At 50.2% G+C, this 266,012-nt stretch overlaps 16 protein-coding genes, 1 non-coding gene and 1 pseudogene across 27 annotated transcripts; 8 read left to right on the top strand and 10 right to left on the bottom strand.

Annotated features, from left to right (window-relative positions):
* Positions 1–9,066: 9,066 nt before the first annotated feature.
* Positions 9,067–15,371, top strand: LOC132417153 (EP300-interacting inhibitor of differentiation 2). Its single transcript, XM_060000805.1, has 2 exons — positions 9,067–9,244; positions 13,818–15,371. Exons 1-2 carry the CDS (start codon positions 9,067–9,069, stop codon positions 14,345–14,347), a joined length of 708 nt encoding a protein of 235 aa, XP_059856788.1. The 3' UTR covers positions 14,348–15,371.
* An 11,517-nt stretch (positions 15,372–26,888) lies between these two features.
* On the bottom strand, positions 26,889–34,694 carry DLL3 (delta like canonical Notch ligand 3). The gene is made up of 9 exons (XM_059998952.1): positions 34,603–34,694; positions 34,193–34,474; positions 33,280–33,337; positions 32,107–32,349; positions 30,955–31,172; positions 29,653–29,875; positions 27,764–28,343; positions 27,429–27,513; positions 26,889–27,089 (listed from the first exon to the last, which is right to left on the bottom strand). The coding sequence occupies exons 1-9, from the start codon at positions 34,669–34,671 to the stop codon at positions 27,084–27,086; spliced, it is 1,764 nt and encodes a 587-aa protein (XP_059854935.1). The 5' UTR covers positions 34,672–34,694; the 3' UTR covers positions 26,889–27,083.
* Positions 34,695–39,561: 4,867 nt separating this feature from the next.
* On the bottom strand, positions 39,562–46,629 carry TIMM50 (translocase of inner mitochondrial membrane 50). 2 transcript variants are annotated; one of them, XM_060000396.1, is made up of 12 exons: positions 46,482–46,600; positions 46,197–46,322; positions 45,392–45,554; positions 44,829–44,860; positions 44,593–44,614; positions 43,067–43,125; positions 42,855–42,974; positions 42,347–42,451; positions 42,139–42,237; positions 41,006–41,162; positions 40,560–40,666; positions 39,562–39,771 (listed from the first exon to the last, which is right to left on the bottom strand). In XM_060000396.1, the coding sequence occupies exons 1-12, from the start codon at positions 46,587–46,589 to the stop codon at positions 39,670–39,672; spliced, it is 1,200 nt and encodes a 399-aa protein (XP_059856379.1). In that variant the 5' UTR covers positions 46,590–46,600; the 3' UTR covers positions 39,562–39,669. The 2 variants fall into 2 exon arrangements, with proteins under 2 accessions (XP_059856379.1, XP_059856378.1); XM_060000395.1 differs by lacking the exon at positions 46,197–46,322 and having other exon boundaries at positions 46,482–46,629.
* A 1,232-nt stretch (positions 46,630–47,861) lies between these two features.
* On the bottom strand, positions 47,862–74,725 carry SUPT5H (SPT5 homolog, DSIF elongation factor subunit). Of its 2 annotated transcripts, XM_060000658.1 has the most exons (30): positions 74,660–74,725; positions 74,318–74,395; positions 69,238–69,403; positions 65,533–65,598; positions 64,978–64,989; positions 64,388–64,457; positions 64,223–64,291; positions 64,048–64,113; positions 63,732–63,762; positions 62,925–62,993; positions 59,228–59,479; positions 57,946–58,035; positions 57,767–57,837; positions 56,085–56,190; positions 55,760–55,853; positions 55,535–55,671; positions 54,949–55,104; positions 54,703–54,849; positions 53,691–53,837; positions 53,479–53,604; positions 52,514–52,598; positions 52,070–52,189; positions 51,883–51,985; positions 51,672–51,799; positions 51,475–51,580; positions 50,863–51,021; positions 50,573–50,741; positions 50,254–50,457; positions 48,383–48,478; positions 47,862–48,289 (listed from the first exon to the last, which is right to left on the bottom strand). In XM_060000658.1, the coding sequence occupies exons 2-30, from the start codon at positions 74,390–74,392 to the stop codon at positions 48,146–48,148; spliced, it is 3,264 nt and encodes a 1,087-aa protein (XP_059856641.1). In that variant the 5' UTR covers positions 74,393–74,395; positions 74,660–74,725; the 3' UTR covers positions 47,862–48,145. The 2 variants fall into 2 exon arrangements, with proteins under 2 accessions (XP_059856641.1, XP_059856642.1); XM_060000659.1 differs by lacking the exon at positions 64,978–64,989.
* A 5,840-nt stretch (positions 74,726–80,565) lies between these two features.
* Positions 80,566–83,241, top strand: RPS16 (ribosomal protein S16). 2 transcript variants are annotated; one of them, XM_060000333.1, is made up of 5 exons: positions 80,566–80,726; positions 80,864–80,965; positions 82,648–82,744; positions 82,846–82,893; positions 83,034–83,241. In XM_060000333.1, exons 1-5 carry the CDS (start codon positions 80,679–80,681, stop codon positions 83,177–83,179), a joined length of 441 nt encoding a protein of 146 aa, XP_059856316.1. In that variant the 5' UTR covers positions 80,566–80,678; the 3' UTR covers positions 83,180–83,241. The 2 variants fall into 2 exon arrangements, with proteins under 2 accessions (XP_059856316.1, XP_059856315.1); XM_060000332.1 differs by having other exon boundaries at positions 82,648–82,893.
* A 3,060-nt stretch (positions 83,242–86,301) lies between these two features.
* PLEKHG2 (pleckstrin homology and RhoGEF domain containing G2) lies at positions 86,302–96,858 on the bottom strand. The gene is made up of 19 exons (XM_060000397.1): positions 96,849–96,858; positions 96,060–96,183; positions 94,988–95,259; positions 94,809–94,909; positions 93,836–93,902; positions 93,670–93,716; positions 93,280–93,430; positions 92,821–92,958; positions 92,428–92,628; positions 91,892–91,984; positions 91,716–91,802; positions 91,096–91,129; positions 90,903–91,004; positions 90,757–90,804; positions 90,641–90,679; positions 90,458–90,474; positions 90,096–90,272; positions 89,063–89,987; positions 86,302–88,980 (listed from the first exon to the last, which is right to left on the bottom strand). Exons 2-19 carry the CDS (start codon positions 96,160–96,162, stop codon positions 87,410–87,412), a joined length of 4,173 nt encoding a protein of 1,390 aa, XP_059856380.1. The 5' UTR covers positions 96,163–96,183; positions 96,849–96,858; the 3' UTR covers positions 86,302–87,409.
* Positions 96,859–98,038: 1,180 nt separating this feature from the next.
* Positions 98,039–98,131, top strand: TRNAI-UAU (transfer RNA isoleucine (anticodon UAU)). Its single transcript is given in 2 exon segments — positions 98,039–98,076; positions 98,096–98,131. It is a non-coding gene; the product is annotated as a tRNA-Ile (tRNA).
* A 2,976-nt stretch (positions 98,132–101,107) lies between these two features.
* ZFP36 (ZFP36 ring finger protein) lies at positions 101,108–103,696 on the bottom strand. Its single transcript, XM_059998936.1, has 2 exons — positions 103,563–103,696; positions 101,108–102,750 (listed from the first exon to the last, which is right to left on the bottom strand). Exons 1-2 carry the CDS (start codon positions 103,584–103,586, stop codon positions 101,797–101,799), a joined length of 978 nt encoding a protein of 325 aa, XP_059854919.1. The 5' UTR covers positions 103,587–103,696; the 3' UTR covers positions 101,108–101,796.
* A 6,594-nt stretch (positions 103,697–110,290) lies between these two features.
* On the bottom strand, positions 110,291–113,626 carry MED29 (mediator complex subunit 29). The gene is made up of 4 exons (XM_060000007.2): positions 113,367–113,626; positions 112,755–112,813; positions 112,393–112,477; positions 110,291–110,588 (listed from the first exon to the last, which is right to left on the bottom strand). Exons 1-4 carry the CDS (start codon positions 113,580–113,582, stop codon positions 110,346–110,348), a joined length of 603 nt encoding a protein of 200 aa, XP_059855990.1. The 5' UTR covers positions 113,583–113,626; the 3' UTR covers positions 110,291–110,345.
* PAF1 (PAF1 homolog, Paf1/RNA polymerase II complex component) lies at positions 113,615–118,847 on the top strand. Of its 2 annotated transcripts, none has more exons than XM_060000005.1 (14): positions 113,615–114,180; positions 114,712–114,762; positions 114,861–114,953; positions 115,259–115,380; positions 115,474–115,540; positions 115,628–115,729; positions 115,812–115,917; positions 116,018–116,086; positions 116,171–116,274; positions 116,365–116,481; positions 116,579–116,707; positions 117,922–118,027; positions 118,140–118,230; positions 118,309–118,847. In XM_060000005.1, exons 1-14 carry the CDS (start codon positions 114,134–114,136, stop codon positions 118,704–118,706), a joined length of 1,602 nt encoding a protein of 533 aa, XP_059855988.1. In that variant the 5' UTR covers positions 113,615–114,133; the 3' UTR covers positions 118,707–118,847. The 2 variants fall into 2 exon arrangements, with proteins under 2 accessions (XP_059855988.1, XP_059855989.1); XM_060000006.1 differs by having other exon boundaries at positions 113,616–114,180; positions 114,733–114,762.
* Positions 118,848–118,982: 135 nt separating this feature from the next.
* Positions 118,983–156,311, bottom strand: SAMD4B (sterile alpha motif domain containing 4B). Of its 5 annotated transcripts, XM_060000001.1 has the most exons (16): positions 156,206–156,259; positions 151,723–151,774; positions 150,008–150,323; positions 144,356–144,412; positions 142,697–143,099; positions 132,995–133,465; positions 128,224–128,463; positions 127,541–127,650; positions 127,295–127,381; positions 126,213–126,555; positions 125,026–125,111; positions 124,407–124,525; positions 123,623–123,821; positions 123,310–123,433; positions 121,437–121,520; positions 118,983–121,226 (listed from the first exon to the last, which is right to left on the bottom strand). In XM_060000001.1, exons 5-16 carry the CDS (start codon positions 142,890–142,892, stop codon positions 121,198–121,200), a joined length of 2,088 nt encoding a protein of 695 aa, XP_059855984.1. In that variant the 5' UTR covers positions 142,893–143,099; positions 144,356–144,412; positions 150,008–150,323; positions 151,723–151,774; positions 156,206–156,259; the 3' UTR covers positions 118,983–121,197. The 5 variants fall into 5 exon arrangements, with proteins under 5 accessions (XP_059855984.1, XP_059855985.1, XP_059855986.1 ...); XM_060000002.1 differs by lacking the exon at positions 151,723–151,774 and having other exon boundaries at positions 150,008–150,318; positions 156,206–156,219; XM_060000003.1 differs by lacking the exons at positions 151,723–151,774; positions 156,206–156,259 and adding an exon at positions 151,237–151,262.
* Positions 156,312–162,981: 6,670 nt separating this feature from the next.
* GMFG (glia maturation factor gamma) lies at positions 162,982–167,773 on the top strand. The gene is made up of 7 exons (XM_060001042.1): positions 162,982–163,044; positions 163,429–163,525; positions 163,623–163,672; positions 164,125–164,174; positions 166,803–166,885; positions 167,364–167,437; positions 167,611–167,773. The coding sequence occupies exons 1-7, from the start codon at positions 163,042–163,044 to the stop codon at positions 167,680–167,682; spliced, it is 429 nt and encodes a 142-aa protein (XP_059857025.1). The 5' UTR covers positions 162,982–163,041; the 3' UTR covers positions 167,683–167,773.
* Positions 167,774–173,593: 5,820 nt separating this feature from the next.
* Positions 173,594–185,843, top strand: LRFN1 (leucine rich repeat and fibronectin type III domain containing 1). 3 transcript variants are annotated; one of them, XM_060000615.1, is made up of 5 exons: positions 173,594–173,702; positions 176,165–176,348; positions 178,399–178,453; positions 178,866–180,308; positions 184,106–185,843. In XM_060000615.1, exons 4-5 carry the CDS (start codon positions 178,903–178,905, stop codon positions 185,013–185,015), a joined length of 2,316 nt encoding a protein of 771 aa, XP_059856598.1. In that variant the 5' UTR covers positions 173,594–173,702; positions 176,165–176,348; positions 178,399–178,453; positions 178,866–178,902; the 3' UTR covers positions 185,016–185,843. The 3 variants fall into 3 exon arrangements, with proteins under 3 accessions (XP_059856598.1, XP_059856597.1, XP_059856599.1); XM_060000614.1 differs by having other exon boundaries at positions 173,655–173,702; positions 176,165–176,197; XM_060000616.1 differs by lacking the exons at positions 173,594–173,702; positions 178,399–178,453 and adding an exon at positions 173,737–173,779 and having other exon boundaries at positions 176,165–176,197.
* A 5,276-nt stretch (positions 185,844–191,119) lies between these two features.
* On the bottom strand, positions 191,120–192,968 carry LOC132417039 (interferon lambda-1-like; annotated as a pseudogene).
* A 44,211-nt stretch (positions 192,969–237,179) lies between these two features.
* Positions 237,180–242,152, bottom strand: LOC132417040 (interferon lambda-3-like). The gene is made up of 7 exons (XM_069540265.1): positions 242,086–242,152; positions 239,166–239,247; positions 238,329–238,572; positions 237,972–238,049; positions 237,559–237,702; positions 237,367–237,450; positions 237,180–237,278 (listed from the first exon to the last, which is right to left on the bottom strand). The coding sequence occupies exons 1-7, from the start codon at positions 242,150–242,152 to the stop codon at positions 237,180–237,182; spliced, it is 798 nt and encodes a 265-aa protein (XP_069396366.1).
* Positions 242,153–242,336: 184 nt separating this feature from the next.
* Positions 242,337–243,749, bottom strand: LOC132416555 (interferon lambda-4-like). Its single transcript, XM_059999946.1, has 5 exons — positions 243,582–243,749; positions 243,092–243,163; positions 242,857–243,000; positions 242,566–242,640; positions 242,337–242,435 (listed from the first exon to the last, which is right to left on the bottom strand). The coding sequence occupies exons 1-5, from the start codon at positions 243,747–243,749 to the stop codon at positions 242,337–242,339; spliced, it is 558 nt and encodes a 185-aa protein (XP_059855929.1).
* A 7,328-nt stretch (positions 243,750–251,077) lies between these two features.
* LOC132416486 (interferon lambda-4-like) lies at positions 251,078–252,518 on the top strand. The gene is made up of 5 exons (XM_059999858.1): positions 251,078–251,245; positions 251,673–251,744; positions 251,837–251,980; positions 252,216–252,290; positions 252,420–252,518. Exons 1-5 carry the CDS (start codon positions 251,078–251,080, stop codon positions 252,516–252,518), a joined length of 558 nt encoding a protein of 185 aa, XP_059855841.1.
* Positions 252,519–254,005: 1,487 nt separating this feature from the next.
* LOC132417042 (interferon lambda-3-like) lies at positions 254,006–257,691 on the top strand. Its single transcript, XM_069540266.1, has 7 exons — positions 254,006–254,105; positions 255,625–255,706; positions 256,300–256,543; positions 256,822–256,899; positions 257,169–257,312; positions 257,421–257,504; positions 257,593–257,691. The coding sequence occupies exons 1-7, from the start codon at positions 254,006–254,008 to the stop codon at positions 257,689–257,691; spliced, it is 831 nt and encodes a 276-aa protein (XP_069396367.1).
* Positions 257,692–266,012: the final 8,321 nt, after the last annotated feature.

Raw genomic sequence — 266,012 nt, forward strand, 5'->3', positions numbered from 1 at the left:
CACTTAGGAGACACGAGATATTGCCTACAAATAGACCAAGACAGATTGAAGAAAGTCCTCTGTGTCCACAAGGACCATCTCAGGCATCCGTTTTGATCATTCATATCATCTCTCACCACGCCCACCGTCACAGCTTGTTCTTCAACTGTAACCTTACTAACTGGTCTGCCTCTTTCCTTAACCTTCTCAACGTAACCTCCAGATACCTTGAGGGGGCAACTCACGGCTCACCGTGCTCTTCAGGCCTTTCTTCCTGGTCTCATTCCACAGGGGAATGAAATTTCCTCCTCTCTATCTGTAAACTCTTGGGTTCTGATTTGGCACAATCTCCTTCTTACACCTGCCCTGTCTCATTCTTGGTCACTTCAGCATTTTGAAAATGGATCATAGAACCCCATCAGTAGCCTGTAACTCATGTTTTGGGGAATTAGGCAATTCTTGGTCTAAGTGGATAAAAACTATCCTGTGGCCCACAGCTTACTGAGCAGAGCATGAGTTAGATTTTATATCAACTTGTCCCTTGGCTGGTGGCTACTTTATCTGAATAAACTACAGAACCCTGCACAGTGGCCCTGCTAAACAAACATGTAATAACTGCCCTTCCCTGAATGATATTTGTCAACCAGTCCACTTCACACAGATCGTTACATTCATCTCCATCTTAGATACTGCTCTGTGCTCAGGGTGGCCAGTAGAGGTGTTTCAGATACAAATATTTGTAAATATTTTCAGATACAAAAATTTGAAGTGCCTCTGGTGGCTTCCGCAGCCCCCATTTTCCTCAATCCTTCTCAATCCCTGATCATCTCTCAGCTAACAGGGCATTTCTCAAGAAATGGAAAGCCAGGCTTGGGTCCTAAAGCCTTCCCTTCTCAGTGCCTTTTGCTCTTCCCAGTCTGTGCCAGAGTCCCCAAAAGAAGAAGTTCTGTTCTGTGATAATTCTACTCTTTTTTTTTTTAACATCTTTATTGGAGTATAGTTGCTTTACAATGTTGTGTTAGTTTCTACTGTATAACAAAGTGAATCAGTTATACATATACACATATTCCCATATCCCCTCCCTCTTGCGTCTCCCTCCCACCCTCCCTATCCCACCCCTCTAGGTGGTCACAAAGCACTGGACTGAACTCCCTGTGCTATGCAGCTGCTTCCCACTAGCTATTTATTTTACATTTGGTAGTGTATATATGTCCATGCTACTCTCTCACTTCGTCCCAGCTTACCCTTCCCCCTCCCCGTGTCCTCAAGTCCATTCTCTAACTCTGTGTCTTTATTCCTGTCCTGCCCCTAGGTTCATTAGAACCTTTTTTTTTTTTTTTTTTAGATTCCAGATATATGGATAATTCTATTCTTGACGCCCAAGTCCCCAAAAGCCGTTTCCCCTCTGTGGCGTGTCCGTGGTGCTGACTAATGATGGCTCTAATGTGGAAGCACGTCTGTTTCCAAGTGAGGGGCAGGCAACACAGAATAAAAGGGCCTTTTTTTCTGATGAGTCATAGCACTAACTCTCTATGATGGACGAAACATAAATTCACTTTGGATTTTCTGTACAAAAATTTGCAGGGACTTCCCTGGCGGTCCAGTGGTTGGGACTCCCTGCTCCCACTGCAGAGGGCACGGGTTCGAACCCTGGTCAGGGAACTAGGATCCCACATGCCGTGCGGCCACACACACACACAAAAATTGCAAATTGTTTCAGATTCTTCTAACAGGAATTCTTACGCAAGAGAGTTTAGAACTGGAGAAAAACTCAATTTTCATCAGCATTTCATATATTGATTACTCAACAACTATTAAAATATTTTACATATTCTTCCTCCCAAAGAACCAAGATGCTGTAAAAGTTGCTCAAAAACAGCAAAAAATTTGCTGTTTTCATTTTCATAAAACTGCAATGGTAAAATAAACCTACATTCCATACTATGGTCTCATAAGCCATATATCAAGACGGATGGGATTTCCTCACCCTTCCCTCACAAAATAGATAAAACATTAATATAGGGATAATTCAACAAGAGTTGGCAATTACTCTGAATATTAAAGTACTAGTATGTTCTATCAATAAAGGGCTGATGTAAAAAATAAGCAGAAGTTACAATATTACCAACAAAAAAAAAGAAGAAATATACCACAGCATGTTTATGGCTCTACTTCAATATTTTATTTTTAGGGACCACAAGATGAGTTAAGAAGCTCTGGTAAATATCAGAGAGGCAGGATCCCTATCACAAGGCCTTTGAGTACCAACATAAGAGGCTTATACTTTGTCCTGAGGACATCTGTGAGCCTTAGGAAGCTATAGAGCCGGAAAGCAACAAGGTCGTCTTCTGCCATCAGACACTATTTATTAAATAGAACAATGAATGAAGACCAAGTGTCTACCAAACCTGAAGACTGTCCCATCCCCAGGGCCCCTGCTGTGAAAGTTGTCACAGGGAGAGAAAGCATGGTTTGGAAATCAGGGGATGTTAATTACATGGGCCCTGTCGCAGAGCAGCTACTCAAAACAGATGTGTGCAAGGAGTGCAGGAATAACCAAGTGAGTAAGCGTGCCCCAGTTCTACTCTGAATATTCAACCAGGGACACTGTTTTTTGTGGATCTCTCTGATATCTCCTCCCATCTCTCTTGGTGGTGAATGGCTGGTGCAGGACAGGAAGACAGAATCCACTGGTATAGGGAGCAATTCTGGAAAACAGCCCAGACCCTAATGGGGGCGCACCTTCAGATCTGAATGAGCTGAGTACATTAAAAGGAACTGAGAACAGAATCCAGGTTTCACTCCCTGCCTTTGTTTGACCTTTTGCAAACACAGCTAAGGCACCAACTTGGAGATTATACCCTGTGGTACTGGAGTACTGTCCCTCAAGATGCCTTATACCAACAACCACTGTATAGTATAGTTCTCAATAAGAGGTAGACATAGAATTGACCCCTCTCACCATGACTCCCATGACCCATTTTGGGGAATATGTGTTTCTGTTCCTGCGATTCCAGACCCTGCAGATCTAGAGGTCGTGGTTCCCAGGGGAGGAACCACTTCCGCCAGAGGACACAGCAAAAGCTCCATTAACCTTAAGCTTTCATTGCCACCCAATCACTTTTGGGCTCTTCATGTCAAGAGAACAGCAAGCAAAGAAATAAATTACTATACTGGCAGGAAACAGGACTGCTGCTGTGTAATAGGAACAAGGAAGAATATGTCTAGAACTCTTGATGCCTCCATGCCCAGAACTAACTGTAGATGGGGAATTGCAGCATCATCAGTGTGATGAGGGAAAAGTAACCAGGGTTCAGATTGCTCAGACAGGAAGGTATATGTTTATTTCAACAAGTAAGCAACATAGATCAAGAGAAGTACTGGTCAAGTATGAGAGGAGTCTTGAATGTTAATATACAAACAAAATTCTGACCAAGACCAACTATAGCAGTGAAGACCTCGTCCAACTGTATATCTTTAAAAACAAAACAAAACAAAACAAAAACAAGTGTGACTGGCTGCCAACTTGACAGAGCAGTGGCAGGATGGAGTGCACTTCTGTGAGGCACCAGTGGCCCTGAGTGGTGCAAGGGGTGATTCTAACAGAAACTATCAACACCCTGCCCATGCTCCTTGGACCTTCAGTGTGCACCAGCAGATTTCCAACTGCCAGTATCTTCATCTGTGCATTATTATCCTCTTCTGGAACTATAGAAAGCCATACTGCCCACATATGCGTGGCAATCTGGAAACGCCAAAGAATTAACATGTACTGTACCAGGAAATAACCCTAATCAACGACACTTAGGAGTTGCTGTATAAATAGCCCAACACCCTCAACCCTCCCGTGAGATCATTCTGAGGCGTGTTTTGCACTGCTTTCCAAAGTTTTCACATGGGCTTAAATTTCAGCTTTGCACTGTAGTTGCTGGCTTAATAGAGCACTCTTTATTGGCTGCCTTCCCTTCCCTGTTAACACACCCCTAACTCCCTTCTCTTCCCAAATAAATTACTTACACTTGTTCCCGGGTCTAAGGGTCTACTTCTGAAAAAACCCAAACTAAGACAAGTTATGCAATGTTTTTCAACAGTTTCCCTTGTTTGTTGCAACTTACAGATAGTTTATCTTAAATTTGCTTATGCATGAGACTCTTCATACCTTTCCCTTTGGACTTCATTCTCTAGTCTTCTAAATACAAATGGTGTATTATTTGTTTTGTTTCAGGTGAGAAAGCTCTTGATGTGTTCCTAGAGCTTACACTTTTTATAAACATTTCCACTGCATATGTGCCAGTTATTATTCCTAGTGTTACTAAAATAACTGTAAAATATGTATCCCAAAATTCCCTAAAGGCTACAAGTTATGTAAACAGAACCCAGCTCCCAGTCTTGTGTAGCCTCAATGCTTCTTTATGGACATTTTCTAGTTTCTGAGTCACATAGGCCTGACATTCCTTATCAGTGAGAGTACACATCCCTTCTATTAGTTAAGGTCTATAATAATTTGACAATTGCAGTATTAATTCCTCCTGCTATCCAAGCAAAATCCAGAGCCATGAATTCTGTAGGACTTTAGTTCCAATAGCCACCATCTCCATAGGTATCTGATTTGAAGAAGTTATCAGCAAGATCTTTTAGCAACTGGAATATGCAACCCCATTGATGGTAGTGTTATTCTCCAAATACATTGTCCTTTTCTTATATAACTGTGGTGGACTCTGCTAGTCTTTCACTAAGTCCCTTTCTTCTTTTGTCCTCAGCACAGAGCTAAGCACACTTCCTAACCCCCCTACCAGTTAAATATTTACATGGCTGACTTCTAGCCAATGGAATATAAGTGGTAGGCACCATGTCCAAGCCTGTCCCACAAAAACCTCCTGTGCAGGCTCCATTCTCCCTCTTCTGGCTGACTGGCATGCAAACCTCCAGGGTGACCTGGGAATCCAGGTGTTAATGATGGCAGGGCTGAAACCAACCTGGTTCCCTGAATGATAGCATAGAGAACTCCAAGTAAAAGGCAGGAATTGGTAAAATTCACTTTTTTTATGATTCAAATATATGCTATCTACAAGACACAAATTAGATTCAAAAACACAAATAGACAAAATTAAAAGGATGGAAAGACATATACCATGCAAACAGTAAACAAAAGAAAGCAGAGTGGCTATACTAATAGTATAGAGAAATAGTATAGAGAAATAGTATAGAGAAATAGTATAGAGAAATAGTATAGAGAAATAGTCTTCAAGATAAAAATTATTACTAGAGGGCTTCCCTGGTGGCGCAGTGGTTAAGAATCCTCCTGCCAATGCAGGGGACGCAGGTTCGAGCCTTGGTCTGGGAAGATCCCACGTGCCGCAGAGCAACTAAGCCCGTGACCCACAACTGTTGAGCCCGCGTGCCACAACTACTGAGGCCTATGCACCTAGAGTCCACGCTCCACAACAAGAGAGGCCACCGCAATGAGAAGCCCACGACCACAACAAAGAGTAGCCCCCGCTCGCCACAACTAGAGAAGGCCTGCATGTAGCAACGAAGACCTAATGCAGCCAAAAATAAAAACAAATAAATAAATTTATTTTAAAAAAATTATTACTAGAGACAAAGAATGACATTTTAAAAGGAGTCATTTCATCAAGAAGATATAACAAACATATAAGCACCTAACAACAGAGCCCCAAAATACATGAAGCAAAAAGCAGACTTGAATGGAGACAATTCAACAATAATAGAAACTTCAATACTCCACTTTCAATAATGGACAGACCAACTAGACAGAAAACCAAGGAAATATAAGACTTGCACAACACTATAAACCAACTAGTCCTTACAGAAATCCACAGATCACCCAACAACAGTAGAATTCAGATTTTTCTCAAGTGCACATGGATCATTCTCCAGGAGAGATCATGTTAGGCCATAACACAATTCTCAAAATTTTTAAAGCACTGAAATCATACAAAGTATGTTGAGCGCAATGGAATTAAATTAGAAATCAATAACAGAAGGAAATTTGGGAAATTCCCAAATGTGTGGAAATTAAACAACACACTCCTAAATAACCAACTGGTCAAAGAAGAAATCATAAGAGAAATTTTCAAATATTTTGAGATAAATGAAAACAAAATCACAACATACCTAAACTTATGAGATGCAGAAAAAGCAGTGTTTGCAGGGAAATTTATAGTTGGAAATACCTATATTAACGAAAACGAAAATTTTCAAATAAATAAACTAACCTTCCACCTTAAGAAACTAGAAGAGCGAACTAAACCCAAAACAAGCAGAAGGAAATCATAAAGATTACAACAGAAATAAATAGAGAGGAGAAAAACAACAGACAAAATCAAAAACCAAAAGTTGGTTCCTTGAAAAGATTCACAAAATTGACAAACCGTTAGGTATACTGACCAAGAAAAAAGAGAGAATGCTCAAATTATTTGCAATGGGCAAAGAAACTATTTTTTAAAGTCTGTTAGAACTTACAAACATTCAGCAAAGTTACTGGACAAAACAACATGGGAACCGTCAGCATTCTTAAAGAGCAGCGTGAGAGTCCTTTTGCAATAAAGAGCCTATCCACACAGCAACTAAATGCTTAATGTTCCTAAAATTCAATCCAATAAAAGGCAGGAGAGATTTGTTTAAACTGTGAAATATATCATGCACATAAAACTTATAACAAACTAGAATAATTAAAATTTTTTAAAAAACACAAAAACTAGTCATGTACCCACCACCAAGCTTCAGAAATAAAAACATTAGTACCTGTGAGACAGGCTGGGACCTGGGACCCTTTGCTGCAGTGCTTGCACCTGGACAAACATCTCCTAGAGCAGTAAAATACAAAGAAACTATAAGGGACTAAAAATAACTTCGCGCTGCACAGTTGAGGCAAATTATGAACAACAAGATACAAAAAGACCAAAAACCCACCCAGCACCACCAAGGGGGTGGCCGAAGCCAAGCCCCTGGCCTAACCCCTGCACCCACCTACCCTTACCCTCATCCCCATAAAAGGAACCAGCTGGCCACCCCCCTCAGAGAGCCAGCAAGAGAAACTGTTACTTGTTTTCACTCCCTCCTGCTGCAGCAGGAGCCCCGGTAAAGCCTTGCCTGAATTTGTCTGGCCTCTTGTCGATTTCTATTGATTAAGGAGGCCAAGAACCCTGGTCGGTAACACCTGTGAATTTCTCTCGGTGTCCCTCCCCACTGCCTCTACTTGCTCACTTTCCCAAGTAAACTCCATTTTGAATTTCTCATTTATTGTTTTTAGTTACAGTTTTACTATCTACATCTAAAAACAATTAGAAAGAAAACTATAAAACTTTTATAATGTAGTAGAAAACCTTAATAAGTGGATACACACATACATCACATTAATGCAGGAGAAGAATCCATTTTAAAGATTCCAGTTCTTCCCTGAATTAAACTAAGAAGTCATGAATTTCTAAGCAAAATCCCAATAAGATTTTAAGGAAATTCTCAAACTGACTCAAAAATTCACACACAGTGTAAAAGTCCAAGGAGAGCTAAGACAATCTTGAAGAACTAGGAGGGAGGATTCAGCCTCATCCAATGTCAGTAAGTCACGTATTAAAGCGTTTGATATAATTATAGTAAGACGATTTGTATTGGTGCAGATAAGCACATAAATTAACAGGGAAGAACAGACATGGGACTTCCCTGGCCGTCCAGTGGTTGACTCCAGGCTTCCACTACAAGGGGCACGGGCTTCGATCCCTGGTCGGGGAACTAGGATCCTGCATGCCACACAGCTCAGAAGAAGAAGAAGAAGAAGGGGAAGGGGAAAGAAAAGAGCAGAAGTCCAGAAACAGACCCAAGCAGAGACATGGCATTACAAGGGAGTCTGGAAGACAGTTCCCTTAGAAATTAGAAGCAGTCTGGGCTGAAAGTCTGGGACGTTACAACAGTCGGGTAGGCAGAGGAGCCTGCCAGAGACTTAGACTTAAGACGAAAGGCAAGGGGTGGGGAGAAAGAAATGGAAGGGAGGGAGGCTGGGAGAAGAAGGAAGATGAAAGGGCGGGAGGACAGAGGGAAAGAGAGAAAGGGGGAATGGAAGGAGAAGGTAGCAGGGAAGAGAGGAGGAGGAGAAGGGAAAGAGGGGGGAGGGGAGGAAAGGAAAGAGAAAAGCGGGAAAGAGAAAAGGAGGTGAGGAACGCCAAGAGGGGCAAGAGTTCATAACGCAGCAGCATGCATGGGAGGGCAGTTTCAGGTTTCCAGCATCAAAAGTTGCACAGCTTTCTAAAATAAAATAGGGACCCAGGGCTTCCCTGGTGGCGCAGTGGTTGAGAATCTGCCAGTTCGAGCCCTGGTCTGGGAGGATCCCACATGCCGCGGAGCAACTGGGCCTGTGAGCCACAACTACTGAGCCTGCGCGTCTGGAGCCTGTGCTCCGCAACAAGAGAGGCCGCAATAGTGAGTGGCCCCCACTTGCCACAACTAGAGAAAGCCCTCGCACAGAAACGAAGACCCAACACAGCAAAAATAAATTAATAAACTCCTACCCCCAACATCTTCTTTAAAAAAAAAAAAAGGGACCGAGACACTGATGGTGTAGGTGTGCCTTACCAAGAATTCTTGACTATGACTTCCCTGGTGGCGCAGTGGTTGAGAGTCCGCCTGCCGATGCTGGGGACACGGGCTCGTGCCCCGGTCCGGAAGGATCCCGCGTGCCGCGGGGCGGCTGGGCCCGTGAGCCATGGCCGCTGAGCCTGCGCTCCGCGACGGGAGAGGCCGCAGCAGTGAGAGGCCCGCGTACCACAAAAAAAAAAAAAAAGAATTCTTGACTAAAACTTAGAAGTATGAAGCAGCCCTTGTCATTCGTTGGGGACTGACAGCAACAAAAGCCTTGCCGAAACTTAGCATTATGAACCTTCTCACAGGCACGGTCACCACACAAGCATGCCAGTTAAACACACCCGCGCGAGCGTACACGCTCACGTGCACGCACGCGCACAGATACGCACGAGCATGCGCACTCGCTCACGTGTTCACGCGCACAATTGTTCTATTCCGTTGTTCCAAAGTTTTTGAGAAGCGGCCGCGCGGGCTCCGCGGTCCGAGATGCCCAAGCTGCCCGCAGGCAGCAGTGTTCCGCCGACGGGCTGGGCGAATGGCGACCGCGACGTCCCGCAGGCGGAGGTCGGCGGCGGGAGGCGGGAGCCGGCCCCTACGGGGCCTGCGGAGCCCGGGGAAGGTCGGATGACGGACGAGGACAGAGAAGGCCCGGTGGCTGGGCCACGCGGGGACGGGGGTCCCCGAGAGTCGCCCCGGCAGGGGAACGGCCCCGACCCGGCCGAATTCCCACGACCGCAACGCGAGCCCGAAGGCTTCGAGCCTGACTTGGGACAGGCGTAGCCTTGGTTGTGGGGAAGAGGTGCCCAGCGCCCACGGCAGCCGATTAAGAGGGTTTGACGAACCCAACTGGGTGTGTTACGGATGTGTGTAGAGCAAGGGAAGTAGCCCACGATTCCAGCTGGCAAACGCATTATCCCAGCGTCTGTCTGATTGTACATTTATCAAAGATCTCTTTACATCTGTGGCTCTCAGTCACCTGGCTGCAGAACTCGGGTGCGATGAGCTGAAAGACAGGGAATAGTTTTCACCACCAAAAAAAAAAAGTTAATTATGTGAGGTGATGAAAGTGTTAACTAACCCTATTGTAATTATTTCAAAATATATACATGTATCAAACCATCACATTGTACAACTTAAACTTATACGTTACGTGTCAATTTCATCTCAATAAAGCTGGGGGGAAAACATACCTTTCCTCTAGACTTCTTTCTATTTTAAGATCAGGCTTCTGCAGGACCATGCCTGTGGGCTTCCTAGAAACCCTTTCTTCTAGCTGGGAAGCTCACCTACGCACTGCCTCACATTTTCGAACTTTTAACAAAGGGTCATAAAGCCACACCTTTAATCTGATCTATACTCACAGGCTGTTTTTCACTTTGACAATCTTTTTTTTTCACTGGATGTGAAAAAAGCTTTTCTTTCCCAACCTAGCAAGTCATAGTCTCTCTACATTTCCTTTAAATTCTTCTGGAAGGTCAGCCAGTTCCTTCTATCGGTCAACCCTTTCTTGCTACGCTGTATCATGCTCATCAGTGAGTAATCAGCATTATGCCTGGGTATCTCCTTAGCCAAACACTTTCTATTTTCCGTTTCTATTTCTATTTCTGGGTAATCACAGGCGACAGTTTGACAATTATTTCACTACATCATAATGAGTCATCATTTTTTCTGTTCCAATAACAATTTCCTCACTGTTTTCCCTACGTATCTTAGCCTTTTCTTAGGGCACTACCCAACTCCTGATACCAATTTCTGGAGCAGTTATCTATTGCCACAATAATGTTGCATGGCAAATCACATCAAGCATTTATTTAGTCTATGAGCCTAAAAGTCAGCTGGTGGCTCAGGTGGAGCTGACTGATCTTCCCCCCGACCCTGCCACGAGTCAACCACAGGTTGAACCTGGGCCCCGGCAATGAAAGCACTGACTCCTAACCACTGGACCACCAGGGAATTCCCAGGACTGACTAACCTTGAATGCCTTGTCTGAGACCACGTTTCCCAGTCCCAGGTGTCTTCCACCGTCCAGCAAGCTGGTCCAGGATTGTTCTCATGGTCGAGACAGGAGTCCGAGAGAGAACGGAAGCATGAAATGCCTCTTGAGGCCCAGTCTCGAAACTGATACACCATCATTTCTGCCACATCCTATCGGTCAAAGCAAGTCACAAGGCCAGTTCCGATTCAAGGGATGGAGAAAAGGAATCTACCTATTGATGAGAAGAGCTACAAACTATTATTACAAAGGGTGTAGAAACAGAGAGGATGGAGAATTGGGACCACTTTTACAATTAATCTAGCACAGTAGCAATCTTGGGAAAAGAGACAAGGCTCGTAACATCATGTTTAGACCTCAACACAGCATTAAATATCTCAGGAGAGATAAGCAAATCTAGAAAATCGCCTTAGAGAAAGAAGCACCTATATCCACCATTAAGTCAGCTCAAGCCCATCTAGTGAGCAGAACACGTAAGGCCTAGAATAATCAGGGGTAATAAAGAGGCAAGAATGACATCATGATTTCCCCAATTGTCCTACGCCAGGTTCAGATTCTGAGTTGTGGTTTCAACCCCTATCCATAAAAGTACTGATTTAGGTCAACATGTGTATTTATCCTTTAAAGGAAGTCTTTGTTCCCAGTAAGGATAAATATCCCACCAGTGCTATTTATTACAGGCTTTTGCAGCTTTTGGGAGAAGAAGATCCAGTCCCTTTCCTTATAAACTCTTCACCTCCTCTTTTAAAATGTTAATTGTATGACCATGGGTTTAAATTCTCTATTTTTTCCTGTAAAAATATACCAGCGTAGAGCCCCTGATATCAGCTCGCTTAATTGTTGAGTCTGCACCATGACTAAAACTGTCCTCAGATGATTCTGAAATGCTGGCGGTGAGTCAGAGACAAAGATGCTACAGCCGCTACACAGGAACAGTCTTGGGAGCAATAGCGAACCTGGAATCTATCTCAAATTTTTGCTTTCATCTCCCCACATGAGCACTTCTGTTTAATACACCATAATTTTCTCTAGAGCTATTCTTATCCCTGGATAATGGGAGGGCCTTTCAGCTTCAGCTGGAAGGTGATTTGGGGCCTCAAAAGACAGGACAGATATCTGCCTCCATAGTATTATAGCAAATTACTGCAATTTCTAGTTCCCCCTCTAATAATATGTTATTACACAAGTCTGGGGATTCTTCTATTAAATATTTGTGATTTTCCAGGCAGCCTGAGGGTGGCAGCAATGGACCTTTGGTCTCCAGGCTAGCCTGGGAGCTGTTAAGGAGCCACACACTTAGTCATTGCCCAGATGCTGGGGTGAGGCTGTGTTTGAAGCAGCACATAGGCTGGAAGTTGTGTTTTATAAATGTGGTGCTTGGACCAGGGAAAAAAAAATGCAACCTCGGGGCTTCCCTGGTGGCGCAATGGTTAAGAATCCGCCTGCCAGTGCAGCGGACACGGGTTCGAGCCCTGGTCCAAGCCCTGGTCCGGGAAGATCCCACATGCCGTGGAGCAACTAAGCGTGTGAGCCACAACTACTGAGCCTGCGCTCTAGAGCCCGCGAACCACAACTACTGAAGCCCGCACGCCTAGAGCCCGTGTTCCCCAACAAGAGAAGCCACCACAATGAGAAGCCTGCGCACCACGACGAAGAGTAACCCCCACTCGCCGCAACTAAAGAAAGCCTGTGTGCAGCAACGAAGACCCAATTCAGCCAAAAATAAATAAATAAATAAATTTATCTTAAAAAGAAAATGCGGGCTTCCCTGGTGGCGCAGTTGTTGAGAGTCCGCCTGCCGATGCAGGGGACATGGGTTCGTGGCCCTGGTCCGGGAAGATCTCACATGCCGCGGAGCGGCTGGGCCCGTGAGCCATGACCACTGAGCCTGCGCGTCCGGAGCCTGTGCTCCGCAACGGGAGAGGCCACAGCAGTGAGAGGCCCGTGTACCGCAAAAAGAAAAATAATAATGGTAATGGATATGTAACTATCAAGAAAATTAAGTCACCTAGAGGGGTGGGATAGGGAGGGTGGGAGGGAGACGCAAGAGGGAGGAGGTATGGCGATATATATATATGTATAGCTGATTCACTTTGTTATAAAGCAGAAACTAACACACCATTGTAAAGTAATTATACTCCAATAAAGATGTTAAAAAAAGAAAGAAAGAAAATGAAGTATTTATAACCACAATGAAAAGCATAGGTGAATCTCATAAAAATAATGTTGTGGGAAAGAAACGAGCCACAAGAGTATGTAAAATTCAAAAAACAAGCAAAATTAAACTACAGTATCAGAATGCAGCTCTAGGTAGTAAAACATAAAGAAAAGCAAAGAAATAATTACCATACATATCAGTATAGTAGTTACCTCTGGGTAGAAAGGAGACAATAGTGATAAGAAGAGGGAAAGGATTCTGGGATACTAGAAATATTCAATTCCTTGACCCAGGTGGTGGTTACATGGACATTCACTTTGCGATAAATCATTCAGCCGTATATTTATATTTTGTATATTTTTCCTGCATGTTATATTGTACGAAAAAGATTTAGAAAAAAAATTAATGTCCAAGAATAGCCAAAGCATTTTTTTTAAATAACAAGGGAACGTTATTACAAAATTTTAATAATTAAGAGGATTGGTATGGGTGAAGATAGGCAAATGAATAAATGGAAAAGAATAAAGAACCACACCCTACCCCCAAAATAACCCATGAATCTAAACTATCTGGGTATATAATAGAAGTGGCATTATAATCACTAGAGAACAAGAAGGAAGAGGCATCCTAGGATGTAATCTTGGGAAAGCCAACAGGAAGCGATCTTGTGAGACTTTCCTTGTAAACATTAAACTGGTTGAAATGTAAAACAAGGCTCGACTCCGCCCTTAGACATTCTGGGTAACAGGGGAAGGTTTCAGGTGTGTTTGTTGGCTCTTCCGGCCGCTAGGTGGCACCTGGAAGATCGCAGGCGCGTGGGGATGACTCATGCGCAGCGCTCTTAGGTTCAGCCGCAGGCCCTACGCTCGTGCACGTGGGTTTGCCCACAGCGTTGACCCGTGTGCACAGCGCTCACGCACGCGCATTTACTTGCACACCGCTGATCGCGCTGTACCGTTATTCCCGTTTTTCTGAGAGCGGCCGAGCTGACCCCGCGGTCCGGGATGTCCGAGCTGCCCGCAGACAGCAGTGTCCCACCGAAGGGCGCGGCGAATGACAACGGCGACGTCCCGCAGGCGGAGGTAGGCGGCGGGAGGCGGGAGCCGGCCCCAGCGCAGCCTGTGGAGGCCAGGGACCGTCCGATGGCGGCGGCCAGGGAAGGTCCAGTGGCGGATGCCAGGGAAGGTACGATGGCGGCGGCCAGGGAAGCCCGGATTGCAGAGGTTGCCCGATTGTTGGCGGAGCCAGCAGAGGAAGAGGGTCCTGAGGGCAGACGCCGGTCCAGGCCCGGGAACAGCCCAGGCCTGGCTGCGTTGCCGAATCTCCGCCTCCGTCACCCACTTGGCGTTTTAGGAATTAATTATCAGCAGCTCCTCCGCCACTATCTGGAACACTACCCGATTGCTCCCGGCAGAATTCAGGAGCTTGAAGGACGCCGCAGGAGGTTTGTGGAAGCCTGCAGAGCAAGGGAAGCAGCGTTTGATGCCGAATATCAGCGGAATCCTCAGAGGATGGATTTTGATATTTTAACATTTAGTATAACTCTGACTGCATCTGAAATTATCAATCCTCTGATAGAAGAACTTGGTTGTGATAAGTTTATCGGTAGAGAATAATTTAGTGATGAAACTACTTCAAGAACCTCTGCGTTCAGTACAGTCATACCAATCCTGTAACTTGATTTTAAAAAGTCAAAGTATTTGAGAATAAGGCAAGGCACAGTTGAAAAAGAAAAGGAAGCTTATCAAGAAAAACCATCAGAAAAGAAATAGAAGAAAATAAAAAAGGTTATGACTCCTCTAACGTCCTTTGAGTTTGTGATTGATCCAGACTGTTTTCCCTGCATTGTGGAAATGTCTTTTAGAATTGCTTCACTAAAGTGAAGAATGGTTTTATATAATTGAGACTTGATGAAGAAAAACTGCCAATAGAGCCCATAGTGTAAGATTGATTTTGTGTTTTCTGAGGCATTTCAAATGAAAGGCAAAGTAAATACTGTATATATTACATGATAAATTATGTATTCAAGACTATCGGAAATTTCTGGATTTTTTCTTTCATTCAATTTTTAATACTTTTTTGGTAAATAATCTATTTATAAGCCCCCAAAATATAAAGTGTGCAATGAAAAGTCTTCTATCCCTTTCCCCCCACCCACCCAGTACCTACCACAATTCCCATCTGTAACCACAGTACCTCTTCTGTCTTTTCAGTTTCCCTATGTATACACAAGCAAATACAAATCTGGGTGGGGTTTTTTTTTTTTTTCATTTCTTCACAAAAGTTGGCAAATTATATTTATTGATTTATGCATTGCATTTTCAGTAAGAACTTATCTTAAAGATCCTTCCAAACCACTACATTTCCTCATTCTTTTTTAGAGCTGCATTTTATTCCATTCTGTGGTTATGTTGTAATTTACTTAACCAGGAACATACTGATGGGCATTTAGGTTTTTTCCCATCATTTTCTATTGGCCAAAGAAGTTGCTATAATAGTTCATCTTGTCTGTATATCCCATGGCATGGGCACAAATACAGTATTGCTCTGATTCTAAATGCACTTTTCATATATTGACGTCTCTGAAATTGGGGTGTGTCTTACATTTGATGGTGTAATACAGCATTTTCATAAAAACAGTGGTGCATATTATAATCAGCAGCTTCTTAGATTCCTTGTTATGTATAATATCTTAGTACGACTTTCCAGAGGTGAGAATTCTGAGGTGAATGCACTCATGTGAAAGTTTAGAGATATTACTAAGTTGCCTTCCATTCATGTCGTACCTCTTCACACTCCCACCAGCAACTGCTGAACATGGACACTTCCCCTGCAGCCTCACCAGCACAGTAAGTCATCAAGTGTCTGCATTTTGCCAGTCTATATAGTTGGAAATTGGTATATCAGTTTTAATTTGCTTTTCTCTCATTATGAGGGAAGTTAAATATCTTTTCATTTGAGTTATACATATTCCCTTTTCCATGAACTATCTATTCAAAATCTTTTCTCCATTTCTTTCCTGAATAATTTTGTCCTTTCTTTATTGACTCTGTTAACTATTAATGAAATAGTGAGATGAGCTATGATAATAGCTTGTAATGTGTGTTATGGATAGTTTTTCCTAGGTTGTCATTTGTCTTTGGTTTTCCTGAAAGCCTTTTGGCATGGAGATTTTTGCTCTTGTTTCCTTTTATCTTTTAAACCTGCAAGGTTTGGGGAATTCCCCGGTGATCCAGTGATTAGGACTCAGTGCTTTCACTGCCGGGTCACGGGTTTGATCCCTGGTCGGGGAACTGAGATTCTGCAAGCCGTGCAGCGTGGCCAAAAAAAAAAAAAAAGAGAAAAAACCTGCAAGATTTTGAAACTCGAGGTTTTCTCGGTGTGTGTGCATGTGTATGTATGTGTGTGGTTTTATTGTTCATATTTGAATTTTTGAACCATTCGGAATTTATCCCGATGTACAATATGAGGTAAGGATCCAAATTTTCTTTTTTAGGTGGCTACCTGGCTGCCGCAACACCAGATACTAACTAGCCCATCTTTTCCCGACTAACTTTGTTTAAAGATGCCTCTTCATCATATACTAAACTTTTTAAAGTTTTCTAACTAGTTTTACAGGTAATAATGCTAAAACCTCTCATTATACTTCATTTTCAGAGTGTTCTGGCTATCTTTGTTTATTTATATTACTACGTCAACCTCAAAGTCAGCTTACCTTATTTCAAAGTTCTTTATTAGAATCACATTATATTTAATAAATCGAAGATAACTGCCATCGCTAAGATATCCAAATTATTTATTTTTCCATTTTTTAAAGGCTTCCTTTGTATCCTTCAGAAGAGTATTAATGTTTGTCCTTAAATTAGTGTTCCTAAAGTAGGTCTTTTACAGGTCTAATCATTTATTCCTAGACATTTTATCTTTTATGTTTTTTCTATAGTAAATGAGGATTATCGCTGTTATATTTTCTAAAAGCTTGCCTATGTATTTGAAAATAATTCATTTCTGCATATTTATTTGATAGCCTGTTAACATACTGAATTCTCTTACTGTTTTACAGTAGTTTTTCATTTGAATCTCCTAGATTGGGGAACAAGTCATATGCAAATAGTGACAGTATTGCCTCTTTTATAATGTTTATACTTCTGACTTCTTGCTCTTTATTTATACATTAGACAGAAGGTACTTTATTGGTACCTTCTTTCTAATGTAAAATAATATGAATGATAGTGAAGCATCATTAACTTGTCCTAATTTTGTAGAAATTCTTCACATATCCATCTCTCACTATTTGTACATGTGTGTGTTTTATCTAGAGTGGTTACAGAATTTTGTCAAAGGCCTTTTCATAATCCATGAAGGTGTTATTTTTATATCCACCACCATGATTGCATTCTTCAAATGATCCTTATTTACAAATGAGATATAATCCTTTTTTTTTTTTGCCTCGCCAAGTGACTTGCAGGATCTTGGTTCCCCGACCAGGGATCGAACCTGGGCCCGGCAGTGAAAGCGCCAAGTCCTAACCACTGGACCGCCAGGGAATTCCCTTGGCCACTTCTTAGATCCCATTTCTATGAGACCTCCATGCGCATGAACTAAATTTTGTTTCTTTTTCTCCTGTTAATCTGTCTTGTGTCAATTTTATTATTAGTCCAGCCACAAGACCTCAAGATGGGTCCCCCTCCCTGACAGTTCCTTCATACGTTTCCAATCAAATCCACTCACACGACCGACCCCTTCACTTTGGTAGACTTGAGTGAAAATCTGGTGGGTCGCAGGGCTGGGGTCATCCCTTGAAGGACAAGCCTCCCCACCTGGCTGGTTCCTTTCAACTTCTCCCCTTCCCTCCTCTTCACCTTTCATCTCAGGAGCAAAATCAAGTCCTCTCCTTGTCTCTCAAAGCATTTTAAGGAGCCTCTTCTCTTGCTTGAACAATTTCAGCTGCAGTGTCAGCACGTACAGTGGCTTCTTCCCCAGAGTTTAGCCAAACTCCCCAGGTCAGGGACACAGTCCTCTGTTACAGACACCATAGCTCTAAGTTCAGGGGTCCCCAGGCCACTCCCACGTCTGACCAGCAGGCTACAAGTTTGAGGATTCCCAGTTCCCATGCAGTTTCAATAATTTGCTAAAAAAAAAAAAAAAAAAAAAAGACTCACAGAACTCAAGAAAGCATTACAGTTATGATTACAATTTCATGATAGCAAAGGATACAAATCATAACCAGCTAAAGGGAAAGACGAGTAGGACCAAGTCTGGGAGAGTCCCAAACATGATATTACTGCCCTCCTCAGGGATGCATCATCCTCCGGCACGTGCAGAGCATTTACCAACCAGGGACGCTCCACGAGCCCTGAAGTTAGGCCGAAATCGCGAGGCTTAAACCCTCTAAGACTCCCAGGGATGGCCCAAGGGGTTCCCCACACACACCAGTAACAAAGACACTCCTATTGAAATGGGGATGGGGCGGCCGTTACCGCGCGACAGTTACCGGGCAACCGTTGCTCTGTAACGAACAGGTCCCTCGCATAGCTGCCTCTGGCGCTACAGTTACCAGGCAACCGTTACCGGGAGACCGCTAATGCGGGACCGTTAGAGCGAGACCGCTAGCCTGGCCGGTTAGAGGGCCCCTTCTGCCAGTCAGGCGGTTGGTGGTTCTCTGGGGAAAAGTGAGGTAAGAGGCGGATCCCGGCCTTCTCCCGGGGGCCCTCCGGGCACTCTGGCCTTGGGCCAGCAGGTGAGCTGGGGGGTTGGGGATAGGCTGGGGCCTGTGTCCTGCAGGGCTCCAGAGCCCTCGCCAAGGCCCCCCACTGGCCGGGCCCAGGCCTTGAGGCTGCGGTGAACCTCGCCCCCATCCCCACCTCCGCGACCTAATGGCAGCGGCAGTCTGCGTGGGACGCAGTTTGCGGGACCTGGCCCCCGCCGTTTGGGCGGCCTGAGGAGCCTGAGGGCCGGCTGGGTCCTAGGCGTCTGGCTCCCTCAGTGATGACAGCTGTGCAGGGTCTGGGGACCTGGTCCTGAGGGCACTGCCAGCTGGGATCTGCCTCTTCAGCCGGGAGGACCCAGACTGGGTGCCGGACGAACGCTCCTGGGCAGGGTCACTGGCCCCCGCAGGGACCCCCTCCTCTTAGCCAGGACCTGGACCTCGGAGGGTGAAAGTTGAGCCTTAGGACTTTGCCCTTTCTTGTCAGAACAGAGAGTAACATTTGTTGGGTGGAGATTTACAGGAACATCATTACCTGACCGTGACCTGACCTCAAGGACAAAGGATCTGACACCAAGAAATTTACAACTGACCACGCCCCTCCCTCACCATTGCTATAAAAGGGCTTTGCTGAAAGCTTTCAGGGAGTTTAGGGTTTTTCAGGCATGAACCACCCATCTCCTTGCATGGCCCTGCGATAAACCTTTCTCTGCTCCAAACTCGGACGTTTTGGTATCGTTTGGCCTCACTGTGCGTCGGGCACACAGACTTGCATTCGGTAACACTATCGCTGGAAATTCCAAAGATTTGGAATTTGGAATTTGGTTACCTTCTGGGAATTAGGGACAAAGTCCAATCAAATTAACATGATGGTTCTTCCAAACCAATACTGGCCTCTCTTTACGAATTCTGGGGGAAATTAGTCTCTGTCCCCTAATACTGATGTTCCAGTTATCTCTTGCTGTGTAACTAACCACGCTAAAACTTAATGGCTTTAAGCAACAACCATTTTATCACTGCTCACTCTTCTGTAGGTTGACCGAAATCAGCTCAGCAGTTCTGCTCCACGTGATGGTGGCCAGGAGCTCAGCTGGGCTGGAATGTCCTGGACGGGTCACTCACGTGCCTGTCATATTGGTGGGAAAAGGCTGGAAGGCTGGGCCTCTCCCTGTATGCAGTTTCAAACCCTCTTCCTCTCCACCTTGCTCTGTAGCCAGATTTCTTATGTGGCCGCCTCAGGGCTTCCAAAAGTGCAAAGGTGGGAAGCTGCCGGGCCTTCAGACTCAGGCCCAGAGCTAGCACACATCCGCCTCATTCTGTGGGTTACACAGGCCCAGCCCATTTCAGGGAGGAGAGGCAATACCCAAGGAAGTGAATCCTGAGCACTGCGGTTTATGGGGAGCCATCTTTGGAAACCGGTCACCACAGATGATATAACCACCATCGCCATTGGTTGAGAGTTTATGGTGATCCAGGCACAGATCTTGGTGCTTTATTTATGGCATCTCACAGAATTCTCACCATGGTGTGAGGTAAAGAGTATTAGCATATCCATTTTATAGATGAGAAAACTGAGGCTTACTAGCTGTATCAGTCAGGGTTCTTCTGAGAAATAGAACCAATAGGAAAGCCATGATCTAGGCACATGGGCTTCTTTCTGTGTGTGTGTGTGTGTGTGTGTAATGTATATTGTATATGTATACATATATATTGTATATACAGAGAGAGAAAGAGATCTTAAGGAATTCATTCACAGGATTGTGGAGGCTGGCAAGTGCAAAATCTGTGGGGCAGGCCAGCAGCCTGGAGATTTAGGTAAAGTTAATGTTGTGGTCCTGAATGTGAAGGCTGGAAACTCAGGGAGAATATCTATGTTGCAATCTAGAGGAGAATTCCACTTTTTCAGGAAACTTTAGTTTTTGCTCTTACGGAACTAAGATCCCGCAAGATCTTTTTGGCTCTGCACGGCCAAAAAAAAAAAAAATATATATATATATATATATATATATATATATATATACATATATATATATGTATATATATATATATACATACCTTCAAGTGATTAGATGAGGCAAGTCTGCTTTATTTAGAGCCAACTGTTGATAAATCTTAATCACTTCTAGGAAATATCTTTATAGCAACATCTTAGACTAGTGTTTGACCAAACAGCTGGTCATCATAGTCTAGCCAAGTGGACACAGAATTTATCATCACACTTACCCAAGTTCACACAGCTAAGAAGCAGTAGAATTAGGGCTCAAACCCAGCTTTCTTGCCTCCAAAACTCATACTAATAATCAATTCATCAGTGATTGCCAAAATGGACCACCTTTAGAAATGAACTGGAGTGCTGACCAGAAAATTTTTTCCCAGGACTCCACTCTGACTCTAGAAGACACTTCTTGAGATGGCTACCCACTACGTCCTCCTTTCTCTAGGAATCTCACCCCACCCTCTTAATGCTATTTGACCTTTGTGACTTCACTTCCCCTCCAACTGCAGTTCATTTGATCAACGGTGGCACTTCAACTAGGCTGGGCCAATGAGATACTCGAATACTGGAGCTGGACTGTCAAGGTTCAAATCCCTATTCCACTTCTTACCAGCAGTGAGCTCTAAGGTGAATTACTCTACTTCTCTGGATCAGTCTTTCATCTGTAAAATGGGGGTAATGTTAACAATATCGACAGTTACATTATGAAAAATTATCCAAAGCCTACAAGTAAGACAAGTGATGACTTCATGTCCTTTCTTTTCTTTTTTTTTTTTAATTAATTTATTTTTGGCTGCATTGGGTCCTCATTGCTGTGCGCGGGCTTTTCCCTAGCTGTGGGGAGCGGGGGCTATTCTTAGTTGCGGTGCTCGGACTTCTCACTGCGGTGGCTTCTCTTGTTGCGGAGCACAGGCTCTAGGTGCGCGGGCTTCAGTAGTCACATGTTAACAGTTTTATGAAAAATAACTGTTTCAGAAGAATGATGTCAGCAACATGGCAGATGAAAAACTGTCTCTTCAATCTACAACCGCTAAAACATCCACAACACAAACACCATGTGTCCAGAGAATTCACACATCTGAACAGCTACAGCGGGATGTACAGGGACACACAGAGGAGGCGGAACTGAGGGAACAGGGAGCTGGTTCCTGCAAACCCAGCTCTCCTGCCGTGGCAGCTGAGGCCGCAGTCCCAGAGAGCCAGTAACAATAGCAGAGGAAGCGGCACACACGACTCTAACCTCCCAGCGGCAGCGGTGCCCACAGTCACCGGTAGCAGTGGAGCCTGAGATCCCATCCCTCCAGCTGCTGAGGCATCCACAGTTCTGACCCCTGGCCACCCACTCGCAGCGGTGGAGCCGGCAAACCTTACAATACTGGCAGAGGCGCCAGGTGCAGCACCACTCGCCCGCCACCATCGCCCTCCCGCAGGGGCGGAGTCTGCAAGGGGTGGGGATCCCGAATGTAAGAGAAGAGCACATCATCTCCGAGCCCCAGGCGGAAACACCTACTGGTGTTTCCAGCAGGAAACAAGGCACCAATGACCCCGGAGGCACAAGGAGCAATAAAGAGGGCTTGAAGCAACGATAAAGGCAGTGGAGTGTGGAAAATGCAGACTCTCAAACATAACCGGAGGCAGCGCAGGGAAGAGAAACCCAAACCTTGTGCTATATCTCCACCTACTGGAAAACAGAAGAAACGCCTCAATTTTCTTTTTTTTTCTCTTTTTTTCTTTCTTTTTGGCCGTGGCCCTTGGCTTGCAGGATCTTAATTCCCCCACCAGGGACTGAATCGGGGCTATGGAAGTGAAAGCGCCGAGTGCTAACCATTGCACCGCCAGGGAACTCCCTGAAACCCCTCAGTTTCTAACTTGTTAAATCGTTAGCATCAAGCAGAAAGGTGTCCCCTACTTCAGATGCATGGGCAGAGGAGCAACTCATCAAGCACCATGAAGAACCACGGTAACACTGTAACACGAAAGAAAATGACAATTCTCCAGAAACCAAACTTAAAGTCGCAGACTACTGAGATCTCACTGATGGAGAATTTAAAATAGCTCTATGAAGAAACTCAAGGAGCTACAAGAAAACTCAGAAAGGTAGTTCAATGAGCTCAGGAATAAAATTAATGTACAGAAGAAATACTTTACCAAAGAGATTGAAATTCTAAAGAAGAATCAAACAGAAATTCTGGAGCGGAAGAGCAAAATAAACGAGATGAAGAATGCATTAGAAAGCATTGGAAATAGAGCACACTATATGGAAAAGAGAATTAGCAAGCTTGAAGATAGAACTCTGTGATACAAGTAGAAGAGGAAAGAGAAATAAGATTTTTTAAATAAGGAAACCCAGCAAGGCTCACATTCAGATTTGATGGAGAAATCAAAAGCTTTACAGACAGGCAAAAGCTAAAAGAATTCAGCACCATCAAACCAGCTTCACAACAAATGTTAAAGGAACTTCTCTAAGCGAAAAAAAAAAGGCCACGACTAGAAAAAAGAATACTACGGAAAGAAAAGGCTCACTGGCGAAGTCAAACATACAGCAAAGGTGGGAAATCATCCACACACAAAGCCAGTAGGGAGGTTAAAAGACAAAAGTAGTAAAATCTGTATCCACAATCTGTATGCACAATCTGTATCCACAATAAGCAGTTAAGGCATACACAAAACAATTAGATGTAAAATATGATGTCAAAAAACAGTAATTGTGGGACTCCCCTGGTGGCACAGTGGTTGGGAATCCGCCTGCCGGTGCAGGCGACACAGGTTCCAGCCCTGGTCTGAGAGGGTCCCGCATGCCGCGGAGCAACTAAGCCCGTGCGCCACAACTACTGAAGCCTGCGCGCCTAGAGCCCGTGCACCACAACGAAGCCCCCGCTCGCCGCAGCTAGAGAAAGCCCGCGTGCAGCAGTGAAGACCCAGTGCAGCCAAAAATTAATTAATTAATTACATATTTAAAAAAAAAAAAAAACAGTAGGGCTTGGAGCGGCTGGGCCCGTGAGCCATGGCCGCTGAGCCTGTGCATCCGGAGCCTGTGCATCCGGAGCCTGTGCTCCGCAACGGGAGAGGCCACAACAGTGAGAGGCCCACGTACGGCAAAAAAATAAAAATAATTAATTAATTACCTTAAATATAAAGGGACTAAATGCTCCAAGATTTGCAAAAAATGTAAAACAATGTCACTTTTCTCACTGAATTATTTTTTTGGGGAAATGATTATATTTTCATAAAAAATATTATTTATGTTAACATGTAATGGGCTTATTGTTTTAAATTGGTTTTAGGATTTCTCAGTTTTAATTCCTAAGATATGAATAACAGTAGATGAATACACATAAACAAAAGCTGTTTGGGACGATCAATAACTTTTACAAGTGTAGGTGGGCCTGAGACCAAACAATTTGAGAATTGCTGCTCTGAGCTTGGCAATCCATTCCTATTTGCTAGGGACTGATTGGCCTGAGATGGACATTTGACCCCAGTATGGCCAATCAGATTTAAGAGCATATCTGCTAAACCTCTGGAAAGGACTTTTCTCCTTGAAAATGCAGATTTTATTTTATAATCAATTAATAAACATATTTTTTAACTTCTCAATTTATTTATTTATTTTTGGCTGTGTTGGGTCTTCATTGCTGCGCGTGGGCTTTCTCTAGTTGCGGCGTGTGGCTCAGTAGTTGTGGCACACAGGCTTAGTTGCCCTAAGGCATGTGGGATCTTCTCGGACCAGGGATCAAACCCATGTCCCCTGCACTGACAAGTGGATTCTTAACTGCTGGACCACCAGGGAAGTCCAGTCCAATACAATTAGGTCAGGTACAGACCTTATTCAGATTAATGGAAGGGTTTCAAACAGAAGTCCACTGTGCTTCCCAACCCCTGAGACCCCATCCTGTGCTAAACCTTGGGCCTGGGTCCCCGAAACCAGGAAGATCAAGAAAGACACTGAATTTTCTGTGCGATTCTAGGCAAGCGTCTCCCCCTCTCTGGGCTTCACTTTGCCCCTCTGTGAAATGAACTTCAAATGGGCTTTCCTCTTATAGCATATTGAGAAGTAATATTTACTGAGCATCTATTGCATGCCAGCCTCCGTTGTAAAATGCTTTGTACTTATTAACTCATTTAAGACTCACAAACTTGTGAAGCAGATTCTACTACTAGTTTCATTTTACAGATAAGGAAATTAAGGCACCGAGAGGTGAAGTGACTTGTCTGAATACACGGCAGAACCAGGTCTGAACCAAAGCAGTCTGATTTCTGTGCATTTGTAGGCTTTTGGGTTCTTTGTCTTGGTTTGTGCTTTTTTGGAGTGATCATTTAGGTTGCTTTATTTGCTACTGCCATTGTGCTAAATGCAATAAGTGTATGCCTGATTTAAAGATTTAAAGCTCTGTCAAAAGAGAAAAAAAAATGACAAGTTTCTCCTTGGTGTGCAATGCCTTCCACCTTACTCCTCTGGGGCCCTGCTTCCTTTCACCTTTAAACTGAAGGATTTGGACCAGAGAATAACTTTCTCTTCCCTGCAAGCTCTGATCATCTGAGATAGCCTTCCTTGCCCCAGAGGCTACGACCTTAGGCTGAGCCTGCAGCAGCCTATGAGACAAAGCGATAGAACAGAGCCTGCACTTTAGAGGGCCTCCAGACTTGGGTGTGGGACTCTTCCCTTGTGGTGGTGAATCAGAGGACTCTGGTCATCACTCTTTGATAATCCAGCCAGTACTGTTCCTGTGATGACTCACCGACATGTACAGTGATGGTGCCAAGACTCTGAGATAGGTGAGGCATCCTTGACACCAGAAGTGCATCAAAGGGGGGAATCCATGGGATTCAGCTGCCTGCCTTCAGCTTGCATGCAGTCACTGATCAAAAATACACGATGAAGGGACTTCCCTGGTGGCGCAGTGGTTAAGAATCCACCTGCCAATGCAGGGAACACGAGTTCGACCCCTGGTCCGGGAAGATCCCACATGCCGCAGAGCGACTAAGCCCGTGCACCACTGCTACTGAGCCTGCGCTCTAGAGCCCGCGAGCCACAATTACTGAGCCCACATGCCGCAACTACTGAAGCCCGCGCACCTACAGCCCTGCTCTGCAACGAGACAAGCCACCACAATGAGAAGCCCGTGCACCGCAATGAAGAGTAGCCCACGCTCACCGCAACTAGAGAAAGCCCACACGCAGCAACGAGGACCCAACGCAGCTAAAAATAAATATATAAAATAAATAAATTTTTTAAAAAATACGTGATGAATGTAACACAGTTTCCCATCTTTGCTTTTAAATTGAGTTCTGCTCTCTCGGCAGGTGGTATAATTTGTTCAAGGCAGCAAAGACTCGGCCTCTGAATATCGCGTTGTCTTTGAAGGAGCAATGGGCTGGTGTTGATGTCTGCCTTTAATCTCAATTTAAATATCATTTGATAGTACGCTTTTGTTTCAATGTCCATATTCCTTAATGGTACAGTTAAATCTCATGACACAGAAATTCAATATAGCGAAACTTGAAAGGAGAATTTGTATCTATAAGTATTTATTCAATATATGGTATTGTTGACTGAATTAAAATATGTGGATCCCTTGGCTGATGTTCTAATAAAAGGACTCCTTCATTTGTTCATTTGTTGCTATATTCCATTTGTTACTTTTCTCTGTTCTCTCGTCTTCAGTTCCTATGATTTTGCTCATTTCCACAAGTGCTTGGGCACTGTTCCAGCCTACTCCCCACTAGAAAATATGGGGAAGGAGGATTGGCAGAAATTGGCTGATGCAGGCTTTTTATATTTTCAGTGGTAGAAGCAGTATTAGATGTGTGATGAACTGTCTTAGGATAGTCCCCAAATTTAGGAAGCTTACCCCTCTCTGCTAGATCTTACCTAGATTTGTTCCATCTCATCAGGAAGGAGCTGCAGCGGTTACTCCACTCTCTGAGCCTCCCATTCCCCTGTAAAATAGTTACTTTCTGCTCTCACTGACTGGTTCTGTCCGTTTGCCTGCCAGGTACAGTACTTATATCTAGTAACAAATGCTGATTTTTGATACAGAAAGGGACACTCCTTTGCCCACATATTCCATGTGGTTTGGACAGGCTGACCTTAATCCCTGCCACGCACTAGACAGACGGCCAAGCCTGGCCAATCAAAATAAGCCATACTGCCTGGCCCCTAGTTTGAGCAAGGCCATGTGACAAGCCAGGGCCAATGAAAGCCTGTCTACATATGAAGTCATCCTAGAGACAACTGGAGGAAAACACTGAGCCCCTGAATCCAGCCCTGCTAAAGCTACACCTGCCACAGGATTTTCACTTTTATAAACTAATAAATTCTCTTGTTTATTTAAACTACTTTGAGTTGTATCTGACCCCTGCAGTAGAGTCCTATTATTCTTCTCAGGAGACAAAATCTCTCCCCTCAGCCCCAAACCCACATACAAAGCACACAACTTGATGAGTCAAAGCTGATCAAACTAAGAGCCTTTATAGATGTCTCTGGAGAGATGGGGAAAGAAAAAGATAGGATATAAATAACCATTATGTACAACGTCCAATGGTAAAACCCTCCCCTTCACCTCTTCCAGCTTGAACTCCAAAGTGTCTGAAGCAGAGAATACAAAAATATCCATGTTCTGTCCCCAGGTGCTGATGGAGAAGGGGCAGCTCAGGCCTAGGAACAAAGTAGGAAGCATTAGAAAGGTCTGCTCCTCCACCTCCCCTCCCTCTCCCCAGTGAGTGGAAATCAGTGGAGAAGCTCTGGCTGAGGCTCCCCACTGTGACCTCTTGAGGCCCAAAGGTCATCCAAAGAGAAGATGCCAAGTAGCTCAAAACGATAGCAAAAGGCATGCAAGATAGAACTAAATTAAGTCAAAACTGAAAAATGGGCAGAGGACCTTCCAGAGACACTACCCTCTTCATTTTACAGATAAAGGAGAGCTACAGGAAAAGCAGGAGCTGCCTCTGCCCAACATGCCCAACGTGCGCAGGGTGGGGAAAGGTGGGTAACTACCTCCCGAGCATAGATACAAGGAGCAGATATGACGTAAACCGAACGAGCGTCTCCATCTTCAGGGCGATCCCAATCTGAGGACGGGCTGCGGGAGGAAAAGAGTAAGATCCAGACACTTTAAATTCTCATATCTTGTTTTCCCACCCACCAAGGAAGGGAACCCAAAGCCAACCAGAGGAATTGTGAAACGACCCAACCAGAAAAAGGTTGGAGCTGGGATAAGAGAAAGGGACCAATCAAGGAAGGCCCATCAAGGAATCAGGCCAATTGCACTACGGAGATTGATGCAAGAAGCCGAGAGGGACAAGGCTTACGTCTGCGGCCAAGCCCCTCACCTCGGGCCATCCCCGGCACCTTCCCGCGTCCTCATGTTGTTGAGTGCATCAGGGAGCGCGTGGACCGATGGCTCCGGTGTCCCCGCCAGCAAGCGAGATCCAGTATCCCGGCCAGGGCCACGGCGTCGCACGTGGACCAGCAAGAGCGCAGAGCCGGCCAAGCCCGCGGCCACCAGCAGTCCCAAAGCCGGTGGCAAAAGGAAACGCTGCGGGTCCCCCGACCTCAGACCCGGCGGAGCCACGGGCAACGCGCCTGCGCCGTCGGGGTGAACCGGGAACTCGCACCGCGCGCCCATGTAGCCGGGCGCGCAGGCGCAGACGAGACCGGAGAAATGCGCGTAGCAGCGCCCGCCGTGGGCGCAGGGGCGCGCGGCGCATGGGTCGGCGCGCTCGCGGCAGTCGCGGCCACCGAAGCCCAGCGCGCAGGAGCAGCGGCGCGCGCCGCCGCCCTCCAGGCAGGTGCCGCCGTTGGCGCAGGCGCGGCTGGCGCAGTCATCCAGGTCGTGTTCGCAGCGTGGCCCCGCGAAGCCCGCGCGGCAGCGGCAGCGCAGGGCGTGGCCCAGATCCAGGCAGAGCCCGCCTGTGGGGAAGAGGGCGTCAGGGGCGCGGCTCGATTGAGGGGAGCCCCCCAGGCCCGCCGCTCGAAGCCTGCCCGCGATTTCTTCTCAGCTCGGTGATCCCCGCCCTCATTTTTTCTCTGGGCGCCCCTCTACCGTCTAACTCTAGGGCCAGCTTCTGGGAGTTTGCCTGTAAAACCGACCCGCCTCTTTTCCCCCGGTGAAGTCTTGGATTAACTCGGCCTCACACCTCTTTGATTCTCTGGGTCTCTTTCTCTTTTTCTCTCGGCTTTAACCGTACTGAAATAGTTTCAACAGTTCTGGAACGACGGGTTTGAACCACCTGGCCTTTGCCCGTGCCTTCTTCTCCCTTTTCCCTTCCTCCTTTTCTCTCATTCTTTTCACCTGTTCTCTTCTCGAGCTCATCCTCCAGGTCTGTGCTCAGGTGTCCCCTCCTCCAGAAAGCCATCCGATTCTTCCTCCATCCCAACCCTCCTCTGGCTCCATCTCAGGGTAACACCAGAATCCTCCCCATAACCCATGAAGCCCTACAGGATCTGTCCCAGTCACCTGCCTGACCTCATCTCTCACCAGCCTACCCTCACTCCCTCTGCTCCAACCACACTGGCTTCCCTGCGATGCCGAACACACCAGGCATATTCCTACCTCAGGGTCTTTGCACTTGTTCATCCCTCTGCCTGGAACATACTCTTCCCTCATATCCCCCCACGGCTGCCTCCCTACCTGCAGCATGGTCTTCCTTACCCACTCTAGCTAAAATGTCAACCTGCCACCCCATACACACTACTTCTCATCCCCCTTCTGGCTTTTTTTTTTTTTTTTCATTTTTTTTGTTTGTTTGTTTTATTTTTGGCGGCACCTCACGGCTTTTGGGATCTTAGCTCCCCGACCAGGGATTGAACCCATGCCCCCTGCAGTGGAACCACAGAGTCCTAACCACCAGGGGATTCCCTATTCTTAGTTTTTATCACCACAAAACCTCCTATATTTACTCATTGATCTTCTTTATTGTCTCTCTGCTCCATCAGCTCTGTGAGGGTGGGGGTTTTCATCTCATTCCCTACTGTATCCCCGGAACAGGGCCTGGCACACAGTAGATGCTAAATAAATAGTTATGAGATAGGAATGTCACCTCGCCCATTTTACAGAAGAACAAACTGAGGCTGGGCAGAGGGGAGCCCAGCTGCAGACCGAGAGGAGGCAAAGTCAGGATCCCCACCCGGGACTGTGTGAGCCAAGCCCTGCTCTTGCCCACTGACCATGCAGGGACCCCCACTCCCCACCCTCACCGCTCTGTGCTCCCCACCTCACCATTCCGGCATGGCTGCAGGCTGCACCGGTCTACCCTCTTCTCACAATTGGAGCCTTGGAAACCGGGCGGGCAACGGCAGATGTAGGCAGAGTCGGGGTCCGCACCTCCCACACACAAGCCGCCGTTGAAGCAAGGTCCATCCGCACATGTCACCCCGCTCACCTCACACCGCAACCCGTAGAACCCACGGGGACAGGTGCATTCGAAGGACCCCGGGGTCTCCTGAGCACAGGCAAGAGGACTTTGGATCAGCATCTCCTTAGAAATCCCATCCCTGTCCTTAGTCTTTTTTCTTTTTTTTTTGGCCGCCCAGTGCGGCATGAGGGATCTTAGTTCCCTGACCAGAGATTGAACCCATGCCTCCTGCGGTGAAAGCATGGAGTCTTAACCACTGGACCGCCAGGGAAGTCCCCCCTTCCTCAGTCTTGACCACTGGGGGGCTGCTCCTGGTCTAGTCCCACCTCCTAGGGTGTAGGGGCCTCACCGAGGAAGTCCCTGAGGCCGAGACAAACTCTCTGTTCCACGTTTCTGGGTCTGCACATCCAACCCCACAGAGGGGAGGCTCTGGAGGCCCGGAGAGATCCCGTTCCCACCTCTGCACCTTTGCTGCCAAATGCTGCCCGCCCTGTTTGCCCTCCCCGATGCTGTCCTCATGGCCCAGGCCTAATTCCAGGTCTCAGCTCTAAGCCCACCTCCTCCATGGAGCCTTCCCTGGATCTCCCCTTCTCAGGCCCTCCCCCTAACTTGAACGCTGAGTGTTTCTCACTGTCCCGTGGTGGCAGTGTCCAGGTGGCCCACACCAGGCTCTGCTTCATCCCAGGCTCACTCCCACCACCACACCTTCGCTTCCCCCAGGCCACTCGTCCAGTCTAGCTTCTCCAGTCGCCTCCTGTCTGCCAAATGGGGCTTACTTCAGAAGCCCCAGCCCGGGTCCATCTTCAGAAGCCTTCTCTGATGCCCGCCCTTCCCTAATCCTCAACCCACTCGGCCCCACCACCCCTACCTTGAGCTCTGACTTGTTCTCTACCCCATAGGCGGGGCAGTTTGCGGCCCGATAGGATCCCTCATCATTCCCACATCTACACCTTTAGGTGCCACCCACTGGGGCTGCTCTCCCCAACATGTCATCCTACTTCAAGGCCCCAGATGCAGGCTGGACACCTCCAGGAAGCCCTCCCTGATAGCTGTCCCAGCCGCCCCCCCACCCCCGCAAGGCTGTTGTCTCATGGAGCCCCAGACAGGGGACTCCCTGGGAAAAGTATTACCCAGGATCGGGGGGTGGGGGAGTGTGTGATACTGACACTACAGCTGCCTCCGTTGGCACACGGATTCCCATCACAGGGCCCAGGCCCGGGTACGAGGCATCCAGTGGTAGCAGAGGATGGGCCCCTGGGGCTGAGGCAGCTGCTGGTGGAGACAGGGATTGTGCAGAGGGGCCCAGTCCAGCCCTCCAGGCATCGACATTCATCGGGCTGCTCACAGAAGCCGTGCTCTGGGCTGCAGCCTGCTCGACATGCCGCTATGGGGGAAGGAGAGGCAGAGGGAAGAGGAATACTGATGAAGGGAGGATAGGAAATCAGAGAAATTTCTGAGCACTTTCCGGGCATCACTTGTTTCATCTTTGTGACTGTCAACCCAATGGGCTAGATGGTATTGCGACTCCCAGTTTACAGACAGGGAAACTGAGGCCCTGAGAGGCAGGGTGATTTACCCAGCTAGGAAGTGGCACAGCTAGGATCTGAACCCAGACCAATGAGTTCCAGAGTCTGTGCTCTTGGAAGGAGAATGGAGTGGAGGTTCCCAGGTCTGAGCTTGGAGAGAGGAGAATGAAGGAAGAGGATTGAGGAGGGACCCTTGGCCTTTCAGGGGAAATGGGAGGGCCTTGGATTAGGGGAGGTCTGGGAGGATCTGGATAAGCCTGGGGGTCTTAGGGGCTTCAGTGGGGCTCAGACATTGGGATATCTAGGGTGGGTTGGGGGACCCCAAGCTTTAGAACGCAGTGGGGTCTAGAGTGTAATCACAGGGAGGGAGGATGGTGGAACCCCTGGGGGGGATGGGAGGAGCTTCCAAAGCTCCTGAGTGGGGATAGGCAGGGCCCCAGAATTAGAAGAGCTTTGGGGTCCGAGCATCTGGAAAGGGGTGTGGGTATGGATTAGGGGAGGAACTGGGGGTACAAGGGTGGGAAATGGGTGTGCGGTTCTTATTTGGGGAGACAAGTGTGCTGGGAAGAGGGAAGGGGGAAGGGGGCTGGAGTGCCCAGGCAGGGCTGGAGAGAAGTCTAGGGTCCGTAGCTTCCCAGAAAGTGGTAGCTGGATCATGGGAGCAGGCTGAAGACCATGAGTGAAGCTGGCGAGGGGTTCTCGGGTCCCCAGTTCCCTGAAGAGGGTAACTAGGTTGTGAAAGGAGCCAGAGGGGCCGTGACGGGATGGGGTGGGGTTGAACGCAGGACTCACGCGGTGCCTCGCATTTGTCCTCAATCTGCGGGCAGGGGCGCAGTTCCGGGCCACACCGCGAGGGGGCGCCGCGCGAGCGGCAGAGGCGCGCGCACGCGGCCCCAACGGCCGGCGGCTCGCAGCGCGCGCGGTAGGAGAAGCGCAGCTCCCAGGCGCCTGCGCGCTGCACGTCCCAGGCCCACGGGCTCCCGGCCGACAGGCGACGCCGGCCCGCCACGCGCGCCAGCAGGCTCCAAGCGGGCCCTGAGGTGAGAAGGGAGATGTGCTAGGCTGCGGCCCGCCGCGGTCTCGGGATGGAGACGGAGCGCGCAGGCTCGCACTCTCCCTTCCCATCTTAAGAAGCCAAAACACCCCTTTTGAGTCCTGAGAATGGCAGTTACTTAGCAAGGCTGCAAACTCCCCTAATGCGCCCTGGGATCTTCGATGACGCGAACCCTATGACCATCATGATGATAACAGTTCTCCCAGAGAAGCCGAAGTGCCCCTATATTTTGCCCCAGAATCTTTGTATATTAAAGTAGCTATGAGACCCCTAACACCCTGGGACATATGATATCCCTAATATGGCCAAAGGGCAATGACAGGTCTTTGAAGTGAGGTCAAAAACACCCCCAAATTGTGTCTCAGGATTTTCCTATATCAAAATGGTGACAGAACCCCCCCCCCCGGGCCTTATATAGCATCAAAGTCCCCCTCGAATTAAGGCTAAGATCATCCCATATCCCTCCCTGAAACCTCTCTGGTGAAACTGCAACGTCCCAAAGGGGTCCTGAGGCCCTCTGTATGGACAAGGTGACAGAGCTTTGCCTACAAGAACCAGAAAGTAACTCATATTGTACCCTGGGTTCTCAAAATCAGATGGTGACAGAGCAGGACTGTGAAACGCTGCTGCTTCGACTCCAAGATAGTAAGAGAGCTTCTTCCCGCCTCTCCCTGCCCCCACCCCGCTTTGCCTGGTATCAGGACACTTCTGTGTCGACATGCCAAGAGCCCTGGGGCTGTCAACACCCAGCACCACACTCCGGGAGCTGTGATGACATCATGGGTCCAGCAATCCCATGAATGCCCCACCCTACAGACAGCCCCATGTCACCCTCCTGGACCTCACATCGGGCCCCAACTCCCTGGCTCTCCCACACTCTACACTGAAATCCCAGAATTGAAGATACTCACCTCCAATCTGTTCTCCTAACTCCTCTCTCCAGGTTTCAATGATGAGAGAGAAGGTGCCCTGGTTGGGTGGAGGAAGGTGGAGAGGGAAGAATGAAGACAGTGGTCAGGGCAGGTAGGTACTCAATGAAGCCCAGATTTTAAGAGGTAAAGAGTGATGACCATTCCAGGGACCAGACAGGCAAGGGACAATTCCCAGAGGCTGGCCCAGGCAAGGAATGACTGTTTTGGCTTTCTTTATTGAGCACTTACTATGTGGTAAGCACTATACTCAAGATACCTGGTTGAATCTCTCAAAAGGGACCACTGTAATGCACCATGATGATCCCATTTTACAGATGAGGATACTGAGGCTGGAAAAGGGAAAGTCACTTGCCCAAAAGCATAAGCATCTAGAATTCAAAAACAATTCTGTTCACCTTTATGCTTTTGGGGTTGTGGGATGGGAAGTAGGATTTTGGAGGTGAAAAAGTCATGGATACAGGCCCCAACTGGAAGGTCTGAGAAGAGATAAGGTGAGAGGATATTGGGGGTCCCCAAGACAGAGTGTGAAAGTCTCCCTAGGTGCAAGGAAATTTGGGGACAAAGATGAGGATACCAGTGTTTAAGGATCCCCAAGGAACAGGGGTAGGGTCCTGTGAATTGAGGATTTCTAGAAGGTGAGTTTGGGGTTCTGGGAATTCAGGGTTCCAGGCATGCAAGGCTGCGATCTGGGATTCCCTAGAGGGAAATTCGGAATCAGAAAATTTGGGTTTATGGGTAGGGTTTATGGGTCTGAGAATGTGAGATTCCAGATGATGGAGTTACTGGGAATTTGGGGTCCCCAGGGGGCAGAGTCTTGGAAGTTGGAGGGCAGATGGCAGTCGAGGTTTGGGTAAGGCCCCCAGCACGAGCGTGCCCCGGGGCTGGGTCTCACCGGCCAGGCGTCCCGGAAGGGCACGCGCATGAGGCCGTCTGGCAGCGGCAAGTCAGGCGCTGGCGCTCCGGGCTGCGCAGTGTAGACCGGTCCGCGCGCACTCAGCGCCGCGCCCAGGGTGCACGGAGACTCGGCGGCCTCCTCGGAGATCCCTGGCTTCAGGCAAACCCTGAAGAAGAGGCGGCAGGTGTCCCCGGCCTTGCAGGGGGACCGCGGGGCGCCCGGGCCTGGTCCCGGCCCAAAAGAGTGGATCTGCAGCTCGAAGACGCCGGCCGGCCGTGTCTGGGGCGGAAAAGGGTACAGGGTGAGGGGACTACGGGGACCCAGACGTCTCATCCGCCCCGCGCCCCCCTCCCCAAGACCCCCGGGTCGCACACCCTCCCATCCACCCTTTCCACTCGGGCTCCGACCTGGGGAAGGAAAAAGAGCGCCAGGATCACCGTCGGGGAGAGGAGCTGGGGCATCTGCGGGGAGACCATGGCCTTCCGGAGGTCTTGGGAGCTGCAGCTGCTGGCTCCGGAGCCTTATATCTGAGAGGACAGCTCCGCCCCTTCGGGCAGCCGCCGGCTCCAGGGGACCCTAGGGGAGGAGGTCGCAGGGGAAGGAGAGCGTGCTGGAGCAGCCGTGAGACTGTGTCGTGGCCACAGGCAATGCAGTGAGTGTACATCTTATATGCGGTTGTGGGCATGATTTGTGTGGCTGAGGATAGGGTGGGGGGGGGGGTTAAGCTTGTGTGTGAGGTTGGATATGATTTTAAAACTCTGTGTGTGGTGTGTGAGCCAGAGCTACTGGAGGGTGTACATGACTGTGATTGTGTGTCTAGGTCAGATTGTGTGGCTCCACGTGTGCTTGAAATTGTATATGGTTAAGCCTCTTTGTGAGGTTGTAAATAATTCTAAGATTCTGTGTGTGTGTGTGTGTGTGTGTGTGTGTGTATGTATACACGCACACACACACCTGCATGGGAGAATGGAGATGTACATGATTTCATGGTTGTGTGACTTTTGAGATTCTGTGGCTGTGTAGATGCTTCTCTGTTCAGGTGTACAAAAATGTGTTAGCTCCTGGGCCACTGTGTGTAGTCATAGGAACCTGTGACTTTGTGGTCCGTGCAGGTGCCTCTAGGTGGCTGTGTGTGTTTGTGTGTGTGGTAAGGTCTGTGCAAGGTTGTGAATGGCTGAGGGTTTGTGTGTGAAGGAGGCTGGGTGTGGGAGGTCCATGAGTGTAGCCCTGTGTGGATACGATGAAGATCCAGTGTTCTTTGTGGACCCGTGTGTGTGTGTGTGTGTGTGTGTGTGTGAGAGCACGCGCGCATGCTCGAGTGTGTTTCCCCTCCCCAAAACAAAGCCACCCTCCCCAAACCCGCATCACGGATGCACCAGACGCTAGGGCGAGCAGCCCCCGCCTCAGAGGGGGCTCCCAGCTGTATGTAAATGCTGCCATCTGCTGGGCGGCCGCGCCCCTCCCCCTTTGGGCCGCAGCTGGGCTGCCCGTTTGGCCTCCGGAAGGTGTGAGCAGCAAATGGGCAGGAAATTCGGTCCTCACAGATCAGGGGCCCGCTCCCTCACTCCAGGATGAATGGGGGGCGGGGGCACCCGGCGCCCTCCAGAAGCTCCTTAGTATTCCAGGACCACCGCAAGGAAAGCCAGTTAGAGCAGATGTTCCAGCCCTCCGGTCCCAATCATTTACTCTGCCAGGTGCTGAGCAAAGCCCTTTAGATGGAGTAAACTTTTTTTTTTCCAGAAGAAAAAAATTTAACACTTAGAAGCTAATAATTATAGGGGGAGATACAGGTTCAATTATATACGTACATATTTTTCTTTTGGAGAAGGTGCTCAATAAAGCACAGCCCAGTAGAGCCAGGCATACAGTAAGTGCTCAGTCATTTTTAATGAATGAAAGAACTCAATCTAAACAGTTTTGTCATAATCCTGAGGACGGGAGTCATGGAAGGGTTTTGAACAGGGGAGGGCCATGGTCAATTGTGCAGAACATCCCAGGTTCCTTTGCACAGGTTTTTCTTCTACTTGATATATTCTTTCCACTTCCTTCTTTTTAAATTGTTACCAGACTTCACCTCCTATAGGAGGCCTTCCCTAACACCCCCCAAGGGGGTCAGGCACCTCTTCTGAGTTCCCACAGCCCCTGGGGACTCCTCTATCCCAGCCCCAACCACTCTGGCCTATGAGGTCTTTCTAAGCACAAATCTGACCATGTCCCTCTCCTACATAGACTCTTCCATGGCTCCCCAGTGCCTCCCAGCTTCTGAAATTCTAAGGTTGACATTTAAGGCCCTCCCTCCACATCCCCCTACTCAAACAGGTTCTGTGGCCCCAAAGCACAGAGCCAGACCTTGTGGACCCCAGTTAATGGGAGGCAAATTAGGGCCTGTACTGGGGTAGGTAAAGGAGTGAGCCTCCCATTACAGGAACTATTCAAATGAGATCTGGACAGTTATTAGAAGCTGTGGGAGAAGGCAAATTCCTGCCGTGGATAATAACTGGGGAGGTAACAATTTCCACGTCTGAGATAGCTCAAAATTTTTAAAGATTGTAAAAATAGCCAGCCTTTATTGAGGGTTTCTGCCAGGCACGATAGTGTTTCATGTGAATTCTCTCAAGTCTGTACGTGTACTTTAAGGGATTTCCAAGCATCTTTTTGGCTATCTAGGACTTTTCCTTATGTGCCCACCTTAGAGCCCACAGAAGGCTATGCTGAGGTGACATCTGCAAAGACCTGAAGGAGGGGAGGGAGTGAGCTATATGGATCCTGGGGAAAAAACATTCCTGGCAGAGGGCATAGAAAGTGCAAAGGCCCTGGGGTGACCATGCCTGGCACACCCAGATATCCCCATGGTTTGTCTCATTTCATTCTGGTCTCTGCTCAAATACACCCTCCCAAGAGGCCTTCTCTGACTGTCCCATTCAATCTAAAACAGCACTCCTGTTCCCAAACCACTCTATCTCCTTACCATGCTTTCCTGTATGCATTTATTTTACCCCAAGAAATATCTGACCACTTTCTGTCTCCTCCATGAGAACATCAGCTCCTTTTTTTCTAGAGCTTTTCCTCTAGTTTGTTCACCAGTACACCCTTGTGCCTAAAATGAGGGCTGGCAGTCAGTACTTAGGATATATTTGTTGAGTAAGCAAATGAGAAGTACTATTATTAACCTCTTATGAATGAGTAAACTGAGATGCTTGAGACCTTGCCCAGGGTCACAGGGCTTGCAAGTGGCGTGCAACCTGGGAATTCAGCCCCTGCTGGGATATGCCTCAACACTGGCCCAATCCTGCCCACTGGATGACGCCCTAATGCAGCCCTAGCACCGAGCATTTGATATAAACATCCTACGCCATGTCACGTAAGCAGCGTCTCAGAGGCCACCTGGCACAAGTCAAACCTTCTCCTCCCATCCAGCTTTAAGCAGGTGTGACCTGACAGACAGCACCATCCCTGAACCAGCATCAATGTCGGGGAGAGGCCTTGGAGGAACCCACTGGACACTGAAGCATGTGCCACCCAGAGTGCTAACCTTAACCCCCAGGGCCACGGGCCAATGGACAAACGTACTTCCTCCTTTCATGCCCCGTGGATGGACAGATCTGAGTCACATTTCAAAAGCTTCTCAGAAGGTCCCATGGGTCACCCCCTGTGGTCGGCGAGCACTTACTTGCAGTGGCTCCCTCCGTCCACAAACCCTCTCCCCAGGATCATGTTCCCCAAATACCTTGCTTTCAGTTAGGAGTTTCCAACACTCAAAGCCACCTGCAAAGGAAACACAGGCCCTCCCTCAATCCTGCAGATGCTCTCAAGCTAGGGAATCCTGAGGATATCGAGGAAACTCTCTCCTGGATTACAAATGGTACACCTCAGGGTGGGGGTGGAGGGCTGCAAATGTTACTTATTTGTAGACATCTGTGAGCCTTGCTTAAAAATCTAGAGTTCAAGTTCAATCTGGCCCACACAGTTTCAAATACATTTTAATTCTTTTCACAAATACCAAGGAAGGGTTTTTAAAAGTATCTAACTGGTACAAGCACTAAATGCTGGCTAGAGCAGGAGAGGCTGAGACAGCCGGGGGGCAGGCAACTGCCAAAATGGTACAGGACATTTCAGTCTGGGAAGAACCAGCATGGCCTGGTAACAATAAGCCCCACTGAATATACATGCAGCCTGCGCATGAGCTGTCCCATTTACTCCTCGCAGCCACTCTATTACAATGGGTATTATCATCGCCCCCATTTTAGAGATGAGGCAAGGGAGGCAGAAAGGTGCTCCCAAGGTGCATACAGCTACCATCTGAGTGCCTACCTGGGGGACCTCACTGAGCCTTCAAGCCTAGCCTATGAGGTAGGGACTATTATTTCACAGACGTGGAAACTGAGGCACCGAGAGGGGAAGTAACTTGCTCATTTGCTTGTGATCACACAAGTCAGGACGTGGCATAGAGCTTGGATCCGAACTTGGATTTGGGTTTATAAAAGTCTGGAGGGACTTCTCTGGCGGTCCAGTGGTTAAGACTCCGTGTTTCCACTGCAGCAGGCTTTGATCCCTGGTCAGGGAACTAAGATCCCATATGCTGCGCTGCTGCGCGGCCAATAACAACCAGTCTGGAACTCAACACTCCTAGATAATACCCAAATGTGCTGTCCATTGCAGGAGCCAGTAGTCACACGCGGCTATTTAATTAAAATGAAACAAAATTAAAAATCTCATCCCTCAGTTACCCTTGCCACATCTCAAGTACTCAATGGCCCCATGAGGCCACTGGCTGCTTTACCGGACAGTGGAGATACATGACACGGGGTACACATCGCGGAAAGCTCCACTGCAGAGTGCTGCTACAGTCTGTTTTAGTTAGGAGCCAACATTTTTAAATTGGGAGATTTAATATAACAACCCCTTTCCTGGCTTCTACTGAAAAACCAGAAGATCAAGCAACTCTAGGCCCACCTTCCCACAGGGCCATGGTTGGCAGAGCTGAGCAGCAGCTGCCCTCGTGAGATGGGGCGGGGCAGCCTCTGGTCCACTGAAGCCCCATGCGCCCACACTTCACACATTTACACAGCAGCCTGGCGGCTACCTGTATTTCAACCCACAGTGCCGTCCTCTCTTCTCTTTTCCATAGGGAATCTGGGGCCAAAGAGGGAGATGCACTTTCACAGACCACGTGGCACATGGGAAGACACGGCTAGGGCAGGGCCCTACACAGGTTTTCGGATTCCCAGGCCAGAGTTAAAACCAACCATCACCCCCCAGAGCGCCCTTGCTGCTCAGCAGCCGATCAGCCGCTGTGGGACGACCCCCGAAGAGTCCCACACTGCACCCTGATGCCCCCATCTGGACACTCTCCGGACACAGCAGTGTGGCGTCTGGGATGAACTTTATTGGACATGTGGTTGGCCAAGCCGTGGTCTGGGAGCACTGGGCCTGGGGCCCAGAACCCAGGCACTGAGTTTGAGGAGGCCCAGAGGTCAGGGCTGTTTGGAGCGAGGCCACAAGCGGCTGGTAAGGGAGCCAAAGAAGAGGTTCTGCTTGCTGGATTTGGAGAGCTCAGCCAGGCGCTGCTGCTCCTCCTGGAGTTGGGGGCAGACAGAGTGGGAGAGTCAGCCCAGGGGCCACCTTCCTTAAACCTTTGCCCAGCCCAGACACAGGATGCACCCAGAACCTAAGGACCCAGTTCAGACACTGGCAAAAGCCAGCTTTGAGCCACAGAAGCCCAGACTCAAATCCCAGGGGGCCTGTCCCCTGAACCCTGGGAACCTAACCCAGGCCCTACACTGGACTACAACATGTTACTCCCTAAGCCCCCAGTGCCCAGTCTTGAGCCCTAAGACCCCTGTCTGGATGCTGAGGGACCCCAGGCCCAAATCTCCAGGGATTCCTCCTTTGGGTACTCAGGAGCTCTAGCCAGGAACACAACCCCAAACTCGATCAACCTCAGCCTAGACTCCTCGGAATCTCTTTCTCAGACTCAATTCATATTCTTATCCCCACTTAAAAATTAGAGGATCACAGGTCATCAGAACTCCTTGCCCAAACCCTTGGGCCAAGTGTCCGAGGATCCCTCTTCCCAGACCTGATCCAAACCCCCACCCCACAAAATACGAGGACCCCCAGACCATCAAGGCCTCTGGACCTATCTCAAATGCTTAGCGTTTCCTGCCTCCTGTGCTCAGCGCAGGCTGCAGAATCAATTCGCCCCTCATTAAAGGGCCCCCTGGGACGGGTGGTGTGAAAGAGAAGGCAGTTGCTCAAGGTCACACAGCCAGAGTGGAGACAAGCTGCTCCAGGGCTCCGCCTTCAAGAGCCTGGGGAACTGACGGTGACACCCCCCATCCACGCTGGGAAGCTGAGGACTCACCTGCTCCAGCCGGCTTTGCCGCTGCTTGAAAGCCTCCAGTGGGTCTTCCTCCAGGGCGTAGTGCTCCAGCACAGTTCGGACATCCTCCACACCATTCAGAGCAATGGCTGTGGGGATAGCAGGTGGGGGTCAGCCAGCTGACGGTCAGAGGGAGGCAGGGCCCGCAAGGGTAAAGGTCAGACCGGGGGGGGTCAGAGCTACGTGGAACATTTCTCAGCATTCTAAAAGGGATTCCCCTGAATATTCCCAGGCATCCCCTAAACATTTCAGAGAAGCATCCCAGACATTCTAAGAAGCTTCTAAAGACTGCAAGATGCTCATGGATCTCCTGCATCGCAAGTCCCTGGTTTCATATAAAAAACAAGCCAGAATCAAGCATCTTATCATTCCTCTTGAATGTCAAAGGCTCCAGGGTCAGAGGCCAGGAGGTCAGGGGTCAGCCTTACTCTTCAGGAAGGCAGATAGGTCCAATAAGACCCGGTCATCGGAGTTGCCATTCCAGGGCCGCAGGGCGACACCGTTGTAGGGCTGTAGGCGGAAGGCTTCCTTCTTGCAGTCCACGACTACTACTCGGGCTGGGTCCCGATTCAGACACGAAATGTCCTGGAAGTGGATGACAGGTCAGGTCAAGGCCTGTGCTCCTTCCCTTCCCACCAGGAACCCCCAGAGGGAGAGAGAGGTGGACAGACTACACATGCACTTGGTATCACACACTGGGATCATCACGACACGGCCTCCCGAAGACCAGGCTGGGATGAAGACATCAAACCTAGCAGGGAGCAGAGGAGCTAGTCACACAGATTCCTAGACCCAGGGCCTGGTGCTCAGGCAGGCTGACTTGGAGGTTCCCTGGGGAGGGAGGTGGCACTTGCGTATTTAACCACTGCCCCAGGTGATTGTGACAAGCTGCACGTTTGTAAACTTCTCACAGATAGAGGTGCTGACTGATCCACAGCAACACACAGGGAGTCACACAAAGACAGGTACCCAGACAGACCCTTCAAGACCCTCAATCACAGCCCATGTCCTTCCGAACCCTGAAAAACTACACAGACCCCCAGACCCAAGACACAGTGAGAAACCCAACAGACACCAAGACCCATGGATACTTGGACAAAGACCCACAAAGAGGCCCATTCACAGCCCCACAGACTCCTGGACCCCTGGATATATCATTGGTCACAGCAACAGACCCCAAGTCAAATTCCAACACAGTCTCATTTAAACTATTATAATTACATAGTCCCAGAGACACTCAGCTCCAGATACAGAGACAAAAATCCACTTCCAAATGTCATGTCCCTACCCCGTACTCCCAACTGTTTTCTTTGGAGAGACCCCATTTTCCCCTGCTCCCACTCCCAGATTCTGGGACAGAGAAAAGGGCGTAGAGGCCCAGCCCAGGCTGGCATCAGGCTAGTGTCCTACCAGATTCAGACCTGGGGCAGAACCAGAAGCAGCCGGTTGCTTCTCAACCAGAAACAGGTTGAGGCTGGGGTCAGAGCTAGGTCCTCTTTCCTTTGGGAAGTGCCAGCCCTCCCCCAAATCCCAGCGCCCCACCATGGCCCCCACATGGCACCTTAACGTGGTGCCCATCCATGTATCTCGTGGCGTCCCGGAACAGGCGGTAGGAGATGAAGCCGTGGGGGTCCACGCTGTCGATGAGTGGAAAGGCAGTCTGGGGGGTGGGGTCGGGGGGAGAACAAGGTCAGGCTGAGCCTTGGCCCTGCAGCTCTCCCTCACCTCCTGCCACATCGACCATCCCGCCCCTGCCCCGGGGGCCTCACCATGCCAGTCTCTGATGTAAAGATGACGATTTCATACAAAGGGGCGAGCTGCTGGAATAAGGTCTCGATGCCTGGACGCTTCTTAAACCTCCAGCCAGTGGCCAGCTGGAAAGGCAGTGAGAACAGTGAAACACTGAGACCCGGAGGTCCCTGTAGCCCCAAGAGGACAAAGACCCAGTCTCGGGGGATTCCCGGAACCAGAATGCTCTCTCCATCTCTGTGGCTCTCGGAGGGGTGCAGGAGCACATGGCTGTGGCTGAGGGCCCAGGAGTATGGAGGACGTGACTCCCCTATGGCACTTACTGTGTGCCAAGGCACACTTACAACTACCTCCGGGCTGCGGAGTAGCACAGTTGAGGGAAGCAAGGCAATGAGGGGTGATACCTCTTCCCCTGGATCACAGAGTGGAACTGGGGCCTCCAGAGTCTATGCTCTTAACCACATCATCATAAGCCGGCCACCCAGCCCTATCTGGTGTCCCTAACCCGCTGCCTTCCCCAGGACACACCGACCACTCAGGGTGCAAGAGGACACCAGTGAGCTCCAAAACCAGTGTGTATGGTGGTTGGTAGTACGGCTCCCGCAGAGGGTCTGGGAGAAGGCAGGGGCTGGTGGGCTCGATGATCATCTGTGAAAGAGAGATGTAATGGGGGCACTCAGACAAGGAGGCAGGAGGCTGGGGGTGAAGGGATAGGGACTGGGCCCAGGGCTCCTGCTCACCTGTCTATAATCTTTGAAATATTTGTATGTCCGGCGCAACTGCTGTACCAGAATTGGATCTAGGAGAACACCAGGGCACAAAGGGATTCCAAGATAAGTCACTGCTCAACCTCCTGGACAAACCAGGGGTTTATTTATCTACCAGATACAAACAGGTCTACATACCCACCTGGTTTGAAACAGCTCATTTCCGAGTACAAAGATAAAAAGCAATGACATATCTAACTGCCAGGTATGAACAAATGTTTTCATTCACCTGTCAAGTTTTAATCTGAATACTTATATCCACACACCACCCCAGATATAAATCAGAATACTTATACATCTGCCCACTTAAATCCCACATACATATAAATAAATCTGCTGACATCATGCCAGTATATTTAGTCCATTTTGAACCTCTAGGTTTCTAGATGTGCCCACTTTAATCAGGTATGTGAAATCTAGTTAAGCCACGATAAACATACACACATCTATACACTTTAAACTAGTGGTTCTCAACTAGAAGCAGTTTTGTTCCTCGCTTCCCAGAAAATTCTGCGATGTCTGGAGACATTTTTGACCGTCACAATACTGGCATCTAGTGGATAGAGGCCCAGGATGCTGCTAAACATCCTACAATGCATAGGACACTCCCCTACAACAAAGAATTACATGATCTATAGCATCAGAATGGCTGAGGCTGACAAATTTTGGATAAGTGAATACACCAAATCCAGTTTAAAACAGAAATCTTACATGACTACCTTCTTCAATACAATATTTTTAGTGCAGTTAAACTACTGTCTGTGGGCCTGCCTTTTTGAAACCAAAATATCGAAACACCACTTAAGCTAATAAACACACACACTTTAAAACTACAAGTTTACCTGCCCAACTTAAATCAGTATACTGCCTTGTTTAAACCAGTATGATTCTACATCTGCCCAGTTAAACCAGCATACTTACCTACCTGCCTAGTTTAAAACAATCAATGTACTAACATGCCAGTTTGCAAACATCCCTACCACAAGTGGCTTTCTGGACCTACCAATTTTATATTTCTCTTGGGAGGGACCAGATGTGATAAAATTAACAACTACTCTCTACTATCCAACTTGTCAGAAGCTCCCTAAGAGCTGGTTAATCATAAGGGGGAGGAAGGAAGGAGGCATTGTTTCGGAAATGAGGAGTTGGATGGGGTAGGGACCTGGTGGGAAAAAAAGAAGCTGTCATAAAGAAGGGGGTGAGGGGCTGCAGATGCTCAGATCTAAGGCACAGGAAGTCATGTGTCTGGCGATAGAAAGCCCAGTTCTCCCCAAGCACTCCCACCCACCTAGGATTCCCCTCCCCCATCTATCTGTCCCTGACCATCTGCTCTTGGGCTGAGGGGCCAGGGAAGGGGGCTGGAGTTTTGTATGCCCCTCCCCCCAAGCCATCCAGCTGCTGACTCCCCTACCTCCCAATGGAGGGGTGGGGGAGCACCAAATGGGGAGGGCACAGTAGAGAGGGTCAGGGGACCCCAGAATCTGTGCTTGTTTACTCACCGTTGTCGAATTCATCGGGAATCTGGGAGGTAGAGAGAAAAATGGAGGGTTTGGGATGGCAGAGGCAGAACCCCATCACACCCAGAAAAGGAATCTCCAGGGCCCTGGGAAGAGTAGGCAAAGGTCCCTGGGAGGGAGAGGTTCACCCCAGACCAGAAAGAGCCTGAACAGGCCAAATGGGAGGAGACCCACAGGATGGGACCCCTGGTAAGGCTCTGGGTCTCTCTCCAGCTCACCTTGGCACCATTTTCATCCACAGAGTTGTTTCCTGTAAGGCAGATAGTGATGAATGAGAGGACTGAGGATCCAGTCTCCTGGGTTTTACAGAAGGAAAAGGGCAGGGGGCCTAGCCTCCTGGGTCTGAGGGAAGCGGGCTAGAACATCATGGCCTCCTGAGAGAGAGGAAGGGGCTGGTAGCCAGGATACCTGGGCCTCTGAGACAAGAAGGGCTGGGGCAGAGTCTCCTGGGTCTCTGAGGAATGAAGGGACTAGGGGGACGGTTGGAGTTTTGGGTGCTGAGGGAAGAGGTAGCTTAGGGGGGTGGGCCCAGCCTATCCTTCCTTCTCTTCCAATTGACTCCCCCCATAGCTTAGTGCAGGAACCAACTAGAAAGGGTAGAACGTTGAGTAGAGAGGCAGTAGGGAGGCTTCCCTCATTTCCAAATTCTAGTTGGCTGCCCTATTGAGGGAGGAGCCAGGGAATGAAGACGGGTGAAGCCCTTAGGGGAAAGAGGGGGAAGTTCCCAAGCAGAATAGCGGGCCAACAGAACAAAACTGGTGGGCAAGGGTACGTTCCTCACCAAAAATATAGATGACGCTCACGGTCCCACCAGCCCCGAGCAGCCCAGCAAGCCAGAGTGCAACTTTTTTGGCATAGCTGGGACCCTCCGAGTTCCTCTGCTGCTGTGGCCCCTGGGTCTGGGCCTTAGCGCCTGCTCGGCTCCCAATCTCTGTAGCCTGCAACTGAAAGGGGGTAGGTTGGCCAAGAGAGGAGAGAAAGAAGGTCAGGGTGATTTGGGCACCCTGGTCTGAGAAGAATCGAGGTTGGGAGCCAGGAAGCAACCACCCACATGGCCTCCAGGTGTTGTGTGCCTGGAGGGGCAGGCAGGAGACTGGGTCTCTCAGAAGGGTCAAGAACTAAACTGTCTGGCGCCAGGATCCCAGGGGTTCAAGAGTTGACAAGCTCTGGTGCCCGGGATCCCAAAAGCAAAAGATTGGAGGGCCTGGAGCCGGAAAAAGCTGGGCAGGGAGATAAGATGAGGGAGCCTAGCTGAACACTGGGATTCCTGGAGCAAGACAATGAAGGACACTCAAGGGGATAGGACGGAGAGTTAAGTCCTCCGGACGCCTGGGGCTCACAGTAGCGGGGTATGGAGGGGGAGAGAATGGGAGCGGCGCCGGAGGGGCAATCGCTTGCTGCGGCTTAGGGCACGGAAGTAATGGACCCGGAGGTCAGAATGACTGGGTCTCTGTCAAGATGGAGGCAGGTCAAATCAGAAGCCCGAACATCTACCTCACCACCACCACCACCACCACCGCGGGGGAAATACCCGCAAGGCCAGGCTGGGACTCCAGCGTCCCCGGATCCTCCCCTTCAAGTATTACCTGAACAGTCACTGAGATGGGGGAACAGATGACTCCCCTCCCCCGGCGCCCACGTGCGGTCGAGGAGGTGGGGTCCAGAGGACGCACTTGAGCCCCCAAGCATCTAGCCCGGGACGCAAGCGCTGCCTACCCCGGGAAGCGGGGAAGAGACCCAAAATGCTGGCGGTGTTCCATTCAGCACCCTGAGGTGCTGCGTCCCAGAACCTCCGGGCGGCGGCGGTCCGCCTGGAACTCCAGGAAGGAGCCCCAGCACCCGGAGGCCACCCCCACCCCCACCCCGCTCACCTGGTCCGGGGCCCGAGGGGGCGGCGTCGCGAGCCTCGCGCACAGCCCCCGCGCGCCTTGCCGGAGCCCGCTCCGCAATCGCAGGAACGGCGCCGCTGAGGCCGCCATCTTGCGCTGACGCCACGCTACCCCGCCCCCTCACTCTCTCCCCGCCCCGGGCCGGGGCCGCGGCCAATGGGAGGTGCAGGAGAGGGGCGGGTGGACGGGAGCCCGAGAGAGACAAAGGGCTGCGGGCGCACTGCCGCGGGCACTCCAACTAGGACTGGGAGACAGACGGCACCACGCCCCCCTCGCGCCGGACGGCGGTCCACCGCCCACGCCCCAGGTCGGCGCCGGACACCCACTGCTCCGAGGTGAAGCGGAAGCCCTAACGGAGGGAACCTGTGGCTGCGTGATTTGTCCTAAAACCTGAAAGCCACCTTCACACACCTTCTTACTCACGTGCGGCCCAGAGGCCTCATCCGTCTTCCTTCCCATTCTCCGAACCCTTTCTTGCCCCTCCTCCCGTGAGCTTCTTAAAATGGGTCTGGAAAACCAGCCAGTTTCATGGAGGTTCAGCCAAAAGAACAGCTGCCCGTATCTGGCGGACTCGGGGTATTAAGAGGAAGTCCATGAATTAGAGGCTACAGGAACCACGATGAATCTTCCTCAAATTATTTTGAGAGGAAAACAAGTCATACTGTTTATGTAAACTTTAAAAACATGTAAATCACCACACAACATTTAGGGACATTTACTAAGGTAGTAAATGTACAAAGTCAGGAAAAGACAGGATTCAGGGTGCGGTTACTTCTGGAGGGGAATGGACTGGGTGTGCTGCTCGAGTGGGTCCTTACTATCCGGTACACATATGGTTCCTATGCTGGGTGGTGGGGACATGGGTGCTCCTGACATACCTTTTTAAACATTTGAACTATTTTATAATACAGTTTATATTACATTTGTAAAGAGACATGTGAATATCAAATGAGGAAAGTGAAGAAAGGTCAAGTACTAAGCCCACTCTCCACACTGCTCCCCATCCCCACGCCCTTACACAAGCTACAGCAGTTCTGGTGTCACTGCTATGTGGGCTCAAGAGAAAAAACTATCAAATGCTGTAACCTGCACCAAAGGAGCAATATAGGCTTCCTGAGGGATACTCACTGATTTTCACTTAACTCGAGCATGAGTAAGATGTAACTTTGTCAATCACATGGCAGGCTCTGTTCTAATAATCTCTTTCCAATGTCTTAAACATTCAACAGCCCTCTGGGGTAGGGAGTATCATTTTCTAGATGGGGAAACAGGCTTTTGTAGGACTGTTATTTGCCTAAGACCACACAGCGTGGAAGTAACTTACACACACACACACACACACACACACACACACACACACACACACACACACACGCACGACTTTTGACCAAACAGCTTTTTATTGAAAGACCGTAACACAAAAGAAAGCTGGGGAAGGTGGGGACTGTCCCTGTCGACTCTACTCTGATTCCCATGAATATCAGGGAGGGAGACAGGAACCCAGAAAGGAAAATAAAAGAAATCCTGATCAACCCGGCTAGCCCTGCTCCAGGGCCCAGATCCTGTGTCAGAGCCAAGGGCCAGGAAAGGAAGGAGGGACACTCTCCATCTACCAGATTCATCTGCCAAAGTCCACCCTGCCTGCCTCAGGCCTCCAGGAGCTTCCCCAGGAAGCGGAGGTTGAGGATCTTGAGCTGTTCATCAAGGTCCATGCGGACTATGCCATCCTCGCCATCAATGCTCAGCAGGACACCTGTGGCTTCCCGATCCTCACCCAGGATCACCTTCACCTGGGGGGGGGGGGGGGCGGGGACAACACGACACATGGGGTCACGGTCCTTGGCAGCAGCCCAATGCCCCCACATCCCTTTGTCCTCCCTTACCTTGTTGTTCTTGGTCGGGGTGATGGGCTCCAGGTGCTCACTGGAGATGCTGACAACCTTCTCGCTGTCCTTCAGGTATACGGAGCACATGCCTCCCTGGGGGTGGGGACAGCCTGGTCAGCCTGGCCTGCTCCCAACACAGGACTGATACCGCCCCCCCCCCCAAGGGACATAGGATCAGGGCTTATTCTAAGAAGTCACTTTCCCAAAGTGACACAGGGGCAGGAAAGGTGAAGGCTGGGCCTGGTTCCAAGGCCTGGGGTCTGTGGTGTATGGGGGCAGGGTGATCAGATCAGCAAGGGAAGCTCCAGCATGAAGCTAACTTAGGCCAAAAGGGAGACTGTTTCTCAGGCTCTTGACTCATCGTGTCCCAAACTGGCCTCAGTTTCTTCCCCACACTCGCTTCTCATCCTGGGTCTCCGTCTCAAGGATGGCCCAATGGTCCCCGGCACCAGCCAGAGCTCTAGACCTCGTCTTAGTCAGCAACTTCACCAACAACCTCCAGCTCTGAGGCCTGTCCATTCAGCCTCCTGAGGGTCTCTCCCACCTCCCTCTTTCCTCTCCTCCCCACAGCCCTGTAGTACAGCCTGACCTCCCTCTGGGCTCCCAGCCCCGATCCAACTATGACAGAGCAACATAGTGAATTGATTCCAAACCACGGATCTGATCCCACCACTCCCCTGCTTAGATTCCTCCACCACCTACCAGTGCCCTCAGGACACAATCCAAGTTCCCCAGGCTGGCATGTGACCAGCTCCAGCCACTCCTCTGGCCTCATCACTCACCTTCCCCCCTTGAATCTTTATGTTCCAGCCACAATGAAGACTTCAACCCCCCAATTTGTGCCAGGCTTTCCCTCACCTCCAGGCCTTTGCACGTGCACTCTATCTAGAACACACTCAACCCCTTCCCCAGCCATTTCTCTCGGCTTACTCATGTTCATTCTTCAGGTCTCAGCGCAGATGTCACCTTCTGCCGGAAGCCATCCCTGATCCCTTCCAAAGTTGGATAAGGTGCCTCCCTGGGTTCACATAGCTCCCCTTGCCCTCTGGGCTTCCTATATCCCAGCTCTGGCCACTTGGGCTGTCACTGTCTGGAGACGTGTCTGTCTCCCCCACTGGAATGTGAAATCTGTGAGGGTAGGGCCTGGAGCTGTCTTCCTCTCTGGTGTTTAATTAATTCAATTAATATTTACTGAGGGGCCAACAAGGTGTCAGTCCCTCATCTAGGAACTGGGGCTACTTGGGAAGAAAGAAAATATAGGCTTGGTAATCAAAGAACCACACCAGGGTAAACTTTAAGCTTTTAAACAGGTAGATAACATGAAAAAGAATTACATGGACCCATAAGAGACAGATCTGAGACAGCCCAAGTGCTTTCTTGAAGGATGAGTAGGAGTTAACTAGACAAAGAATGGCAGGAAGAGAGTTCTAGACAGAGGAAAGTAATAAGCAAAGGCCCTGAGGCTGCTGAGAATTCAGTGACTGAGAAGAATGGAGAGAGGCCAGCAGAGCTGGAGCTGGGAACGCCCGGGGGGCGTGGGTGCCTGGCGCTAAGCCGAAGCCTGGCACAGAGGAGCACTTAGTCCATGTTACTGAACTGATCTTAGAAGAGTATGTCAAAAAGTAACCACACTCCTGGGTGCCAGTCACTGTCCCAGGCCGCTGGGGGCCCAGCCATGAGCACAAAAGGCAGAAGTCCCTGGCCTGTAGAGCTTACATGCCAAACCTTTCCACATCTGTTTTTCCAGCTATAAATGAGTACTGGAAAATGGGGATAGACAGTTAAAAAGAAAACAGAAAACAGTAACCAGAGAGACTGGGGACCCCAAAGGAAGGGATGCCCGCCCACCCACCAGCCTGGGCGCTTACCGTGACACTGCGGATGACGCCTGTCTGCCCCACCACTTGTGTATCCAGGTAGGTGTCCCGCACCTTCACCTGGATGTCAGTGGTCACCCAGTCGCTGGAGTTCTGCTCAATGCCTGAGCCCGGTGTGTGTGGGTTGTAGCCACCAGGGGAGGGAGCTCCAGGTGTCATCGGACTATAGCCAACAGGGCTTGGGCTGGGGCTGGCCTGTAGGGAAAAAGGGATGGGGTCATTGGGAACAGGTTATTTGGCCTGGTTGTCCCTATAGGCCCAAGGCCCATCCTAGCCCACCACCCTCAAGGGCGTGCCAAGTGAGCAGTACCTGATAGGCCATGGGCGAGGGGGTGGGGTGGTAGCTGGCTGGGGAGTGGGTGTTCTGGTAGCCTGCTGGGCTTGGCGCCACCTGGTGGTAGCTCTGGGGGCTGGGGCTGGGCTGGTAGGAGCCTTGCGGGGAGGGGGCTGCATAGGGGGAGAACTGGTCTGTGTTGTACCTGCAGAGACAAGGAGAGGTGGGGGGCATTAGCTGGGGGCATTAGAAGGGGAGAGAAGGAGGTGGTGGCAGTGGGGAGGGTTTGGACAGCGGTTGATAAGGCCTAGCCCCAGTGGACTCACATGGCTGGCGTCCCTGGCGTCTGCGGGTTGTACTGTGGGTTGACCTGCGGGGACGAGGGGTCTGGGTAGCCAGGTGTTTGGGGATTGGGGGTGCCCCCATAGGCCTGTGGGGATGGCGTAGGCTCATCATCGAACGCGTACTCATATTCTTCCTCAGCCCTGTTGGGGAGAGACGTCTGTTGAGAATGACTGTGGTGATCGCAATAATATAGCAAATGCTTCCAGAACAGCGCTGAACACCAGGCAAAACCAAGGCAACTTCATCCTCACAAACAGCCCCACCCAGAGGCCTCCATTTCACAGGTGAGGAGACTTGGGAAATAGAGATGAGGTTGCCCAAAGTCACATGACCAAGATCACACAATTTGTCTCCAAGCCCAGGTCTTGACCACAGCATGCTACTACGATGGGAGCTGGAAAGATTACTTTGCCCCCAGCCCCAGCCTTGCCTACCCCTTCACATAACCAGCCTGGGGCTGAGCAGAGAACACAGGGTGGACCACACAGACCGGTCCATCACACAGAAACACAGCAGAACCATTCACGCACATGGGCACACACACCCAGTGGCTCAGGGAACCCCGCCCCAGCCCCCAAGCTCCTGGCCCTCACCGTGACGGTGTGTTAGGATTGTTGGGGTCCCAGGCCCCACTCTGGGCAGGAGTGCGGCTGCCATCATGCAGGGGCGTCTGAGAGCCATAATGCGGGGTGCGACTACCTGGAACGGGAGAGATGTGTGTCCATCAGTTCTGTCCTGGCTCCAGATCCCCCCACATTGCCCCTCATCCCCGTCCCGTGGGAGTGCTCACCATCCTGGAGAGGCGTCTGAGAGCCGTACATGGGCGTGCGGGAGCCAGAGCCGTACATGGGCGTCTGGGAGCCATACATGGGTGTCCGCCCATAGGTCGAGGTCATGCCGCCCGGGCGCCGTGAGCCCCTGTAGACACAGAGAACAAGTGGGGTGAGTAGGGCTCTTGCACCACCCAACAACCTCCCTCCCAGCCCTGCCCTGGCCCGTACACTGTGGTGAGGCGCTGACGGTCCACTGAGATGGTCTGGCAGGTGGAGTGCAGCTCCACACGGGCTGTGGACTCCGTGGCATCTTTTACCACGCCAATGTAGCCTGGTGGGGAGGCAGGAGGTCAGGCTGGGTGGGCTCTCCTTCACCGTGCCCCTCCCCAGGCCTCCACACAGTCTTGCAGGTCACCTTTGTAAGGCCCCTGGGAGATGCGCACAGTCTGGCCGATGAGCTCGTTGTCTCTCCGCCCCCGGCCCCTGCTCATGCCGCCGCTGCCACCACCCGGGCTGCCAAAGCCACCACGCTGACCTGGGGAAGAAGACTGTCACCAGTCCCTGGGGCCATCCTCTCATGTGCTGTGCCCACAGTCAGGGTACCCTCCAGCCCCCTCTTCACCTGACTCCCTCCACTCTTGGGTTAGGAGGCTCCTCTGGGGGCCCACCACCAGAGCCCTGGGCTTTCCCATCACAGCCCTAGCCACCCTGAGCTGCACTGTGGTAGGGGGTCGGGTCTTCCCTGGGCTGTGAGCCCCATCATGGTCGGGCCAGCCCAGAGCAGACACTCAGTGAGTGTGGGCTGAACAGCCTCTCTCTTCCACCCCCCAGACATATCCCCACCCCAAATTCCCCTCACCTCCAGCACTGGGGTGCATGGGGCTGCTGATCCGGGGGCTCATAGGGGCAAAGCCACCTACTGTGAAGTTGGTCACATCTCGCGGCTGGGGAAAGGGCAAGAAGTGAACAGGAAGGCAGGGCCTGGATGACAGGCTCCCAGCCCCTGCACCACACTGCCTGCTGCCATTTGGGAACAGTTCCTGATTGAACCTGCCCAGCAGCCTTGCCTCCCTCCTTCTGGTCACAATGCCTCTATTTCCCTTTGGGAAAACAGTCACCCCTATGCCATTGTGGGCCTGTCAATCAAGAGGCCCAGGCCTCCCTTGGGCAAGGAGATTAAAATGTGGTAGTCAGGAATTTAAACCCCCAGTGACACAGAAACTGCAAGCCATGGGAATTCAGCATTCCACCTGCAGGGCCTGAGAAAACCATCTCCTGGTCCCAGCTCCCCAGATCCCAGGTTTGATTTCCTTTCTGATACCTGGTTCTGTACAACTTCCCTACAAATCCCACCTCAGGAACTCTGCTTTCCCCTGAGACATTCAGGTGGCTCTCTGACCCTTCCTTCAGGTCTCTGCTCAAATGCCACCTGCAGCAGCGCCCATCATTCTCTGTCTCCTTATCCCGTTTTATTTTTCTTCATAGTGCTTGCCATCAGTCCCAATTGTATTATGCATGTATTTATTTATCTGTTCATCTCCAGAGCAGCAGCACTAGAAAGGCAGAGATTTTTCTGTCTTGTTCACTGCCGTACCCCCAGTGTCGAGCACCTAACAGGTGCACAATAAAACTGAATGAACAAATTATTTGGTAAATAGCTCAATATCCCAATAACCCTTTTTTTCCATACTTTGCCAAGGATCTGACACTGACACTTGCCCTCCTAATCCTCCACAAGCCCATTCTTGTCACTCCTGGGGCCAGGGTAGGTCAGAGAGCCGAGTCAGGTGGCCAACAGAGAGGGTGCCACCATGCCTGTCTCACCTTCGAGCCCCCTGCCAGCACCAGATGGCGGGTCTTGCAGACAAACATGCCCCCGTTCTCTACCAGTTTCTTGCAATGCAGGAAGGCGAAGCTGCGGAAGAGATGGCGAATCTCGCCCTCCCGGCCCTGGATGGGGAAGGACAGTCACTCTCGTGGCCATGCCCCACCCCAACTCTTTCAGATGTGACAGACGGGCAGGAGCTTATACTCACTGAGTGGGGGCCATCAATGACCTTGACAATGTCTTTCACATGGATGTTGTTCTGTTCTGAGTCCAGGGCCACGGCAAAGCGGTTGTCCTTCTTCCGGGTCACAGCCTGGTGCCTGACAGTCACCACCTTCCCATACATGTTCAGCACCTACGGAGGGAGGGGAGGGGATACTGAGGGGATGAGAGTAGAAAGGGGTGAGGTGGAGCAGGGCTTCCCTACAGTGGGATGATTATTCCTGTAGGAGACTGTCCCAAGCTCTGCAGGACGTCTAGACTCCCTGACTCTGGGGCAGGTAATGTCAGAGAACCACCCCCCAGGCACTGGGTCAACCGAAAATGTCCCCAGTCATATTCCAAAACACCCTCTGGGAGGAGCCTCCATTCCAACTGAGCATCAGGGACCTGAGAGATGAGCAGAGGAATAGATGTTAACATAACAGCTAATGTCTACCCATCACTCTGTGCCAGACCCATGCTAAATTCTTCACACAAGATTTCACTGAGGCCTCAAAATTTCCCTCTGAGATGGATGCTGTCACAATTCCCATTTTATAGAGGGGAAATCTCAGGCCCAGAGAGGGCAAGTTACTAGCCCAGGGTCATACAGCACAGAGCAACAGAGCTGAGATGTGAATCCAGAGCCCAGGGTCCTAAGCATTTACGCTCTGTGGCTCCCACATGCACGGTGAAGGGGAGGAAGGCACCAGCAGTACCCAGCCCTTGAGAAAGCACCGAATGCCTGGGTACGTATCTGATGTCACGGATTCAGTCACAACTAACGAAGTATATGCTGCTGCTATCTTCTTTTCACAGGGTGTGATACTGAGGCACCGAGAAGGTAAATGACACGCACTTGCCTGATATCACACAGCTGGCCATGGGTGACAGAGCCAGGTCTGCAACCCTGAGCAGTCTGGGATCTTAGCCACCATGTGCGGCCACCTCCCAGGATGAGGAGCTGGAGGGAGAGGAAGCCCCTAGAGTAAGCCTGCCTCTGCGTGCAGCACACACACCTGGAAGGTCTCCCGCTCCAGTCGCACGATGACACCCACGGTCTGGGGGTCCAGCTGCACCAGCTCCCCCCATTCATGCTGGCCCCCGACATCCACACCTGATGCCGTCTCCGAGCAGAGCTGCAGGTCCCGGGGGAGCACCTTCAGCTGTGGGAGACGGGAAAGGGTGAAGCAGGGTCCACGTGGCTCATCGGCCTCGGTCTCCTCCTGGCACGTTCACCCCACTCCCAGCCCTCCACTAGCTACCTCGTGCATGGTGAGGTCCGAGAAGAGGATGACGAAGTTCTCCTCCACCCGCACAATGAGGCCTGTGTCGCCCTCGAACCGGCCGGCAATCACCTTCACGTGGTCCCCCATCTTGAAGTACTTCCGAAGTTCCTGGGCTGGGAACTCCAGCATGTCCTAGGGATCGGGTGTGAGGACAACAAGCAAGTCAGGGGAAGTCACCACAACCCATCTGTCTCCCCATCTTCAGATTCCACTCGTGGTCTCAGAAAGACCCTGGCCAAAACCCACTCCAGGCTCACCCCCAACCACAGACTACCCCAGGCCACCTGGACCAACCTCAGCCTGCCCCGGAGACTCAGGATATCAGCCTGGACAACCCTTTACCCCGCACAGAGACAGCCTGTCCCCAAGACATATGACACCAGACTAGACACCTCCTCAGACCCACCTGGAGACAGCCTCACCCCAGACACACCATGCTGGGCCTAGACAAGCCTCAGACACAACCACCCCTAAGCAAACTAAAACCAGTGACCTCAAGATTACTCCATGGTTTCGTCATGCCCTCAACCCACCACGTACACACGGGCAGCATGGTACCCACCTTGAGGTCCTCGTGCTTGGGCATTATGGTGATCTTGTTGCCATCCACGCTGAGGATCTTGCCCTGCAGGTTGATGAGCTCACCCTCACACACCTCCACGTTGTCCCCAGGTTGGAAGTTGTGTTCCCGCTCCTTCCCTGTGGGGGCAGGCACAGGGCTAACTTGAGGGCTGCTCACCATGGGCCGCCCTCTCCTTGGCCTGCGTTACTGACCAGGACCAAATACCTGTGCTTTCAGTCACCACCTCGAGGTCGATGCCCTCTGGCTGGTCCTCAAATTTCTCCAGCTCAGAGAGTGTGGGCTTCACACCCTCCGTGATCTGAGCCCCAAGAGACAAGAGGAAGAGAAGGAAGTGGATGAAAGTCAGTGTCACAGCCCGGCTGAGCGGACTGGAGAGATGGTGAGATTAATCCCCTGGGGATACTCCTAACTTGAGGATCCAAGACAAGCCCAGATAACCCACTGTTCTGGGGCCTGGACTGCAGGAGGGAGAAAGCTTGGCCTCCCCGCTTCCCACCGCCATTAGCACGACCCCCTCTGGGACCCTCACCACAGCAGACATGGCAAAGCTCTTGAACAGAAAGCCCTTCCGGCTGTAACGGTTCCCCTCGAAGATGAGGAAGTCACCATCAGAGGCAACATCACCCCCCAGGGACCTGGGAGTTTGTGGGGGAGAGAACATTGGAAGTGGAGGTTAAGAGGAGAATCTTGCTGTACCTCAGTCTCCTCTGCTGGCAAAGGGGGAAAAGGGCACAGGATGCCTGAGCCATCCCCCCCCAAAACACACACCCCTTGGCGAGAGTGACCTCTCACAAAGCCCGAAGGCCCCGCCTCAACAGAAGGGCGCACAGCACCCACCTTCTTGCACCCTGCTGCCCCCCGTCCCTGCTTTATTTTCCACTACAGCAAGTTTGACCCATCTTCCTAACTAGAATGGCAGCTCCAGAAGGGGGGGACTTAGCATCTTTTATTCACTATTTCCCCTATAACAGGGCCTGGCACACAGCAGGCACTCAGTGAGTACTAGCTAGACAAAGTATCAGACACTGCTAACAGTTAACACTCACGGACACATATGACCTCACCGACTCCTCCCCAAAGCCCATGACATCAGTAATATGAGCCTTGTTTCCAGGGAAATGAGAGAAGGAGGCTCAGGGAGGGCACACCACATGGCCAACATGGCCGAGCCCTTGAGTCTGAGAGTCAAGATTCAAATGCAGGGCGGTGGGACTCTCAAGCCTGTGCTTAGCTCTAATGGCCCTGCATGTGGGACAGGGGGACCTTAGTTCCTGCCCATGCTTCTAGAGTGGGGAGGGAAAGCCTGCCCCGCTCTCAAAAACGGAGCGCTAGGGAGCAGGCTGAGCTCCTCCCGCCAACTGCTCAATCATCTTCTCATTCCCACGCTACATTTGGCAAGAGGCGAGACTGCTCAGCTGCGCATGTCTGGGCACTGCGTCAGACCGGCTACTGGGGGGCAGGGAAGGGTCACTCTAGTTTGTGCTCAGCAGGGGATGTCCAGATGAGTGGAGACCACTGGTGTAAATGAGTCCGATTCAGGCATGTGAAGTATTAATCTGGCCTGGCCTGGAGGTATTAGCCCAGGCTGGCAAATCAAAAGGCTCATTCTACAGTCCAGCCTTTAAGAGAATGAAAAACTGGCTGCTCATGATATGTTTCCGGAACAGGACCAGAGGAAAAGTGTCACTGGCTCTTGTTTCTCCAACTCCTCCTCTCCTGCCCTCCCGCTGGAGCCCCCGGCAGCCCTGGAACACTGGAAACCCTGGACTGCTCCAATGCTCTATCCAGCGGGGAGGGGGAGGGAGACACCCTGAGTGGAAGGGGCTCTGTACCCACAACTGAGGTGTCCAGGCATCAGGAGATGAGGGTGAGAGACTTTATAAAGCCTGATGTGTCGATAAATCTCATTGCAATATGTGACACCATTAATCACACCTACTAGGTGTCAAGTGTTGTTCTGGGCACACACACATATTAAATCATTTGAGTCTCAATACAATCCTAGGAAGTGGGGGTTACTATTATAATCTTTGCAGCAGAGGAAACCAAGGCACAAGGATGTTAAATAACATGGCTAAGGCTATACTGCCAAGTTAACCACTCACAAACCACGGATGGCTCCGGGAGCCCAGCCCTGTGGGGGAACCTGCAAAGGCATATCCTACACCACAGCTCTGGGCACCCAGCCTGGCCCAGCCCAAGGACACTCACCTGATCTTTTCTGCATCAAATAGCCTCTGTGGAGGCCGCTTAAACTTCTTCCTTTTGGCAAACCAGTCTTTCTGTGTAGGAAAAGGGGCATGAGTAGGAAGGGTGAGGGACGAGGGCTTGGCCACCAGCAGGGGTATCAAGCACCCCCTCTCCCCACTGGCAGCACATCCCCACGATACCAAGCTCATTCGGGCCTTGATGCGGTCGTAGTCGATGCGTGGGATCATCTTTAGGGAGATGGTGTTTTGGCTGGGCTCCACGTAATCCACCTGAGAAGGCCAGACAGGTGGTCAGCAGGGGCCCAGCCCTCCCCTCCTGACCCCGGACACAGAAAGGGAAAGGAGATGCCAGGAAGGGCAAGGGACAGAGGGTGATGGGGAAGAAATGAAACTGCTGACAAGTCCCCCAAATTCACTCTCTAGCCTGTCTTCCCTCCATTCTGAAACTGAGTATCCACTACCATCCTGACATCTCCACCTGGATGTCTAGAAGGTCCCGCACACCCAGCGTAACTGCAACTAACCTCCTGATTGCCCCAAACCCACTCCTCTCCCCATCTTGTCCCTCTCCATCCTTCCTTCTTCTCAGGCACACAACGTGGGAGGCATTCTTCACTCTTTTTCTCTTACACCCATATCCAACCTGGTAGCAAAACTGTCAGCTCTGCCTTCAAAAATTCTGACCTCTCCCCCCTCCTCTACTACTGCAGCCTCAGTCCTGTCCTACCATCACCTGCCACCTAGGCTGTGGCAGCAGTCTCCTCACTGGTCTCCCTGCTCCCGTGGCCCATCCAGTCTATTGCAGGGTTTCTCATCTGGGTAAGCCTTTGTCGTGGCGGCCGTCCCGCGCCTTGACGGATGTTAGCAGCACCCCTGGCTTCTAGCCCCTAGATATCAGACTCAACTCCCTCCCCAGGTGAAACAACCAGAAATGTCTCCATTCATTGTGCAAGGTCCCCTGGGGGTACCCCTGCTTGAGAACCAGTGGTCTAGTCCCAATGCAGTCAGCAGCGTAATCCTATCAAAATCCAAGCCACACTGTATCCCTTAGAACCCTCCCATCTGACTCCAGTAAAAGCCAAAGCTCTAGGATGAGTCACAGGCCCCGTTGCCTTCCTGAACTCATCTCCTGCCACTCTCACCCTCATTCACTCTGCTTCGGCCAGTGACGGTCCTAGCTCATGGGCTGCCTTCTGCCACATCCCTTCCCCGAGAACTCCGCGTGGCTCACTCCCTCACCACCTTCAGATCTTTACTCAACACGCATAGAACATGCACAGAAGATGGTTATCCCTTTCCTGTGTGCTCACAACAAAGTCCAGACTCTGCTTCACCTGATCCTTGTGGGGTTCTGCTCTCTGCACTAGTCAGGGGGCTGGAAAGGACAAAGAGAAAGGAGGGGAGGACAGAACAGAGAGCCCTGGCCTCCTCGGCCACCCCAGCCCAGCCCAGCCCCAGACACCTGAGCGATGTCGTCCTTATAGATGCCCCGCTTGAGGCGGACCCAGGATTTTGGTTTCAGGTTGGCCACCTCCTTCACCACTTTGAGCACATCTGTCATCTCCTTGATGGGCACCATCTGCTGGTTCCAGTAGCCAAGCCGCAGGTTGCCCACGCCCTCGATGGCCTGCTTCACATGGGTCTGCTTGTAGGCCTCCACGTAGATGTAGCCCTTCACATGCTCTGGTGCCACTACCGACTTAATCTGCAGGGGCTGGAGGGCCGAGCCAGTGAAAAGAGACAGTGAGACACGACTGCTGGTACCAGTAATGACCGCCACCTCAGCAGTCTCTCTTCTAGGAATTTATCCCACAGAAACACGTTTGTGCAATGACCCCCACACAGGGACATTCACTGCAGAGCCATTTAGCATAGAAAACAAACAAGACTGGAAATTTTTAAATGCCCCCAAAGAAAGACTTGTTAAGTTATGGAATAACCATATAGACATAACTCGTTTTACTGCTCTTTGGCTTTATAGCACTTTGTAGCTATTGTGTTTTTTACAACTGAAGATTTGTGACAGCCCTGCAGGGAGCAAGTCTGTCGGTGCCATTTTCCCAACAGCAATTACTTTTTAGTTAAGGTCTGTACATTGTTTTTTTTAGACATAATGCTATGACACACTTAATAGAATACAGTATAGTGTAAACGTAAGTGTTGCATGCAGTGGGGAACAAAAAAATTCATGTGACTTGCTTTACTATGATATTCACTTTATTGTGAGGGTCTGGAACCAGTATCTCCGAGGTCTGCCTGTACCATGAAATACAATGTAGTACTTAAAAAAAACAATGAGATGGATCTATATGTAGTGACACAGAAAGACATCCAACATATGTTCTGTGGAAAAAGCAACTAGAACCAAAGAGAGCTGGAGTGACTATACTAACAGCAGAGCAGACTTAAAGACAAAAATTGTTACCAGAGACAGAGGACATTTAATAATGATAAAAAGTTCAATCCATCAAGAAGATATAAGAATTATAAATATATATGAACCTAACAACAGAGCCTCAAAATACAGGAAGCAAAACCCAACAGTAATGAAGAGAGAAATTGGTAATTCACCAATAATAACTGGCGACTACAATACCCCACCTTCGACAATGGACAGAACAATTAGACAAAAGATCAACAAGAAAACAGAACACTTGAGCAACTCTACAAACCAACAAGACCTATCAGACATCTATAGCTAGAACAGTCTGTCAAACAGCAGTGGAATTCTCAGGGGCACACTGAACACTCTCCAGGATAAACCATATGTTAGGCCACAACACAAGTCTCAAATGTAAAAGGATTGAAATCATATGAAGTATAATATATTCTTCAACCACACAGAATGAAGTCAGAAATCAAAGGAAATTTACAAGGTTCACAAATATGCGGAACACACTTCTAAGTAACCAGTGGGTCAAAGAAGAAATAGTAAGGGAAATTTTTAAATATTTTGAGATGATGAAAACAAAAACACAACATACTAAATTTATGGGATGCAGAAAAAGCCGTGCTTAGAGAGAAATTTACAGCTGTAAACACCAACTGAAAAAAAATTTTTTTTCAAATCAATAACCTAACCTTCCACCTTAAGAAACTAGAAGAGAAAGAGGAAATTAATCCCAAAGCAAGCAGAAGGAAGAAATAATAAAGATCAGAGTGGAAATAAGTAAAATAGAGGTTAGAAAAACAATAGAGAAGACCATCAAAACCAAAAGTTGGTTCTTTGAAAAGATCAACAAATTTGACAAACCTTTAGCCAGACTGACCAAGAAAAAAAAGAAAAAACTCAAATTACCAAAATCAGGAATGAAAGAAAGGACATTACTACCAACCAAACTTACAGAATTTTAAGGCATGCTATGAATAACTGCATGACAATAAATTAGATAACCTAAAAGAAATGAATGTTTTGTAGAAAGACATAAATTACTACAACTGACTCAAAAAGAAATAGAAAATGTGAATAGACCTATAAGAGGTAAAAATATTGAATTAATAAGCAAAAAACATACACACACACACACACACACACACACACACTCTCTCTCACAGACACACACACATACCCAAAGCCCAGGATTAGACGGCTTCACTGGTGAAATCTACCAAACATCTAAAAAATTAATACCACTCCTTCACAAATTCTTCCAAAAAATAAAAGAGGGGGGAACATTCCCAATTAATCCTATGAATCCATTATTACCCTGATACCAAAACCAGACAGAGACATCATAAGAAAACTACAGACCAACATCCCTTATAAATATAGATGCAAAAATCTGTAATGAAATAGTAGAAGACCAAATCCAGCAACATGTTTTCATACAGTACGTGAATTATATTTCAATTTTTTAAAAAGCACCTAGTTTGTTTCCGTATTCGCTGTGATAGTGAAAAATGGAAACCACCTTATGTTTACTGTCATGGAAAGATGACTATGGTATTGACAAAAGGCTCTCTGCAGAATGATACGTATATAATACCATTTTATTTTTTTTTAATACCTATTTTTCAATATGCAGAGAAGACAGTCTGGAAAGACACACAAACCAACAGTAATTACTTCTGAAAAATGGGACTTGGGTATGGAGAGATTTTGGCTTTCATGATATACATGTACCACTTCAGTCCCATCTCAAATGGGGTCACTAGAATCTCGCCCAGGGCATAGGGTAGAAGTTTGAGCACATTCAAAATCATGATTTGCAAATCCTGCAACTGTCCACTTGGTCCCACTGACACACACCCACTGTTTTGGCAGGTAAAAGCTATGCACTCAGCCTAACACAAATCATATTCAGTGAGAAAGTTACCAACCAGCACGTCCTGGTTCCAAAACTAACAATTACGCCTATGATAACAATTACACTTACTGAACACAAGCTGCAGAACAAGTCCCGGCTAAGGATTGGACATATTCAAATATACTTAATCCTAACGATGCTGAGGGGCAAGCAAGGGGCGCAACGAGGGGAAGCGGCTTGATAGAGGTCACACAGTGAGGAAGCAGCAGGGGCAGGATTCAAAACCAAGGAGTCTAAAGAAAAATCTGTGCCCTTAATGCAGCATCTGCTGCCTTGCACGCAGCCAGCATTACTTCATGTTTTGTGTGTTGTGTGTGAATGAGCCCTTAAGGGGCAGGGACCAGCTCTGGCATGGTCACAGCTGTATCCTCAGCATCTCCCAATGCCGGGACCAGCCCAGAGGAGGGGCTCAGTGGATTTTGATAACTGAGTGAAAGAGAGAAGGAAGGAATTCTCCTCCCCAAAGGCCTGTTCTGTGATGCACTTAGCCACACTGCCCTATGGTGGGACTCGCAACCAAAGAGTAAGAGGGTGACAGCTGCCCACCAGGGTTGGTGAACAGGCAGAACTCGTTCTCAGGCAGAAAAGGCTCAGGGAGCTAGATGGTTGACTTCCAGAGGGGTGCAGAGGCTGGGGAATCCTGCCAGAAATGCAGAGAGAATAAAGACAGTACCTCTATAAGGCATGAAGAACACTTTGATCCAGAAAGTGGTCATTTTCTAGCTGAAGCAGCTCACCTACCAGGCAGTGCTGCTCAGTGCAAGGGGTATCTGGTACCCCTGAACCTGTACTGTCCCTCACTCTGGGCTTTATCTGTCTCTCACCCACAAGTTGCTTGCCTACCCAACTTACCGTGTCTGTAAACTGGTATGCAATGAACTTGCGCATCAAGGAAATGGCTGTGGCCCGTTCCTCCCCAATCTGGAAGAAGAAAGGCAGACTTAAGAGAAATGACAAGATGGAGAACAGGACATAGAAAAGGGGACAGGAGACAGCAGCAAGAAAGACAGAGTCAGGGGAGGGCAAGATAAGGGTAGGGGATTAAGAGGTACAAACTACTATGTATAAAATAAAATAAAGCTTTAAGAATATATTGTACAACACAGGGGACATAGCCAATATTTTCTAATAACTATAAATGGAGTATCTTTAAAATATTGTGAATCACTATGTTGTGCACCTGAAATTTACATAATATTGTAAGCCAATTATACCTCAATGAAAAAAAGAAAGAAAGAATCATCAAGCAAAAAAGATAAAGTAAGACAGTGGGAATTCCCTGGCGGTCCAGTGGTTGGACTTGGCACTCTCACTGCCAGGGGCCTGGGTTCGATCCCTGGTTGAGGAACTAAGATCCTGCAAGCCACGTGGCGTGGCCAAAAAAAAGATAAAGTAGGAGAGAGGGAGGAGCAAGAGAGATGGAGAGATTACAGAGCAAGAGTAATGGACAGCAAGAAAAACAGGGAGGAGACACTGAGGGAGGGAGGGAGAGGGGAGGGGAGGAGGAGGGTGGGGGGAGAGAGACGGATGTAGAGGCAGACAGAAGGAAGAGAGTGACAGATCAAGAAGACCCAGGAAAGACAGAAGGAGAGTTCCCCCCAATGAGGCTGCCTCTCCCATTCCCCTGCCTCCCCCAAGCCATGAGGCCAGAGCACATACCTTACATTTGACAGTCCACAGATTGGGATCCCTGACAGGAGAGGAAAAGGAAGCCTTTTAGTGAAACTGTCTCCTGATCATGAAACATACAAATCACCACACCCATCCTTCTTCCTCTCCCTCCACACCCTCTCCCTTCTCCATCCTTCCATCCATAAGCAGACAGGAGAACAGTGCCAATCTGCCCTTCCCCTCTTTTCCCACCATCCACCACTCTGTGTGACACTGTGATCTGATTTATTTCAGGGAGTGAGCCGTGTGGGCACATCACCCCAGTAAAAATTCCCACCTCGGCCCTCCTGTCCCACCCCCTTACTTGACTCCCGGGAGCAGCTGCTGCTGGGTGATGTCATCCGACAGCTCATCGGATCCTCCATATACCCTGGAGAGAGAAGGGCCGTCAGGAAGGAAGGGGTCTGTCAGACCCCTGACCCTTCTCGGAAAGGAACCACCTGCTCCCAGCCTCCCATCAGCCCAGCCCACACCCTTACGTCTCTCCCACAGATGACTTTGCGTATTTCTTCATGTAATACTCGCCCAGTTCTTCTTCTCGCTGGTCCCTGGGGTGTGAGGGGGAAAGTAAACAAGAATTGAAGGTTAAGGAGAGGAGGGTGGGCTGACCTGCCCCCAAACCTCCCTTTCCCCTCACTGCTTACCTCCAGAGGTTTTGTAGGCGGCGAGCCCCGGAACGGTCTTCATCCAAGACAACATTGTCGATATTGGAGGCTGCAAAAAAAATGGGCAGATGGGGTGAGTAAGGGGAGATGAAGAGCAAGCAGGGGCCTGGAGAAAGCGGTGCGGGTTAAGGGGGTCAGAGGTGGGTCCTGGGGCAACAGATGCCTCACTGAGGAAACCCCTAACCCTCACCTTCCTATTCTGGCCTACTCAACATCCTGCTTCTCAGTGTCCTCCTTGGGGATGGGGCCCAGCAGTTGGGGACATCCAGCTGTTCCCCATCTCATCGCCACTGCCTAAGCACATCCTGAACTCCATCCCAGCCCCCCAACCCCTTCACCCTGCTACCGGCAATGCTCACACTCACACGCACACATAAACACATACACGCTTTCCCAGGCCAACAACTGCTGGAGACCTGGCCCCAGACCCCCTGCCTCTGGACCCTACGTGAGTCAGAGCCCCCGGGGCCGGGGAGGGGTCAGGGGTGAGGGAGGGTGCCACAGGCAGGAAGGAGGAGATGTCAGGATATGGGAGGAGGGTCAGGGAAGCACACTTTTCAGGTTCTTACCTTCAATCTCTTCTACTTGGAGGAAGAGGAGGTGGTGGTGGTGGTGGTGGTGGTGGTAGTGGTGGTGGTGGTGGTGGGCGAGGGCAGACAAAGTATGAGCCAAATTATAGCAGCGAAATCAACCAATGGGTTGGGGGAAGGGGAAGGGAGGGACACAAGAAGGTTGAAAATCAAAAGTAAAGGCCAGGCACCAGGTGGTGGGGGGAGAAGCCGAAATGTATGAGGCGCACAGAACGGAAAATAACAGGGAAGGGGTGGCACTGGCCCAGGAAGTGGGGGGTATCTTGGGATAGAGCCTGTCCCACCCCCACAGCCCCCAGAAGGGATTCACTGGGGCCCTAGGAGCCCAGAGTCCTCTCCCCACAGCCCCCATCCCCCCAACTCATGGGCCTAAAAGGAAAAGGGTGCGGAGCTGGCCTCTCTGGCAACGACAGAAAGAAGCAAGGTGAGGAGGGTGTGGGTTGGGGTGGCTCCGGGCATGGGGGTGGGGGTGGGCTCTCAAGGCCCTCTCGGCCACACCCCCAGTGGTCTCCCAGAGGTGGGGCCCACACACACCTTTCTCCAGGATGTCCTCTGCTCCATCCTCCCACTGGTCCTCATCCTCATACTCATCGTCCACATCTGAAACGGAAACGCCAGGTGATCAGGGGGGCATCCAGGGAAAAGACGACCTCATGACAACAGCTCCCAGGAAACATCTCCTCTGGGCAACAGGCACTACAAATCCCCACCTCACAGGTCAGGACACTGAGGCTTGGACAGGTGAGGCTCTCACCCAAAGCCTCAGAACTGCCTCAAGCAGTAGGGTCAGGTCTAATGTGCAGATCCGCCTGACTCTAGAAGTCATCCCTCCCCCTACCATCCACAGATCCATTTTAAAAATATGATAAAAATAAGCAAGCAGAAAAGTTTCCTCCCAACTATCAAGGGAAGGGAAAATTGGTATATAGTTTTATTTGTTTGTTTTTTTAAAGATAGGATTTGTGGTTTGTTGGTTTTATTATTATTCGCTTACATTTGTAACAGCCAACCCTTATTGAGAGCGTACTGTGTGCCCTGCCCTCCTCTGAGTACTTCCCAAATTCCTCATTGAATCATCCTGGCAACCCTAAGGGAAGTACCACCATTGTTCTCATTTTACAGTAAGGGCTCTGAAACCCAGAGAGGTCACCTAACTTGCCTAAAGACTCTCAGCTGATACCTGAGAGGCAGTCTGGCTCCAGGGTCCATGCGCTTAACCTCTCCACTACATAACATATACTCCTGTATGTATTGAATATTACACTAAAAACTGAAACAACACACAACGAAAAAATCCAAAGTGTACAGAGGATGTAAGTGTACAGTGAGTCTCCCTCCCATTTCTAACCCCTTTCAATCCCCTTTCTCAGATGCAACTGTGTGACCAGCTTCTAGTCTAGAGGTAATCTGACCTTATACAAGAAATGCATATAAATCCCCCACCACTATTTTCCCTTCACACAATTTTTTTTCCTATAAACTTATTTATTATTTATTTATTTATAGCTGCATTGGGTCTTTGTTGCTGCACGCGGGCTTTCTCTAGCTGTGGTGAGCGGGGGCTACTCTTCACTGTGGTTGCGTGCTTCTTACTGCGGTGGCTTCTCTTGTTGCGGAGCACGGGCTCTAGGCACGCAGGCTTCAGGAGTTGTGGCATGCGGGCTCAGTAGTTGTGGCTCGCGGGCTCAGTTGTTGTGGCTCACGGGCTCTAGAATGCAGGCTCAGTAGTTGTGGCGCATGGGCTTAGTTGCTCCACGGCATGTGGGATCTTCCCGGACCGGGACTCAAACCCGTGTCCCCTGCATTGGCAGGTGGATTCTTAACCACTGTGCCACCAAGGAAGTCCCCTTCCACACACCTTTTTAACACACTGTTCTGTCCCACCCTCTTTTTTAAAGCAGTACTAGTAGCTTGGAGTTCTTCCATAGCAGCACACGCCTCATTATCTGTCCTATAGTTCATTATACCAGGCTCTTATCATCGATGGGCATTTAGATCACCAAACATTTGCAACTGCAAACAGGACCGCAGCAAGTGTCTTTGTTCTTGTATCCTTATGTACCTGTGGGGTGATCTCCTAAAAGGGAATTGCTGGATCTAGGGTCCTGATGTGGTAGATGTTAATGGGCATCGCCACAGGCAGTGCTGAATGTCACTCCCACCACCACCAAGTAGGTGTCCCTAGTGGCCCACATCTTTGTCACATGGCATGTTATCCGTTCTCTTGATCTGAGCCCATCTGCTGTCTAAGACTTTCTCTCTAAGCAAGGACTCCCTCCCTTTCAGCCTTTCAGAAAAGGGCCGAAGCTCTCTGAGAACCAGGAACACCTAGAGCATCTCCTGCCCCTCTGTTCCCTGGTTTCCTCTCAGGTAAGAAGGTCCCAAGAAAATGAAGGGTGGTGTTTCAAGTCGCTTCTCTTTACCTGCGTGTGGGAAACAAGCATTCTCATGTATGGATGGTGGGAGTATCAAGTAGCAACATTTTCAGGAGCTGACATTTGGCCAAAGATATCAAAAAGCTTTAAAAACATATGCATCGGGCTTCCCTAGTGGCGCAGTGGTTGAGAGTCCGCCTGCCGACGCAGGGGACACGGGTTCGTGCCCCGGTCCGGGAAGATCCCACATGCTGCAGAGCGGCTGAGCCCGTGAGCCATGGCCGCTGAGCCTGCGCGTCCGGAGCCTGTGTTCCACGACGGGAGAGGCCACAACAGTGAGAGACCCGCGTACCGCAAAAAAAAAAAAAAAAAAAATGCATCCCATTTGTCCAGCAATTTGACTTATAGGGATTTACCATGTAAAAAATCTGCCACGTCTGTGTTAGTTAAAAAACTACATCTTCATTTTCACTAATCTCTAAGTGAAATTTAGTATTTACATCAATTATGCGCAATGGCAACAAACCACAGTAGTGTTAGCCATGAAATCTGATAATTTTCATAGCACAGTACAGCTATAAATATCTTAAAATATTACTCACAATCCGTGTTACTTCAAAATTAGATTCTTAACAGATCCTCCACTAAATCTTGTTATTTCAATGTGCTAAAAAAGAAGCACATACGTCACAATGTTCTCTTAATATTTAGATACTGTATTTCAATATAATTGTTTTCTTTGGAATCCTGTGTATTTTTTTAAATGCATTTCAGAACATGATTCTGAGAAGGGTCAGGGAATCACACTTCCATAGGTTTCACCAGACTCCAAAAGGGGTCACAGTACAAAAAAGATTAAGAATGCCTGATCTAGGTAATAACTTGCATATGTGAGTCTAAATGTTATATGAAGATGCTCAAGGCAATGCTGCTTATACTACTGAAAACTACAAACAACATCAATGTCCCACAAGAGACTGGTTCAATAAAGCACATCACAGAATGGAACAATGTGCAGCCACTGGAAAAAAACAGATATTTCAACAGTGATGATGATGATGATGAGAGCAGCTAAAACTTACAGAGTACTTGCCAAATGTTCAGAAAACTTTCCTTACAAGAATTAACTCATTTAACCTAAACTATCTATGTTATATCTACCTCCACAAGCATTGAACAGAAAAGCAGTTACAGAACAGCAGAGACATTGTGGGTCTATGTAACATAAATAATAACCCTGTTTTCTGAGGGCCTACTGCAGGCTGGGCATTATACTTTGGGCTGCCATCAGCTTGACGTGCTTTACATGCATAGTCCCCCAAATCCCCAAAATATCCCTGCTGAAGTCGGCAGAACTGCCTGTCCCCCTGTACAAGGGGGAAAAGAGGCTCAGACGAACAGGCAGCAACTTGCCCAGGGCCACGTGGAGAAAAGAGCAGAGCGAGGCCAGAAGGGACCTGCATCTGTCAGCCTCCACTACCCTGTCCAGCTGCCTACTTCTAGGTCATCTGAGCTTTTCACGATTAGTAGTTTTTTAAAGGAGGATAATGGCATTGTAACTGGGTTTTAAAAGGATCTATCTTATAGGAATACATATGAAATATTTTGGGGTTAAATTGTGTATTTGGGATTGGCTTCAACATCATCCAGTGGTGGGTGGGAGTGAGCAGGAATAAGCAAAACAGGGCAGCACTGAGCTGTTCACTACTGATGCTACGTGATGGCACACGGGGGCTCCGTAAACTACCCTACGATTGTGTGTTTGACATTTACCAAAAGAAAATGTTTAAAAAGTACATTGGAGAAATAGAACTGAAGGTGGAAGTCCAGCCTCTGCTCAGCACTCGCCAGCCCTGTCACATACCAGCCTCATCCAGAATGAAGCCGCCGTGGCGGGGTTTCTTGGGGGGCCGGTCATCATCTTCCTCCTCCTCTTCCTCATCATATTCCTCCTCCTCTTCCTCCTCCTCTTCTTCCTCAGGCTCTTCCTCCTTCTCACTACCTGCTGCACTCCGCCGCTCCTCCTCTACCTGCAGGGTCAGGTAGGGTTGGGGCACCAGTGTACTGAAACCCCCAAATCCAGACACCATGCTCTCCACCCCTAAATCTGACCTCAGCTCTGCCTGGACGATCACAGCCCCCTCTGCTCTGCATACATGTCCTTCCACCCTGGCCAGGCCTCCCTGGTAGCCATCCTATCTCAGTGACAGCACCGCCATCCACCCAACCAATATCTGGGAGCTGACCCCACCCCCCAAACTAGATCTCCTTGCTAGCCTCCACCGAGCCTTTAAATGTTATCACTCCACTAGGTTTGGTCCTTGGCTCTTGTCTCTCTCCATGCTACAACTCCCCTGGGCCATCTCATCCACTCCCTTGGCTGTGGTGGACATCTCTGTGATGACTCCCACGTCTGTTTCCAGTCCACACTGCTGCCAAGGCCACTGACCGCCTCTCACAGCTGTTCTATGGATATTCTTTGGTCCTTACCTATAAGACCTCTCACACCACCGACCACTCTTCATGCAGGGAAACGCTCTTCCCTTGGTGTCTGCCACATCGCACTCTCCTGGCTTTTCTCCAACCTCTCCGCCTGCTCCTCTGCAGGCTCCCTTTACTGTGCTCACCTCTCAAATACTGGCTTCAATCACCAGGGTTCAACCAAGGGCCCACTTTCCTTCTCCCTCCATGCACCCTCTTCCTGGCCATTTTACCTTCCACGATCTCACTTACTGTCTCTGTAGATGACATCCCATCGGTCTCCAGTCCCCTACTTTTTTCCAGAACTAGAGACCCTCCTGTGCCAGCAGCCTCCTGGATACCTTCCTCAGATGTCCTCTGAGCCCTTCACAACCACCACACCCCAAACTGGCCTCTGTGTCTTCCCCTAGACCTGTGCTTGCCTCCTCTAGCTCCCATCAGGCACCAAATTCTTGACCTTTCTGCTTTTTGAGCATCGTCTCTTCAATCCGTCCCTTATTCCCCATCTGCACAGCCCCTAGCCTAGGCTAGAACATTGCCCTCTAAATCTGAATCCTTGCCCCAGCTTCCTTTCTTGTCTCTTGGCCTCCAATCCCTCTTTTTCATACAAACCACAAAAGGAAATGACCCACACAAAACAGTGTTCCCCAAACTTCAACCTTTCGCTCATTAACTTCATGACTTTTTGCCATGTCCACATCGGTACAACCCATTTATCTAATATTTTCTTTAAATTCACTAAAATTTTTACTTCTGAGGCAAACTTTTTTGTTTTGAAATGTTTCAGAAGTTAAAACTCTTTAAAGGTTAGCTAGTTATAGACAGAAAGTAACCATAAAGATAAAAGTAATGTTACTAAGTCCCAACATGATATTGTTGCCTGCTGCAGGCTAAGTCTAAGGCCTGTTCTCCCTGCCAAACACAGAGACTAGCAAATTTCAGAAAGGTGTTCAAGACACAGTAGCACTAAAGTGAAACTTTCTCCATGATCCAATTAAAAGATAGGGTGTACAACTAAAAAGAAAATAACTTTCTCACTAAATGAGTCAATGTGGCTTCAGGTCTTATTCTTATTCCACCTAAAAGCACTTCTCATTACTCCCCACCTGGAAAACATCCTACAGTCTTGGGAAACTATGACCTAAAACACGAATCTGGGGGACTCCCTTGGTGGTCCAGTGGTTAAGACTCCACACTTCTGCAGGGGGAATGGGTTCAATCCCTGGTCAGGGAACTAAGATCCCACACGCGCACCATGCGGCCAAAAAACAAAAACAAACCAAACCAAAACAAAACAAAAAAACACGAATCTGATCATTTGGTGCCCTGCTTAAAACACAGCCACGGCTCCCTACTGCCCTCAGGCAAAGAACCAGCTCCCTAGCAGCCTGGTCTGGGAGTGCACACTGTGCCCTCTGCCTCTCCCTCTCATCCGCCTCGCTGGGCTCCCCCTCCTAAATGCTAGGTTTGAGCCACACTGAACCACTTGCAGCATGCTCTCATAGCACTGTCCATCATCCATGCCAGTCCTCAGCATAAAAAGCCTTTCTCTTCTGCCTCTTGTTCATACTTCAATCAAAATACCCTCTCCTTTTTATTATTTCTCATAACTTACATACAATTAAATATATTCTTTTGTATATTATCTAATAATATTTAAAAAATCAAAATCCATTGTATACCAAAGATAACCCCTAGACATTAATTATAGAGTCCACTTGGAAACAACATACATAGTTACTCATAAATCTTCTGTAGTTCAAAGCTTTTAGCTATGAAATTCTTCCCCCTTCATATGAGGACTTTATGTTCCATAATGAAGGTAAATTGTTCCTACTTTGGGACAATTTGCCTTCTTTATTTAAGTGATACTAGTTAGTCCTTTGGCTGCCTAGAAATTTTAAAAACAACTGATAACTACATCTACTGCCTGCAAGAGAATAAAGGAAAAGGAGCATATGAGGCAATCTCATACATTATTGATAAACACATACAAAGACAATATTGGTACAAAGCTATTTCTCCATATAGCAACTCTGAATTTTATTAATAAATACATATATATATCAAAGATTAATAAAAGAATAAAATTATCCAAAAAAAAAAAATACCCTCTCTTCCAGGAAGTGACGCCTGCCCTCTCCCCACCAGGGAAAGTCAGGCACATTCTCTGGGCTCACAACTCTCTGGGCTTCCTCCATCACAGCCCTGACCACCGAGAGCTAGCTCCCTAAGTGAAAGGCCCATGCTAGCTCAGGCATTGCTGGGTCCCTAACACACCACCCAGCCTGGGGCTGGGAACAGAAAATGACTTTAAAAAAATAAGGCTGACCCTTGAATAACATGGAAGTCAAGGGCTTCAACCCTCTGTGTAGTCAAAAATCCACACATAACTTATGGCCAGCCCTCCGAATACAAGGTTCCTCCGTATCCACGGTTCTGCATCTCAGGATTCAACCAATCTTGGATCATGCAGTACAATTTACTATTGAACAAAAATCCACATATAAGTGGACCCGAGCAGTTCAAATCCATCGTGTTCAAGGGTCAATTCTATTTGCTTAATACAGAATCCTAACTAGCCCACAACGTCCCTTACTTTAACAACGCACACTACAAGAGGACCACAGCCTGACTTCTAGGAACCTTGTCATCATCCCCCTGGCTCAGTCCCAGCAGTCTTCTTTCCAAACCTGGCTCCGCATCTTCTGAGGAGATAGCTCTCACTACTATCTCTATGTTACCTCAGGGCTTGAACGTGCTCTTACACAGTCCGTCCTCAGCATCCCCTGGAGTAACCATCTGCTTATAAAACTACCTCCACCTCAAGACAGAGAGCTCATGAGGGTCTCATTACCATCAGGCTTTAACCACAAGCAAAGTGTCTTGAAGCCATGAGTCAGAGACCAAGGACTCAATGAGACAGCTTCAAGTAAAGGCCCTTCGTGTCATCTTCCCTCTTGTCCCATTCCCACCATGGCAAGCTGAGGACTCCCCAAAGGACGCAACAAGGATTGACAATCAAATGCCTGCAGAGGGCAGACAGGAAACGTAAATAAGTAGGGCAGCTCAAGGGAAACCTATGGCACTCTTCACCTACCTGATGTTTTCCAGAACACAGATTTATGAAATCTTTCCTTTTCTTAAATCTGCATGATGACAAATGGCAATTAATATATCCCGGGAACTGGAGAAAATTCCTAACTTTAAAGAAGGGATGCCACTTCTTGAGAAAAGGGCTGGGTTGTCACTCAGATTGCTGGCTCCTCCCATTGTCCCAGAAAAGCAAGAGAGCTTGATTTTTACATGAAATTTCTACAAGTGTTGGCAACTAACTTAAGCAATAAGTTAACGTTTCTATAATCATACTGCCATCTCTTTGTCTGTAATTGTTGCCTACTAACTGTAAACTCTGTGAAGGCAGAAATTTGCCTTGCTCCACTCTCTCCAACGCCTAGGAAGTGTCTGGAACATAGCAATAGATGCTCAAACATTTACCTGTTCAACAAACAAGTAAATGAGAAATAAATAAAACAGGCTAATAGCTAATAAAATAATATCTGAAATCAGCTATGTCCCAGGAAATGTTTATTTGGTTCCTAAAACAGTGACATTCAACAGACCCCTTTGGGTTGAAGCTAAAGTGATCCTTTCAAAATATTAGATCACATGCTTCCTTTGCTCAAAACCTTCTCATGGCTTCATCTCACTCAGTTAAGGACAAATTCCTCACCACAGCCTTTAAGATTCGACAAGATCTGGCTCCTGTTACTTCTTTGTTGCACTCACTCTGATCCAGCCAAACTGAACTTCTTGTTACTTTCTGAACACCACAGACATGCTCCCAACTTTGCACTTGCAGTTCCCCATTACTGGAACACCCTTCTTCCACATGACATGACTCACTCACTCACCTCACAAATCTTTTTCCAAATGTCACCCTCCCGGACTCACCAGGATCACCCTACCCAAAGTGCAACCAGCACTCCCTATTCCCCTTCTCTACTCTACTTTTCTCCAGAATGCCTTCTAGCTCACTAAATGATTTACTTCTCAGTTACGTTTGTTTACCCTCACCAGAGCAAAGAAAGATTCTAAAAATCTGTTTTGTTTACTGGCGTAGCCCAAGGGTAAAGAAGTGTGTCTAGCATGTAGTAGACGCTAGAAGTATATTTCTGGAATGACTGAGCACACCTAAATATAAAAACTAATAGTGAGTTCTTACTATATGCCAAGTCCTTCAAACACATCACTTGTTAAATCACTGGACCTGGAACATCCCGGGTCTCCAGCACCTGAGCCTCTGCTTGACTTGGGCTTGCCTACTTCCCTATCTCTCCCGACAACCTGGAAGCTCCCAGAGGCCAGAGATGCTTCTGATCCCCGCTAAGCTTCCACATGGGCCGTTCTGCTCTGGTCCTGTCCCCAAGCGCAACGCCTCCCCCAGCGTCCCAGCCACAGACCTCGGCCTCCTCGCCGTCACTGCTGCGCTCGCTGTCCTCCTCCTCGGAGAAGTTGCTGTCTTCGCTGTCCGACATCTTCTGCTCGCAGGAAAAGACGGCGGCCTCAGCGCTTCCCCCAGTTCCGAGCCCCACTCCGAGCCTCAGTTTCCCCTCGGGTTCCCGGGGAGAAGAAAAAGCGCACTTCCGGCAGCCTTGATCCGGCAACCGTGATCCCAAAATGGGACCACCCCCCGACACACGCCACCCGCTATATCTCCCGAGTCCCCTAATCTGGTCTCTACACCTCCTTGGCCCCCGGCGACTCCCGGGCCTGCCACCACAGCCTCCAACCCAACCGCTCACCGTTCAGGTGCCACCTCCGCCTTCGGCACCAGCTGCTGTTCACACGACGCCTGGCTGAGACTGACGTGACTCTCGCGAGAACCTACCACTTGGCCCCGCCTAACGCGAGATTTCTGGGGCTCATCCCCGGTGACGCACTTCCAGGACGCCATCTTGAGAGTGGCAGAGATGTCTTAAAGTAGAGCGTGGAGCAGACATCTTGGGATGGTCAAATCGGAGTGTTATAACACCCTGGGATCGGCCTTTTCTAGCCAGAAATAAGTGTTTGCTTGAATTTAGTCCAGATCACTAACGTGGTGTGCCAAGCCGTGAGGAAGCATGAGATTAGCAAATAATAACAAATTTGCAAATAAATCAGACTTTATCTCACAGCCTCTGAAACATTCCTAGGAGGTAGATACCCCTAGTTTGTATACAAGGTAACCAAAGCTCAAAAATAAACTATGTAGGGACTTCCCTGGTGGCGCAGTGGTTGAGAATCCGCCTGCCGATGCAGGGGATACGGGTTCGTGACCCGGTCCGGGAAGATCCCACATGCCGCGGAGCGGCTGGGCCCGTGAGCCATGGTCGCTGAGCCTGTGCGTCCGGAGCCTGTGCTCCGCAACGGGAGAGGCCACAACAGTGAGAGGCCCGCGTACCGCAAAAAAAGAATCCACCTGCCGGGCTTCCCTGGTGCCACAGTGGTTGAGAGTCCGCCTGCCAATGCAGGGGACGCGGGTTCGTGCCCCGGTCCGGGCAGATCCCGCATGCTGTGGAGCGGCTAGGCCCATGAGCCATGGCCGCTGAGCCTGTGCATCTGGAGCCTACGCTCCGCAACGGGAGAGGCCACAACAGTGAGAGGCCCGAGTACCGCAAAAAAATAAATAAATAAAAATAATCCACCTGCCAATGTAGGCGACACGGGTTTAAGCCCTGGTCCGGGAAGATTCCACATGCCGCATAGCAACTAAGCCCATGCACCACAACCACTGAGCCTGCGCTCTAGAGCCCGCGAGCCACAACTACTGAGCCGGCGTGCCACAACTACCGAAGCCTGCATGCCTAGAGCCCATGCTTGGCAACAAGAGAAGCCACCGCAATGAGAAGCCCGCGCACCTCAATGAAGAGTAGCCCCCGCTCACCGCAACTAGAGAAAGCCTGCGCGCAGCAACAAAGACCCAACGCAGCCAAAACTAAATAAATGAATAAATAAATTTATATTTTAAAAAATGTATGTAAATTATGTCTCAATAAAGTTGATTTTAAAAATATAGATGTTCAGCAAATATCGTATATTAACGCATATATGTGGAACCTAGAAAAATGGTACAGATGAACCGGTTTGCAGGGCAGAAATAGAGACACAGATGTAGAGAACAAACGTATGGACACCAAGGGGGGAAAGCGGCAGGGGGTGGGGGGGCGGTGGGATGAACTGGGATTGACATATATACACTAATATGTATAAAATAGATAACTAACAAGAACCTGCTGTATAAAAAAATAAATAAAATTCAAATATTCAAAAAATACATATATAGATGTTCAGGATTCACCAGAGACCAATTGTCAAATTCTCTGGGCTGGGATCTGGCCATCAGCATCACTTAAAAGTTTTCCAGGGCTTCCCTGGTGGCGCAATGGCTGAGAGTCTGCCTGCCGATTCAGGGGACACGGGTTCGTGCCGCGGTCCGGGAAGATCCCACATGCCGCGGAGCGGCTGGGTCCGTGGGGCATGGCTGCTGAGTCTGCGCATCCGGAGCCTGTGCTCCGCAATGGGAGAGGCCACAACAGTGAGAGGCCCGCTTACCGCAAAAAAAAAAAAAAAAGTTTTCCACGTGATGACTATTTGCAGCCAGGAATGTGAGCCACAAGACTCTTCCTGTCTTCAAGGGATGGGGATGAGTTTGGAGGACGGGTGTGCAATTCTCGGTCCCTTCCTGGAAGAGGAGAGAGGAGGGAGTATCTGAAAGAGAGGGAGAACAACGGGGACAGGTGTGGGCAATTTATCCAACCCTCTGCCCCAGTAGGTCAGAGACTTCAGGCTTCAGATCTCACCTTATATTTTACTTTCTCTCCTCTTCCCCTGGCTTCTGGGGCTCTGGGTGAGATCCTCTGGCCTAGAAGGAGAAGGCTTGGGGTTTGGGAACTGGGGCTGAAGACCGAATCTCCTCTCCCTCTCTCCACGCAGCCTCTCCAGGAGTACCAGGGAGTCTGTATCCTTCCCACGAACCTCCCAGGTTCGTGCTGAGGGCAGATGCTGAGCACAAGCACCCTGTAATAACTCCAAGAGTTTGGCCAGAAAAAGATGGACAGGTCTCTGAGGGTGTCCTCCACAGGGTGGACAAGGGCCCCAGCCAGTCACCCACAGCCAGGACCTGAGGGCATCCAATAGGCGTTGTAGCCGGAACACAGCAGTCTCCATGGATGGGCCCTCCTCAAACCCAATCACAGACAGCTCCAGCCAGAAGCAGCCTAGAGTCTCAGCAGGACACACCTGTAGGGACAGAATGATCTGGTGTCTCTGGGCAAGGACTGATCCCAAGTCCTCACCCCCACAATTTCTGACTTGTGGCCTGGGACAAGCCCCTTCACTTCTCTGAGCCTCAGTTTCCTCGTCTGTAAAGTGGAGCTCTGAATAATCCCTACCTTCTACCTTCACTGGAACTGCACCTGTGTAAGTTAGAAAAAGACACTCCTTCCTTAAAGTACTTCTAAGTGCTGATTTTGTTAGAACAAGATACTTTACTGCCGTCTGCTGGAAATTGACAAATATATCCAAGATGAGAATACTGTCCTTGTAGATGTGGGATTCTTGTGCAGTGTACACCTTCACATCCATACATGATGGCCTTGTTTACCTCATAGGGTCAGTGTGAAGAGTAATTAAGCTAATATGCTGACGAGTACCTGGCACAGGGTAAGCACTATATGAGAATAGCTGTAATCATCACCATCATCCTTTGTTGTGATTATGTGCCAGTCACTGTAGTAGGTGTTGGAGACCGCAGTGAATAAAATATATTTGTTGATGTCCCTGGTGGCGCAGTGGTTAAGAATCCACCTGCCAATGAAGGGGACACGGGTTTGAGCCCTGGTCCGGGAAGATGCCACATGCCACGGAGCAACTAAGCCCATGCGCCACAACTACTGAGCCCAAGTGCCACAGCCACTAAAGCCTACAGGCCTAGAGCCCGTGCTGTGCATCAAGAGAAGCCACCGCAATGAGAAGCCCGCGCTCCGCAACGAAGAGTAGCCCCAGCTCCCTGCAACTAGAGAAAGCCTGCGCGCAGCAATGAAGACACAATGCAGGCCATATATATTTGTCAAGGCTGGGGTGGGTCAGGAGCTGGACAACCAGAATACCAGCCTGCCTGTCTCCTGGCCTTAACATGTGCATGTTCTGAGCCTAGTGGGCTCTCCCTAAACTTCCAACTTCAGTAAGGAGCTAATGAGATACCCACCAAAAGATCATCTGCGGTGTAAAGAGTACCATCATTTTTGCTTCCCTACAATGGCGAGGTAGGGAGTAAAATCAGATTTTGGTGGGGGGGAGAGACTGGCCTTTCCTCAACATGCCCCCCACCCACTCCCTAACTAGCCTGCCCCTGTCTGCTGGCTCTTCCCTCCCTACTCACCAGCAACTTCATGATGGCAATGAGGAAGCAGAAAGTCTCCCTTGGGCAGAAGGGTGGTCCTAGGCCTCCCAAGGGCAGCACCAGCAGGAGGATGGTCCAGAGAGGCCACATGGGCACCCTGCCCACCCCCAGACTTTCTCTGGTTCCGGCCTGGGGTCCTGGAAACAAGAGGTACAGAGAGTGGGAGCAAGTTGGAAAACTGGAATAGGTGAGGGAATTGCCCCCTTTCCCTCCCTTCCAGCTTTACTCAATCCACAGATACCCAGGAAATGTACTCCAAGAAGTTGGAGGAGATGGTGACCCTAGAGTAGGGAGGACCTAGGTCAGGGGACTCCCAGACCCACTTCTTTCCCCCCACCCAAGATACCAGACTTAGCAAGGCTACGAGGATCACCGTGGAGAGACTGGAGAGTTTGGAAGCTTCCCCTGCCTCCCAAACAGGCCCATAAGGCAGTACAGAGTGTGTGAAAGCATGTGCATTCTGTGGCCTGTCTTCTCACTGGAAAACACCAGGGTTAGGCTTTATCTGTGTCTGCAGGTACATATTTGGGAGTCTCTGCTCTGCTTTCTACTTCTATTTCTGTTGAAAGTGTCTTGGAATCTTCGTGCCTGCCTGTACCTGCCTGTCTTCTTTCTCTGAGGGTTGGCCTCTCTGCCTCTGGATCTCTGTCACTTGTGTCTCCTGGCTCTATCTTTGACTGACCTGGTGTCTCTCTTCTTTTTCCTCTCCTCTGTTGGTCCCGTCTTTGCCTTCTCCTCCATGTGTGCCTGTCTCTCTCTTGTGCTGTGTATCTGTCCGTGGGTCCCTCCAAGTCAGCCACTGGGTCTTCCCTTCCTCTCTCCCCAGGGCCTGGCTCCTCTCCCTCTCTCACCCTTTAGGAGCTGGATTCTGAGCTGCAGGATCCTCCCTCTGGCCCCTGACCTGCCCACCAATCTCCACCCTGTCTTGGACCCTCCAGGAACAGGTGAGCCACCACACCCTTTTGCACTTTGGACTCCAGACCCAGTGCTGCCAGAGAAACTGAGGCAACGGTGGGCTCCCTGCAGCCCTGAGAGGGAGCTCTGGGCTAGGAAGGGAGCATCCTGAGTGGTGGGGGGCCAGGGAGCTACCCAATCCTGAGGTTCCTCAGATGGGCTGGGGGGACTGGGGATAGAGCAGTGGTCCCCAACCTTTTTGGCACCAGGGACCGTTTTCGTGGAAGACAATTTTTCCAAGGACCGGGGGTGGGGGTGAGGATGGTTTCGGGATGATTCAAGTGCATTACATTTATTATGCACTTTATTTCTATTATTATTACATCAGCTCTACCTCAGATCACCTGGCGTTAGATCCTGAGGGTTGGGGACTCCTGGGATAGAGAATTCTGTGTGGGAGGAGCCTAGAGAGGAGGGTGATTTGGGGGGGTCCGGAGAAAGAGGGTTCTCAGATAGAGACTCTGAAGAGTAGAATTTTGGAGCGTCTCCAAGGAGTGGGGGATTCTAGTGGGGAGGCAAATTTCAGGGGAGACAATTGCTGGGGAGAGGAGGCTCTGAAGGAAAACAAATTCTTGGGAAAGGTAGATTTTGAGGGAGGGGGCTCTGAAAGTGATGATTTTGTGAAAACGGGTTCTAGGGGGACAGTTGCGGGAAAAGCGGATTGGGGGAGGAGCTTCTGAAGAAGGGGGATTCTAGGGCTCGTGGGTCTGAGGAGAGAAAGATTCTGGGGAGAATTATGGCGGGGGGAAAGGGCCCTGAGTGGAGGGAGATTCAGGGAAAGAAAGAGTCTAGTGTGAGGATTCTGAGGAGGGGGTTTTGGGAGAAGACCTCTTAGAGAAAAATTCTGGCAGGAGGAGACTCTAAAAGAAAGGAAGTTCTGGTGAAAGCCAGACTCTGGGGTAGGGGCCTCTAAGAGGAAAAGGATTCTGGGGGGACTCTCTAAGGAAGTGGGTTCTAGGACGTAGGGGGAGTCTGAATCCTGCCAGGTTTCTCAGAAGGGAACTCTAGAGGGGAAGAAGATTGCCGATGATGAAGCATAACACAAACCTCCTTCGAAAAGGGCGATAATCGGTTGCGTATGGGAGCGGAGGGAGGTTATTAAAGAGCCTAAATGCAAATGAGAACTGGCGCTGATCAAGGAAGACCAAGGATGTGAATTTCGTCTTGTCCGCACCCTTCTCTGTCAGCCCCGCGACACCCTTCAAGCCCCGCCCCTTCCGCTCCCGGGGCCCGCCCCCTCCGCTCTCTGGACCCACCTTCCCGCCGCCAATCCAAAGCCCCGCCCACTAGCCGTAAAGCTCCCTCCTGTCGCGAAGGTGAGCACAACGCGCCTGCGCAGACCGTGAAAAGCAGCCAGGTTGGGCCCGGATTTTTCTTTTCCGGTTGCGGCGCCGCACGGTGAAGAGCTCCTGTGAACGCTCGCAGCCATGCCGGCTAAGGGCCCTCTGCAGTCGGTGCAGGTCTTCGGACGCAAGGTAAGCCGGGCTCCCGATGGTAGGGGCGAGAGGAGGCCTGGGTCGGGGAGAGGCTTGTGGGCAGGGTTCTGGGGTCGACTTGGGAGCCGGGGCCCGGAGCTCACGTGGCTCCGTTGTTTTCCCTTCGCTTTCCGCAGAAGACGGCCACGGCCGTGGCGCACTGCAAACGAGGTAACGGCCTCATCAAGGTAAACGGGCGTCCCCTGGAGATGATCGAACCTCGCACGCTGCAGTACAAGGTACCGGAATTAAGGATGGTTGTTTGGGTTGAGTGGAGGGTTCTGGAGATGGAGATGTTGGAGTAAGTGGGTTCCTGGAGTTCGTCGATCTTGGAAGCTGAAGGGTCTGGTGTCAATAATGGGACGTTTAGAAGCTTAGTAGGGGACAGAAAAATGGGGTATTTGTCGATGAATGGAGTCGGGTGTTGGGGGTTCAGGCGATGTTACAAAAGCTTGAATTGAGAGTGAAAACGTGGATGTTGAAGATTAAGCAGATGCTTAACTGGGTTATTTGGAAGCTCACTCAGTTTTGGGGACCGGATGGCATGGGGAATACGCAAGTTTATGTGGTCTGATTTCTTGCAATAAGTTAATAGGGATATAAGGTCGTTTATTTCTTAATGTTTTGACTTTCAGGGTAGTATACACTCTCCGACGACAGGAATCAATGTTTTGTTTTTCGAAACATTGTGAATAAAGTAGGGTTTGAATATTGTACATACTTAATAAGCATTATAAGAATTTGAGTTTGTTCTGCTTGGCTGTGAAAGGAGTTCCTCCTCTCTCTGTCTGAGCCTCAGTTTCTTTTTTTTTTTTCCCTGAATAAAGTTTTATTGGAAGGTCTCAGTTTCTTTGGCTCAGAATGGAAAGAGATCCGAGTTTGATTTCTGCCGTTTCTAGCTGAGTGATTTGAGGCAGTAACTTACCTTTTCTGTAAAATAGGAATAATTCCTACCTTGGAGGGCTGTTGTGAGGGTAAATAGGATTTTCCTTGTGAGGTTGTTGGTGTGTGTGAGAATGCATTTGTTAAGTCTATTGCTTTTAAAGGTGAAGAATAACATCTCCGTTGCAGGGTTAGTTAAAACTTAATAAGGTGGTGTCTGAGATTCCTTTGTAGAGCAGATAATTGAGTATTGTGGCTTATTCTTACTATCAGTTTACTCGAAGGCTTTGTGTGTGCAGCCTGTGTTGAGAGCTGGAGACAAATCAGTGACCCTGATGGCTTCAGGGCCTGCCGCCACAGAGCTCCCAATCCAGTGGGGGAGACACATTGGACCCCAGTACCAGACACTGCTCCAAAGTAGTCAAAGCTGGCGTACAGGAGCCCAGAGAAGGTTTCTGGCTCAAACCTGGGTGGAAGCTTCAGAGCAGGGTTGGGGGAGACTTGTGAGCTGAGGCCTGAAGTAGGTAAAACAAAATAGGGTTATAGCATAGTTGTAATTTTTCTGGAAATCTGTGAGACTCAAAGGGAGGGCACAGAGCTCAGGTGGGGAAAGCACGTGACGTAGCTCAGGAGTGGCTTTTCACTGTTTGGGGCAGCCTTGGTGGCTGCAGAGGTGTTCCTTAGTGTTGGGCTAAAGTGCCAGCATTCTAAGAATCAGTCTTTTTTTTTTTTCAGGAGGATGTCTTTTTTTTTTTAGAATCAGTCTTAAAGAAAGGTAATCTGATGTCCAGAGGGAAACACAGGAGGGAGCCCACCTCAAGTTTCAGGTTGCCTTCAGCGATCTCTTCTGTCTTGGAAACGTCCCTGCTCTGCTGGCTGTGCAGAGTGCCTTGAGTAACAGCCCAACCCTCTTCCACTAATACTTTGAGGCCAGTGGTGGCCGAAGCTACTTGGAGAGAGTTGTGGAGGAATGTTCGGTGAGGTGGCTTGGCTGCCCAGGTTGTGATCTAAAATCCTGTCATGCTTCCTGTTGCTCTAGCTACTGGAACCTGTTCTGCTTCTGGGCAAGGAGCGATTTGCTGGTGTTGACATCCGTGTCCGAGTGAAGGGTGGTGGTCATGTAGCTCAGATTTATGGTGAGTCCCAGGAACTGGGCACATGGGTGGAAGGTGGGTCCTACCCTTGGGTGTTCCTAAAGTTGATGTACCTTTTTTGTGTGTGTGTTTCTTTCTCACAGCAATCCGCCAGTCCATCTCCAAAGCCTTGGTGGCCTATTACCAGAAATGTGAGTGAGGGTGGGTCCTTCCCATCAGGTGGGGGGGGGGGCAGGTCAAGGTCTAGCTCTGGCACTCTTGCATTTAGTCACAAAGAGCAGGAGGACACTTCCTGGCGTATCTAAATCTTTACCCCTATTTTAATCCCCAGACGTGGATGAGGCTTCCAAGAAGGAGATCAAAGACATCCTCATCCAGTATGACCGGACCCTGCTGGTAGCTGATCCCCGTCGCTGCGAATCCAAAAAGTTTGGAGGTCCTGGTGCCCGTGCTCGCTACCAGAAATCCTACCGTTAAGCCTGTCGTAAAGATCAGGGTTCACCTTTATAATAAAAATGTTACGGGATTTAAGGTTTCAAGGACTATGCTGTGGTCTTCTGAGGTGGTCTTTGTCTAAAAGGAATACAGGAGATGCCCCAGAAGCCTTTCTAGAGGCTACCACTCGTGGTAGGAGATGGGTTGGGTTGGAGAGGCTGGTGGGAGCAGCCCTGGTCTCAGTTTCTGTGCACCTCCAGTAGAGTCCAGTGTGTTGGCACAGCTGAGGTGGGCGTGGTTCTAGGTCATTGGTTGTGTGGGGTATCCTTGTGAGTTTTTTTTTTCCCCCAATCTTTTTGCTGTTGTTTTATTTTTTAATTTATTTTTAAATATTTATTTATTTATGTGGCTGTGCCGGGTCTTAGTTGTGGCATGTGGGATCTAGTCCTTGACCAGGGGTCAAACCCAGGCCCCTTGCATTGGGAATGTGCAGTGTTAGCCACTGCGCCACAAGGGAAGTCTCTTTGCTGTTGTTTTAATGACATGTCAGAGAAGAGCAGGGGAAATGTGTAAGATCAATAATCTTTACTACAAAGTGAGGAGAAACTGGCTGGATGGAGTCTTTAAGTCAGCAACTAAGAGCCATCCATGCCTGTGTTGGGAAAGGAATTTTCCTTAATGCCAACCTGTAGTGTAGATAGGATTGAGATTGGGGCAGGGGGCTGTAACCACCCCATTGTGGATGGGTGCATGATTTCCCCCTGATTGGCCACATCCTTCAGGATGTCAACAATAACTCCTGAGAAAGTCTGCCACACCCCCATGGCCTCCTTAAAGCAGGTCCCAGTTATGCTCAGTGTGGTGACTGTCCTTATGGGCCTGGGAACATATAGGTCTGAGGACTTGTTCATCTATTGTGTCTGCCATGGGATGATAATAGCTGACTTAGGTGGGCTCTCAGTTGCTACCACTGGGCTGCAGAGATGATAGAGCATTTCCATCATGGAAGAAAGTTCTGTGGGATGGCCCTGGTATACGTATTGGGAAGTACTGTTTGTGAATTAAGTTGCCTTCAGTTTCTTTCCCCATTTTTAAAGGAAGCTAGTGAACATCATTGGGGTGGGAAGGGCATCTGTGCTTCCATACCAGTCTTTGCAGCCAACCTGGATACTTAAGCGATCTGCCCCCAAGTGGGCTTCCTCACTACTCCCCCTGCTGAGTACTGGCAAGAACATCATTACACACTTAATCAAGGAGAGTTTCACAAATTTTCTTTATAAAAGAAGGACCTTGGGATTTACTGACTAGTTGCCCTTTTTGTATGTCTGCCCTACCAAAACCGTAGCCACATGTGGCCGCCAAGCTGGGCTGCACTGATGAGAACATTGTCACAGGAAAATTCTGTGGGACAGCACTGGTGTACAGAGAAAACATACAAAGTGCTTCTTACAGATGGAGAATGGGGTTGATTGAGCTCCATCTGGTTGCCAGGCTAAGTGTTTACAACATCCCTGTGAGGTTGGCGACAGGCAGGTGTCTTCGTGTTAGCTGGTGAGAAAGTTAGCCTAGTGGCTAAATAACTTACCAAGTTTTGCACTGGAGCTGGAGTTAACTCGGGTTAACTGGGTTTGGCTGGCATTAACCTAAACATCCCAAGGAGGGCAGCAGTGTCCCAAAGAAGGCAGTGGACAGCTGCCCTTTCCCTTTTCAAGCCTGTCTTAATTGCAGCTCTAAAGACAGTTTACAAAAGGCAGGCTGTAGTAGACCAGCAAGAAAGGTATTCCTGAGGAGGCGTTGGAGCTGGGGTTATGAAGCAGAGGTAGGAGTCGGGCAGGCAGGAGGAATGGAATTCAGGGGCAGGGAGTAGGAGGGCCCGAGGCAGGCCTAGTGCCCAGGGTTTTCGCACGGGGTCCGGAGACCCCCTTACTGAGACTCTTAGCCCCCTCCCAGAGGCACAGCTGGGACGCATCTGGAGTGGCTGAGGGGGCTTGCCTCTCCTTCCTCACTCCAAGCCTTGGAGTAGATGGCCTCCTTCCTCCCTGCTGCCTCCTCAAATACCAGGAATTCCGGCACCGCTGGGAGCCCAGGCCAGGCTGGGAACTTTCTTTCAGCTGGGAATGTGCAGCCGGGGGCGGAAGAGGGGAGGGCCAGCCTCAGCCCTGACCTTTGTCGGGAGGCTGCAGCGGAGCAGGTCCAGGCCAAGAAGCCGACTCAGCCTAGGCTCTGGTGTATGGCATGGTAACCACTCAATAACTGAATAGAAGCCAGCAGCTGACGCTTACTGAGCCAGGACTTACTCAGTTTACCCAGCTAATGACCAATTACCTAGGGCCTTTGGAGCACCAGGCTGCAAGCCCCTTGTGGGCAAGGAATTATTCCCTGTTGTGCCCCCAGTGACAAGAACAGCGCCTGACACACTCAAGTAAAAGTGCCGACGGGCTTGGCAGTGTGGATGAGTCCCAGCTTTGCTCCTTCCCACTTGTTTGGGCAAGTCCCTTATCCTCTATGTGCCTCAGTTTCCTCATCTCTAAAGGGGGGGGTAAGAATCATCCTCACTTGCCTTTTAGGGATGTTGTGAGGACTCAGAGTGAACGAGTTCAAATAAAGTGACTAATGCCTGTGGTATGCAGTTAGTACTCAATAACAGCATTTTTTGTTGTTGCCGTTAATTGATTGTTAAAACCAGACTCTTAGGCTCCTGCCTTGGAGGTTCTCATTCCATGGGTTGGGACTAGATCCTGGGGCATCTGATTTGAACACTGCCTCGGTGAGTCAGGCTTAAATACATTTGGGAAGTAAGGATACGCTTACTGAAACTTTCCGATGATCCTGCGAGGCAGGTATTGCTGTCCTCATTGTGCAGATGAGGAAACCGAGGCTCGGAGGGAAGTTAACACACCAAGTACTAGAAAAGCTGGGACTTCAACTCAGCCATGATGCTGCGGTGTCGCAGAGAATTCCAGGGAAGACTAAACAGATGATGCACTAAAGCACAAGAGGTTAAGTGTTCAATAAAAGCAGCTAATATGACCAAAGAAACTGCTTAAATTGTGCTTCTCACTGGGCATACTACTGCTGGGAGGAGGACAGAACGATCTTAATATAAAAGCCTTTGTCCCTAAGACCTGAATTACTTTGGGGTGTGGGGGCATATTGAGGCACTGTAGAGGTCCCCAACTAGAGAGAGGGAGTAAAGAGATCTGATAGAAGAATTCGATGGGTGGGTACGAGAACTGGAATACTTAGGAGGGTGGAGAATGGTTGCCAAGAGAAATAAGGCAGATGTGGGACCCTTCTGCCAGAACCCCAAACCTGATCCATTTTGGCATTAGCGGGGAACTTGTCTCCGAAATTTTGTAGTACCAAGACCCAGAAGAATCCAATTAAGGAGGGATGGATGTAAAGAGATTAAAATGGTTGGATGGATGGTGGCAGAGATGGTTAAATGGACGGTTGGCTCGATGGATTAGGAGATGGTTGAGTGATGAGATGTACGAATGAATGGACATAGATGGGAATATGGAGGGACAAATGGATGAATGGAGAGAGTTGGTTGGAGAAGATGGACACGTGGGATAATAGATGAGTGGATTGACGGAGGAACGGGTGCTAGATGGGGGGGTGGGGTAGGATGATGGATGAATAGGGTAGAGAAAGTTGAATAAAGCAAGACATGGGTGGGATGATGGATTGGAAGACGGATGGACAGAGGGAGATGACGGAGAGATAGCTGGGTGGATAGAATTGGCTAAGTAGATGAGAGGAATAGATGATGGTGGGACACATCAACTGGATAAACTGCTAAGGGAATGAATTTTGAGGGATCTGCTTGGGAGAAAGCTTCTTAACTTGGCCTTCCTAGGTAGGCATCAAGCAGTTCATAAACCCTCTAGAATCACACACCAAACTGTAATGGGTCCAGTCTTCAGTAATTCTCAAAGGAGTTTGAGATTCCCCAAATTTTCAGAACGACTGATTTGTGCTGTATCAGACCTTCCCATTCATTGTCGTCTTCTGTCATCCCCCACGGCCCCCAGAATGGGAAAGATACATAATTTCATAATATTAACAAAATATTAATGACATCCCCTTCCCCATCCCTGTTGGGTTAATCCAGGTTAAGTAATAAGGCCCATGTGCCAAAGACGCCAGGTGTTGGAAAGCTGTGGCAATTTTTAGACCTGTGTTCAGCGTCTGGACTTCCGGGTGAATTCTGAGGGTCTGTGGCATCTGGCTGAAGTCTCTGCTTTTCAAGAAGCGCGACATCCTGGCTCACATGTGGAAAGGGGCGTCGGGAGCCCCCTGGGCTCTGCGAAGGCCCACTGATTCCTGGGGGGTTGCCAAGAGAGCAGGGTGGTTCAACCTGACCTGGGCCTTGGCTGGCTGTAGCCGCCCGCCACCCCCGACGTGGATGTTGACCGTGGTGGCGTAGCTGAGCCTCCTGGCTGGGGGCGCTGGGGGTTGAGGCTGGGGTGGCGGTGAAGGTGCCCGTGACGTGGGGGCGGAGGAGGGCCAAGGGCCCCGGGAGGCCGGGGGAGCCTCTCCTCCAGGCCCTTGCCGCCGCGCCAGGCTCTGGCTGATGTATGAGGCTGCCAGGTATCTTGACAGGGCAGCTGCGTTGGAGCCCAGGAGCTGCCGGGTTGTGAGTGGGGGACTGTGGGGTGGGCTCAAGTCTGACGACTCTGACCTGGCAACGTGAGAGACCGCGTGGCCTCCTTGTTTAGACAAAACCACCGTGGTCTGGACTCGGGTGGGTAACAGGCCCTGAATGTCCCGAGGGCCCCCTTGCTCAGGCAAAGGTGGGGCAGCTGGAACATGGTCGTTGGTGAGGCTCTTCTGCTCCAACAAAGGTGTCAGTTTCTGACCCTGGAGGTCTGTGAGGCTTTGCTCCTCAAGCAGAGGCGCAGCAGCTGGACCCTGGATGTCCGGGAGGCCTCCCTGCTGGGGCAAAGGTGGGAGGGCTTGGACCTGGGTGTCCGTGAGGCCTTGTGGCTGCGGGGAAGGTACGGCAGCTGGAACCTGAAAGTGTGGGAGGTCCCGGGGCAAGGACGGCAGAGTGTTGGCTGGGGTCTGATGGTCTAGGTGGCCTCCATGTGCAGGCAAAGGTGAGGTACCCGGAACCTGAATGTCAGGGAGGTCGTGTTGCAAGGGCACTGGGGTGTCAGCTGGGATCTGAGGGTCTAGGCTGCTTCTGTGTATAAGCAAAGGATCGACGGCTTGGCCACAGGCAGTGGCTGGGGACTGAACAGCCCTAGAATCTCCTTGCTTAGTTAACGGGGTGTTGGTTGAGCTCTGGCTGTCCAGGTGGCCTTCTCGCTTGGGCGTAGGAGTGGCGGCTAAAGCCATGACATCAGAGCAACTTCCCCGCTTAGGCAAAGCTGGGGTGATTGGAACTTGGATGTCCACGTGGCATCCTTGCTCAGGAAAAGAGGTGGTAGATGGAACCGGTATATCCACGTGGCCTCTATGCTCCGGCAAAGGAGTGGCAGCTGGAACTCGGATTTCCGGGTGGCCTCCTTGATCCGGCAAAGTTGTAATAGCTGGCATCTGGCCGTTGGGGGGGTCTTCCTGCTTGGGCAAAGGTGTGGTGGCTGGAATCCGGATATTCCAGAGGCCTCCTTGCTCAGGCAGAGGGGTAGCAGCTGGAACCTGGATGCCCAGATGGTGTTGCTCAGGCAAACTTGAAACATTTAGACGCTGGCCGTCCAGGCAGCCTCGCTGCTTAGTCACAGCTGTGGCAGCTTGAACCTGGGCAGCAGGGCTTAGGGGGACAGATTCCTGGGCGCAGGTCAGCGAGAAGGCCAGCTCACATACGAGCACATGTCCAAAGGCAGGCAGGGGCCCTGTATGCAAAGCAAGGTGGAGAGAGTTAGGATGGATGCCCCCACATGGGCTGCGTCTGCCAACCACATACCTGGACCTCACCTGGCTCAGCCTGCTCACGGGGCAGGCAGGGCAACAGCTGCGGCTGGGCCAGAGCCCGTGGCCGGCGGCGGGGGGCGTTGGCTGATGCCCGGGTCTCAGCCCGCTGCATCTGCTGGATCCGCTCGCTGTAAAGCCGGGCCAACTCTCGCACTCGGGACGCTGACCTCTCCGAAGTTGGGGCTCCTGCCTTCCCGCTTCCGCTGCCTCCACTTAGATCTGAATCCTCCAGGATCAGCAGCGGCTCTGGGAAACCTGGCCGGGCCGGCTGCCCCTGCTCCAGTGCCCGCCAGGCACTCCGGATTTCTGAGCAAGGGCGGAACTCCAGCTCATCTGGGAATTCCTGACCTTGGGTGACATCCCGGGGCTGGAAAGCTGGGTATGATACTCCTTCACCCTCCTCTTGGCCTGCCCTGCTTTCTGAGGAGGGCTCTCCCAGTTTTCCAGAACTGCTTCCAGGGAAGAGCTCTCTCCTGGTGGCTAGAGCCTCATCCGGCTCCTGCAGAGGTCCCTGGAGCCAGGAGTCACAGGGGAGGGTGGGAGCGTTGGAGAGACTAGGAATGTCGGGGACACTGGGTATGGCTGGAAGGCAGGGCATTTCAAAAACACTGGAAATGTCAGAGAGACTGGGAAGGCGGGGCATTTGGGGAATTTCAGAAAGGCTGGGAATTTCAGGGAGGTTGGGTACATCAGGACTTTTGGAAAGGCTGGGAATGTCAGGAATTTCAGCCGCAATGGAACTTTCAAGCCCCTCTAGGACGTGGAGTGGGGAAGGGCCCCGTTCATCCGTATCCAGCTCTTCTTCCTCCTCCTCTTCTGAAGAGTCCCGGCTGGGCAGGGCTTGGAATGCGAGGGTGTCACTGTCGCCTGGCACCTGGGAATCTCCGGGGAACTTGGGAATGTCATGGGGGGGTGGCTGTAGTGGGCACTGAGGAAGAAGCCCAAGGTATCAGGGTGGGTTGGCCCCCCTGACCCCCAGGCTGTGCCTGCCCAGGCCCAGAGCCCCAAGGACACCGTGAGGGGATGCCCGACTCACCCCTGGATCCCGGAGGCCTCTTTGGTTTAGCAGCTCCAGGATTTCTTCAGTGATTGAGGTCCCAGAGGGGTCCAGCGTGGGGGGCCCAGTGTCCTCCAGGTCCTCAGGGGGTTCAGAAGCTGGAACTGGTGGCAGAGGCTCTAAGGGCGGGTAGAGCTCCCCCTCACTGCCAGTGTGCTGTGAGGAAGGAAAGGAAGGAGGGCAGGAGTCCAGGGCCCCATCCCCCTCCTCCCTGAGACAGAGGAATCCAGTCCCCAGCCCCCTTCTTCTTCAGACCCAGCACTTTGGAACCCAAGCTCCCTCCTCCCTCAGACCCAGGAGTCCAGGACCCAAAACAAACCCTGTCCCAGGATGTTTCTCACCTTGAGTCTAGGCTTAGCTGGGGATGAAGACATGAGAAAGAGAAAAGAGTGAGATGTAAGAACAAGTGTTATTCCTTGTCATTGATGAGCTGCCCCTATCACCCCTCCCTCACGAACTCTGGGCATCCCCGGGAACAGACAGACAGACAGGGACGGAGCAGGCCGGGGTGGGTGGTCCCTCACCGTTCTGTGGAAACATGACGTAAGGGTCCTTCAGGGGCTCTGGAGGGAGGACACAGTGATGTCAGGGGCCAGGTCCCACCTGATGCCTAGTTCACTTTTAGGTGAAGGGTACTCACCAGACTGTCTGCGGCCACGGCGGGTAGTGGCGGGTCCTGGAGATGGAGCTATGGGAGAGGCGGATCAGAACCTTGTTAGGAGCCCAGCTCCAGGCTTCTGGGGGAGGAGTGGAGGGAGAGGGAACTCAGGGTTCCATCTCTTTTACCTGTGTTCCTTCGTCCAGGGGTGAAACTTCTAGCATCTCGAGGTCGGGGAGACCCAAGTGGAGGTGTCAGGGGCTCTGGGATAGACTTACTTTTAGGAGCACCTGCTGGGAGAGATTTGGGGCTAACACTTTACTTTTTCTTAGAAGTGATTCCTCTACTGCCACATCCTCCCAACACAGGGCCCCAACTCACAGTGCAGGCTGTTTTCAAGGAGAACTTGTTTTGCCTGAAAGAGACAAGGATGAGGGATGAGGGGGCTGGTCCCTGAGCACCCCAGTCACGGTCCTATTAAAGGGTGCTGCTGGGCTTCCCTGGTGGCGCAGTGGTTGAGAGTCCGCCTGCCGATGTAGGCAACACGGGTTCATGCCCCGGTCCGGGAAGATCCCACATGCCGCGGAGCAGCTGGGCCCGTGAGCCATGGCCGCTGAGCCTGCGCGTCTGGAGCCTGTGCTCCGCAACGGGAGAGGCCACGACAGTGAGAGGCCCGCGTACCGCAAAAAAAAAAAAAAAGGGTGCTACTACATGTCAGGTGCCTTACACGACTGATAATGACTAATCCTCACCGCAACCCTATGAGGTTGATGCTATCATTCCTCCAGATGAGGAAACTGAAGCCAGAGAGGTTAAATTACTTGCCTAAAGTCACAAAGCAGGGATGTGATGGAGCTGGGATTGAAACCCCGGCAACGTAACGCTGCAATTTAACTACCATGTTCTAAGACGGCACCCCCTGCAGTCAGGGTTTTTCGGTGTTACTGGGGGAGGGGAGTCTCCAGCACCCTGAGGACCCCCCGCGGTGGCAGGAGCTGTACCTTGGCAGGGATGGAGGCGGGGTGATTCTCAAAGAAGAGGCGCTGGAGACAGTGAATCCACAGCCTCTTCTCTTCTTGGTTCTTGGCCTGGGGGCAGGGTGGGGTGGAATGGGGAGCCAGGGGTGAGGTCTAGGGACTGGGGGATCCCTGCCCGCCCAGCCCCACCCTCTGCTCACCTGGAGCAGGTGTCTGTGCTTGGGAATGGTCAGATCAGACACCTTGAACCCTAGAGGGTCTCGAGGGCTCTCAGTCACACTCAGGTTGCAACACTGGATGAGGGGCAGAGAGGGGAGGCAAGTTCAGAGGCCTCAGACTCATCCATGTGCCCCTCGTGTGTATCTGGGTCCCTACCCCCTAGAAAGATGTCCCCTTTCCCCCTGTCAACCCTCCCCACCAGGCTGGGCTCAGCTCTCCCTCACCAGCCCTCCCCGCCTCATCTGGATCAAGAAGACATGCCTGCCCATGAAGATGCTTGTCTGGTGGGCAAATCCAGGTCCTCCCCCTACAGGCCTGCACCACCCGTGCATCCCACTGGCCTCACCTCTCCTTATTAAACCCTGCCCCCCCACCTCGGACTCAAGAAAACATGGCCCTTTTAAGCTGGGTTGTCCCTCCTTGCGGATCCTGCCCCCAGCTTTTAGGTCTACAGGTATGCGTGTATAGAACATACCTGGCAGGTAACATTCTGGCCCTGCCCCATCCCTGAACTCACGAAGATGTGGCCCTTGTATGTGTATTCTGGTCCCCGGCGCTTGGCCACGAGCAGCATCCGTGAGAACAGAAAGAGCAGCCGTTCACCCCCTCGAAGTCGGGGGCCGCCCCCTCCACCACCTCGGAATGCGCCCTCCAGCACCAGCTCGCCAAAAGCACTGAGCTCCGGACCGGTCCAGCCACCCAGCCGCCGCTGCACCTCCTGCCGGGACCACGCCGGGTGCAGCGGGCACAGGAACACACCGGTGGGCGGTGTACGCATACCAACACAGGGGGGTTAGCAATCAGACTGCGCTGTCCCAGCCCACCCTCCAACGCACGGACCGAACCCCGCAAAGGCCATCACGCCCGCTGCCCCCCATGCCGCCGGTCCCAGCCCTCTCCCAGGGGTCACCTGGAGGCGCGCAGCGTGCTCCTGCTTGCGTTTCATGTCATTGATGTACCAGGCGACCGCTGTCATGGACACGATAGCCTCCTCCACCAACTCGCGGCCCCCGGCGTCTGGGCCCTCCACCCAGTGCTTGCCTAGCTCCTGGAGGGCAGCCACCAGGCACCCAGGGAGTGGAAGAGGAACAGAGGAAGAAAGAATGACAAGGATAAGAGAGAGAGACAAATAAAGGCAGGGGCAGAGGCGGAGAGAGACAAACAGGCAAAGACACGAAGTGAAATCAGCTGGCGCCAGCCCCCACTGCCAGCAAGACCCTGCCCCAAGCACCGGCCCAGTTTCTAGGGACCGGATGCCTCCCCAGGCCTTGCCCAACTCGTCCAGGGTCCAATCTCCAGATGTTCACCAGGTGGCCAATGGACAGGACCTTGCCCCTCCCCAAGCAGCCCCCCAGGGGCCACAGCTGACCTGCAGCAGCAGATGGTACTTGAGGATGCGCTGAACAGGCTTCAGCAGGAAGCTCTGCAGGGGCAGTGAGTGGTGGAGCTGGGCCTGGCGCTCCTGCAGCCACAGGGCTGCTGGCGGAGACACTGACAGCTCCCGGAGCAGGGCCAGGGAGCTGGGGGCACAGCACAGGTCAGGGAGACTTGCAGCTACAGTGGGCAAGGCCGGGAGGGGTCAGGGAGTGGCCAGGGTTTTGGAATTCTCAGGGGCCCACCCGGGTCGGGGTGGGTTAGGGAGAGGGTAGACGCTGTCACGGTATGGCAGGAGCTGGATGGGTCCGGGTGGAGGGAGCTTGGCTGGCACATCAGCTCGTGGGCACAGCCTGGGGCCCCGCAGGGGCTCCTTGGCCCTCACCTCGGGTAGTTCATGCAGTACAACGTGTAGATGTCAAAATCCTCGCTCTGTGGGCAGCAAGGGCGTCAGGGAGACCTCAGTTCCCGACTCCCCATGACCCCCCCGCAACGCCTAGCCCAGGCCTGCTCCCCCCTTACCCAGGCCCCAGCCCAGGCCCTCGCCTCACCCTCTGCACGAAGCACTCGGCGATGCCCCCGGCACTGCTGCTGCCCTCCAGGTCCTCCAGGAGCTCGCTGTGGAGGGGAGAGGAAGGGTGAGGGGGCGCCCTGCCCCCCATGGGAGGACTCCAGGAGACTGGGGCCCTGGTGGCTGCCAGGATCTCTCAAGGGATGTCATGTCCATACGAAGGGTCCTCTGATCGCGACATGGGGGACTGCAACCTGCTCAGACCTTGTCCTTGGTTACCATTACATTCCTCGGCCCGAGGTCTTGTCACAGCTGGCATGAGCCTGGGGCATCTCATGGCACAACCCAGGGAGAGGGGTGTCAGGACGCTCAGCGCTGTGATATCTTAAGATCCCACTGTGACCCCGAGACCCTGTCGTGACTCACGAACCTCCTGCAGTAACTTTAAGTGTAATTAGGGAATTCCCTGGTGGTCCAGTGGTTAGGACTCCGCGCTTTCGCTGCTGGGTCTGGGTTCAATCCCTGGTTGGGGAACTAAGATCCCACAAGCCAAGCAGTGCGGCCAAAAAATAATAATAATAAGTGTAATTAGGTGTCATCAAGACACTCGGTGTCATGCTCCTTGGACTGAGTGGCCAACCATTCTGGTTTGTCTGGGACTGAGGGGTTTCCCAGGATGAGCCGGTCACACAAATGCTCACACTGTCATGATCCGCAGGCCCCACACAAGCCTTGGATTCATCACGATCCCAGACCTGACATAGCGATAGCCCCATCTCGCTGCCTGGACCCATCCCGATATTTGGACCTCAGCTGGGCCCTCAGGCTCCCAACCACCTCACTCCTCCACCTCTCTGGATCCTCACTCCCCATCATGACCCCTGCCCAACGTCATGACGCCCCGTGTTCCAGACTGGACAGGGCACTGTGGGGTGCCAAGGTTGGGGTTAGAACACAGCCTGCCTCCCCGACCCCCCGAGGCAGCGCTGCTGCCCATCCCACCCGTCCCTGACCTGCTGAACTCGTAGATGTCCTCAATGTTGGCAAACAGCGTGCCCACCTGCTCCGCGCTCAGCCCCAGAACCCCGCCGTCCAGCAGAGGGCCCAAGTAGTCCTGTGGGAATGACTGGGGTTACAGGGGTGGAGGGGCTGGCCTGGGTCCCCACTGCACTTGGGTGCCTACCCGCCTCACCTCCACGATGCTGCGGAGGTCCCGGACATAGGCCCGCTCCGTCTCCACGATCTCACGGGCCACACGCTCCAGCCTCGAGGGTTTCGCCGAAGCTGGGGTCCCCACGGGCGACAGATGCAGGCGGATGGGGGGCCCCGGAAGGGGCTCTGGCCTGGAGGCCAAGCAGGCTGGGGTGGGCCCCGGAGCCGGGTCCCCCTCTGAGCCCACTGTGCTCAGGGATGTGGAGCTCCCAGAACCTCGGGGGGAGGCCATGGCGGGGGTTGCAGGGGCTGCTGGGGGTGTGGAAGAGGCGATCAGGGGGTCTCCCCAACTGAGTAAGTGCGCTTAGCCCCCACGCTCACCCACCCCTGCTCAACAGCTCTCCCATGGGCTCCCTGCTCCCCTCACTGTGCCCTGTCCTCTCCCTTCAGGGTCCTCTCTGGACTGCTTGTCTCCATTCCTTAAATCCACCTCCATGTGTCATCCTGGGAGAACTTTATTAATTGGCCTGACTCCGTCACTCCCATGAGTATAACCCCATTCCTGCCCTCAGGGTAAAGTCCAGATTCCTCAGATCCACAGGGGCCTGTGCAAGGTGGCCATTAGAGACCTTTCCAGTCTGCTCTCGTCCCGACACACCACTTCTTACCCTCTGGACTCCAGTCACACTCAGCTTCTTTCAGTTACTCAAATAAGCAGCCTCTTCTCACCTCTGTGCCCCCGCACATACTGCTCCCTCTGTGCAGAACACTCTTCCTTGCCTCGCTCAACTCATTCCTCCTCATCTTTCAATTCTCAGTTTAGATGTCCCCTCCTCCAGGAAGCCTCCCTGGACCTCCCAGATTAAGTTCTCACAGTCCCCGGGGCTTTCCTCATCCCAGCCCTGACCACTCTATGCTGGGCTTCCCCTCTGGACTATCATGGTATGGGGATGGGTCCATCTCCCGGACCAGACCTGAAGCTCTGTGCATGCAGGGCTGGGGCTGTCTTGGTCAGCCTGTGTTGCCAGCACTGGGTCAGCCCCAGAGCGTTGCAGTGTCTTTCATGAAAGAATGAATGCCCATCAGGCTCCACCCCTCCCTCACAGGCTCACCTGTCTGAGTCTCACACACAGCCGCACAGTCACACACTTCACCTCTGCGGCCGAGGCTAGGGCTGGGTTTGGACAGGCCCAGTCCACGGGCTCCTTCGGGCATGGCTGAGTGGCTCAGCGGCTTCTGCAGAAAGACCCCCTTCCTGGATATCAGGACCCCATAAGCCTCCCTGCCCCCCACGCTCAGAGGCTGGGGGCTGAGAATGAACAGTGTGGTCTAAATCCTGGGAGGGGGCCCTGGGAGTAACTACTGGGGGAGACAGAGGCAAAGTGATAGAAAGAGGGGAGCAAGGAGAGATAACACTGAGAAAAAGATGGAAAGGGTGAGACAAAAGAGTAAAGCGAGCGAAAGAGTCGTCCTAGCTGTGAGTCTGCCGTGTCTGGGGCCGGAGGCTCAGGGATCCTGGGAACGTTTGGGCTCCGGCTGGAGCCGAGGGCGAGGGGCAGGGCTGGGAAAAAGCCGTGGGCGGGAGGCCGCGGGGTCCCAGGGGAGGGCGGAGGAGGCTGGGGGACCGGATGCCAGGGTCCTGCAGACGGCTCCCTCCCCCGCGGAGAGCTGCGAGTTGGGGCGCTGGCCCTGAGTTCTCGACCCCCTCCAGCCAGTCCCTCCGTGATCCACTCACTGTTCCCACCGCCGCAGCTCCCCTGCAGCGCCTCCCCACACCCCTCTAGCCCCCAACTCCCGCCAGCTCCTCCGCTCGCCCCCCGCCGGCACGCCCCCTCATTGTTCAGCGGCAGCGGCGCCGCCCCCTCCCCCAACCCGTCGGGGCCCCTCGCCTCCCCCCTCACCTCCCGGGGAGTCTCCAGCCCCGAACCGAGGCAGCCCAGTTCCTATTCGACCCTAGCACGGTCCCCGGGGAGGCGCAGAGCCGGGACTCCTGGGTCTCTCTGCAAGTCAGGGGTTTGAACTTCGGGCTCTCAGGATCCGTGAACCAGAATCCGGGGTCTCTCGGAGGATGGGGTGCAGTGGTCCAAATTTCTTTGGTCCTCTAAATGGAAGATGCTGGGGGCGTCGACTCTTGAGTCTCAGATGGGGGTGCTGGGAACCCAAATTCCTGAGTCTTCTAGATGGGGCCGTGGGGTGGGGGGGCCGGATTCCTGAGTTCCCCTAACTCTAAGAGCAGGGATTAAACCAACTCCAGGAGGGAGCGCAGGGAGCCCCAAATTCCAGGGTCCTCTTGAAGTAGTTGGCGCTTCAACCCCAAACGGGCTGGATGGGGCGCTAGGAGTCCGTATCCCAAGTTCCTCAAACCCGGGGAGTCCTGGGCTCAGCTTTCTGGGAAACTCTGGAGGGAATCTCCGGTCTGGGATCCTAAATTCTTGGAAACCGGGTGCAGGAAGCTCGGCCTCCAGGGTCGCGCAGCGCTGATGTCCCGGACTCCCAGCTCCTCCAGGAGGGGGCGCTGGGCACCTGGATATCTGGGGTCCTCTAGCCTGGACGCTGGGGCCTGGGCTTCGGGGTCCCTCAGGACGCGGTGCAGTTTCGGGAGGCTGGAGTCTGCGACTGTGGACCCCTCAGGCTCCGGGATGGGTGGCGCCGGCTCTGGCGGCGGCGGCGCCACATACATCTGTGGCTGGAGAGCCCGGTCCCAGCAGTGGGGCTGGGGGGCGGTCGCCTGGGGCTTCCCCTCCCCCCAGCCGCCCGGGCTCATATCCTGTTCCCGCCCGCAGGGGGGAGGGGCCGCCTTCCGGCCGGCCAGCCAACGAAGGGTTAAGACCCCTCCTCTCTGGTTTCTGAATATTCATGAGAAGGCGAGTCCCAGGCAGGCTACACCCCCACATTCCAAAAGCCTCGCGGACTTTTCCCTTTTACAGCAAGAGCCTTCCAGGCGTGAGAATCCGGAACTGGTAACGCACTTTCTCCTATTGGCCAATCCAAAGATTCCTATTTGTATATGCAAAGACGAGGCGGAGCAATCCATCAAGGTCACGTGGCCAGGAATGACTGAAAGACCCCGCGGCGCAAGGGTGCGGCCGGAGCTCCAGTGGCGCAATCGGTTAGCGCGCGGTACTTATATAACAGTGCGAGCGGAGCGATGCCGAGGTTGTGAGTTCGATCCTCACCTGGAGCACTTTTAGTCTTCTCTTACCGGTTTTTGTCAATTTATGCATGTTATTAATCAACCCGAACATCTATATCACTTAAAAGAATAAACGTTTCGGTCTCCTGAATTTTTAAGCTGGGAGGAATCCTGGGACTCTGGTGACGATCTGTTAGGGAGTGTTTTCTGTTGTGGGGAGATGCCGTTTTCCTCTTGGTCACCAGGGGGTGGTATTGCCTCTTAGATGCCTGGTAATTTGAGTCTGCAAATCAGTAGGAGATGTGTCAGGCTGTGGGTCCTCAGCAAACTGCCTATGTGATACTGTCTCCTTCTCCATCTTTTTGTCTTGGATTCCCGCCCCCCCACCGTCCCCCAGTTTTATTGAAATGTAATCGCCGTATAACATTGTGTTAGTCCAAGGTGTACAAAATAATAATTTTAGATACGTATAAATTGTAAAATAATTACCACAATGTTTAATTAACATCATTACTTCACACAGTCACTATTTTGTGTGTGTGTGTGTCTTGGAGTTTTCTCTCTTTCTCTCCCCATTTCTGAATCGATTTATTTTTTTTTTCAACAAATTCTGAAGCTTGTGACCACTATGTGACTGGTTCCTGGGTTTAGGGTTTAGGTGTGAGTGATACAGCAGTGAACAAGACAAAGTCAGAGTCCCTGCCCCTGAGGATCTGACATTCTAGTGGGGGAGGAAGATTGCTATAAACATAAGATCTAAGTACATTTGATGTGTTAGGTGGTGATAAACATCTTGGAAAAAATACAGAAAGGTAGGGAGGATGGGGGTTGCAATAATAGTAGTCAGGGACCATCTCACTGAAGAAACATTTGAGCAGAGACCTGAAGAAGGGGAGTAAGCTGTTGGGATACCTGGGGGAGTATTCCAGGCAGAGGGAACAGGAAGTGCAAAGTCCCTGTGGCTGAAGTATGGCAAATGCACTGTTTGGAAGCCAGAGTGACTAGAGCAAGAGTAATCAAAGATGAGAGCCAGGCTGTGTAGGCTGGTGAGGACTTAAGACTTTGACTTTTATGTGATCTGACTCAGGTGTCATGACAGCTTCCCTCTGGTTGCCTAGTGGGGGAGTGGGGAAGAGACTGAGGGTAGGGGCCTGGGCCAGGAGACCAGGAAGGGGCTGCTATGATGGTTCAGGTGGGAGATGATGCCCGATAGAACCAGGGTGGGGGCCAGAGGAGGAAGCAGGAGGGTGGATTGTAATATCTCTTTAGAAGGTGAATCAGACGGGACTGACGTTGAATTGGGGTGTGGGGGTTGAGGAAAGAGTCAAAAGGAATGACTCTCAGGTGTTTGGCACTGGTAGCTGGTGTTAGGTGCCATTTTTGCAAGTGAGGATTTGTTAGTTCGTTTGTTTTCAAGGGGCAGAGAATCTGTTTTTCGCAAAGGGAAGGACCAGAGATGTGTTACTTCTTGTTCTTTCAGTGCCTGTGAATGTCTGCGTGGCTTGCTCTTCCTCTCCAACGTCTTTGGGTTTCTGGGTTTCTCTCTCTCTCTCTTTCCCAAACCTCCTCTCCAAGTATGGGGACCTGAGCCCTTTCCCAAAACGGGGCGCGGGGGCGTGGGTGCTTCGTGGAAGAGGAGATCAAAGGTCAGGGCCTGCCAGTGGGCGAGGGGAGAGGGCCAAGGAGGGCTGAGAGGTCAAGGAGGCATGAGGAGGGGAGGGGAAGAGGAGAACACTCGATGGAGGGAATGGGGTGAAGAGAAATGGGGTGAGGAGGGAGGTGGAACAGAGGGGATGAAGAGTGTGGGCAGGGAAGGAATGGGTGGAGAGAGAAGGAAAGGAGGCCAGAAGGGGGAGGAGGAGGGGAATTGGAAGGAAAGAGAGGAGGGGATAGAGGACGGGGAATGGGCGGCTGGAAGGTAAGGATATTAAAAAGGGGAAGGGGAGAGGAGTGGTGGGGGAGGGGAAGAGCTGGGGAGGGTGGGGGAAGAAGGGGAGGGGAAGGTCGGCGCAGGAGGGTCTGGGCAGGAGGAACTGAGAGGGAGGAGAAGGGGTGAGGTAGGGAGAGGAGAGGGAAGTGAGGGGCGGGGGGAAGAGGGGTAGGAGGCCGCGACGGAAGGGGGCGGGGCGCAGGCACTGACGCGAGGCGGCTTCCTGGCGCTGGGCTCCTCCGCCCCAGTGTGGTTCTCGCCGCCTCTTGCCTTGTATGGTCCGAGGACGCTGCTCTCCCGGGGGCCCCGCCCCGTCCCGGCGCGGCCGCGACCCCCACCCCGCCTGGGGCGCGAGACCACGAGTTTCCAAGGCTCAGAAATGTCGAGATCTCGCAATCCCGAACTTCTCGAATCCCGACAGGCCAAGATTCTGGAATTCCGAAGGTCTAGGAGCCCGGAAAGCCAGAGGCTACAGTTCTGCGATTCCTAAACGTCTGGGACACCCAGGGTCTAGAAGTCGCCGAGACCAAGTCTGAGATTCCCCAGTGTTGACATTCTAGAATCCTGAAGGCTTTCAAGCTGCCTCCGCCGAGATGCCGAAAGCCTGAGTCCCCCACACTCTCCGATCCTGGAAGGCCGGGCGGTGGGACCCCAGGACGCCCCGGCTTCCGGGACGACCCCTCCCCCACCCGCCGCGCCGGCCTCCTTCGCTTGCCCTGGGCTCGTGCCCCGGCACATTCCGTCCTCCCCACTCCGCCCCGCCCTCCTCCCTCGGCCCCATGGGGACGGAAACATCCCGTCCCCGCCCGCGCCCGGCCGAGAGCTGGGTCAAGGATCCCGGCGGGACGGGAGCGCCTCCCACGCCCCGGGAACTGGCTCTCCAGGTTCCTACCCGGTGATCTCACCTGGCCCCGCCCTCTCAGGTGAATGGCCGGGCCAGGTGACGTCACTTCCTGCCAGGTAAGCGCCGCTGGCAGCTCGGCTCCGGGGAGGTTTGGAGGAGCTATCGGCTGATTCCATCCCGCTTCTAAAAAAGGCCACACCGTCCTCCCCTCCCATCTTACTACCTCTAGACCGCAGAAGAGCCAGGATTCCAGTTTACACACAGATTTCTTTTATTTAAAAATTCCAAAAAAAATAAAATTTTAACAATATATATTACTTCATATATTATAGTATACTTATAACAATAATTAGTCCATCGTTTCCAATATTACAAAAAAGAGGAAGAAAAATACAAGGGAAGCAGACGACCCAATATATATAAATACTATAAAATCTATTAGAATAAATAAAGTCGTCATAAATAAAAGGCCCAAAGGCGTGGGTGGGTGGGTGGGAGAGCAGGGGGTTGGCAACGGCTTTGGCTGCTTGTTTTTGGAGGGAAATTTGAGCACCAGGATTCCCCTTCAGGGGAGGGTCCAGTCACCATCAGACACCGGAACCTCAGGATCTAGAAAAAATTGGAAGGGGCAGCGGGGGCTTATTATTCACAGCATTGGGCGGGGGAGAGGTGAAAGAGGCCTCACTACCTCCAATTTGCTACATTTTTTTAAGACCCCAGAAAACACTCCTTCCCCCAACAGCATGAACAGCTTGCACACCGGGGACCTGCCCCAGCGTTGGGTCAGGGGAGTGAGTTAATGCACTTTGGAAGGTGGGGTGAAGCTACTTGATTTAAGAGTCCCTCAGTTCCCCCGCAGCCTTGGGACCCCTTGTGGAACCCCCAGCATAAGAGAACTGGCCCCCCTTAAGATCCAGCTAATCTGCACTAGGCAGTCACTTGTCACTCCGAAACGGAGATACGATTGAAGATGGGGAGTCTCCTGGGGGCTGCAGATGGTTGGGGTGGCCCAAAAACCCCGGCCTCGAAGACAGGCGAGTCAGATCCCCCCAGGCTGCTGCCGCTGCTGGCATATTCGTCAGGATCAGATCCCAGGGAGTGCGCAGAGGGGCTCCGAGCCAAGCCACCCAAGGGCCCCCAGACGCTGCTGGGGGTGGCCCTTCGGCAGGAAGGACAACAGGCTGGGGTGGGGTCCCTTCGGGCCACCGGGGTCCCTGGGGCAGCAGAGAAGGCAGAGGGTGAAAGTGGAAGGTCCCCGGGTGGTGGTGGTGGGGAGCTGGAGGGTGAGAAGGAACACGAGGACAGGGAAAGGGCTGCTAGGCCTGCTGGTGGTGGCGAGGTTCGGCGGCCTGAGGGCAGGCCTGAGAAGCTGATGCTCTGGCGCAGCACGTGGGGGTGGCCGGAGGCACCCAGGTCCTCGCTGGGGTTGTGGATGAAGTGGCAGCGCGAGCCGTAGGGGCAGCGGCCCTGGAGGTAGAACTTGTGGCACAGTTCCGTCTTGTACTTGGGGTGGCGACTGGCCTGGCGCAGCTCACCCAGGCCGTGGGCAAACTGGCACTTGGCCCCATAGCGGCAGCGCCCGCTTTCTGAGAAGGTCCGACATAGCTCGGTCTTGTAGCGGGAGGAGGTGGTGGGGGTCGCAGTAGGCGAGGTGGGTGAGGGCGACAGCTCAGGGCCTGGACGGGGAGCCAGGGGCGCGAAGCCTGGGGGAGGGGGCACCCAGCCGCAGCTGCGACCCTCCACCAGGCTGGTGGAGCGGCCAGGCAGGCGGGCAGCCACCCCAGACGAGCTGGAGTCGGGTGAGCCGAGGCTCCAGAGTCCCGAGGAGGCCCAGGCCGAGCTGGACTCAGTCTCTCCGTGGTCGGAAGGCAGGTCAGGGCTCAGCAACTGGAGGGTCTGTGGGAACAGGGATCGGTCAAGACACCGAAAATGCAGGGTGACGCCCCGCCCCAGCTGCAGGGCACCTAAGAGCTTGCCAGTCCGGTTTGTGGGCTCCCAGACTGAGCCCCACCCGTCCGCAGAAAACAAACATGGGTTCCGGATCGCAAGGATCCCGATTTGGAGGTTCTGAGTTTATTCGCGATTGAAACTTATCCCGAGGGACCCAGGAATCCCGGCTCCCCCGGCTGGATCAGAGGGGCTCTAAAGTCAGGACACACCGCTGTCCTCCAATTTTCAGCCTCTGGGCCTCTAGGGATCTGAGGTTCTCCAGTTTCACAAGTGGAGGAGCGGGCAAAGTTAACCCAGGAGTCCGGATCTCTTCGGTTTTAGAGTTGCCAGAGTCTTCTGGGTCAGGGAGTGAAGAGACAGAAGTCGGCTCCCCCTCACCCTGAGACTCCAACCCAAGAAACGCCTCCGCGCAAAACCGCACCCTCAGCAACTACCAGGGGTAAGCCAGGTGTGGGGTCATTTCCGCCTGCAGACAGCCCCCGTCTGAGAAAAGTTCTCCAGCTTTCCATCTCCGAGGGCCACCCCACCCGTGTTTGGACCGAGACCAGAAAGTCACGGGCTCCATTTTCACCTCCAGAGCATCACACTGGTCTGAGACGGGAGGCAGGGACCCCGGGCCGAAGTGTGAAGCACTAAGGAGTTCCAGTTTGAGAAAGGAGCCAGGGGTCCCGGGCGGGAGTTTGTGGCGCTAGAGAGCCCTGGTTTGAGAAGGGAGTCAGGCATTGCGGACCTCGGGGTGCCGATCAGCGGGGGCTCACCTCGTAGATGGCGGTGAGATCCATGGCGGCGCAGATGGCCGAAGGCTGAGGTACAGGCCGAAAGTGGGAGCGCTGAAGTCAGGCTGCGGTGGGGTGGAAGAGCCGCCGCTTTTATCCAGCCAGAGGGGGGCGGGGCCTTGAGGAGTTGGCCCGGGCGGGCGGGGCCAGGAGGGGCGCTTCCCGGACGCGCGCCCCCGGCTCAGCCCGCCCAGCCCTGGACCGGACCCCATCCGCCCGGCTCCCGGCCGGGACTCGCCTGAGGGGGGCCTGCGGGCGGTCGCAACACCGCGGGGAGTGCGTGGGGTGGGGGGTGTCGGCCCAGTTTTCAAAGGCTGGAGACTGAGGCGCGGAGAAGGGAACTGGCACGGAGGTGGGGGCAGGGCTCCTGGGGGAATTGACAAGGGCAGAGGCTGAGAGGGCGTGCGATCGAGAGACTGACCGACAGGGGCGGGGAGAGACGCACGGAGAGCAAGAGACAGAAATGGAGAGACCAAAGAGAAAAACACAGGGACGCACACAGAGGGAGGGAGTTGCGCACACAGGGAGACATGCAGAGAGAGAGACAGGGTAAGGAGAGGAGGCGAGGTGGGGAGGCACAGATTGAAAAGACAAGATATAGTCGGTCCCAGAGAGACAAATTCAGAGCGGGAAGCGGGAGGGAGGGAGAGTCACATAAAGAAACAGAGAAAAAGGGAGAAAACTGGGAGAAACAAGCATCCACAGACAGAAATCCGCAGGAGCAAAACGGAGAGAGGAGACCCACGGGCCTGGTGGAGAATTCTCTTCTGAGACCTGCCGGCCTGGCACGGTCTCGCTCTCAAACAGCCCAGATCCGGAGACCTGGACCGCCCTCCCCGCCCCCACTCACGGGGGTTGGGGGTGGGTGTGGTTCTGGACACCTGGTGAGGCTGGAAAGAGCCTCCTTTCCCAATTTCCCAATTCCTCTGTGTCTTCTCACCCTCACGCAGATAATGCCACTTCTGATCGCTTCCTCTGGGCTAGGCACTGTTGCATGGAAGTGCTGTATTTACACACGTTAACTCAAAGAGGTATTGTTATGCCTATTTTACACACCAGGAAACCCTGGCAGAGAGAGGCCAAGTTATCCTCCTTTAGTAAATGGCAGCAGCCTAATACCAGGGCCTTAAATTATGTTAAGAGTTTGTGCTCAGAGAAAACTCAAGATTGGAAAGGGGGAGATCTTTATTATGGTGGCGGGTTTCCTTGATGGAAAGCTGTCTCGAATGGCAGAAATGGGTCATCCCCCACTGATGGTCGAATGGGTCTCTAATAAAGGGATGTACCTTGAGAAAACGCTAAATGTGCAGAAATCACTCCCCTTATTGGCAAGTCTTTTATTGTCAAGGGGTTGCACTGAGTGATGCTCTCTTAAGATATGGAGAAGAAACTAATTTTTAAACTGGGTCTCGATGAGCTAGCTGGCTGCCCTGAGTGAAAACACGGGGGTAGAAATAAACCGTTGACACGGAGTGCAGTTATAATGGTGGAAAGTTCATTCTTGCAGGTTGCGACTGCAGGCTGCGGGCTTGTATTGAGGTGGGGAGATTCTGCTAGACACGCCGACTTGCTCGTCCGACAGAGCACGGGGGAATCCCTGGTGCGGCGCTTTCTGGGGCCGAGGGGCCTTCCCGGCCGGTCTCGTGAGCTGGGCGGCTGCGGGCGGCTCTGGCACGGTTGCAGCCTCCCTCTAGCCTGTGACTCACTCGCACGGGGCGAGGGAGTGGGGCTTCCTGGAAGCCGTGACGAGGAGGCTAGGCCTGGATGCCAGGGTTCCTCTCTGTAACCAGGGCTTCTGTCGCCTGTAAACAGACGCTCGAGGGCTACGGGAAAAGGGGGAAAGGGGAGGTGCCTGGCACCCGCCACCCGGCTGGGCTCCAAATCCCTGTGCGGCTAGTGGGACTAAGGCGGCGCTAAGACGAGAGGTGGGAGGCACCCTGGGGTCCCCGGTGTCCGGCTCGGCTCTGGCCGCGATCCTGGAGGAGGGATACCAGTTTCGATTCCCTGGAGACAGGGAGCATTTCCCATCCCTGAGTCAAGCAGACCCCCTCCCCTCTCCCAACTGCTGAGTCATCGGCCCGAGAGCCAGGACGCTTCGGACTGGGCGACTCTCGAAGAGGCTAGAGGGGGCTTTGCGCGATGAAGAACAGACCACCCCTGGAAACACTGACGGGGGCGGGGGTCCTAAGAGCCCGGGCCTCCGCCCCTCCTTGCTCAGATCTAGGAGTCCGGGTTTCCAAGCCACCTCCTCGTTCAGACCCAGGAGACCCGGCCCCCAGCCCCTTCCTTCACCAGACCCAGGAGTCCAGGCCCCCAGCTATCCTCGATCTCAAATGCAGGAGTCCGAGCCCCGAGGCCCCTCTCCCAACGGTTTAGGAGTCTGGCTCCCATCCCCCCCTCACCCCCCGCTCACCCCCCGCCCCTCCCATCCAGGCCTCAGGCGTCCCAGCCCAGGAGGAAGTTCAGGGCAGGGCTCCGCCCCGCTCCCCACGTAGCCAGCGGGAAAATCCGTGGCACCGGCTAGGGCCGGGAATCCCCTCTGGAATGACGGTGGGGAAGGGGACGGCCGGGGTCCCCCGTGGGGCGCAAGGGGGCAGGTCTTGGGCGGGCAGACCGAGGGGGAAAGGGGCGGAAACCAGAGAGGCTAAAAATACGGCGAGCGCTTCCGGCCTAGGGGGAGGGGAACGTTGAGCAGTTTCCAGAAAAACAAGCGGGGACGGGAAACGCGGGGGTGTGAGAGCCGGCCAGAGTGCGCGGGCGAGCTGGGGACAGTGTACGCGCCGGCACGTGTGCCTTGTGCGCCCCAGGCGTGATTGACTGGACGGGAGCGGGTGCGGCCGACGCGGGCTGGCAGTGCGCGCGTGTGCGCGGGCCCTGCGGCGTGTGGACCGCGTGTGCGCTGTAGGTGCGAGGTGGGGCTGCCCTGGCGCGCCTGGATGTGCAATTGGGCAATTAGGTGTGGGACACAAGTGCGCCCACTTTCCTGTGTCAACGCTGTGTCCTTACAACCCACCTGGAACGTATGGCTGTGAGAATAAATGCGGGAAACCGCCTATGCCTGCGTGTTTCTGACCAGACTGTATTTACTCTCACCATCTATGGGGGAGGGAGTGTGTACTCAGCTGTAACTGTCTTTGAGGTGGCATCCGTGAGAACGTGTGACTTACATACCTCCCTGCACATCTGTGTGTAGCTCTGAAACACCTTGGGATCTGTAGTGACTGAGTGATTGTAACTCTTTGAGGGAGGCTGGCGAGAGTCGCTGTCTGTGTCCTCAGGTGTGATGAGGCTCTGTGAGCACACAGCTTGGGAGCTGAGGGTGTGTGGGAGCATGTGCGTGGCTGTAGGCAGCTGTGGCTGTGTGCAGGACGCCTGCAGCTGACTGTGTGTGTGATCATCAGGTGTGTGAATAGTGTTCCTGTGTCTGTGTCCTCGGGGTGTAGCTGAAAACACCAGGAGGCCAGTGTCTGGAAGCAGTTCCTCTGTGGCTCAGTCACAGGGCAGTGAAACTGAACTTTGGTTCCTGACGTCTACAAGCGCACATGATGGGGAGGGCAGCTGGCCCAGTCCTGCGGTTCACACAGGCCTCCGTGAGCAGAGCAGAGGAAAACACGCACGCACACTCGAACCTGAGAAGCATTATCTAAATCCAGCCTCCGCTGCTTTTGATAATGTTGAGCTGAGGGCAGGGCTGAGTCAGCCTGTGATGGGCAAAGTCTGAGATGGGGTAGGAGATAGCGGGTTAAGGGGTGGTTAGAGGGTTGTTTGTATCTTCACATAGTTGGATTGTTCCTTGAGTCTGTTTGTGGGACTGCTCCCAGGACGGAGACGCCAGGGACACCATGGTTGTAGGATGGTGGGTTATGCCATTCTCTGCTAGGGAAGAGGGGTGTCATGTGCGCCTGTGTTTTGCCATGGTCTGTTTTGCCCTGTGTGGCTGTGCATCTCACATGCATGCTTCCCTGGAGTGGGTGGTTGTGCACGAGGCTGTACAGTCTCCCTCTGGGTTTAATAATCCACTAAGAACCTTCACTAAGGTCCTCTCCTATCCCTGCCTCTTCACCGTGGCCCAGGCTTCCACATTATTCCTCAGGCAGGGCCTCTGCACTTACTGTTTCCTCTCCCTGGAATGTCCACAACTTATTCCCTTTCCTTCAAGTTCACTCCAATACTACCTTCTCAGTGAGGCCTTCATGACCTGGGTCAAGGACTTTAACAGGTTTAAAAATAACCTTGTCATCTATTTAACAAATAATAAATACATGTAACATCTATTTACAGATCACATTAATACACGTGAACCACTACCCAACCTAAACTCTCAAACTTTCATGTTTTCCAATAAAGTAACATAATTCTCCATATGCAAATCTTTTTTTTTTTTTTTTGCGGTACACGGGCCTCTCACTGTTGTGGCCTCTCCCGTCGCGGAGCACGGGCTCTGGACGTGCAGGCCCAGTGGCCATGGCTCATGGGCCCAGCCGCTCTGCGGCATGTAGGATCTTCCCGGACCAGGGCACAAACCTGTGTCCCCTGCATCGGCAGGCGGACTCTCAACCACTGCGCCACCAGGGAAGCCCCCATATGCAAATCTTGTGTTACTTATTCCCAAATACTTTTCTTTTCCTCCTATTATCTCTCTCCACTTCTGATCTCACTTCTCTGCTTTATTTTCCTTCTTGGAATTTCTCATTACTTGACATACTGTGTTTTACTTTATCACACTTAACTGTCACTAAAATATCAGCTCCAGCAAGGCAGGGATCTTTGGTTCACACTGTATAGGGCTTGGCCCAAAATAGATGCTCGGCAAACGTGTGTTGAATGAATTCCACTTTCGGGTGCACAATTTCCACCGTGTGGCTGTGTGAACTGTGCGTCCATCATCTCACTGCCCACCAGGTGTCTCCGCAGTCTCCCTGGGTATGTTTTTAAGCACTGCTGGGCCCCATGTCAGGGCTGCTGGGATGTCATGCCCCCATCTGTGTGTGATGTTGTGTTGATGCTGCCTCACAGGGCCAGCTGTACTTCATTCTGAGTGTGTGGGCCTGTGCACTGACACATCTCTGCCAGTATGTGGTGTGTGCCCACAGGCTGGAAGCCACTGGGCTCTTCTGGGGAAAGCGTGCTGTACTCAGATAATTGCATCATGTTAGGTGGAAATATAACTTTGTTTTTGTATTTATTTGGACCTTACGTATGGTTAAGGAGATGTGTATGGGTGTCATACTGACAAGGACAAGGTTATGATGGTCAGTTTTATGTGTCAACTTGGCTAGGCTACAGTCCCCAGTTATTTAATCAAACTAGTCTAGATGATGCTGTGAACGTATTTTGTAGATGTGATTAAAGTCTATAATCAGTTGACTTTAAGTAGGTTATCCTAGATGATCTGGGAAGTCACATGGGGGGGTGGGGGCTGATTCAGTCAGATAAATGGACAGAGCTGTGGCTTCCTTTCAGAAGAAATTCTACCTATGGGCCGCAGCTTCAGCTAGTGTCCAAGAGTTCTGCTGCCCTGCCTGGAGCTTGGCCCCATGTGCCTGGCACTTCAAGGAAGGTCAGGGAGAAAGGGAAGGAACTTCTGGGATGTGTACACACACACACACACACACACACACACACACACAGTTGCAGGCTCTGGGTGAATTGCAGGTCTCCATGGTCCCGGGTTTTCCTCACAGATGTGCAGTCCAGGACAGGAGGCCTCTGGGCGGTGCCATGGGAACCAGGGTACAGAAGGTTTTGGGTGGGTCAGTCCCCCAACCAGGCTGAGTCACTTGAGCCTTTCACACCCACCAGCTGGGCCTGGGCTGGTAGCTCCGCCCTGTACTTGCCCAGGCCTGAAGGCCATGGGGAAGCCTGGTGGGGCACTCCCTCCCTGAAGCCCCCTCCCCAAGGTCTGCTTCCTGGAGCTGGGGCCCAGGCGCCTGTCTTCTTCCCCAGGACTGATGATTCACCCCTGCTGGGGCCTTTTCACTTCTCCTTTGGGGCTAAAAATACAGGGACCCAGGCATCCAACTGCGCCAGGCTTCACCGCAGATTGCACAACGCCCCTCGTTTGAGTGCTGCTGACGCAGACCCCGGGTACCGGGGGTGGCGGGCTGGGTTGCTCCCCGATCGGGCGTGCTGAGGTCAGGGCCTAGACCCCTCCACTTCCTCTTTCCTGGGTCAAACAGACTGGGGGTTGAGCTGACATGGGAGGTGCTGGGGATCCCTGGATGTGACTGTGGTCCCTGGAAATGAAGCTCCTTCTAGCCCCAGGTAAGCCAGGGGTTCTGGCTTCCATTCTGGCCCCCTGCACAGAGTCCCAGTTAGGAGCTGGGGGCAGAAGACAGCAAAGGGGCACTGGGAGAGAGATGGTCAGAGACAGGGAGATGGGGACAAAGAGATCGGATGACACAAGACGCTCAGAGGAACAGCTAGAAAAAGGAGCAGGACAGAGACCACCCCCAAACTGGGACAGAATCAAGGAAGGACTGAGGGAGAGGGACCCAGTCAGGGTTCCAGAGCCAGGCCAGGTTGGGGGAGAGCCCCTGGAAGAGGTCACCAACAGGCACAATCCAAAGTCCACCCTCAGCCAGGGAAGAGAGAAGGCAGCCCGCAGAGGCCAGGCCCCGCCCTGGGCGCTCCCTGCTGGCCTCTGCTGCCCCCTGCTGGCGCCAGCCGCAGTGCGCAGGCAGGAAAAAAGTCAGAGACACAGCTGCTTTGAGGCCACTCTTCATTCCCTCCTCCACTGCCAGCCCCGCTCCCAGCCCTGCCAGCTCACAGGGCGCCCCCCGGGCCCGTAGGCGGTGCAGGCGTCTTGCCTGTGACCTTGTTGGCGCAGTCCAGCAGGGCAGTGTGAATGTCCTTGGCACAGGCAATCTGGGCTTTGATGACCGCCAGGTACTGCGGATAGGGCAGGCTGTCAGGCTGGACGGCGTCAGGCTTGGTGGCTGTGGGCACCAGTGTCGGAGAGTGCTTGGCACTGTCGCAACTCTGTGACAGGCACTCATGGGCCAGGCGCTGTGGGCAGGCAGGCAAGGTGTGGCATCAGCCTTCACTCCGGGTACTGCCAACCCCACCCCAAGGGCCAGCCTGGGGTAGCCTTTTTAGCCTCTGGAATCCTGGGGTCTTGGGGTCAGAGCCTGGCCCTGCCACTCGCTGGGTGACCTCAGGCATGCGGCTGCTCCTCTCTGCGTCTGTTTCCTCCTTTGGAAAATGGGCTTAATAACTACTTCTACTATCTAATAAGGTGAGAATGGTGAGAGCAGCGTGCAAGAGACACAGGCACAGGTCCTGGCAAGTTAACTTAAGTGCTAGTTGATGAATGTCAACTACCATTGTTGTGATTGTCCTGACCCTAGGCTTGGCATTGGCACTAGCTTCTCTGGCGGCACCTGCTCCTCCTGGTTTTCCTCCTACTTCTCTGGCTGGTCCTTCTAGATGCTTTTTAATCTATCTAAGCCTTAAATGTGGTAATTCCCGTATCCCTTCTCCTCCTCTCATTCTCATGCCCTCTAGGGGTTGTCTCACTCACACACACTACTGTTCTGACCTCTGTACTGATGACACCACTTCTGTGCACCCAGCCTCCCCTAAAATTCCAGAGTTCCCATACTCTGCCCCCCAAACCACTCTCCTTCCTGGGTCCCTGTCTCAGGGACGGCCCTACCATTCCAACTAGAGCCCCGGGCCTCATCTTGGAGGCTCCTCCCCCAGCCCGTCAGTCCCATGGCCCTGTGCACAAAGCCTTCTGAGTATCTCTCCCACCTGCCCTTTCCCACTTCCTCAGGACCCTGCTCTGGTGGAACCTGGCCCTCCTGAATCCTGCCATGGGCTCCCAGCCTCCACTCTCAGCCCCTTGCACCCACCCCTCATGTGGCAGCCAGAGAGGCATATTCCTAAAAAAGCAAATGGGTCCATGTCCTTCCCTGCTTGAAACCCTCCATGGCTCCCCAGCGCCCTCCAGGCTATATTCAAAATGCAACAAGCACCAACGCCTACCACACCTCAGCCAGACTGAATTTCATGATGTTCCTAAAGGGAACTTAAAGCAGAAGCTGTTCCGTCTGGCTGGAATACCTTTCTACCACTACGAGGCTCCTCAGACTGACTTTTCCTTCAAAGTCCAGTTCAAAATAATGATGACAATGAGGATACTACAGGAAACGTTTGCCATGTGTCCAGTACCAGGTTAAGTGCTTTATATGCAAGATCTTGCTGAGTCCTTCCCAAAAATCCATTTTCCAAAGGAGGAACCCAAGGCTCAGAGGTAGAGATTGGTGGTCCGTCTGACTCCAAAGGCTGTGCTCTGAGACACTTGCCCTCCTCTCAACTCCTGCCCTTCTTCCATTTTTGTTCCAGCCTCCGCTCAGATGTGCTCTCCACTAGTAGTCTACCCTGAGCCACTTCCTCCCTAAACCTGCCCTAGGCAGGGTCAGGTGCCTTCTCTGGACTTCCACAGCCCCCTGAGCTTCCCTCATTTTAATCCTGCCCCCACTGCCTGTGCCTCCACGACTCCAGCCCTGAGCCTTCTGTCTATGCTTCCCCCTTCAGAGCTCTCCATGGTCTGCGCTTTTCCCATCAGAGCCCTGACTACTCTGAGCTGTCAGTGTTTGAGGATATATTTGTCACCCCACTAAACTGGAAGCTCTGTGAGGGCAAGGATTGGGCAATATTGTGCCCCCAGCATCAGTTGCAGCATCAGCACAGGTCTGGGCCGCAGGAGGTGCTCAGTGAGCCTGTGTCGATTGACTGAATGAAGGTTCCTGAAGCACCCGGAACTGAGGCAGGGTTGTGGTCACCCGGTGGCTAGGAGACCCCTTACCAGGCAGAGCTCTAGCTGGTCACAGAGTGCGTAGAACTCCTCCAGACACTTGTCAAAGCGCTGAATGGGTCCATCGCTGCTCTTCCTACAGTCCGGGAGAAGAAGGTGCGGAATGTATTTCCAATCTCTGGGACTAAGTGACTACCCAACGAAGTATCCATCAGAAAACCAGGTATAGGCCCAGGAGACCCGAGGCAGGGCCTAGGGGACGGTTAATAGAAGAAGGGGCAAAAAGGGCAAGGTCAGGCGCTAGGGAGCCAGGCTTGAAAATAAGAGAAAAGTGGGGTGGGTGTGGTGCAAGGGGGATGAGTTTCTAAGACTAGGATGGAGTTAGGACAGCCTTGAGAAAGAGGAGTACTCACTGTCCATTGTCAATGTTAGTGTTCTGAATCAAGTTCTGGGCTGCAACCTTCATCAAGGTCTAGTTTAAAGAAAAAAAAAAAAGAGGTGCAGCAGATGGAGAAAGAGAAGAGGTGACACTTTTGGTAGATCTACACTCTTCCTTAAGATACACCCAATCTCAGGCCTCCTCTTCACTTGGCACTTACCCTCCTGTCACTCCAGAGTAACTCCAGCTTCCATTCCTCTATAGCAATAACCACCTGTATTTTCCCAGAGGCCCGCTCTCACCTGGGGTTCTCGCCAATACCCTCCCGGACATACCTTAGAGTCCTCCCTCACCCACCAGTCACGGTCAGTCTCTGTACAGGCCAGTCCTTTCCTCAGGCTTTAACGACCAGAGCTAAGTTTCTCCTTTAAATTCCCTCCCCCTCGAATTCCAGTCAGTCTCAAGCTCATAATTCGCCCTGATCCCACCTCACACTGTCAATCCACAGAGCTTCGCTTTGGCCTCACGAAGAAGATCAAGTCTCATCCCTCTCCCCTGCCTAACGCTCCTTTTGCTCTCTCCCTGACTAAACAGTCCCTCCGCCCGCCCCCGTGGTGTCAGAGAGCCAAATCTCCCGACCAATCACCTGCAGACTTTCCTTCAGCTGCGGGATGAGCATCTTATAGCGCTGCACAGGATCGAAGTCCTGTTGCTGTTGCTGCAAAAGCCCGCTCTGGGCAGGTCCCACAAGCTGTGTTGGTGGTTGTGGTTGCTGCTGGGGACCCGAGCCACCGGCCGAACCCGGACCTGACACACTAGCGGCAGAGGAAGCCGCGGAAGCCTGCTGCTGGGAGGCAGCCATCTTTCTCGCTTCGCGGGCGGGAAGTGCGTCAGAAGCGCGTCTTCCCGGTTTCTTTTTAGCGTCTTGGTCTCTAGGCCCCGTTTGCAGGTTAGCTCTGCCTCCCAGAGAATTTAACCAATGGGGGGAAAGAACCCACCCTCCAACTCGACTCTCAAATCCGACGTCTAGACTGAGATACCGATTCACCAATCACATTGCCTCGCTCCGCCCTTTGCCCAGACGCTCGCCAATCCGGGTGTGGTTCCAATCAGACTCTATTTCCCAGAAGGCGTCGCCGCCTGAGGCGACCTGCGGTCCTCAGAGCATTGGCGGCAGTTGGTGTTCTGGAACTGTGAGTCAGTCTCTGGCGTTGTTTGCGGGTTTACCTGAGTACTGCGTAGTACTCCAGTGTTGCTGGAACTCTTCTCGCCAGCCCACCTCACTCCGACCCTATCCCTGAGGAGAGCGGTGTCCACCCGAGCCCTGCCTCGGACTGGGCGTGCGCCGAAGTCGGCACGCCTTTTACCGTGGCTTTTTGAGGCTCTTGTTAGGACTTATCTCGCGTCGTCGCCATGGCGCCCACTATCCAGACCCAGGCCCAGCGCGAGGATGGCCACAGGTAGGCAATACGGCGCCTGACTGTACTGTTTTTCTTTACGTTTGGGTAGGCATCGGCGAGGTGGGAGGGTCGAGCCCAGTTGTCAGCCTACAACCTCACCAGCACCCCCAGGTCAGCCCGTGACGTCACGGAGCGCTCACCCGCTCACGGGGGCGGGTCTCAGAAGGCGTGTTGCCCCCCTCTTTCCCTGCCGTGGAGTTCTGGAATTAAGCTCTTGGGGACTTTACCCAGAAGGGATTGAGTTTTTATTCTTCCAGTCAAACGTTTGGAGACCCCTTTTCCCAAAAACAATTGAGCATGTGACTTTTATTAAAGTACTTGAACACATCTCCTTCAAAAGGGATTGAGCACTTGGCTTCATTCATTAAAGCCTTTAGGGACACTGAAAGGAATACGTGACACTCTCATTAGAGCACTTGGGACACCCCTTCCAAGAGGAATTAGCGTTTGTCACTCTCTCCTTTCCTTTTAAAAGCTTGGAAAAACCCCTTTTGCTCTCCTGTCAATCTTTTTCTTTCCATCTTTTGTCAGTGTCTCTCTTTTACCCACCAGGCCCAATTCTCACCGGACTCTGCCTGAGAGGTGAGCTCCACTGTGTTTTCTTAGGACGGGTGGGCCAATGGGGGTTGCGAACAGAGGTGGGGCATCAGGGGCTGGGTTTTGAGCCACTGTGTTCCCAGGTCTGGAGTGGTCTGCCGAGTCAAGTACTGCAACAGCCTCCCTGACATCCCCTTTGACCCCAAGTTCATCACCTATCCCTTCGACCAGAACAGGTGAGACTGCGCATGGGGGTTAGGGAAACGCCTCACTTAGAATATGAGTTCCTTGAGGGCAAGGACTGCTCTTGTTGACTGTTCAGGCATACAACAGTAGCTAGCACATAATAGTAGGTGCCCTGTAAATATTTAAGTAAAGAAGCAGTGTCCAAGTCTCTTCGAGTGCTGCTCGCCTGCTGACTCCAACATGGGGGACATTTCGTTCTGAGTTCCTTCCTGGAGGAGCTTAGCCTCTGGGAAGCAGGGATGTGAGGGATAAGCCTGGAATTAGGCAACCATAATGGGCATGTTTCCCCACCCAGGTTCGTCCAGTACAAAGCGACTTCCTTGGAGAAACAGCACAAACATGATCTCCTGACTGAGCCAGACCTGGGAGTTACCATTGACCTCATCAACCCTGATACATACCGCATCGACCCCAATGGTGTGTTGGGAGACAGGGAGGGCCTCCCCTAGGCTAGCGAGGGCTGGCTGTGGTCCTCGGTCATAGTCCTTCTCTCACCTTGCTCTCTTCTAGTACTCCTAGATCCAGCTGATGAGAAGCTTTTGGAAGAGGAGATTCAGGCCCCTACCAGCTCCAAGAGGTGAGGGGGTGCTGAGTGGGGACTCAGGACTGGCTCTGATGGGAGGAAGGTAGTGGGGTCCTGAGGTGCCCAATTCTCCTGCCCCAGATCCCAGCAGCATGCAAAGGTGGTGCCATGGATGCGGAAGACAGAGTACATCTCCACCGAGTTCAATCGTTATGGCATTTCCAATGAGAAGCCTGAGGTTAAGTAAGTTGTGGTGGGTAGGGAGGGAAGGTGGAGCATTCAGGTATATCCAGTGGCCTCTAAAGGCCTTTTTCTTCCTCCCTAGGATTGGGGTTTCTGTGAAGCAGCAGTTCACTGAGGAAGAAATATACAAAGACAGGGATAGCCAGATCACAGCTATTGAGAAGACTTTTGAGGATGCCCAGAAATCCGTAATTGAGGCACTGGGATGAGGGGGTGGGGGTGGGGCAGACAGAGGTGTGGTTCCAGAGCACTTTGTACTCCTTCTCACCCTGTTTTTGCCTCTGCCAGATCTCCCAGCATTACAGCAAGCCCCGAGTGACACCAGTGGAGGTCATGCCTGTCTTTCCAGATTTTAAGGTCAGATCCAGGGCAGGGGGCAGAGAGGGATAGCCTGCCATCTCTGCCTGTCCCAGTCTAACTCCAGTGCCCTCCATCTCCCAGATGTGGATCAACCCTTGCGCTCAGGTAATCTTTGATTCAGACCCTGCCCCCAAGGACACAAGTGGTGCAGCTGCATTGGAGATGATGTCTCAGGCCATGATCAGGTAAGTGGCCCTGCTGTCCACCTTGGCCTGCTTCTTATTGTCTCTTTCTCCTCACTCACTCTTAACTGCCCCTCCTCTTCCCCCAACCAGGGGCATGATGGATGAGGAAGGGAACCAATTTGTGGCTTACTTCCTGCCTGTGGAAGAAACACTGAAGAAACGAAAACGGGACCAGGAAGAGGAGATGGATTATGCACCAGATGACGTGTGCGTGGGTTGGGGTTAGGTTTTGGGTATTGAGAAGTGTCTCCTTTTCTCCCTCACAGGGAAGAAATGGGGCTGACCCTATCCCCTTTATCCTCAGGTACGACTACAAGATTGCTCGGGAGTACAACTGGAATGTGAAGAACAAGGCTAGCAAGGGCTACGAGGAGAACTACTTCTTCATCTTCCGAGAGGGTGATGGGGTTTACTACAATGAGTTGGAGACCAGGTACTCAGCACAGTCCTACCTCACTCAGATTAGCCTGGGCTTGTACTTCAGTACCCTGGGGTATGCAAGAGCCACCTTGGAGGTCATTTATACCTAAAGATTTGCCATGTGCATTTGTAAGAGCAGAAGCCTGTTCATGCATGTGGGCTGGACCTGGTTCTAACACAAGAACCCAGAAAAAATCTTTACTTAACACTGGAGATATTTAGAGCTTTTATGTAGAGTAGGACTACCAAGTTTACCGATACTAATAAGAGACTTTGTGTAAGAGTAAACATAGCTAAAGTATGGAGTAATACATAAAATTAGCATGAATGTTTTAAATGAAGCGCTAGATACCCAAGTTCAAAAAACATGACCCCCCAGACTTCCCTGATGGTTAAAAGTTTACTGCTGTGTTGGGACCCTTGGTGTAAGGTTGGGAAAGTGTGACCTGGAGTTTCTATTTAAAGGAGAGATCCAAATTCTGATCCCATTAAGGCAAAAAAATCTAAAAGGGGGCTTCCCTGGTGGCACAGTGGTTGAAAGTCCGCCTGCCGATGCAGGGGACATGGGTTCGTGCCCCAGTCCGGGAAGATCCCACATGCTGCGGAGCAGCTGGGCCCGTGAGCCATGGCCGCTGAGCCTGCGCATCCGGAGCCTGTGCTCCGCAATGGGAGAGGCCACAACAGTGAGAGGCCCGCATACTGCACACACACACACACACAAAATCTAAAAGGCACAGTGGGCTGCTGGGGGCTGGATGACCTGGAGCTCTTGGCAACCTCCAAGGGGCACTGTGACCCAGCACAGCAACCCATCTACCGCTATGCTTGGGGTGGGGGTGGGGGGTGGCAGCGAGGCAACAAAGGCCTGGGGTGGGGGTCACAGAATCTTATTTTCCAAAAGCCAGAAATCCAGATTATGTTCTTTTAAAGTGTTGGTATCTAGTTCACATTAAAGTCTCTTTCTTTATACGTTTATGTGTATGTGTACAGGGCATACATATACACACATATAAAGTGTAGGGCAACCAAACTGCTATCCTGATGGCTGTCATGCCGCCCGTCCCTTACCCCCAAGTTTAGTCTCCTTTATTCAGTCTGTATTTTTTCTGGTCTGCTCTAGGCTAAGCATAGATGAGTAAGGATGGTTAAGAACCATATTAGACCAGGTTGCCCACGGGGGTCCTTAACTGAATCTCACACACCCCTCCCCCAACTCCACCACCGCAGGGTCCGCCTGAGTAAGCGCCGAGCCAAGGCTGGGGTTCAGTCGGGTACCAATGCCCTGCTTGTGGTCAAACACCGGGACATGAATGAGAAGGAACTAGAAGCCCAGGTAACAAGCACCACTGACCCAGGGCACCCATGGGGAGGGTGGTAGTTCGTGAGGAGTGGGGCAGGAACCAGATAGAACACCCTCCCCTTCCCCTCAACCCTGCTGCTTCCAGGAGGCACGGAAGGCCCAGCTGGAGAACCACGAACCCGAGGAGGAAGAAGAGGAGGAAATGGAGACGGAAGAGAAAGAAGCTGGGGGCTCAGGTAAAGCTGGACAGGTCAAACTCTGGGAGCCCTGGGAGGGTAGGGAACTGGGTCTTACTGTTTCTTGCTCCTTCACAGATGAGGAACGAGAGAAGGGCAGCAGCAGTGAGAAGGAAGGCAGCGAGGATGAGCGCTCAGGCAGTGAGAGTGAACGGGAGGAGGGTGACAGGGACGAGGCGAGTGACAAGAGTGGCAGCGGTGAGGATGAAAGCAGTGAGGATGAGGCCCGGGCTGCCAGGGACAAAGAGGAGATCTTCGGCAGTGATGCTGATTCGGAGGACGACGCTGACTCTGATGATGAGGACAGAGGACGGGCCCACGGCAGTGACAATGATTCAGACAGTGGCAGCGATGGGGGTGGCCAGCGGAGCCGGAGCGCCAGCCCCTTCCCCAGTGGCAGCGAGCATTCTGCTCAGGAGGATGGCAGTGAAGCCGCAGCTTCTGATTCCAGTGAAGCTGAAAGTGACAGTGACTGAGTCCCAGGGCCTTCAGGGCTGATGCGGATAGTTACTTCGTGCAGGAAGGCACTTTTCAAGTGGTCTCTTTGTGAGCCTTTTGCTTTGTTTCCCTCTCCTCCAAACCTCTGCTGTTAATAAAGCCAACTTCTCTTTACTTACCCTCCAGGCACCATGGTCTCATTCTCCTGCCCCCACCCCCACCCCCGCACCCCTGGTGCTTAAGGCACAGAAGCAAAGGCCACAAAGGCAGGGCCACCAGGTTTTTCATGAAATGTAGCATAACAAAGGTCAGAATCCTTTTTGTTTGTTTGTTTGTTTTTTTTTTTTCCAAAATAAGCCCAGACCATTAAACAAGTGAAACTCCAACAAATAAGTCTTCTCCAACAGCGAGAAAAACTGTACAGTTACTCAAAGCTGATTCTGCCGGTGGGGCTGGGAATAGAAGGGAGAGTGAAATCATGGTGGAGGGGCAGGGGCCGGGGAGGGTCGGGAGTGGATCAGGGTCCTGCCCATCAGAGTGGGGCCGCCTGCGTCCTGCACACTCTGCTGACAGGTGGGGGGAGGGGGGCAACTCTTGCCTCCCACTGTGTATGGGGGTGTCCCTCACCGCCTCCCAGGGCCAGGAAGACCCAGCTCACCCTTATGGGTAGTGAACAAGACAGGACTGGCTGGGAAGAGGTGAGGGTCTCTAAGAGGAACACCCTGCTGATTCCAAAACGAGGTGGCCCCTGTCCATCCCACTTCCCCGGGCTAGGAGAGGATTGGAGAAGCCCTGGGAGTTGGAGGGGAATGAGCAAAGGCACAGAAACATGGAGGGGCCGGGGTGGGGGACTTGCATAGGTTGATGAGTGTGCAAGAGGTACATAAATAAACCTGACACCCTACCCAGCCCGGCACTGGGAGAGGAGGTGGGGACCTAGAGCAGGTCCCCAGGGCCACCCCACCCCCTGGCTTCCTCCCTCTCCCTGGGCTCAGAGTTGAGGGAGGTCCAGACCAGGAGAGCAGAGGCAAGAAGGTCTGGGGAATGGGTGAGTGCAGGGAGGGTGGTGGTTTTAAAATTTTTTTTTTTTTGGTTTTTTTTTTTCCCAACATTTTGTATCTTTAATAACATACACAATGGTTACCAGCCATATTCATAACAAAAGTTATTCATAAAATGTATCTAAAAATAACATTTTTTCCTTTTCGGTGTGAAAAGCTTGAGAATGTCCCAATGGGGGGGGCCGGTTGAGGGGGACAAGGGGTTGGAATAGAGGACCCTGGCTTCCCTACAGCCTGAACCCCCAAATCCCCTCCCTCCACCTGGGCCCCAGCACAACCCCTCAGGAGGAACAGGGATCAGAGGGTCTGTATGACTCTGGGACTGGGACGAATCTCTGGCTTATGATATAGTGTTCCACTTAAGTGAGGTCATGACAGAATGGGGGGTGGGGGTGGGATAAGGGTGAAAGAAAAGGGGATGGGGGTGGGGAAAGAAACCAAAAACCATCCCCTTTCCCTTATTCCTTACCCCCAAGTCTTTCAGCAACCAGACCTGGGAGTGGAGAAGGATTTGTTTCGGTGGGGGAAGGAGACGTTAAGGCAACAGACTTCCTGACCTCACTGGCTGCCCTGGCTCCCAGCCTTCAACCTCTGCATCTGGGGAGCCAGGGCTGGGGGCAAGTGGGGAAGGGCTAGAGGGGTCTGGAGGAGAGGGCTCTGCCCTCTCCCCTCGTAAAATTCAGGCTCCCCCTGCCACTTTCTTGGCTCAGAGAGAGGCCTGGGGGTTCTAAAAATGAGAGGGAATGATCAGAGAGAAAAACCGTTAAGAACTATATAAATATGTATCTTAAATAGGCCTAAGAAATTAATTGCAGAGAACCTCTGATAAACAGGGCAAAAGGAGGTGAGGGAGAGGAGAGTGGCTCCTGTCCTTGGGGAATGATGGGAATGGGGAAGGAGAAGAAGGCGGCAAGGAGGTGAGGGGCGGGGGGAGGGAGAGAGAGAGACAGAGAGCGCGCCAAGACAGACACGCTCCTCACCCGCCTTTATCTCCTCAGCTCCTCTCAAATAACGTTCAGGAGAGAAGATTATCTACCTCACTCATCTCTCCCCAAATGTCAGATGGTTCTGAGCAGGCCCCACAAGATAGTGGGTCAGTGAGTCTCTGGGGGAGACTGTTTCCTTGGGAGGGGCAGGTGGCCGGCAGTCTGGAGGAGGCAGGGGTGGGACGGGGCCAGGTGGGGGATGAAGGAGGGAAGGAGGGGGCAGGCAGGCTGGCCAGTCCCTGCCCCCTTTATCCTGGCTGCCCCCTACCTCCCTGGGCCTCAGCAGAGATCCCTCGACGGGCCTGGGAGTGAGCAAGGCGTGTGCCAATGTTAAACAAAAGTTAAAAGGGTGAGAGAGTAGAAAAATATTAGAATGTATAGCTGAGCCAGCCCACCCTCTCGCTGTCGCGGAGAAGCCCGTTGGGGGTTGGCCCCCGCCCGCCGCCCGGGGAGCCTATGGGTGCGCTGGGCTGTGGGTCCCGTCAGATGGTGGAGGTTTTGTCTGTCCCATCTGTGGTAAGAAAGGGAGGAAGGGAGGAAGGTCAGGAGCTGGCGGGAGGCCCAAGAAAAGGTGCTCAGGTAGCCTGTCATCCCAGTCGGGCCCTCCCTGGAGTCCGGCCTCCCCTGGGGACCCCTCAGGATGACTCTGAGTTGCTCAGTTCAGAGGTGGAGACGCTGGTGGGTAGGTGGGAGCTGGGTCAGGGAAAGAGGAAATGCTCACCACCCAAGGCGTGTTCTGTCATGCTCAGACACAGAGACTCCAGAGTGGGATTGATCTCCAGGTCAGGCCCAGGGACCGGGCAGTCTGGGTGGGAGACAGGAGAATGGAAGCAGTAAGAACTGGACTGGGGTGAAAGGTAGAGTCATGAAGACAAAGGCTGGCATGAGGCAGAGGCTGAGGGGGACGAGAGGGAAAGGGAGGAAGGGAAAGTAAAGGCAAGAGACAGAGACACAGAGAATGTAAGACATGCACACACTTGGATGGAAGGTATGACTGGGCAGAGTTGAAGGACAGACAGGCCTGGGAGTGCCACTAAGCAGGCAGAGGTGATGATGGCAAGGGCGGAGGCTTGGCAACACAGAGAAAGGCTGACAGGAAGTAATGTAAAGCTGGGGGAGCTGCTTGGAGGCCACGACTATTTTGGACACACTACACGTTCCCTTGGGCACAGTGAGGGCATCTGCCCTGAGCACTGGGCAGCCCCGTGCTCCCTGACTGATGACTTGCTCTGTACTTGGTGCGGAAGCTTAATTAGAGCCGTTCCCTCCCACCTGGACTTGCTCCTCTGTCAGGACGCTGTTGGGGAAGGCCTAGCAGGCACGGCAAATCTGGACAGCAGCCATGGGGGCTGGTCTTCATAGTCTCTCAAAGGGCCTCCTGTTCTGGAACCTGGGCAAGAGCCCACCAGGTCCCTGGGCAGACCTGACACCACCCACTGCTTAAAACCCTTCCTGGGCTCCTCACTGCTTCCAGAGGAACTCTAAGCTTTCTACCTAGGTTTAGAAGACCCTGCTCTTTCGCACTCCAGCCTCACCTCTCACGACCTCCCCTCTGAACCCATGAGCCATGTCAGACCATCTAACTGTCTCTCCTTAATAAAAAAAAATTTTTGACCTTGGGCAAATCACCTGAGACTCAGATTCATGACTAATAAGATGAAAATAATATCAGTGCCTTCACATGTGCAGTTGGGAGGATTTCATTCAACAGTGCAGAAAAGCTGTCTGACACAGTCTAGCACACGGCATACTGGTGAAAAGAACTGTTCTCAGTTTTTACTCCTGTAATTCATCCACCCAGTCATTTAATATCATTTACAGATGCCTACCATGTGCCAAGCCCTGTGCTAGGATGAATGGGACAAATGGGGTCTCCTGCCTCCCACAGATGGCAGTTCGCATAATCTCATAAAGAATCCCTACTGATTTGGCTATTTGTGACATGAAGAGTTTAGGGTTACAGGCAAATCTAAGCTCTCTCTAGAGGCAGCCCTTTCCAAACCAGCCTTATCTGCTTCTGCAGCCTCAGTGCCCAGCAGCAGGCCTGGCATAGGGAATCACCCCTGACTTACTGAGCAAGGCAGGGCTAGCACTTCTCTAACCTCCCTTTTGCCCACTTTGCCCTCATTCTAATCTCCCATCTCTAGGCTGATCTGTGAGCAGAGGGGAAGACAGACCTTCCACCCTTTAGTGTAGAACCCATTCCAAGAGCTGAAGTCTACTGGTTCCTGCTTGGTCAACTGGCTCCTGAAAGAATGCCAGTGGACTGATAGGCAGGACTCCCTTCTATAGACACCTGGCTGCTGTGACTGTCTCATCCCCTCCACCCTTCCAAACTGAGTACTTAATGATTCTCGAAGAAGATGGGGACAGAGACCAGTATGAACAGTAAGATTATGACACAGGGAGGGAGAGAGATAGAGATTGGGGGCGGTGGGAATGAGGAGTGAGAGAAGATGACAGGGAGGGGGAGAAAGACAGAAAGACAGAGAGACAGAACACATGCAAGGGATAGTGTGTACAAGACCCAGAAGAGAAAAGAAAGGCCAGCTAAGCGTGCTGTTGAGGCCGAGTCGTAAGGGTGGGCACTGTACCTGGAGGGAACATAAGAATGGCCTGGGGGGACGAGTGGACCGGGAGCGAGTGGGTCCGTTGCACAGAGCTGCGGCTCTGGCTGGGCATGCTGTTGCTGCCTCCAGGGTTGGCGAACCACAGGTTCTGCATGTGGCATGGGAGAGAGAAAGCAGTGGGTGAGCGGGGAAGAGGCCCAGACCCAGAAGTGGTGGAGCTGGCAGAGTCGTCCCCTCCCCTCTACGCTGGGCCCAGACACAGAGATATGGACACATATCTCAGGCACCACCACCCCAACCCCAGAAGTGCCAGGTCCTTTGCTTCCAGCTGGCTCACCTGTCGGCCCTGGCCCCCAAGGCTGGGGCTGGTGAGGGCATGTCGAGGGGAGATGCCCCCAATGCCCGAGGGGCTCAGAAGGCCCATTCTGCCAGGCGGAAGGGCCCGGGGAGGCATTGGGAACTGCCGCTGGGTCCGCCGGGCCACCCCCATCCCCACAGAGCCAGCTATGGGGAGTGAGTTGGAGCCGAATGCCCAGCTGTGAGAGAGCAGAAGGCAGGGTGTCAGTTTAGGTGGATGGGGCCCATCTGTTCACCTCTTCCTCACCGCCCCCGCCCCCCGGCAGCCCCCATGGGTAGACAGAACACAGATCTGCTCTGAGCAGGGATTCCCTGTCCAAGGCCCTGCTCTGTACATCGTCTCCTCCTGCCCCAAGGGTACTCCCAGGATGGAGACGGGGAGTGTACGAAGGTTTCCTCAAGTCCACTCAAAGTAGTTCTCCTAACTTCAATTCTCAAGCACAATATTTCTGCTGTTTGTTTGGAGTGAGAAGGGACTTCAGAGTCCTCTGCACACAGGTGAGGAGAACAAGGGACAGGCAAGGGGCCAGCTATGGGGACATGTGCTGGTCTTGCCAGCTCAGCACTCTATTCTAATGGAAAATCAGGGACCACCTGATTTTCTTATGGCAAAGTCCTCACTGGGTGACTTACATAAAGACACCCAGTTACTGAATGAGTATAACAGGATTCCCAGCCCAGAATGCAATCACCCCTCTAGGCACTACCTGTCAACCAACGAGGGCCTAGGGAGGGAAGTCCCTGTGCCCTGGCCGCCCGCCTACCCTTTCTGCTGCCGGTAGTTCTGCATCTCTAGTGTGGCTTTGCGCGGGAAGGTCCGGAGGAGCTTCAGCACTTGCTGTTTCCAGGACAGCAGCCGTTTCTTCTGCGTTTCCGTGAAAGCCTAGAATTAGGGGGGTGAAAGGGGTGTGTGTGCTTCTTTCACATTTGCCTTCCATCCATTTGCTCAAATATTTATCAACTGCCTGTGCTGGTCAAAGCTGGGACACAGAGGTGACCTGTGCTCACGGAGCTTACAGTTTAGTTGGGGAGAAGATACACACGCATTCATAAGTGATAAATGCTGTGAGGGAGAAGCACAGGAGGCACAAGAAACCTGATGTTATGAGGAGCTGGTCAAGGCATCCCTGAGATACAGATGTATCAACTGAGATCTGAGGGGCCAGCAGACGGGAGGGGGACTTACTCCCCAGAGGATTATGTACTAAGGCTCTAAGAATGAGTGCTCAGGGGCATCCACTGAACCCAACACTGGGAAGGATGAGGGCTGGAGAGGTGGGCACGTGCCAGTCAGGCAGGGCCCTATTGGTTATATAAGGAATGTTGGTCCTGAGAGTGATGGGGCAGCCTTTCCCTTCTTGGGACCCCTAGAGAAGGCCTCACCTCATGAGTCAGGCACTTTTCGATGAGCTGGAGGTAACTGGTGATGTTCTCCTCGTCTGGTCGGGACACCAGCAGCTGGGTGCACACTTGGGGACATGGGAGAGGGCAGGAGGTTAGCTACCAGCATGCCCTCTGCCATGTTCCAGCTTCCCTGGCCCAGCTGGGTGGCACAGAAGGTGGGTCAGGAAACTCATGCTGGATGAGTACTAGCTATGTGTCAAGCACTGTACCTGGCTTATCACGGGATATATAAAGTGCCCAGCATAGTGCCTGGCATAAAGCAGATGTGAAGTAAATGATACCTTTTCTCCTTTTTAAGTCTTGCAACAGTCTCATCAATGTAGGCATTTTTAGCCTGAGGCTCAGAGAGGTTGAGTCACTTGTCCCAGGCCACTCAGCTAAAAGAACTTAGACCTGGGACTTCCCTGGTGGTGCAGTAGTTAAGAACCCGCCTGCCAATGCAGGGGACACGGGTTCGAGCCCTGGTCCGGGAAAATCCCACAGGCCACGGAGCAACTAAGCCCGTGAGCCACAACTACCGAGCCTGCGCTCTAGAGCCCACGCGCCACAACTACTGGAGCCTGCGCACCTAGAGCCCGTGCTCTGCAACAAGAGAAGCCACTGTAACGAGAAGCCCGCACACTGAAATGGAAGAGTAGCCACCGCTCGCCACAACTAGAGAAAGCCTGTGCGCAGCAATGAAGACCCAATGCAGCCAAAAGTAAATAAATAAATAAATTTATATATATAAAAAAGAAAACAAACTTATTAAAAAAAAAAGAAACAACTTAAACCCAAGTGTAAAGTTGCCTACACTGTGCTGCCTTAGGAAAAGGCGAGCCCATTAAGAGCTTCACCATACCCATCCTGTGGACTTCAGTCCCCTCTGAAAGATTCGCCTTATCTGTTCACTCCTTACTGTATGCAGTTTCCACTGACACAACGTCCCATCTTCTGCTCAGGCTGGAGACACTTTGAGGGTAAGGGCTGTCTCCCACCATCAGCCTGGATGCACCTGAGGGCAGGGGCCCTGTCATCTCAGTCTTAGCCACTCTCTGTAGTGCTCTAAACCCCAGAGTGCTTTGAAAAGTTTTGCTTCCATCATTTAAACTGGATTTGACCTTTGATGCCTGGATTCACTTGGCACCCTGCCCCCGAATTTCCTGCTGGGCCCTGGGTGGTCTCACCTTTGCCCATCACCCGTGTAAACTGACTGGGGATGTCTCCATCAGCAACGGGAGCCGGGGCTGGCTCACTGCCATCAGTGGGAGCTGGAGCTGGTGGAGGGGGGTAGCCCTCTGCAGCTGGAGGGTCCTTGGCCTCACTGCCCTTGTCTGTGCCAGGGTGAGCCAGGGGAGGCTCCGCACCTGGCAGCGGCGGCTCCCCCCGGCCCCCGTCCTTGGCAGTAGAGGTGGTGGCGGTGGCGGCAGCCACAGTGGCCTGAAGGACACTGTAGGCCTTGATGGGGGTGATGATGATCTGCTGCAGCTCCTGCAGAGCGTTTCGCAGATTCCCGCCTTCCAGCACATCCTGAGTGGGGAAGACACAGCCTGGGTCACATGCCAACCCCCAGAGCTACGTAGAATGACTATACATGTGGGGTCAAACAGTCCTTGCAGAGAGCTGGTGGGACCCTGGGTTCCAGCACACAGAGAAGGCAGGTAAGGGCACTGCCAGAGCATACACACACACACACATGCACAAACACACACATTTGTACATACACAGTCCCTGTTCCCCCCTCAAGGTAGAGTCCCACGGAGCTTAGAAGGTGGGGCCTCAGGGTCCCACCGAGGATGGAACCAGATTCAGACCCAGAGATCTGGACTAAGACACCGAAGGGGGCAAAAACCAGAAGGTAAGTGGCAGGGAAAGGGAAAAAGGGATGCAAATCAAGGCAGATGTGTAAGGAGAGTGAGCGGATAAGAAACAACCAACTGGAAAGAGAGATCATGCACACAGGGGAGACATTCTGCTCTATCAGAAAGAGCTGCTAGAAATGGAAAAGTGAAATGGAAGAGAGGGGCTGAGTCAACAAACAAGATTCTGGAGACACAGGCCAGGACAGACAGGGAGGAGAGCCTCTTAGCTTAGCCACAGCAAGTGAACCCTGTGATCCGACCTGCACTTGGTCCTTGGACCCTGGTTCCCTAGGGCTGGGGAGGTCCCGAGGTGGGGGCCACATGGGCAACAAGGCTGACCCAGAGACTTCAGCCACTAGCACCACTGGGTAGCCAGTTGGCCTTGGATGGGGATAGCAGGTCCTCACCTTCTCCAGGGATTTGAGGACACTCTGCCTCTCGCGCAGCTTCTGGATGCTCAGGGCTATCTTGTGGCGGGCACCTTTGGTGACATTCTGCGGTAGGGCAGAAGGGGAGAGGAAGCTGGAAATGGGAGGCTAAGGTACTGAAGGTGCCCCAACAAGGCCCAAAGAGGCAGAGGAGGCTTGGGCTGCAAGGGTAATGTCAAAATGGTACTGCCCCCAACCCCGCACCGATGGTCCCCTCGGCTTTACCTGAGACTCCAAGTGCTGCTCAGTCAGTGTCATCATCTCCTCATAGCTCATCTGTGAGAAGAGGGCCGCGTACTTGTGCAAGCGGAGGCTCTTAAGCCACGAGGGCACATCTGTGGAAAAGAAGGGAGGGCCTAAGATCAGGAATCTGGCCCTGGTGACAGATGTGGGGAAGGACCAGGCATAAATCATAGGCAGCCTTAAAAGCTGTAGAAAATTGGAAGGAGGTAGGGAGAAGCCAAGGGTCCATAAGCTACCTTCTTCTGTCCAGCCAGACCCTTCCAGGTGGCCTTCCCTGGTCAGAACACCCGATCCTCCTGAGTCGCTGGGTTGGATGTGTACTAGGATGACCTCTGATGTCTTTAAAAGTATTCCTGGAACCTCTATTCCATCAGTTACCTCTGTGTCCTGGCTTTCTTGTCAGACTGGTGTGCCTGAGGGCAGGGGCTTTTCCCCCATCAGACTGGGACCTGTGGGGGTCCCTCTGCCCAGTCTTAAGCCCTAAGGGCAGGGCCTGTCCACTCTCCTCAGACCTGTCCCCTTCTCGGGGATGGAGTCGGGGAGAGGAAGAATTGGGTGGGGAGGGACAGGACAGGTGGGGTGGCAGCTACAAGCTCTCTTCTGTCCTTGTAAGTTCTGCGGAAGCCTCTTGAGGAGGGTCCTAGTGTTACTCTCCCACATTGTACCTTTCATGCCACTGCCGTCCTCCTGAAAAGTGTTCCGGCTGGAGCCCTGCTCCTCCGTCTGCTCGCTGCCAGAGGAGGCCACGCTGCTCTGGGGCGAGAGGGGTGCGTGGTCGGGCGTGTTGAAAGCAGCCCGGGCCCCAAGCTCCTCTGGACTCGGCCACTCACCAGGGGCCTGGGGGCTCGTGGGGATGAGCGACATGGAGCGCTTCAGCGGGCTGGGGTGGATTTGGCAGGGGAGACCTGGCCAGAGGGGGAGAGAGGCAAGAGGTCAGGCTTGGGGATCTGACCACAGGAGACCGTGTCCCCCTGGTCAGTGCCATGGACGGCAGCTCAGCCCTGGAATTCAACAAGAGGAAGGGACCCTGGGGTCTGAGGGGAACCACCTACCAGGTACTGCTGGTTCCCTCACTCCTCCACCCCCCAATCCATCAGCAAGCTCTCAGCCACTTCTCTGAACCGCTCCACTTCCTCTGCTAGCACCCTGGGCCAAGTCACTGGCGTCCCTAGCTGGAATTACTGTCACAACCTCCTCACCGGTTTCTTGCCTTCATCCTTGCCCCCTACAGTCTAATCAACTCACAACAGCCACACTGATCCTTCTTAAAAATGCAAATCTGACCCAGTCAGTCCCCGATTAAATCTTACCTGTAGCTTCCCTTTGCACTGAGAATAAAATTCAAACTCCTCCCCTGACACCTACAAGGCCCTGCAGCATCTGGGCCCTGCTCACCTCTGACTTCTCATGACTCGCCCCGTTGGTTCAAGCCCTTCTAGCCTTTGCCGCACACCCGCCCCAATTTGTTCCTGGAACAGTCAGGCTTGTTCCAGCCTCAGGACTTCTGTGCTTGCTCGCTCTTCTTGTTCTCCTGATCTTAGCAGTTGGCTCCCCCAGGTCTCATCTCAAACAATCACCTCTTCTGAGGCTTTCCCTGAACCCTCTGTCAGCAGTAGCTGTCCCCCACCAACCCCCTATCATATCACTCTGCCTTATCTTTTTTTTTTTTTTTGGCGGTACTCGGGCCTCTCACTGTTGTGGCCTCTCCCGTTGCGGAGCACGGGCTCTGGACGCGCAGGCTCCGCGGCATGTGGGATCCTCCCGGACCGGGGCACGAACCCGTGTCCCCTGCATCGGCAGGCGGACTCTCAACCACTGCGCCACCAGGGAAGCCCCGCTGCCTTATCTTTCTTACAGCACCTATCACAGCTTAAGATGACCTTATCTAGTTATTTGTTCACTTGCTTATTAACTGTACGCCCCTCCTACAAGACCTGTGACAGCAGGGCCCTGTCCTGTCTTAAACATCATTGTATCCTCAGTAATTACAATGGGGCCTCGACTAGAGGAGGTTCTTCACAACTACTTGCAAAGTAAGTGAATGAAGTACATAAACTGCTTCCTCAACATCTCTGTTATTGGGCTTCACCACCTCCCAAAGATTTTTCCTATACTGAGCCCAAATCAGGGTGAATCCAGGCCCTCATCCACAGGATGTTTCACATCCTCCATCCATCCCATTCCTGAGGTGAGAAAAAGGATCCAACTTGATTTTTAACCATTCTAAGGACAGGGCAGGTTCCCATGAGCTTCCAGACCTTTACAAGTGCTATTCCCTCCCCCTAGCTCACCGCTCGTCCACCCTTCTCTGCCAGCCACTTCAGCCTTCACTCCTGGCTCAAGTGTTCCCTCTTCTGTGACTCCTTCCTCTGCGTTCCCTGGGCCCCTGTGCTACCTCAAGTCCAGCACGTACTGCCCCCTTCACTAGCCTGCCTCACACTGGACTCTGGGCTTCTATAGGATGGCTGCAAGCCTGCCCAATCATTTCTGTACCTCCAGGTCAGGGCAAGATACACAGGAATTTTCAAAGTTTCACTAAGTCCAAAAGGAGGGCACCCACCATCCTAAGGGTGCTAAGGGGGCCTCTGAGCTTGACACAGGAAATCTAGAAGTATCCCAAGTCAAAAAAAGAAAAGGAAACAAAGCCAAAAGCCTCACCCTGGGTAGGTGAGAACATCAAGGCCTGGGGAACTGAAGTCCTTTGCCCCAATTCCCACAAAGAGTTGGGAGGCAGAAACAGAAGAACCCCAGCCTTGTTTCTGATGGAAAGGCTGGGATTCCTGCCAGTGCTACACTGACACCCAGCCTCAGAAGGACACCCAGCCTGGTACAGGTCCCCAAAGCACCTTCCCTCATCTGTGACAGTTATCTATGATCCTAGCCAGGAAGTCGCCTGAGGAAGAGGGCAGCGCATTGATCCCACCCACTAAGGCTAGCCTCCTCCCCCTATCTGTGACTTCTGGGGTTCTCTGCAAGGGGCTCCTCCAAGCCTCTGGACTCCTAGAAGATGTCACCCTCTGGGCCCTGGGGGGGCTGGGTAACCCTTAACACAGGCCTTTTTTTTTTTGCCTGTCTTGGTGTTCCTGGCTTCCTCCTTCCTCCCTTCTCAACCAAGAAGCAGGAAGGCGAGGCTGAGAGGGCTGGAAATTATCCTCATTGGAACGATTGTGCAGTTCCTGAGGAGCCCTTTTTGGACCCACACTGGGGTGGAGGCTGGCCACAGCATGAGAACCATAAAAACAGGAATGCCGGCCAGACATCCAGGGCCTCACACTCTCCAAGAAGCCCTGGCCTGTCCTTGGCAGCACCCCAAACCCACCCTGCCTGCCCTTACAGGCCAATCCTTGCTCCCCACTCAAAAATAGTTTAATGGCTTCCTGTTTCCTGCAACTGCTTGAAATTGAAATTGAAAAGCTTCATCCTAGCCTTCAAGGCCCCCTCTGAATGTGGCCCTAACATACTGAGATCTGAGAGTCAAGACAGACCTGCGTTCAAATTCTGGCTCTGCCATCTATTAACTTCATGATCCTGAGCAAGTCACTTCATCTTCCCCCTCTGTCTCCACTTCCATGTGAAGTCTCTGGCACAGGGTAAACATGAATATTTGCTACTGCTATTACTCATTTAAATCCTCGCACTTCTCCATCCTAGCCAGACCTGTCTGCATACTGTCCCCTCCAATCTGACACCCCTATACCTTCAATTCATGCTGTGCCCTGTACCTGGAATGCCCAATTCCTCTTCTGGTTCAAATCCCCTATTCAACATTGTTCCAGCTTGGTCCTCTAAAGCTGCTGTCCCCATCGTGGGGAGGAAGGACTGTATGGGCACCCTGCATGGGTGACCCCTCCCCTTGATGAGCATCTTCGGGAGGGTCACTTTTAGGTGGGGGCAGTGTAGCACAGTAACAAAGAATATAAGCTGAGGAGCCAGACTGCCTCGATTGAAATTCTGGCTACACCACCTTGGGCAAGTGACTCCTCTGTGCCTCAGCCAATGAATTTATAAGTATAAACTTCTCAGAACAGCTCTTGGCAAAGACTAAACACTGAATATATTTTAGCTAGAATTACGATTATTAATATACCCTCCCAACATGGACCCAGAAACTGTCATGCTCTGAGACTAGAAAACAAGGTCCAAGACACCTTGGGTTGCTAGAGTTCCCGGAAGTACCCTTCTACCCCTCTATCTTCCCTGATTCTTGCCAGCATCTTGGAAGGAGGCAGGTGACCAGGATATCCATATTCAGCTGGGGAAGAAAGAGGCTCAGGGGTAACTGATATGTAACAGGTGCCACACAGCTGGGCAATGAAGACCCAGGGTTCACCCCACCCACTGGCACAGGTAACATTTCACTGCCACCCTCTCCTGGCCTGCTTTACCCAGTGCCTGCAAAAAGGGGCCGGCCACCTTGAGGTTAAATTTGGAAACTTCTTGCTTTGAGTCAGGTCCTGTCACCTCATCAATCCTTGGAAACGCCATTCTCCCTTATACTGTTCAACTAATATTTCAAAAACTCACTGGAATACCAGCTCCTCCCGCTGACCCCAGCCTCTGCGGGTGCTTGCTAAGAAGCCACTTAGTTGAAGGATGGCACAGTGGTCAGATGCAAGCTCTGGTATCAGACTGCCTGGGTCTAAACCCTGGCCAGTTCCACCACTTGTTCTGTGACCTTGAATACAAGACTTCGTCTCTTTGAGTCTCAGTGCCTTCATCTGCAGAATGGGGCTAATGATATTGTTGTGATGAGGATTAAACGAGATCATGCCTGAAAAGTGCCTATAAAAGAGTACCTAGCACAGTCAATGCTCAACAATGTTACCTACTATTACTAATGCCTTGCAGCACGAGTTACACCTAATATGAACAGGCTTACAAACATACATTTCTCAGAAATGAGTCTGTAGGCTGGAGCCAGATACAAAAATCCAGAATGTCTGGGCTGGAAGGGACCTCAAATTATGATGGTCTATAACTGAAGTCAGGCAGTTATCACACATGCCCAAAGTGGGATGGTAGGGGCAGAGGCCGACTGGGACACATGTGCAGGGTCAGAAGGTGGTGACCAATATTCAACTCCATCTTACGGTTGCCACCAGGAATACAGGCCTTGAGTTGCCAGATCTTTTGACTTTTCAAGAGAAGCTGAAAATCCAGATTTTTAGGAGAAAATTCCCAATTCCTTACATCACCAAATTTATTTAAAAACATAACAAAACAAAAACCGAAGTTTTGTTGAGTTTGAGCTCAATAAAACATGTCTGCAGGTCAGAAATGGCTCTGGGAATGCCAGTTCACAACCTCTGCACTGTCTCATAAAGCTGAGGCCCAGAGAGGTTATGTGACTTGCCCAGGGACACAGAGCGAGTGAAGAGAGAGCCCGGTCCGACCCTTTTCAAGTAGGCATGGCCTCCCGGACTCCCACCTCCTCACCTGCGTTTGCGTTGCTCCCAATACTGTTGATGGCTGGCGGCACTGAGCTGGGTGGGTGGAAGGGCACGTGTCCATTTTCCCGGGGTGGCTTGTCCTGCCAGCCTGGTCCTGCCTCCCCAGGGCCCAGCTCTGCAGGGCCACCCCACTCATCCGAGCCCTGGCGTGAGTGGTAGGTGGGCTCAGGCCGGGTGCGGAAGCCGCTAGCTAGCCGCTCTTCCAAGTGACTCAGCCAGAGGGCCAGCGCATTGCGGTCCTCCAGAGTGGTGGCCGGGTGGATGAGGGCATAGGAGAGCAGCTGGCGGCTCTCCTCGATGAAGGCATTGCTCTCAATCGAGTAGGCCAGCACTTTCTGCAGCAGCCTCATGTACTCCGACTTGGCCTCTGTGTTGCCTGGCTGAAGCAGGGGTAGGTGGGACAGCAGGAGGGACACCACCTTCTCTTTGGACTCCTGCTGCCACTGGCTGACGATGGCTGCAGAGGGGACAAGAGGGAATGTCAGGGGAGCCAGGGTGGGGGACTCCCATAAAACCAGGAGAGGTGCCTATAGCCTGCTCCCTCAGCTCCAATCTCATTTCCCTTCTCCTTTCATGACTCCGACCTTGTCCCTCATACAGGTGATATCTAACACACTCAGCCTGCTTCCAGAGTAATTTTTTTTCTGGTTCCATCACTCCCACTCTCAGAAACCTGCTTTGACTCCTAATAAGCCAAACCTGCTACTTTGGAATCTGAGCCCCTCCTGCTGCCCCCAGGCCTGCTCTTCTTGCTGTATCCCGACTCTTTATCTTCATGGCCTGTACCTGCTTTCCCCTGACTATCAAAACACCCTCTTTCCTGACTTGGAGGACAATGGAATACAGTGGTTAAAAGCTTGGGCTCAGGAATTCCCTAGCAGTCCAGTGGTTAGGACTCCACACCTCCACTGCAGGGGGCACAGGTTCAATCCCTGGTCTGGAAACTAAGATCTCACATGCCATATGGCTTGGCCAAACAAAACAAAACAAAACAAAACAAAACAAAAAAACCTTGGGCTCTGGAATCAGATGGTCTGGACTCCCCAACTCACTAGCTGGACCTCTGTCACTTGAACCTCACAGAGCACTGATTTCCTCACCTGAAAAATTCTGAAGATAATTACAGTACCCAATTCACAGTGTTGCTCTGAGATTCAAGAAGCTAAGAAAGAATGGAAAGTGGCCTGGCATATAGAACATAGTTAATAAATGCTTACTGTTGCTTTTTAAACTGGACTCAGCCTCTAGATTCTCCCCTTCCAATTCATCCCATACACCCAGATGGAGTGATCTTCCTAAAGCACACCAGGATATCATGTTCCTGACCAGGAGCTTATAATGGCAACCAGCACCAATGGACTCAAGCTCAAGAGCTCCTAGCCCAACATCACCTTCATTTCCAGGGCACTCCCCCACCTCCTATTCCTCCAGATAAAAACTTGGTTTAGGATATCCCCATCCTCCCTGGGGCTCTCTCCATGCCATATCCATCCAAGCTTCCATACTCAGGCTGAGATTCAACGCTTTAGCCTGCAACAGTCTCCTTCCTCCTATCCAAATTCTACTTCTTTTAGGGATTGCCTACACCTGCCCTTCTCCAGGAAGCCTTCTGTGGCTACTCCATGCCCTGGTGATCTGGTGATGTCTCCTTCCCATCCCATCGTCTGAGGGCCTGTCTGTCCTGTGAAGATGAGTGAGGCTTCCTCTCTCTACCCAGAAGTGAGCACCCCAAGAATAAGGCCCCAAGCTAGCCACATAAAGGAGGCCTCGGTACTCCCTGGTGGTCCAGTGGGTAAAACTCCACGCTCCCAATGCAGGGGGCCCGGGTTCGATCCCTGGTCGGGGAACTAGATCCCACATGCATGCCGCAACTAAGGGCCTGGATGCTGCAACTAAAGGTTCCTCATGCCGCAACTAAGACCCGACACAGCATGAATGAATGAATGAATAAATAAATAAATATTAAAAAAAAAAGGAGGTCTCAGGAAGGAACTGTTACAGGACTGACTGTCCTCCTTGAAAACCTTGTTACCACTTCCATGACTAGCTCAATGGAGTGGAGGATGGCAGGTAATGCTGATGGGGCAAGGGAAAGGGACAAAGTATACCAATACTTGAGAAAAGAGACAATGATCAAAGACTGGGACCAACTCTGCCCTCACTCTTGGGCAACTGAGCTCATATCTATAGCCACGGTAATGATTTTCAAACACCTAACAAGGAAGTTCTGAGAGTTGAGTTACTGGGATATTGGTGAGGTCTTGGAAAGGGACAAAGGAGCTGTTTCTAACCAAACAGAGCTAGGACCCCAGAGGGGTGGGTGATGAAAAAGAACAGGCAGTGATGTGGCTTATGTCCCTCCTCTCCTGCTTACTGATGTAAATGTGATCACCTCACTGAGCTCTACTTTCTCTGTCCATAAAGTGGGGCTCACAATCATTCCTACCTGGCATGGTTGCTATGAATTGAGACCAAAGCACAAAGGAAGGCACAAAGTAAGTCCTCAGTAAACATCAGCTGTCATTTCTAACACCATGGTTATTATAACTTACAGGGGCTCCCTCCTTTTGAATACCCACAGAGATTCTCAAGGCATAAGCCAACTGCCGGACCAGGAAACAGAGAGGCTGGGAATGGGCATGTATAGAAGGAGGGCCTCAGAATTCTAGCCATCTGGATTTCAAGTGAGCCCTGATCTGGATCCCTCTGCCTCTGATGGTGTCTCAACCCAATTTCCTTAAGGCTTAATATTCCAAGGACCTCTGGTCTCCTTTGGCCACACTACAGACCAGACACCTGGCCACTGGAAGCCTTGCATAAAAACCTGAGAAATACTTTTTTCACACATTTCTTTCCCTTAATGACCTGTCTGGAAATCTATGGCTTGGGAATTCACATAACTAATTCTTACATTTGTAGCTCTAAGAAAATGAAACACATACACCTCTCAACTCCTGGCCATATAAGTGCACATTTTCTTGCCTGCGCTTCTCTGACCCAAGCTTCCTAGAGAACCCCTGTTAAAGTGTTCAAGGGTTCATCCATTTATTCAGAGTCATGTTATGCCCACAGTACTGGCCAAAACAGAACGAAGAGTAATACTACACAATAATAGTAATAATGGATATTTACTGACCATTTATTCTGAGCCAGACACATGCTAAGAACATGACTGTCTTTCATCCTCACCTCAACTCTTGTTTTAGCACCCCCATCTTGTAGATGAGAAAATACATTTGGGAAGGTGATGTCCAAGGTGACAGAGCCAAGATCTGAACCCAGGTCCCTCTGCCTCGAAAACTGGGAGGAACTTTTACCCACAACCCTCTACTATCTCTCCAATGCTGCCTATCTTCTTCTTCCCCCTGTCCCTGGCTTTCAAGATCCCTTTCAGGACCTGCCACACAAGGCTAGGAAACCTCATCCCCTCCATCCATCTTCTGAACTAGCTCCCCATGACCATGAAGCTATCTCTCAGGTCAGCTCCATATCTAAAGATCTTTCCAAGGTGGGATAAGCCTTCCTGACTTCAGGGAGTCTTCACCTTTCGAGCTCTCCCACCTCCATCTGGCACTGGATCACGTGGGAAGGACCTCCCTGGTACTCCATTTTCCTGACTTAGTCCCTGAGTTTTTAGTTTTTGATGAGAAGGAAGAAGAAATATAGTGACTGAAGATTAGGGACAGAAAGTTAAGGACTTGCATCCCAGGTGTGGTACAGTTGCCTGGGCAATATGCCTCCTCCTCTGTAAAAGAGGGATTACAGGGCTGTTGAGAGGATTTAGGGAGACAATGAATATAAAGCACCTGACAGAGTCTGCCCATAGTAAGCACTCAGTATGTGACTCAATGATTGGTGTTTTTCTCCCTTCTCCTCCAGCAGAGTTGGCCTACCCCTTTAGCCCTACCCTGATGCTCTCAATCGCTGTTGTTCAGGCCTTGCAGGGTAGCCAGAGGCATCTGGGACAGAGAGAAGCCTTGTCTAGTCCCTCCCCCACCCCAGAGTACTGCCAGGGCTAAGGGACACAGCTTCTCCTCTGGTACTGCCAGGGGACATGACAGAAGAGCCCCAAGGGTTGGGCTCAATGAAGGACCTTGTTCTACTGCAGTGAAAGGGGAGAGTGGTTTTGGAAGAATGGAGGCTGACCCTAGGGAAATGTGTGTTCATGTGTCTGCACAGCGGTGAACTGGGAAGGGTGGGCCTCCCAGGACTGGAAAGCATCAGAGAGAACTGGAACTGGTCCAAGGAATCTGCACAGCCTCAGGCCCCTTGGGGTGAGCCCAGCAGGGGCTGCAGATGATAGGTAGGGATGGAACTTCTAGTTTCCTGCCCAGGGCAGAAAAGTCTGGCCCAGAGTTGAGGCACAGCAGAGGCCCAATGAATACCTGCACAGCTGAACCCTGATGGTCCCCTGGAAGGTAGTGGTGTCTGTGTGTGTATAATGTGCCCTGTCTAGGATCCCTTGACCTCAGGTCTCTCTGTCTCATGTCCTAGCAGAGTATACTGAGTAAAGAGTACAAGTTCAACTGGCAAACTTGCCTGGATTCGAAATCTAGCTCTGCCTCTAAGACTAGGTCAACATAACTGTGGGCCAGTCCTTTAAACCTCTCTGAGCCTTGGTTTCCTCTTCTGTACAATGGGGGTAGTTAAAAGCCCCTACATCACAGGGTTATTGTAAAGATTCAATGAGACAATCGTGCAAAGCACCTGATCTGTGTTAAGTGCTCCATGCATTTCAACTATTATTGTCATTGCTGATGGTTGAAGATCTAAAGCCCACGCTATTTCGGGGCTGGAGGGAGCAATTCACACAGGAGGGCACATCTGGTCTCCCCCTTCAGATTCCCCACAGAGGTGGGGAATTTCATGCAGTTATTTACCAAAAACAGACACGTCTCTGGTTCCTCTGAGCTAGAGGCACAACAAGCAATGATGAAATTCTGGAGGTGGGCGGATGGGGGAGGGCACTGGGGAATGCTGTGATGTCAATGACTGCTGTTCACCAACCTGCAAACCTGGACTCCAGAAAGGATGAGGGAGACTGCATATGAGTGCTCTCCTTGGCCAGGTGACCAGAGCTAAGTAGGTCATGACCCTGGTTGCTGGCAAATCACAGGAGCCAAATATATCTTGGAGACTGCCATAAGAGCAAATCCATTTTTACATGCTGGGCTGTTGCAACAATCGTGGCAGCCTGAGGCACCAGCCAGAGGGGATGCGTTTTGGCTCCAAACATGCCCCTCTATGCTTCATCCCATCTCACACAAACATAGGGGAGGGCAAGGGGGTTCACATTTTTGTTTGATGAACTGTGTTAGTAGAGCTTGAAAGGGGAGGGTGGAGGCATTAGAGTTGAGCTTGGGTGACTCACTCACCCACAGCCCCTTCTTGACCTCGGTTTCCCCACCCAGATTCGATGAGCCAGAGAGGGCAGGGCTTAAACCTGCTGGATAGGGGGACTCTGACTCAGAGGACAGGCGGAGGGAAGAAATGCAGGAAATGTGGCCCAGGAAGCTATAGGACCAGGGAGGGAAGGAGATTTCAGCTTCCCCGGCCCCACCCTTCTGGTCCAAGTCAGCATGGGAAGTGGGGTGGGTTGTAGGATTACTGTAATAGCTCCAAGCAGGCAGAGAAGACAGCACTGAGAGAAGGAACAGGGATAATGACAAGGGGAAACCTGGGGCTTCTCCTTCCCTGTTCCAGAGACCCTTGGGTGTTCCTTTTCTGTTCCCAGGTTTTATCTCAGACTCTGCTTCCATGAAATCAATGCTGGCTGCCCGGGCTGGGGGACTTCCCTACACCCTCCTAGCTGCTTGAGATGAAGGGACACAGCCCAGACCAGAGCCTCTTCCATGCCCCTCTTCTCTCCACTCCCAGTAGGTCATGTGACAGTACCTTCACCATCTTCCTGGGCCCACCCAGAATCAAGTGTCAGCATCAAAACTAGCAGTTCTCCACTGGATGCACACAAGGGTCAAGTAGGGAGCTTAAAAAACACCAAAGTCTCTGGAGATAGGACCGAGGCCTCAGGTTCTTTTTATAAAGTGACTCTGACATGAAGCCAGCATTGGAACCCACTCACCGAGATTGAGCTCTCTGCATTCCCTGGCCCTTTCTGAGAAGGAGATGGGTGGGTAGGCAGCTCTGACCCAAACCTGAACCCAGGGTCTCCCTGGGAGAACTGAAGGAAGTAGCAGGATTGGATGGGTGGGACATGGAGTATAAACCCAGAAAAAAGCAGAGGATCTGCCTCACTGTTTGGCCCTCCTGGCCTGATGGGATCTGAAAAGCTGAAGAAGAGCTTCAGACCCTGTTATAGGCAACCCTTATCCAGAATTGGTAGACCAACTGAACTGAAGATTTGGTTTGTGGGGTAAGTGTGCATCTTGGTGGGAAGGAGGGACAGGTTCGCTGAGGGGCCCACCCCATAAAATACTAAGGGCTACTGATGTACTTCGAGAGTATCTAGAACAATCCCCGTACTGTCTAGTGAATCCTCAGGCCCAAGAGGGATGGGGCTGGCCCACGTCACAAAAGGTGTTAGTGGCAGAGCTTGATCTAGAACTCCTGGGTGTCCTGATTCCTATTCTCATGTCCCATGACAAATGAATCATCAGTAAAGCATCATCTCTCAAACTGCCTGGTCAGCAAGAGAACTTGGGTACCCACTACCAGGCCTATCCTCTCAGGACTCTGATTGACTGGGTCTGGGTTAGGGGCCCAGAAATCTGGATTTTAGGTCACATTCTCCCCCATCAGGTGATTCTGATGATGCAAATTTGGGAAACACAGTGGGATGGGAAAGCCCTAATGAACAGAGGATGCAGAGCTCCTCCAAGCCCTCCAAAAGGATGCAGGCCTCCAAGCCCAGGAAGCAGCTCCTTCCTTCACAAATAAGGCAGGGCAGCTGCTCTACCTGAGGTTGGGAGGGAGACAGGAGACACAGTCTTGGAGTCCCCATGTCTATTAGGAAGAGGCCTTCAAGGCCCCACAGGATTTACCTCTGTGATCACTTCTCTCTCCAGTCATGCTCTGCTCTAATCCTGGCAGGCTTCCTGCTGACTCTGGAACACACCATGGCCCTCCCTCTCTTCCCTCATTTTAAGTTTTCCCTAACTCTCCATCCACCTAAGTACCAACTTGTTTTCCTCTCACCACCTGACATGGGGCTATGGTTAAAGACCTTGATTCATATATTCATTCACTAGTCAACTCATTCCACAGCAGTTCTCAAGGACAGGCATTAACCACAATATCTTAATGTAAACGGTCTGAGATGGGTCTCAGGCATAAAGTATACCATGGTATAAAGTGTACCATGTCTTTCAAGGGCAATGTGGTAACAACAAATATTTTAAACGTACATAACTTCAAACTAGCAGTCCCACAGAATTCTAGAAATTTATCCTAGAGATGCTTAAAGGGTACTCATTACAGCACTGCTTGTAAGAGTAAGACAAAACATACCATGCAGTAGAGCCTACTGATCAAGAGGAAGAAATTTAAAGTCAAATTCCAGCTCCACCTCTGACCAGTTGTACAACCCAGGGCAAGCCACTGATCTCTGCAGACCTCAGTCTTGTTTGTAAATGGGGGAGTTAAAAGACCTTCCTTACAGAGCTGTTGTGAGGGTTACGAGTAATAAAGGTAGTAAAGCACTGCCTGATACACAGGTCAGGCTCTGTTACCTTACTATTCTTACAATCAAGCGGCCATTAACAACAATGAGGTATACACGTATGTGCTGAATAAGGAATGATCTTCAAGTAATACTGTTAAGTGAAAAAAGCAAATTGGTTAATGTGTGCAATGTTCTTTGTGCTAAAACAATCAAAACAATGAAAAAGCTGGAGGGAGAACTTGTATGTGCTCATACATGCACAGAATATCTCATAAAACATACACAAATCGGGAACGTGGAAGTCTGGAAGGGGACCTCACTTTTTACCTTTCATACGGTTTGATTTTACCACAAATTTTGAAAACAAAAGCAAAAACTAAAAATGCTCTAATAAATAAACAGCAGTAAGCACGGGTGTGATTCTGATATACAGTCAGGATTGGCACCCAGTGCTCACCCAACTCCCTGCTCAGGATGGGGTGGTGGGGATGTGTGACCAAGCTTCTTAAGACACTGGCCTGCCCCAAAGGAGCCCCCACTCTAGGGGCAGAGCCATACCACAACCCCAGAATGCTTGCCCTGGTGCTAGAGCAGAGGGGAACCCTCCCTGGCGGGGAGGATGGGAGGGCTGTGAAATAGCTGAGGTCTGGGCTTGCTGGAGCCAAGCTGGGTTCCTGCTGCCCACTGTCTGCGAGACAGGGACTTAAGCTGATGATTCCTGGCCTGAGGAACTGTCTTCCCCTACAGCCATGGTGCTTCTGTGAATTGTACATAAAAACTCAGAAAAATGAAGGTGACTGCTGCTAAGATGGGTAGGCCTGAGAAGAGGAAGGAAGCAGCTCTGGGGGTCCCCAAATCCCAATCCTAGCAGCCCATGCTGATTTCCTCACCTATAAAATGGAGACAACAACATTACCTATCTCATGAGGTTGCTGCGTGGACTAAATGAGTTACTGACAATAAAAATAACAGTTAACATTTATTGAGTGTTTAGTACATGCCAGGCACTGTTCTCAGAGGGGTCGTAACTAACCTAGTAGCACAGTTATCATCTTGATTTTAAAGAAGAGGAAACCAAGGCTCAGAAAGGTGAAGTTACTTGATTATACAGCAAGTGACACAACTGGGATTTAAACCTCGACAGTCTGACTCTAGAGCCACCAAAGAACAGTTTTCAAAGTTACTATACAAGTAAAACCAGTACTTGGCTTGTTGTAGGGACTCAATGTGAACTGTTATCCTGAGGAAGAACATGGGAAAGTTTGGACACATGCTACATGGGGTCCTGGGGTCCTCTCCCCAGCTAGCTTTCAGGTGCACATACTCCCCCCTTCTTTGGCCTCCATCACTCCCACCCGTCACCTAGGTCAACACCTCTCCATCCAGCCTTGTGGAGGCCCAGAAGGCCAGAATGGCTTCAGCAGTGCCCCTTGAGATGGTTCTCTGGACTAACTCCTAGCTAGACCTGGGGCCTGAGGGAGAGGTTCTAGCAAAGCCTAGCTCACCCATCCCAATGTCAACTTCGTGGGACAAAGAGCACTTCTCTACTGAGTGTTCAGGAAACTGATACGGACTATATCTAAATTCAAAACTCTCTTGAAGCTGTTTATGCCTTAGGTGCAACCTACCTTTGAGGGGGTAAAGAACAGTGTAAGATGACATGTGAATTTTGGAAGAGTTCTAAAATTTCCTCCTAGCTCTGACGTCCCGTAGCTTGAGAAATGAACTAATGCTCACCTTCCGTCCCCCTTTCATAGGTAATGACTTTAGTCTGTTCCTTTTAGCCACCCAGACCAGCCACCCTACATGATCCTTCCTCTGTTATGGGTAGTTTCTAGTTTGCACTGCACTCCCCCAGGAGCCCCCCATTCCATGTCTGAGGATTTCTGGCAACTAAGCCCCAGAAGAGCCATGATGATGACTTGGGAGGTCAGGGATTTCTCACCTACCAACAAGCCTAGAACCCACATTTCTTAGTGCCATTGCTGGGTAGGCCTCCTCAGACACCTGATATCTGTTCCCGTTCCAGGTGTCCCTCCTGCTGTGCACCCATCGCTGGAGACTCACCAGCACTGTTGGCCTCCGACTCCAGCAGGTGAATGTCATTGCAGTCCGCCAGTGAATGCTCCAGGCAGAGCTGTAGGAAGCGGGCCTGGGTGCGGGTGACCCGCTTCAGAAGTGACAGCAGGGCCACTGTCTGTTCACACTCATTCCAGCCCTTGAACCAGCCAGCGAGGATGCCCACCTGGTCTCGGAACATCATGGTGCCAGGCCTGGGGCCAGGGTGGGGGGGACGGCGGTGGCAAGGGCCAGCGCCGTCACATGGTCTCGGCTGCGGGCTCCTGTTACCTCTCCCCTGAGGGCCAGGGCTTGAGGATGTTCCCTGGCGTGGTGGCAATGGGTGGTGCAGGGAGGAGGACACCTGCTCACATCGGGGGAGGTCTTGGTCTAGCCACTCCTCTCCAGGCTCCTGGAAAAGGAAGCAAGGTCGTCAGAGAGAATGAAGGGGCTGGAACTGGCCTGGTGAGTGTGGGCTGAAGGGGTAAGGAGGCCTCATGCCTTCCTCTTTCAAGGTACCTACCCTGCTGAGCTCCCGGGAGAAAGATGAAGCTAACCAGATACTAAACCAACTCTCCCTCCAATCTCCAGATCCAGAGAAAAGGCTTGATTGGGACTCAGAGACCCAGACAAAGGAGAAGATGCTGCCCCTCAGGTCTGGCTGTCACAGGGCCAAAGGAAGTGGATTTAAAGCAGAGAGTAAGTTGGCAAGATATTCTAGATGGGAAATAGGAGACAATGCACACTGTGGCAAAATATCTGAATTAATGGAGACCTGGCCCCAGGTGACATGACTAAGCAGACATGTGATGCTGAGCACATGCCCTTTCCTTGCTGGTCTCTGGTCACCTCCTTCAGGGGGCTGGGCAGAGTGACTGCTCGCCTGCTAAAAGGACCCTATGGACTCTTTGTATTATTTCAAGCTAAGACCCACAAGGCTAGGATGTAGGTGGGTGGTGACCCTGGTGGAGATCTCAGGTATGTGGATAGCTAACTGATCAGTAACTGGGTGCCTAAGGGTAGGGGCAGAGGTCCTTTTCAAAGATCTCCAACATGCTGGGGGGAATCTCATCTGTTCCAACCCAGCTCTCCTACTCTGATCTCTAAGATCCCACCTATCCCTGTTCTGAAGTGAATCTCTCCCTTCTTCTTCATTCCCTTGAAGGTTACTCCTGACCCAGGTCCTCTGGGTTGGGATGTCCCCTTGGCTCTCAGACATGGCAGCTTGTCACTCAGACTCCTAAGAGCCAAGAGGATACCAACCTGAGAAGGCGACACATCAGATGTTAAAAACTCCCAAGCAAGAAAGTGTCCAAATTCCTTTTGCAGGCAGGAACTACACAGGAGCTGTGTCAACTGGGCAGACAACAGGCCTATTCTTCAGTTGACTGGTTTCTGGACACTACTCTTAAGGCTTTTTCTAAGTGTCTCCTGCTCCAGGTCTCCACTCACATTTCCCCTCTGCCTCTCTTGCAACCAGTGCTCTTGGCTCCATCCCCAAACCATTTGGCTCCATCTCCCTCTGGCTGCCAAGAGGACTGAGAACTCCATACAAAGACCCATTGAACCTGCTGGGCTAGGTTTTAGGGAGCTATTGCCATCTCCCTGAATGTCTACGCTCCTGCTGAGGAGAGCTGTGAGGTACAACTGACAATGGCTGTGACTCACCTCAATAGATCCTCAGTGGGACAGTTGAACAGAGCAAACTGGTCTGGCTGTCAATCCCTTTGGATATAAGAAACAAGAGAAAGTGTGTGAGGGGGGGGGAATGAAACCTTGCTCCCCCAGCTAAACAAGCCTCCCAGAAATCTTTTCAAAAGACATATCAAATGTTGCCTCCCTGGCTTAAAATCCTCCAATGACTTCCTACCGTATTTAAATAAAATGCCTACAGGGCTCCCTGCAAGACTCTGGTGGCCCCTCCACCCTCCCTGTGTACCAAGCTCTTGTTCACTTGGACCCATCCATGGCTTCCCCCAGACCTATGCATGGCTGGCTTCTACTCGTCACTCAGGTCTCAGCTCAATGTCATTTCCTCAGAGAGATCTTCCCTGACCATCCAATCTAAGGAGTTTCTCTCTGTCACTCTATTAATGCTATTTCATTTATTCTATATAATTTGGCACCCTCAGATATCATATTTTTGTTTGTTGTTTCTCTCCTCCCAACAAATGCAAGCTATATAGTTGCGCAGTGCCCAGGACAGTGACTAGGACTTAGAAGGTGCTCAATATATATTTATTGAATGAATAAATGAAAGTGAGCATGGAAGCCACACTTGGGACTTCTACAGCCCCTGGGGAGAAGGTGATAGAAGGAATGGCCCAAAGGATGGTAAAGGGATTTGGAAACCTTGCCCTAAGAGAAAAATTTGAAGGCACTGGGGAAATTTCCCCTGGGGAAGAGAAGACTCAGGAAGAATGGCATAACTGACTTCAAATACCTGAAGGGGTAGCACACAGAAGAAGAATTAGATTTGTTTCTTTACTCCAGAGGAGAAAAAGGGTAGATGGCTCTAAGTGAGAGGCACTTAGATACGGGAAATGTTGAAACTCAAGAAAATTCAGTTCTAGTCTTGCCCCAGCCACTCTGTCACTTTAATCTTTGAGCTAGTCTGCTTCCCTTCTCTAGAATGTGTGAGATAAGGAGCGAGACTGACATTTGTCAGACATGACAAATGTGTTTTACCTCACAGGCTAACTCCAATCGATTGGTAGTGGCTGCCCGGAACACTGCAGTGAGAAGGGTCCTGAAGAAATGAAGCAATGGCAATATCCATCACTGGAGAATGACTAATAAATTGGAGCACACCTCATATAAGGGGATGTTAGATAGTAATTAAAAATATGCTTGATCTTGATAGCAGCATACAAACAATATATTTAGATCTAAGTACAGTGTTTGATCTTTAACTACGAAGATGGAGGGATGTCCATAAGTACATAGTAATATGTACAATCATGCCATTTTTGTAAAATGAAAAAAAAAGAGCCATATACAAAAGCCCTTATATATCTCATATGTCAATGTCTATGTATGTATGTAGAAAAATGTGCATGCTGTTCATATTGGTTACCTTGAGAGAAGGAGGAATTATTAACACTCTCTTTATATAACTTTGTACTATTTCACTAGTTGCAAATGAACATACATTACTTTTGTAATTTTTAAAGATAAATTTAATTTAAAAAAATTAAGGCTGCATTTTACTTTCTGGCTCAGTGAGAAAGAGTAATGTGATTGATTATCAATGTTTGCCCTGGATACGGGATGGATGAGTGGTAGCTCATGTGCCTGAAAAAAATCAGTTTCCCTTCCCAGCTCCAGCATTTTGTGGCTTTCAGTCCCAAGGAGACAGCAGCTGCCTCAACATAAGGAAGAATTTTAAAATAATGTATCTGTCCAAGAATGGAACTGGCTGCCATATGAGGAGGTAATAAGCTCCCTGGCTGCTGGAAGTGGTCAAGCAGAGGCTGGATGAATATCCCTTGGGAGTGGGAGGGATTCCTTCACTGGGTGGCAACTCATAAGATAGAAGGACATGTTACTATTTCAGAGGGAACAACTGTGATGGGAGGTTTGCTATGCCAACAGCGTTTACGGCAAAAAGATGACCAAATCCACAAACAGACCAAAGTTGTGCACACTCTTTCCTATAAACACTTTTACTGGGTTGTTACTTTTCCCAAGCAACAGCACTCTGCCCCCCAACAGCACTGTGCCCCCCAAATAAACTGCTGACTGAACATTAATCTAGTTTCTTCCCCTGAGCCAAATGCTAGAAGCAAAGCCTTGGGACACAGCAGGATCTCAAACATGATGCTTACAAGGCCAGGTTTTGAATGGAGCAGGCTGGTGAGGACTACGGTGAGCTGGAAAGCACACACCCTGTCTAAAGGGAGAAGTTACTATTTAGCTCTAATCAACTGCTGCCATGTAGGAATTTGGGTCCAGTATTGTTAGATCTTAGATTATTATATACTTTTTTTAAAGAGGAGCCAGAAATCTGGATTTTAAAATAAAATCCCCCTATTTTTAAATGTTGGAAAATAATTCATATTAAAAGAGCAACAATGAACCACTATACAGAACAAACAAAGCCTGGGGCCTGCAGTCCATTGACCAGATAGACACAAACTGTGATAAGACCAAAAGTCCGATAACTATCCCTCTCGAGGGCCTAGAGAAGGTCCTACACGTTTAAGCCACCCCACTGCTCAGGAAACATGATTGGCAGAGAGGATCTAGTGCCCAAGTATGGCTTGGACAGTCCTCAGGAAACACTGGGGCTTTAGGTAACAAACAGTCATGTTTAAGAATAAACTATTAGGGGAGGGACAAATTAAGAGTTTGGGATTAGCAGATACGAACTACTATATACAAAACAGATAAAACAACAAGGTCCTACTGTATAGCACAGGGAACTATATTATCTTGTAATAAACCCTAATGGAAAAGAATATGAAAAAGAATACACACACACACACACACACACACACACAACTGATTCACTTTGCTGTACACCAGAAATTAACACAACATTGTAAATCAACTATACTTCAATAAAAATCATCCCTAAAGGAAGTGTTCCTATGTTTTGGACAGGAGAATGCTGGGTGTTTGGTCTGGATGGTGACTGGAGAGGAGAACTGCATGGCTTTCTTCCATCAAAAAGCCAGAGGCCCCCAGCTACCTCCTCTCCTGCGTGCTTGGCAACAGTGAGAAAGGAAGACCTGGCTTGGTGAGACTGGCCAGGTAAGAGGCATCAGCCCTGACTATTTGAAGACATCTTACTGTGGTAGCAAATTACTATGATACATTCTGGTGGATTTGTCTGCCACACATCCATGCCCATCTTCTGGTACCAGGCCCCTAAATTCCCTTTGGAGAATTAACTGTCTTTCTTGGATCTAGGAGCATACATGGAGTAAAGCCTGGCCAAGGAAAGGCCTCCCTGCACTTTTGCTGGAAATATTGGGGAAAATAAGTTCTTGGTTAGGGTTGCTCAGATTATACAACATCTCCTGATATTCCTGGTTGCCACTTCTGCTACCTCACAGTGAGGGCCTACCTCAGAATGAAGCCAATACAGATGAAAGCAGAGTCAAAAGAGGGGAGAAAAAGAGAGACCTGTTCACATCATTTGAAGACCTGTCTCCAGTTAGCCTGAAGCCCCCCATCCCACCTCCCCATCCCAGACTTTTCAGTTACATGGTCCAATAAATTCCTTTTGTGTTGAGGTCAGTTTGAGCTGGGTTTCTACCACTTAAAGTTTCAACTTTAAGCCTTGACTGCTCCCATACAAGAGAATTCACCACTGCTCTAGTCTCCATCCTTATGTGACCAAAAATGACTCCCTGCCTTTGAGAAAAGACACTAGAGGGGAACCCCTATGGTAAAGTCTTTCAAATAGTCCAACAATATGGCTGCCATACTTGGTCTCTAAGAGACCAAGTAACCTTCTTGAGAAGCATCTTCTAACCCTGGAGGGTGGGAAATGGAGTCAAAAGTTGGCTAAGAGGTTCCAGGAAAAACTGTCCACTGGACTCTTTCTTTGGCCCCAGTGAAAAACAGCCCACATACAGGAGGCGCCTCTGGAGGTCAGTTCTCCTCATCCACAAGCAGCACTGTGGAGTGAGACCTGGCTGAACCAGAGCTCTCCTACTGATACCAACTTGCTGTGCTGACCTTTGGCAAGTAACTCAGTTTCTTCCTCAGTGAAGCTTGTTGTAAGAATGAAAGAATATATATAAAAACACCTAGCATGATGCTTCAAATGTCTTCACATCATATATTATTGTATCATGTGCCAGGCCTTATGCTAATAGCTTTCCATGGATGAGCTCATCTGATCTCAAAAACTATAACTACAAATATATATATGTATATAATAGTATTCTCATTTTACAGATGAAGACACTGAGACACAGAGGTCAAGCCACTTACCCAAGACTGCACACAGCTAAGCTGAGATTTTTAAGGCCAAGCAGTCTGCTTCTTCCTGCAAATAATGCTACAGCGTATTTATTTATATTTAATTATATAAACTTATAAATATATATATGTTTATAAGTTTATACATATACATATATTTGTAAGTTTATATATTATATATTTATATATATTTATAAGTTCCCTTCCACTGCCTAGAAAGCTGGACCAAGCTGGACCAAAGCATACACCCTTTAACGCCAACATCTCTGGACAAATAACGGGAGGGTCCTATTAGCCTTCCCACCTAACCCTAGCCTTTCTACAGCATCCACATAGGCCTTGGAGGAGCTTGTTCATTTCATGAGTAAAGTAATAGGCTAGTTACCTCAGGTTAACTCACTATCCCAACTTGAGAAGAACAGGATAATGTCAGAAGCCAAGGGACCCCAACTTCTCTCTTATGAAAACCAACCATTATTTTCAGAAACTCGTGAAATATGTATACAAAATATGCATATTACTGCCTCAGCCAAGAATGAGGCTCTTGTATGAATGGTCCTGGAGAAGGGAAGGAGAGGAGGGGAGAAGCCAGGCAGGGCCTCCTGGAAGATAACAGAGCCTGGGGAGCTCTGGGAAACCTGCATAATTTGGGGCAAATGATTTTACCTTGCAGTGTCTGTTTTCTCATCTGTAAAATGGGTTTAATAATAGTACCTACTCTCATAGTGTTGTGAGGCATAAATACCCTCACAGACTTGTTACCTAGTATCATCATCCTGGATTCCTCTTTCTCTAATCCCATCATTAACTCCTGTTTTCTCAACATGGAACATGTATATCTGTATCTCCATTTTTACTACCACCACCATATTCAATTCATCATCCTTTCTCATCTGGACAAATGTATTGCCTCCTGCTTCCATTCTTGCCCCTGTTTTCCTTGCAGAAACCAGTGAATTTTCTTTACAAACAACCAAACAAACAAATCATGTCACTGTCTTGCTTTAAAAATCCTCTAATAGGGACTTCCCTGGTGGCGCAGTGGTTAAGAATCTGCCTGCCAATGCAGCTGACACGGGTTCGATCCCTAGTCCGGGAAGATCCCACATGCCGCAGAGCAACTAAGCCCGTGTGTCACAACTACTGAGCCTGCACCCTGGAGCCTGCGAGCCACAACTACTGAAGCCCGTGAGCCTAGAGCCTGTGCTCCGCAACAAGAGAAGCCACTGCACGAGAAGCCCGCGCACCGCAACGAAGAGTAGCCCCCACTCGCCGCAACTAGAGAAAGCCCGCGCGCAGCAACAGACCCAACGCAGCCAAAAAAAAAAAAAAAAAAATCCTCTAATAGCTTCGCAATGCTCTTATGTGAAAATGTAAACTCCTTACCATAGCCCACAAGGCCCCACATGATCTGGCCTCTGTCAACCACTCCAAGCCCTTGCCCCTTCTGCTTCACTTATGCTTCAGCCACGAGCTCCTTGATGTTCCTTGAACACATCTCAGGGGTTTTGCACTGGCTGACCCCTCTACCCGAAATGTTCTTCCCCAGATCATCACATGGCTGGTTCCTTCTCATCAATCAGATCTGGGTTCATGTGTGCCCCAATCTTCCTCATCTCCCCAGTAGGAAGGAGTCTTTGGTCTGATATCGTCGTCAAAAACTGTTTCTTCAAAGGCTGCAGCTCTTCCGGAAACACCTAGACTGTAAGATCCACGAGGGAAAGGAAGACTGTGGCTGTATTATTCACGGCTACATTTTTCAATTCCTAGAATAGTACCTGGCACATAACAGACCCTCAGTAAGCATCTGTGAAAAATTTCCCCACCTTGCAGCAGTCCTTTCTCCACATGTAACTATGCTTAGATTAGAATGCCCAGCTCTTAGATCTTCCCACAACTGGTGCCTTCTCATCTTTCAGGTTATCAGGCTCAACTGTCACCTCCTCAGAGGCCAATTCTGACCATCCTGTGTACAGTGGCCAACCTCCCACCCCCTTCACACTGTTTTAATTCCTTCATAGCACATATCACTATCTGATTTCTTTTGTTTATATATCTTCCCTCCATCAGAATATAAGACCCAAGAGCTCTAAGACCTTGACTGTTTCATTCACTGCTGTATCTCCAGTACCTAGAAAAGTGCTTTCATAAATTGTTTAATTGCTGGAGACGTTTGAGATGTGCACACTCTACACTGCTGTTCTGTTACTTGCCCTCGACCAGACTCTATTCAACAAATTTACCCTAAAACAAACAAAACAAAACTCTACGCACAGTAATCTACTTAACCTTCTTCTAAAGTTCTGAGTCCTAGAAACCCAAAGCTGAGGTAAGGAACTGAACATGAGTACTCCTGGATTCCACTACCCCAAGGCTATAACCAAACCAGGCCAGTCATCTCATTCCTGTTTCTCCCAGTGAGATCCCAAAGGAAGGTCTGGTGGGGTGAGACCAGCCATAAACTCTCTGGATCCAAACGACCATAGAGAAGAGAATGATTGGGGCTGGGGAACAGTGAAGAGGGGGACTACCATCAACCCTCAGAAAGGTCATGGGATGGAATCACAGTCCTGTCTGGTTTAGCAAGCAAGAGAGTCTCTAAGAGCGCCGCTCACCTAAACATGTCTCAAAGGATCTTCTGTCACCATTTCACACTTATTCAGAGAGGAAACTGTTTTCAAACTGGGGCTCTCAGGAAAGAGTTCTCTTTCCAGTGAGACTGCTAAGAAGGTGGGGTTTAAGCCTACAGTTGCTGAGGGTCATCTTTGTTGTCACAAAGCAGAAACCAGTTGAGGATGAAGCTAAGTCAGTGGAGAAATGGGGAGAGATTACTAGGAAGACTGAACTCCTGGATGCAGGTAGGTCTGGAGCCATCCTAGTTCTGGACTTTTCAGTAACATGAGCCAATTAATTCTCTTTATTTTTATTAAACCAGTTTGAGCTAACATACTGTCACCTATATCTTAGAGTCTTGGTTGATATGAACTTTTTTTTTTTGCTAAAACTGAGCACTTATATACAAGGCATTGTTCTAAATACTTTATACATATTAAGTTATTTAATCCTTATAATAGTTCTATGAAGTAAGATACCATCATTACCTTCATTTTTCAACTCTGGAAACTAAGGACCAGAGAAGTTCAATAACTTGTCCTAGGTCACAAAACAGGGGGTAAGCAATGATGTGGGATGCAAATCCTGTCTGGCCCCAGAGTCTGCATACTTGATCACTACACTACAATGCCCCATTGCACCCAACCCTATCTGAACAGAAAATCCAACTCTCTGACCCCAGACACTATCATCCCGGGACGGACAGAGCCCAGAGACCTTCTATTTGTGCCACCTGTCCTCAATTTCATCCTTTGTAAAATGAGGATAATCACAGTTTACCTACCTCATAGAGTTCCTGTGAATATGAGATGAGACAATACATGTGAAGCACTTAAACAGTGACTGGCAGATAATAATTACTCAATAAACAGTGGTCATTAACATTATTACTCTGTGGGTCACTAAAGTGCATCTGGCAAATACAATGCAGATGGAAGAGATCTGTTTTCTTTCACCTCTGTCCTTTAGGTGAAGAGAAGAGATGCCATGGGTTAGAGATGAAGAGTCTTTCTTGTCTTTAACCCACTGCATAAGCTGCATCCTCTGCCTGGAAAGCCACTCATCCTTGTCCCAACTCTTGTGGAACAGCACCCAGAACAAGTACCACTTCTTCTATGAAGTCTCTCCAGATAGAGGGTGCCTTCTCTCACTGTCAAATTTCCACAGTATATAATTTGTACCTCACGTTCTGTCCCGTGTACCTGCCCAACCTCTCTACTGTACTGTGAGCTCCCTGAAGGCCAGCCCCAGTATTTACCTCGTGATCTGTTTATTCTTCTCAAACTTAGAGAGAAACAAAAACCCTTGGAGAAAGTTGAGAGCCCTGTGGAGGCCCCAAACCTACAAAGGCTGAGGAGGGCTGAGAAGCCAACTAGGATGGGGTGAGGCAGATCCCCAGGAATAGGACGTGGGGTAGCTAAGAATCAGGAAACAGCACAAAGAAAAGTTCCAGATGAGAGAGGGTGGGGAAGGCAGTCTCTCCTAGGAGGAGTGGCAAAAGGAGCTGGGTAGAGAGAATAAAAGAGGTGAGAGGAGAGTGGGGGGGGGATAAGATGTGTTGAACCTGGATGGGGAGTGAGAGTAAGGAACTCAGAGATTTCTGACCAAATGCAGGAAGAGCTGCCCATGAGCCAATGATTCCTCATAACTTACAGAGGGAAGGATCCCAGCTTGTGGGATTCAGAAAAGAACAAGTTACATCCTGGTACTTTCCAAACTCCCAGGTCAGTGAGGGTGAGTGGACAAGTACATGAAAAACTACAAGGAAGAAGATGAGCGGTGCTCTAAGAAGTACAATGGAAGGCTCTGGGCAGTAAGACACAGAGAATGAAAAGACTGGAAGGTGCCTTAAGGCAAGGGTGCCTATGTGGAGAATAGATGAGGATTAGATAAGGATAAGAGAATGACACGTGTGTTCAAGAAGGGAGCAACTTGAAGCAGAAGCACAGAAAGGGGATGGTATGGAGGGGTGGAGGGGAAGCCAGAAGGAGAAAATGCTGAGGAAGATCTGAAAGGGAACCATTCAAAGACGGAATATGAAGTAATTGCTCAGAGGGTGGGGTAACCTTGTGGAGAAACCAGAAACCTTTCAAAGAGGGTAAGGAATCTTCTGGAGGGTAGGTACTTCACAAAGGGGACTCCCAGGAAAATGGGGGTGGGCAGTAGGGCACAGAGGCATATGCTGAGATATCTTTCAGGGGGGCTTTCTGTGGGGAAAGGGAAATCCTCTTAGAGGGCAGTGGTTCTCAAACTTGAGCATGCATCAGAATCACCAGGAAGGTTCCTAAAAACAGCTGGGCCCTACTCCTAGGTTTTCTGATTCAGCAGGTCTGGGTTGGGACCTAAGAATTTGCATTTCTAACAAGTTCTCAGGTGATGCTGATGTTGCTGGTCCAGGGACAACACTTTGAGAACCACTACTACAGGGGGAGGGATTCTTTTGTGAGGAGGCCCTCAAAGTGGAAAAAGGAAGGAGAAGGCTTCAGAGAGGAAAATCAGGGGAGTCTTCAAGGAGAGTCTAAGGAGGGTGGGAATTCCCTGGCGGTTCAGTGGTTAGGACTCCATGCTCTCAATGCTGAGGGCCTGGGTTCAATCCCTGGTCAGGGAACTAAAATCCCACAAGCCTTGCAGCACAGCCAAAAAAATAAAAACCTTAAAAAAAAAAAAGAGTCTAAGGAAGGTGTTAAGGGTCTCTCCATCTCTCTGAAGGGAAGATCTAAAGGGAGGAGGGGTCTATGAAGATAGAACCTAAGAAAAATGGTCTGAGAAAGATCTCTGAGAGTTGGGATTTCAAGAGGTGAGGGTATCTCTTGAGGATCTGTTTAATAAAAGGGGACATAGAGACTCTTGAGAGGAGGAGTCTGCAGGATGCTGGGGGCCTATGGTGGGATAATGGGGGAAGGAGGCTCAGATCTGAGAAGGATCTCTAAGTTGATTGCAGAAGAAAGAATGGAGGAGATCAGAGGGTGTAAATGGGGGTTCTAAAAGGGGTATATCTGATAGGGCCCTGAATAAGGTTTCTTGGGGATGTCAGAGGGAGAACCTGAGATAGAGTGTTCTGAGGAAGTCTTACAAAGTGCTGGAGTTGCTGATGCACAGCAATTTTGGAGAAAATTCTCTAAAGGGAGTCTGTGGAGGTGTGGTCTTCTGTGAGAGATCTTAGATTTACTGGAGCAGGATGACAGAGGCCTTTTTAGGAACAGCTCTCAAAGAGCTCAGATGAGAAACTCTGAGTAAAGGTCTCAATAGGATATACGGGGAAGGTGGGTCTTGGGGTGGGGGAACATGGGAACATCAGAGTAGAGGGTTTTTCAAAAAACAATTCTGGGACTTTCTAAGAAAAGGAGCCGGTTGGTGCTGGGGGTCTTCTACAGGTGGTTCTAGAGGATTTGAGGGAAGCTGTGAGGGTGAGTTCAGGGAGGGAACTATCTAGGAAAAGTCTCTTAGTAAGGCAGGAAGTCTCTAAGTGCTGATTCAAGGGTCTCTGTGCTGGAAGGGTCTCTGGGAGGGATTTCAAGGGCATATCTCAGAGGGCTCAAGGAGGTGGCTGGGGTCTCTGTGAAGACAGGAGGAGGTCTTGAAAAGCTGCATCTCAGAGGGGTCGTGAAGAGAGGGTCTTAGGGTTTACAGGGCTTGTGAGGAGGAAAGTTCATCTGAAAGTAGGTCTAGAAGGAGAGATTTTGAAAGGGGGATTCAAAGAGCGATTCTAGAAAATATCAGAGAGAAACTATGAGGAAACGTTTTGGAATCCTGAGGAAGCAATTTCTGTAACATTTTGTGTGGGTTACTAGGAGATTTGGGATACATAAAAAGGGTTTTGGAAGAGACTTGTGGAATGTGGAAGAAGAGTTCTCCAGAGATTTCAGGGAATCTCTGGAGAAGATTTCTGGGATAAGTGAGGAGGGTCTCAGGGGAAGATTTCTGGGGTATCTGAGGGTGATCTCTAGGGCATTTCAGGGTGGTGAGATTTGAGAAGCATGAGGAGGTCTTTGAGAGAGATTTTTGGGACCTGTGGGAGAGGCCAAAGGGATGACTTTTGGGATATGTCAAGGGGGAGTGTATATGGGAGATGGATTGGTGGCGGGGGGGGGGTGGGCGCTCCAAGTGAGTTTTGAGGATCCGAGGCCATTTCAGAGAGTCTCTGAGGAAGATTTTCAGGGGACATCAGGGGCATTCTGGAGGATTCCAAGGGGAGGGGCTCTGAGATTTGGGGGCTATGAGTGGAAAATCTCCAAGGCGATTTCTGGTATGGGGGTAGGTGGGAGAGAAAATTCTTGGGATGTGTGAGAAGGAAGTCTGGGGGAGACTGTTGGGATGTGCGAAGCAGGTCGCTGGGGGAGATTTCTGGAATGTACAGGGTCTGGAGGGGATTTCGGGGAATCTCTGATCTGAAGGAGATTTTTAGGGCTTACGAGGGAGGTTCCTGGAGAAGATATCTGACACATATCGTTGGAATATGAGGAGTGGCCCCGGGGAAATATTTCTGGACGGAGGAGGTTCGGGGATCTGGGACCAGACGGGGGTTCTCTGAGGAACATATTTGAGGCGTAGGACGGGGTCTGGAGCAGACGTGTTAATATCAGGGGTGGCCTCTCGGGAAGCCTTTCGTACCGCGGAAAGGTGCAGAGGGCTTCGGGCGGATTCGGGGGGTCTGTGGGCGTGCCCTCCAGGGAGGTGTCCGAAGTACACCTGGGGGGGTCACGAGATAGGCTGCTGCCAGGCCCCCCGGCCACCCCGAGGGGCAAGAATTTCGGAGAGAAGCTCGAGAAGCGGCCTGTGAGGGCGACTCGGGGGATGGGTGTGGGAGATCCTCTCGAGGGTCGGGACCCCGGAGGCCCGCGCTCCACGCCCGCCGCCTCCCAGGGTCCCTGAGGGGGCGGGGCCGCCCGCGGCCTGGGGCGCCCTGAGGTGAGCCCCGCGCGCTCCGACCCGCCGCCGCCCCGCGTCCGCCCGACCCTGCCCACCACTCACCGCCTCGGCCTCCGCCGCCGCCGCCGCCGCCGCCCGGGCCTCCTCAGGCCTCCGCCACTGCCGTCGCCCCCTCTCCGGCCCGCGAGCTCCCCTCCCTCCTCCCTCACCGACCACCGCCGCCGCCACCGCCGCCGTCGCGCTGCGTCACCGCGCCGTGCGTCACCGCCCCTGGCCCCGCCCCGACGGGACTGCCGCGCGCCGGCATTAGCTGACGCCGCGGAGAGGAACGGTACGCCCGCCAACGGGCTGCGAGGGCAGCCCGAAGGGCGGGAGGTGTGCGCGGAGAAAGGCGGGGTCCCAGAGGAGAAGGGGGCCGCGGGGGTTGAACGAGGCCCACGAGGCCCGCCCCCCGCTCAGTGGGATTGGCCTGCTGCGCGGCTGACGGGCAGTCAGCCCGGCGGGCGGGGCAGGGGCGGGGCGCGCGCGGCGTTGCCACGGGCAACGGGCCCTGCGGAGCCCGGCAGAGCCTGGGATTGGGCCTCCCGGCCTGCAGGGGACAGTCTCGCGCGCGTCTACCTCAGCGGCCTCGAGCTAAGTCACAATTCCTGATTCTGGCGTTCAAGGCCCGGCTGTGTGACCCGCCTGCACGCTCCGCTCTAGGCCTGGGCCCCGCCACCACCTGACTGTCTAGGTTGCGAGTAACCGCTCCGGCTGCTGGAGTCTCAGCTTTCCCACCGCAACCGTCTGTGAACCTGTTGCTTCTTCTCTCAGATAGGAATTGAAAGAGAGGAAGCATTTAAAAGTGCCGGGCAGGGCTACCCTGGTGGCGCAGTGGTTAAGAATCCGCCTGCCAATGCAGGGGGCAATGGTTCGAGCCCTGGTCCGGGAGAAGCTAAGCCCGTGTGCCACAACTACTGAGCCTGCGCTCTAGAGCCCACGTGCCACAACTACTGAGCCAGCGTGCTACAACTACTGAAGCCCCCACGCCTAGAACCTGTGCTGCACAACAAGAGAAGCCACCGCAGTGAGAAGCCCGCGCCCTGCAACGGAAGACCCAATGCAGGCAAAAATAAATAAATAAATAAATAAAATTTAAAAAAATTGTTGATAAAGCGGTGGGCGCAAAGCCTTCAATAAGTGGGAGTTGTTGCTCTGACTGTTGTAACCTATTCATTCCGCACACTGTCCTGGATCAGCGTGAACTAATCAGAGCGGGGCGCTCACTCAGAAGGCTGTCAGGTGACAGAGGCGTGGTTGTTAGAGGAACCCAAAGAAAGGCAGTCGGAGTGGAACATAGAGTTCACCGCGGCCAAAAGTTTGGCCACTTGAGAGAGTTTGGATTTGTCCCGAGGACGCTGAGGAGCCATGGAAGGGCTTCAAGCCAAGGAGAGTCAGTGGGGGTTTGCAAAGATGTCTCTGGCTTTTATATGGAAGATGGATTGGAGGAAATAGAACTGGAGCTGAGAGTCCAGGGAGGCAGCTGGGGTAGGAGAGGGGCGTTTGCACCAGGGTGGGACTGTGGGGAGGGGAGGAGGAGTGGGTGGCAGGGCTGGATGCCCAGGAGGCCCGGGGAACCTGCTCTGGGACTGGGTGGCCGCAGAGGGGTAGGGAGGGAGAAGTTCAAGATGAGGCCCTCTGGCTAGAAGGTTGGGGGGATTGGGGGCTTCCCTGAGAAGGAGACCCAGAGGAGAAACAGGTTAGGAAGATGCTGAGCCCAGTGTGTGCCACCCAGCATGAGGATTTAGGCGGCTCCACACCCCTGGGGCTGGGGCTTAAGAGAAAAATTGGGGCTGGAAACCAAGATCTGAGGGTGATCAAAGATGGTAATTGAAGCTGTGGGAGTTAGTGACCTAGTGTGCGGTGGGTATGAAGGATGAATGGAGACAAGGACTGGACAGAACCTTGAGAAGAGGAGACGTATAAGGTTTGAGCAAAGGAATTGACACTCTCAACAAAGATTGAGAAGGAACAGCCAGAGAGAGAGAGGAGGAAGAAAACCAGGAAAACATGGCATCTCAGATGCTGTGAGGAAAGGCCATTTTATTAAAAAAAATTTTTAATTAAAAAAATTTTATTTATTTTTGGCTGCGTTGGGTCTTTGTTTCTGCTAGCGGGCTTTCTCTAGTTGTGGCGAGCGCGGGCTACTCTTCGTTGCAGGGCGCGGGCTTCTCATTGCAGTGGCTTCTCTTGTGGAGCACGGGCTCTAGGTGCGCAGGCTTCAGTAGTCATGGCACAAGAGCTCAGTAGTTGTGGCACACGGGCTTAGTTGCTCCGCAGCATGTGGGAATCTTCCCGGACCAGGGTTCGAACCCGTGTCCCCTGCGTTGGCAGGTGGATTCTTAACCACGGCGCCACCAGGGAAGCCTGGAAAGGCCATTTTAAAACAGAGTGGGGGGGGATATCACAAACCCTAAGCATTACCCCCTCCATTTAAGCAACAACTTTCACACCATATAGAATGGTTGTGCTCTAAGGGTGCTGGTTCATTTATTCATTCAATAAGACTTCTTGAGTACCTAAAATGTGCCAGGCACTACCCGAAGTGCTAAAAATTCAGCAATGAACGAGGCAGACAAAAATCCCTCTCTTCATGAGGCTTACCTTCTAGTTGGGGGGGACAGAAACAAATAAATACAATGTAACTTGGTAATAAGTTCTATGGAGAAAACTTACAAGGGGATTGAGAGATGCGGCTGGCACTGTTTTAGATGGGGAAAAGCACCTTTGATCAGGTGACATTTGAACAGAAATCTGAAGGAGTGAAGAGGTGAACCATGAAGGAAGGAGGGTTCCAGAAAGAGGAGCCAGCAAGTGCAAAAGCCCAGTGACAGGATCATTCACAGAACCAGAAAGGGGCTAGTGTGGGTGGAGAGGAGTGAGCAAAGAGGAGAGTATTGAAAGACAAGGTCCAAGAAGTAATGGAGGAGGGGTCGTGGCAGATGATTTAGAGTTTTTAAGGCCACTATAAGGACTTTTGCTTTCACCCAAATAATAGTGGAGCCATGAGAGGGTTTTTGAGAGGGCAGGCATGTCATCTGGCTTGGTTTTCTTTTTTGGCCACGCCGTGCAGCATGCGGGATCTTAGTTCCCCTGACCAGGGATCGAACCTGTGACCCCGCAGTGGAAGCACAGAGTCCTAACCACTGGACAGCCAGGGAATTCCTGGCTTGGGTTGTTTTAGGATGCCTCTGACGGTCCTATGAAGAACAGAGTGTTGAGAGGCGGGCAGGAGCAGAGAAACAGGGAGGAGGCTGCTGTGAGATTTCAGGCAGAAGAATATGGGCTGTGGAGGGGAGCAGTGGACCAGTTCTGGTTATATTTTGAAGTTCAGAGCTGACAATTTCTGAGGTACGTTGTCAGAGGAAACAGACAGGTCAAGGATGACTCTTAAGACATGCAGATGGATATGTCACACTGGCATTTGGATGTAAGAGCCTAGAGTTCAGGGAGAGGCCCAGCTGGAGAAATAATTAAGGTATCCCCTTTGAAAACCAAGAAGCTGTTGCTATCAGGAAGACAGGAAGATGGATGGAAAAGAGAAGGGGACCAAGGACTGATCCCTGGGACACCTGGCTGTTAAAAGGAGGCTGACATATGATCCTGCAATCGCACTTCTAAGCACATATCTAGAGAAAACTATAATTCGAGAAGATATATGCACTGCGATGTTCCTTGCAGCACTATTTACAATAGCCAAGACATGGAAACAACCTAAATGTCCATCGACAAATGAATGGATGGACCTAGAGATTATCATACTAAGTCAGAAAGAGTAAGACAAATACCATATGTTATCACTTATATGAGCAATCTAAAATGTGACACAAATGAACTTATCTACGAAGCAGAAACAGACTCGCAGACATAGAGAACAGACTTGTCGTTGGAGGGGTGTGGGAGAGGGATGGATTGGGAGTTTGGGGGTAGCAGATGCAAACTATTATACATAGAATGGATAAACAACAAGTTCCTACTGTATAGCGCAGGGAACTGTATTCAATATCCTGTGATAAACCAAAATGGAAAAGAATATGTAAAAAAAGTATGTACATGTATAACGGAATCACTTTGCTGTACAGCAGAAATTAACACAACATCGTAAATCAACTATACTTCAATAAAATTAAAAAAAAAAAAGAAGGTCTGGGGCTTCCCTGATGGCACAGTGGTTGAGAGTCTGCCTGCCGATGCAGGGGACACGGGTTCGTGCCCTGGTCCGGGAAGATCCCACATGCCGCGGAGCGGCTGGGCCCGTGAGCCATGGCCACTGAGCCTGCGCGTCTGGAGCCTGTGCTCCGCAGCGGGAGAGGTCACAGCAGTGAGAGGCCCGCATACCGCAAAAAAAAAAAAAAAAAAAGAAGGTCTGAGCAGGCACAGCCAGAAGAACCAGAGGAAAACCAGGCCAGGGTGGTGTCCTGGAAGCCAAGTGAAGAAAGTGTTTTGGGCATGGGGAGTGATGGATGGTGTCAGATGTGGCTGACAGGGCACAGCAGATGAAGACTGAGAATTGACCATTAGGTCCAGCACCACAGATGTCCTTGGTGGCCCCGACAAGTGTATGTCATTGGAGAGAGACAGGAGTGAGTCTGCTGGGAGAGAGTTGAAGAGTGAAATGGGAGGAGAAATTGGAGGCAGTGAGTGTGGACAGTTCTTTCAAGAAGTCTTGCTGAAAAGGGAAGGAAATGAATGGGCAGTGGCTCGACGGGAGACAGGGTTTTTAGCTTTTAAGATGGAAGACATAACACGGCGTGTACGCTGAGGGAAAGATTCAGTAGAGGTGAAGACATTGATGATGCAGGGAGGAGAGCAGCTGCAGCAATGCCCTTGAGGAGGTGAGAAAGGGTGGGATCTGCCCACTGCTATGGAGGGAAGTCAGTACAGTGGGCCAGACATCGTGGGGCTGGATCCTTTAACAATTCTCTATTGTTTGCTTATATTTTCTCACGGAAATGAACAGGTTTCTGATCAATCACTTCCCTTTTATTTCTCCTTTATATGACAATTAGGACATTATATTGATTTGGGGGAGAACTTATGTGTATAACTATGTTGCGTTATCTAGGAATTTCATTTCAGGATGGGAACTTGGCGGGGGGGGGCAATACAAAATGCTCTTAATAAAAAAGGAGGTATTGGTCTGATATGATGGAACACCATTGTTGTAGCACCATTATAAGGCCCATGAGGTTGAATAATTACAGGAAAAAATTCATCATTACTTGGGTGCTGTGGAGTCTTCTCTCTATTCTCCATTTCCCCATCAACCTAATAAGTGGCAGTTTGACCAGCAAACATCTCTAAGTTCCCCCTTTCAGCTCTGGAATTAAAATATTCCAGATTGGGTGGGTGGGAATCCAGGAAGTCTTCCTGGAGGAGGAGCTAAAGAGCTCATTATTCAAAAAAAATAAAAAAAAAAGAGCTCATTATTCCATTATCAAAAAATCTACAGATAATAAATGCTAGAGAGGGTGTGGAGAAAAGGGAACCCTCCTACACTGTTGGAGGGAATGTAAATTGGTACAACCATTATGGAGAACAGTATGGAGGTTCCTTAAAAAACTAAATATAGAACTACCATATGATCCAGCAATCCCTGCGCATATATCCGAAGAAAAACATAATTCAAAAAGATACATGCACCCCAGGGACTTCCCTGGTGGTGCAGTGGTTAAGAATTCGCTTGCCAATGCAAGGGACACAGGTTTGAGCCCTGGTCTGGGACGATCCCACATGCCACAGAGCAACTAAGACTGTGTGCCACAACTACTGAGCCCACGTGCCACAACTACTGAAGCCCACGTGCCTAGAGCCCGTGCTCTGCAACAAGAGAAGCCACCGCAGTGAGAAGCCCACGCACTGCAACGAAGAGTAACCCCCACTCGCTGCAACTAGAGAAAGCCCGTGCACAGCAATGAAGACCCAACGCAACCTCAAATAAATAAATTTATTTAAAAAAAAAGATACATGCACCCTAATGTTCATTGCAGCACTATTTACAATAGCCAAGTCATTGAAGCAACCTCATGTCCATTGACAGACAAGTGGGTAAAGAAGATGTGGTACATACATACAATGGAATATTACTCAGCCATAAAAAAGAACAAAATAATGTCATTTGCAGCAACATGGATGGACCTACAGATTGTCATACTGAGTGAAGTAAGTCAGACAGAGAAAGACAAATACATGTCACTTATAGGTGGAATCTAAAAACAATGGTACAAATGACCTTATTTACAAAACAGAAATAGAGTCACAGATGTAGAAAACAAACAGGGTTACCAGTGAGCAAAAGGAGGGGAAGGGATAAACTGGGAAATTGGGATTGACATATATACACTACTATACATAAAATAGATAAGTAATAAGGATCTACTGTAAAGCACAGGGAACTCTATTCAATACTCTGTAATGACCTATATGGGAAAAGAATCTAAAAAAGAGTGGATATATGTATATGCATATGTTTGCTATACACCTGAAACTGACACAACATTGTAAATCAACTATACTCCAATAAAAATTAAAAAAATAATAAAGCTCATCATTACCTACTGTGTATTGAGTGTGTCCACCATGCTGGGAGATATGTGAAACTATTTTATCCTCATAACAATCCTGAATCAGAGGCGTGAAGTTACTTAGCTAGGGCCACACAGTAAGGCAGCATTCGAACCTGGTCTGGGTGACTGCAAAGCCTGGAAGGTCCCAGCAGATGAGGGGAAGGAAAGAGGGGGAGGAGTCATCTGTGACAGTTGTCCCAGAATGGGCATAAACAGGATGTGGTGTTAGATGAAACCTTTCCCCTACCCCACACCCTGCCCCCTGTAGCCCTGGTCCCCACCCCTAGAGGACAGCGGAACCCAGAAAAGAAGAGGCCTGTGGACAGAAAAGTCATGGTTGGGGCCAGGGTCGTATGGAAAGGGCTAGGGGCTGGAGTGGGGCTGGGGCTAGGAGGACACCAGGGTGAAGGGCAGGCTGTGGAAGGGAGGTCAAGGCTGGGGGAAAAGAGACTGTGGTTCCGGGTTTAGCCCAGGCAAGCAGATCCCTGGGCCACCCCGGGCGTTGCCCAAGGGCACCTGCTGAGAGGGCTCGAGTCCAGCCTCTGCTCTGCAAAGGGGCAGCATCTGCCCTGAGGGAAAGGAGCCTTTTCCTAATGTTCACAAAGGCAATCTATGGGCTATTGGGTCTTCCTCCTCATTAGTAGATGGAAAAACTGAGGTTTGGGGAAGGGGGCAGGGCTGAGGCCAGGCGACTCAGCTCTTGCTGGGCTCCTCTGACAGTCTGACTCCCTGGTGGTGTGCGAGGTGGACCCAGAGCTAAAGGAAAAGCTGAGGAAATTTCGCTTCCGAAAAGAGACGGACAATGCGGCCATAATAAGTGAGTGTCATCTTCCCTCCTGGAAGGATGGGGTATGGGGACAAGCGTGGGGGCAGATGGGAGGGGCCTCTAACCCCCATGTGCCCTCCCTCCTCAGTGAAGGTGGACAAAGACCGGCAGATGGTGGTGCTGGAGGAAGAATTTCAGGTGAGGGGATCGGGGGATGGGACCTCCAAGAAGGGCAGGGTGGGACTGGGAGACCCAAGCGACTGTGACTGATGCTAAGAGCCTGGCATGGGGGGCCAGAAAGACCCGGAGGTCAAGTCCCAACTTAGCTGTGACCCTAGGCGAGAGACTTCACCTGTATGGGTCTCTCTTTCTTCATCTGTGAAACGGTGATAGCAGTCCCTACCTCTTAGAGTTGTCTGTGGATTCAATGATTTAATCCTTGTAGGGGGTTTAGAAGAAAAGTGTCTTAACACCTCTGGGCTTCAGTTTGCTCATCTGTAAAATGGGGATAACAATAAGACCAACCCCTCTGGGATTTGGGAGAGGTCAATGAGTTAATCCATGTATGTGTATTTCTTGGACAAGTGCCTTGGCACACAGTAAGTGTTCATTTAATGGCAGTCTTTTTTTTTCTCTCCCCTCATCCCCAGAATATTTCTCCAGAGGAACTAAAAATGGAGTTGCCAGAGAGACAGCCCAGGTATGCTGCGGGAAGGAAGGGGACGGTCAGGCCATGGGGAGAGGGGTGACGATAGGGATACAGACTGAGGGACTGTTTGGGTTCCAGTCCTATTCATGGGCTCGGGATCTATGTCTCTGAAGTCAAATGTTCCTGTCCTAGGACTTTTGGTTTGTTTACCAAAATTTTATTGCAGAATTTTACACTAATAGTCATATGTAATGTTAGAGTTTGCTTTTTTTTTTTTTTGTACAAACCATGTCAGGTTTTGGTCTCAACATTGCACTTGCTTCATTTAAAAAAAAAAGTTAAAATTTCCTTATTTTTCAATACTTGGGCATACTTTGAGTAGCAAAGGATTTATTTGACCTTCAATGATTGGGGAGAATCCTGTGTGAAGCCAGAGGAGCCTGGTGCTTTTGTGTGTGGAGGAGCTTTTCGACACTTCTGTGAAAACTGGTCTCTTTAGGTTTTTCATCTCAACTGATTTTTGGGTGCCCTACAACTCTGAGCCTCAGAGTTGAGATCTCAGGCTCTAGATCTCAGCCAGGACCAGCATCCTGGGCGTCTGACAAGTGCAGTCACACAGGGCCCCGTACCCAGAAGGGAGCCTTGAATGCAGGGCTTGATGCTCTACGACTACCTGCTGCCTTGAAATTCTTTATAGTTATATCTTTGAATCTGTGTTTTGTGTGAAGTGTGATGGAACAATGGAGCATGCGCCGGGGGCTTGGAGCCTCCCTCAGCTCATATCTCCAGCCTGGATGGGTTCTCAGCTACCCATTCCCTGCATTGCCCAGCAATGGCTGCTGCCCTCTGTCCTAGGCAGGGGACCCGATTACAGGTTCAGGGAGTGTCAGGGTCAGGGTCGGTACTCACCCCCTGCATGACAAGTTCCAGGGTGTGCCTTTGAGCATTTCCATTCCCTCTGTGAGTGTCCCCATGCCCAAGAGAGCGTGATTTTAAATAGGAAATTTTAAAAGATCAATCTGAAGAGAGACTGCAGAAGAAAGGAAAAAAGCCTTTCTCCTGTGTTTATAAAAAGGGGCCCTGCATTTTCATTTTGTGCTGGGCTTGGGAAATTATGTAGCTGGCTGTAGTCTCAGCCCCTGATTCTAGTTCTCTGTATAGTAAAACATAGTGGTTGAGCACTTATACTCTACCAGCCAACTTCCTGGGTTCAAATCTATCCATAGAAACTTGGGCAAGTGACTTCACCTCTCTGGGCCTCAATTTTTCCATCTGTAGTATGGGGATAATAATAGTACCTACATCATAGGGTTGTTGTGAATCAAATAAGCACTTATTTATTTATTTATTTTGGCCGCACCACTCGGCATGTGAGATCTTAGTTCCCTGACCAGGGATGGAACCTGCGCCCCTGCAGTGGAAGGGCAGAGTCTTAACCACTGGACCGCCAGGGAAGTCCCTAAGCCACTTTTTCTTAAAAAAATTTTTTATTGAGATATATTTGACATATTATATTAGTTTCAGGTGTACAACATAATGATTTGATATTTGTATATACTGTATTACAAACTGTTCACCACCATAATCTAGTTAACATCTGTCATCATACATAGTTTAAAAAAATTTTTTTCTTACGATGAGGACTTTTAATATCTACTCTTTTAGCAACTTTCAAATATACAATACTGCACTGTTAACTATACTTACCATGCTGTACGTCATATCCCTAGGACTTATTTAAAATAAATAATGGGAAATCAAATAACTGGAAATTTGTACGTTTTGACTCCCTTCACCCATTTCGCCCACCCCCACCTTTGGCAACCACTAATCTGTTCTCTGTATTTATGAACTTGGTGGCTTGTTTCTTTGTTTTTATTTTTTAAATTCCACATATAAGTGAGATCATAAGACATTTATCCTTCTCTGACTTATTTCACTTAGCGTAATGCCCTCAACATCCATCCATGTTGCATATGGCAAGATTTCGTTCTTTTTTATGGCTGAATAGTATTCCATTGTGTGTGTGTGTGTGTGTGTGTGTGTGTGTGTGTGTGTGTGTGTATACTGCATCTTCTTTATCCATTCATCCATCAATGGGTACTTAGGTTTTTTCCATATCTTGGCTATTATAAATAATGCTGCAATAAATATGGGGGTGCATATATCTTTTCAAATTATTGTTTTCATTTTCTTTGATAAATACCCAGCAGTGGAATTGCTGGATCACATGGTAGTTCTATTTAGCATTTACTATTATTATTATTATTTTAATTATTAAAAAGACTTTTAATTTTGAAATTATTATAGATTCACAGAGAGTTGCAAATATAGTACCCCTTATCCAGTTTCCCCCAATGGTTACATCTTACCTAACTACAGTACAGTATCAAAACTGGGAAACTGACATTTATACACTGTATGTATAGTTCTATGTTATCTTTTTTAAAAAAATTAATTAATTAATTAATTTTAATACAGCAGGTTCTTATTATTTATCCATTTTTATTATTATTTTTTAAATCATTTATTGTGTTTGAGGCTAGTACCCTGCGTCTCAGTTGTTAACCCTAGGTTCTCAGACTCAGTCAAGATTTCAAGGTTGTGGTCTCAGGTAATGGGCACTGGGCCTGGGCTCCAGGCCAAGTCTTGAGTTTGGATTCCCTCTTGCTGCTGTAGGTTCGTGGTCTACAGCTACAAGTACACGCACGCCGATGGCCGAGTGTCCTACCCCTTGTGTTTCATCTTCTCCAGCCCTGTGGGTGAGACACAGCTCTACTCATCCTGAGAAAGTGGTCTTAGATTCTGTGTGAGGGTGTGTAAGTGTGTGTGTTTGAGTGCAAGTGTGTGTGCATGCCTGTGACTGGTGATTGTGTGACTGTGTGCATGTGTGTAGGTGCCTGTGTGAGAGTGTGGTGTGTGTGGTGTGAGTCCTGAGAGGGCATTGGGTGGAGGTGGAGGCACAGAGCCCCCATCCTCCTTAGTCCTGAGGCGTATAAGCAAACTCACTTCTTCCTTTTACCTAGAAACCCCTGTCTGGCCCCAAACCAACTCCAGGGACCCTAAAATAACTTCAAGCCCCCAAACAAACCTGGGGACTCTGACTATAGCCTCCAGGGACCTCCTTAGAACAGTTCCTGGGACTCTTAGAAAACTCCAGGGTCTGCAGGACATTACTAGGGCCTTAGAGAACACTCTGGCATCCCCCAGTCATGCTTCCTCCTTCTCTTTTCCACACAGGCTGCAAGCCTGAACAACAGATGATGTACGCAGGAAGCAAGAACAGGCTGGTGCAGACGGCAGAGCTCACAAAGGTCTGGGCCTGGGGCTGAGGCTCCCGAGTGTGAGAGGGAGAGTCTGGACTCCTGGTCTGTGCCATGAGGGGGCTGGGGATCTGGGTTCCTGGGTCTGAAGGAGGAGGGGGTCAGGGCCCTCACTCTTTTCGGTTCCTGAGTGGATTATAATACTGAGCCCTCTCTCTGCCCAGGTGTTTGAAATCCGCACCACTGATGACCTCACAGAGGCCTGGCTCCAGGAGAAGTTGTCTTTCTTTCGCTGACCTCTGGGCGGGGGACCTGAACTCAGGCCCCCTAGGACCTGAACATCTGAGACCTTAAAGAAATTAAAATACAAGAACTCAGAGACCCTCAGTTCTGGCTCAGTTTCTGTTCCTCACTGTGGGCTGTAGGTGGCAGTCCTGCAGTACCAGCCTTAGGCCAGTAGAGGGCAGGCAGATCCAGCGGACGCCTGCTGAGGCCTGGGAGTAGAAGGGGATTCAGTACCTGTTCCTCTGAAAGAAAGGGAGGGGCCTGCAGGATTTCCTAGGGAGAAATGAGGGAGGCCTGGTCTCCTAGAGGGATTGGGGGGATATCTGAATCTGTGGAGGGGCCACTCCCAAGGGGGACAAGGACACCTGCGTCCCTGAGAGTAAAGAAGGCCGAGTGCCTGTCTCCCCACCTCTCACCTTCCCACCCTAGCAGGCATTAGCTGGTACCTATGCTAATTTTCTCAGTAAGCCCCCACGCAGGAAGACTTTAAAGGCAGAAAAGTTGTTGAAGTTGCTATAAAAGTGAAATAGAACAGCTTCAGGGGCTGGGGAGTTGCTGGGGGTGGGTGGTTTGTGCAGTTGGGTAGGCCTGAGGGCCCAGGTCTGGGAAAGATTAAGAGGATCCAGGACTCTCAGTGGAACCCCGAGGAGTATGAGGTTGAGGAGGCAGGAAAGGGACACTGCCTGCCCCTGTCTGGAGATTCTTCTTTCTTTCTCTGTCATCTCTGGGTATTTGACTCTCTCAGGCTTTCTGTTTCTGAGGGACATTCATTGAGCACCCACAGTGTACCAGGCTCTGAGGATTCTGAGATGGGCAGGTTTTCACAGAGTTGAATCACTGTCTCTCTCTGCCTCTCCTCCAGGTCTCTGATTGTTCCTCTCTCTGTCCCTAGATTCAGGGACCTGGGAACTCCCTCCTCCCACCCTTTTCCAGGTTCCCAGTTGAGAGGTGGCTGCTGCCATGGTAACAAGGACAGAGTGACCTTGGGCCCTGGCTGCCCCTCCCCCGGCCCTGTCATTCCTGGGGGAGGGTCCACAAGCCCAGCTCCAACCCTTCCCCTTCCTTCCCAGCCTTAACATGTCCTCATCACCCCACTCTGTCCCATCCCTTGCCCCTTGTCCCCAGTCAGGACAAGCCCTTTGCATGAGGGATTCAGGATAGAATCGCTCTACACTGGACTATAGAGAGATCCCCACTGCCCTCAGTTTTCTGTGGGGAGAGGGTTGGGTTGAGCGCCTCTCCTCTCTTTCACCCATGCTGGTGCCCCTATCCCATTTCTCTTGCTAGGGATGTCTCTACACATCCCTCTGCACAGCCTCAGTTCCTGAAGGCTAGAGATGAGGAGATAGGACGGGTCATTCAATGAAGAGGTCAGCAACTCCTGGTCTGCAGGGATCAGAGAGGCAAAAGGACTTGTCCAAGGTCATGAACTTACATGATCAAATGGATAATAATAGCCAACTCTGATTGAGGGCTTCCTATGTGCCAGGTACTTCTATAAGCACTTTACAGGTATTAACTAATTTAATTCCTACAGTAACCCGTGAAGAAGGTACCAGTTTTATCCCAATTTACAAATGAAGAAACTGAGGCACAGAAGTCAAAAATACTTGCTCAAAGCCACACAGCTAGTGGTCTGTACAGTTAGAACTTTAACCCAAAGCTATCCTGTGGTCCACGGCCACTCCCTCTCTTAGGCAGGGGATTCAGGGAACCCGCTCCTCTTCCTCTACCTCCTCTTTCTCCTCCCACTACCCCCCACACCACGGTTAAACTGTCTGCCTCCAGGTTCATGATTGCAAACGATCCAATCAGAAAGAGGCATGTGCAAGGACTTGCCCAATCAGGAGCAAGGAGTTTGGAAAGCAGGGACCAATCAGAGAGGGTGACTCTGAGGGGCAGTCCAATGCAGAGTAGGTTTGAGTAGAGGGCTTGTGGAGGGACCAATCAAAGAGGTCAGAACAGAATACCGCTGTACAATGCAAAGTGGGCTCAATGGGGCGTTGCTTTTGGTTTGGGGCCAGGCCTTTGAGGGGCGGTACAAACTGGGAGCCACCTCCTCTCTTTCCACCAACCTCCTCTCTAGGTTCCCACAAATCCAGGCTCCCTAGGCTTTTCCTGGGGCACTTCTCCCTGCTAACCTTGAATGTGAGCAGGGCTTATGTTGAACAGGTGAAGACTGGACGTTAGGTCGGAGCTGAGAATGGGGTACCCAAGTTAGGCTTGAAGGGCCAGTGCTTAGGCTGAAAGCTTGACGCTTTTGGAGTGGAGCCTAAGGTGGAGGGGTGGGGCTTAGGTGGGGACAGGGTCCAGGCTGAAGAAGTATGAATGTTATAAATTTTAGGGTGGTGACTAAGGTAAAGGGGTGGGGCTTGGGCTGTGAGGGTGAGACCTAGGCTTGAGGGGTGTTATTTAAAGTATTTATTTATTTATTTTTGGCTGCCTCGGGTCTTAGTTGCGGCATGTGGAATCTTTCCTTGCGGGGGGTGGTGCGTGGGCTTCTCTCTAGTTGTGGCCCGTGGGCTCTGGCCGCGTGGGCTCTGTAGTTGTGGCACATGGGCTCTCTAGTTGTGGCGTGTGGGCTTAGTTGCCCCGCAGCATGTGAGATCTTAATTCCCCGACCAGGGATAGAAACCGTGTCCCAAGCATTGGAAGGGGGATTCTTAACCACTGGCCCACCAGAGATGTCCCGAGGGGTGTTATTTATTTAGGTCAGATAGGGGAGAGATTTTGCTGTGGGGTGGGGCCTTAGAGACAGAGGGTGGAGCCTATGCTTGGGGGCAGGGCCTAAGTTGTTGAAGAATTAGATTGGATCTCTATTAGCTGGTCTAGGTCAGGAATTAGGGCCCCAGGGAATTAATCATACTATCAGCTTCCACCTGTTGCCCTGTTTTTCAGGCCATCTCACATTCCCTGACCTCATGGGGCATTCCCCTGCCTCTGGGGTATATCCTTCCCTTTGCAGGGACCCCAGGCTGGGAGATCCTGTGTATTCCTGAGTGTGGGCTCTCCAGTGAGTCTGCAGCAGATCTAGCTTCCAGACCCTCTCTTAGGAGGAGTTCAAGAACACATGTTTACCGAACACCTACTGGGTGCCAATTACTACTCTGGACACCGGAGAAAATTGGTGCCCATGCCACCTCCTTCAGGTGGCTTACATTTCAATGACTAGACAATAAGCAATAAATGAATAAGTAAATGATAAATAGGTAAACAACAAGCAAACAAGAGTATTAGCAAGTATTAGCAAGAGTGATAGGGCTATGAAGGAAATAAAATGAGGTGATGGGATGATAAAAATGGTGGGACCCATCTGAGTTTTGTGTTTTTTTTGCCGCCTCTTTAGTCTCTAGAAGAGTCCTCTGGTTTTTTCCCCACCAACATTTATCATGAAGAATTTCAAACATACAGCAAAGTTGAAATAATTTTACAGTGAACACCCATATATCCATCACCTAGATTCTACCATTAACTTTTCTTTTTGGCTGTGCCATGTGCCATGTGGGATCTTAGTTCCCTGACCGGGGATTGAACCTGTGCCCCCTGCATTGGAAGCTTGGAGTCTTAACCACTGGACTGGCAGGGAATTCCCTACCATTAACATTTTGACTGTGCTTGCTTTATCACATAGCCATCCATCTATCCATCCATGAATCCATTTTTATTTTTAAAGTATTTCAAAGTAATCTGCAGACATCAGGAGAATTGGTGGTGGTGGGGATGTAAATTGGTCATGGGAAAGAGATCTCTGAAGAGATTACATTTGAATTAAGAATTGAATGAAAAGATGGGATCAGCCATGGAAGGGGAAAACAGTGCAAAGGCCAAGGGGCTGGAATTGAGGTGGTATGTTGGAGGAAGAGAAAATTCATTATTGAGGCTAAAAGACAAACGTGGTCAGGGATGATGTCAAGAGGTGGGCAGGGGCCAGAGCTCACAGGGCCAGATATGCTCTGTGAGTGAGGCTGTCTTTGCCTGGGCTCAGGCTCTTTGTTTCTCCATCTCTGTATACCTTTGTCTCTCTTATTATTAACTTCTCACCACCCTGCCCCCTTCCACTCCCGTCCATCCCAGGCCTGCCCTCACCCTCTTTCCCCTTCGCCTCCACCTTGTTCTGACATTTACCATCTGTGTGACCTTAGGCAAGTGACTAAACCTCTCTGTGGCTCAATTTTCTTCATCTGTAAAATGGGGATAATAATGCGACTTCCTCATCTGGCTGCTGTGAAGAGTGAATGGAGTCATATATGTGAAGCCCTTAGATCCACTCCTGGTACATAGTAGTGTTTGACACGTGTCCACTTTTGCTGTTGCTGTTATTATTCTCCCACATCTGTCCTCCCAGCCCTGGTCCTCCACATCCTGGCAGGGAGCACCAAATACCAGGGTGAGAGGTGGGGATGGTGCCTGGGTGGTGGTGGTAATGGTGATGGTGATGGTGAAATCTAAAGACTAGGGGGTGGGAGGTGGGATTGTGAGTGTCCCCAGGGGCATCTAATGGTTGTGAGTGGTTCACTGGAGCTTCACTAGAGGGAAGTTCTGCAGAGATGCCCTTGATCTGGGGGGCAGGGCAAGCTCCATGTGATGATGTGGCTGGGAAGAATTTAGGGAAGGGGTTTAGGGGAAGACCTTGGAATCCAAATGGGATTCAAAATGGGAGGGATTTGCACCACCAGGAAGCTGGGGAATTGCAATAAGACAGATTTTGAGGGGAGGACTTGCTGGGTTTAGGGGCCAGTGAATATCTCAAAAAGAGGTGGAAAGTGGCCTGAGATACTCAGTGGGAGAAGGGCTGGGGGTCAGCTATTTGATAGGAGTTGGGCAAAGGGGTCTGAACAAGGAAGGAACAAGGCATTCTGGACTCCACAGAAGTCACAGGGAGGGGGAAAGGTCTTCAGGGTTCAAGAGAGAGAATAGGAATGGGGAGGAGGCTGGGTCCTCAGGAGGGCAGCACCGGTGGGGAGGAAGATCAAGAATCTGGGGCAAATTGGGCATTCTGTAAACCAAGGGGTGCCTTGGAGGGGAGGACGGTCTGGGATCTAATGGGGGTAATCAGGAACGTTTAGGGTCTCCCATGTGGGTAAGAGACATATTTGGGCCTCCTAGATGTTAGATGTGGTCTGGAGTTCCTATTGGGGGGCAGGGAATGGTTTGAGGTCGAGAGGTTAGAAGGACATAGAGGGTCCCCAGGAAGGAGTGGGATATGGTTTGTGGTCCTGAGTGGCTGTAGAACATGGTTTCGGTCCCCAAAGGGAGTAAGGCGCGATCTGGGGTCTCCCTGGATGTTGACATATAGTCTGAATCCTCTCTGGATGTTGGGGTGTGATCTGGGGGCCCTGAGTGATGGGGTGTGGTCTGGGGTCCACCTGAATGTTGGGGTATGACTTACGGTCCCTGATGGGGGTGCTGTGGATCCCCTTGGATGCTGGGATGTGGTCTGGGGTCCCCTTAGATTTGGGGGTACAGACTAAGGTCCCTGATGGGTTTGGGGCAGAGTCTGAGGTCACCAAGGAGAGCAGGACATGATTTGTGGTCCTGGGTGGCTGAGGAACGTGGTCTGGGTTCTCAAAGGAGGTAAGGCATGATCTGGAGTCCCCCTGGGCATTGGGACACGATCCGAGGTCTCCACTGGGGCTTCAAGGGTTCCCCATGCCAGTCGGGGCGTGGTCTGGTGGTCTCCCGGGAAGCCGGCAGGGCTGGAGGTGGGGCTGGGGAGGGGTTGGGGGCGGGCCGGCAGCTCCGCAGGGGAGAGGGGTCTGCAGCTGGCCCAGGGGCGGGGGGCGGGGGCGTGTAGCCGCCCCGCCCGGCCCCTCCGGTCGGCGTCCCCTCCCCGCTTGCGGTGGTGGCGGCGGCGGGGCTCCGGCGGCGGGCGGTGCGGAGGGCGGAGCTCGGCGGCGGCTCGGGAGGGAGGGCGGGAGGCGGGAGGGAGGCGGCCCCGCGGCACCGCGCCCCCTCCCCCGGCCCTCCCCCCACCATGGCGCGGAGCGAGGCAGCGGCGGCGGGGCCGGGCCCGGGGCCCCCCCTTGACTGGGTGAGCGCGGCCCGCAGCGGCCAGGGAGGCGGCGGGCGGGGGCGCCGGTGTGAGCGCCGGTGTGAGCGTGCGAGCGTGTGAGTGTGTGTCCGCGGCGCTGCGGCGGGCCCGGCGTGCGCTCGCGCGGCCCTCTGTGTGCCCGGCGCCGGCGTGTGCGGCGCCCTGCTTGTGTGGCCATCCGGGTGTGTGCCGGGTGTCGAGCCGAGGTGCTGTGTCCTGCCGTGCGTGTGTGTCCCCCCGGGTGGCTGCCCCTCCTGCTGTGTGTCTGGGGGGCTGTCGCGCGCCCATCGGAGGGGCTGTGTGCAGGTGTGTGTGCGTGGGTTGTGTGCCCAGGTGTGGGTCCCCCACCCTACCCCCCCGCAGCTAGTGTCTTCGCGCGGCTAGCTGCGTTGGGTGTTTGTGTCCGGGTTGGATGTCCATCCCAGGATCTGTGTAACCGGGTGTGCCCGCTTGGGTGTCCGTTTGTGCGTGTGTGTGTGTGTCTGCGGGTTGTATGTCTCCGAGGGTGTGTGTCTTTGCGTCCATGTCAGGTTCCCGGCGGGGGGCTGGGGCTCAGCGCCTCGTGGGACCAGGCCTCTGTGTGGGTTTGGGGGAGGGGAGTTTGCCGCTTCCTCGGTCCATGTCAACTCCGGGGGGGTGGTGGTCCTCGGCGGTCCTTGGGGGAGACGGCCATGTCTTCCCCTTCCTGGTGGCTGGGTGGGGGGGGATGGGCAGCCGGTAGGTGGACAGATGGAGGGATGAGAGGCCGAGGGATGGACAGATGGGCCCTAGGGGAGGGATGCAGACCCGGCCCTTTCCCACACCCATCCCACCCCACTCCCTCACCGGCCAGATCTCCGCAGATGGGGCCGGAGTTGCCTGCATCCAGATAGCCAGGCTGAGGGACCTTTGGGCTGCTGGTGGGAGGATTGCCTTGGACCAATGCTCTACGACTCAGGCCCTCAACCCTCTGAGATTCGACCTGCTGAACTCTGACCTGGCTGGGGAGGGGTTGTGCTGGGAGGGAGGGATGTTAGGATTTCTTTGGCCTGGGCAGTAGGTGGGGCGGGGGTGCCTCAGGTCTGGGAGGCATGTGTGTCCATGACTGTGTGTGAGTGGGGTTCTCTGCTTATCTGTTGACTGTGCCACTGTGGTTCAATATTTTGTATTTGTAAGTGTGTAAATCCCTCACAGGGCAGTTGTGCGAGCACGTCTGTTATGAGTGAGCACCTGGGAGTGTCTGTGCAGAGGTGGGTCTTTCTGTACCTGTGTGCTTGTTTGAGTGTGTATCAGCCTTGTAAGCGTCTGTGCGTGTTGTGGTTCTGTGTATGTGTGTGAGGTGTGTATTCGCGAGTGTGTGCATTCGTGCATCTGTTGGTGTGATAATGTATGTGACCATGCATCATGGGGATATGTGAAGTTGCATGAGTGTGTTTGGGCATTTAAGAGCATGCACCTGTGTATCTGTGCACGTGAGCATCTGTTGTATGTGTGTGCCCCTGTGTGTTGGTGAGTGTGCAAGGGTAGATCGGTTATAGGTGCACGCACCTGGGGACACGTGGGCTTCACTCTTGTGTGTGTGCATCTGTGTGTGAGTGTACAAGGGAAAAGGCAATATGGTATGTGTGGTTGTGCATTGGTGTGTCAACCTTGAGGGTATGTGTCTATACTGTGAGTCCATTTTTGTGTTCACGTTGGTCTCTGGGGGGTGGGGTTGTGTATGTTCAAATACATATATTCAGGATGATATGCGCACATGTGCCTGTGTCCTTGACACAAGGCTGACCCCACTTATGGGCCCAGTGAATTGGGGCCCATGTGGCATGACCTGTGGTATGCTGGGATCCATGGATACAAGTGTGCCCACATCCTGGACCAAGAGTCTGTTGAGGGCGGGGGGCACACAGATCATGCTGCTGTGTCCATGGAAATCCAGATGGAGAGTCGTGGGTTGTGGGCCCATGTGGGTTTTGGCATGTCCACACATGTTGGTGTGACAGTGGTGTGATGGTGAAGATGAGAATCTCTGGTCCTCCCCCAGCTCCTGGTACTGTTCAGGTCTTTGAAGTTGGGGGACTGGGATGTGGATTCTGGAAGGAGGAGGCTGGGAGCCTAGAATCCTGGGTTTGAAGGAGAAGAGGGCTGGGGGGCCAGAATCCTGTGTCTTGAGAAAGGCAGGAACTGAGACCTGGACTCTTGAATCTGAGGGAAGGGGAGGGTGGGGTTCTTAGCCTCTTGAGCCCCCAGAGGACAAAGGACAAAAGTCCTAGACTCTTGGGTTTTGGAGGGTGAACAGTCTTAGGCCCAGACTCCTTGGTTTCCAGAGATGACTTCCTGGGTCCACCTGAGACTATGCAGAATCTGCAGCAGGAGAGCTGAGAGAGTGATCACACCAGGGACTTCCTTGGCTGAGATGGTCTCTGAGGCAGGTCTCCAGAGAGGAGCCAGAAGAATGTTAACGGTGTGGTTTTGTTCCTTTGCAGGTACTGGCCCAGGCCCTGATTCCCTGAAGAGAGGTGAGCGGGGGTCCCACAGGCTGGGGAGAGAGATGTGGAGTGACTGGGCTTGTTCTGAGCCAGCTGGAGGCCTGGAACACTGCCTTGTATGGATTTCAGTGGCGGGTATGGCAGGGACCAGGTGCCCCCCAGGCTGGGGGGTAGGGACAAGGTCAGGAACATCGTGTTTGGGTAAGGGCTCGAAAGAACCATGGCATGGGTGGTAGGTGGTGGTCTCAGACCTGGAGGCATCCCCTTTCAGGATGAGTCAAGTGGTCGGAAAAGGGAAGTTTCCACATATCAGTAAAGGATCCAAAAGAGTTTCCTGACGTGGTATGACCCTGCATTTGGAGAGTGGCATGGATATAGTTTACCATTGTGTGTGTGTATGTGCGTGTACGTGGGAAAATCTCCTGATACTCAGACCTGCTGGTGGCTGAGAAAAAGCCAGAGAAAACGATAATTTAACGCTAATAGCAGCTAAGGTTTATATAGTGTTTACTCTGTCAGCAACTACTCTAAGCATGTTACAGTGTATTATCTCATCTAATCCTCACAATAATCCTGTGAGGCAGGTGCTATCATCCCTGTTTTACAGACGAACACACTGAGGCACAAAGAGAGGAAGTCACCTGATTAAAGTCACACAGCAGGGAATTGGGGGTGTGAACCTGGAAAGGTTGGGGCCAGATTCTGTCCGGCAAGGCTGCACTGCCTCTCGATGAATGTTAGCTATTTTCAGTGTTATTATTACAGTTTCAACTTGAGTCCCACCCAAGCTGTGGGACTTCCCGTTGCATAGATTGTGGTTCTGAGCCCTAGAGACCCTACTGCCAAGCAGGTACAGAGCTGGGCCTCCTACCTTGGGAGCGCCACCTCCCAGGCCAGGGTTTTCTGTCCATTGTAGAGCAGTGTCCTGGAGAGAGTGCAAGACAAATTAGTGGGGGGCCTCAGAGATGGTGGGATACCCTGACTTTGCCTTTTTCTCTCTTCAGCCCCATCACCGTCTCCCTCAGTCTCTCTCTTTCTTCCCGTCTTTATCTGTCTCTATAACACTCTTACTTTCTCTTCCTGTCTCTCCCCCTCTCCATCTCTGTGTCTCAGTCTCTCTTTTCTGTGTGTGTCTCCTCCACCCAGTTTTTCTGGCTCTCTTTGCTTCAGTCTTACTGTCTCTTCACCTTTCTTTCAGATTCTTTCTCTTGTTATCTCTTTGTCTCTCTCTCTGAATCTGTCTCTCTGTAACTGCGAGTCCATCTCTCCCTCCCCCTCGTCTCTGTCTCTTGGTCCCTTCTCTGTGTCCACAGTCCCCCTCCTCATGGGCCGAAGGATCAAGGCCACATCAGGTCACAGGCCCCAAATGCAGATTCCTGGGAGGTGGGCCAGCAGGGACTGGGGCATGGGGTGGGGTGAAAACAGTTTCAGGGACCCCCCCCTTCCCATCCTTTTCTCTTCACCCCCCACCCACCCTGTGTTGTGATGGGAGTTGACATGTCGTGGGCTGCAGCTGCCGCAGGGGGAATCCCTGCCGGAAGGTTTTGCCTGGAGCAGAGGCACAGCCTGATTTTGTGTGTGTGTGTGTGTGTGTGTGTGTGTGTGTGTGTGTGTGTGTAGGCATATATGGGGCCTTGTGCCCATTAATGTGAGCATGAAAGTCTGCCCCCTGTGTGGGAGCTCAGCAGAGCCCAGGATGAAACCAGCCTCAGAGAAAGACTTTTCAAGACTGAGCAGGGAGACTGATGTGTTTTTCTCAGCCTCTCCCACCTTCAGAACCCCTCTGCTACAGCCAGAGGTTGCGGGGGGTGTATTACCCTTAACATTTACTGAATACTTACTGTGTGCCAGGCCCGATGCTCAGTGACCCCTATGAATGAGTTCACTGAACTCTTGCAGCAACCCAATGAAGACAGTACAATTATCAGACCATTTTACAAATCAGGAAATTATGGCCTAGTTAGGGAAAATCATTGGTTTGGGGTCACAGAGCTAGCAAGCTGGGGAAGCCAGGACTTGAACCTGAGTCTATTTGATCTAAAGCCCTTGCTCTTAATAATAGTGCACATTTCTATCTCTGGCACATATTGGACACGATGATAATAATAATAATTATCCACTTACATGTATTGAACACATTGTATGTGCTGGGCACTGTTCTGAGTATACCATGCTCATTAATCCATTTAATCCTCACAGAGGTAAGGCCTGTTTTTATCTCCATTTTACAGATGAAGAAACCGAGATTCAGAGAGGTTCAGACACTTGCCCGAGGTCACACAGCTAGTAAGTGTCAGAGCTGGAATTTGAACCCAGGGAGTATGGCTTTGAAATCCATGACTTTAAGCCCTAGTCAGCAGTGATTTTTCAAAATATATCATGGGTAGTGGAAGACACAGGCTGGGCCAGATGACATCCCTCTGGTTGTGAGATTATAAGAGGTCTGGGAGCTCCTAGAAGAAGGGCAGAGGTGGGTAGGACACTCAGAGGTGGGGCAGTGGTAATTTACCAAGCAGCAATGGAAATACTGTTATCTATTAACAAGTGCATGCCAGCTGATGATCAGTCTTGTCACTGTTCTAAAGGACCCGCTTGTCAGGAAGGGAGGGATCTGGGTCGGACTCCTAGCAGGAAATCCCAGGGTGGCCAGGCTGGTGGTCAAGCCCTACGCCTGGGTGACCCTTCTCCTTCCTTGCAGATCTCACCTCCCACTCCTCCCGTCTTCCCCCTGCACCATGGCTCCAGGCCCCTTCTCCTCGGCGCTCCTCTCGCTGCCGCCTGCTGCCCTGCCCTTTCTGCTGCTTCTCTGGGCGGGGGCATCTCGAGGCCAGCCCTGCCCCGGCCGCTGCATCTGCCAGAACGTGGCGCCCACGCTGACCATGCTGTGCGCCAAGACCGGCTTGCTCTTTGTGCCTCCGGCCATCGACCGGCGCGTGGTGGAGCTGCGGCTCACCGACAACTTCATCGCGGCCGTCCGCCGCCGAGACTTCGCCAACATGACCAGCCTGGTGCACCTCACCCTCTCCCGGAACACCATCGGCCAGGTGGCGGCCGGCGCCTTTGCAGACCTCCGCGCCCTCCGCGCCCTGCACCTCGACAGCAACCGCTTGGCGGAGGTCCGGGGCGACCAGCTCCGCGGCTTGGGCAACCTCCGCCACCTGATCCTCGGCAATAACCAGATCCGCCGGGTGGAGTCGGCCGCCTTCGACGCCTTTCTCTCCACCGTGGAGGACCTGGATCTGTCCTACAACAACTTGGAGGCCCTGCCGTGGGAGGCCGTAGGCCAGATGGTGAACCTGAACACCCTCACGCTGGACCACAACCTGATCGACCACATCGCCGAAGGTACCTTCGTGCAGCTTCACAAACTGGTTCGCCTGGACATGACCTCCAACCGCCTGCACAAACTGCCCCCTGACGGGCTCTTCCTGAGGTCCCAAGGCCCCGGGCCAAAGCCACCCACGCCGCTCACGGTCAGCTTCGGCGGCAACCCCCTGCACTGCAACTGCGAGCTGCTCTGGCTGCGGCGGCTGACAAGGGAGGATGACCTGGAGACGTGTGCCACCCCTGAGCACCTCACCGACCGCTACTTCTGGTCCATCCCCGAGGAGGAGTTCCTGTGTGAACCTCCGTTGATCACTCGGCAGGCAGGCGGCCGGGCCCTGGTGGTGGAGGGCCAGGCGGTCAGCCTGCGGTGCCGCGCTGTGGGTGACCCTGAGCCGGTAGTGCATTGGGTGGCACCTGATGGGCGGTTGCTGGGGAACTCGAGCCGGACCCGGGTCCGGGGGGATGGGACACTGGATGTAACCATCACCACCTTGCGGGACAGTGGCACGTTTACTTGCATAGCCTCCAACGCCGCCGGGGAAGCCACGGCACCGGTGGAGGTGTGCGTGGTGCCTCTGCCTCTGATGGCGCCCCCACCGGCCGCCCCACCACCTCTCACCGAGCCTGGCTCCTCGGACATCGCCACACCTGGCCGACCTGGTGCCAATGAATCTGGGGCTGAGCGCCGGCTTGTGGCTGCCGAGCTCACCTCCAGCTCCGTGCTCATCCGCTGGCCAGCCCAGAGGCCCGTGCCTGGCATCCGCATGTACCAGGTCCAGTACAACAGCTCCGCGGATGACTCCCTTGTCTACAGGTGGGTGCTGCAGTCCCAGGACCTCCTCCCACCCCAGGGGCCCTCCCTCCCATCTGCCGGCTCACTAGGCCTTCTTGCTCAGCTGGGGTTCTAGATGGGTACGTAGAGTGGTCTCCGGCTCTCATTTGCCATATTTCCTTCTCTCTCTCTTTCTGTCTCACTGTCTTTGTGTTTCACACATTTTGCATATCTTCGTTTCTCACCCACATGAGCCAGACCGGGGCTGGGCACTGGAGTTATAACTGAGTGCGCCCAGCATGATCCCTGCTCTCGTGGGGCTCATGGTCTATGTCACTGCTCGCCAAAGGTGTCCGATTGTCTACCTTGTCAGTTAAACATTCTAGAGCATGAAGTATACTCACATATATATATTTACAGTTACATTCATATTTGGAAATTATATACCAGTGCTACTGTATCAATACGTTGGGTACATTATAGAAACAGAAAAGTATGAGAAAAAGATATAAATACAAATTATCTCCACCATCCACTGGGTTAGAAGCCATCGCCCCGGTGAGGACAGACACGTATGGTGTAGACAGATGTTAAAGAGGTACTTTCCCCCATCATCTGTTTTTCTCTTGTTCTCGCCATGTCTCTGTCTGTCTGTACCTTCTCTCCCTCCTGCCCTCATGAGGCACTAAGCCCCGGCTCTCTGCTAGGCCCTGAGCTGGGTGCGGGGGACACAGGGAGACCAAGAGAGCAGTCCCTGCCCTCAGGGAGCTCACAGCCCAGAGGGAGGAGGCCGTACACGATGTATTAACAGCCTTGGCCTTGCGTTGTCTCTCCAGCTGGGTAGTTTTTGAGTGTGGCTCACAGCCACAGACCTGGCACACAGTGGGAGAGTTTGATAGGTGGTTGTGGACTCTGTGGACGTCTCTCCTTCATCCTGGCTCTGCCTCCCTTGGACACACTGTAGAATGCCCACTGAATGCTTAATCCTGTGTTTGACTTCACTTGGGGGCGCCAGAGCGGGTGGAGCCATTTCCCCACCCGTGGGCAACCTCAGATCTTGGGGGTGCTCAGACCTGCACTGAGAAGTCTGCCTCTTGGGCTCCATCTTCACCTTGCCCAGCGTTCTCTTGGCCACGGTCCTGGCACACAGTAGGCATTTTCCCATTGTTGGTTGAATGAGTAGATGCCTCCCTTTTTTCTTGTCTCTGTCATCCTCATTTTCCTCTCTTTTTGAATCTGGTCACCAAACACTGAATAAATGCCTACTGCATGCCAGTTTCCATGCTGGGCCCGGGCCTACCGAGATGGATCAAACACTGGCCCAGTCTTACAAACATTAGGGCAAACAAATGAACAAAACAAAAACTTTTATAACGTGCTACCAAGGATTCTACTCCATTCGACCTTCCCAACTCCGCTGTGAGGCAGCCATGATCCCCCTCCCATTTTACAGACAGGGGAAAGTGAGGCTCAGTTGGGGGAAGTCACTTGCTCAAGGTCACACAGAAAGAGGCAGAGCCAGGATTCCAGTTCTTACCCTTCTAACACCTAATTCTGCCCTTTTTACACTGAACACATGTTTATCGAGCACCTACTGTTTGCCAGGCAGGGATTAGGGGAGATGGATAATACATTTCTGTAAACAGCTCTTGGTTTCTGTGATTCTCCACCTCTCTCTTTCTCTTTTCCTTCTCTCTCTAACCCATGGTCACTACATGATGGAGTGGAGGGAGGTTTACAGGTCCCCAGACCCTGCATGTATGCCGACGTTGGTGGCCCTCTGTCTCCAGCTGGGCAACAGACCCTGGGACTCTTCCATTCCCTGTAGGGCCACAGTTCCTATCCTCCGTCCCCCATTGCAGGCCCCTGTGCTACAGCACTGCAGGGGTTAACTTCCTCACTGCCGCCATGGGCGGAGGTGACAACCAACCAGAAGCCTGCTCTGCTGCTTGCTTGGGTCTTACAGCCAATTAGAGACACATGGGCTCAAGCTTTCTTAAGGAGCCAGCCTCTGTCCTTGGAAAGGGGGGAGTCCCTAGCAACTGGTTATTTTGGGGGAAGGAGCAAAAAGAATCCAAGGCTTTTTGAGAAGGGATGATGAGAGGAAGAGGAAGACTTAGAGCCAGGGGCCCAAGGTTGGATGGGGTGGGGGGGGGCACTGGTCTGTGAAATGGCAGGCAGGGGGAGAGTCAGAGAGGTGGTTGGCCTTTATGAGGTGGTGAGGGCCTTACCTGAAGTCTTTCGGTGGGAGGATGGCTCTTGGTGGTGGTGGAACCTTCTGGAGGTGGAGGAACTGAGGTGGGTTTCAGGACCAGAAGGTGGCCTGTGGAGATGGGGGCATGGCCTTTAGAGGAGGTGGCGCTCCTGCAGCATAGTCCCCACGCAGATGAAGAGGCGGTTCTTGTCTCTGGTGACCCACTAAGAGCTTTGTGGGAGAGGAGAGCTTGCGAGATTGAGTGCATGCAAATCTATGTGGATGTGGCAGTCCCAGGTTAGCCGAGGCTGGACATGAAAGGGGTGTGCCAACAGAAGAGGGGCAAGGCCTAGTGGGAATGGCCTTGTAGATGCGGAGGAGCACAGCTGGCAGGAGAGTGTGAGCCACAGCAAGGGTTACTGGCCAGCATCGTGTGGGACGCAAGCTGTTAGTGAAGTTATTAAGTGCCAGCCTTTGGCTATGTTAACTCATCATACTTCACGCCATCTCTATGGAGGAGGAATTGTTAATACCCCCATTTGGGGGAAATGAGACACAGAGAGGTTAAGAAACTTGCCTGAGGTCACAGAGCTAGCAAGGAGCAGAAGAGAACTCAAACCCTGGCATCGTGGCTCTCAGACTTTGTCAGCTTAACCACTTCTCTACACTGCTGCTCATTTGAGGGCAGGGGCCCATAGCAAGAAAGGAGCATGCTTTCTTGGCTACATTTGCCCCAATTATGGATGAAACTTACCGGGGGGCATGCTTTAGTGACTTCAGGCAGTATAGGGGCAGGGCATGCACAGAATGGTTGCCTTTATTACCTGGACACGTGCGGGACATGCAAAGAGTAGACATGGTCCTAGGCACAGTAGGGGAACCATCTCCAGTGGACCGTTGTGGGGTGTGGCTTGGAAGGCACCTGTCAATCAGAAGGGAAGTGGCCTTTAGCCCTGGCCCCTTAGTAGGTGGAAATATGGAGTTGAGGGGCTTGGAAATTGTCCCAGAAAATAGATGCAGCTATGAGATGTGTATACCCAAGGATGTACAGATGAGGGGGAGTGGTCTGTATCATGGTTTCCCCGAAAGGACAAGAATGTGTAGAAGAGAGGAACTAGAAGAGCACCCATTGCCCCAGTAGGAGTAAGACGGGCTGTGAGGTGACCTCACTGTCCACTTGAGTGAGGGTGGGGCATGCAGGTAAGGGGGCGTGGCCTGTAGCATCCATCCCCTTAAAGGTGGGAGTATGTAGATAAGAATGCTTGAATGGCATTTGTCCTAGTAGGAATGAGACACTGCTAGGGAGCATGCCCCTTGAGGGCAGGGCATAAAAACTGTAGCATTCCTCCCTGGCAGGGGCCAGGATATGTAGATGAGGGTAGATGAATGGCTAAAATTATCCTAGTAGGTGATGAGACACGGACAGGGGGTGGGTCTGAGGGTGGGGCATGCAGATAAGGGGCATGGGCTGTGTCAAAGGCCCTGAGAGGGTGAGAATTTGTTGCTTGAATGGCTGCTGTTGTCCCAGTAGAGGGTGAGACACTGGTAGGGATGTATCGTTTGGTCCCCCCGGGTGGGACATGCAACTGAAGCATCGCGGTTCAGAGTGGAGCTAACCCCGCGCTGATCCCGCCCCCTCCCGCAGGATGATCCCATCCACCAGCCAGACCTTCCTGGTGAATGATCTGGCAGCGGGCCGCGCCTACGACCTGTGCGTGCTGGCCGTCTACGACGATGGGGCCACGGCGCTGCCCGCCACCCGAGTGGTGGGCTGCGTGCAGTTTACCACGGCGGGGGATCCCGCGCCCTGCCGCCCACTGAGGGCCCATTTCTTGGGCGGCACCATGATCATCGCCATCGGGGGTGTCATTGTCGCCTCCGTCCTCGTTTTCATAGTTCTGCTCATGATCCGCTACAAGGTCTACGGCGATGGGGATGGCCGCCGAGTCAAGGGCACCTCCAGGTCGCCTCCGCGGGTCAGCCACGTGTGCTCTCAGACCAACGGCGCAGGCGCAGGCGCAACGCAAGCCCCGCCCCCGCCGGCGCAAGACCGCTACGAGGCGCTGCGCGAGGTGCCAGCTCCGGCTGCGGCGGTGGCCGTCGAGGCAAAGGCCGTGGCGGCCGACACGGCTTCCGCGGAACCGGAGGCGGTCCTTGGACGCTCCCTGGGCGGCTCAGCCACCTCGCTGTGCCTGCTGCCGTCCGAGGAAACCTCCGGGGAGGAGTCCTGGGCCGCGGCTGGCCCTCGGAGGAGCCGTTCTGGGGCCCTGGGACCGCTGGCTTCGGCGCCCCCCACTTTAGCTCTGGTTCCTGGGGGAGCCCCGGCCCGGCCGAGACCGCAGCAGCGCTATTCGTTTGACGGGGACTACGGGGCGCTCTTCCAGAGCCACAGTTACCCGCGCCGCGCCCGGCGGACAAAGCGCCACCGGTCCACGCCGCACCTGGACGGGGCCGGAGGGGGCGCGGCCGGGGAGGACGGAGACCTGGGGCTGGGCGCCGCCAGGGCGCGCCTGGCCTTTACCAGCACCGAGTGGATGCTGGAGAGTACCGTGTGAGCGGCTGGCGGGCGCCGGGACGCCTGGGTGCCGCGGACAAACGCCCAGCCGCCCGGACGCCGGGGCAGGACTCGGGGGACAAAGCTCCGAGCAAAGACGTCGGACTGCAGGGGAGGCGTGCCCTTCTCCTCCCTGGATGGGGTGGGCGGCCTGGGCTGCGGCTCGAAGTCACGCCCCCGCGCTTAGGGGGGTTGGAGGGTGGGCCGCCGAGCTCCTCTCCCCCACGGACTTTAAGCCCCCCTCCTGCCCCTCCCCCCGCGCGCTCGCGGACCTCGCTGGAGCCGGTGCCTTACACAGCGAAGCGCGGGGAGGGGCAGGGTCCCCCGACACTGCAGCACTGAGACACGAGACCCCTCCCCCTGCCCAGGACCCGGGGCAGGGGCGAGGGACCCATTTTCTTGTATCTGGCTGGACTAGATCCTATTCGGTCCCGCGGCGGCCTCCAAAGCCCCCACCCCCACCCCATTCAATTCCCTGGTCCCGTCGGGTCTGGCTTGGGGTGCCCCTTTCTCTGTTCCCTTCGTTTGTCTCTGTCACGCCCTCTGTCATCTCTGTCTTACGTCCTTCCCTGTTTGTCTCTTATTTCTCTGTCCCGTCATCTCTTCTCCCTCTGAACTCCCGTATTGCGTCCAGCCTCCTTGTCTCTCCAGATTATATCTCCCCAGTACACATTCTCCCGGGCAGGTCCCACTGGAAGGACCAGACTCACCCCTCTTCCTTCCTCTTAACTCCCAAATAAATCCCCACATGAACAAAATCCAAAACCAAATCCCCCTCCCTACCGGAGCCGGGACCCTCCGCCGCAGGAGAATTAAACATTTTTCTGTGTCTGAGGCCACTCTGCTGACCTCTGTGTGTGTCCATGTGTCTTGGGGAGGTTGAGGGGGAGGGTGACCTAGATTACAGCGTAAGGGCTCTTAAGTGAGTCTGAAGGTAGGACAGCTAACTGGGCCCAGGAAGATTTGCAGACAGTTTCCTACCCTCTGAGAGACTTAGAGGTGGGGAATAATATGTCAAAAACAAAACAAACAAACAAAACCCCAAAGGCACAAACAATAACTAAGGTTTAGTGAGTGCTTGCTGTGTGCCAAGCACTTAATTCGTGTAATCCTCACAACAGCCCTAGGACATCGGTACCATTATCCCATTTTATAGATGAGTAAATTGAGGCCCAGAAGTAAAGTAACTTGCCCCAGGTCACATAACCAGAAGGTGGCAAAATTGGGTTTTCAAAAGGCAGGCAGGTTTCTGAATCTTTAGTGCTGAGCAGCTAGGAAATGTTCATTCTACACATAGGCACTGTGCTAAGCACAGCTCATCTCTCCAAGGTCGGACGGCTGTTGGAGGCAGATGCATTTGGTCCCATTTTACAGACAGGAATCTGCACCCGAGAGCGGTGAAGTCACGTGCCCGAGGCTCCCCTGGTGAAGACATTGGAGACCTGGCAGTTTGACCTCAGTATCTGTCCCTCACCACTACCAAATGTAGCCTCTGATGTCTGTGTCTGGAGGCTAGGGAATGGCCCCCAGGACCTTAGTTAGCTGAGCGTGGGTATCCAAAGCCAGCCTGGTGGGGGAGGGGACGAGGGAAAGGGCTCATTGGTCATGCTGTCTGGAATCTGAGGGCTCTTAGGTAGAGAAGGGGTCTGCTTAGGGCGCAGGGCTTGGTGTGGGGAGGGGAGTTTCTCAGGTGAAGGTGTGGGCTGTGGCTGGGGAAGGGAAGTTGTTTTGGCGTGTGGGCCCTGCAGTGAAAACTCTTTCCCAATCCTGGGGAAGAAAGAAGAAGGCCTCATGCCAGCCAGGGGCCTCCTGAGGCCTGGGGAGGAGGAGAGAAAGACAGAAATAGAAACAGAGCAGGAGGGAGGGGAATGGATCTGGGCAGACAGGGTGGTAGGCAGCAAGGACAGAGGCACCAGAGAATCACAGGCCAGAATCACCCAGTGGCCTAGCCACACTTATCTATCTCAGTCATCACGACTCCTGAGTACTGAGGGCTTCCCACACACCAGGCACTGTGCTCACAAACCCTCCCTGATGCATGAATAGAGAGTGTGCAGCTCAGCCCCTGGCACATAGCACTCACAAAATGGACTCAAGACAGTAAGCATGATTACATCTATACTCTGCAACAGATGTGTGCGGTGTGTGCACCCTCTTATTTATTTTTGGATAGGTAAGAAGTGGGTTTACTTAGAAACACGCTCCACAGACAGAGTGTGGGCCATCTCAGAAGGCAAGAGGCCTTGTGTACCCTCTTTTTTTAGATAAGGAAACTGAAGTTCAGAGAGGTAAGGACTTGCCCAAGATCATGCAGGCAGTAAACGGCAGAGCCATGATTGGAAAGTTTACTGCCTCCAAATCCTGCACACCTAACCATCTGACTATATTGTCTCTGATCCACCTGATAAAGCTTTCTTGAGCATGTACTATGTACCTGGCCCTGTGCAGGGGATACAACAGTGAACAAAATAGACAAAACGAGAAACCCCTGCCCCATGGAGCGAGGAGACAGTAATCAAACAAGTAAATAATGAGTGTCTGGTAGTGAATAAGTGTCACGTTGAGCATGAAAACAGGATGCTGGGATGGGATGACTGAGAGGCTTACTTTAGGATAGAAGGTCAAGGAAGGTGATGTTGGAGCTGAAGAAATCCACTGTGGGAAGAGCCAGGGAAGAGCATTCCTGGCAAAGAGAAGAGCATGTACAAAGCCCCTGGGGCAGGAGTGTGCTTGGTGTGTTGGAGGTATAGCGTGTCTGGACTGGAATAAGGGGGAGAGTGAGAGGAGAGCAAGTGGGAGAGGCAAGCAGGGAGCAGGTTCTGCAGAGCCTTGTGGGCTGTGGTCAAGAGTAAAGATTTTATTCTCAGAGCTGTGGGAAGCCTGTGGAGTGTTTTCAGCTGGGGCAGTATATGGCCTGATTTCCATGGAGAATCCAGCTTCGAGCAGGGTGTGCCTGTCTTCAAAACAAAATCAGGAACTGCCACCTCAGAACTTGGCATCCACCCATCGGCACATTTGGGACCCACATGGTCCCTGGGTTCAGCCGTTTGGATGACAGCCATCACCTTCCTTCCCCTGTAACTTCAGGTCTTTCATTTAACAGAGAAGTATTTATCAATGCCAATGACATGCTTGGTTTTGTTTTTTCCCAAAATTGAGAGCTTTAAACCCAAGAACAGGTACATTAGTGAGAGAGGGCATGGTATCATTCGAGGGGAATATTGGAACATCTGCCCTGTGCCCTGGCCCTGTGATGGGCACTGGTGACCCAGCAGTGACCAATTGGTCAACAGTGACTGACTGACCAAGACAGCTCCAGTTCCTGCCCTCTTGGAGCTCAGGCAGACAGATACGGCAATAGGGCTGCGGCGGGAGAAACGTAAAGCCTATCAGAGCCCAGGAGAGCTGCCTGACCCTGCCTGGAGGTTCAGGGACGTGTGTTAGAGTCTTGGTAGCAAGTGACAGGAAGTCAGCTTAACTGGATTACGTGTAAAAAGCGTGCATTTGTTGGCTCATGTAGCTAGGAAGGAGACAATCAAGGTTAAAGCTACCAGGAACTTGGCCTTAGAGACTGGAACCCAGGCTCAACTCCATCATGACACTCTTCCCATTCATTTCTCTTCTCCGCTTGTCTCAACTCAGATTTATCCCCTTCAACTGCATGTAGTAGGGAAAATGGCCATTTATTTACAGACACAGACTCCATCCTTCTAGCACCATAGCCCAGAGGTAAAATGGCAAAACCTCCAGTCCTAAATGAAAAAAAAAAATCCCAGGGAAGGGCTCTGATTGGCCTGACTGGGGACACATGCCACCCCTGCATTGATTGTGATATCCAAAGGAATGGAATGCTTTGACTGGCCAGGTTGGGGTCACATGTCCAGTTCGTTTGGCCTGGGGAAGGGGGAGGTGCTAAAAATATTAGGGTGAACCATATGAAATTGCCAGTTTTGTAGGTTAGAAATGGCAGAACATTGGCAATTTCATATGGTTGAACCTAAATGGTCACTGGGAAAGTAGGATGGGAAAACTTATTGGGCATATAAAAGCAATAGAAACCCCAGTGCTCCACTCAGAAGGATTTTGTTTCTGTTTTTGCGGTACGCGGGCCTCTCACTGCTGTGGCCTCTGCCGTTGCGGAGCACAGGCTCCGGACGCGCAGGCTCAGCGGCCATGGCTCACGGGCCCAGCCGCTCCGCAGCATGTGGGATCTTCCCGGACCGGGGCACGAACCCGCGTCCGCTGCATCGGCAGGCGGGCTCCCAACCACCGCGCCACGAGGGAAGCCCACTCAGAAGGATTTTTGGTGGAGGAAGTGATATTACTGAGACATAGGGAATGAGTGGAAATTAGATGAAGATGTGGTAGTGGTGGGAGAGTAGTGGGGACATGTCCCAAGCAGAGGGAGCAGCTTATGCAAAGGCTGTCATGAGGGAGGCAAGGGAAGACTGGTCACTTTACTCTGGAGACGGAGTGCTCTGACTGGGCGCACCTGAGTCTTGTGTCCAACCAATGAGGGAATGGGAAAGGGGGATCCTGCCCCAAAGGAAAATTGAGAAGCTTTACCAGGTGAAATGGACGCTGGGCAGGCAAACCAAAGTATATCCAGTTCAAAATTTCTTTGTTAGGCCTTGGCATCTCCAAGCAGAGGTTTGCAACCTTGTTTCAATTACATCACTCATACTGAAAAGGGGTATATGCCTGAACTCAGACATGTCCTACATGATTCAAATTTTTATTATCAAATAATTGGTCTCTTTCTCTGGGTTCTTTCTGGGCATACAGAGATGGATTTTTGAGGATACATTTGGCTGAAGAAACAAAACCCAATTAACATGACTCAAGATATTTGGTTATCTCATTTAATATGTCTGGAGTTGGGAGTTTGGAGCTGCTAATACAACAGCTTATTGATATCACCAATGACCCATTCTCCTACTCTTTTGTTCCACCTTCCTTGGAAGAATAGTTTCATATTCCAGGCTTGCTGCCTCATTGGCCACCACAGCTCCAGGTCTCTCATCCTTATACCAATGAACTAAGCAGGAAGGAAGGGAACAAATGGAAGAGTTTTCTTTGTGTTAGGGAAGAAAAAAATCCGAAAATAATAAAAATGACAGCAATAAACGCATATATGGGGCTTAACCTGTGCCAAGAATTGTTTTCAATTCTTTACATAAATTAACTCCCTTAAGAAGCCCTTTAGTCTCATGGCCACTCCAAACTGTAGAGGCGGGTGATCCACGCTGGACCCTGTCCAATTTCGTGACCCGCAGAATCTGTGAGCATAATAAGATAGTTGTTGTTTTACTCCACTAAGTTTGGGGTGTTTGTTATGACTTGGAGAATATTGTTTGTGTGATAGCTGGAGCCATGGCTGCTGTCTTGAGACCGTGAGGTAGCCACAGTAAGAATCGGTCAACAGAAATGGAAAGAACCTGGTTCCCCAGTGACATGGTTGAATGAATGAATGAATGGGTTTTGGAGCTGCCCTGCCAATGCACTTTTTACTGTGACATAATAAATTCATTTTTGTTCTACCCATTTGAGTTGGGTTTCTGACACATTATAGGATAAAGCATCCTGACTGATACAGACTTCCACCTGTCCTAGGTACATATGGAAAAGAGAGATATACAGTTCACACAGACAGGGAGAGATATATAAACATGTGCATAAATACACACACACTTACACACACATGGGCATGAATATGCTGTTATACATCTTCAGTTGGACTCAGGTTCGGGCAGATATTCACTTGGATGCGTGTACATACACAGTCACAGAAGTCAGGCACACGCAAATATACGCAACCTGTCATGAATGTTGCCTGCACTACACAGACATCCACATTCAGTCACAGACCCGCAGTCACACACACACACACACACACACACACACACACTCAGAGATTCACTTATCGCAGAAGATTCCAATTCCTTACTGTTTATTTCTGCATATTATATGAACGTAGAAAAAGAAACATTTCTTTCAGGTCTTCGTCAGGGCTGCAGGGGTGAGAAGAAATAACTTAAGGCAGGGCTGGGGTTAGTGCATAAATAAGGTCTGGGCTCCCAGATGGGCTGGGGTAGGTCCCAGTGCTCAGATGCAATTCAGGTCCCAGCTGAGGAGGTGGAAGAGGATGAATGTGACAGAGGCCTTGAGGCCATCTTGAAACTCCTGTGGGAGAGACGAGAAGGTGGTTTCCCATTGCCCAGGCGTCAGCCTCCTCCTTACCCAGGGCCCAGGCATCCACCCTCTTCCCGGGTCACTCACCTTCTTTGGGGCCTCCTGGAGCCAATGCAGCTGGTACTGGAAGTGGCTCCTGGGGCCTGGAGCCTGCTGTGGGCTGAGCCTGGACCTGAGAACAGAGGAAGGTGGTGTGTGAGGCAGGTCTTGGGACAGAGGGGCGAGGTCCTATCTGCCCAGAACCCACAGATGTGGCCCGGGTGCCCCGAGCGCTCACGCAGGCCTGGAGCTTGGAGTGGATGTGGTGCAGCGTGTGAAGGGTCTGGTCCAGGATGTGATCCAGGGATGAGTTAGCCACCGTCCCCAGGACCCTTCAGTGTCAGAGCCAGCTCCGCCTCCAAGGCTGTGGGGTGCTCCTACCCCTGAGGAGAGGTGAGAGAGAACAGGTGAGGTGGAAAGGTGAGGAAGGATAGGCAAGAAGGCCCAGTTAAGTGGGGAAAGGTGATGGGACAGGTAAGAGAGAGACAGGAGAGGGGAACACATGAGGAAGGCGGCAGATGAAGGGGATACAGGTGAGGCAGAATGATAAGGGAAAAGAAAAGTGAGGGAACAGGTGAAAAAGTGAAATGGGGACAAATGAAAAGTGACTCATGAGGGAGGTCACAGAGGTCTGAAGAACAGAGATGGGAACAGGTGAGAAGAGAACAGTTTGGGGAGGTAGGTGAGCGCGGGACAGTTGGCTGCATAGGTGAGAAGCGTGGAGGAAGGAGGAGTGTTTGCTGGGAAAAGATCAGCGGAGGAAGATGACAAGGGACAGAGAGGTGAGAGCGTGGGGAGGGCAGGTGAGAAGGGAAGAGGGAATCAGTGTTGAGAGTAGATGGTGACAAGGTGGGCAGGGCAACGGGCACAGGCTGGGGACAGAGCCGGGAGAGAAGAGAGAAGTGAGAAGGAACAAGGTAAGAGTGCAGGTGAGAGGGACAGGTGGGGGAGATAGGGAAGTAGGACAGGCAGAGAGATGATAAAAAGGAACCCAGGGGAGGGACAGGGTCAAGGGAGCAGTTGGGGAGGCACAGGGGCCCAGGACAGAGGAGGAGAGACCAGAGAGAGGGAAGCACAGGTGAGATAAAGGACATCAGGGGCCGCCAGCAAAGCCAGAGGAGCGGGGCCAGGTGAGGGCAGGTGGGCCTGACTCTCCCAACTCACCTGCAGCTGCTTCAGGTCCCGGGTCCTGGGGAAGAGGCGGGAGCTGCAGTTCCAGTCCTTCTGCAAGAGCGACACTTCTCAGAGAGCAAGGGCAGGTTCAACCCACAACGGGAGGGACAGAGGCTAGCAGCAAGGATGAAGGTCTAGCAGGAGGGCTTGAGTTTAATCCACAGCAGAGAGAATAGATGTTAGTCATAGCCGAAAAGCTAGCAGGAGGATAGAGGTTAGGCCAACAGTAGCGGGCAGCAGCTTGGCTACGGTAGGAGGGGTAAAGGTTAGCCCACAACAGAGACTTACCAAGGCATCTTTGGCTTTTTTCTTTTTTTTTTTTTGGCCGCACCCCGAGGCTTGTGGGATCTTAGTTCCCTGATCAGGGATCGAACCCGGGCCCGGCAGTGAGAGCGTGGAGCCCTAACCACTGGACTGCCAGGGAATTTCCATCCTTGGCTTTCTTGAAGGCCACCAGCTCGTTTGGCAGCAGGGATTTGAACACGCCAATGTCGAAGCCCTTCCTGGTTGTGGTGGGGACAGGACATGCTCTAGCCAAGCCCAGCCCCATGGTCGTTACCAGAACTAGCGTCAAGTCTGCAACCATGGTCAAATCGCAAGCTGCTTCCCCAGCTGCCTGGCTCGGCTTTTTAGCCAGGCTAAATGCGCAACCCTGGCTGAGGGCTTTGACTTTAAAAGGCATGAATGGATGGGGCCAGCTGCTAAGCCAGGTGAGTTGACAGGTATGGGTGGGACCAGGTGAGCTCAGAGCTATGCCCAGAAGGAAAGAGAAACTGAAATCCCAGGAGGGAGCCTGAGAAGTTCCTGAACCTAGTTTAGGAAACCCTGGGATGTTGGGGAGCCCCTGACTGAGGCTGAGGCAGGAAGAGAAATGGGAAGCTGTCACAGCAGGGCAGGGGCTGGGGCGGGGTGTGTGTGGGCGGGGTGTGTGTGGGCGGGGCTGCTGGAGCAGCAGAGAGGGAGCTTCCTCCGCCGGTTTAAGCGTGTTCCACGAACTCATTCATATTAGGCTCCGAACATTCCCGTGAGTAGTTATTTTTATGATCATTCCCCATTTTACCAGTGAAGGAACTAGGGCACAGGAGGGTAAAGTGACTTAACCTGAGGTCCCACAGGTATTTAATGGCAGAGCTGGGGTTTGAATGGAATCCCATGCAATTACTCCCTATTCTGTGTACAGCCAAAGCAGAAGATGGGAACCTCTGGGACTCACAGATGTCCAGCTTTCCTTTCTCTCCCTCTGGGTAGCGTGAAAGGCTAGGAAGTTCCTCGTCTGCGGTGCAAGAGCACGTACTGGGGACTGGAGGGGCTGCCTGGAAAGATGGCAGTGAGTAGGGCTTCCGGAAGGCAGGCAGAGTCTGGTCGCTTTGCTATCATCATCCCCTGCGGCGATAATCACTGTGTAGCGAGAAGGGAACTGCTCTGATGTACGGGCACTTCACATTTTTCATTCCTTTATTTTTTTCTTGGCCCTTAGGTGCAGAAAGATACTAATCATACTCTTCGGATCATAATATAGAACCACAATTGGCCCATGAAAGACCCTCTAAGGTTTTACCCCCAGCCTCATGCCCAATCCCTATCCCATCCCTCCCCTTCACAGACACCCGCTTTAATGTGCTTGATACATAGCTGCGAAGATATATCTTTATACTTTGTGATTTTGTGTGTGTATATGTCTCCAATTTACATAAATGGGCTATAAATCTTGTTCTGTTTCTTCCCCCTCTTTTTTTTTTTTTTTTTTTTTTTTGCAGTACGCGGGCCTCTCACTGTTGTGGCCTCTCCCGTTGCGGAGCACAGGCTCCGGATGCGCAGGCTCAGCGGCCATGGCTCACGGGCCCAGCCGCTCCGCGGCATGTGGGATCTTCCCGGGACCGGGGCACAGACCCGCGTCCCCTGCATCGGCAGGCGGACTCTCAACCATTGTGCCACCAGGGAAGCCCTTCCCCTTCTTTTTTTTTTTTTAAACTTAACAGTATGTTTCTGAGGTCTCTGCATGTAGTGGTGTACCTCAATCTCTCTGTTTCTTTGGTTTTTAAAAATAAATTTATTTATTTTATTTTTGGCTGTGTTGGGTCTTCGTTGCTGCGCGCGGGCTTTCTCTGGTTGTGGCGAACGGGGTTACTCTCCATTGCGGTGCGCGGGCTTCTCACTGTGGTGGCTTCTCTTGTTGGGAAGCATGAGCTCTAGGCTTGCGGGCTTCAGTAGTTGCAGCACGCAGGCTCAGTAGTTGTGGCTTGTGGGCTCTAGAGCGCAGGCTCAGTAGTTGTGGCTCATGGGATTAGTTGCTCCGCGGCATGTGGGATCTTCCCGGATCAGGACTCGAACCCGTCTCCCCTGCATTGGCAGGCGGATTCCAACCACTGCGCCACCAGGGAAGCCCGGGAAGCCCCCAAGCTCTCTGTTTCTAACTGCTGTGTTGTATTCCATGGTGTGCCAACAGCACTCCTTCACTTATTTATTCCTCCAGTGACGGACATTTAGGTTGCCTCCAGCTCCCTATCACCATAAGGCTCACACACATCCTCTCTGTGGGAGGTTTTCTAGGCTGCTGTAGCCCCAAGCGGGTGCCCCCACCATATCGCTTCAGCTCATTTTCTCTCTCACTTGTACATCTGGTTCCCACACGTGCTGACAGCTTCCCACCTCATGTGCCCGTATCTATCTGCTTCTCCATCTGAGGTCTTTCTCCTGTGGGCATGCAGAACAGACTGGAAGTGCCAGGATTAATTCCCCATGGGCAATCTTCAACCAGCGAGGGTCAGGAGTTTGTGACTAAATACTTTTGCTTCCCTTTTCCTCAGTGAGTCAATTCTGAGTTATGTTCTACACGATTTCTCAACTCCTTAGAGGGTCCTGGGTACCAATGAGCTCTAGTTGTTCACAGTGGTCACCCTTTCGGGGCTGGGACTAGGGTGAGGAAACAAGGTGTCTAGGGTGCAAAATTTAAGAAGCCAGCCCCCCTCAGGTTCAGGTAAGCGCCCTAGGCGCCTCACTTGCCTCACTCTAGTCCACACTCTGCACCATTTATTGGCTTTTCCCCTCTTTCTTTAAAAACAATTAAAAAAAATTGTGGGCTGTGCCTTGCAGCTTGTGGGATCTCAGGCCCCCGACCAGGGATTGAACCCGGGGCCAGGGCAGTGACAGCACCAAATCCCAACCACTAGGCCACCAGGGAACTCCCAGCTTTTTTCTCTTTCAGTCTCAATTTTCCCACTCACTTGTACTTCCTGGGGATACCTTCCAGATAAACTACCTATACCCTTTGCTCAGGTCATGCTTTGGGGAGATCCCAAACTAAATCCTGATCCCTATTCAGGAGTAAGATTTCTGAGGCAGGGGGCACACCTGTGCTTATATTGTCTAGTTAGCACCATTCCGTAGAACTTTCTGCAATGATGGAAGGGTTCTGTATCTGTAATGTCCAATGCAGGATTTACTAGCCACATGTGGCTGTTGAGTACATGTGGCTGTTGAGCCACATGTGGCTAGTGTGTTGGAGGAACTGAATTTTCAATTTCTTTTTTTCCCTTAATTTAAATCTAATTGCTATATGTGGCTGGTGGCTTCCATAATGGGCAGTGCAGTTCTAAATACTCATCTTGTTCTCCCAAATTGTTGCACTTGCTTCACTCCCTTTGGAGGTGCTCGAGAGATCCTGTATCCCTGCAATAGGGTGGCCTCCTCAACACCTAGCTCTGACTTAGATGATGAGGTTCTAGACTTTGACTATGAGCCTGATGCAACATAGATGAGACTTTTGAGGTTGAGGATAGAGGTGAGTGAATTTTGCATGTGGAAGGAATGTAAATATTTCATGGCCAGAAAGCAGACTGTAGTAGTTTCAAAGCATGTCTTCAAAAACTTTGACCCTTTCCCTACGGAGAAGTGGGTCTGTCCCCTTCCCTTCAATCTGGGTTGACCTTTGTTGGGCTGTGCCCTGCAGGCCTGCGAGCCCTGTACTTGCCCAGCCTCAAGGTCAAAGAAAGAGCCCAGAGTCAGTGACAGAGACATCAATGGTTTAATGGGTGGGGGGATCTTACATTTCGGAAGCAAGGTCTTAGAGTGACACCCCACCGGGTGTGGCAGACAGTGGGCGGGACATGGTGGTAGCAGTATTTGCTACGGGGGTTTGGGAGGGAGGTTACCAGTTAGAGGGGGGAACTGATGTCAGGTTGGTTCACCGGTTACCAGGGAAAACAGCAGAGGAGCATGGCCCCTCCCCACCCCTCGGATAAGCTGTCTTGGTGGAGACATTCTGATCTAAAGATTAGAACAATCACTAGCTGGGGCTGGAGGCAAGTCTGTAGGTGTTTACTGATTAAACTCTATGATTTAGAGGAAGGGTCAGTCATGTGAGTAGGGTGTAGGTGAAGCAGGGACTGGTCAAGCAGGGGATGTACAGAGAGCAAGAGAACAGCCATCTTGGGTGGCCTTATCATACAACCTAGTGGCTCACTTGTAACCATAGGTGCTGCATGACCTCTGGGTCTAAGTCAGAAAAGACTTAGGTAGCTTCTGTGTGGTACTCTCTCTCTCTCTCTCTCTTTTTTTTTTTTTTTGCCATGCCGCAGGGCATGTGGGATCTTAATTCCCCAACCAGGGATCAAACCCATGCCCCCTGCAGTGGAAACGCAGAGTCTTAACCACTGGACCTCCAGGGAAGTCCCTGCCTGTTTCTCTTGAGAATCTCTGTCTGGGGAAGGCCAGCTGCCATGTGAAAAGGATGAATAACCTGAGACCACCATGCTCCCACCCTCACTCAGCATCAACTACCAGCCATGTGAATTAGACATCTCGGACATCCAGCCCAGCTCTCAGAACCCCCAGACTCTGGTTGGGGCTCTATCATCTCTAATCCCCACCCCACCAAGGACTCTACACAGCCATTTTTACTCTACTGCTCCCAGGCCTCTGTGGCCCAGAGAACAAAATAATTATATAGGCACACATACATTCATACATATACAATCGCCCCTTTTATATACAAATGGATATATATATATATATATATATATATATATATACACACATACACACACACACATATATACACACATTCATACATACATATCTGGTTACAATTACTATGAAACAAATTATCCAAAACTCCAAAAAATGTGATTCAGCCACTGTACAAGGTGACCAGCACTGGGAATGTATAAACAGAGCTCTGATTATTGCTCTGGCAGTAACATTTTAAGAAAGGAATTAGAGCCTCATATTATAACCTCCAAATATCCAGGATACAAAAGAAAATAGTTCATTATACTTGATATCTCAAGAATCAGGAAAATCTTAAACAGAATGGGAAAAACCAATAAGTAGATACCAACACCAAGATGATGCAGATATTAGAATTATTTGACAAGAATTTTAAAGTAACTATTGTAAAAATGCTTCAAGGAGCAATCATGAACACTCCTGAAACAAATTAAAAAATAGAAAATCTCAGCAAAGAAATAGAAGACATAAAGAACTGAATGGAGGGACTTCCCTGGTGGCGCAGTGGTTAAGAATCTGCCTGCCAATGAGGGGACACGGGTTCGAGCCCTGGTCCGGGAAGATCCCACATGCCGCGGAGCAACTAAGCCCGTGCACCACAACTACTGAGCCTGCGCTCTAGAGCCCGTGAGCCACAACCACTGAGCCCGTGTGCCACAACTACTGAAGCCCACACGCCTAGAGCCCGTGCTCCACAACAAGAGAAGCCACCGCAGTGAGAAGCCCGCGCACCACAACAAAGAGTAGCTCCCACTCACCACAACTAGAGAAAGCCGGCGCACAGCAACAAAGACCCAACACAGCCAAAAATAAATAAATTTATATTAAAAAAAAGAACTGAATGGAAATTTTTGAATTGAAAAATACAATACTTGAAATAAAACTCACTGGAAGAGGTAAATAGAAGAATGAAGATGAGAGAGAGAAGAATCAGTGATCTTCATAACAGACCAATAGAAATTATCCACTTTGCACAACAGAGAGTAAACAGACTAAAGTCCAAACAAAAGAGAAGTAGATTTTTAAAAATTAAAAGGGAGCTTTTGGGACAAAGGGAGCCTCAGGGACCTTTGGGACAATAAAAAATGATCTAATATTCACATCATTGAAGTTCCAGAAGAAAAACAGAAAGAAACTGGGTCTGAAAAAATTTTTTGAAGAAATAATGGCTAAAAATATCCCAAACTTGGCAAACTATATAAACCTACAAATTCAAGGAGCTGAATAACCCTTAAACAGGATAAATATAAGAAATCCAAATCTAGGAGCATCATAAAAACACTTCTGAAAACTAAGGACAAAGAAAGAAACTTGAAAGGACCCAGAGAGAAAAGATGCATTACATTTTATAGGGGGACAATAATTTGATTGACAGTGGATTGCTCTTCAGAAACCATAGAGGCCAGGAGAAAGTGACCCATTTTTCAAACGCTGTAATAAAAGAACTGTCAACCCAGATTTCTTTATCCAGTGAAAAATATTCTTTAAGAAAGGATATGGGACTTCCCTGGTGGCTCAGTGGTTAAGAATCCTCCTGCCAATCCTCCTGCCAATTCTCAAACCCAGGAGACATGGGTTCAAGCCCTGGTCTGGGAAGATCCCACATACCGTGGAGGAACTAAGCCCATGTGCCACAACTACTGAGCCTGCACTCTAGAGCCTGCGAGCCACAACTACTGAGCCTGTGTGCCACAACTACTGAAGCCCGTGTGCCTAGAGCCCGTGCTCCACAATAAGAGAAGCCACTGCAATGAGAAGCCCACGCACCACAATGAAGAGTAGCTCCCACTCTCTGAAACTAGAGAAAGCCTGTGCGCAGCAACGAAGACCCAACGCAGCCAAAAATAAATAAATAAAATAAATAAATAATTTTTAAAAAGTAAATGGATGGAAAAAGATATAACAATCAATAGAAAGCTGGAGTGCCAATAGAAATACTAGATAAAGTAGGCTTTAGGAAATTATCAGAGACAGAGAAGGACATTACATAATGATAATAGGGTCAATGTACCAAGAGACAAAACAATCTTAAAAGTGTATACACCAAATAACAGAGCTTCAAAGTACAGAGCTTAAGCAAAAATCAACAGAATAGAAAGGGGAAATAGAAAAATGAACAGTTACAGTTGGGTACTTCAATGTCTCTCTCTCAGAATGACTAGACACAAAAATCAGCAAGGATATCGTAGACCGAACAGTACCATCCACCAACAGGATCTAATTGACATTCGTAGGACATTCCACCCAACAACTGTAGAATATATATTCTTTTAAAGGGCACATGGAACATTAAACAAAATAGACCATCTCCCAGGTTATAAAACCAACCTCAACAAATTTAAAAGAATTAAAATCATGTAGAATGTATTCTCTGGGTACAATGGAATCAAACTGGAAATCAATACAGAAAGCAGGACATTTTTCAAACACTTGGAAATGAAATAATGCACTCCTGGACAATCCATGGGTCAAAGAAGAAATCTCAAGGCAAATAAAAAATACACTGAACTGAATGAAAACGAAAATACACCATATAAAAATATGTGAGATACAGCTAATGCAGTGCGTAGAGTGAAATTTGTAGCCTTAAATGCTTATATTTGAAAAATATTTTCTCAAATCAACAATCCAAGCATCCTCAAGAAGCTAGAAAAAGAAGAGAAAAATAAACCCAAGCAAACAGAAGGAAATAAATAAGAAAGATAAGAACAGAAGTTAATAAAATAACCAGAAAAACAGTAAGGACAATCAATAAAACAAAAAGCTGTTTCTTTGAAAATATTGTAAAACTGATAAACTTTTAGCAAGACTGAAGAATAAAAAGAGAAGACACAAATGACCACTATCATGGATGAAAGGAGGTATCACTATAGACCTCATAGACATTAAAATACAAATAAGGGAATACTACAAGCAATTCTATGCATATACATTCAACAACTTAGACAAAAAGGACAAATTCCTTAAAACCCACAAACTACCAAAGCTCACGTAAGTTGAAATAGGCAATATAAATAATCTTATTAACTATTGAAGAAATTTAATCTGTAATTACAAGGCTTCCAAGAAAGAAATCACCAGGCCCAGATGGTTTAACTGTAGAATTCTACCAAATATTAATTTAAGGAAGAATTAACATGAATTCTTCACAAACTCTTCCGGAAAATTAAAGAGGATGCAACACTTTCCAATTCATTTTATGAGGCCAGCATTGCATTTCATTCCAAAGCCAGATAAAGACATAACAAAAATAGAGAAAAAAAGAAAGAAAAGGGAACTGAAGATCAGTATTCCTCATAAACATAGACCAAAAAAATACACCTAAAACTTTAGCAAATTTTATCCAGCAATAAAAATACATGTAAAAAGTCAGTACATACCCAGAAGAATTGAAACCAGGAGCTCAAAAAGTACTTGTATGCCTATGTTCATAGCAGCATTATTCAAAATAGTTGAAGGTGGAAACAAGCCAAGTGTCCATGAACAGATGAATGGATAAACAAAATGTGGTATATACATATAACGGAATGTTATTCAGCCATAAAAAGGAATGAAATTCTGATGCATGCAACAATACGGATGAACCTTGAAAACATGCTAAATGAAATAAGACAGACATAAAAGGACAAATATTCTGTGGTTCTACTTATAGGAAATATCTAGGATAGGCAAGTTCATAGATACAGAAAATAGTTTAGCAGTTACCCAGGTCTGGGAGCATGGGAGACAGAGGAGTTATTACTTAATGTGTACAGAGTTTCTGTTTGGGGTGTTGAAAAAGTTTTGGAAACAGATAGTGGTGATGGTTGGTGATGGTTTCACTAATGCCACTGAATTGTACCCTTAAAAATTGTTTAAATGGCAGAATTCCCTGGAGGTCCAGTGGTTAGGACTCCACGCTTCCACTGCGGGTGGCCTGGGTTCCATCACTGGTTGCAAAAGTAGGATCCCACAAGCCATGTGGCGCAGCCAATACAAACAAACAAACAACGACAACAACAAAAACCCACAGAAAACTAAAAACAAAAAAATACCAAAGATAAAAAAATGGCTAGGGCTTCCCTGGTGGCCCAGTGGTTGAGAGTCTGACTGCCGATGCAGGGAACACGGGTTTGAGCCCTGGTCTGGGAGGATCCCACATGCCGCGGAGCAACTAGACCCATGAGTCACAACTACTGAGCCTGCGCGTCTGGAGCCTGTGCTCCACAACAAGAGAGGCCGCGATAGTGAGAGGCCCGCGCACCGTGATGAAGAGTGGCCCCCGCTTGCCGTAACTGGAGAAAGCCCTTGCACAGAAACGAAGACCCAACACAGCCAAAAATAAATAAATAAATAAATAAATAAATAATTAAAAATGAATATCTAAAAAAAAAAAAGGCTAAAGTGGCAAATTTTACTATATGTATATTTTTTACTATAATTAAGGGGGAAAAAGGTAACCTTACGGGAAGAATGGAAGTCCAAAGTGAATAAAGATGTTTTATATTTTTTAAAAACATCATACACAATGACCAAGCAGAGATTTATTCCATGAACGCAGGTTCAATATTTGAAAATCTATCAATGGAATCCATCATATTAACAGACTAAAGAAAAAAAATCATACTATCATAAAAGCTTTTACACAGCAAAGGAAACCATTGACAAAATGAAAAGACAACCTACTGAATGGGAGAAAATATTTGCAAATGATATGACCTATAAGGGATTGATATGCACCATACATAAATAGCTCATACACTCAACATAAAAAAAAACAACCAAACAATCCAACTAAAAAATTGGCAGAAGAACTGAATAGACATTTTTCCAAAGAGGAACTGCAGATAACCAACAGGTACATGAAAAGGTGCTCAACGTCCCTAATCATCAGGGAAATGCAAATCAAAACCATAATGAGATATCACCTCACACCTGTCAGAATGGCTATCAACAAAAAGACCACAAATAACAAATATTGGCAAGGATGTGGAGAAAAGGGAATCCTTCTACACTGTTGGTGGGAATGTAGTTTGGTGCAGCCACTGTGAAAAACAGTACAGAGGTTTCTCAAAAGACTAAAAATAGAATTATCATATGACCTGGCAACTCCACTCCTGGGTATATATCCAAAAAAACCAAAAACACTAATTTGAAAAGATACACGCACCCCAATGTTCATAGCAGCCTTATTTATAATTGCCAAGATATGGAAGCAAACCAAGTTTCCATCAACAGATGAATGGATGTTGAAGATGTGATTGATACACACACACACACACACACACACACACACACACACACACACAATGGAATACTACTCAGTCATAAAAAATAATGAAAATTTGCCATTTGAAGCAGCATGGTTGGACTTGGAGGGCATTATGCTAAGTGAAATAAGTCAGAGAAAGATAAATACTGATGTTATATATGGAATCTAAAAAATACAACAAACTAGTGAATATAACAAAAAAGAAGCAGACTCACAGATATAGAGAACAAACTAGTGGTTACCAGTGGTGGGGCAAGGGGCAATACTGGGGAGGGGGAGGGGAAGTGGGAGGTACAAACTATTGGGTGTAAGACAGGCTCAAGGACGTATTGTACAACACAGGGAATATGGCCTATATTTTGTAATAACTGTAAGCAGAAAATAAGCTTTAAAGTTGTATAAAAATTTAAAACATTAAAGAAAATCATGTGATCATATCAGTCAATGCAGAAAAGGCATTCGACAGAGTCTAAGGTCCATTCCTGATTGAAAACTCTCAGCAACCGAGGAATAGAAGGAAAGTTTTTGACTTGATAAAGAGAATCAGTGAAAAACATTCAGGTGATCTCATAATGGTGGAATACTGAATGCTTTTCACACTAAAATCAGGAACAAGGTAAGGATGCCGACTCTCACCACTCTTGTTGTTTTCATTGTGGTAAAGTACACATAACATAAAATTTACCATCAGACATTTTTAAGTGCACAGTTCAGTAGCGTTAAGTACATTCACATTGCTGTGCTGTCATCACTGCCATGCATCCACAGAACTCTTGTCACCTTGCAAAACTGAAACTCTGTACCTAATAAACGACAACTCCCCATTCTCCCTTACTCCTTGCCCCTGGCAACCCCATTCTGCTTTCTATCTCTATGAATTTGACTACTCTGGGGCACCTCATATAAGTGGAATCATACAGTCTTTGTCCTTCTGTGACTGTCTTATTTCACTAGCATAATGTCCTCAAGGTTCATCCATGTTGATATGTGTCAGAATTTCTTTCAATTTTAAGGCTGAATAATACGTATAATCCATCATATGTATAGATCACATTTTGTTTATCCAGTCATCTGGCAGTGGACACTTGGGTTGCTTCCATCTTTTGGCTATTGTATATAAGGCTATTGTGAACATGGGTGTACAAATATCTGTTTGAGTTCCTGCTTTCAATTCTTTGGGGTATACACCCAGAAGCGGAATTGTTGGTTGGTATGGCATTTACAATTCTTTTTAGGAACTGCCATACTATTTGCCAGAGGGGTGGCACCATTTTACATTCCCACCAACAATGCATAAGTGTTCCAATTTCTCCACATCCTTACCATCACTTGTTATTATTATTTTTTTGGTAACAGCCATCCTAATGAGTGAGAAGTCTCACCACTCTTATTTAACACAGTGCTGGAGATCCTAGGCAGTACAATAAGGAGAAAGAAAGAAAGAAAGGAAGAAAGAAAGAAAGAAAGAAAGAAAGAAAGAAAGAAAGAAAGAAAAAGAAAGGAAGAAAGGAAGGAAGGAAGAAAGAAAGGAAGGAAAGCAGGAAGGACGAAAGGAAGAAAGGAAGAAAGGAAGAAGGGAGGGAGGGAGGAAGGAAGGAAGAAAGAAGGAAGAAAGAAAGAGAGAAAGAAAGAGAGAGAGAGAAAAAGAAAGAAAGAAACAAAGAAAGAAAGGGAGAGAGGAAGAATGGAAGGAAGGGAGAGAGGAAGAAAGGAAGGAAGGAAGAAAGAAGGGAGGGTGGGAGGGAGGGAAAAGGGAAGGAAGGAAGGAAGGAAGAAAAGAGAAAGAAATAAAGGAAGATTGGAAGGGAAGAAATAAAACTCTGTTTGTAGATGACATGAATGTGTATGTATAGAGACACCAGGAAAATACAAAAACTCCTAGAACTAATAAGTGAGTTTAGCAAGAATAAGGTACAAGGTAAACACACAAAATGAATTATGTTTCTTTATACCAGCAGTAAACAATTGAAAATCAAAATTAAAAATAGGATACCTCTTACAATTGCTAAAAAAAACCCACTTAGATATAAGTCAACAAAATATGGATAGAATCTGTATGTTAAAAGTTACAAAATTCTGATGAAATGTTACTGAGTCCAAGCTCATATGGCTTTCTGCACAACAGGCCAATAAATCGAGAGATGAGTTGGGGCAAGGAATAGGGACTTTATTCGGAAAGCCAGCAGACCGAGATGGTGGTGGACTCGTGTCCCAAAGAACCATTTTACCCGAGTTAGAATTCAGGCTCCTTTCATGCTAAAAAGGGAGGGGGTGTGGTTCGTCGTTGCAAGCTTCTTGGTGGGGAAATCCTTTGTTCTCGCAGCTATTCACTGTAGGGTTGGTTGCAATGCTCCTATAAACCTCCAACAAGACAAATGTTATTGTCTATCCTGCAACTTTTTATCTCTATATGAATGGAAAAGTGTTATATATTTAAAGGTCAGATGGGCTATCATGTATATTTCAGGCTATAGGCAACATTCTTTTACAAAAGTGCAGAGCCAGAATTACTAAGCAGAGGCAACAGAGCACAAAGGGTTAGAGCTAAAGGAATAGGTCGGATATGGAATCAGGTTTGTTCTTCTCTTTTTACAGAAAGGCATCAAAGGAGAAATAAATAAACGTAGAGACATACAGTGAACAGGAATGCTCAATGTAGTAAAGATGTCAGTTCTTCCCAAACTGATTCGTAATTCAATGCAACTCCTATCAAAATGCCAACCAGATTTTTTTTTAGTATATATACACAAGCTTATCTTAAAATTTATATTTGCATGGATTATTATATTTAAATTTATATGGGAAAGAAAAAGAACCAGAACAGTGAAAACAATATTAAAAAAGAAAAAAAATGTTAGAGGAATCACACTACCTGATCTCAAGACTTATTAGATAGTGACAGTAATCAAGACAGTGTGGTACTGGGGGAAGCATAGACGCATTAATCAATGGACCAGAGTAGGGAACCTAAAAATGGGGCCACATAGGTATGCCCAAATGAATTTTGACAAAAATTGAAAAACAATCAAAACGGAAGGATAGTCTTTTTTTTTTTTTTTTTTTTAGCGGTACACGGGCCTCCCAATGCCGTGGCCTCTCCCGTTGCGGAGCACAGGCTCCGGACGCGCAGGCTCAGCGGCCATGGCTCATGGGCCCAGCCGCTCCGCGGCATGTGGGATCTTCCCAGACCGGGGCACGAACCCGTGTCCCCTGCATCGGCAGGCGGACTCTCAACCACCGCGCCACCAGGGAAGCCCAAGGATAGTCTTTTTAACAAATGATGCTGGAACAACTGGACATTCGTAGGCAAAAATATGAACCTTGACCTAAACTTCACACCTTATACACAAATTAACTCAAAACAGGTCATAGATCTTCATGTAAAATGTAAAACTGTAAACTTTTAGAAGAGAACATAGGAGAGCATCTTCATGACCTGGGATTAGGCAGAGTTCTTAGACTTGACACCAAAAGCACGATTCTTTAAAAAAACAAAAAGGATCCATTGGACTTCATCAAAATTAAAAATTTTACTCTGTGAAAGGCTCATTTAAAAGGATGAGAAAATAAGTAGCTGACTGGAAGAAAATATTTGCAAACCACATATCTGACAAGGACTAGTACCTAGAATATATTTTAAAAACCTCAGAAGTCATCAATTTTTAAAAGTCAAAAAATCCAATTAGAAAAGGGGCGGAAAACATTGACATTTCACCAAACGGTATATTCAGGTGGCAAATGAACACAAGAAAAGATGTCAGCATCACTTGCTGTTAGGAAAATGCAAATTAAAATTATGCAAATTGAAATCATGATGAAATGATGATTCATCATTCACTACACACCTACTAGCCTGGCTAATAATAATACCGATAGGACCAAATGCTGGTGAGCATTAGAAGAAACTGGAACTCTCATGCATTGCTAATGGGAATGTAAAATGGCACAGCCATTCCAGAAAACAGTTGGAGATTTCTTAAAAAGTAAAGCATACACTTACACTGCAGCGTGACTCAGCAGTCACGCTCCTGGGCATTTATCCTAGAGAAATAAAAATTCATGTTCACACAAAAATCAGATATGAATATTCATAGCAGCTCCAATAGCCCATTAAACTATTTAATACTAGCTAAACTGGTTAATATTATTAGTTTGCAGTAGCCCCAAACTAGAAACAATCTGTATGTCCTTCAACGGCTGAGTGGTTAATATTCCTTTGTTGTCACATCCATGCAATGGAAGAGTACTCACCAATAAAAAGGAAGGAACTAGTCATACACAAATTGGATGAATTTTAAGGGCACTGTGCTGAATGAAAAAAGCCAATCTCAAAAGGTTACATGCTATAGGACTCCATTTATATAATATTCTTGAAATGACAAATTAGAGAGATAGAGAACAGATCAGTAGTTGTCAAGGGTAACAGAAGAGGAGGGAAGGTATGACTGTATAAACGGGTGGCACTTGGGCATTCCTCTGTGGCGAGAAGATAATTCTGTATTTTGATTGTGGTACTTATACACATGATAAAATGTCACCGAATTATACACAAAAGTCCAAAAACAAACAAACAAACAAAAGAGTGCGTTGGAAAGCTGGGGAAGTCCCAGTCCCAGTAAGGTCTGTGGTCTAGTTAATTGCATTGTGACAATGTCAATTTCCTAATGTTGAGACAGTGCTATAGTTACGTAATAATGGATACAGGGAGCTTCTCTGTAGTATTTTTGCAACTTCTTGTAAGTCTATGGTATTGTAAAATTTTAGAAATTTTTATTTTTTTATGTACTGTGCAGTAAATGTACTAAAAGAAAAAAATGATTCCATGCGCATTTTTCCTTTCAGCTTATACTCCTTTTCCCCTTTCTTTCTTACCTCCCTTTCTGCCCCTCTCTGCCCTACTCCAATCGCCTTAGATAACCATTGTTAACTCATAGCTTTTCCTATACGCTTATATCAAATGCAGATTCGTGCACACATTCTCGTTTTGGTTTTACAAAAGTGGCATCAGTCATATGTTTTTCTGCAATTTGCTTTTCTCATTTTGCAGTGCTCCTGGAACTGGCCAGCGTTTTCCTGGGGGGTCAGAGTAGGTCTGGGGGAAGAAGTAAAGGGGAGGCACGAGTTCCCAGGTGGGGGTGGGAGGGGCTGAGTCAGGGGACCCTGATTGGGGTCTCAGCCCCCCTCCCACTGCGCATCACTCCCACGGTGCCTGCCGGGCCACCTTGAAATCTCTGGTGCGTCTCTCAGGAGCCCCACTGCAGGTGTGGAGGGGACCCAAGGGGCAAACACGGGGGGCGCGTTTTCAAGGGCAGAGGCTGGGAGACAGCAGAAAGGGGCACTTCGGTTCTGCTGGGGGTAGAGGAGGTGGACTGGCTCCACCGGCTTGCCCTGCAGAACGTTGGATGCCACCCCGAAGTTGCAACCCCAGGGAACCTCCATCTCCTGCACAGCCTTTTCTGCACGCTCCTCCCTACCTCTTGCCTATACCTCCTGCGCAGGTCTGAATAGTTCCCCGGCCCCTACATTCCATCCCAGCCCTGAGGTCCACAGCCCTGCCCAACCCTGCCCAGGGCGCCCAGAATCCCTGAGAGCCTTTGGGGCGCCCTGGGTGGGAAACAGGAAGCCCTTGCTAGCAAAAAGGATACAGAAGAGGAGACAAGTGGGCAATAAGCGAAGGGGAAATGATGAAAAAGACAGAGGCAGAGGGTTAAAGGTGAAGGGGGAGGTCTGTGAGGAGTGTCCGAGAGGGGACAGGTGGGCAAGGCAGGCGAGGGAAGCCACAACTGGATTAGAACAGTTGAGAAGGTTGAGTGAAGACGGCAGGGAGTTGGGACAGTGAGAGAGTTGAAGGGAAGTTGGGAGAGGGAGAAAGGTGAGGGGAGACAGGTTATAGAGGCGGGGGAGGAGAGCCGGATGAAAAGTCCAGGTGAGGCAGCCAGGTGAGGTGGCCAGGTGAGGCAGGAGAGTTAAAACGCCCATTGGACTCTCCTCCTCTCTGACTTGCTTCTTGCCTGTGCCCGCCACCTGTGCCACTCAAATGTGTCTCCTCACCTCTCTCTCTTCAACCTGACTTTGTGGGTCTCCTTCTCATTGATCACCTGTCCCCCTTCACCTGACCCCACTGTCCTGCTCAGCTTTGCCCCTCACATGTACCCATCTTTAAGCTCCCCCAGCTCCTCACTTGCTACAGCAGGTCCCAGCTTTCAGGTCCTCTGGAGGGGCAGGAGCCATGCCCACCAAGTCCCTAAGGATTCTCTCATCTGTTCTCTCATCATATATTAATGAGCCCCCAGTGTGTGCCCTGGGTGATCAAATGTTTACTGCCTTGGTCCCTCAGAGAGGAGTGGGTCTGAGGACAGCGGCAGGGCGGGAGGGGGTCTCAGCCCAGAGCACGAAGGATGGGGGAATAGACCTCAATAGTAAGAGCTACCACTGTTATCTCCCAACGAAGGAGAGTGTGAGTCCACAGACGACCCGAGAGAGCAGTGCCAGGAGTGAGCGCACCAGAGGCGAGCCTTTAGCGGGACAAGTGGGAAATCATAAACCACAGTGGTGACTTTGAATGCTTACCCTATACTAGGCACTGTTCTAAATATGTCACTTGTGTTGTCCCCTTTAATCCTCAGAGTAGTCTTAGGACCTAACTCAGACATATTATTTATATTTCCCATTTTCCAGAGGAGGAAACTGAGGCACAGAGAAGTAACGTAATCTGCCCTAGGCTACACAGTTTATAGGTGGTGGAGTCAGATTCAATCCCAGGTCTGTCTGACTTGAGAGCCTCTTTTTTTTTTTTTTTTTTTTTTTGAGAGCCTCTTAACACTCATGGGGGAGGCTTACAAAGTGATTGCCTCTGCTCTCTTGGATGCCTGCCGACTAGAACCTCAGAATACAGCAGTCTCTCCCAGGTGTGTGCCCCCAAAGGTGCCACTTGGACAGGGCTGGACCTGTGGCCCTACCTGTTGGATGGACAGGCTGAAGGGACAAGGACATGGCAGGGAGAGGGGAGTCATGGCTGGGGGGGGGGCATGGATTGGACAGATGGATAGATGGATAGATGGATGGGCATTGATCAGGGGAGGGAGGTCTGCCTCACCTAGCTTTGCCTCTAACTTCTGGCTGTGGAAAGTGTTGGTACTTCTTCTCCGTGGGTGTATTTCTCCTGGGGTCTCTGTCTCCCCCCGTTGCGTGAGTCTGGGGTTCAGCTTTTGATTTCTTGGATCTCAGTCTCTAGCACTTTGCCGCTGTCTGTTTTCTGGCTCTAGCCTCTATCTTGGTGTCTGCATCTCTATTTCAGTCTGTTTTCATATTTTATCTATATTTCCATGGCTCCTGGGGCCCCAGGGGGCAGCTTTCAGCTTTGCTCAGTGTTTTTCAGCCTCTGCTGCACATTAGAAACACCTGGGGAGTTGATAATACTCATAACAAAAATAGCAAATATTTATTTGGTGCATATCCTACGCTAGGCACTGTTATACTTATGTTAACTCATTTAATCCTGACTATGCCCTGATGAGATAGGTATTATTATTATCCCCATTTTACAGACGAGAAAACTGAGACCTCAAGAAGCCACTTCCAAATCTCATAGTTAGTCATAGGCAGAACTGGGATTGAACCCGGTACTCCTTAAACTTTAACATATGTATGAACCACCTGAAGTTATTGTTAAAATACAGATTTGTGATTCAGTAGGTGGGGGTGGGGTCAGGCCTGAGATTCTTCATTTCTAGCATTCTCCCAAGGTGATGCCAATGGTCTGTGGATCACACTTGAGGAGCAAGAGTTTTAACCATTTAAAGTTACCACCTCTTGGTATAGAGCAGTGCTTCTCAAAGTGTGGTCCTTGGACCAGCAGCATCAGCTGCACCTGGGAACTTTTTTTTAAAAATTACTTTATTTTTTGGTCTTCGTTGCTGTGCGTGGGCTTTCTCTAGTTTCGGCGAGTGGGGGCTACTCTTTGTTGCGGTGCGCAGGCTTTTCATCGCGGTGGCTTCTCTTGTCGCGGAGCAGGGACTCTAGGCACACGGGCTTCAGTAGTTGTGGCGTGTGGGCTCTAGAGCGCAGGCTCAGTAGTTGTGGCGCACGGGCTTAGTTGCTCCGCAGCATGTGGGAATCTTCCCGGACCAGGGCTCGAACCCGTGTCCCCTGCGTTGGCAGGCGGATTCTTAACCACCGTGCCACCAGGGAAGTCCACTGGGAACTTCTTAGAAATGCAAATTCTCTGAGCTACACTGAATCAGAAATTCTGGGTGTGGAGTCCAGCAGTCAGGTTTAGCAAGACCTCCAGCTGATTCTGATGCACATTAAAGTTTGAGAACCACTGATTGAGTGTGACAATTAAGACCAGTCAAATCTCTGGGACTGCAGCCCAGACATTGGTGTCTTTACAGTTCCCCAGGTAATTGCAAAGCAAGCAAAGACCCTGAACCACCAGATTAGCTGGAGGGACAATCCCAGTTTATGTAAGTAAATGAACACACTAGCTGAATTGGAATTTGCTGGCAGGGTTTGGGCAGGCCTGAGGAAGTCCAGGTGGGCAGTGGCCAGGAGATGACAAATGGGAAACTGAATTTGGAAGAGTACCAGAAAGGAGGCTAGAACAGGGAGACTGGTATCCTTCCAAGAGACTCCTGGACAGGCAAATCCTTAGAACCCATGGAATGGTGGGAGGGGAGGAAGTTGCCCTGAGTCGCCCTTATTTTCCTTGTGAGGGACACAAAATAAGGGGTCAAATGTTTTTGAAGAAATTGGGGCATAGTGGAGGGCTTTCTTGGAATCTCAGTGGACACATGTAGGGTTTGGGGGTGTCAGAATAAAGATGATGGGTTTAGATGAGTTGTCTCAAACACATCCCATAATAAATAATGATGACAGTGGTATATGAAATGTGCTAAGTGTTCTATACCCACTGTTATAGAGATTCCCTGTGATGACCCTATGCAGTAAGTATTGCTTTCCTCCTCCTGTCGATGAAATTGAGGCTTCATTGTAACCATCAAGTCATACTTGATTTTTCTTTCTCCCTCTGTCTGTCTCTCTCTCACACATGGTCTGTACTATTTTCAATTTATCAGCAAATCCTGCTGGCTGTACTTTCAAAGTGTTTCCAAATTCACCCACTTCTCATCCTCTCCACACCCCCATCTGGTCCTGTTATGCTCACCTCCTACCTGGACGATCACAGCAGCCTCCTCCCTGGTCCTTCACCCCCACCCTAGTCTGTCTCCCACATACAGTCAGCGATTATGTCCCCCTTCTATTCAAGACCCTCTCATGGCTCCCATTTCACTCAGAATCAAATCCAAACTCCCTGCCATGCTTTACAAAGCCCTTTGAGGGCTGGCCCTCCAGGTCTTCTAACCTCATCCCCCTCTTCAACCCCCTCTCCTCCACCACATGACCTTACTGCTGTCCCTTCAGCAAGCCCCTTCCTGCCTATATCTGTCAGGGCTCTTAGCTGCAAACAACAGAATCCACACTGGCTAGAGCAGTAAAGACATTCAATTAAAGACACTGGGAAGCTCATAGATTACCAGAGAGGGCAGAGTGGCAGCTTATGGAGCTGAAAGCCGGGAACACTCCCCAGCCACACCATGAGGGCCTCTCTGGGGAGAAGAACCCTGTACCTGAGGCTTAGAATCTCTAAAGGTCAGAACCAGGCTCCAGGAACATCCTTCACAACCTTCCCCAAAGAACCAAAGGCTTTTCTGTTTTTTTAAATTTTACTGAAGTGTAGTTGATTTAAAATGTTGTGTTAGGGGACTTCCCTGATGGTCCAGTGGTTAAGACTTCGCCTTCCAATGCAAGGGGTGTGGGTTTGATCCCTGGTTGGGGAGCTAAGATCCCACATGCTTCGCAGCCAAAAAATCAAAACAAAAAATAGAAGCAATATTGTAACAAATTCAATAAAGAGTTTAAAAATGGTCCACATCAGGGCTTCCCTGGTGGCGCAGTGGTTGAGAGTCTGCCTGCTGATGCAGGGGACACGGGTTCGTGCCCCGGTCTGGGAAGATCCCACATGCCGCGGGGCGGCTGGGCCCGTGAGCCATGGCCGCTGAGCCTGCGCGTCCGGAGCCTGTGCTCTGCAATGGGAGAGGCCACAACGGTGAGAGGCCCGCGTACCGCACAAAAAAAAAAAAAAAAAAAAAAAAAAAAGTCCACATCAAAAAAAATCTTAAAAAAATAAACAATATGTTGTGTTAGTTTTTGCTGTACAGCAAAGTGAATCAGTTATACACATACATATATCCGCTCTTTTTTTAGATTCTTTTCCCAGAGGCTTGTATTGCAGAGGCCACCAGATGACTGCTTTCCACTTTTGTGGCCAGCTCTTGTGGCTCTCTCTCTCTCTCTCCTTTTTTAAACAACAAAACCCAACATTTATTGAGCACTTATTATCTCCCAGATATGGTTATCTTCTTCATTTAATTCTCATAACCACTACCTGAAGTAGATATTATTATTATTCCAGTTCTATAGATGAGGAAACTGAGGGTCAGCAAGATGAAGCAAACTTCGCAAGGTCAAGCGGTTTTTAAGTGGCACCAGGCTTTATAGTCAAGTCTGTCTTATGTACTTCAAACTCTGTATCCCTACCTGACATCAGCTTACATATTTTTTGGTAACAGCTTTGAGATATAATCCGCACACCATATAATCCACCTATTTAAAGAGTACAATTCAAAACGAACACAACATTGTCAATTAACTACAATTTAAAGAAAGTATAATTCAATGGATTTTAATATAGTCACACAGTTGCGAAGCCATCACCACCATCAATTTTAGAACATGTTCATCACCGCCAAAAGAAATCCTATATGCGTTAGCAGTCACTCCCCTTTTCCTCTCCATCCCCGCACCCCACCCCAGCCCTAGGCAGCTGTTAATCTACTTTCTGTCTCTATGGATTTGCCTGTTCTAGACATTTCATACAAATAGAACCATAGAGCATGTGGTCTTCTGTGCCTGGCTTCTTTCCCTTAGTATAATGTTTTCGAGGTTCATCCATATTGTAGCACGGATCAGTACTTTCTTTTTTTTTTTTTTTTTTTTTTTTGTGTGCGGTACTTGGGCCTCTCACTGCTGCGGCCTCCCCCGTTGCGGAGCACAGGCTGCGGACACGCAGGCTCAGCGGCCATGGCTCACGGGCCCAGCCGCTCCGCGGCATGTGGGATCCTCCCGGACCGGGGCACGAACCCGTGTCCCCTGCATCGGCAGGCGGACTCCCAACCACTGCGCCACCAGGGAAGCCCAGTACTTTCTTTTTATGCCTGATAAGATTCCATTGCATGGATACACCACATTCTGTTTACCCATTCATCAGCTGGTGGACTTCCGGGTTGTTTCCACTCTTTGCATTATGTATAATGCTGCTATGAACATTTATGTACAAGCTTTTGTGGGGGTATACGTTTTCATTTCTCTTGGTTATTTTCACTTTTGAACTCAAACTTGCGGATGCATCTGATTGGTGGACCCCAGGTCACGTGTCTACAGAAATACTATCTAGGACAAAGGGAGTCTGGGAGTGTGAGTTTTTTGGCTTCTACCTGAGGAAGTCTGAGTCTTGTAATGTGGTAAATTACCAAAATGTGGGAGGATATTGTTGTCAGTTTTAAACATCCTGCTTCTTGTTTCCACATTCACTCTTTTTGCCTGCTTTTTTTTTTTTGGCCACAGTTTGTGTGATCCTAGTTCCCAGAGCAGGGATTGAACCCAGGCCCTCGGCAGTGAGATCATGGAGTCCTAACTAGTGGACAGCCAGGATATTCCCTTGCCTGCTCTTTGATAGTAGAGCTAGGCCTTTTATGAATTTTTCCTTGGCCTGTCAGGAAGGTGTTCAGCCAGGCCAGTAGAGGGCGCCAGAGGTTACACCGTAGGAGAAAGAGGCTTTCTGTGGTGGCTTGTTGGCCACTGCTTGGTCCTGTGTGGTTTCTCCTGGCCACATTACAGCAGGGTACATTTTTCTCTTCTTCTGTGTCCTTTCTCTCTTGACCTGAGTGGCAGTAGGGTATCTGGCAGCCTCAGGCAGCATGGGCTGTGTCCTGATGGGTCACTGATTTCACCTCCTTTCCTCAGCCCTGTGAAAATTAATAAAGGGGAAACCTCCCTAAAAAGGAGTCAGGAGGTACATACTTTGCATGTTGGGCAGGAAGTGACACTAGTTTGCTACCACCAGCAGGAGGAAGAAAAATCTTCTACTTGCCTGGCAACAGCTGAGACAATGAGAGTCTCTCACAACTCAGCCAAAGAAAAGCCACTATACTTCAAACTCCCAGTTTCCTCTAATGGGCTTTTTGTTTATAACAGCCCCTCCCAACTTCCCCTCTCCTCTATAAAAGAGTTCCCTCTCCTTTGCCTTAGGGGACTTGCATGTGGTTCACCATAGCTGTGTGTCCTGAATTGCAATTCTTTGCTGCTTCTGAATAAATGCATTTTGTTGGTAAAATAACTGGCTGATTTATTATTTTAGGTTAATAGCCCCAAGCATGTGCATGCTGGGGAATGAGGTGGGATGGGGCTGGGGACATGGGGCTGGCTGTCTAATGAGCTGATGATCCAGTTCTCGTCCCATGTACCTGACCTGGATCTGCCTTGGCCAAGCCACACAGAGAAGTGCACAAGTGAACCCACCCACTAAAAGCCTTTGCTTACCTGCACCCACAGCATTCTTTCTGCTTACCTGATGACTGGTGACCAGCTCTGGCCCCGGTGACCCAGGGAACTTTCCCACCATCCAGTGGTAGAGGTCGGAACCCCCCTTCCAAGTTTGTCCTTCCTTGGGTATTCCTCCTTGGACCTAGGGTACCCTTTAGCGTTCTCTTTTATCTTTATAGTCACTCTCCTACCATTGCTTAATAATTCTTTATACTAAATAAATAATTATATATAATATTAAATATATTAATATCTTAATATTTCCTTATGTGAAACTTCTCCTGCTTAACTTACTGGGTGGTCTCTGTCTTCTCTTAGGACCCAGACTGATACAGCAATCAATACATGTTGGACAGAAAAAATAACCTCTGTCCTCTATACTACCTCAGGGCCTTTGCACTTGCAGTTCCTGCTATCTAAAATGCTTTTCCCCCAGATGTTTGCATGACTTACTTCTTCGCTTCATCCTCTGCTCAAATGTCATCCTGTTTAAATGAGTGCTTCCACCATTCTATCCCTTTTTCCCACTTTATCTTTTCTGTATAACACTATTCATTACTTGCCATTATATATATATTTGTGTGTCTGTTTGTTTTCTCCCTGCCCACCACTAGAATGCAAGCTCTATGAGGGCAGGGACTCTGTTCGTCTTGGTCCATGTTGAATCCTCAGAACCTAAAACCACATCCGGCATTTAAAATCATAAGTTCAAATTTAATTTCAACAGAGATTAGTAGCTATTTTTTCTACTTTCATGTAGATTTTTAAACCTTTTTTTAAAAACCATTTTATCAAGTGTATCAGTCAGGGTTCTACTAGAGAAACAGAATCAGTAGAATATCTATCTATCTACCTACCTACCTATATATCTAGAGATTGATGCATTACAAGTAATTGGCTTATGCAGGAGGTGATGGGTTAATATTTATCTATTTCATAGGGTTGTGAGGATTAAATAAATTAATGCATGCAAAATACTTAAATCAATGCCTGGCATGTAGGTAGCACTCAATAAATAGTACCATCATTGACACTTTCCCCATCAGCTCAGGCTGGATTATTGATGTTCCTGAGGGCTCTTGTGTCAGTCATGAATTATATTTGACTGTTAGAACAGAGACCACCTATGCAAGATAGAGATTTATTTCTCTCCCATGTAAAATACTAGCCCTACATCCAGAGGTAGGGTTGGTATTTCAGTTCTGCATCAGGAATCCAGGCTCCTTTCAGCTTCCTGCTCTGCCAGTCTCAGCACATGGATTGCATTCTTAAGATCGTTTCTTCAAAGAATGAAGAATGAAGCGATCTCTAGAAACGAACTACGATTTCTCACCCATGGGCCAGAAAAGGTGCTCAGGTGTCTCACTTGGCAAATTTTAGCTGACAGAGGTTTACACGGTGGTGGCGGGATGGTGTAGGACACAAGGAAATAATCTGTTTTCTCAGCTTTTTTTTTTAAATTTATTTTTTGTTGAGGTAAAGTTGAATTACAATGTTGATTACTGCTGTACAGCAAGGTAACTCAGTTATACATTAAAAAACAACAAAAACAGAAAAGAGATCTTTGCTTGGTTCACTGTGGCTGCTGGAGCCCAAGCCATATTCAAAGCAGAAATTCCATGGAAGGAGGAAAGGGCATAAAGGGTACCTGCCAGCTGCCTATTCCCTTTAAGAAACTTTCCTGGAATCCCCACCCAATGACTTGAGTTTTTTTTGTTTTAGCAAGGGAAGCTGGTAAACATCTTTTGACCTGGTCCATTGCCATCTGCAATTAAATCAGGGTTCTGTTACTGAAAAAGTAGAGAATGGATATAGCCCAGGCCAGTAACAGTCTTTGCCCGGCACCTATAGCCAGATGGTGAGCGTCCTGTTGTGGAGAATAACAGCAATGTCAGGTTGAGAAGCATTTTCCACTAGACTGTTAAACTTCTGTGAGAGCAAGGATTTTTTTTTTTAACATCTTTATCGGAGTATAATTGCTTTACAATGTTGTGTTAGTTTTTGCTGTATAACAAGGTGAATCAGCTATACGTATACATATATCCCCATATCCCCTCCCTCTTGCGTCTCCCTCCCACCCTCCCTATCCCACCCCTCTAGGTGGTCACAAAGCACCGAGCTGAGCTCCCTGTGCTATGCGGCTGCTTCCCACCAGCTATTTTACATTGGGTAGTGTGTATGTGTCAGTGCCACTCTCTCACTTCGTCCCAGCATTCCCTTCCCCCTCCCTGTGTCCTCAAATCCATTCTCTACCTCTGTGTCTTTATTCCGGTCCTGCCCCTAGGTTCCTCAGAACCTTTTTTTTTTTTTTAAGATTCCATATATATGTGTTAGCATACGGTATTTGTTTTTCTCTTTCTGACTTACTTCACTCTGTATGACAGACTCTAGGTCCATCCACCTCACTATAAATAACTGTTTCATTTCTTTTTATGGCTAATATGCCATTGTATATATATGTGCCACATCTTCTTTATCCATTCATCTGTTGATAGACACTTAGGTTGCTTCCATGTCCTGGATATTGTAAATAGTGCTGCAATGAACATTGTGATACATGACTCTTTTTGAATTATGGTTTTCTCAGGGTATATGCCCAGTAGTGGGATTGCTGGGTCGTATGGTAGTTCTATTTTTAGTTTTTTTTTTTTTTTTTTTTTTTTGCCGTACGCGGGCCTCCCACCGCTGCGGCCTCTCCCGCTGCGGAGCACAGGCTCCGGACGCTCAGGCTCCGGACGCTCAGGCTCAGCGGCCATGGCTCACGGGCCCAGCCACTCCGCGGCACGTGGGATCCTCCCAGACCGGGGCACGAACCCGCGTCCCCCGCATCGGCAGGCGGACCCCCAACCGCTGCGCCACCAGGGAAGCCCCCTATTTTTAGTTTTTTAAGGAACCTCCATACTGTTCTCCACAGTGGCTGTATCAATTTACATTCCCACCAACAGTGCAAGAGGGTTCCCTTTTCTCCACACCCTCTCCAGCATTTACTGTTTGTACATTTTTTGATGATGGCCATTCTGACTGGTGTGAGGTGATACCTCATTGTAGTTTGGATTTGCATTTCTCTAATGATTAGTGATGTTGAGCATCCTTTCATGTGTTGGCAATCTGCATATCTTCTTTGGAGAAATGTCTATTTAGGTCTTCTGCCCATTTTTGGATTGGGTTGTTTGTTTTTTTGATATTGAGCTGCATGAGCTGCTTGTATATTTTGGAGATTAATCCTTTGTTGGTTGCTTCGTTTGCAAATATTTTCTCCCATTCTGAGGGTTGTTTTTTGTCTTGTTTATGGTTTACTTTGCCGTGCAAAAGCTTTTAAGTCTCATTAGGTCCCATTTGTTTATTTTTGTTTTTATTTCCATTTCTCTAGGAGGTGGGTCAAAAAGGATCTTGCTGTGGTTTATGTCATAGAGTGTTCTGCCTATGTTTTCCTCTAAGAGTTTTATAGTATCTGGCCTTACATTTAAGTCTTTAATCCATTTTGAGTTTATTTTTGTGTATGGTGTTATGGAGTGTTCTAATCTCATTCTTTTACATGTAGCTGTCCAGTTTTCCCAGCACCACTTATTGGAGAGCAAGGATTTTTATGTGTTCTGTTCACCACTGCTTACACAGAGCCTAGAACAATGCCTAGCACACAACAGGTACTCAATAAGAATTGAATGAATGTGCTTCTGGCTAACACTCCAAGGAGAAGGAAAAAAAAACAAAAAACAAACTTAAAATCGTTTGGAATGTGGTAGAAGTTTAAAAAAAAGGACTTGCCCCCAATTTTTTATTTTGAAAATTTTCACTCTTACAGAAAAGTTATAAAAGTAGTACAATGAACACTCATACACCCTTCACCTTGATTGACCACTGTTAATATTTTGCTTCCCTTTCTCTCTCCCACTTGAAAGTAAGTTGCAGACATCACTACTTCCTGCCTAAAAACTTTCTATGAAGCTCCTAGAAACAAGGACATCTCCTACATAAATCACAATAGTCCACAATTTTAACATTAGAGTAACAAGATCAACACTATATTATCTAATATGCACTCCATGTTAAAATTTATCCAGTTATACCAATAATAGCTTTGTTCTTCCTATGTTTTCAAATTCAGGATCCTATCCAGTCTAGGACAGTGCATTGCATTTAGATGTCAATGTCATGTCTCTTGCCATCCTTTGATCTGGAGCAGTTCCACAGCCTTTTTGTTTTGTTTTATTCTTTCATGACATTGACATTTTTGAAGACTCCAAGCTAGCTGTTCTGTAGGATGTTTTGTCTTGGGTTTGTTTGATTCTTTTTTTTTTTTTTTTTTTTTTTTGCGGTACGCGGGCCTCTCACTGCCGTGGCTCCGGACACGCAGGCCCAGCGGCCATGGCTCACGGGCCCAGCCGCTCCGCAGCATGTGGGATCCTCCCAGACCGGGGCACAAACCCGTGTCCCCTGCATCGGCAGGTGGACTCTCCACCACTGCGCCACCAGGGAAGCCCTGTTTGATTCTTTATTCATGATTTCAATTCAAGTTAAAAGTTTTGGCCAAGAGTAATTCAGAGATGACATTCTGTCCTCAGTGTGTCATATCTCAAGGAACATGTTGTCAGATTATCTCCTTTTTGGTGATTGGGTTAAGGTGGAGTCTGCCAAATTTCTCCATCATAAAGGTTTCTTTGCTTCCTTCTAGTTGATAAGTCATCTGTGGGAGGATACTGGAGGTTGTGTGAATATCCTGTGCTCCAGCAACTTTTCACCCAAAGGTTTTAGCATCCGTGGATTACCCTCATCTGAATCATTTATTCCACTGATGGTTACAAAATGCCTTGAAGATTTTGAAATATCAATTTTTGTTCTAGCATAAACACTGCAGATTTTGCATCAAGATGGAAACATTGGGCTTCCCTGGTGGCGCAGTGGTTGAGAATCTGCCTGCTAATGCAGGGGACACGGGTTCGAGCCCTGGTCTGGGAGGATCCCACATGCCGCGGAGCAACTAGGTCCGTGAGCCACAACTACTGAGCCTGCGCGTCTGGAGCCTGTGCTCCGCAACAAGAGAGGCCACCATAGTGAGAGGCCCGCGCGCCGCGATGAAGAGTGGCCCCCGCTTGCCACAACTAGAGAAAGCCCTCGCATGGAAACGAAGACCCAACACAGCCAAAAATAAATAAATTAATTAATAAACTCCTACCCCCAACATCTTCTTTAAAAAAAAAAAAAAAAGATGGAAACATTTTTAGCAGTCTGGTATTCTTTGACAACAACGTGGAAACAAGTTTTTCTAATGCTTTTTTCTTGAAATCTTTTCGTAGCTAGATTCCCGCACAGCCTGAATCTATCTGTCTGTCTTTTTCTCTTCCTGTCCTTATTGATTTTTTCCCTCTCCTGGTTTAGAATTTCTTGGAAAGACTGGCCAAACGTCCCTATATTCTAGTGTTTGTGGAGAAATCATTCAACTCAAGCAGGCAATGAAGCTTCAGGAGCACGGAGAGGTGGTGATGATGATAACTAACATTTATTGAGCACAGATGATGTGCTGAGAATTATTCTGTGGTTTATATGCATTAACTAACTTTAGATTTTCAATAGCCTTATGAGTTAGGTGTCATTTTTACTCTTATTTCAGAGGAAAGTGAGGTACAGAGAGGTTAGATGATTTGATCAAAGGCGCATACCTAGTAAGTGGCAGATCTGGGACCTGAATCCAGTGATCTCACCTGAGATTATCTATCTGACTCACCTCAACTTTAACAAAGAGACTTGGTAAAGAGGAAGACTTTGAAGCAGCTCCCAAGTATCTTGCAAAAAGACTGATATTGATATCAGTCAGGTTCATTTCTAGAAGAAATAAACCACTCTAGCTATTCTAAACAGAAAGGAGTTTGATAGTAAGTATTAAGCACTTACTGGGAGGGTTAATTTTATGCGTCAACTTGACTAGGCCATTGTGCCCAGGTATTTGATCAAACATTATCCTGGATGCTTCCGTGAGTGTGTTTTTGGATGAGGTTAACATTTAAATCAGTGGACTTGGAGTAAAGCAGATTTTCCTCCACCATGTGGGTGGGCCTCATCCAATCAGTTGAAAGCCTGAATAGAACAAAGAACTGACCTCCTCTGAACAAGGGGAAGTTCTGCCAGCAGAAAGTCTTAGGACTTGAACGGCCACCTCCCTTCTTTCCAGGATATCCGGCTTTTCAGTGCACCCTGCAGATTTTGGACTTGCCAACTTCCATAATCATAAACCTCTGTCTGTCTCTCTCTTTCTGACTCTCTCTCTATATCTAAATCTATATCTCCTATTGGTTCTGCTTCTCTGGAGAACCTCGACTAATACACGTATAAAATCACTTAAAGGCTCAGAGGAGAAAGCTGTAGGCTTGGCCTCCAGAAATGACTCTCAAACAATGCTGCAGAACTTACTCTTTCTGCCACAAACAGAAGATGGGAGTTCAAAAGACTATAGCGGGACTGTTGAATTCAGGAGCAAATGGGGAGAACTGATTATTCATCTGTAGTCTCAGCCTCCAGCTCATTTGTCTCCACTCTGCTCTATGATTATAGGGCCGAAAGCCTACAGACTACATTTTCCTGGACTCCTTTGCCATCTTCTGATTAAGTTCTGCCAATGAGGGAAGAAGGGATCAGGAACTTTCTTCCTGCTTCTAGCTCAGATCGGCATCCTCTCAGTGGCTGTGTGTCACAGCTGGGGTTCCCAGGGAGAGCACTAGGGAGGGCTCCTTCACACCTGTGAAAGAGGGAACTGAATCAGCATTGGGCAGAGGGGAAGTTGAGCTGTGATGCTTTCCCAGTAACGATCTCTCTCGACCTTGTGGGACCTCTGGCTGACTCTTCAGAATTGTCTTGAGTTGGGGTGAAGGATCTGGGTCTTTATACCTCCATGTTCATCAGTTATTGGATGCAGGCTGCCCTGGAGTGAGGTGTGAATTTAGGCAAAGCAGTTTCCTTCAACTCAGGCAATTCCTAAAGAGAGCCGACAGCTAAGCAAGGCCGGCACCTGGAGAAGTTCTTCATTCCTGAATGGGAGTCTGGGTCATTTATTGTAGCATCTACAACACAGTGGATAACTCTAGTTTCAGCTGGAATACTGCAGTATTCCCAGTCTTAGCTACTCTGTTCCTTCCCTAAAATATTCTAGTAGGCCAATATGCCATGCACCTTTGCATGATCAAAGAACCAGCTGCAGGGAACCTACATTTGATGATCAGAAAAATCAGCTTCACAGCTCTCCATTCAGAGCCTGTGCACCTGATGCAGGGGGCTCCCTTCAGAGGCCAGAGCATGAGCTGCCTTTGTGCCTCCTTGGAGGTTCCAGCCCTAGCTCTTGGTAATCTGGGACTCCACCAAGTGGGGCCTTATCTCTCAGACCCTGGATTCTGAGAGTACCACCTGTCTTCTTTTGTTCCTTCAGTCCCAGAGGTGACAGTGGATTTATTCCATTACAATCTTCCAGTTACTCTGACATCCTTTTTTTGCTTATTTAGCCTTGCAAACCTCTGTGCAACCGAATATCTGCATTATTGATTGATTGATTGATTTTTATTGAAGTTGAATTACAATGTTGTGTTAATTACTGCTGTACAGCAATGTGAGTCAGTTATACATACATATATATATATATATACATTCTTTTTCATATTCTTTCCGATTATGGCTTATCACAAGATATTGAATACAGTTCCCTGTGCTATACAGTAGGACCTTGCTGTTTATCCATTCTATATACACCAGTTTGCATCTGCTAATCCCAAACTCCCAATGCAATCCTCTCCCACCCCCTTCCCCCTTGGCAACCACCAGTCTGTTCTCTATGTCCCTGATTCTGTTTCTGTTTTGTAGATACGTTCATTTGTGCCACATTTTAGATTCCACATATAGGTGATATCATATGGTATTTGTCTTTCTCCTTCTGACTTACTTCACTTAGTATGATAATCTCTAGTTGCACAAATATCTGAATTTAAAACCCTCTTGCTTGAAATAACCTAGCGTGGTTCTCTTTTCCTGACTGGACCCTGACTGATCCCTCTGCCACAAATAGCTGAAGATGGGAGATCACGAGGTGATCACTGGAACAGATGACTTCAAGAACACATCCTGTGTTGGGACTCAGTGATTATGAGGTTGTCCTATGTTTCTTTTTTTTAAAAAAAATAATTAATTAATTTAATTTATTTATTTTTGGCTGCGTTGCATCTTTGTTGCTGCGCACAGGCTTTCTCTAGTTGCGGTGAGTGGGGGCTACTCTTCATTGCAGTGAGCGGGCTTCTCATTGCGGTGGCTTCTCTTGCTGCAGAACATGGGCTCTAGGGGCGCAGGCTTCAGCAGTTGTAGCACGTGGGCTCAGTAGTTGCGGCCCGCAGGCTCAGTAGTTGCGGCTCGCGGGCTCTAGAGCACAGGCTCAGTAGTTGTGGTGCACCGGCTTAGCTGCCCTGAGGCATGTGGGATCTTCCCGGACCAGGGTTCAAACCCATGTCCCCTGCGTTGGCAGGTGGATTCTTAACCACTGCGCCACCAGGGAAGTCCCCCTACTGCTTGTTTTTCTTTTAATTTGTGGTACGCGGGCCTCTCACTGTTGTGGCCTCTCCCGTTGCAGAGCACAGGCTCTGGATGCGCAGGCTCAGCGGCCATGGTTCACGGACCCAGCCGCTCCACGGCTTGTGGGATCCTCCCGGACCGGGGCACAAACCCACGTCCCCTGCATCAGCAGGCGGACTCCCAACCACTGCGCCACCAGGGAAGCGCCCCCCTACTGCTTCTTTTTTTTTTTAAATAAATTTATTTATTTATTTATTTTTGGCTGTGTTGGTCTTTGTTGCTGCATGTGGGCTTTCTCTAGTTGTGGCGAGCGGGGCTACTCTTTGTTGCGGTGTGCGGGCTTATTGTCGTGGCTTCTCTTGTTGCGGAGCACAGGCTCCAGGTGTGCGGGCTTCAGTAGTTGTGGCACGTGGGCTCAGTAGTTGTGGCTTGTGGGCTCTAGAGTGCAGGCTCAGTAGTTGTGGCGCACGGGCTTAGTTGCTCCGCGGCATGTGGGATCCTCCCAGGCCAGGGCTCGAACCCGTGTCCCTTGCATTGGCAGGTGGATTCTTAACCACAGTGCCACCAGGGAAGCCCCCTACTGCTTCTTGACACCTGTGAATCTCTCTGTAGGAATTTTCTGGAATGCTGCTGCACAACAAAATCAAGATAGCGGGAGGAAAGTCTTTGTGTCATTTCTCCCTTTTAAATCTCTGTGACCACACCTAATTGGCCAAACCTAATTTGCATCCAGAACTTGACTGGAAAGGAGTCTGAGAAAGATTTTTAAGTTTCCAGCTTCTACAATTCAGGATGATACAGTGGAAGGAGGTTGAAAGGATGTCACTTTACCAATTATCCCTCCTCTCCCCACTGAACAAAAGGCTCCCCGAAAGCTTTACCACTGGCAGTCGGGGTAGGCTGGTGAGGCTGGGGGCCAGATTGCAGGGGTTGAGCGAAGGATTCTGTGAGTCTAGAAGACTTAGAGGCTGAGGTTAGTTTGAGCAAATCCAGGTTGATTGGAAGATGGAACAGGGCCTGAGAAAGTTGTTGGGTGGATAAGACAGAAGTGAGTGGCAGGGGAATTCCCTGGCAGTCCAGTGGTTAGGACGCCCGGCTTTCACTGCCGACGGTCCCAGTTTGATCCCTAGGCGGGGAACTAAGATCCAGCGAGCAGTGCAGCGTGGCCAAAAAAAAAAAAAAAAAAAATAGAAGCGAGTGACAGAAGTATGTTACAAGGCAAAAAGGACTTTATAGATGTAATTGGGGTTTCAGACAATAAAATAGAGAGATTATCCGGGGTTATGTGAGCGGGCCCAATCTCATCCCATGAGCACTTAAAAGCAGAGGACTTTCTGTGGCTGGGGTCAGAGAGTGGAGGCAGAGGGAGAAGTCAGAGAGATTCAAAGTGTGAGAAGGATTCCACCCAGGGTTGCTGGAAGGGGCTGCATAGAAAACAAGAACAGGAACACAGGCAGCCTCTAAGAGTAAAGACTGGTCCCTGCCGGACACCCAGGGAGGAAGCCGAGAACACGGCCCTGCAGCGGTAAGGAGAATTCGGCCAGCAACCTGAGTGAGCTTAGAAATGGATTCTTCCCCAGAGCCTCCAGGAAGGCAGGCAGGCCTGATAACACCTTGATTTTGGCCTTGTGAGAGACCCTAAACAGAGGACCCAGTTCAACCCATTCAAAATTCTGATCTACAGGGCTTCCCTGGTGGCGCAGTGGTTGAGAGTCCGCCTGCCGATGCAGGGGACACGGGTTCGTGCCCCGGTCCGGGAAGATCCCACATGCCGCGGAGCGGCTGGGCCCGTGAGCCATGGCCGCTGAGCCTGCGCGTCCGGAGCCTGTGCTCTGCAACGGGAGAGGCCACAACAGTGAGAGGCCCGCGTACCGAAAAAAAAAAAAAATTCTGATCTACAGAAACTGTAAAATAATAAACGTGGGTTGTTTTAAACTCCTAAATTTGTGGTAAGTTATTATGGCAGCCATAAAAAGTACTAAAAAAATAAAATAAAATAAGAGAGAAAAAGCCCCCAGATGAGCATTTTCCCTGCCTGATGATCTCCATGTGTGTCCTCATCAGGCTGCAGAGGAAAGATCAGCCCAGCCTGAGTGGTTTCTGAGTCCAGGGTCTATAAATGAATCACCCAGTATGTGGCCCTTTTCTGGCTTATTTCAGGAGTGCAAGGAAGGGAAGAATTACAAAGTAGCAGGAGAAAACTTTAGCAGTTGGTGATCTATTATCTTGATTGTGGTGATGGTTCCACAGATGTTTTCATATGTCAAAGTTGATCAAATTGTAAACTTAAATATGTGCAGTTTATTGTATGTCAATTATATCTCAAAAAAGCTATATATAAAAAATAGGGACTTCCCTGGTGGCGCAGTGGTTAAGAATCTGCCTGCCAATGCAGAGGACATGGGTTCGAGCCCTGGTCCGGGAAGATCCCACATGCCACAGAGCAACTAAACCTGCGAGCCACAACTACTGAGCTCGCGTGCTGCAACTACTGGAGCCCGCACGCCTAGAAGCCCGTGCTCCGCAACAAGAGAAGCCACCGCAATGAGAAGCCCGTACACTGCACCACTGGCTGCAACTAGAGAAAGTCCATACACAGCAACGAAGACCCAACGCGGCCAAAATAAATAAATAAATGAATGAATAAATAAAAACAGTAAACTGATTTAAAAAAAAATAGTCACTCCTCATTTCAAAAAAAAAAATAGACAAGGTTAAGACAGGAAAAGACAAGCCATGGATGGGGAGAAGATATTTGCAAAACAATGATTAGATAAAGGCTTTTTATCCAGAATATATTTTTGAAAACTTGCAACTCAATAATAAGCCAAAGAATCCAATAAAACTGAGCAAAAATTTTGAACAGACACTTCACCAACAAAGATACATAGATTGTAAATAACAGTATGAAACCATGTTCATCATTATTAGTCATTAGGGAAATGCAAGTTAAAATCACAATGAGGCACCACTACTCACTCACCTGAATGGTATTAAATACAAGAACTAGAAGTACGAAGTGCTGAGGAGTTTGAGAGTAACTGGCCTGGGAACTCTATGAGGGCAGGACCTGGGCTCTCTTGGTCATCACAGTGTCCAGTCGTCACCTAGTTCAGGGCCTGTCACAGGGGTAGGTACTCACTCAGTAGATACTTATTGAGTAAGTGGACAAAATTCTTTGGGAGCACATTTCTTGATGATTTCTGGGGTCCAAGAGCAATTGGACTTTCTCTCCTAGGGGCTCCCCTGAGGTAATGTCCCACCTCAGGGGTGATGACTTTCACTATAGTTGTTGGTTCATTTCTTCATTCATTAATCACATATTTCTTTTACTTATTTATGTATTTATGTACTTATTTACTGAAGTACAATTGATTTACAATGTTAGTTTCTGGTGTACAGCAAATTGATTCAGTTTTATATATATGTACGTATACATATATATACACATGTATATATTCTTTTTCATATTCTGTTCCATTATATTATGTTATTATAAGATATTGAATATAGTTTCCTCTAGTATACAGTAGGACTCTGTTGTTTATCTAATTTATATATAGTAGTTTGTATCTGGTAATCCCAAACTCCTAATTTATCCCTCCTCTCACCCCCATTTCTCTTTTGGTAACCATAAGTTTGTTCTCTATGTCTGTGAGTCTGTTTCTATTTTGTAAATAAGTTCATTCGTATCATATTTTAGATTCCACATATAAGAATCACATATTTCTTTTTTTTTTTTTTTTTTTTGCGGTATGCGGACCTCTCACTGTTGTGGCCTCTCCCGTTGCGGAGCACAGGCTCCGGACGTGCAGGCTCAGCGGCCATGGCTCACGGGCCCAGCCGCTCCTCAGCATGTGGGATCCTCCCGGACCGGGGCACGAACCCCTGTCCTCTGCATCGGCAGGCGGACTCTCAATCACTGCGCCACCAGGGAAGCCCCAAGAATCACATATTTCTGCCACGTGTATTCTGGCGTCTGCAGAGTCCAGGACTTTGTCCTTGATACTGGAATCCAGTGTGGCCCACCATCTCAGCCCTCTGAGGACTCAGAGGCCACATTAAGAAAGAGCTCATACACTCAGTATGTGTCGGGTGCAAAGTGTGTAGGAAGAAAGGTGAATGTGACTTACTGATGGAGCCAATGAACGCCTCTCAGAGGAAGAGGGGATCTCGTTAGACCTTAAAGGATAAAGAAGAATGTCTGAAACTCCACAAGGACAAGGAAGGGTCTGTCTTATCATTACTAAAACTCCAGTGACTAGTACATGGGCAGATGCAAACTGGTAAATTTTTACATAAAAGAACGCTGCTGTTTTATATGAGACCCTCTATTTCCACACAGAAAGATTGCCTGTGTGAGGTCACCAGGAGGCATTGGCTGCAAGTAACTGGAAACAGTGTCTCACCTGGGCTTAAGCATTAAGGAGAATGTATTTCATCACAATGAAGGAATCTAAATGTAGGTGGCTCTGGAGGGTAGTTAATGAATTTTAGAAGATGAAGGAAGTATGGAAGGCTTAGATTCCTTCCTTGTCTCTGATCTGCTAGTCTTAGACAATTGACTTGTCCTCAGATCCTTATGGTCCCAAGATGGCTGCTGCAGCTCCAGGCATCACATGGAGATACAGCGACGTCTAGGGTAAGAAGGGGATGGAAGGATCTCCTGGTCCTATTAGCAACCAGGAACCCTGTCTTGAATATGTAGGTTGATGCTCTGCGTTCACTTCAACTTCCCTCTTGTACGCCGTCCTGCCTGCAGGGGCAGAAAGGTTTAAAACAACTTTTCTGACTCCGGTGCAGCTGGGATCTGCCTTACATTTGGGTTCTTCCAACCAGATGCACTCAGACAAGATTTGAATGATGGACGAGGGGTGGAGGCCATTCTTCTGCTGGCTCTACCCCCATGGAAGTGTCTGCTTTTTTGTGGTGGTCTTTCTGATCATAGCAGTTCCCAGATGGCAGTTGTCCCATAACTGTGACAGATCCCTGGTGTGTGGCCTGTGGCCTTCCTGATCATGGCAGTGGAAGCCAATTCCTAATTAAGCAGTCAGGATCCTGATCCTAGAAAGGAAGTGGGCCTTTGAAAAGCTCTGGTTTATGGTTTGGCTCTTAAAGTTATACCTGAATGGTCAACACAGAGTCTATTTGTTCAACCTTCCTGACACTTCTGTAAGCCACTTATCACCCTATAATAAATCCTTTACTGCAGACATTAACCAGAATTGGTCCTGGTCTCTGTAATGAACTGTATAAGTTTGCCATGGCTACTGTAACAAATTACCTCCAATTTTGTGGCATAAAACAACAGAAATTTATTCTCTCACCTTTGTGAGGCCAGAAAGCTATAATCAGGACCACTGGGCCAAAATCAGTGTGTTAGCAGAGCCATGCTCCTTCTGGCAGCTCTAGGAGAGAATCTGTTCCTCGCCTCTTCCAGCTTCTGGTGGCTGCCGGCACTCCTTGGCTTGTGGCTGCATCTCTCCATGTCTGCCTCCCTGGTCATGTTCCTTCCTCCTCTTCTGTGTGTGTAATCTCCCTCTCTCTCTCTCTCTCTCTTTTCTTTTCTTTTCTTTTCTTTTTTGGCCATGCAGCTTGAGGGACCTTAGTTCCCAGACCAGGGATCGAACCCAAGCCCTTGTCAGTGAAAGCACAAAGTGCTAACCACTGGACCACCGGGGAATTCCCTCCCTTTGTGTCTCTCTTATCATGATGCTTGCCATAGCATTTCAGTCTCACCCTGATAATCCAGGATAATCCCATCTCAAAAACTTAATTTAATCACATCTAAAAAAACCTTTTTTTTTTTCCCCAAATAAGGTCACATTTACAGGTCCCGGGGATTGGGACATGGATATCTTTGGGAGAGCCATTTTTCAGCCTACCGCATGAAACACCATAAAACCTTTCTTAGAGGGCTTCCCTGGTGGCGCGGTGGTTAAGAATCCGCCTGCCAATGCAGGGGACACAGGTTCGATCCCTGGTCCAGGAAGATCCCACATGCCGTGGAGCAACTAAGCCCGTGCGCAACAATGACTGAGCCTGTGCTCTAGAGCCCACGAGCCACAACTACTGAAGCTCACGTGCCTAGAGCCCATGCTCCGCAACAAGAGAGCCACCGCACCGAGAAACCTGCGCATCTCAACGAAGAATAGCCCCCGTTCGCTGCAACTAGAGAAAGCCCGCGTGCAGCAACGAAGACCCAACAGAGCCGAAAGAAAGAAAGAAAACAAAAACAAAACCTTTCTTAGAGCATCCACCTCCCCGCAAGCCAAATTCCCCTAATCATGGGCCAACTGGATCACTGTGAAACACGTCCTCTCTCCTTTTGTTTTTTGACCACGCCGTGCGTCACGAGAGGATCTTAGTTCCCTGACCAGCGTTCAAACCCGTGCCCCCTGCAGTGGATACACTGAGTCTTAACCACTGGACCACCAGGGAAGTCTGAAAACATGTCCTCTCTTTTCCCTCTAGATTCACTCTCCACTCTGCTCTAGGTCCGGGAATGCGGATTACATCAGTTGGGACTCCCTTGCCTTCTGTCTTCCAGCTGGGTTCAGCAGTGGGAGATGTTAGCAGAATATTAGAGAGAGGAAAAGAGAGCAGGTGGGTATTGACTCTCCTACTTCCCTGATGGGCTGTGGGCTGGCAGCAGTGATGTTCCAGAATCTCTGTCAGGGGACTGGTAACCGCTCCCTCCCAGGCCCCTTCTGGTGGTTTAGGAACAGTGATAGCTTCCGGCTGTTGGGTGGGCCCAGGTGCTGCCCTGTGTTGGTTTCCCCTAACCATACCCCACATCTGTACTTTGTTGCTTAAATAACTCCCTTACCCCATTTGACCATTTGGTCTCCTGCGGGGATCCTGGCTGACGCAGACACAGAGCCAAGCCTACGGGAGTCTTTAGCAAGAGGGCTCGTGTAGGTTGGTTTAGGTCAATCAAGAATGACGTGGGGGAAGGGTCGTGCCACAAAAAATGACGTGAGAGATTTTTGCTGGGCTGGCAACTACCGTATCTCCTTTATCCATTTTAGGGATTAGGGCCCTAGGATAAAGATTCCTGTCTTCGGGCTTCCCTGGTGGCGCAGTGGTTGAGAGTCCGCCTGCCGATGCAGGGGACGCGGGTTCGTGCCCCGGTCCGGGAAGATCCCACATGCTGCGGAGCGGCTGGGCCCGTGAGCCATGGCCACTGAGCCTGCGCGTCCGGAGCCTGTGCTCCATGACGGGAGAGGCCACAACAGTAAGAGGCCCGCGTACCGCAAAAAAAAAAAAAAAAAAAAAAAAAAAAAAAAAGATTCCTGTCTTCTTGGACAGTTCACATGTTAGAAAAAAATTTTAATGGTGATATATTGATTTAATAACGAGTCCTTAGGTTGTGCCAGGGACTGTGCCTTGGTACTTGACGTGATTTACCACATTTAATTCCCACTACCACCCAGTGACGAAGGATATTATAATATCGTTTACTGATGGGAAACTAAAAGTTTAACTGACTAGCCCAATGTCATGCAGTAACTAAGCGAGCAGAAGTTGGGATTCTAAGATCTCTGTGACCTCAGAGCTTGCACTTTTAACCACTACAACCATACTGTCTCCTTTATCGTACTTGAGATACTTCTGTCCACCAGGTGAGATGCTAATTGCTTTACGTATATTGTTTCTAATTTACAGAAGAACCTCTCTACGTGAATGCACGTCACAATCATCTCACACCTAAACTCCCTCCTCTACTCTTAGGCATTCCTGGGTGCTCTCCTCTTATGAGGCCTGAACTTTTAGAAACATAAACTGGAGCAGTTGCTTCTTTGCTTAAAACTCTGCAGTGACTGCCTGTGTATCTTCCAGGAAAATCCAAGTGCTTGAAGATCTCACAGACATCCAAGGCCCTGGTCCCTATCTACCTGTCTAACTTCACTCCTAGCCACCTCTTCGTGGAGTTCTGGACTGCAGCACACTGGCCTCCTTTCTGTTCTTCAAATTTTAATGACCAGCTCCCTCCCCAGTCTGAAGCTCCCCGAGGAGAGGGGCCTGTGGCTCTGTATTCCCAATACTGGCAAATAACAGGCAGCTAGGAAATACTGTCCATGTATATAATGAATGGATGACTGAATGGCTGCGTGGATGAATAAATGAACCTTTCAAAGAGAGGTATCCCTAAGGTATTTTCAGATGAAGAAATCTAGAGGCCAGGAGAGGCAAATATATTACTAAATGTCACTCAGCAGATAAATGTTCCATCTGGGTATCAAATTCAGGTCTGAGTTCAGAGTTGGGCTTCCTCCAGTCACACTGTCTCAAAATGACTGCTCCCACTAGTAAGTGTAACACCATCTGATAATGAAAATGAATTGACACCGGGAGAAAAGATTGACACCAGAGGTACAGGGTTTGCAAACACGAGGACACATAAACAGCAGGAACCAAAGTATCATAACTGGGAACTTTGACATCTGTGATCCCCAAATCCCTCAGGGAACGAGACCTGCTCAGGTGGGGAAGTCCAAGAGTGACAGATTTATAAAATCCCCAAAAGGCGTTGGGGATTCACATTAGAGGACCAGGCCTGTAATGGTCAGAGGAGCCCAGGCAATTATGTCAGACTGGTTCATGGTATGTGGGGGTCAGTGACCAAAGCAACCCAGGAATCAAGTCTTCTGCTGACCGCCTTGAAAGATATTCTGGCCATGCATCCCACGGAAACGTCACTGTACCCAGGGAGCTCGTTCTGGTCTTGGGAAAGAATCCATGCCTCTTGCACCCAATGTGGGTGGGTCAAGGTTCAGCCGATGGTGGCAGACAAGCCACCTGTAAGTGCTCCGCTCAGCGTGCCCAGCTGAGCTCCCCGCCAACAGCTGCCCTGTGGGTGAGCCATCAGCTCCCTCCAGCCCTGTCAAGCCTTCAGGTCAATCAAATCCCAGCTGACATCCAACTGCAACCATGGGAAAGACCCCAAGTGAAAAATCACTCACCTGAGGGAAAACAGGAGGAGGAGAAAGGCACGACATGGACAGGTGAGAGGGTACTGTCTTACTTCCCCACAGACAGCAATTGCCAACTCTGAACAAAATATTAAAAAACAAAACAGAGCTTCCCTGGTGGCGCAGTGGTTGAGAGTCCGCCTGCCGATGCAGGGGACGCAGGTTCGTGGCCCGGCCCGGGAGGATCCCACATGCCGCGGAGCGGCTGGGCCCGTGAGCCATGGCCGCTGAGCCTGTGCGTCCAGAGCCTGTGCTCCGCAACGGGAGAGGCCACAACAGTGAGAGGCCCGCGTACCGCAAAAAAAAAAAAAAAAAAAAAAAAAAAAAGAATCGTAGAGCAAAACTCAAGAAAGCCAAATACTGAGGATTTTCAGTCAGAACAGCAAGAAGCTCAACAGCCATTATCTGAGGCGGGAGGCAAGATCAGCTCTTCCAAGGGAAATATGGATACACCTCCCAGGTCCCCTGATGGTACCTCCCCTGCATCTCTAGTTTATATGGATCGTCCAATACCTTCCTTCCAACTCAGCAGGTGGCGCAATTTGAAGGCTGTCACAGACCATTCTCCTGGCCACAAAATGGTCCATTCTGGTTACTGCCAAGACCCTAATATATACTGCCTCTATCCCATTGTGGAATCCCAAGCTCTCTCCACAAGCTTCAATTCTAATTCTTTTGGCTCTTTTTCGCCATAAAGATCTTAGAGAAGCCAGACACGGAAAGTCATAGATGATTTGTAATGATTCCCATACAAGGGAATACTTTTCAGCAGTGAAAGGAAAAAACAAGATATACACAACGTGGATGCAGTTCAAGACCATTATGTTGAGTGAAAGAAAAAAGAACCCACACAACAGAGTACACAGTGTATAATTCTGGATAATTCCCACTACATGAATTTGTAGAGCAGGCAGGAAAAACTAATCTACAGCAGCCAGAAGCAGACTAGTGACTGCGTATGTCGTAGAAAGAATTGAGTTGAAAAAGGCACAGGATGATGTAGAGGTTTCATGTCTTTTTTTTTTTTTTTTTTTTTTTTGGCCACTCCGTATGGCTTGCAGGATCTTATTTCCCTGAACCCGGCCCACAGCTGTGAAAGCGCTGAGTCCTAACCACTAGACCTCCAGGGAATTCCTCTCACGTCTTAAAATGTCAGTTACTTAGGTGTAAAATTCATCAGAGCACTACATTTTATACTTGAAAGTTGCAAGAGACTGGATCTTAAATGTTCTCACCACAAACAAGAAATGAGAATTATGTGGTGGGATGGATGGAGGTGTTAGCTAATGCTACGGTGGTAATCATTTTGCCACATATAAATGTATCAAATCAACATGTGGTATACCTTCAACTTAGGTGAAGTTATGTGTCCATCATATCTCATTAAAGCTGAAGGAAAAAAAAAACAATGGAACACACTATGTGAGATCAAGTTCATAGGGCTTTTCCTCTGAGGACGCACCTCCGTTCGTGTGGCAAGGGACAGCTTGAACTCAAGCAAAAAAAGTCATTTATTTATTTATTTATTCGCGGTACGGCGACCTCTCACTGTTGTGGCCTCTCCCGTTGCGGAGCACAGGCTCCGGACGCGCAGGCTCAGCGGCCATGGCTCACGGGCCCAGCCGCGGACGCGGCATGTGGGATCTTCCCAGACCGGGGCACGAACCCGTGTCCCCTGCATCGGCAGGTGGACTCTCAACCACTGCACCAGCAGGGAAGCCCAGAAAACCTGTCATTGACTTGAAGTATCAGACCCTAGAGTTCAGGGAGGCAAGAGTAGTTGGAAACTGAGAGGAGAAATCCTAATATGGAGGGAGCCCCAGAGAAAGAGGACCTAAGTCCGTATATAAATTACCCTTGAATCTTTAATGTACTGAAAGAAAAAGAAAGCTGTCAACACAGAATTCTATATCCACTGTAAATATCCTAGAAAATTGGCAAAATAAGATGGCTGCTCTCATTTCTGTCATTCAGCAAGAGTGGAGACAGGAAACGAGGAGGGCATTGCCATTTCCTTTAAAGGACCAACTCATAAGGTGCTCAGATTGCTTTCACTCATTTTCATTGGCCAAAACATAGTGCCATAGATGCAGGGAAAGCTGGAAAATGTTGTCTTTAGTACAGCACTCTTAAATCCACTAGGTAAAGGAAGAAGGGATAACAGATATAGAGACAGCTAGCTGGAGTCTCTGCCATCCAGCTTTATAGACAATTATGTGGTTGTGTGTTGGCTGGAGCTGTGGCAGCCATCTTATCACCATGAGGGGAGACAGTACTGATACACTGAGGATGGAGGAGCAGCCAGATGGAAAAACCCTGGCTCTACTACGACATCATGCTCTCTAAACTGGCACACTTCAGTATAAATATTATGTGAGCCATGCATACCATTTAAAATTTTCAGTAACCATGCTTAAAAAGTTAAAAAATATATATGAAATTAATTTAAAATATACTTTATTTGACCCAGTATACCCAAAATATAATTTAAATATATAATCAATGTAAAATTATTAATGATTTAAAATCTTTTAAACAGTAAATAAAAATTCTGTATGTACACACATCTGTTTCCTAGCTCTATCCACTGAGAGAGTATAGAAGCAATGATATCCTTGTAGCAATCAGTTCACCCAGGTCTTGGTTTCTAAATACTGTTCTCCACTAAAAGGAACCAGAGCTCCTTGGGGAAATGGCCAGAGTTACAGAGATGAGGCAGGATAATTACAAAAGGAGCCTGGGAATCTGATACCAGAAAGCGAGGAGGTGCTCAACAAATGATGGGGACACATCAAAAGGACACGAGCCCTCTTGAAAAGGTTCCCATTGGCCTCATCTGGGACAACTTGAGCATCACGATAAATGATAGTAAAGAACTACAATTATAAAATAATAACTCATGAGTCCATGTTGATATACAGCCATTGGTAAATACATGAATCAGGAAGGGGAGGAAAGCTCTTCCTAAGAGTAGAATGTCGACTAAGAAATGTAGAAAGAATGATGACATGAGAGGCTCACTATTTAGTAATGGTCATAATAGTAACCGTAAGGCAAACTCCAACAACGGATGCTAAAATGAATGGGTCAGAGTTTGAGAAGTAACGGGAATTTACATGGTCTCAAACTCTCTCCACATCCTTATTAACGACAAAGAGAAAACATAGCAAGCATACAGTGGAGAAACAAGGCAGGCAACATCCGAAAAAAGAAAAATAAGAAAAGGAAGAAGTCGTTAAATTCTGGGGGATATTTTATACTTAGAGCACAGCTCGGCTTGTACTAGTTACCTTTCAAGTGCACAATGGTTACTTGGGATCTGGGAGCCATACTGGAAGCTCAGCTTAAACGGACCCTGCTGTTTGAGATTTCTCATCCTGTACAATAATAAATGTTCTCATTATGAAGGCACTTGGAGTTAATATTACTTTACTTATAACAGAATGCAATCTACTGACACCATCATACCATCACACACATACTGTGGGAGGATGAATTATGGCCCCCAAAGATGCCAACCCGCAATCTCAGACCTATGAATATCCCCTGTTACATGCCAGAGGGACTGTGCAGCTGTAATTAAGATTTATGGACTCTAAAAGAGAGAAATCGTCCTGGATTCCCTGAGTGGACCCAGTCTAAACACACGAGTTCTTAAGAGCAGAGAACTTTCTCAGGCTGGAGGTAGAAGAGAAATGTGGCAGAAGGAGAAATGAGAGGGATTCCAAGCATGAGAAGGATTTGACTCACCGTTACAGACTCTGGGATGTAGGGTCAATGTGCAGGGACCAGAAAGAAGTTGCAAAGAGCTACGGATGGGCCCTCACGGCCAGCAAGGAAAAAGGATCTCAGTCTGACAAGCGCAAGGAACAGAATTCTGCCAACAACGTAAATGAGTTTGGAAGAGGGTCCTGCACAGAACCTCCGAAACAATCCAGCCAGTGACACTTTGATCAGCCTTGTGAGACCCACAGCAGGGAAATTAGCTGAGCCCACCCAGATTTCTGACCTGCAGAAATGTAAGATAATGAATTTGTGTTGTGATGCTCAGTTTGTGAGAATTTGTTATGGCAGCAAAGAAAAACCAACACACACACACACACACACACACACAGTCCCACACCACAAAGAGCATCTTTTCTTCATCGTTTATTTGTACAGTTTTTATAAAAAGTAGAAAAATAAACATTTTATGGGGTCTGAGCTTGAGAAATTACACACATAAATATAAAAATAGTGATTTGGAGGCAATAAATTAAAAAAGGGTTTTGACACATAAATAATATCGAAGATGCTGAGACACATTGCAGGTGGGTCTCTGGGGTCAGACACACTGGTCTCCACTGGCAACACATTTCAGGTCCCGGGTGAGGAGGCGGAAGAGGTTGAACACGACAGAGGCTTCGAGGCAGTCCCGGGACTCCTGGGGGCAGAGGGGGATGGCTCAGTAGCTCCCACGTCTGGGCTCCCAGCTGAGCCCAGCCATCGGTTTCCCCTCCCCGGTCACTCACCTTCTTCGGGGCCTCCTGGAGCCGGTGCAGCCAGTGGTGGAGGCGGCCCCGGGGCCTGGGGCCTGCTGTGGGCCGAGCTGGGACCTGTGGGCAGAGGAGGGTGGTGTTGAGGGTGTGAGGCAGGGCCTGGGACAGAGGGGCACGTACAGGTGGCCAGAGCCCAGACGCGGCCCGGGTGCCCCGAGTGCTCACACAGGCCTGGAGCTTGGAGTGGATGTGGTGCAGCGTGTGAAGGGGCTGGTCCAGGATGTGATCCAGGGATGAGTTAGCCGTGGCCTCCAGGACATTCAGTGTCAGGGCCAGCTCCGCCTCCAAGGCCACGGGGCGCTCCCACGCCTGAGGAGGAGACAGAAGACAGGTGAGAGTTGCACGTGAGAGAGAACAGGCGAGGAGGCACAGGTGAGGGGGACAGAGGAAGGGACAGTGGAAGGTGAAAGTCGGGGTCAGGTGAGAACCGATGTGGTTGGCTGAGGGGAAGGGGTCAGGGGACGGGTGGGGAGGGCAGGGAGAGAAGGACGTGAGGGAAGGAGGAGGTGAGGGGCCACCTGCAGAGCGGGAGCAGGGCGAGCAGGTGAGGGCAGGCGGGCCTGACTCTCCCAACTCACCTGCAGCTGCCTCAGGTCCCGGGTCCTGGGGAAGAGGCGGGAGCTGCAGTTCCAGTCCTTCTGCAAGAGCGACTCTTCCTGGAGAGCAAGGGCAAGGTCAGCCCATGGGGGGAGGGACAGAGGGAAGACCCCAGGGAGACTGGAGGATGGCCAACAACAGGAGGACGGGAGGTTGACTTCCAGAAGGACCGCAGAGGCAGGTCCACCGCAGGAGGACAGGAGATCGCCCACCGCGGGGAGGGTGGAGGTCAGCCCAGTGCGGGGAGGGCAGGCCCACCTTCAGCCCAGGTAGCCTGGGAGCGCACAGAGGGAGGGGTGGAGGGTCGCCCACTGCAGGAGGGGTCGGGAGAGACTCACAAAGGCATCCTTGGCCCTCTTGAAGGCCTGCAGCTCTTGTGGGGACAGAGACTTGAACTGGGTCATGTGGCAGCCCCTTGCACCTGGGAGGGCCCCGAGGGGTGAGGGCACAGGAACCGCTCCTGTCCCGCTTGGCGCCACGGTCATCAGCACCAGCAGCAGCCTGCAGCCGGGGGCCACGTCTGTGTTAAGGAAGGACAGAAGGTGAGGGGAGGGAGGGCGTCGCGGCGGGGAGGGGGAGGCTCTGGGGAGGCGAGGGTCCCAGACAATGATGTAGGGGCTGACCCAGCTTCATTCCTGCTCTCTGGTCTCTGCAGTAGATGGGGATCAAGTGTCTGCTCTGAGGCTGCCGCCTGGGGTCTCTCAGTCTCGTCCGGCGTCTCTGACTTCAGCCTCCTCCTCTGGATCTCAGCTTGCTGCTCTGTCCTTGTCTCTGAACTTCCAGCTCCGTCTCAGGTGTAATTCCTGCCTGAGTTCCATGGCGCAGCTTTTAGCCTGTGCAGCTGGGCAATCCCAGCTGATGTAGGAAAAGTGAAAACACAGCTAGAGGCTGACACTGGCAACAGGGGAGCCGAGCGCTGGGAAAGCCCAGAGCGGGGCGGGGCCTGTGAGCCCTGTGAGCTGCTCAGGGAAAGAGAAACTGACATGGATTCATGTCCCATTTCACCTCCAAGAAAGTGAGTAAGGAAGTCAAAATCAGGGCTGGGGCAGCTTCAGCCCCACACGGCGGGTCTCCTGCGCCGGTGCCCAGGCTGATCTAGGACTGCGGTGGGGAGGGGACAGAGGGACTTCCTTTTTGGCAGAGTCCCCAGTACAGGGAGTAGAGGGAAAAGGCACCTGTAGGAGGTGTTGCCATGAAGAGCCTGGAACTTCCAAGAGGGAGGCTGTCTAGGAGACGGCAGAAGGTCCAGGGGTGCTGCTGCGGGTGGGAGGGAGAGTGAGAAAGGCAAAACACTCGCGAATTCAGAGAGGACACCAGCTGCTCCCCACCCTTCCCCACCTGGTACCTATAGAGACAGCATGGGAGCCTGCACCGACCTGCTCTCTGACTGTCGGGCGCACAAGGACCCAGGAATAGGAGGATGTGCTATGAAATTGAGCTGTGACCAGTACTTCAGGGAAATCAGGTGGGGTTGAGAAAAATGCCTTCATTCATTCACCAAGTACCTATTTGCCCTCCCACCCCCGCTTTGGGTCAGACCCTGCTCAAGGTGCCAGGAAGAAAGCACTGAAAAAAGAAAAGACATGAAACAATCCTTCATGGGGCTTTTTACTGGAGAGAGGTACGACATAGTACCTGTCTGGGACACGGGGATTAGGCATGTGGTATGTATTACGTTAGGTCAAGTCAGATAACGGAAAATGAAAGAAGTGAAGCAGGGACGAGAGCAGAGTGCGAGAGGAAATCTGTATTAAATAAGGTCATGAAATGACATTTGAGGGAAGACCTAAAGGAAGTGAGGGAGGGAGGTCTGTGGAGATCTGAGGGGGAGCCTTCCAGGAAAAGGGAACAGTCAGTGAAAAAGAGAAACAGAGACACGCCCCTCCTTCTGGGAGCCTGTACATCTCACCCTGTTCACAGAGGCTCTGCCACAATATGGTTTGTTTTCTTTGTTGTTGTTGTTGTTGTTTTTGGCCGCGCTGCCTGCAGGATCTCAGTTCCCCGAGCAGGGATTGAACCGGGCCCTCGGCAGTGAAAGCGCGGCGTCCTGACCACTCGAATGGCAGGGAATTCCCTCGCAACGTGCTACTGAATACTCATGGTAGCACCAAGGACATCCTGTGCTTTGCCTACATTGCAAATACAGAGGACACTGCAGGGACTCAGAGGAGGTAAGAGACTTCTCCAAGGTCATACAGCAAACAAGTGGTGAGGGCAGGATATTAACTGAGTTCTGTCTGACACCAGAGAGTAACCACTACACTCAACGGCCCCAGCGTAGCTACATCTCCTGACTTGGAGGTAATGGACGTCTCGAACAGAAGGTGTGGAGTCCTTTTGACTATTACTCCCACCCCCTCTTTCCCTCATTCATAATTGCGGGGAGAGGGTGGACCAAAGTCCTCATTTGGGAATGTCCTTGAGCTCTGATACGTAACGTTTTTTAGAAATTTTTTTATTGGAGTATAATTGCTTTACAACGTTGTATTAGTTTCTGCCGTACAATGAAGTGAATCAGCCATATGTATGCCTATATGCCCTCCGTCCTGGACCTCATTCCCACGCCCCCATCCCACCCCTCTAGGTCGTCACAGAGCACTGAGCTGAGCTTCCTGTGCTTTACAGCAGGTTCCCACTAGCTAGCTATTTTACGCATGGTAGTGTATATATGTCAGCCCTACCCTCCCACTTCGTCCCACCCTCCCCTGCCCCCACTCTGTCCACATGTCCATTCTCTATGTCCACGTCTCTACTCCTGCCCTGCAGATAGGTTCACCTGTAACAGCAGGTGGACCTCCCTGGGGGTCCAGTGGGTAAGACTCTGTGCAGGGGGCCCGGGCTCCATCCGTGGTAGAGGAACTAGATCCTGCATGCATGCCGCAACTCAGACCCAGAGCAGCCAAAATAAATAAACTTTTTTCTTTTTTTTTTTCTGTACGCGGGCCTCGCACTGTTGTGGCCTCTCCCGTTGCGGAGCACAGGCTCCGGATGCGCAGACCCAGCGGCCATGGCTCACGGGCCCAGCCGCTCCGCGGCATGTGGGATCTTCCCGGACCGAGGCATGAACCCGTGTCCCCTGCATCGGCAGGCGGACTCTCAACCACTGTGCCACCAGGGAAGCCCAATAAACATGTTTTTTTAAAAATAAAAGCAACAGCAGGGATGTGCCCGAGTCACCTACCAGTGTTCTTTCTGGTCAGTTTCTATTAATTGCATCGGCCTTACATCAGGGGAGGACACATTGCAACAACTGTGAATCCTGAAAATTGACAAATTATCTCAAAATCCCTCAACATCATACTGTTTCTCTTAGAAAGGAAGTTCAGGGGAGTGGTTAGGAGCATGGGAGCTGGAGCTAGACTCTGGGGCTCAAACCTGGCTCTGACCCTCTCTAGCTGTGTGACCTTGGCAAACAGCCTTTGCAGTTGGCCACGAAGATGCCCATCCACAGATGCAGACAGATTTTAAAAGTGCAATTGTTCTGCATTTACGTGTGTGATTATTTAATGGAGACCAATTATTAAGGCCATTCTGTGGCTTCAGCTGGAAGCTTCAGAAACATTATTTCAACGTATAGTACTCACTGCAAGGGAAGTGTAACAATGTCATGGCATAAATGAGTAAACTGAGGCTCAGAGAGAAGTAATTTGCCCAGACACGCAACACTTAAGGGGCAGGGGCAGACCTGAAACTCAGGTCACCTGATTTCCCTGTCTCAGCATTTTGTGCTGAACAGCCCCCCTCAAAATGATCACGGAATAAACAACCCAAAGAAATGCAAAAATAGTTAATAATTCGCAATAAATTAACAACAGAACACAGAACGGCAAATACACACAGGAACTTCATAAACACAAAACACGCTTAAGTAACGGAACTCAAAAAACTACTTATCCAGAGGACTTTTGGCCCTTTCACTACCCAGTCCCTCAGGGAAAGAGACTTCCCCAGCGGGCACGTCCAAGAGTCACATATTCATGGAATCGCAAAGCGGGCACTGAAGGTTCAAAGCAGAGGTGGGACCTGTCATGAGACAGGGCTGTTCCTGTAACCACAGAAGTAGAAACTGGTCCATGGTACGTGGTGGTCAGCGACCAAGGCGGACACGGACTCCAGACTTTTCCTGCCAGCCCGGGCCGTGGAAGATCTTAGGGCAACGCATCCCGCGGAAATATCGCTGCTTCCGGGGGAACTCGTTGTGGTCTTTGGGAAAAGGGCGCCTCTGGCACCAGCGCCGGCGGGTCCAGGCTGAGAGATCCGCCTGGTCCGATGGGGCCACGGAGGAGGGCGGCGTCCGCAGCCAGGCGCCCCCAGAGTTTCGGGTCCCAGGCGGAGCCGCGGCGGGATCACAGACAAGGACCCGAGTGCGCCACCAGCCGCAGGTCCCACGCGAGCAGGCGCAGGAGGTTGAAGATGACGGTGGCTTCGTGGCACCGAGGCGAGTCCTGCAGCCCGGGAAGGAGGCGGAGCGGGCCTGAGTCAGGAATCTCCTTCCCCGAGAGACCCCTCTCCAGACCCTCACGGCTCCAAGCCGGGCTCCCGTCTAGCCTCTTTCCCGCCTCCCGCTCCACTCACAGCTGTGCGAGTTTGGGGACGCCTCCTGGGCCTCCGCAGGGACTTGCTCCGGGAGCCTGGCCGGACCAGCTCGAGCTGGAGGGAGAACAGGAGGTTAATGAAGGCGGCGGGGAACCAAGCCCCCCCCCCCCGCAGACCAAAGCCCGGATTTGGGGACACCGAGAGGAGGTGAATCGTGTCTGCGCCCGTTTCTGGCCTCATGGGACAGATTCGCTGTCGGGGGCCTGGCCTCGAGACCAGGCGCGCAGAGCGAGCCGGGAAGTGTGCGGGGCCAGGGCGCGGCGCACTCACGCAGGCCGCCACGTCCCGCCCCGCGGCCGCCAGCAGCTCCAGGGTCGGGCCGACGCCGGGGAACAGCTCGGGGCTCGGCAGGCTGCTCAGCACCTCTTGGGCGTCGGCGAGGCCGCGGGCCACCTGGCGGAGCAGCGCACGGGACTGCGGGCACCCGGCGGGAGTTAGACGGGGCCGCGCACCAGCCCGCGCTCCCCACCCCACCCCCACCCCGCCCGCCGCCCTCGGGCCTCACGGAAGGCCGCGGAGGGTCCCTCCTCCGGCGGAACGAGCAGTTGCGCGGCCTCCAGCTCAGCGTCTCTTCTTCCTGCGGGGCAAGGGCTGGGGTGACGCGGAGTCTCCTGGCAAGGGCCCCTGAAGCACTGGGACGTCGGAGATTCCTGGACGTGGCTGGGGACTGGCCGGGACGGTTGTGCTTATCGTGTCCCGAACCAGGCAGCGCGCCGATGGCTGAGCGGGGCTGAAAGGTACCCGCGCTCCCCGTGCGGAGCCTGTGCCCCGATGTGGAGCCGAGTCCGCCTGGAGGGGGCGCCCCTCTGTGACCCGCACCAAGGCCGGGCATGAGCTGACCACCGGGAAGAGGTCGTGGTCACAATTCTGGACCCTGAAATCTGAGATGTGCCTGCTGGACGCTAGGACGCGAGGGCCCCTCGGGACAAAGTCTGGTGTCTCCGAGCCCGGTGAGCCCGCGGTCCAGGGAGCGGGGGCGTCTGAGCATCACTCACATAGCGGTCCCTCAGTGCCTTGATGGCCAGCAGCGCCCGGGGGTCCAGGGAGCGGTAGTGTGAGAGGAAGCGGCGCGGAGGCTCCACCACTTCGGGGTCCGCTGCCACGCCCACCGTCACCAAGACCCACAGCCCCACGGCCACCGCGGCTGCGCCACTCGGCCCCATCTCTGCTCCTGCAGGACGCGACGGACGTCAGCGAGCTCAAGGAGAAGGCCCCGAGTCCAAGCCCCTGCCTGTGGTTAGACTTGCAGAGGGACTGACGCTCAGAGCGTGGGCTGTGGACACACGCAGGGGAAGAGACAGGATGGGCCCCCTCCTACCCTCAGCCTCTCTCCTCTCACTCCTCAGCTACAATGTGTCTCTGGAGCCTGGTGCCGCAGCAGGGCCTGCCTTCCACTGTCCTCTGGGTGGTGTCCAGAGTGGTGTCCACCTGGGACAGCGGTGCCTGCACCCTCCGTGGTGGCTTTTAAGTGCCCAGCTGAGAATGGTGAGCAAGCGGGCTTCCCCGTGCAGGGTAAGCTTTCCCAACGTCATTGCTGGCCATTGACTAGCCCAGAGGGTTGCAGGCAGGGGTTTGAGGACTTTACCCACCTGTGGGCCAGTGCCAGCAATGACTCTGCTCAACCCTCTCTCCTGAGCCAATTGCTACGTTTGTTTTCTGCACCTTTTGTGTTTTCTGTGTGTCGATCTTTCTTTTGCACTCTAGGAATGAACTCAAAACACACCTTTTCCTTTGGCTGGAAGCTGCAAGCTTGGCAGAGGTACCCATACAAGTGCCTGCTGTCAGGAGTTCATACTCCGGTTTCTTTCTGTCTTTTTAAAGATTTTTTTTTTCATATGGACCATTTCTAAAAAGTCTTTATTGAATTTGTTACAATATTGCTTCTGTTTTAAGTTTTGGTTTTTAGGGCCAGGAGGCATGTCAGATTTTCGCTCTCCAACCAGGGACTGAACCCACGCCCTCTGCATTGGAAGGTGAAGTCCTAACCACTGGATTGCCAGGGAAGTCCCCATACTAGGGTTTCTAATGCTTGCTCTTCAGTCTCTCTCTTGTCATTATATCCTTCCTCTCCCTGTCTTTTTTTCCCTCTTTCTCTGCACAAATATCCTTCCCTTCTGTTTTCTCAGCTTCTTTCCTCATCTGGGACTTAGACAAACTCTCTCTGGCTTCCTTAGTCTGTTATTAAATGACATGTATTCCTTTACCAATTATAAAACCATTCTTCGTTTGCTGTTGAAAATTGGAATTGCAAACATGTTTTTCTCAACCACTGTTAATAATAATTATAGTTGGTACATACTGAGCGCTTCCTGTATGCTTGGCTTCCACTTTAAGCTCTTCTCATGTATTTACTGCTTTATTCTCCCCAGCAAGTCTGTGAGGTAGGTCCTCTCACTGGCTGACGTTTTATAAGATGAGGAAACTGAGGTACCGAGGCCGTGCGTCTGTCCAAGCTCACACAGCTTGTAGATGTGATCCCAGGCTGTCTGGGTTATTACTGGTGATGCTCTGCCACTTCTCACCTATATAGACAGATCTATTCATGTGCAGAATAGTTAAGGTATGTTTTGGGCAAGTAAAGCAAAGCTTCCCACATGAGACCACCTTTAATTAATTATAAAGTTTATTAATAAATATTGATAATTACAGGCAAGTAATGGCTGTTTTTCCCATGTATGTCTTCCTCAGCATTAATATGAAAAAATTATTTTGTCTTTCAGTGTATACTTTCCTTATTGAGAGGCACAGAGGTTTTAAAAAACATCAAAGTGGTTGAAGCAGAAGTACTCTGAAAAAAACATGAGAGAAATTCTACTGAGACATTAGACGAGATCAGCCAATGTGTCCATGCGCAAACTTTCCAGGCTTCCATTACCTCTCCCCAACTCATCCCAGCATCCCCCCATTTCAGCTGGAGATCCAAATGGTTTGGGGAAGGTGACTTGACCCCCCGTCTCTGGGTTGGCATATGTGACTTGGCTGCAGCCATTGACCTCAGTTAGCCTCCTTGGCCACAGTGATTGCATTTGGGGGTGGGCATGTGACCTAAGCCAATCTACTCAGAATGAATCTCAGTGCTGGACATCTCATCCCCAGATAGTTGTGTGTATCAAGTTTGTTCCTTTTTATTGCTAAATGGTATTCCGTGGTACGAATGTACTACAGTTTTGGGTTTTTTTAAACAGTTACCTGTTAAAGAACATCTGGGTTGTTTTTTGGCTGTTATAAATAAAGCTGCTATAAACAATCATGTGCAAGATTTTGTATGAACGTAAGTCTTCATTTCTCTGGGAAAATGCCGAGGAATGCAATCGCTAGGTCATATAGTAGTTGCATGTTTAGCTTTTGTAAAAAACTACCAACCCTATTTTCCAGAGGGGCTGTACCATTTTGCATTTACACCAGCAATAAGTGATCAATTTCTCCATATCCTCATTAGCATTTGACTTTATTTATTTATTTATTTGTTTTTAGGCATTCGGATGGCTGTATAATGATATCTCATGGTAGTTTTAATGTGCATCTCTTTGTTGGCTAACAATGTTGAACATCTTTTCATGTACTTATTTCCCATCTTTCACTCTTCAGTGAAATGTCTCTTCATGTCTTTTGCCCCTTCCCAAACGGACTGTTTAAATTTTCTACTGTTGATTTTTGAGAGTTCTTTATCTATTCTAGACACTAGTCCTTCATCAGATAGGTGGTTCGCAAGTATTCTCTCCCAGTCTTTAGCCCGTTCTTCTATCTTCTTTTTTTTTTTTTTTTTGCGGTATGCGGGCCTCTCACTGCTGCGGCCTCTCCCGCTGCGGAGCACAGGCTCCGGACGCGCAGGCCCAGCGGCCATGGCTCACAGGCCCAGCCGCTCCGCGGCATGTGGGATCCTCCCGGACCGGGGCACGAACCCGCGTCCCCCGCATCGGCAGGCGGACCCCCAACCACTGCGCCACCAGGGAAGCCCCTTCTATCTTCTTAACATGGTCTTTTACATAGCAAAAGTTTTGGATCAAATTCAGTTGATCAATTTTCCCTTTATGGATTAAGCCCTTGCTGTCAAGTCTAGGAACCCTTTGCCTTGCTCTAGATCCTCAAGATGTTCTTCATCACTTTTTCAAAACGTTTTATAGCTTTATATTTTACATTTAAGTCCATGATCCATATTGAGTTAATTTCTATTTTATGTGAAGTTTAGGTCAAGGTTCATTTTTTGGCCTATGGAGGTCCAATTACTCCAGCACTATTTTTTGAAAAGGCTAGTTTTCTCCACTGAATTGCTTTAGTATGTATGAGTATTTCTACATGCAAGGAGTGTCACACCATGTATATCATTCAGCGATTTACTTTTTTCACTGTGTGATATGTCTTGAAGATTTCTCCATGTCGGTGCCTATAGATCTGCTTCATTCTATTTAACTACTGCAGGTCTAGCTTAACCTGGAGTTCCTGGACAATAGGATTCAGGGGAGGGTGAACTTGCATGGGAAAAAGCTGCATCTCCATCTTCACTGACCTCAAACTGAAATTGAGCATTTCTTTCCATTATGAATGTAAGCAACAAACCACAATAATATTAGCAGAACCTGTGACGTTGTCACTAAAAGAAGCCACAGATATTTCCTAACACTTTACAGATGTGGCACATATCTTTTTTTTATTATTTTTTAAAATTTTTGGCGGCTTTAGGTCTTTGTTGCTGCGCGCGGGCTTTCTCTAGTTGCGGCGAGCGGGGTCTACTCTTCTTTGCAGTTCGCGGGCTTCTCACTGGGTGGCTTCTCTTGTTGCAGAGCACGGGCTTTAGGCACGTGGGCTTCAGTAGTTGTGGCACTTGGCCTCAGTAGTTGTGGCTCGCGAGCTTAGTAGCTCCACGGCATGGGGGATCTTCCCGGACCAGGGCTCGAACCCATGTCCCCTGCACTGGCAGGTGGATTCTTAACTACTGCGCCACCAGGGAAGTCCTGTGGCACATATCTTGAAAAATCATTTACTCCCATTACTCCCTCAACAGTATAGTAGTTATTAAACCTACTGCTATGTCTTGTATTTAGTTCATTAATAAAGAGACATATGTATTACTTACCACAAAGTTACTTTAATGTTGTGGTAACTGTGTTTCAAAATAATCGGTTTTCTTAATAGTCCTGTGTATTTAAAAACACGTTTCTGAACAAATAAGCGATTATAGCAAGGTTGCAGGATACAAGATTAATATGAAAAACTATACGGCTTTCTTCTATAACCGCAGTGAACAGTTTGTAGTTGAAATTTAAAATTCCATTTACATCAGCACCCCCAAAAATGAAATACTTAAGTACAAATACAACAAAATATAAATAAAATCTGTGTGAGGAAAACTATAAAACTTCGATGAAAGAAATAAAAGTACATCTAAAAATGGAAATATTCTATGAATATGGATAGGAAGACTCAATATTGTCAAGATGTTGGTTCTTCCCAACTTAATCTATAGATTCAATGCAATCCAATCAAAATCCCAGCAAGTTAATTTGTGGATATTGACAAAGTGAAAGTTTATATAGAGATTCAAAAGACCCAGAATAACTTTCACAGTATTAAAAGAGAAGAACAAAGTTGGAGGACTGACACTCTCTCACATCAAGACTTACTATAAAGCTATAGTCATCAAGACAGTGTGATATTAGTAGAAGGACAGACAAATCAATGGAACAGAATAGAGAGCCCAGGAATAGACCCACACAAATATAGTCAACTGATCTTTGAGAAAAGAGCAAATGCAATTCAATGAAGAAAGGATAGACTTCCAACAAATGGTATTGAAACAACTGGACATTCGCATGCGAATAAATAAAAAAATAAACAAACCAAGCTAGACGCAGACCTTGAACATTTCACAAAAATTAACTTAAAATGTATCATAGACCTAAATGTCAAGTGCAGAATTATAAAACTCCTAGAATATAGTATAGGAGAAAATCTAGGGAACCGTGGTGATGATTTTTTATATACACTGAAAGCACGATCCATGGAAGAAAAAAAATTGGAAACATTTTATACTCAGCCCTATGAAAGACACTATTAAAAGAGTGAAAATGGGCTTCCCTGGTGGCGCAGTCGTTGGGAGTCCGCCTGCTGATGCAGGGGACGCAGGTTTGTGCCCCGGTCCGGGAGGATCCCACGTGCCGCGGAGCGGCTGGGCCTGTGGGCCATGGCCGCTGGGCCTGCGCATCCGCGGCGGGAGAGGCCACAACAGTGAGAGGCCCGTGCAAAAAAAAAAAAAAAAAAAGAATGAAAAAATGACTCCCTTTCTCTCCCGCAGTCTTGAGATCCATGATTTTAACAAAAGACTGGAAAGAATATCAATGCCCACCAATAGGGGATTGGTTATTCAATAATCCTGTTACAATGCAAGCCTTACCAGTGGTATATGCAGGATGTCTCCCATTTGCCCCTCCAAGTTCACTCTTCCCACTTCTCCACCCTCCTCTGGGCCCCAGGAAGCTGGCCTTTGGTTTCTGTTGGGTGCAGCCAATGGGGAGCCTAGCAGTAGGGCCAGAGAGTGGGGAAGGAGAGTAAAGTCAGAGTATTTATTCCCCAGGCTTCCTCCCTGCAGGGGCATCATGACTTCTCTGTCCCTCCCCCTGTGTACATGACTCCCTCCTTCCCAGGTGAGGTAACCACTCCCTCCCTTCTCCCATTCCTTCAGGCCTAGGGATGACAGACCCTCATCCAGGTGGGCCCCAAGGCCTTGCATTCCTCCTCCTCTGTTCTCTTCACCATCCAATCCCTTTGTAAACACCCTTGATATTAAACCACCACAGATTATCCTACATTGATTAGGCCATCTGTTTCCTGCAGGGGACCTCACTGATACAGTACAATTAAAGATGTGGGCGAATGCAAATGAGAGGTAATGGTAAGACACACAGAGCAGGCTACCAAACTCTATACAGACTCGTTCCAATTTAGAAGTTGCTCAAAGAAAGAGAAAAAAGAAAAAAGAGGAGAACTAGCAACTAACTGCTAAAAAGATTACATCCAGGAAGTGGGATTAAAGACTTTCTTTAACTCTCCAAGTTGTATTTTTTTTAAATATTTATTTATTTATTTTGTTGCACCGGGTCTTAGTTGCAGCAGGCAGGCTCTTTAGTTGCTCCTTAGTTGCGGCATGCATGTGGGATCTAGTTCCCTGACCAGGGATCGAACCCAGGCCCCTGCATTGGGAGCGTAGAGTCTCAGCCACTGCGCCACCAGGGAAGTCCCAATGGTATTTTTTTACTAACTGAATCTTTACAACAAATGTGTTACTTCGATAATCAGAAAACATATGTACAAATAAATATATGTAACATTTCTACTCATTGGAAAAATTGTTCCAGATCTGGGGTGATGGAAGACAGGTGGGTGGTGAAATTATAGGTGGGTTTTTAGCTTTATCCAATGACCTTGCCTTGCTAATTTTATCAGGAAAAGTAGTAGATTTTATTTTTAAAGCAAAACAAAGAGACTGATTGAGACACATGGAGACAAAGAGACACTGGCCTGAATGTTTGCTAGAAAAAGGAATGATAGACAGATGGAGTTATCGACAGAGACAAAAACAGGACCAGAGAGACAGAGACAAAAGAGGAGGCAAACAGAGAGGGAAGAAAGAGAAACAGAATGAAATGGGGACAGAAATGGAGAGAGAGAAGGAGGCACTGAATCAGATATTTAGGGGTAGTTGTGGCTTGGAGATCAGGCTTTGGAGCTGGATTGAGTGTTGGTTCAAATTCTGCCGCTGCCAATCACTGACTGTGTGTCTTGGAAAAGTTCCTTCACTTTACTGTGCCTCGGTCATCTCATCTATACATCGGAGGTGGAACAATTCTTGCAGTGTCATTTTTTGAGCATTAAATGAGACATGTACATATCAGTTACTTAGAACAGGGCCCAGTAAGACCAAGCACTGTATAAGGGCTGGTTGTTATTATAGAACAGAGATAAGGACACCCAGGGTGATGAAAAGAAAGTGAGAGGATACAGAAAGGGACAGAGACCAGAACTGGTGGCAGAGAGCTGGGGCAGAGTCAATGCTGGCACTGGCCCACAGGTGGGTAAAGTCCTCAAACCCCTGCCTGCAACCCTCTGGGCTAGTCAATGGCCAGGAATGACGTTGGGAAAGCTTACCCTGCACGGGGAAGCCCGCTTGCTCACCATTCTCAGCTGGGCACTTAAAAGCCACCACGGAGGGTGCAGGCACCGCTGTCCCAGGTGGACACCACTCTGGACACCACCCAGAGGACAGTGGAAGGCAGGCCCTGCTGCAGCACCAGGCTCCAGAGACACATTGTAGCTGAGGAGGGAGAGGAGAGAGGCTGAGGGTAGGAGGGGGCCCATCCTGTCTCTTCCCCTGCGTGTGTCCACAGCCCACGCTCTGAGCGTCAGTCCCTCTGCAAGTCTAACCACAGGCAGGGGCTTGGACTCGGGGCCTTCTCCTTGAGCTCGCTGACGTCCGTCGCGTCCTGCAGGAGCAGAGATGGGGCCGAGTGGCGCAGCCGCGGTGGCTGTGGGGCTGTGGTTCTTGGTGACGGTGGGCGTGGCAGCGGACCCCGAAGTGGTGGAGCCTCCGCGCCGCTTCCTCTCACACTACCGCTCCCTGGACCCCCGGGCGCTGCTGGCCATCAAGGCACTGAGGGACCGCTATGTGAGTGATGCTCAGACGCCCCCGCTCCCTGGACCGCGGGCTCACCGGGCTCGGAGACACCAGACTTTGTCCCGAGGGGCCCTCGCGTCCTAGCGTCCAGCAGGCACATCTCAGATTTCAGGGTCCAGAATTGTGACCACGACCTCTTCCCGGAGGCCCGGGTGGTCAGCTCATGCCCGGCCTTGGTGCGGGTCACAGAGGGGCGCCCCCTCCAGGCGGACTCGGCTCCACATCGGGGCACAGGCTCCGCATGGGGAGCGCGGGTACCTTTCAGCCCCGCTCAGCCATCGGCGCGCTGCCTGGTTTGGGACACGATAAGCACAACCGTCCCGGCCAGTCCCCAGCCACGTTCAGGAATCTCCGACGTCCCAGTGCTTCAGGGGCCCTTGCCAGGAGACTCCGCGTCACCCCAGCCCTTGCCCCGCAGGAAGAAGAGACGCTGAGCTGGAGGCCGCGCAACTGCTCGTGCCGCCGGAGGAGGGACCCTCCGCGGCCTTCCGTGAGGCCCGAGGGCGGCGGGCGGGGTGCGGGCGGGGTGGGGGAGCGCGGGCTGGCGCGCGGCCCCGTCTAACTCCCGCCGGGTGCCCGCAGTCCCGTGCGCTGCTCCGCCAGGTGGCCCGCGGCCTCGCCGACGCCCAAGAGGTGCTGAGCAGCCTGCCGAGCCCCGAGCTGTTCCCCGGCGTCGGCCCGACCCTGGAGCTGCTGGCGGCCGCGGGGCGGGACGTGGCGGCCTGCGTGAGTGCGCCGCGCCCTGGCCCCGCACACTTCCCGGCTCGCTCTGCGCCCCTGGTCTCGAGGCCAGGCCCCCGACAGCGAATCTGTCCCATGAGGCCAGAAACGGGCGCAGACACGATTCACGTCCTCTCGGTGTCCCCAAATCCGGGCTTTGGTCTGCGACTGGGAGGGGAAGCGGGGTGGGGGGGGGACTTGGTTCCCCGCCGCCTTCATTAACCTCCTGTTCTCCCTCCAGCTCGAGTTGGTCCGGCCAGGCTCCCCGAGGAAGTCCCTGCGGAGGCCCAGGAGGCGTCCCCAAACTCGCACAGCTGTGAGTGGAGCGGGAGGCGGGAAGAGGCTAGACGGGAGCCCGACTTGGAGCCGTGAGGGTCTGGAGAGGGGTCTCTCGGGGAAGGAGATTCCTGACTCAGCCCCGCTCCGCCTCCTTCCCGGGCTGCAGGACTCGCCTCGGTGCCACGAAGCCACCGTCATCTTCAACCTCCTGCGCCTGCTCGCGTGGGACCTGCGGCTGGTGGCGCACTCGGGTCCTTGTCTGTGATCCCGCCGCGGCTCCGCCTGGGACCCGAAACTCTGGGGGCGCCTGGCTGCGGACGCCGCCCTCCTCCGTGGCCCCATCGGACCAGGCGGACCTCTCAGCCTGGACCCGCCGGCGCTGGTGCCAGAGGCGCCCTTTTCCCAAAGACCACAACGAGTTCCCCCGGAAGCAGCGATATTTCCGCGGGATGCGTTGCCCTAAGATCTTCCAGGGCCCGGGCTGGCAGGAAAAGACTGGAGTCCGTGTCCGCCTTGGTCGCTGACCACCACGTACCATGGACCAGTTTCTACTTCTGCGGTTACAGGAACAGCCCTGTCTCATGACAGGTCCCAGCCCTGCTTTGAACCTTCAGTGCCCGCTTTGCGATTCCATGAATATGTGACTCTTGGACGTCCCTGCTGGGGAAGTCTCTTTCCCTGAGGGACTGGGTAGTGAAAGGGCCAAAAGTCCTCTGGATAAGTAGTTTTTTGAATTCCATTACTTAGGTGTGTTTTGTGTTTATGAAGTTTCTGTGTGTATTTGCCGTTCTGTGTTCTGTTGTTAATTTATTGCGAATTATTAACTATTTTTGCATTTCTTTGGGTTGTTTATTCCGTGATCATTTTGAGGGGGGCTGTTCAGCACAAAATGCTGAGACAGGGAAATCAGGTGACCTGAGTTTCAGGTCTGCCCCTGCCCCTTAAGTGTTGCGTGTCTGGGCAAATTACTTCTCTCTGAGCCTCAGTTTACTCATTTCTGCCATGGTATTGTTACACTTCCCTTGCAGTGAGTACTATACGTTGAAATAATGTTTCTGAAGCTTCCAGGTGAAGCCACAGAATGGCCTTAATAATTGGTCTCCATTAAATAATCACACACGTAAATGCAGAACAATTGCACTTTTAAAATCTGTCTGCATCTGTGGATGGGCAATCTTCGTGGCCAACTGCAAAGGCTGTTTGCCAAGGTCACACAGCTAGAGAGGGTCAGAGCCAGGTTTGAGCCCCAGAGTCTAGCTCCAGCTCCCATGCTCCTAACCACTCCCCTGAACTTCCTTTCTAAGAGAAACAGTATGATGTTGAGGGATTTTGAGATAATTTGTCAATTTTCAGGATTCACAGTTGTTGCAATGTGTCCTCCCCCGATGTAAGGCCGATGCAATTAATAGAAACTGACCATAAAGAACACTGGTAGGTGACTTGGGCACATCCCTGCTGTTGCTTTTATTTTTATTATTATTATTATTATTATTTTTTGCTGTACGCGGGCCTCTCACTGTTGTGGCCTCTCCCGTTGCGGAGCACAGGCTCCAGACGCGCAGGCTCAGCAGCCATGGCTCACGGGCCCAGCCGCTCCGCGGCATGTGGGATCTTCCCGGACCAGGGCACGAACCCGTGTCCCCGGCATCGGCAGGCAGACTCTCAACCACTGCACCACCAGGGAAGCCCTGTTGCTTTTATTTTTAAAAAACATGTTTATTTATTTTGGCTGCTCTGGGTCTGAGTTGCGGCATGCATGCAGGACCTAGTTCCTCTACCACGGATGGAGCCCGGGCCCCCTGCACAGAGTCTTACCCACTGGACCCCCAGGGAGGTCCACCTGCTGTTACAGGTGAACCTATCTGCAGGGCAGGAGTAGAGACGTGGACATAGAGAATGGACATGTGGACAGAGTGGGGGCAGGGGAGGGTGGGACGAAGTGGGAGGGTAGGGCTGACATATATACACTACCATGCGTAAAATAGCTAGCTAGTGGGAACCTGCTGTAAAGCACAGGAAGCTCAGCTCAGTGCTCTGTGACGACCTAGAGGGGTGGGATGGGGGCGTGGGAATGAGGTCCAGGACGGAGGGCATATAGGCATACATATGGCTGATTCACTTCATTGTACGGCAGAAACTAATACAACGTTGTAAAGCAATTATACTCCAATAAAAAAATTTCTAAAAAACGTTACGTATCAGAGCTCAAGGACATTCCCAAATGAGGACTTTGGTCCACCCTCTCCCCGCAATTATGAATGAGGGAAAGAGGGGGTGGGAGTAATAGTCAAAAGGACTCCACACCTTCTGTTCGAGACGTCCATTACCTCCAAGTCAGGAGATGTAGCTACGCTGGGGCCGTTGAGTGTAGTGGTTACTCTCTGGTGTCAGACAGAACTCTGTTAATATCCTGCCCTCACCACTTGCTTGCTGTATGACCTTGGAGAAGTCTCTTACCTCCTCTGAGTCCCTGCAGTGTCCTCTGTATTTGCAATGTAGGCAAAGCACAGGATGTCCTTGGTGCTACCATGAGTATTCAGTAGCACGTTGCGAGGGAATTCCCTGCCATTCGAGTGGTCAGGACGCCGCGCTTTCACTGCCGAGGGCCCGGTTCAATCCCTGCTCCGGGAACTGAGATCCTGCAGGCAGCGCGGCCAAAAACAACAACAACAACAACAAAGAAAACAAACCATATTGTGGCAGAGCCTCTGTGAACAGGGTGAGATGTACAGGCTCCCAGAAGGAGGGGCGTGTCTCTGTTTCTCTTTTTCACTGACTGTTCCCTTTTCCTGGAAGGCTCCCCCTCAGATCTCCACAGACCTCCCTCCCTCACTTCCTTTAGGTCTTCCCTCAAATGTCATTTCATGACCTCATTAAATACAGATTTCCTCTCGCACTCTGCTCTCGTCCCTGCTTCACTTCTTTCATTTTCCGTTATCTGACTTGACCTAACGTAATACATACCACATGCCTAATCCCCGTGTCCCAGACAGGTACTATGTCGTACCTCTCTCCAGTAAAAAGCCCCATGAAGGATTGTTTCATGTCTTTTCTTTTTTCAGTGCTTTCTTCCTGGCACCTTGAGCAGGGTCTGACCCAAAGCGGGGGTGGGAGGGCAAATAGGTACTTGGTGAATGAATGAAGGCATTTTTCTCAACCCCACCTGATTTCCCTGAAGTACTGGTCACAGCTCAATTTCATAGCACATCCTCCTATTCCTGGGTCCTTGTGCGCCCGACAGTCAGAGAGCAGGTCGGTGCAGGCTCCCATGCTGTCTCTATAGGTACCAGGTGGGGAAGGGTGGGGAGCAGCTGGTGTCCTCTCTGAATTCGCGAGTGTTTTGCCTTTCTCACTCTCCCTCCCACCCGCAGCAGCACCCCTGGACCTTCTGCCGTCTCCTAGACAGCCTCCCTCTTGGAAGTTCCAGGCTCTTCATGGCAACACCTCCTACAGGTGCCTTTTGCCTCTACTCCCTGTACTGGGGACTCTGCCAAAAAGGAAGTCCCTCTGTCCCCTCCCCACCGCAGTCCTAGATCAGCCTGGGCACCGGCGCAGGAGACCCGCCGTGTGGGGCTGAAGCTGCCCCAGCCCTGATTTTGACTTCCTTACTCACTTTCTTGGAGGTGAAATGGGACATGAATCCATGTCAGTTTCTCTTTCCCTGAGCAGCTCACAGGGCTCACAGGCCCCGCCCCGCTCTGGGCTTTCCCAGCGCTCGGCTCCCCTGTTGCCAGTGTCAGCCTCTAGCTGTGTTTTCACTTTTCCTACATCAGCTGGGATTGCCCAGCTGCACAGGCTAAAAGCTGCGCCATGGAACTCAGGCAGGAATTACACCTGAGACGGAGCTGGAAGTTCAGAGACAAGGACAGAGCAGCGAGCTGAGATCCAGAGGAGGAGGCTGAAGTCAGAGACGCCGGACGAGACTGAGAGACCCCAGGCGGCAGCCTCAGAGCAGACACTTGATCCCCATCTGCTGCAGAGACCAGAGAGCAGGAATGAAGCTGGGTCAGCCCCTACATCATTGTCTGGGACCCTCGCCTCCCCAGAGCCTCCCCCTCCCCCCCGCGACGCCCTCCCTCCCCTCACCTTCTGTCCTTCCTTAACACAGACGTGGCCCCCGGCTGCAGGCTGCTGCTGGTGCTGATGACTGTGGCGCCGAGCGGGACAGGAGCGGTTCCTGTGCCCTCACCCCTCGGGGCCCTCCCAGGTGCAAGGGGCTGCCACATGGCTCAGTTCAAGTCTCTGTCCCCACAAGAGCTGCAGGCCTTCAAGAGGGCCAAGGATGCCTTTGTGAGTCTCCCCCGACTCCTCCTGCAGTGGGCGACCCTCCACCCCTCCCTCTTGTGCTCCCAGGCTACCTGGGCTGAAGGTGGGCCTGCCCTCCCCGCACTGGGCTGACCTCCACCCTCCCCGCGGTGGGCGATCTCCTGTCCTCCTGCGGTGGACCTGCCTCTGCGGTCCTTCTGGAAGTCAACCTCCCATCCTCCTGTTGTTGGCCATCCTCCAGTCTCCCTGGGGTCTTCCCTCTGTCCCTCCCCCCATGGGCTGACCTTGCCCTTGCTCTCCAGGAAGAGTCGCTCTTGCAGAAGGACTGGAACTGCAGCTCCCGCCTCTTCCCCAGGACCCGGGACCTGAGGCAGCTGCAGGTGAGTTGGGAGAGTCAGGCCCGCCTGCCCTCACCTGCTCGCCCTGCTCCCGCTCTGCAGGTGGCCCCTCACCTCCTCCTTCCCTCACGTCCTTCTCTCCCTGCCCTCCCCACCCGTCCCCTGACCCCTTCCCCTCAGCCAACCACATCGGCTCTCAGCTGACCCCAACTTTCACCTTCCACTGTCCCTTCCTCTGTCCCCCTCACCTGTGCCTCCTCGCCTGTTCTCTCTCACGTGCAACTCTCACCTGTCTTCTGTCTCCTCCTCAGGTGTGGGAGCGCCCCGTGGCCTTGGAGGCGGAGCTGGCCCTGACACTGAATGTCCTGGAGGCCACGGCTAACTCATCCCTGGATCACATCCTGGACCAGCCCCTTCACACGCTGCACCACATCCACTCCAAGCTCCAGGCCTGTGTGAGCACTCGGGGCACCCGGGCCGCGTCTGGGCTCTGGCCACCTGTACGTGCCCCTCTGTCCCAGGCCCTGCCTCACACCCTCAACACCACCCTCCTCTGCCCACAGGTCCCAGCTCGGCCCACAGCAGGCCCCAGGCCCCGGGGCCGCCTCCACCACTGGCTGCACCGGCTCCAGGAGGCCCCGAAGAAGGTGAGTGACCGGGGAGGGGAAACCGATGGCTGGGCTCAGCTGGGAGCCCAGACGTGGGAGCTACTGAGCCATCCCCCTCTGTCCCCAGGAATCCCGGGACTGCCTCGAAGCCTCTGTCGTGTTCAACCTCTTCCGCCTCCTCACCCGGGACCTGAAATGTGTTGCCAGTGGAGACCAGTGTGTCTGACCCCAGAGACCCACCTGTCTCAGCATCTTATTTATTTTTTTTAAATTTAATTAATTAATTTATTTCTAGCTGCATTGGGTCTTTGTTGCTCTGCACGGGCTTTCTCCAGTTGCGGCAAGCACGGGGTACTCTTCATTGCGGTTCATGGGCTTCTCATTGCGGTGGCTTCTCTTGTTGCAGATCGCTGGCTCTAGGCGTGTGGGCGTCAGTAGTTGTGGCACGTGGGCTCAGTAGTTGTGGCGCACGGGCTTAGTTGTTCCGCGGCAATGGGATCTTCCCAGACCAGCACCCTAACCCGTGTCCCCTGCATTGGCAGGTGGATTCTTAAGCACTGTGCCACCAGGGAAGCCCTGTCTCAGCATCTTAGATATTATTTATGCACAAACTACCTCCACTGGATTATTGCTTCCAGATCCCTATTTGTTTTTGAAGCCCCTAAAAGATATTTATTCTTGTACTTTTTGTAAAATGTGTGAAAATAAACAATTTGTCTATGACATTGACCTTGTTTATATGTGACTGTATAAGTGACCGCACAACTGAGTATGTGACTGTGGCCCTCTGAGTGTGCGTGTATTGCATTTGGAAGGAGAAGTGAGAGATGAAGAGACTATGAAAGAATAAATGAATGAGGAGTGAAAAAATCACTGAGGATGTTTTCAGCCACAACAATGGAAGATTTCATTGCATCACAAGCTATCATTACATTAAGTAATAAGATGTCTAGAGGAGGCTGTGTCTGGGTCAGATCAGTGGGACCATGGCTTTATCATGGACCTACGGTCTATAACTGTTAGTATTTCTAAGGATATGTGTTATAATTGTGTTTGCGTTACATTCACCCCAACCTCCTGTGGTTCTAAACCTGGGATGACTATTGTCAGGGTGGCGATGTGCTGGGAGAAACATCACAGAGAGAGTTGTCACCAAAAAGTCATTAAGTTCCACTGTGGGCATTGTTCTATGTAGACAGTGGTGTTGACTGCAAATAATTTTCTTGTCTGATCTGTATGTCTTTTATTTCCTTTTCTTGCCTTATTGCACTGGATAGAACTGTAGTACTATGTTGAATAAGAAGGGTGAAAGAGGCCATCTTTGCCTTCTTCTTGATCTTAGGGGGAAAACATTCAGTTTCACCATTAAGTGTAAATGTCAGCTGTAGGTTTTTTGTAGATGCTCTTTTTCAAGTTGAGGAAGTTCCTTTCCATTCCTATTTTTCTAAGAGTTTAAAAAAATCATGATGGGGACTTCCCTGGTGGTCCAGTGGTTAAAAATCTGCCTTCCAATGCAGGGGACATGGGTTCGATCCCTGGTCAGGGAACTAAGATCCCACATGCCACGGGGCAACTAAGCCCGTGTGCCACAACTATTGAGTCTGTGCACCACAACTAGAGAGCCTGTGTGCTGCAACTACTGAGATTGTGCACTCTGGAGCCCGTGCGCTGCAACTAGAGAAGCCTGTGTGCTCTGGAGTCCACGTGCCACAACTAGAGAGAAGCCTGCGCACTGCAACGAAGAGCCCGTGTGCTGCAATGAAAGATCCTGCATGCCACAACTAAGACCTGACACAGCCCAATTAAAAAAAAAAAAGATCATGAATGGATGTTGAAATCCGGCAAATGTTTTTTCTTCATTGATTGATATGATCATGTGATTTTCTTTAGCCTGTCTTGGTGGATTGTATTGATTGGTTTTCAAAGACTGTCATTGATAAAAAGCTTCAAAGAGTCCTTGTATTCAGTATCCATGGAAGGGGGGCAAGAAGATGAATAACCTGGGGCTGCAGTCTGGGGAAACATGCTCTTCTGCCTACTCCTGTCTCTATGACATTACTATTTCTTACCTCTGTAAGAGTACATGGTGTACCATGCACTGGCTCTTAGAACTTCTGCTCAGAAATGATACACACCACTTCCATCCCCATTTCATTGGCCCAAACAAGTGACATAGCCAAGCCTGAGGTCAATAAGGCAGAGATTAATAATTTTCCCCAAGAAATGGATTCCTCACTTTGGAAAGGAAGCAGGTATTTGGAATGATAAGGCAGTATAACACATCCTAAGTTCTTATCTCCAACTCTGACTTTATTGTTTATTTATTTTTTGGCTGCATAGGGTCTCAGTTATGGCACGTGAGATCTTTCGTTGCGGCATGCGGGCTTCTCTCTAGTTGCAGCATGTGGGCTTCTCTCTAGTTGTGGTGCACGGGCTCTAGAGCACGTGGGCTCAGTAGTCACAGCACGCGGGCTTAGTTGCCCCTCGGCATGTGGGATCTTAGTTCCCCGACTAGGGATCGAACTGGCATCCCCTGCATTGCAGGACGGATTCTCAACCACTGGACCACCAGGGAAGTCCCTCCAACTCTGACTTTAAAGACAAAGACAAATTAGCTTTATTATTGTGTGTAGAAACCAGCTCAAGTTCAGATCCAAACTGGACCAGCTGATAAGCCAGTAGCAATGAAGACTCTCATCCTAAAAGTTCCCATGCCATTTTCCGACTAATGATCCGTAGAAAGGGATTTGCTGGTGGAAACCCCCATTAAGAAGAGCTAGTCCACAGTGCTGAGAAGGCAGGCCCACTGTCCACTCTGCATGGTCCTGAACACCACTCTTGGCTACAGGAGGGTGGTTTCTTTCATCCCTGGGACCTTGGTGGATGCCTGTTAACTTCTTCAGCACTTACAGATTTTTAAAATGAAATATTGTCACATCACATAATGGTTATGGGATTTTTTTCTTAAATAACAGAAAACTTCAACTCAACTTGCTTAAACAATCAGGAATTTGTAATCTCATATACCAAGAAGCCTGAGGGGAAGAAAGATAAGGAGTTGGCTAATTCAAGAAATCACACTAATGTTATTGATCATTCAGATCCTTTCCATCTTTCAGCCTTGCTGTCCTCAGCATTTCAGTCTCATCCTCAAGTTTGATCATCTCAGGTCACACGGTGGCTACCGCAGTTATGGATATTAAATCCTTTGAGCAATGTCCAGAGGAAGAAAAGGGACAGCATTTCCATGTATCTTTCTTATCACTGAGGAAAACTTTTCCTAGGAGCCCCTAGCAGACTTTCCTTCAATCCCACATTAACATCCTATTAAAAATTGCAAACCCGGGCTTCCCTGGTGGTGCAGTGGTTGAGAGTCCGCCTGCCGATGCAGGGGACGCAGGTTCGCGCCCCGGTCCGGGAGGATCCCACGTGCCGCGGAGCGGCTGGGCCCGTGAGCCATGGCCACTGAGCCTGCGCGTCTGGAGCCTGTGCTCCGCAACGGGAGAGGCCACAACAGTGAGAGGCCCGCGTACTTCCAAAAAAAAAAAAAAATTGCAAACCCGCTAGTGCTCCTGATATCCTAGTGCTCTACTTCCCCCCGCCATAGCACATATCTCCTTCTAACACACCATAAATGTGCTTACTTTAAAAAAAAAATGTATTTATTTGGCTGAGCCAGGTCTTAGTCGCGGCACACGGGGCCTTTGTTGCTGCGTGCGGGATTTAGTTACTTCCCTGACCAGGGATCGACCCCAGGTCCCCTGTATTGGGAGTGTGGAGTCTTAAGCACTGGACCAGCAGGGAAGTCCCAAGAATGTACTTACTTATTGGGACTTCTCTGGCGGTCCAGTGGTTAAGACTTCGCGCTTGCACTGCAGGGCGTGCGGGTTCGATCCTTTGTCTGGGAACCAAGATCCCACAAGCAAAAAAAAAAAAAAAAAGAAAGAAATGTGGTTACTTATTATGTTGTTGTTTATGACCTGTCTCTCTCTACTAGAATATAAGCTCCACCAGCTCAGAGGTTATTGTCTGTTTTGTTCACCTCTGTCCCCAGCACCCAAAAGAGGCACAGAGTAGGTGCTCAGTAAATACTTATTGAAAGGATGGATGACTGTCACATTGTGTCACATGCCTCAGCCCGAATGATTTGCTGGAAAGGGACATGAGACAACTATAACTGGCTCAGACCAGAGATGGTCTGCTTTGTAGAGCGGGGTTGGGGCCCACTTCTCCTGAAAGCTCAGGTCACAGCAAAGACGGTAGATTTCTGATCAAAATGGGGGTTATTTCAGGCCTCCATAATCTATTACAAGCCTCCAATACTTATTTCATATTTTCTCCCCTCTCCTTAAAACTCCAACTCCTCTCCCCCATCCTCACTCTCACAGATGGCTTTGCTTCTTCCACTGAAAATACGGAAACAATAGAAGAGACATCCCATATGCTCCCACTACCACATCCACATACCTACCGGCATCGGGGCCTGGATGCTCTGCTATCCTCCTTTCTAAACCCAGCTTCTCCATTTGGACCCTGGATCCTACCTGTTTCTTACTCATAATTCTCCCCTCACCGCTTATCCTGCATCATCAGTTTTCCCCTGTCTATTCCTATCATTTCTATTATTTATTCTATCTCGGGAACTCCCTGGTGGTCCAGTGGTTAGGACTCCACGCTTCCACTGCCAGGGGCACAGGTTTGATCCCTGGTCAGGGAACTAAGATCCCACATGCCGCGATGTGGCCAAAAAAAAATACATAAAAATAAAAACATAGAGAAATTCTATCTCAATCCCACACCCCCTCCAGTTACCACCCCATTTCTCTGCCTCCTTGTACTAGTCAGGCTTCTCCAGAGAAACAGAACCAACAGAATACAGATATATATATATATATATATATATATATACTATATATATATGTAGATATATATATATATACATATATATTTATTACGAGCAGTTGGCCATGCATTATGGAGGCCAAGTCCCAAGATCTTCCGTTGGCAATCTGGAGACCCAGGAGAGGCGATGTGTAGTTCCAGTGTAATTCCAAAGCCATGAGAACCAGGAGAGCCTATGGTGTAAGTTCCGGTCCAAAATCCAGGATGCTTGAGACCCAGGAAGGGCCAATGTCTCAGCTCGAATCTGAAAGCCAGAAAAGAACACCATCTCAACTCAAAGCAGTCAGGCAGGTGGCGTTCTCTCTTACTCAGCCTCTTCCTTCTATTCAGGTCTGTCGTTGATTAGATGAGGTCCACCCACAGTAGGGAAGGCAGTATATTTACTCAGTCTACCAGTTCAAATGTAATCTAATCCAGAAAAACCCTCGCAGACACACCCTGAACAACGTTTGACCAAATGTCTGGGCACCCAATGGCCCAATCAAGTTGACACATAAAGTTGACCATCACACTCCCTTTTCAGCAACGTTTGTCAAAAGAGTTGTCTATGTCATTGTCTCCTCTTCCCCTGTGTCTCCTTTGAGTAAGGCTTTTGCCCCAACCACTCCACATTCAGCTCTTGTTCAGACCACCAATGACCTCCATGTTGCCAAACCCAGCGGTTAAGTCTCAGCACAATTTTTCCTGATCTGTCAGCAGTAATTGACATGGGTGTGCATCCTCTGCTCCATGAAACACATTCTTCGCTGGCTCCCACTTTCCTGGTTATCCTCCTTCCTCTCTGGTGGTTCCTTCTCATTCTCTTTTCTGATTCTGCTTCTCCCCGAATGTACCAGGGGCTCATCCTGGCCCTTATCTCTCAACTGTCTGTGATGCATGTATCTATTCTCATGGCTTAGAACCCAACCCCACCTCTACAGTCATGGCTCTTGTGGCAGATTGAATTCTTGGTGCAAATTTTCCCCCTCCCTGCATCTATACCCTTCCCATGGCCTCATTGAAGGCAGAGTTTAATTCCCTGCCCCTTGATTTTGGACCTAGCCATGTGACTTTTTGTTTTTTTTTTGCAGTACACGGGCGTCTCACTGTTGTGGCCTCTCCCATTGCGGAGCACAGGCTCCGGACGCGCAGGCTCAGTGGTCATGGCTCACGGGCCCAGCCGCTCCGCGGCATGTGGAATCTTCCCGGACCGGGGCACGAACCCGTGTCCCCTGCATTGGCAGGCGGACTCTCAACCACTGCGCCACCAGGGAAGCCCGCCATGTGACATTTTTTTAGCCAATGGTATGTATGTGCAATGATATACAATAATGTGCCTGTTCTCAGTCTAGTCCTCAAGAGGCCTCATGGGTTTCCTGTGTCCTCCTGGGATTTTGTCATGACAATGAGAAGAGCTCCCCTGGCTTGCTGCTTTCCTTCAGCCTGGCCTCAGACCTGAGCCAGCCAGACCCTCAGCTTGAATCAGAGCCACCCAGCTGAACCCGACCTGCATCACCCAGCCCCAGAGGTCAGCAGAGCCATCCCCAGCTCCTCTGTGGATGGCTGAGCTAAGTAAGTGGTTACCGTGGTTTTGAAATTTTTGTGGTTGTTTGTCAGTCACAGCACACACTGACTGATACACCTCCCAAATTTAGCTCTTCAGACCTCACTCCTGAACTCCAGGCTTATACATCAAACTGACTACTGAACAGCTTCATCTGGATGTCTAATGGGCTTCTCAAACTTATCATGCCGGAAAGGCAACTTCTTCCCTTCTCCACCCTAAACCTCTCCTTCTATTATTTTTCTCATCTTAGTAAAGGGCAGCTCCATCTTTCAAGACCCACAGGCCAAAGACTTTGGAATCATCCTCGGCCCCTCTCTTTTTATCATCTCCCACATCCAGTTAGTAAGTCCAGTCGATGCTACTTGAAAGAATATGCTGCATTGGACCATCGCTCGCTCCCTCTCTGGCCCCACCCTCTCCCAGCTGGACCATGGCAGCAGCCTCTTGCCTGTGCTCCCCAGTCCTGCTCTGAGCCCACCGTCTGTTCCCCACATGCAGCCAGAGGGACTCTGTGAACACCTGAGTCAGGTCAGGCCCCTCCCCTGCCCAGAGTGCTCTCCTGGCTCCATCCCACTCACAGTAAGTGTCCATTGACCAATGAATGAATAAACAAAATAATGATATGTATGTCAAAGAAAAATTGACCAGTCGATCTAAGAAAGAAATGGAATGGATTTGCATTTCCTTAATGATCAGTGAACATATTTTCATATGCTTATTGGTCATTTGCATCAAAATGAGTCTTAGAGGGCTAAAATCAAGGTGTCAGCAGGGCTGATTCCTTAAGGAGGATCCTGGGAAGAATACGATTCCTTGCCTTTTTCAACTTCTAGTGGCCACCTGGATTCCTGGGCTTGTGGCCCCTTCCTCTAGCTTCATAGAACATCACCCCAGTCTCTGCTCCCATCATCACCTCTCCTTCTCATCTGTAGTCACATCTCCCTCTCATAAGGACATTTGTGTCTCCATTTACGGTTCGTCCAGATAACCCAGCACAATCTCCCCATCTCAAGATCCTTAATTCAATTACATCTGCAAAGTTTCTTCTGCCAAAAAAAAGGTCACATTCATAGGTTCCAGGATTAGGACCTGGATATCTTAGGAGACCATTATCAATCAGCCTACCAGAGTCAGCCTTCCCTCTACTGTACCCAGGTTGTGGAAAGACTGAATTCCCTTTATTTTCCCCTGGAGATCTGTGTCCTGTCTGACTCTCTGATCATCCCTCAACCTGCCTCTTACCCAAGCTTTGTGATAATACCTTAATATCTATCCTTCCTTTATTAATAGGAAACTTGATTTTTTACCAGGCATATGGCTAACCTGAGTCATGCCTCAGCTCTTATGGCATCATATGCTCACCTGTAGCTAAGTTCTGACAGAAAGAGCTCTTAAAGGGTGGGGCATTCTCTTCTTCTTCCCTCTCTCCTATTCTCCACCTGTTGTCTGGGATACGGATGCAAAGGATGGAGTTCAAGCAATCATCTTGGACCGCGAAGAGGAAGCCACATATTGACGATGGAGCAACAATATAGAAGGAGCTTGGGTTCTCGCACTGTGGAACCCCAGACAGTCTGACACTGGAGCCCCAGACAGCTTGGGTGGCACCTCTCTTCATGAAGGAGAGAAGAATACTCCTCATTTGCAGTAAAATCAAATACAAATTAGTGATAGGCAGAATAATGGCCCCCCCAAAGATGCCCCTGTCCTAATCCCCAGTTATGACAAGGAGGAGATAAGGTGGCAGATGGAATAAAAGCTGTTAATCAGCTGACCTCAAAATAAGGAAATTATCCTGCATTATCCGGGTGAGTCCAATGTGATCACAAAGATCCTTTAATATGGAAGAGGGGCAGAAGAGGAGGTCAGAGTCAGAGAGAGATTTGAGGATGTTGTGTTGCTGGCTTTGAAGAAGGAGGGGGCCACAAGGTAAGGAGTGTACGCAGCCTCTAGAAACTAGAAAATGCAAGGAACTGGATTGTCCCCTAGAGCCTCCAGAAGGAATGCAGCCCTGCCAACACCTTGATTTTAGCCCAGTGAGATCCACTTTAGACTTCTGACCTCCAGACCTGTCAGATAATGTCTGTGTTGTTTTAAAC

Source organism: Delphinus delphis, chromosome 20 (assembly GCF_949987515.2).
Source record: "Delphinus delphis chromosome 20, mDelDel1.2, whole genome shotgun sequence".
NCBI lineage: Eukaryota > Metazoa > Chordata > Mammalia > Artiodactyla > Delphinidae > Delphinus > Delphinus delphis.

Coding starts and splice junctions, on each gene's coding strand:
- LOC132417153 (XM_060000805.1), top strand. CDS start 9,067: ATGCCCAAGCTGCCCGCAGGCAGCAGTGTTCCGCCGACGGGCTGGGCG. Junction 9,245..13,817: donor AGGCCCGGTGGCTGGGCCAC/GCGGGGACGGGG, acceptor AGGCGGAGGTAG/GCGGCGGGAGGCGGGAGCCG.
- DLL3 (XM_059998952.1), bottom strand. CDS start 34,671: ATGGTCTCCCCGCAGATGCCCCAGCTCCTCTCCCCGACGGTGATCCTG. Junction 34,475..34,602: donor CGCTCTTTTTCCTTCCCCAG/GTCGGAGCCCGA, acceptor TTTCCGCCCCAG/ACACGGCCGGCCGGCGTCTT. Junction 31,173..32,106: donor GGACAAATGCGAGGCACCGC/GTGAGTCCTGCG, acceptor CTTCCCCCATAG/CGGCATGTCGAGCAGGCTGC.
- TIMM50 (XM_060000396.1), bottom strand. CDS start 46,589: ATGGCGGCCTCAGCGGCGCCGTTCCTGCGATTGCGGAGCGGGCTCCGG. Junction 44,861..45,391: donor GAGCGTCATCTATATTTTTG/GTGAGGAACGTA, acceptor TCTGCCTTACAG/GAAACAACTCTGTGGATGAA. Junction 42,238..42,346: donor TTACATCAGAGACTGGCATG/GTGAGGCCCCCG, acceptor CCCACCCCCCAG/ACTGCCTTTCCACTCATCGA.
- SUPT5H (XM_060000658.1), bottom strand. CDS start 74,392: ATGTCGGACAGCGAAGACAGCAACTTCTCCGAGGAGGAGGACAGCGAG. Junction 57,838..57,945: donor TCAAGGCCCGAATGAGCTTG/GTATCGTGGGGA, acceptor TTTCCTACACAG/AAAGACTGGTTTGCCAAAAG. Junction 48,479..50,253: donor GCGTCATCCGCAGTGTCACG/GTAAGCGCCCAG, acceptor CCCCACCCCCAG/GGAGGCATGTGCTCCGTATA.
- RPS16 (XM_060000332.1), top strand. CDS start 80,679: ATGCCGGCTAAGGGCCCTCTGCAGTCGGTGCAGGTCTTCGGACGCAAG. Junction 80,727..80,863: donor TGCAGGTCTTCGGACGCAAG/GTAAGCCGGGCT, acceptor CGCTTTCCGCAG/AAGACGGCCACGGCCGTGGC. Junction 80,966..82,647: donor CTCGCACGCTGCAGTACAAG/GTACCGGAATTA, acceptor CTGTTGCTCTAG/CTACTGGAACCTGTTCTGCT.
- PLEKHG2 (XM_060000397.1), bottom strand. CDS start 96,162: ATGCCCGAAGGAGCCCGTGGACTGGGCCTGTCCAAACCCAGCCCTAGC. Junction 95,260..96,059: donor TGTGTGTGAGACTCAGACAG/GTGAGCCTGTGA, acceptor CCACACCCCCAG/CAGCCCCTGCAACCCCCGCC. Junction 91,985..92,427: donor CATACAAGGGCCACATCTTC/GTGAGTTCAGGG, acceptor CCCCTCATCCAG/TGTTGCAACCTGAGTGTGAC.
- ZFP36 (XM_059998936.1), bottom strand. CDS start 103,586: ATGGATCTCACCGCCATCTACGAG. Junction 102,751..103,562: donor ATCTCACCGCCATCTACGAG/GTGAGCCCCCGC, acceptor CTGTTCCCACAG/ACCCTCCAGTTGCTGAGCCC.
- MED29 (XM_060000007.2), bottom strand. CDS start 113,582: ATGGCTGCCTCCCAGCAGCAGGCTTCCGCGGCTTCCTCTGCCGCTAGT. Junction 112,814..113,366: donor AGCTGAAGGAAAGTCTGCAG/GTGATTGGTCGG, acceptor TCTTTAAACTAG/ACCTTGATGAAGGTTGCAGC. Junction 112,478..112,754: donor ACTAACATTGACAATGGACA/GTGAGTACTCCT, acceptor CCCGGACTGTAG/GAAGAGCAGCGATGGACCCA.
- PAF1 (XM_060000005.1), top strand. CDS start 114,134: ATGGCGCCCACTATCCAGACCCAGGCCCAGCGCGAGGATGGCCACAG. Junction 115,541..115,627: donor GCCCCTACCAGCTCCAAGAG/GTGAGGGGGTGC, acceptor CTCCTGCCCCAG/ATCCCAGCAGCATGCAAAGG. Junction 116,087..116,170: donor CTGTCTTTCCAGATTTTAAG/GTCAGATCCAGG, acceptor TCCATCTCCCAG/ATGTGGATCAACCCTTGCGC.
- SAMD4B (XM_060000000.1), bottom strand. CDS start 142,892: ATGATGTTCCGAGACCAGGTGGGCATCCTCGCTGGCTGGTTCAAGGGC. Junction 128,464..132,994: donor TGGGAGCAACGCAAACGCAG/GTGAGGAGGTGG, acceptor CCCTCTGGCCAG/GTCTCCCCTGCCAAATCCAC. Junction 121,521..123,309: donor CATTCTTATGTTCCCTCCAG/GTACAGTGCCCA, acceptor TCTCCCACCCAG/ACTGCCCGGTCCCTGGGCCT.
- GMFG (XM_060001042.1), top strand. Junction 164,175..166,802: donor TTGCCAGAGAGACAGCCCAG/GTATGCTGCGGG, acceptor TTGCTGCTGTAG/GTTCGTGGTCTACAGCTACA. Junction 167,438..167,610: donor AGACGGCAGAGCTCACAAAG/GTCTGGGCCTGG, acceptor CTCTCTGCCCAG/GTGTTTGAAATCCGCACCAC.
- LRFN1 (XM_060000615.1), top strand. CDS start 178,903: ATGGCTCCAGGCCCCTTCTCCTCGGCGCTCCTCTCGCTGCCGCCTGCT. Junction 180,309..184,105: donor GATGACTCCCTTGTCTACAG/GTGGGTGCTGCA, acceptor CCCCTCCCGCAG/GATGATCCCATCCACCAGCC.
- LOC132417040 (XM_069540265.1), bottom strand. CDS start 242,152: ATGCGTTGCCCTAAGATCTTCCACGGCCCGGGCTGGCAGGAAAAGTCT. Junction 238,573..239,165: donor CATGGCAACACCTCCTACAG/GTGCCTTTTCCC, acceptor TCGCCTCCCCAG/AGCCTCCCCCTCCCCGCCGC. Junction 237,279..237,366: donor TCCAGGAGGCCCCGAAGAAG/GTGAGTGACCGG, acceptor CTCTGCCCCCAG/GAGTCCCGGGACTGCCTCGA.
- LOC132416555 (XM_059999946.1), bottom strand. CDS start 243,749: ATGGGGCCGAGTGGCGCAGCCGCGGTGGCCGTGGGGCTGTGGGTCTTG. Junction 242,641..242,856: donor GGCGGGACGTGGCGGCCTGC/GTGAGTGCGCCG, acceptor TTCTCCCTCCAG/CTCGAGCTGGTCCGGCCAGG. Junction 242,436..242,565: donor GTCCCCAAACTCGCACAGCT/GTGAGTGGAGCG, acceptor CCCGGGCTGCAG/GACTCGCCTCGGTGCCACGA.
- LOC132416486 (XM_059999858.1), top strand. CDS start 251,078: ATGGGGCCGAGTGGCGCAGCCGCGGTGGCTGTGGGGCTGTGGTTCTTG. Junction 251,745..251,836: donor GGGACCCTCCGCGGCCTTCC/GTGAGGCCCGAG, acceptor GGGTGCCCGCAG/TCCCGTGCGCTGCTCCGCCA. Junction 251,981..252,215: donor GGCGGGACGTGGCGGCCTGC/GTGAGTGCGCCG, acceptor TTCTCCCTCCAG/CTCGAGTTGGTCCGGCCAGG.
- LOC132417042 (XM_069540266.1), top strand. CDS start 254,006: ATGCATGCAGGACCTAGTTCCTCTACCACGGATGGAGCCCGGGCCCCC. Junction 254,106..255,624: donor AGGTCCACCTGCTGTTACAG/GTGAACCTATCT, acceptor TCCCACCCGCAG/CAGCACCCCTGGACCTTCTG. Junction 256,900..257,168: donor GGGACCTGAGGCAGCTGCAG/GTGAGTTGGGAG, acceptor TCTCCTCCTCAG/GTGTGGGAGCGCCCCGTGGC.